The sequence below is a fragment of the Ovis canadensis genome, chromosome 3 (assembly GCF_042477335.2).
Source record: "Ovis canadensis isolate MfBH-ARS-UI-01 breed Bighorn chromosome 3, ARS-UI_OviCan_v2, whole genome shotgun sequence".
Taxonomy (NCBI): domain Eukaryota; kingdom Metazoa; phylum Chordata; class Mammalia; order Artiodactyla; family Bovidae; genus Ovis; species Ovis canadensis.
In genome coordinates, this window is record NC_091247.1 from 171,402,442 (window position 1) to 171,669,087 (window position 266,646).

The 266,646-nt window shown below is 41.5% G+C and overlaps 5 protein-coding genes, 3 long non-coding RNA genes and 1 other non-coding gene across 14 annotated transcripts; 5 read left to right on the forward strand and 4 right to left on the reverse strand.

The window, feature by feature from the left end:
* Positions 1-28,567: 28,567 nt before the first annotated feature.
* On the reverse strand, positions 28,568-49,445 carry LOC138437557 (uncharacterized). Its single transcript, XR_011256023.1, has 4 exons — positions 49,312-49,445; positions 41,887-41,951; positions 32,835-32,886; positions 28,568-30,139 (listed from the first exon to the last, which is right to left on the reverse strand). It is a non-coding gene; the product is annotated as an uncharacterized lncRNA (long non-coding RNA).
* Positions 49,446-49,516: 71 nt separating this feature from the next.
* SNRPF (small nuclear ribonucleoprotein polypeptide F) lies at positions 49,517-56,963 on the forward strand. Its single transcript, XM_069585103.1, has 4 exons — positions 49,517-49,667; positions 51,523-51,648; positions 56,217-56,281; positions 56,835-56,963. The coding sequence occupies exons 1-4, from the start codon at positions 49,665-49,667 to the stop codon at positions 56,899-56,901; spliced, it is 261 nt and encodes an 86-aa protein (XP_069441204.1). The 5' UTR covers positions 49,517-49,664; the 3' UTR covers positions 56,902-56,963.
* Positions 56,964-57,030: 67 nt separating this feature from the next.
* Positions 57,031-91,574, reverse strand: CCDC38 (coiled-coil domain containing 38). The gene is made up of 16 exons (XM_069585099.1): positions 91,424-91,574; positions 86,976-87,032; positions 84,482-84,582; positions 83,214-83,379; positions 82,669-82,733; positions 80,064-80,227; positions 79,869-79,949; positions 77,147-77,304; positions 74,547-74,633; positions 72,751-72,808; positions 69,214-69,283; positions 67,368-67,519; positions 66,057-66,192; positions 61,768-61,973; positions 60,097-60,193; positions 57,031-58,101 (listed from the first exon to the last, which is right to left on the reverse strand). The coding sequence occupies exons 2-16, from the start codon at positions 87,016-87,018 to the stop codon at positions 57,991-57,993; spliced, it is 1,695 nt and encodes a 564-aa protein (XP_069441200.1). The 5' UTR covers positions 87,019-87,032; positions 91,424-91,574; the 3' UTR covers positions 57,031-57,990.
* LOC138437564 (uncharacterized) lies at positions 60,616-64,039 on the forward strand. The gene is made up of 2 exons (XR_011256024.1): positions 60,616-61,588; positions 62,559-64,039. It is a non-coding gene; the product is annotated as an uncharacterized lncRNA (long non-coding RNA).
* LOC138437565 (uncharacterized) lies at positions 66,296-73,170 on the forward strand. The gene is made up of 2 exons (XR_011256025.1): positions 66,296-68,206; positions 72,780-73,170. It is a non-coding gene; the product is annotated as an uncharacterized lncRNA (long non-coding RNA).
* Positions 91,525-107,292, forward strand: AMDHD1 (amidohydrolase domain containing 1). 4 transcript variants are annotated; one of them, XM_069585100.1, is made up of 9 exons: positions 91,525-92,350; positions 94,107-94,213; positions 95,802-95,866; positions 97,827-98,104; positions 100,693-100,918; positions 102,686-102,810; positions 104,400-104,493; positions 105,278-105,438; positions 106,558-107,152. In XM_069585100.1, the coding sequence occupies exons 1-9, from the start codon at positions 92,214-92,216 to the stop codon at positions 106,643-106,645; spliced, it is 1,281 nt and encodes a 426-aa protein (XP_069441201.1). In that variant the 5' UTR covers positions 91,525-92,213; the 3' UTR covers positions 106,646-107,152. The 4 variants fall into 4 exon arrangements, with proteins under 4 accessions (XP_069441201.1, XP_070148418.1, XP_069441203.1 ...); XM_070292317.1 differs by lacking the exon at positions 106,558-107,152 and adding an exon at positions 107,172-107,292 and having other exon boundaries at positions 92,084-92,350; XM_069585102.1 differs by lacking the exon at positions 95,802-95,866 and having other exon boundaries at positions 92,139-92,350.
* A 5,272-nt stretch (positions 107,293-112,564) lies between these two features.
* On the reverse strand, positions 112,565-135,278 carry HAL (histidine ammonia-lyase). Of its 2 annotated transcripts, XM_069585094.1 has the most exons (21): positions 134,612-135,251; positions 133,713-133,773; positions 133,578-133,605; positions 132,912-132,986; positions 132,749-132,821; positions 132,590-132,656; positions 132,151-132,188; positions 131,191-131,316; positions 129,944-130,083; positions 126,237-126,284; positions 125,510-125,657; positions 124,633-124,728; positions 124,480-124,538; positions 124,291-124,362; positions 123,504-123,584; positions 122,051-122,116; positions 121,477-121,642; positions 118,681-118,815; positions 116,879-116,987; positions 116,710-116,779; positions 112,565-114,223 (listed from the first exon to the last, which is right to left on the reverse strand). In XM_069585094.1, exons 1-21 carry the CDS (start codon positions 134,856-134,858, stop codon positions 114,083-114,085), a joined length of 2,046 nt encoding a protein of 681 aa, XP_069441195.1. In that variant the 5' UTR covers positions 134,859-135,251; the 3' UTR covers positions 112,565-114,082. The 2 variants fall into 2 exon arrangements, with proteins under 2 accessions (XP_069441195.1, XP_069441197.1); XM_069585096.1 differs by lacking the exon at positions 124,291-124,362 and having other exon boundaries at positions 134,612-135,278.
* A 7,057-nt stretch (positions 135,279-142,335) lies between these two features.
* Positions 142,336-175,080, reverse strand: LTA4H (leukotriene A4 hydrolase). 2 transcript variants are annotated; one of them, XM_069585098.1, is made up of 19 exons: positions 174,489-175,080; positions 169,371-169,501; positions 167,505-167,625; positions 165,195-165,263; positions 162,362-162,466; positions 161,337-161,389; positions 158,216-158,288; positions 157,803-157,943; positions 156,953-156,976; positions 156,406-156,476; positions 155,856-155,967; positions 155,166-155,310; positions 151,491-151,594; positions 150,998-151,068; positions 148,305-148,359; positions 146,601-146,696; positions 144,046-144,128; positions 143,293-143,397; positions 142,336-142,623 (listed from the first exon to the last, which is right to left on the reverse strand). In XM_069585098.1, the coding sequence occupies exons 1-19, from the start codon at positions 174,645-174,647 to the stop codon at positions 142,506-142,508; spliced, it is 1,836 nt and encodes a 611-aa protein (XP_069441199.1). In that variant the 5' UTR covers positions 174,648-175,080; the 3' UTR covers positions 142,336-142,505. The 2 variants fall into 2 exon arrangements, with proteins under 2 accessions (XP_069441199.1, XP_069441198.1); XM_069585097.1 differs by having other exon boundaries at positions 146,589-146,696; positions 174,489-174,841.
* Positions 175,081-175,140: 60 nt separating this feature from the next.
* TRNAD-GUC (transfer RNA aspartic acid (anticodon GUC)) lies at positions 175,141-175,212 on the forward strand. The gene has a single exon. It is a non-coding gene; the product is annotated as a tRNA-Asp (tRNA).
* The last annotated feature ends 91,434 nt before the right edge of the window (positions 175,213-266,646 follow it).

Below are 266,646 nucleotides of genomic sequence, written 5' to 3' on the forward strand. Positions count from 1 at the left end.
AAGTTTCATGACCCAGGGATGGAACACCCCCCCCCACACACACACACACACACACACGCCCACCCAATTGGGGTTATGGGCAAGAGAGACCTCATTAACTGCATTCGCCGCTTCTCTGCTGACCCTCAGGGGTGGGGGAGAGCATCTTGGCTAAACACTCAATGCTTACTTTATCCGAGGTGTATCCGTTTTTATATAAAAAGTGTTCCCTAATTCAAACTCAGGGTGCTAAAAGAAAAGGGGCACAGGATTAGCCAGTGCCCAGTTTAAGAACATCCTTGTCTAGAGGCAGGGGCACGACAAAGATAACCTCTTTGGTCCGTCCAAGCACTGTCGTTCCAGTTGTGCTGCGAAAGTTGTGAAATAACCTAAGGGAGAAGATTTAGTAGCAGCCAAAAGCTGCTAACTGTCCATAGCATTGTGCCGGGCTGCTGATTATGGATGCCGGTTATGGAGCACTTGAATCAGGGATTTTTGCAAGTTCTATGAAAATCTAGTTCTATGTACACATCCAGGGAAACTGGCAAAAGTTAAGTACAAAGTCGTCTTTGATTGCAGTGTTCATTTTGTGCCTTTAAATATTTTCCAGAAAAGTAACTGTTTTACAGATACAATTCAGTTGTGTGTGTTGCTGATGATGACAATTTAGAGCTTTGGAGCACATGTAGGTATTATTTATGACTCGGCTGAGGCTATAGAAGAACTTTATATTTCCCAGGAGGGACTGGGACGTGGTCAGCATCATCCATTTGGGAGACATTAAAATTATTCTGGCCAGCACTGGAAAGTGGCAAAAGATGTGGAATAGCAATTTATATAACATTTCAGAAAATAAACCCTTTGAATTTTCAAATATTGGGAATGTTGGGGCTTTCTTCATATCTTATAGAAATGCTTCCAACTGAGTCAGTTGAACATCTCTCTATATTATTCTTACCAAATAAATGACAGGAAATAGTAACAGTCCAAGGGCTCTTAACACCAATATTAACCTAATTATCAAAGCAAACTTTCAAAAAAAGAAAAAAAAATGCACATTTATTATTAACTTCTGATTCTACCCTATTGAGGCAGAACTACTCCATTTCCCATTACAAATATTAAGGGCATTACTATCTGCACCAATGCTGCCTTGATAATATACTTCTTTGATTGCTCTGTAACTGGTTCCTACTTCCTTTAAGGAGACAGTGAGTTCCTTAATGGTCAAGCAGTCTGTTATACTTAGTCTGAACAAAACATTATTATCATTTTCTTTTATTCTTAACTGAGAACACCTGCTAGATATATAGTAAATTTTCATTAAACATTTTTGACTGGGTTATGTTAAAAAACGACTGCAGTATACTAAAGACCAGGGATCAAGAAGAAAACCAGTAAAATCAGAATGATTCCCCATATTCTAAAGAAATCTGTATGTTTATACCAATATTTTATATATGGAGCAGCTCAGAAGAGAATAGTAATTAGCTTTCTAATCAATTTCATTTGGTTACATAGTCTAATTTAGTTATAAATTGTTTTCATCATTGAAAATTTTTTTGTTACTTTTTTTTTCTATTTTCATTTTGAAGTTGCTATACCAGGAAAGTTTACCTACCTAAGGAAAATCTTGCTCAGGGATAATCAAGGGCATACAAAGCCTGTGATTAAGGGTTTTTGAAAAATTCAGTAATGAGTTTAGAATTTTTTAAAAAAAAATTTATGTTAGTAGGAAGTTTAGCACACCTATGGAATTTTGATAACAAGTTTCCAGACACCACATAATTGACAGATCTAGAATACTCCTGAGAATTTGAAAGAAAGCCAAAAAAGGCCTTCAAGAACTAAAACTGATGGCAAAAAGTCCATATACCATTCACAGGTGAGCTCTTTAGGTCTTCACTTAAATTATCCACGCAGTGTTAATAAGTTTGGTTATGCTGTTCTCCTAGATGACAGCATATTAGAAGTAAGAAAGCAGAATGAAGCAGGAGGCTGTTAAAACAAAGTTGGGGCAACCTGGTAAAAAAGAGGATGCATGTTGTGCATGCTAAGTCGTTTCAGTCGTGACTGACTCTGCAACCCTGTAGCCTGTAGCCTGCCAAGCTCCTCTGTCCATGGGATTCTCCAGGTACGAATACTGGAGTGGGTTGCCATTTCCTCCTCCAGGGAATCTTCCTGACCCAGGGATCGATCCCAGGTCTCTTTTGTCTCCTGCATTGGCAGGTGGGTTCTTTACCAATAGCGCCACCTGGGAAACATAAAGGGGATGGTAGAACTATAAGAAGTAGCATAAGGACCAAAAACCCCATAGCAATCTGAGGCCTTTAATTCAGAGGCAAAGCATCAAAAAGCTGCAAAGGTGTCACGCTATTATAACTTAGTACAGTATGTCACGTTTCTATTGGATCATGGATTATTTAGCATCAAAAGGGGCCTTGGGGTCCTTGAGGGCAACTTCTTAGCTCATCACATCCTCTCCCCAGAATCTCTGTCCAAAGGTCACCAAGTTTCTGTTCTAGAAAATCTCAGTAAACAAAAGCCTCAAAAGCAGCCCTTTTCATTTTGGGTACTATTGTAATCTTTCTCCTTAAAATTCTACCTATGTTTATAGTTTAGTAGTCTGAACAATATAGAATAGGTCCAGTCTTTTTCTGATAGGTATCTGAAAGTCTGAAGTAAAGTTGTGTTGCTCCTCCTATTTTCTTCTCCAAGTGTTTAATTGCCCATATAGCATGATTCCCAAACCTTTAACCATCTTATTCACCCCTTTTCAGATATACTACTGTTTTGTCAATGTTGCTCTTATACTGTGCACCTAGAACTCAACTCTAGGTTTGTCTGAATTGGTGTAGAATAAAACTGAACTAATAGTTCACTTCATTTAGGTCTAGGGCTTATATTTCATTAGCCTAAAAGTGTATTAGAAGTTTTATGATGTCAACTGATATTATGCTTCAAGCAAATGAAAATCCCCTTTTTATATGCTGATATCTTAAGGCCTCATTAATAAAAGGTAAACATATTTTGTTTAACCAGAGGAAAGAGTTCCACTAAAATACATTGCAGATAGCAAGCATTCAATAAATATTCAGGAAAAAATCCACAAATGCAAATTGTTAAATTTTAAAAATGATTAAATTTTTTAAAGGAAACTATTCGTTCTGAATGGGATAAGTATTTTCTGAAAAAATAATCACTTTTACGGAAAATTTGATTCTTTAACAACACTGTATTCTGCTGCTGCTGCTAAATCGCTTCAGTTGTGTCCAATTCAGTGCAACCCCATGGATGATAGTCCACCAGGCTCCTCTGTCCCTGGGATTCTCCAGGCAAGAATACTGGAGTAGGTTGCCAGTTCCTTCTCCTTAACAACACTGTATGCATCGATATTATTATACATTTCCAAGGAAAGGAGGAACTTTGAAATAGTGATTTTAGTACACTTAGTATCTTCCCTCCATGGAACTGTAACACTATCTCGGTTATCCTGGAAGCATCAATGTGTGGGAAGGAACAGGAAAAATTTTTCACATTTTCTGAGAGAGAAAGTTATGTGAAAGACATAAATGCCAAATTTAGATCATCCAATAAATATATACTAGAGATAGGACATGGATTTCCAGATTTGTTTGTGTTTTAACCATTGCGTATCCATCAGTTTTCCATGAGTACAATCTTCTCTTTTTGAACTAGAAAACCATTAGGAGAAAATGAAATGGAGAATTGTTTCCATTCAAATAATCCTATATTTTGTTGTCTACCTGGTCTATTCCCTTTGAATGCCGTTTAAAAACACCATCTTGGGAATTTCCTTATGCTTTCATCTAAGCCTCTTACCACTGGCACTGTATTTTTTATTTCATCTGCTTCCTGGCTATAATTGTTCATTCCTAGGAAGAGAGCAGGAACCTTTGAAAATATATTTGCTCTTCCAGGAAGGTAGGCATTACTTTTCTTAAAAAAAAAAAAAAAATGCATGCTCTTTCTTGTTCAGATTAATTATATGGAATCTAGAAAGTTCAAACAAACAAGAACAGTTATGTTGTTACAGAGATAACTCCTCTGGACAGCACTATACTGACACAAATTTTAAACACTTTCTCTTCAAAATACTTCTTAGCTAAAACTTTCTATACATATTTCTATTTCTGACATTAATGAAAAGATGCTCAGAGACAAACAATTATTTTTCAATGTAGGAAAATAGATAAAGAAACAGCTACCAAAGGCCTCATGAGGATGAAAGAATAGTAAGCAATGTGAGTAATTTCTCTTATTTATTTATGTCTTTTATATATAAGTATAGTAATTAGGGGAAGAGGAAATGGCAACCTACTCCAGTATGCTTGCCTGGAGAATCCCATGGACAGAGGAGTATAGTGGCTACAGTCCATGGGGTTGCAAAGAGTCAGACACGACTGAAGCAATTTAGCACACACGCATGCATAGTAACTAGGAGCATGGACTATGGGATCTGATTCCACAGATTTGAAGCCTGGCTCTGCCACCTGCTAGCTGTGTGACTTAAGGCAAGTTACTTAACCTCTTGATTCAATTATTTCCTTATTTGCTGTATGAGAATAATAACAGTATCTACTTAGTAAGGTTATTATGCATATTAAATGAGTTAATATTTATGAAAAGTTAGACAAGAGCAAGATACATTGGAAACACTTTGTTTTGTTGTGAAAGCTGCTTAGTCGTGTCCGATTCTTTGCAACCCCATGGACTATACAGACCATGGACTTCTCCAGGCCAGAATACTGGAGTGGGTATCCTTTTCCTTCTCCAGGGCATCTTCCCAACCCAAGAACTGAACCCAGGTCTCCTGCCTTGCAGGTGATTCTTTTGTTAAATACATAAAATAGTAATATACAAATCCATCAAGTGCATACAATGTCCTTTGACCTGCCCTAGTATTCCATCTTCAAGTTATTGGTTGACCAAAAAGTTCATTTGGGGTTTTCTGCGAAATGTTGTGGAAATATATAGGTATTTAAAAGGCAGAAACAAAAGAGTTGCCCTGACTTAATTTTACATGCTGTTTTAGCTGTATTAAAAGTTGCTACACAGGAGATGAAAGTATGAAGCAACAAATCTTTTCTAACTAGAGGGAGAAGAGAATTGGCACTGATGGAGCAACTATAATTTACCAGGCACAATATGAATACTTTATAATTCTCATAGCAACTCTCTAAAGTTAGGTTGTTGACTCCTTGTTGAAAAACCCAAAGCTCAGAGAAGTTCAATATCTGAGCGAAATTCACACAGCTAAGTAAACTGACAAGGCAGGATTTGAACTGTGGCATGTCTGACTTTAAGCACGGTGGTTCTTTCCATTTCCTCTTTCAAGAGAAATGGCACAGGAAGGCAATTAAAGAAAGGGTTTGAGACTAGATTGCCAACTTTCTCATTGGCAAGGACACCCATAGAATAGTTTCTACTTTCACAATGTCAGTTTAACCCATTGAGCTGTGGATTTATCCACCACCCTACTTTGTTTATTCCCAAATGTCACTCGTGAGTTTCAGGGCCGTCAATGGACAGCTCCACTTAGACTAATTCAACACATTTAAATCTAAACTATCTTTCTCTACTAGCATGGTACTCCTCCTGTAGTAGAACGTCATAACTAAATCCATCTACTGGATCAACACAAGTAATATTTTCCAAACTTCTACAGAATACTCGTGCTCAGTGAGATATACAAAGTGTTCTGAGGAAAAACAGCTCTGTAGTCGGATGATATCAATATTAGATTAAACAAAGGTAAATAGGACTTCTCCTTTCATATGATAAGTCACTGCAAATCTTTAAGAAATGGACATAATATTAGATAGGATTGTATTCAATTGCATGGACTCAACTCAGTAGCTTAACCAAATCAAGATTGATTTTCTTCCCATGGCAAAGAGGCAGGAGGTAGACAGTCCAGAACAAGGAAGTCATTAGGACTTATGCGGTTTTCTTTCTCATGGTTGCAAGATGGCTGTGCCACCTCTAGGACTCGTATCCCCCTTCTAGGCAAGAGAAATGGAAAAGAGAGAAGGGGAAAAGATATATGCCAGCTGAGTCTTTAAAAGCTTCCCCAGCAGCCCCACACAACTGGCCTGAACTGGGTTATGTGGCCTCTTCAGACCATGAGGATGTCTGAGGAGGTGAATATTTTAACTGGGCACATTGCCACCCTTAAAAAATCAAACCTCTTCTATTAGAAAGAAGAGTAGGTTGAGTGTAAGTATACATATGTATGTCATCAAATGTTAATATTTCACCAGTGTATCTGGCCCAAGCACCTAGTAACATATTTCATGGCTCCCTGTCATTGACAGATGGAATTCATGCTGCTTGGCTTGGCACCCAGATGCACCGTATACCAGTTCCTGCCACAGGGTCTTTGGCTCCACCCACAGTGAATTTCCTGCAGTCTCTGAGCTAACAATGGGCTTCAAGCTCCTTGTTTCTGCACACTCTCTCCCTCTGTCTCTTCTTCTCTTCTGCTTCTGGCTAGCTCTGGCAGATCCTTGGAAATTCAATTCAGCCATAACTGCTGTGACATCTTTCTTACTCTCTACTCTTCCAATAGGGTTATTTGCCCCTCTGTCATCCCATAGATCACTTCATTATCCTCAATTACAGTTTTTTTCTTATATATTGAATGGGGGCCAAACATGAAGCTATAGATAGCATAACTATCTATACCTTAGTTATCTATACCTATGGAAAACATACATATTAAAAAGGCATACAATATATTAAAAATACTAGAGATGACCGTTTCTCTAGCTTTGAAATTTTCAGCAATACCATATAATTGTTATGATCACATTTTTATTGTAAAATTGTAACAACTTAAGGCTGAATATGATAAAAAAAAAACAGTATCTGATTAATGACATATTGGTAGGTGATTAGTAGCAGGTGGAACACTGTGGGCTCAGAAGATTAGAAGAGCTATCCAGAGGATGTGGACATATTTGATGCCCAGCATTGGAATTGGTTTAGATGGATTGGTGGCCAATGTGGGTGAGCCTTGCTTGTAATGAACAGGAGTGAATATACAAGGTGCCTCCTGGGAGAGTGAGTAGTGTCTAATAAGAGAGGGGTCAGCAGGAGATGGGGAAAAAGTAGACTAGGGACAAATAGTTAATGCTTTGGTGAGTCCAGCTGATCTGTGTTGAAAAGTTACATGATCACAGCTGTTATTATCTAGATGTGACCTATAGCAGGGCTTCCCCAGTGGCTCAGTGGTAAAGAATCCGCCTGCAGTTCAGGAGCCACAGGAGATGTGGGTCTGATCCCTGAGTTAGGAAGATCCCCTGGAAGAGGGCATGGCAATCCACCCCAGTATTCTTGCCTGGAGAATCACATGGACAGAGGAGCCTGTCAGGCTACAGTCCACAGGGTCGCAAAGAGTTGGACATGATTGAAGTGACTTAGCACACACAAAAGACCTATAATAAATTAGAAAAAAGAAGACCTAGAAGGAGAGTTGAGAGCTACTTTATGAGGAGACTTGGATATAAACCAAGGTGGTGTTAGAGAAGATAGAGAGAGAGGAATTGAAGGAAAAACAAAAAACAAGGGGACTGACAGGACTTTGTAAATGATCATGGTATTGACAGAAGAAAGAAAGAGGTTAGAATGTTAGAAGAAAGTTAGAAGTTAGAACCTGGTGGCTCTGAATCTGGTTAGTTGTAAAAAATGATGGCTTATTTTATCAAAATAGAAGAATCAGAAAATTCAGTTGCTTAAGGAGGTAGAGCTATAGGAGATGGCCTTGATCAGGTTGAACTAAAGAGAATAGCTGAGCAGTCAAGTGTCCAGACACAGGTTTAGGAATCATTTACATAAAAACAAGTTGAAGGACTTTCCTGGCAGTTCAGTGGTTAGGTCTCAGTGCTTTCACTGCCATGGCCCAGGATCAGTCCCTGGCTGGGAAACTAAGATCTCACAAGCTGCGATGTATAGCCAAAAAAGAAACCAAAGATACAGTTGAAATAATAAGCAATAAACAATAAATTTAAATCCCCCTGAAAAGTGGATAATTTTAAGAACATTTGCCATCTGTACTGTAACTACCTATTTTGTAATTTTCACAATAAAATATTATAGGAAAAGACTTTGGAAGTTATTAGGCCAACCCTGTTTTATGGCATGAGAAAACTGAAGTCTGCTGAGACTATACATTTAAAACCTTTTATTCCATGAGCCCCAGTCTACTCAGGGTTATACAGCTAGTTAGGACCAGTGACTAAGTTGGGGTTGAGCCTTCTCTGTGCCCAGTACTCCTAAATCGTCCATCTGGAGCACAAAGGAGACTCTTGAAAGTCCCTTGGACTGCAAGGAGATCCAACCAGTCCATCCTAAAGGAGATCAGTCCTGGATATTCATTGGAAGGACTGATGTTGAAGCTGAAACTCTAATACTTTGGCTACTTGATGCAAAGAGCTGACTCATTTGAAAAACCCTGATGCTGGAAAAGATTGAAGGCAGGAGAAGAAGGGGATGACAGAGGATGAAATGGTTGGATGGCATCACCAACTTAATGAAGATGAGTCTGAGTAAACTCTGGGAGTTGGTGATGGACAGGGAGGCCTGGCGCGCTGTGGTCCATGGGGTCACGAAGAGTCAGACACAGCCGAGCCACTGAAATGAACTGAACTGAACTGAGAGCACAAAGGTTCTGCTCAGTTTTTCTAGCTCTTCAGCTTAAAATCAAATAAACTATTCCCCAGCACACACAGCTTAGAAAGCCAACTCTAAAATGCCCATAGTCTCCTAGAGCAGCAATTTTTAAAAATTTTATTCACGTTTAGTTGATTTACAATGGTGTGTAAACTTCTGCTTACAGAAAAGTGTATTCCTTTCCATTTTGGTTTATTGAACATAGTTCCCTGTGCTATACAGTAGGACTTTGTTATTTATTCATTCTATGTATAATAATTTGCTTCCTAAAGCAACAATTTGTTATAAAAAAAACTTTGCAAGTGGGATTTCAAGATAAATAATATAGGGCAATATATTCAAGCTGCTAATTAAGCTAGGTATGCTTCTAGTTTGGTTTTACCTGCAGATCATAATTTCACTGGATAATTTTTAATCCTAAATTTGGGCTGTGATTTCAGACACAAGCGCTTTTCTGAATGTTTTCAATTTCCAGTCTCACAAGATTACAATGCAATTTAGCAGGTAAATCTGTGACATAATTTGCTCTAACCCTAAACTGAGTATAATAGACCTCATTGTAGAACATAGATTCAGTTACCAGGAACATCAGAGAACCTCATTAAGTAATGTCAAACCATACACCATCTTCAGAGATCAAGATAACAGCTTCAGAGTATTAATACACTTTGAAAGCCTGTCAGCTGAGTGGTAAAGAAAATGGAAGGCCTTAGCCACTCAAGGTTACAGTAATAATAATTTCATTTATGTTCCTGCAAAATTCAAAATGGCCCCTCCCATGTTCTACCTTAAACTTTCTCTACTTATAAATACTATTTACTCACAGAAATATTGCCTATTAAACTTGAGGAATAAGGGCCTTACAGCCAAAGTTAATACAAATTATTATGAAAATAGTCCTAACTCTGATGAAGTCTAAGCACTTTTTCATGAATGCAGTTAGTTTCTCTAACATAACCATAGAAGATTCCTTCATCATAAAGGAATAATATAGCATTTTCCCACTTTCTTCCTTCCTTCAGGAATGTTTGAATGAAGGCAAGTTTTATTACAAACAGAAAAGAAGGAATCCTTTTTAAAATTATTGATTATTGTTAGATACATAATATCTTTATTATGGGGAGACCTCTTTGAGGAATGAAAGCACATATTAACACTTTTAAAGCAGTATTAGAATTTATATTAGAAAAAATTTCAAAGAAGTAGATTTCTCAGTCTACAAATGACCCTTTAGGGCACTTTAGGGGAAAGTCCCTGTAGCTCAAATGGTAAAGAATCTGCCTGCAAGGCAGGAAACCAGGGTTCGATCCCTGGGTTGGGAAGTTCCTCTGGAGAAGGTAATGGCAATCCAATACACTCCAGTATTCTTGCCTGTAGAATTCCAAGGACAGAGAAGCTTGGTGGGCTACAGTCCATGGGGTTGCAAAGAGTTGGACACAACTGAGCGACTAACACACACACACACACTAATGACCCTGTAGGAAGTTTGCTCTGTAAAACTATCATTTTCTCTGGCTTCCTACCCATCCAACAGGGGGAAAGAAGGAGGTTCAGATTACTGTCTCTTACTCTGGAAAAAGAAAAAAAAAAAGGTCAAAGCCTGAAGACTTGAAGTAATAAGTAGCTAAATTCACTAGCTTTGAATTCTTTTCAGTCTCACTCATGTGGTCTTGGGTATAGTACTTTTAAATACACAAAGAGAGTCCAATACACTTGTAATTTTCTAGTATGTGTTCTTTTTTGTATACAAAGAATATTTAATTGCCCCTCTATGGACTCAGAGTTCATTCTGCACTCAGTAAACAAATATCTTGGATATGCATGAAATCCAAAGGGATCAGTAAAAATAAAAACCCCCTTTGAAAATCTGGGATGAACCTCTCCTAATGCGCTTATTCTCAATAGGACTTTAAAAAAAAAAAAAAACTACTGTAACCAGTAACAATAGCTAGTGTTTATTAGAGACTTACAGTGTGACAGACTCTGTGCTAAACATGTGACATGCGTCACCTTCAGTCCTCATAGCCACAGTAGAGAGAGACCTTCAGTCATCATCTCATTTGACAGATGGGAACTGAGACTCCCACAGCAGGGTGGAGACAGTAACCCAAACCCCTGTTCTCTAAAGCCCATGATCAAAGCCTCTATGTCCATCATGGGTCTCTGGGAAATATGGAAAAGCAGTAGAAAGCACAAACCCATTGTAACGAAAGGGCAAATCAGTCAAGATGGCATGCTCAGGCTCTCTCGCCCCAGGGCCTCTCACTCTTCCCGGCGTTCTGTAAATAATGATCACTAGCAGCTGAGATCACTGATAGCACTGTGTATGAGCATCACAGGGAACTCACTTGGTCACGGACTACTTTGTGAGGTACACCTGTATGAGCTTTGCCATGAAAGCGCTGGCTGCTGCTGCACTGGGACTACATTGGAGCGACTTCGTGATAATGTCATAGGAGGTTATGTTACGGCTCTGTTATGGTTATGTTGCGGCTGCTGCCACAGCTGCTGCATCAGGCAGGAGAGAGGCTGTGTTCTGGCTGCCATGCCAGCCAGGAGAGAATAAATGTGTCTGCAGTTCCTATGGCTCCTCAAGGCTCCTTCCAGCCTCTTAGTTTGCACCTTGCCTACCCGGGGTTCAGCAAACAGCGTGGACAGTGTGAACAGCAAGACAATTGGCGTCACAAACAGGATGAACAACAATACATCCATCATACCAAGAAAGCAGTTTACATTTTGGTATATACTTTTCTGATTGTATTTCTAGCCATACGATTTTTGTTTCATACTCTGGCTTCTTATTATCAAGTTATTACAAATTATTTCAAAATAATATCACCATGGCCAACAACTATTCCAGTAATTGGATACTCCTTGTTCAACTTAATGCCACACTTGTTTGGACATTTGGGCCATTTTCAGATTTTTGCTGTAAATAATACTTGCATAGCTATTTATGTGAGTTAAATATTTTCTTAATCTGAGATTGTTTACAATCATTAAAATGGAAATACATTTAAAAGCCACATTAATTACATTTAAGGTCACCTTGCAAATTTCTTTTCAAAAAGGGTTATTTCAGTTTGTACAACTACTTCTAATATACTATTTTACCTCACTCATACCAGGACTGGGTATTATACTTTAGAAATATAAATTTCCTAATTCAGCATGTGAAAAGTGACTTTTTAAATCTGCATTTCTTTTCCTGGATTATATGTAAAATTGAACAGTTATTGTAAAATTTTCTATGCTTGCTAATCAGTTTTTTTTTTTGTAATTTTTAATTTATTTTGGCTGTGTTGAGTCTTTGTTGCTGTGAGCAGGCTTTCTCTAGCTGCAGCCAGCGGGGGCTTCTTTCTGCTTGCAGAACATGAGCTTCTCATTGCAGTGGCTTCTTTCGTTGCGGAGAACGGACTCTAGCTCACCAGCTCAGTAGTTCTGACACACTGGCTTAGTTGTGCTGCGGCCTGCAGTATCTTCCCAGACCAGGGACCGAACCTGTCTCTGCACTGGCAGGCAGATTCTTAAGTCCTGGGCCGCCAGGGAAGGCCGCTAATTGGTTTTATTTCACCCTTTTTATTAGATTCCTAAGGTGGAAGCTTAGATTATTGACTTTAGCTCTTTTCTAACATATGCATTTAACACTATAAACTTTCCTCTAAGCAAATTGATTTTGCTGTGTCCCACAAATTTTAACAAATTGTACTTTTATTTTTCTTTAATTCAAAAAATCTTTAAATTCCTCTTGAGATTACTTCTTTGGCTTATGAGTTATTTAGAGATATGTTGTTTAATTTCCAGATATTTGGGGATTTTCCAATTATCTTTCTGTTATTTGCTTCTACTTAATTCACTGTGGTCTGAGAACATACCATGCTTGATTTCCATTCTTTCAAGTTTATTAACATGTGTTTTATGGCCCAGTATATGGTCTACCTTGGTATATATTTCTTGTGTGTCTACTGTTGTATATTCTATAAATGTCAACTTGATCAAATTGACTGATCTGTTCAGGTCATCTATACCCTTACTGTTTTCACCTTTTTCAAATTATGCTCATTTTTTACAACTAGTGAACAAAACAACAGAAAAGTAAATTAAAAAACTTAATTACACTTAAAGTTTATAATGGAGGAAACAGATTTCCATGCATGCTTTTCATGAAGTTTTTCATTTTTGCCTGTTACCTCATTCTAACAATGAAAAGGATGTATGAAAGGAAAAGGTGGGTGAGAGGGTAAGCCAGAAACACAGAAGAAAGTGTTGAAAGGAAACACCAATTACGTCACTAGCCTGAGATTTTTCCATATTCTAAATGATGGTTTCACACCTATTTTTTTAAAGCTTATTTTCTTTGTCTTCTTGAGACTTCATAATTTTTAATTAAAAAGTGATATTATAACTCTTAAAAAGACCATCCATAATCTCGTGATTTGAACTGACCTTGTTTTCACTGTAAAATATCACAAATCACAGTTATAGAGTTGTAAAGGTAACTGTAGCACGGAAAGTTTGGCTGATAACATAGTATTATAGTTTTAAGAGCTCCTTCAAAAGCAATCAGACTATTTGGAAAACTTTTTTCATAATAAATGTCTTCTTCCTTTAAAATGTAATCACTGGGCCAATCTCAGAAGCAAACACTGACTGCATACTTGTAGCAAGCCGACTGTTGTATTTTAGTTAGAACAATCCAAAAACGTGAACCATAGGTTTACTTTTTAACTCCAAGCCTGTTCAAAGATCACTTATTGGCCTCTGAAGGAACAGGTGGCATGTCTGTTATAGTTTAACAAGTGGCCTTTGGGTGAGGTATAGTCACTCAGATACCTCTGGATGCTTTGGATGCTCTCATGTGTGGCAGGCTGCACTTGCTAAAACATTCTCCTTTCTAGAACTAGAAACTCAGAGTCTGTTTTAGGCATTAAGCCAGTATTCCAGACTTCCCTTCTGAGTCATAGATGAAAAATGCCATCTTGCAACTGAGGCAGCAATTCCTTTGCTAAGAAACCACATTCCTAATTTCCCAATGTTGATATTTAATGTCCAATTCTTGGTATATAAGATAACTTTTGTGTTTGCAGTATACATATATCTGAGCATTCATCTTTCTGATAACAAACTTCATAAGGATTTTTTTTTTCCTATCAGAGCTAACTTTAATTATATTAGACTCCCCTCAAATTCCAGATTCACTTTAGGTACCAGCAACCCAACTATATTCCACTACTCATAGCTATTGAGTTGTGTTGAACTGGAATTGTATTATATATTCAAAGTTAATTTTAAGGTTATTTACTCTCTTCAGAAATTGAGATCACATTTTTATGAATATGGTATAACTCTTCATGTATTTAGGTCCTCTTTAAGATATTTCAATAGACTTTCATATTTTCTTCATAAAAATATTGTCAATCTTTAGATTTATTCCTAGACTATTTATCTTTCTAAGTGTCTTTTTAAAAATATCATTTTAAAAATCATTGTTGTTGGCATATTGGAATGTAATTAATTTTTTTGTGTATTGATCTTATATCTAGCAACCTTACTAAATTCTTAGTTCTGATCATTTTTAGTTTTTTTGGACTTTTCTGTATAGACAGTCTTATCATACATATATACCTATGGTTTATTTCCAGTCCTTATAAGTTTTATTTGTTTTTCCTTGGTAATTACACTGGTTAGAACACTTAGTACATTTTGAATAGTCACAATACTGGATGACTGATGGACTCATTTTGTGAGGTAAGCAAAGTGTGTGTGTGTGTGTGTACGTGTGTGTTTTGGCCAGCTCCAGCTTGTAGGATCTTAGTCCTCTGAACAGGGATCAGACCGGGGCCCCCTGCCATGAAAAGGAGGAGTCTTAACAACTGGATAGTCTTAACCACTAAACAAAGTGTTTTAAAGTTTTATTTTTGTCTTTTTTTTTTAACCCAGCACTAGGTGTTTTGTACTGAGAGAAATCAAATGGTCTAATCTGCACTATTGCTAGAGTCATAGCCTACCTTTAATCATCTCCCATACCTTTATCTACCTTTTCTACTAGGTAAATTGCTCTTTATACATTTTCTGAGTCCATGTTTCAAATTCACTTTTCTCATTTCCAATGGTGTATTTTTGTGAAATTGAATATTGATTGTGAAATCAATACCCTAGTGAGAAACTGTCTTTCTCTTTACATTCAAATTATTGATACTTCTTAATATTCATGGCTTCTAGGAAAAACTTAATTAAAAATGAATGTACTTTCAAAGACAATGAGATGACTATGGGTCTACCTAGCACATCAGTGTTCTCTGTATCTTCCTACAATTTTTCTAGTGCTTCCAACATGCAGCTTGCTTTGTTGCACAACATCAGAGGCACCATTTACATTACTGTCTCTGTGAATGGCACTCCCTGAAATTCTGCAGCACACAACCTGCAAGGCTGATGTGGTGGCCTTGCCTATGTATTTCACTTTTCTGTCTAATTAGGACTCTGGGGTCTCTCTCAAGCAAGTAGTGATAATCTGCAAATGTCTGACTCCAGAAATAACCCTAAATGTGTTTCAAAAAGATTCTTTGGCTGCAAGCAGAAAAATGCTATCTAGGAGACATGTTATGATTATAATGTAGCTATAGTAGGGTAGCTTCCTTCTTCCACTCCAAATCAGTCTTGATTCAATGTTCCTTAACTTTAGTATTATGTAATTAAGCAAATTGTCCCTTCTGTTTATATAAACACACGATTAGGATGAGGTGAAAAAATGGAAAGGATTAAATGTATTGCTTGGGGGAGTCAATGTAAAACTATTAAATTACAAATCTCAGCAGTAATAATAATAATATCTGTGATTAAACAATGGTAAGGTGCTAATGATAATAATGAGTCCTAGTTGTTTGGTTTAGTTTCATTTTTTTAACTCTTTTCTTTTTAACTGAAGTATAGTTGATTTACAGTGTGAGGCCAAATGTCTACTATACAGCAAAATGACTCAGTTATACACAAATAGGCACTCTTTTTATCTTTTTTCCATTATGGTTTATTACAGAATATCAAATATAGCTCCCTGTTCTGTACAGTAGGACCTTGCTGTTTATCCTTCCTATATATAATGATTTACATCTGCTAACCCAAATCCCCGGTCCTTCCCTCTCTTCCCCTCCCTCTCCTTGGCAGCAAGTCTGTTTTCTATGTCTATGAGTCGGTTTCTATTTTGCAGATAGATTCATTTGTGCCATATTATAGATTCCACATATAAGTGGTAGCATATGATTTTGGTATCACTTTGATATCTCTTTCTAATTTACTTTACTTAGCATGATAATCTCTAGTTGTATCCATGTTGCTGCAAATGACATTATTTTGTTCTTTCTAATGGCTGAGAAGTATTCCATTGTATATATGTACCTTTACCCATTCATCTGTTGATAGACATGTAGATTGTTTTGGCTATTGTGAATAGTGCTGCTACGAACATAAGGGTGCATGTATCTTTTTGAACTATAATTTTGCCTAGGTATATGTCTAGGAGTGGGATTGTTGGATTGTATGGCAATTCAATTTTTTAACTTTCTGAGGAAACTCCATACTGTTTTCCATAGCAGCTGTACAACTTACATTCTCATCAACAGTGGAGGAGGGCTCCCTTTTCTCCATATTCTCTCCAGCATTTGTTATTTGTAGACTTGGCTTAGGTGCAAATTTAAATTGCTTTGGGGCTTAATTTCTGCCATAAAAAGTTCTTAAGAGAGAGGATTATATACCATAGCTGCTACCTTCTCACTAAGAAATGTCAGTGTTAATGACATATGCCAGACATACAATGACACCAGATTTCCAATTTTTGAACTCTCATCTTGTGCTCAAGCAATGTCAAAGTTAATTTTTATCTGACTGAACCCATAAAGTTCTCTTTAGAAAGACAGATCTTCAGTTATAGACTAAAAAGGGGCAAAACTTATAGCCAATTCATCTTTGTACCTGTACATCCGTAGCTTTGAGTTACATATATTTCACTGATTCATTCAGTGTTGTATAGCAGTTTTAGACCTCACAGAAGATAATACCACAAAGGAAATAATATGTGCTGAGTACAAAGTTGTTGCTGTTCAATAGCTAAGCTGTGTCTGACTCTTTACGACCACATGGACTGCAGCTCACCAGGTTTCCCTGTCCTTCATTGTCTCCCAGAGTTTGCTCAAACTCATGTCAATTGAATTGGTGATGCTATCTAACCATCTTCTCTTCTGCTGCCCCCTTCTCCTTCTGCCCTCAATCTTTCCCAGCATCAAGGTCTTTTCCAATGAGTCTGCTCTTTGCATCAGGTGGCCAAAGTATTGGAGCTTCAGCTTCAGCATCTGTCCTCCCAGTGAATATTCAGGGTTGATTTCCTTCAGGATTGACTGGTTTGATCTCCTTGCTGTCCAAGGGACTCTCAAGAGTCTCCAGCAGCATAATTCAAAAGCATCAGTTCTTTGGCGCTCAGCCTTCCTTATGGTCTAACTCTCACATCTGTACATAACTACTGGAAAATCCATAGCTTTGACTATATGGACCTTTATCAGCAAAGTGACGTCTCTGCTTTTTAATATACTGTCTTGGTTTGTCATAGTTTTTCTTTTGAAGAGCAAGTGCCTTTTAATTTCATAGCTGCAGTCACTGTCTACAGTGATTTTGGAGCCCAGGAAAATGTGTCACTGTTTCCACATTTTCCCCTTTTATTTGCCATGAAGTGATGGGCATGGATGCCATATTAGTTTTTTGAATGTTGAGTTTTAAGCCAGTTTTTTCACTCTCCTCCTTCACTCTCATCAAAAGGCTCTTTACTTCCTCTTTACTTTCTGCCATTAGAATGGTATCATCTGCATATTTGAGGTTGATATTTCTCCCGGCAGTCTTCATTCCAGCTTGTGATTTATCTAGCCTGGCATTTCACATGAAGTACTCTGCATATAAGCTAAATAAGCAAGGTGACAATATACAGCCTTGTATATTGTATTCAAGGCTGTATACAAGGAAAACACCTTGTATTCCTTTCTCAATTTTGAACCAGTCTGTTGCTTCATGTCTGATTCTAACTGTTGCTTCTTGACCTGCATACAGGTCGCAGTAAGGGTTTGCAACCAATTTGCACTGTCAGAAGAAAAGCACTGGATGGAGCCTAAAGAGGAGTGTAGGTCAGTCGTGACCTCGATATAAAAGGATAAAATTTGGATGCTTGGATGTATTTGCAAATAATGATGCTAGCATAGGAACTAAACAGAAAGCAAAAAGAGAGACCACAGGTTATATAAAAAAGTTATGATTAGTCAAGAGTTGGAAAACAACTTAAGTTAAAAAAAATAAAAGCAGTCTGCCCTGCCAATGTATAAGGTATAGTAGGCTTGTCACTACTACAACAAAGGTCAGCATAGTCAAAGCTATGGTTTTTCCAGCAGTCAAGTACGGATGTGAGAGTTGGACCATAAAAAAGGTTGAGCATTAAAAACTTGTTGCTTTTGAATTGCAGTGCTGGAGACTCTTGAGAATCCCTTGGACAGCAAGGAGATCAAACCCTAAAAGATATCAATCCTGAATATTTATTGGAAGGACTGATGCTGAAGCTTCAAAACTTTGGCCACCTGATGAGAAGAGCCAACTCATTAGAAAAGACCCTGATGCCAGGAAAGATTGAGGGCGAAAGGAGAAGGCAGCGGGAAAGGATAAGATGGTTAGATAGGATCACTGACTCAATAGACATGAGTTTAAACAAACTCTGGGAGATAGTGAAGGACAGAGAGCCTTGCATGCTGCAATCCATGGGGTCTCAAAGAGTCAGACACCACTGAGTGACTGAACACCACTACTCTGAGGTGGCCAGGGAAAGTAAGTGTATGACTTCATCCTTACATCCCCAATGCTGGGCACAGAATAAGCTCTCAATAAATACATGCTGAAAACTGAAGAAGGATGATCAATTAGATAGATATGTGATTTAATTTAAAATATCCCAACTCACAAATGTCATGTTATTAAAGAAAATCTGTTTCTGATTTTTGTGGGTGTGGTTCACCCAGCATTGGTGACACATCAGGAAAGATAACAAACAGACTTAGAGAGAAAAAGCTGCAAAAAGTGATCTCATTGTAAACAGCATGGGTGGGCCCTGTAGGTCAGTTCTCATACACGCACAGTCATCATAGAAAGCTTTCATATGACTAAGAACTGCAAACAGAAATCGAAGAGATTTCATCATTAAACAAATAGGAAACATCAAATAGGTAATGGAAAATCTTGAATGAGTATAGGAAGAAACATTTTTAGTTATTTTTATAACTTTATGCCTTTTCAGTCCTTTCCACATATTGACCTCTCTCTTCCTATTCCCCTTGCCCTCTTCCATCCCTGCCTTATAAGGCAGGGATGTTTCCCTCTGATCCATTCAAGAGCACCATCTCTGGAGGTTAAGTAACTTGCCCAAGATCACCTAAGGAGACAGGGCCAGGATTTGAAAAATTGGACACCAGGGCCGGTGGCTACTACCATTCTACTGAACTAGATGATGCAGTAGTTACATGGCAGGATAAAAGCAAATGCCTTGAAGTTGCCGTGGGTTTTTTCGCTATTCTGTCATTAAGCAGCATTATCCTTCAACTCAAAGATTCCAAGATGCCAACCTTCCTCACCAGAAAAACCCCCTCAATGTTTCCAAAATATTCAAAGAAATTTGAAACAAGGAAACACCAAAGATCCAGGAACCTCCAGGAATAAAGAATAGAGGTGGGAGAGGAGAGGGTGAGCATTTTACCCACCCACTTAACCTCATTCATAAAATGGGAATAATAATGATGTGTATTTTGTAGGTTTCCATAGAATTGAATAAGTTCATTAAAACACTTAGAATAATGTTTGGCACACTGTAAGCATTTAATAACAAGTTAACTGTTATTTATCTTTTTTCTATCAGGGATAGTGGATTGTTTTCTTTTCTGATTTTTTTTCTAAAAAAGATTTCAATACAGCTACATGTTTTCAATTCCTGCCACCCAAAAATGTGATTTCTAGCATGTACTTACATTTTTTAAAACTCTATAGAACTTATTTGGATATTCCATGTTGTAAAACAACACAGCTCACCTCACTCTTTTAACTAGGAATTTATATTGCTTTAACAAAAGTGAATTAAAAGATTACTGATCTTGTTGCAAAGGCAGAATAGTGAGATGCTTAAAAGCTCAAACTCTGGCATTCTAACTCTAGAAGAATCCCAGTTCTTTCGCTTACTAGCAGAGTGACTTTGGGCAAATTATCTACCCTCTGTATACCTCAGTTTTCTCAACTATAAATTAGGATACTAATAGGATCTACTTCATAGACTTCTTATGGAGGACTAAATAAGTCATTTCAAGTAAAAGTCTAGGAATATACCTTGTACATAGCATGCACTTATATGAGTTTATATTTCTCTTATATTTTGTCCATATAGTTGGAAAATGTATTTTGCCAATTGATTTTTTAACATTTAGCAGCAAAATGTCCATAGGGAAACATTCAAATTCCCCTACTCTAAATGCCTAAAATATATTTAACATGTGGTTGAAATTCAGACCTTTCTAACTATCTGCCTAATTTTAGTATATTATAATTATTGCTTTAATTATATTTTAATCCTCAGATACTTTGTTCAGGGTAGTTGCCGTTTACTGTCTCAGCCTGTTACTTTTCCTAAAACTCATGCTTAAGTTTAAACTTGTTTATATAATTTTATATTAAGCCCCTTTCTATCAAAGCAAACTCTTAAGGTATAGTAAATGGTAATAAATGCTTAGAATATTTTATCTGTTTGTACAGACTCTGCTAAACATCATAAGGCTTAGGGCTCAAAAATTAAAATACATGTACATATTTTTAAATTTTATGCTTAACCACTGTTTATGAGTGTTGAAGTTAGCAACAGTCTCAAATTAAGCAGAGAAATATGCTAGTGACTCATCACATTTTCATGCTGCTTAATTTTTAGGCTTCCTGTGTGAATTAGCTAAGAGATACAGCAATTTAAATAATAATGACTAAAACCTTTTCTATTTCCTGTTTAATTTCTTTTTGAAGGAAAGTATTGGTGTTTGAATAGTTCTCAGATATTCTCTATATAAACAGGGAATTAGAATTCTCTTAACAAGCATATTTTCTAGACCTAAGAATTTTAGATGAAGGAAAAAAGTTAATAGAAAAAAAATATTTTTATTTGTTTAGAAATAATAGGTCTATGTAGCTCTAGAGTTTAAAAAGTTCAATCAAATATTGTCAGTTTCATGTTGATAGAATGTTATTTTGTGAATTCTCCAGTCTTGTCCCAACGTCTGACTTCATTCACACACCTGCACACCAGGTATTGGTGGAAGTAAGACAGCACAGTGATAACCTCCCCTTGGAAAAAAGATGAATAAAGAATATTTGCCATTTGGTTCACTCCTTGGGAAATATTAGAAGCATAATAGGAAAAAGAATTAAAACTATAAAGAAATGTTTTAAAAATTATTAAGAAGTCAGAGTGATCAGTTTTCTTATTTATAAGGATGGAAAACATTTTATTCACATTACTAAGGGTGTAGATAAGGCTTTCTTTAACTACACCATGTCCTCTCATAGAATTGAATATTTTAAAATATAATGTACAAAATTTAAAAATTCTCCTGGTCCAAAATCAATTGACCATTCAAAAATCTGTGTCTTCTTCTGCTTCCATTTCATGATTTATAAAGAATTAGCTTTAGCACTCTTTTAGAGCATAGGTTGAAAAGGCATTTTAATTTCCATCTCAGGGTAATTTTAAAACCACATCAATTATTTTTCACGTGCAGCTGTTTTTTATCCACAAATTATTGCTCTAGGCATTTTTACTTTACCACACATTTCAGAAGAGAAGGAATGAAGGGAAACCAGCTAATCTACAAATATTTCACCAACAGTAGATCAGACCACATAAAAGTGAAGCGGGAGTTATAAACCAACATTTCTTTAGGAATAAGAACTACTCATTAATAGTCTGAACCTGGATATATAATCCACTTTGGTGGTGCTGATATAGTCACTTCAGTTGTGTCCAACTCTGTGACCCTATGGACTATATAGCTTGCCAGGCTCCTCTGTCCATGGGATTTTCCAGGCAAAAATACTGGAGTGGGTTGCCATGACCTCCTAGGGGATCCCCCCATCCATGATCAAACCCACGTCTCTTAGGTCCGCTGCATTGGTAGGCAAGTTCTTTACCATTAGCACCACCTAGGAAGCCCATGATCCCCTTTACTTGCATTTAATTGTCACTAAAGAGTTGATTCCTGATTTACTTTCCCCTACCATTTACTCATTTAATAAATATTTATCTATGTGCTTGGAAATATAAGTGAATCGTAAGAATGTTCTCAACCAGTTTACAATCTGATTAAGAACATAAATGCTGCTGCTGCTAAGTCACTTCAGTCGTGTCCGGCTCTGTGCCACCCCATAGACGGCAGCCCACCAGGCTCCCCCGTCCCTGGGATTCTCCAGGCAAGAAAACTGGAGTGGGTTGCCATTTTCTTCTCTAATGCATGAAAGTGAAAAGTGGAAAGTGAAAGTGAAGTCGCTCAGTCCTGTCCAACCCTCAGCGGCCCCATGGATTGCAGCCTTCCAGGCTCCTCCGTCCATGGGATGTTCCAGGCAAGAGTACTGGAGTGGGGTGCCATTGCCTTCTCCAAGGAATATAAATAATTGTACACAAAACAAATAGAGAATAATATAATGCAATAAAACACACTAGAGACTGGGATGCCCACAAGAGGAAGGAGAAGAAGAAGAATAGAAGAAAAGCAGCAGTAGCTGATGGACATGATAAGCTAAAGAAAGGCAGGAAAGACATTCTGCAAAGGCATGAGTGAAGGTTTAAAGTGAATAAGGAATGTCTGGATAGACTGGGTAGGCAAGTCATAGGAGCAAGGTTCACAAAGGCCAGTAGAATAATAGAATTTAGCTCTGGAGTGGAGCTTAGATGTCATCTTTCTGAAGGTGCAAAAAATCTCTTTTATAGCATCTCTGGATGATAGCCATTTAACACCTACTGTTACACGTTTCTTGTTTGTTTGTTTAGCAAAACACTAATTATGCTCCAGGTTCTACTCTGAAGACTTCACCATTAACTCAAGTGGTCTTATAACAGCCTTGTGATAGAAGTATAATTGTTATCCCTACTATACAGATAAGGAAGTGAAGCAAGGAGAAGATAGGTCATTGGCCTCAGGTCACGTTGCTGCGAGTGACTGATCCAGGATCCTTATGCAAAGTCCACACACTGACCAGGTGTTTACCCCTTTCGAGGGTAGATGACCCCACTTTTGGCCAGATCAAGTGATTAGACATGAGGTTGGAAAACTTCTAAAATTTTTCCTATATTTCAGCGTTATTTGTGATGTAGATTTGCCTCATAATAATAAAGGTTTCAAGCAAAGTATACTGTAGAACACTAAAAATTTGAGTGAAAATCTTCCCTGACTTACAGTGGTTACACTCTAGTAACCTCACTGTAAACTGAAGGCATGATAAATCAAAAATGCTCTTAACCTACCGAACATCACAGTTTAGCCAAGCCTACCTTAAATGTGCTCAGAACTCTTACATTAGCCTATAGTTGGGCAAAATCATCTAAAACACAAAGCCTGTTTATAATAAAGTGTTGAATATTTCATGTAATTTACTGAATACTGTGCTGAAAGTGAACAACAGAATAGTTGTATCAGTGGTTTACCCACATTCTTGTGTGGCTGACTGGAGCTGCAGCTCACTGCCACTGCCCAGCATCATGAGAAACTGTACCACAAATCACTAGCTCAGGAAAAGTTCAAAGTTCAGAATTCACAGTACAGTCTCAGCTGTATGTGAATCACTTTGGCATCAATATAAATTGAACCAGAAAGAAAGTACTTTTCCAAGGAGCATGAGGAAGTAGAGCTCCCTTTGAGGAACACCTGGGTCTGATGCTACCTCCCAGCAGCTTTTAACTCCACCCCAGGCTGAGAAATTCTAAATTTTAAAACATCCTAATAATTTTTAAAGTATCAATAATGATGGTAAAATAAACACTAAAATTTAGTATGTGGTACTATCATATAAAAACAAAGTATTTTATCATAGAACCAGAAACTGACACAAGGCTCAAATATTATTATTACGAGATTTTGGCTATAGAACCAGAAATACCAGTATTTAAGCCATGACTCATATAAGATGATTTTCTCAGAGGAAAAGGTTGGTCATTCAATTAAATACTTAGTATAATAGTGTTTATGAAGAAAAGTTCAGATGTTTCTAAATTCTAAGGCCAGAGAGAAAAAGTTAAATCAATGACTGAAAACTTACAGATTTTATTGAATAAATGATAAAATACTTGGTTGTGAAAATATGTTTTTCTCCCTAGAGTTACAAAGTTTATATCATCAATTATAAAGAAGGATCAGAATTCAGGCTTTTTGCTTTAAGGAAAAGGAACTCTGAATATTTCTTTACTTGCCCGAATAAAAAGCTGCAATGCAGCCTTTTATACCTCTGATACAAGCCATATGCTCTTTGATCTATACGAGCTGTGAAAATTTTCGGTGGACAAATAATTAGAACCCAAGATAGATTCTGTTCTCTTATAGCAGGTTCCATTTTCTACATGTAAGTTCACGAGGGATGCTATAACCCACTAGGTCTATACACAGTCATTGCACCAAATTAGGACTTGAAAAAATATTCTTAGTTTACTTTACCAAGGCTTTGCACGTGTATCAGGGTTGCATGTGTGTATGTGTTAATCACTCATTCATGTCTGACTTTTTGAGGCCCCACAGACTGTAACCAGCCAGGCTTCTGTGTCCATGAAATTCTCCAGGCAAGAATACTGGAGTGGGTTGCCATTTCCTTCTCCAGGGGATCTTCCTGACCTAGGGATCAAACCTGGGTCTCCTGCATTGCAGGCAGATTCTTTACCATCTGAGCCACCAGTAGGATTGCATAATAAGAGAAAAATAAATCCTGTTACAATTTTCATAGCATTGACATGATCTCTGTTGAGTAAAACCACAATTTAAAAAAAAAAAAAAACCAGCTCAGTATCCTATTGTAACTATGGCCTTAAGTTGTCTAAATAAAAAGAATTGTCATGTTAAAGAAAAATTCTGTTTGTTATTCAACACCTGATATTGGTAGACTGAGACTGTGACCAACAGAACCGAGAGTTCCTGAAAAGAGGAGGCCTTTTAAATGAGGAAAGAATCTGAAACAAAGACAATAAACAGATTTCAAATTTACTTGGTTTTAAGAGTTTTTACACGATGTAGTGAAATTTCATTAATTTGCATCCATAACATCAACTAATGTCACCTAGCTAGTGCCAAAGGTTACTTTTGAAATATTTATGATGCAAGAAAATCAATAATAAAAATTTGTTATTTCCATTTAGAATGCATAAAATGAAAATATTTGGACAAGGTGGCTCAAGGAAATATTTTTAATTTGTAGAGCAATTCCTGGGATTTAGTTTGCTCTGCAGGAAAGAACAAGCTTCCAATAAATATTTTCCCAAATAAATATATTATTACATTTTTTTCTTTTTTTAAGTAGTCTAATAGGAAAAATATATATGTAAATACTTTGATTGGTATCTATAAATCAAATATTTCCAAAGTAGATATTGCCCACATTTGCCTATACCTGAATTTACAGGGTTTGTCTCTATTTTCATTCACATGATCAAATCATTAAGCCCCCATCATGGATGCAGACATCAGCCACACATTCTAGTTATCCGGAGTGAAAGTGGAGTTTGAGGTTTAGGAAAAGCAACTAGGTAAGTGCTTTTGCCTGTCTCAAGAAGGGGATTCCAATCTGTGGCCCATGCATGAGCTTTAATGAGGTCTGCAAATCTACAGAAACTGCATGAAAATTTTTGTTTATATGAACATTTTCAGAGAGTCCATAGGTTTCATGATCATCAAAGGTCCTTATCCCCCTAAAAAGTTAACAATTGTTGATTTAAGGAGTCTTTGTTCATGGAAAATCCAGTGTGCCAGTAAAATGCAATACAACTTTGAATTAAAAGATCTGAAATGGGAATTCGATGGCAGTCTAGTGGTTAGGATTCAGTGCTTTGACTGCTGGGGCCTGGGTTCAATCCTGGGAAGTAAGATCCCCTAAGCCTTGTGCAGTGTGGCAAAAAAAAAGAAGATTTGAAATGATGTCCCGTCCCCACTGACCACAAACTGAGCTTTGAGATTAGAGTCACAAGTTTCTCCTGAAAAACACTTCAAATACCTAGCTGCCATTTGAAAGAAAAACTATTCTAAATGTAATGTTATACATTTTGGTAATATTAAACAGCTTTCTGTTAAAGTCTCTTGTATCCCTTCTTCAGTTGACAATATTTTAGCAACAGTATTACGTGCAGTAGATGTTGAGAATAAAAACCAGGAACCAAAACAGATATGCCCCTCGCCTTACAGAAGGTATATAGAGCAGAAAACACTCTGAGTTTTCCTCCTTCTTTACATCAACTGGAGAGGGAAACAAATGTCTAAGACATGCTCAAGTTCATCTAATTTCAACTTGAAGCACTCACATTTAACTGAATGAATGAAATAAAGTGACATCTAGTGTTGGGTAAGCGGCAGTGACCCATGTATAAGTACACTGGGGCTTTAGCTTATTCTTTGCAAATAATGTTAAACTTGACCAACTCTTGAAAGCATAGTTTTGTTTTCATTTTTAAAGATATTTTGGAGTATTTTGAAATAATCTGAATTTAAATGTTGCTATTGTTTTACTTTCATAAAAAAAATCTCAAAGTGCAGAGAGAAGTATCATATAGACACTCAAGTATCTATCACCCAATTTTGGCATTTTACTGTATTTGCATCAGATAGCTTAAAAGTAGAACACAGGAGACACATTTGATGCCCTTGGAACTCTCTCCTGGCTTCATATGCATCCTTTTCTCCTCAGAAGTAACCACTATCTGGCTTACTATTTCTGTGACTGTTTTTATATTTTTATTATATATTTATGTGCCTATAAAATTTATAAAAGAATACTTTTTATGCTTGATTTATTGATAAATAATACCACACTGAATAAATCCTCTGCAGCTTGCTCTATCTCAATACTATACTTTTCAGATTTATTCATATAGATCTTTAGTCATTTATTTTAACTGCTGTACGGTAGTAATCCATTGACTGAATTATAGCACAATTTATTTATGGACATTTAGATTGTCTCCAGGGTCTTGTTCTTCTAAACCATGCTACAGTGAACACTCTTGACTGTGACACCTGTGCACACCTTTGAGAATTTCTCTAGGCTGTCTGCCAAAAAGTAGTACTCTTATATACTTAAAAAAAAAAAAAAAACACTATAGATATTGAGAAATTGCTTTCCACAGTGATTGGACCAATTTACACCCTCATCAACAATGAACAACAATGGTGTAAGAAAATTTCTATTTCTTCACTATCTCACCAACACTTGATATTGTCAGGTGTTTAAATTTCTAACTATCTGCTTGGTATAGAATGTTATTTCATTGTTATTCAATAAGTGTTTCCCTGATTAGCAGTAAAACTGAGTTTCTTTAAAAAATGTTTTTACCACCCAAGTGTCTACTGTGAATCACCTATACCTCTCTTGTGTCTATTGGTTTACTGGCAATTATCCTTACTGAATTGTTGGAGTTCTTTACATACTTTTGATATAAGTACTATGTAGGTTCAACACATTGCAAATATTTTATTGTTCCCCAGTTTACAGTTTGGCTCTTCACTATGTTCATAGAATCTTTTATTTTTGATTGAACCAACTTAGCTATCTTGTCCTTTCTCCCTTTATGTGTGCTAAGGTGCTTCAGTTGTGTCCAACTCTTAGCAACCCCTGGACTGTAGCTGACCAGGCTCCTCTGTCCATGGGACTCTCCAGGCAAGAGTACTGGAGTGGGGTGCCACGCCCTTCCAGGGGATCATCCCAACCCAGGGATCCAACTCAGGTCTCACATCTCCTGCCTTGGCAGGCAGGTTCTTTACCACTAGTGCCGCCTGGAAAGCTCCGTTCCCTCTTTATAGCTCAAGAAATTATTCATGAGCTTTTCTCCTAGAATCTTTGAAGTCTTGATTTTCATATTTAGTTTTCTATATTGCTAACTTTTGTGTATTATGTGAGGTAGGAAATTTGTTTTCTGTTTTCCTATGAATAGTCATTGTTCCGGCATTATTCCCTGAAGAAACTATCTCTTCCTTACTGTTCACAGTAAAAATTAGTTGTGCCAAATTGCACTGCTTGAATAGGACCTTTAGTTTCCCTTTACTGAATCAAGCGTATCTACAGACACAACGCATCTGTGGGCTTTTCCGTACTCACTGAAATGCTGGACCTGGTTTGCCATCTGCCTGAGAGACACTGGGCAATCTCAGGACCATTCTTTCTAATGTTCCGAGACAGTGTCTGTGTTCTCACCAGTTCTTGCAGTTCATATCCTTGTTTGTGTTCCTATTCTGGGTTCTGAGTTAAGGTGACAAACCATCCAGGTTTGCCCAGGATAGAAGTCTCCCCAAAGCAGGACTTTGAGTGCAAAAAGTAGGACAGTCCCCAGCAGACTGGAATGGGCCAGCTGGTTACCTTAGTTCTTTCATCTCCAGTTTTAGCTTCCTCCCATGTTGACTCCTTTACTGTTTAAAGTTGGTGCTATCTCCATGTTCATCAATCATCTTTATATTGAACTCATATTTGTTGAGCACCTACTTTGTTAGAGTCTGTGTGAAGCATTTTCACATAGGGTATCTCACTGAATAGTCGCAACAGAGTTATGTGTTTTCTTTTTATACATGAGGAGAACTGTATTGATTATTGGCAAGAATCACAAAATTACTGACATAAAAGACTGAAAATATTTTATTTCTACTAAACTTGCTATCATCCCATCCGTAGGAAAACACAGCTGTAATTTCATATATGGGATCTGCCCTTATATGAACTTAAATACTAATTGAACTTCTGGGTGGAATTCTATTATGCCTAGCTTCTTGGCATCCATACAATTTTGGTCAAATGTTATTCCTGGTACATTTGACAGTACATGAAGTCAACTTCATTTATTATAAAGCAAAAGTCACAATTCCATTTGTTATGCAACAGTACAAACATCTCAATGATTCATTAGGATAAAAAACAAGAAGAAAGAGAAACACGAATATTATAGCATGGAGTATCACACTGCCATGTCAGATTGTATTCCTCCAGTCAAAACATTACTGCATGGATGTGAGACCCTTTCATCTTGCTTCATCCACTTGATCAATCTTTTCCTTTTAATAGCTTATTTAAGAAATCTTTCATTGTGGCCTCTACTTTCTCCAAATCCCAAATTGTATGTATAAATTATTAATACAAAAGCCATTTGTATAATATTAGTTCCCCAAATACTAACAGGACTTAGATGGGAAGAAGAGAATACAATTAGTTTGGAAAACAAATTTCTTTGTTCCAGAACTTTTCAATCTTTATTTTGTCAGTTTGCTTTGTTACTTCCCTACACAGAGATAGAGTAGCATCTTTCAAATGATTTGACCTTGGAACATTTTTGTTTGTTTCCTTTTCATAACTTTTCCAGTGCTTTGGAATATACATAGAGAAATTCTGCTTTCATTCATCACAGCAGAATACCCTCCAGAGGGCAGCAGATTCCCTTGGCATATGGCCAATTACCTGTTCATTGAACAGGTTGATAAGGGTCCTGGAACGTACTCTATGATTATTTAGTTCATACATGGAAAATTTCTAGTTCCTATAGCAGGAATAGGCATTGAAATCTAGCTGAAAATAAATGTGTGGCTGAAAATAAATGTGCAGTACTAAGATATAATACTGAAAAATAAACCAATGGAGTCTCTCATTAAACACAAGTACATCATTGGATTATATAGTTCAGATAACAGATCACATCTTTTCCTTCTTCATTCTTCAAACTACAAATATTAACCAAATGTTCTATAAAGAATAAAATGAAGCATTAGAATCAAGATTGGGAAATAATTTGATAAGGCAGCATGTTACCTCAGTGACTTTCATTCCTGGCTGTGATTTAGAATCCCAATAATAAAGCCCAAGTCCCACCTCAGAACAATTAAATCTGAACCTCTGTGTTTTAGTGTCAGGCATGGCATTAAAAAAAATACTCTCAGATGATTTAATGAGCTGCCAGGGTTGAAAACCACTATATTATGATGATCAAATAGTGCTTTAGGGAAGCAGTTTTTGACATTTTCAAAGAAGAGCAGAAATTTAGGCTTTTCCCCCCACAGGAAATGTATTAAATGTGTGTGCATGCACACTCAGTTGCTCAGTCGTGTCCAACTCTTTGCGACCCCATGGACTGTTGCACACCAGGTTCCCCAGTCTGTAGAATTTTCCAGGCAAGAATACTGGAGTGGGTTGCCATTTCCTATTCCAGGTGTTTTAAATGTGGAAGAATACAGAAAGGAATAGTCATTCTTACAGCTTCTGTCTATAGTTAACCTATGTCAACATCTTTATTCCTTCTTTTAGTCATCAGAATTGCATAAAACAAAATCAAACAATAACTCCACATTTTATAGACCCTAATGGCATCCAGTCCCATCACTTCATGGAAAATAGATGAGGAGACATCTATTTTATTTTATTTTTTGACTGACTTTATTTGGCTGACTTTATTTTTGGAGCTCCAAAATCACTGCAGATGGTGATTGCAGCCATGAAATTAAAAGACGTTTACTCCTTGGAAGGAAAGTTATGACCAACCTAGACAACATAATAAAAAAGCAGAGACATTACGTTGTCAACAAAGGTCTGTCTAGTTAAGGCTATGGTTTTTCCAGTAGTCATGTATGGATGTGAGAGTTGGACTATAAAGAAAGCTGAGTGCAGAATTGAGGCTTTTGAACTGTGGTGTTGGTGAGGACTCTTGAGAGTACCTTGGACTGCAAGGAGATCCAACCAGTCCATCCTAAAGGAAATCAGTCCTGAATGTTCATTGAAAGGACTGATGTTGAAGCTGAAACTCCAGTACTTTGGCCACCTGATGTGAAGAGCTGACTCATTTGAAAAGACCCCGATGCTGGGCAAGATTGAGGGCAGGAGGAGAAGGGGACGACAGAGGATGAGATGGTTGGATGCCATCACTGATTCAATGGACATGAGTATAGGTAAATTCCAGGAGTTGGTGATGGACAGGGAGGCCTGGCATCTTCCGGTTCATTGGGTCGCAAAGAGTTGGACATGACTAAGTGACTGAACTGAACTGAAACTTCTCAGGAAACATTTCCTAGACTTAGAGCAAAAGACATCATTTTTTGCCTCCAAAACTTCATTATCACTCACCTTAACAAGTTCAGTTCAGTCACTCAGTCATGTCCGACTCTTTGCGACCCCATGAATCGCAGTACGCCAGGCCTCCCTGTCCATCACCAACTCCCAGAGTTCACCCAGACTCACATCCATCGAGTCAGTGATGCCATCCAGCCATCTCATCCTCGGTCGTCCCCTTCTCCTGCCCCCAATCCCTCCCAGCATTAGAGTCTTTTCCAATGAGTCAACTCTTCGCATGAGGTGACCAAAGTACTGGAGTTTCAGCTTTAGCATCAGTCCTTCCAAAGAAATCCCAGGGCTGATCTCCTTCAGAATGGGCTGGTTGGATCTCCGTGCAGTCCAAGGGACTCTCAAGAGTCTTCTCCAACACCACAGTTCAAAAGCATCAATTCTTCGGCACTCAGGCTTCTTCACAGTCTAACTCTCACATCCATACATGACCACAGGAAAAACCATAGCCTCGACTAGATGGACCTTAGTCGGCAAAGTAATGTCTCTGCTTTTGAATATACTATCTAGGTTGGTCATAACTTTTCTTTCAAGGAGTAAGCGTCTTTTAATTTCATGGCTGCAATCACCATCTGCAGTGATTTTGGAGCCCAAAAAAATAAAGTCTGACATTGTTTCCACTGTTTCCCCATCTATTTGCCATGAAGTGATGGGACCGGATGCCATGATCTTCGTTTTCTGAATGTTGAGCTTTAAGCCAACTTTTTCACTCTCCTCTTTCACTTTCATCAAGAGGCTTTTCCACTGAACCCATAAGGGCCTCTTCTGACAAAAAAATGAATTCTGTTCACTTGTCACCTGAATAGAGCTAAGAGGATTATTTGTGCAAAAACTAACCTGTGAGACAGAGGAGGATGGAGAAAAAGATCAAGAAAATATTAATGAATATACATCTTCCCTGGATGGCTAGAATGAGAAGTGTAGGCTGTAGTTATGGATCGGAGGTTTTCTTCATGCAAAATTAACAGATTTACAGTGGGAAGTGAATGCATGGAAATGTGTCTCATTAACATCATATTCTTACCTTGAGCTCAGTTAGTGTCAATAACCTGATAGGATGGCCATTTTTAGGGCCTCATAAAACGAGACCTCCTGAAGACAATGATAAGTCTTTGAACTAAAAGATAGTATTTGAAAATAAAATTCAGGCAGGAATATGGATGCAGGTCCTCTGACAGCTGATAGAGATTTTAAGCAAGGGAACAAATCCATCTTTTGTAAAAGACTTTAGAAATCAAACTAAAAATGCCTAGCTAGGTCTAATAAAGTGTACTTTGAGTGATCCAAAGGAATGTATTATTATTATCCATATTTTATGGATGAATCAGAGAAATTAAATAATTTCCCCAGGACTGCAAGCAAATAAGAAACAGACAGGCTTCAAAGTCTGCATGCTTGACTACTACACTGTATTGCCTCAGAACTTGCAGAAAAAATTTCACGTTGCAATACAGAACACACATATTCATGCATATCACTTGTATTTCATGTTGTAAGACACTTAATTTAACATCTCTAAAACTGGGATATTACCAACAATCAGTGGGGTCTATAATCATAATTGACATGTATATTGATACATAAGTGATACCTATAACTATAATTGACACATAATTGACATATAAAACAATGCTGTGTCTTTGAAATATAGTAAAATAAATCTCATAGGCACTTGTAGTTTTTCCTTCCTATAGAAAGATGTTCGTAAAATCAGATATCTTTTTTTTTTTAAGAAAAGTGATTAAATAAATACAAATTTCTGCAAATGAAAGTTCACTTACTCTTTTAGCCACCAACCATTCATTGAGACTGGTGATCAAAGTAGCAAAAACTCTGAAATCAGACAGACTTACATTAAATACTAGTCAAATCATTTTCAAACTGTGTGATCTTGAACGAGTTACCTGATCTCGCCAAACCTAGTCAGATGAAGATGTTAATAGTAACTCTTAAAGTTATCATGAAGATTCAATGTAATAATTCATTTAAGGGACCAGCAAAATGTTTAGTACACTGATAAGTGTTATCCACTATTATCACTATTAATTTAAAAATCTTTTATATACCTCTGTTGTGTTACACAGTGTTCTAAGGTTAGGTAATACCCCAGTGTTCATCGCAGCACTGTTTATAATAGCCAGGACATGGAAGCAACCTAGATGTCCATCAGCAGATGAATGGATAAGAAAGCTGTTGGACATGTACACAATGAAATATTACTCAGCCATTAAAAAGAATACATTTGAATCAGTTCTAATGAGGTGGATGAAACTGGAACTTATTATACAGAGTGAAGTAAGCCAGAAAGATAAACACCAATACAGTATACTAACACATATATTTGGAATTTAGAAAGAAGGTAATGATAAGCCTGTATGTGAGACAGCAAAAGAGACACATATATTGAACAGTCTTTTGGACTCTGTGGGAGAAGGTGAGGGCGGGATGATATGGGAAAATGGCATTGAAACATGTAAAATATCATATGTGAAACAAATCGCCAGTCCAGGTTTGATGCATGATACAGGGTGCCCGGAGCTGGTGCACTGGGATGACCCAGAGGGATAGGATGGGGAGGGAGGTGGGAGTAGGGTTCAGGATGGGGAACACATGTACACCCGTGGTGGATTCAAGTCAATGTATGGCAAAACCAATACAATATTGTAAAGTAAAATAAATAAATTAATCAATTAAAAAATAATAAATAAAAATTTTAAAAAATAAAAAAATAAGGTTAGATAGCATATTAAAAAGCAGACACATTACTTTGTCAACAAAGGTCCATCTAGTCAAGGCTATGGTTTTTCCAGTGGTCATGTATGGATGTGAGAGTTGGACTGTGAAGAAAGCTAAGCGCCGAAGAATTGATTTTGAAGTGTGGTGTTGGAGAAGACTCTTGAAAGTCCCTTGGATTGCAAGGAGATCCAACCAGTCCATCCTAAAGGGGATCAGTCCTGAGTGTTCATTGGAAGGACTGATGCTAAAGCTGAAACTCCAGTACTTTGGCCACCTCATGCGAAGAGTTGACTCATTGGAAAAGACCCTGATGCTGGGAGGGATTGGGGGCTGGAGGAGAAGGGGACGACATAGGATGAGATGGCTGGATGGCATCATCAGTTCAATGGACATGAGTTTGAGTGAAATCCAGGAGTTGGTGATGGACAGGGAGGCCTGGTATGCTGCAGTTCATGGGGTCGCAAAGAGTTGGACATGACTAAGCGACCAAAGTGAACTGAAAGGAATGACCTTAAAACAATGAAATAAATAAAATATTTAGCTCTCATAAAGCTTATATATATCCTAATAGAAAGGGACAAAATTATTAATATATATACTTTGTGGTCAGCACCAGGCAAATCACTTAGGGTTTAAGACATGAGTTACATATAGTAATAACAAAATAATGCTCAAAATTCTCCAAGCCAGGTTTCAAGAATATGTGAACCATGAAATTCCAGATGTTCAAGCTGGTTTTAGAAAAGGCAGAGGAACCAGAAATCAAATTGCCAACACCCACTGGATCATCAAAAAAGCTAGAGAGTTCCAGAAAAACATCTATTTCTGCTTTATTGACTATGTCAAAGTCTTTGACTGTGTGGATCACAATAAACTGTGGGAAGTTCTTCAAGAGATGGGAATACCAGACCACCTGACCTGCCTCTTGAGAAATCTGTATGCAGGTCAGGAAGCAACAGGCAGAAGTGGACATGGAACAACAGACTGGTTCCAAATAGGAAAGGGAGTACGTCAAGGCTGTATATTGTCACCCTGCTGATTTAACTTATATACAGAGTACATCATGAGAACTGCTGGGCTGGATGAAGCACAAATTGGAAGCAAGATTGCTGGGAGAAATATCAATAACTTCAGATATGCAGATGACATCACCCTTATGGCAGAAAGTGAAGAAAAACTAAAGAGCTTCTTGATGAAAGTGAAAGAGGAGAGCGAAAAAGCTGGCTTAAAGCTCAACATTCAGAAAACAAAGATTATGGCATCTCATCCCATCACTTCATGGCAAATAGATGGGGAAACAGTGGAAACAGTATCAGACTTATTTTGGGGGGCTCCAAACTCACTGCAGATGGTGATTGCAGCCATGAAATTAAAAGACTCTTACTCCTTGGAAGAAAAGCCATGACCAACCTAGATAGCATATTAAAAAGCAGAGACATTACTTTCTCAACAAAGGTCCATCTAGTCATGGCTATGGTTTTTCTAGTAGTCATGTATGGATGTGAGAGTTGGACTATAAAGAAAGCTGAGTGCAGAAGAATTGATGCTTTTGAACTGTGGTGTTGGAAAAGACTCTTGAAAGTCCCTTGGACTGCAAGGAGATCCAACCAGTCCATCCTAAAGGAAATCAGTCCTGAACATTCATTGGAAGGACTGATGTTGAAGCTGAAACTCCAGTACTTTGGCCACCTGATGCGAAGAGCTGACTCATTTGTAAAGACCTGATGCTGGGCAAGATTGAGGGCAGGAGGAGAAGGGGAAGACAGAGGATGAGATGGTTGGATGGCATTAGCAACTCAGTGGACATGAGTTTGAGTAAACTCTGGGAGTTGGTGATGGACAGGGAGGCCTGGCGTGCTGCTGTCCATGGGGTCGCAAAGAGTTGGACATGACTGAGCGACTAAACTGAACTGAACATATAGTAACCTAGTAAGCTAATTGTTGGGCTTCCCTGGTGGCTCAGTGGTAAAAAAAAAACCTGCCTGTCAATGCAGTAGACACGTATTCGATCCCTGGTCAAGGAAAATCCCCTAGAAAATGAGATGCAACCCACTCCAGTATTCTCACCTAGGAAATCCCATTGACAGAGGAGCCTGGCAGGGGACAGTCCATGTAGTCACAAAAGAGTCAGACATGACTTAGTAACTAAACAACAACAAACTAAGCATTAACATCTAATTGTAGGAAGTCCCTTTGAAGGTAGTTATGTCCTTAACAAGGACAATTAAGACATTTCTACTTATGGTCTAGGAAGAGATTCAAACTAGTTAATCCAAAAATATTTGTTGAATCAAATTAGGCTGCCTATCTCTTCTTTCTAGTTTGCTGTGAGCTGGGAAACCAGAAGGGGCCTTCTTCCAGACAGTTATTTTAAAAACCAGTTTCCCTCTAAAAATGCTCCTGTAGAATCACAGGAAATTTTAAAATGTTGAATATTTTCAACTGCACATTTTAATTACAATTACACAAGTGATTACAGTTACTTCCAGCTACACATTCAGATACTTCCAATTACACATTCAGATGTTTTGTTCATTGCTATGTGTCATTCTGACATATTAACTAAGTTGTCCTTCATCACTAAGGTTATTATTTTTTATCATCAATGATATGCTAAGTCACCCAAAAATTCAGTCCACCACATAAGATAAGTTCGGCCTCAATGACTAATTCTTCATGATCTTTTACACAACTCCAACCATCTTTATCTTTATCTAAGATGAGGACTAGAGCAAGTGAGATGGTTTAGTGGCTAATTTTCTTTGTATCAGATGAGGACTAGCGAAATCACGCTAGTTTCATGATTCATACCTCAAGGCTCAGGACAAACCATCTGAGCCAGTACAGTTTCCCGGTTCCAGTCTAAGACCATGTTCCACATAATATTCCTGGTCTTGATTTAGGAACTGAAAGGGATTTTCTTAAGTATTTTTTTGTGAATATGAAAGTAACATATATACTGGTTTCTGAATATTGGGTAAAAAGAGAAAAATATAAATATAACACAATCTTATCACCCAGAAAGAGCCAAATACTAACATTTTTACATATTTCCCTCTAGAAAAAGGAAAACAGTAAAAGAGGTGAATACATATATATGCAGATTAAGAACAGAATATAAACAAATGTAGAGGTGAAATCAACAAGTAGAGTACTTACTACTTTATGAAAATAAATAAAAACAAGATGTAAGTGATTCTTAGAAAACTATAAATTACATTAATTGACTCAAGAATAAGCAGTTGTTGTTGTTTAGTCACTAATATACATCTAACTCTTTTGTAATCCCGCCAACTATAGCCTGCCAGGCTCCTCTGTCCATAGGATTTCCCAGACCAGAATACTGGAGTGAGTTGTCATTTCTTTCTCCAGGGGATATTCCCAGACCAGGGATCAAATCTATGTACCCTTCATTGGCAGGAGGATTATTTATCACTGAGCCACCAGGAAAGTCCCCAAGAATAAACAGTAGAAAACCTAAACAGATCTTCAACTATGAATGAAACCGAAAACATTTGGAGAAATTTACCTCCATGAGGTAGATACCATTACAACCCCCATTTTACAGAATGAAGAAGTTACACATCAAAGAACTAGCAGAACTGGGACTTGTCAGTGGTTTCCATGATTGTAATCACCATACTGTATATAAGTCTGGACCCCAATGAGGAAAGATTATTCCTATGGTAGACAAGCTATTTAACAATCAGTAGTAACCCAGCACTTTTTCTGTGCTAAGCATTGCTGTGGATGCTGGGGACGCAAAGATGAATAAGTACACCATGGTCTCTGTGTTCAAGAAGCTTCAAGTTGAGTCAAGACCAACAAATAACTATACAGACTATACTGCAACATATCAATTGTATTGCCAGAGCCTAGAGGAAGGAGTGATGCCATGGGAGATAGGAAAGGGATCATATTGAAAATACCATTTGGGCTGTCTCTGGAAAGGTTGGCAGAGAAGGGAGAGGAAGGCATTCCATGTAGAGGGAACAGCATGTGCCAAGGCAGAACACTATAGATAATCTACAAGCTGATGTGTCATTAAATCTCTCTTTAAAACAGTGCAAAGAGACATTATGCTGCTTTTGACAGAAGGCAGCAGTTCTCAGCAGCATCTTCTTCCATCATGACAAAAACTGCTCTCAGTTCACTTTAAGGGGGTAGTGATATTTGGCAGAAATCTACTGTATTTCTTCCTTAATGAGTTGTCAGAGATTCTGCCATGCCATTTGTCTTCTAAGCAAGTTATTATGAAGGCTGTCAGTAAAGAGTGAAAATGAGGATAAGCAATATATTCACCAGTCAGCAGGGGGCTGAGAATCTGTTCATTCAGAAGCAGCAGGGGGCTGTGGGAAAATGTCTGTCCTTTAAGCAAGCCTATGAAGGACTACCACTCAAAAGAGAGGGTGGATTTGTAAGAAGCTAAGAATGTCTTCCTCTAATTTAAACTCCCAGGAGCTTTCCTTGGTTCCTATATCTGCTTACAGACAGAGAATAGAATAAAGAATAGCAGAAGTTCTGATATAAGAGTGATCTTAATTTTGACCACACATCAAAACCTAATTTGGAGACGGACGGACGAGTCTGATACTATACGGAAGGTCATGTGTATGGGTAATTAAGTGGACAATCACATATATCAAAATAAATCACATTCAGTCTGCAGTACAAAAATTTCACTCTCTAACTTAGGCTATTAACTATATGTAGAATTAAGAATTAAGATAGATTGTGTTTGTTTGTTTTCCCTGGGCTTCATACAGTTTGCATTAGAAGTGCTAAGGAGCAAAGTTGGAGAAAGATCCTGGCTCTGAGCTTTAATCCTTGTGGGATTTTCTGTAAGTTACTTAGCAACTCTAGCTAATAAGAGCTACCTCACAGAGTTGCTGTAAGGATTAAATGAGATGATATATGTAAAGTGTTGACACATAAGTGCTCAATAAATGGCAGTCATAATGATGCTGCTGTTGACTTAAACATTATTATACAGATCTGAAAACAGTCTAGACTTTACCCCAAGCATAGCAAGTTCCTATAAGGAGAAGAAAACTTTTATCGTCTAAATAATTATGGATAAGTAAATTATATTATGAATAAAAATAGTCTGCTGAATAAATTTAATCTTGTGTCAGTTATAAAAATCTAATTTATCATCTATAATTGGATAGAAGCAGAATCAGCTTTAGTTTCCCGTCTAAATTATTACATTTCTAATTGCTCTATTAGACTTTGGGAATCAAGATATATATGTTTAACAGCATCATTGCAAAATCTCATTTTACAGTGTATGGTTTTAAAAGAATTATATTTTCTTGCCTAACACTCTGAACATACATGAAAAACTGAAAGGCTTAATCTGTAAGAAACACTGTTACTTAAACTGAAAATCTATTCTGTCTTTTATTTGGGAAGATGAAGGATTAATCTCATATAATTGAGACCATGGTTATAATTCAAGTTACAACAATAGTTACAACTATATCAAAATAGATATTTCCTATTTTAATCTTCAATTTATTCCAGTTGTTAATTTAAACTATCAGAGAAAATGATTTATTTCAACCCCTTAATTTGACTAATGCAAAACTAAGGCCTACAGAGGTCAAGGGACTTCACCAAATATCTATGGGATCAAGTGTAGCACTAAAAACCTTTTTTGTTTTCAGAATCGCAGCAACCATAAATAAAGTAAGTTGATAATTGCTAGAAATAAATATTAGAACTACTTTGGTATGGAATAAACCTGACTTTTAAAATCTTAACTGGTTCTCACACCTAAGGATAAATATCAACTATTTGGAACAATGTAAATAACATTAAGTGTATCATTTCTACACTTCTTTACACAATAGCCCACTATATTTCTACAATACACGGGCAGGTTCTTCAGTGCCTTAAAAGTCAAAATGCTACTCAAATTCCATCATTTTAGACATTGGCTAGCAAAGGATGTAGCATCATATCTGGCTTTGCGAAATTTCACTTTCTTGGTGTATGACTAATACATTCCTCAAATATTTGTCTATATTGTATTATTCACTGTAATTACAGTCTATATTGGCCAACAAGATGAAATAAAATAATTTTTTAACAAAAGATACTCTCTGTGTTTGAGAATAACAGAGAATGGCTATTTTTCTACAAGCCAGTTGATGTTACTCTATAAAATATACAGTAATTATGATAAAAAACTAAAATAGACTTTTTAACCTTATACGTCAACAATTTTTCACTCATTCACATTCAGTCATGCATGCAAAGCTGTCATTTCCAATCTAGACTATTTCTGGTTAGTCTCTGATGTTCTGAAGCAATGCCAATCAGAGTGATTATGTTATCACTGTTGTGGCAATTAAATGCTCTATTTGTTTACTACTGAAAGCATGACTGATCTGATACATAGTCAAATCATAAATAGTTCTGTGTCTGATATTAATGAATGCCCATAATGCATTTTTCCAGTTATTTCTTCACAGTTAAAATAACTCTATTTACAATGAAAATCCTTCCTATTTTAATCAGTGGTTCTCAACCAGGGGCAACTTTGCCTCCCAGGGACATTTGGGAAATTTTTTCACAACAAACTATGGAAAATTCTGAATGAGATGGGAATACCAAACCACCTGATCTGCCTCTTGAGAAATCTGTATGCAGGTCAGGAAGCAACAGGCAGAACTGGACATGGAACAACACACTGGTTCCAAATAGGAAAAGGAGTATGTCAAGACTGTATATTGTCACCCTGCTTATTTAACTTCTATGCAGAGTATATCATGAGAAATGCTGGGCTGGAGGAAGCACAAGCTGGAATCAAGATTGCCGGGAGAAATATCAATAACCTCAGATACGCACATAAAACCACACTTATGGCAAAAAATGAAGAAGAATTAAAGAGCCTCTTGATGACAGTGAAAAAGGAGAGTGAAAAAGTTGACTTAAAACTCAACATTCAGAAAAATAAGATCATGGCATCTGGTCCCACCACTTCAAGGCAAATAGATGGAGAAACAGTGAAAACAGTGTCAGACCTTATTTTGGCGGGTTCCAAACTCACTGCAGATGGTGACTGCAGCCATGAAATTAAAAGATGCTTACTCCTTGGATGGAAAGTTATGACCAACATAGACAGCATAATCAAAAGCAGAGACATTACTTTGTCAACAAAGGACTATCTAGTTACGGCTATGGTTTTTCCAGTAGTTATGTATGGATGTGAGAGTTGGACTATAAAGAAAGCTGAGCAACTGAAGAATTGATGCTTTTGAACTGTAGTGTTGGAGAAGACTCTTGAGAGTCCCTTGGACTGCAAGGAGATCCAACCAGTCCATCCTAAAGGAAAGCAGTCCTGAATGTTCATTGGAAGGACTGATGTTGAAGCTGAAACTCCAATACTTTGGCCACCTGATGCAAAGAGCTGACTCATTTGAAAAGACCCTGATGCTGGGCAAGATTGAAGGCAAGAGGAGAAGGGGATGAAAGAGGATGAGATGGTTGGATGGTATCACTGACTCAGTGGACATGAGTTTGAGTAAACTCCAGGAGTTGGTGATGGACAGGGAGACCTGGCATGCTGCAGTCCATGGGGTCGCACGACTGAGCGACGGAAATGAACTGACTGAGGGACATTTTTGATTGTCGTGACTGATGAGAGGAGGGATGCCACTGGCATTCAGTGGGTAAAGTCCAGGGATGCTGCTAAACATCCTCCAATATATAGGACAGGCACAGCCTATATATTGCTTCAACCCCAACAAAGAATTATTTGATCCAGAATGTCTGCAGTGAAAAAGCTCTGGAGATTGATGGTGACGATTGTTGTACAATAATGTGAGTGTACTTAATGCCAATAAACTATATGTTTAAAAATAGTTTACGTGGTAAATTTTATGTTATGTATATTCTACTACAACCAAAACATCAATAAATCAATAGTTCTGAGACAGAGAGCTTTAAATTACTTAGTGTCCTTTTATAAGGAATATATTTCAGTACTTTAGGAAGGCCGAAAGACTCTGTACCTGGTAAAGTGACGTTAATAAAGCAAACAACTTCACTTCCTTCTATCAAATCATATTTTGTTCTCTCTTGACTTACTTCCAAATTTCTTTCATCCACTAGTGAATGACTCCAAAACAGCAGTTTCCTCACCAACATGCACACTGTTGAAACAAAAATGAAAACAGAACCTATAATTAGATTGTTTTTTTCCCTTAGGCTAGTTTCAGTTACATTCAACCAAAATCTTGACAAACATAGGACACAACAGAGGAACTTAGACAAAGACCAAATGTAAGAAAACTTAACACATTGGGCTGTATGGAAAAGCAGAAGAAAAAAGCAATAAGCAAAAGACAAAAAATATGTTCAGTTCTCTGTCATGGAACTACAAATTAATATGAAGTATTAGTTCACACTAAACAAGTTGACAAAATTATAAGAGTTGGTAACACTGTGAACTCTCAAAAGGTGTTGGTAGAAGTGTAAATTGATACAACCCTGTAATGGTTCATTTGATGTGGGTTAGGGTTAGGGGTTAGGGGTTAGGGTTAGGGTTAGGGGACTAGGTTATATTATCTGGTTCTTGGTCAAACACCAGTCCAGATGTTGCTATGAAAGTAACTATATTTTTAGATGTGATTGACATTTAAATCAGTAGACCTTGAGTAAAGCAGGTTACCCTGTGGAATGTGGGTGGGCTTTACCCTACCAGCTGAAGGAATTAAAAGCAAAGACTGAGGTTTCTCAAAAAAGTGATTCTGCCCCAAGACTGCCCTGACTACATTTTCAGTTACTGAACTGCTCTGCAGATTTCAGGCTCAAACCAGTAATATGAACTCCCACCTGAATCTATAGTCTGCTAGTTTGCCCCGCAAATTTTGGGCTTGGCCCACAACCTTGTGAGCCAATTTCATGAAATCTCTGCCTGTCTCTCTCTGTCTCTCACTCCATATTATATGTATGTGTGTTTATAATCTCTATATGTCTGTGTGTTTATGTGTCTGTATGTATACGCGTCTGTGTGTATACACACAGAACCTCTTGGTTCTGTTTCTCTGAGAACCCTAATACACATCCACTTTGAAGAACAGTTTGGCAATTTCTGGGAAAACTGAGGATGAAAAGGTCTAGAAAAGCTGAAGACGGGCATAGCCATTTTCAGATCTAGATATGCAGCCTGTAGTTCCTCTCAAAGGGGAACTACTGGAATTGTGGTGGGGAAGTGTAAAACAAGATGAAGGAATGGAACTTCTATGTCTTAAAGAGTGTGTGGTGGGGTGGGGAAAAATATGGTAAATGTTAGAACGTGCTAAAAACAGAGATGGAATATATTTCATGTTGCCATATTGTTTTCTGCCTTTCTTCTGTATTTTGTAATATTCTGACACTTCAATACAAGCAGTTTTATAGCAACTTTTGTTAAGCCTGATGGCAATGGACGTGGCCCTGACTGAAAGGCCAAATGCACTTAAGTTCAAAGGGGAAAAGACAGTCTCAGCAGAGAACAAGGATGGGTGAGGAGAGGTTAAACAAGAAAGTGAGTAACACTTGAGAACCCCAACACTTTCAGAATTCCCTTTGTGCACAGGGCTTCCTTTGACTTCCAAATGGCTCATTTATCATTAACTGGCGAAGTAGAGAATACACATTTGTCAGATTAACATGATGCCCATGGATATCAGTGGTCATCTTGACCTTCATTACTTTGTTAAGGCAGTGTTTGCCAGATTTCTGTACTACAAAGTTACTGTTTTCTCTTTTTCTAGAAGTTTTTGAGTATCATCTTGGAAAATCTTATAAGTGGTTAATTTGCTATAATATCAAGTAGAACCCTTTGATGATTATCACAAATGAGTTTTATGAGAAATTGAAAGAAGACAGATCACAGCAAGGAAAAACTATAAAAAGACTCGAATAGGACAAAGGTAGGAAAAAAATAAGAGATGTTGCTTAATCCCTAGTACTTTGCTATTTTTCTCTCTGCCTTCCTTTGTCCTAAAAGTTTTTTTTCTTCTTTCTTTCACTAACTGGGTCCAACTAGGTCCAAGCAGGCAGGAATCCAGCCTCTATTTGTTAATCTTTGGATCGCCAGAGCCTGTAATAGACTCAGTAATAAATACTTACTGAAGAAAAGGGAAGAGAAAAGATGGGGGAAAAAGAGGAAATAACTGACCATAACAGATTATCAATATATTCCTTAATATTTATTTTCTGTTACATAATCTTAAACTGAGCTTCATTGATTTATACTTTCTCTCTCTCTTAAAATATTTTCAAAAGTAGATTTTTTAACTCGATATCACTCTAAATTTGTATTTTTTTCTATTGGTTACCTGCCCTAAATAAATTAAATTTTTACCACGCTTGCTTTAACCCATAGGAATAAATTTCAAATGCTAAAACTTCTAATTCCCTAGGAGATAAATAGGCAAAACTCTTAGCTACACTAGAAATATGTACTACATTAGGCTACAGTATTCTTCTTACTCCTTATTTGTAGAAAATACACACTAAAGTATTTGGTGTGATAGAGCATCATGTTGGCAAATTACTAGCAAATGATTCAGGAAAAATAAAGTTAATGTGCTGTGCTTGCAATGTTTCAATAAATTTGAAATTATTTCAAAATAAAAATAATTTCCTTTCCATGAATGTGATAATTAATTGATATCCTAAGGGCTAGAAAAAAATGTACATAACTAATTTATTGGTTTATATAAGTGTTGTGCTGCCGCTGCTGCTTAGTTATATCCGACTCTCTCCCCACGGACTGTAGTAGCCCTCCAAGCTCCTCTGTCCATGGAATTTTCCAGATAAGAATACAGAGAGGGTTGCCATTTCCTACTCCAAGGGATCCTCCCAACCCAGGGATTGAACCTGAGTCTCCTGCATTACAGACAGATTCTTTACCAGTAGTGCCACCTGGGAAGCCCTAATTTATTATAGGTGGAACCAAAAAAAAAAAAAAAAAAAGCCACAAACCTGGTCACCATTGCAAAGCTTCCCTTCTCTGCAAGCATCAACCTAAATTAAGACTAGAAAGAGCAGCCATACCTTTTGTTTAACAAAAGTAGCATCTGCAGTGGAACTCCCAATTGGGAAGAAGAGAATAAGCATTAAGACTACAGTTTCAAGGTTTTATTCCCTTCCTCACATATAATTCTAATCTATGGCATGTCTGTGAGATAATCTAGATCACAGCGAGTCCGGTTATCATTTTCTTCCATGTGTTTTATTCATTCAGTCAAAACTGGCAAAGTGAAGCTCTACCTTGGGTGTCATCTGATTAAGTGATGAACTAGGGCCAAACAGTAAAGGAAGGAATCTGCAGGCAGAAGGGTCAGTGACCTGACTGGCATTCCATGGACCGATATTTGTGGGCTTGATGTGGCCAGACACTTCAAGGATTGTGCTCCAGAAGAGCAAACTTGCCTGCCTCCTCCTTGTCAGAAGAGCCTTGCATGTAGAGGAAAGTGGTCTTTGAGCTTGGTTGTAAGCTGCTCAGGGCTGTTCCCTACCAGTGCTGGGAACACGTAGCACTTGGAACCTTTGTAGAGAGAGAGAGCCAGGATCCACCAAGCCCAGCAAGCTTATTACCAAGCAACCCAGACAGAGCCACAGGATGGTACAGCAGACACTCTTGTTTGACTCACTACACTCTGTCAACATTTATCAGTAACACTGAATTTTTGTTTACCTGGAATCAAAGGAAATTGAAGTGAAGTGCCTGTTGCTCAGTCATGTCCGATTCTTTGCAACCCCATGGACTATAGCCCCTCAGACTCCTCTGTCCATGGTATTCTCCAGGCAAGAATACTGGAGTGGGTAGCCATTTCCCTCTCCACAGTATTTTCCTGACCCAGGGATCAAACCCAGTCTCCTGCACTCTAGGCAGATTCTTTACTGCCTGAGCCACCTTGGAATCCAACAGGGTGGGTAAAAGATGAAAAGTAGAATAACAAACTTATTTTTTTTTAATTGAGGGACTTCCCTGGTAATCCAGTAGAGATTCTGCACTTCAGATGCAAGGGGAAGGGTTCAATCCCTGGGCCCCAGTTGGGGATGCTGCCAGACAACAACAACAAAAAAATTTAGAAATTTGATTCACTGGAAACACTGGAGGAATGAGAGAGGTAGGGAGATTGTACAGCACAGGCGACAGTGAGAGAAGTTCCATGTGGTTTTGTTTTGTTTGTGTTTTGAGAACAGTGAAGTCCCCTTTTGCGCAGATAAACTTCCAAGTGTCTGTATGATTAGAAATTTTATTCAAAATTCACCACCGGCACCCTGTGGAAGTGCAGCAAGGAATCAAACTGTGTTTAAAATCGATATTTGAAGCTGGTCATCTGGTTGAGGGGTTCCTAGTCTTTTTACCTCTACATACATGCTCAGTTGCTCAGTCACATCCTACTCTTTGTGACCCCATGGACTGTAACCTGCTAGGCTCTTCTGTCCATGTAATTTTCCAGGTAAGAATACTGGAGTGGGTTGCCATTTCCTTCTCTAGGCAATCTTCCCAACCCAGGGGTTGAACCTATGTCTTCTGCATCTCCTACACTGGCAGACTGATTTCTTAAAATTGCACCACCTCTAAAGGGTTTTACTCTTTACTTTTCCCCCAAATTGAATCTATAATTTATGAAAGTAAAAAACATCATTTACTGACAATTTGCTTGCCCATTTTTATAAACCAGATACATCTAATAATGCCAGTAGGGCTTCCGATCCATGATTATCAACTAGTATTTATATTTTTAGTTGATTTCATTCTAATAAAAAGCAAAGGAGCACCAAGTTTCCATCAGTATTATACAGTCTCTATTAAATGTACTGACCTTTTCTAGTCCTGTGGCAAAAAAAAATGTCAGCACATTAAATAGAGACTGTATAAGACCTCAGATATGCAAATGACATCATCCTCTAACATCCGTTGAATCATCAAAAAAGCAAGAGAGTTTCAGAAAAAATATCTACTTCTGCTTTACCAACTACACCAAAGCCTTTGACTATGTGGATCACAACAAACTGTGGAAAATTCTTAGATGGGAATACCAGACCATCTGACCTGCCTCCTGAGAAATCTGTATGCAGGTCAGGAAGCAACAGCTAGAACTGGACATGGAACAGACTGGTTCCAAATTGGGAAAGGAGTATGCCAAAGCTGTATATCGTCACCCTGCTTATTTAACTTAAATGCAGAATACACCACGTGAAATGCCAGGCTGGATGAAGCACAAGCTGGAATCAAGATTGCTGGGAGAAATATCAATAACCTCAGATACGCAGATGACACCACCCTTATGGCAGAAAGTGAAGAAGAACTAAAAAGCCTCTTGATGAAAGTGAAAGAGGAGAGTGAAAAAGTTGGCTTAAAACTCAACATTTAGAAAACTAAGATCATGGCATCTGGTCCCATCACTTCATGGCAAAAAGATGGTGAAACAGTGGAAACAGTGGCAGACTTTATTTTGGGGGGCTCCCAAATCACTGCAGATGGTGATTGCAGCCATGAAATTAAGACGCTTGCTCCTTGGAAGAAAACCTATGGCCAACTTAGACTGTATAAAAAAAGCAGAGACATTACTTTGTCAACAAAGGTCTGTCTAGTCAAGGCCATGGTTTTTCCAGTAATTATATATGGATGTGAGAGTTGGACTATAAAGAAAGCTGAGTGCCAAAGAATTGATGCTTTTGAACTTGGTGTTGGAGAAGACTCTTGAAAGTCCCTTGGACTGCAAGGAGATCCAACCAACCCATCCTAAAGAAAATCAGTCCTGAACATTCATTGGAAGGACTGATGTTGAAGCTGAAACTCCAATACTCTGGCCACCTGATGTGAAGAGCTGACTCATTTGAAAAGACCCTGATGCTGGAAAAGATTGAAGGAGGGAGGAGAAGGAGATGACAGAGGACGAGATGGTTGGATGGCATCACCAACTCAATGGACACGAGTTTGAGTAAGCTCCAGGAGTTGGTGATGGACAGGGAAGCCTTGTGTGCTGCAGACCATGGGGTCACAAAGAGTCGGACACAACTAAGCAACTGAACTGACTGAATTTTTAAATGTACAATTTGTTAGTTGTTTTGTTTACTTTTGAATAATAAAAAAAGTTGGCAAGCCTTAATACAACCTGCTAAGTGAGCCAAGTCTGTGGCCTGTGTTCATAAACCATTAATCTAATCCAGAAGTTTTCAATGGGGGATAACTGTGCCATCCAGAGGATGCTGGGTAATATCTGGAGACATTTTTGGTTGTGACAAATTGGAGGGAAGGGGTTGCAACTGGTATCTAGTTGGTAGAGGCTGAGGATGCTGCTGCAATATATTCATTCTACAATAAAAGGGCAGACCCCACAGCAAGAATTGTTTTGCTGAAAATGTCAATAGTAGTGAGGCTGAAAACTGTGATCTAGTCCCAAACTGTATAAATGAGGAAAATGAGACCCAGAATAATTAAATGACTTTTCCTTGTATTTTAAAAAACTTAGTCTGATTTTAAATTAGACAATTCATTCGAGGATTCCAGAAATAGAACATATAACTTGAACAGACATTTATCCAAAAATATACACATAGCCAATAAGCACATGAAAAGATGCTCAACATCATTAGTCATTAGGGAAATGCAAATCAAAGCCACAATGAGATGTTATTAGTAGGATTACTATGATAACTATTGGAGAAGGAAAAAAGCAAACCACTCCAGTATTCTTGCCTGGAAAATACCATGTACAAAAGAACCTAGGGCTACTGTCCTTGGGGTCGCAAGAGTTGGACACAACCGAAGTGACTTAGCACACGGGATAACTATGACAATATTTTTTAATGGTAAGTGTTGGTGGGATAGTGGAGAAGTTAGAAATCTCATACATTGCTAGTGGGAACATAAAATGGTGCAGGCATTGTGGAAAGCAGTCTCGTACAAGAATTCAAGTACAGAATTACCATATGACACAACAATTCCACTGTTACATTAAAAGGATTAATCCGCGATAGCATGAATATCCTCCACCTCAAATATAAATGCAGTATAAAGACTGTTGCGGACCTCTGTCCACAAGGCAGAAGAAAGAGATGGGCGGGAAGACCACCACGCCATATTCTAGACTTCATCTGAAATATATTCTGTACTTGATCTTCTTCTGTGAGTTTCAGCTCCCTTAAGTCTATCCAGTCTTGCTTCTAACTCCAGAGACCCAAACTCGTTCTCCCAAGTGTACAAGGACTAAGGAAACCCCCACTAGCTAGAAGTAGAAAGTAAAACGTGAAGTCGCTCAGTCGTGTCAGACTCTTTGCTACCCCATGGACTGTAGCCCGCCAGGCTGCTTCGTCCATGGGATTTTCCAAGCAAGAATACTGGAGTGGGTTGCCATTTCCTTCTGCAGAGGATCTTCCCAAACCGGGGATGGAACCAGATCTTCCGCACTGCAGGAAGGCTCTTTACCGTCTGAGCCACCAAGGAAACTCCCACTAGCCAAGCTGCCGAGAAATCACGATCCCTCTACAAGGTACGCAACAAACCCTTGAGGAAGATGAGCATCTCACTGCCTATGCTGCGTCGCAGGCACTCATTCTTCCGGCAGAGCAAAGTAGCTCCTTTTCCAATGGCAGCGCGCTACCAGGAAGGTACACACCCGTTGGCGCCTGTGGTTGCCAGGAGACAGGCCAGCCACTTCCTCCAATCAGCACGCATCTCTTTGAGTCCAATCACAGGCGCCAGAAGAGCGGTAGTCTGAGGTGAAAGGTCATACTGCTATTTGGCGGCCATTTCTCTTAAAGGCCTGTGTGGTTACTTCAGTCCCGAGGGTCGCACGAGAGTTGCGTCGGCGGCGAGTATCCTGCAGCATTTCCCCACTCCCGCAGCAGTAGTCGCGATGGTAAGGAGAAAAAGAACGACCAGAGTTGCGCGTGAGAGAGAGCGAGGCTCGCCGGGCCTCGTGGTTGTTTCGCGCGTTTCTCATTCATCCGCGTGAGGCGCCGCGGGCCCGGTGGCCGGCCCCTTTCTCCCCGCCCTGGTTGTCTGAGGCGCCCTCCCTCCTTCCGAAGCCCTGTCTTTCCCTCCCTAGGAGTGCTCCTGCCTCCTTCCTCTTGGTTTGAATCCGAGCCTGAGGTGTTCTTGCTGCCTAGAGCCCGAGGTTGGGGTAAAGATAAAGCGACTTTTCACGTTCCACTTTACACACTCCAAAATCCTGTTTCGTCCAGTGATGTTGGGAGGCCCCACAGCCCTTTGGAATACCGAGCCCAGCCTTTGAGTATTCTCAAGTAAATTTGTTCATTTAGCAAATGTTTACTGAGCGCCTGCTACCTCCCAGGGCCTGGGCCAAGTAAAGTTCTAGGTGCTTGGAATGTAGGGTGAAAAGTATTGATGCGGACCGTGCTCTAGGTTAACTCTGTCGGTATGGGAGAAAGACATTAATCAAATAACGATAAATGTGTACTCTCAAGTAATGTTAAGTGCTGAGAAGGGCGCATACAGGGTACTGTGAAGGTACGTTAGAAGGGTGGTTACGATGTGCATCTCTTGGAGGAGGGATTTAACATGAAACCTAAGCGTTATGAGAATACAGCTCCTTAAAGAGGAGGAAGAAGTGTATCAGCGCCCAGCTCAGGGATCAGGAGCACAGGCTCTAAGGCCGAAAGGGAAACCTGACCAGTTGAAAGAATTGAGAGCAGGCTACAGCCGCTCGCAAGGATAGAGGATCTGAGATAATAGGGTCGGGCAAGACTTCTTAGGCCTTATGAGGGGTTCTGGATTCTACTCCCAAGTGCATTGGGAAGCCATTGAAGCATTTGAAGCAGAGATAAGATAAAAGTAATACTTGGCCTTGTGGCTGGTAAGTTGGAAAAAGACAAGAGTGAAAATTGGAGACCCACCGGAGATCACTGCGAATATGTTTATTCTAGAGGAGTTCAGTAGCCAGGTTTCTTGGTTCTTTTCCTCCTTTGAGCTGATGAGTGAGCAGATGAGGAAAGGAAATAAAGTCTGAATTAACTGGAGATACTATTGGTTTGCTGAATAAACAAGTTTAGGGATTGCCCATATGTAGGAGACACTGCAAGTCAAAGAGCCAATCCCAGCTCCTGGAATTCGAAGTGAAAAGCTGTGGAGCATGATCTGCCCCCTGCCTCCTTCTGTGGCCTCACACAGAACTAACTCCTATGTCCCAGAGAGCACCTTATTCACTATTCCCTCCTTTTACATAGGTAGCCCAGCCTGCCTAGATCAGCCCTTTTCCCTCTGGAAATACCTCTGATCCTTTAAAACAAAGGCACTACTTATTTCAGGCCATCTTCCCTTTGCTTTTAACCGGAGATTGTTTGGTATCCTTGTACGCAGCATATATCCTTTTACTACGTCGCAAAATAATTGTTTGTATGTTTTGACCCTCCCACTGTGGGCTTCATGAGAACAGGAACTGTCATCTGCTCTTTTTCCTTTTCCGCCTTTACCTTTGTTTCTTTGTGTCCTTGGAACAGTGAGTGATGTATATTAGGGATTCAGTGTTTCTTAAGTCAACAGTGAATACTTCTATAAGTTTTAATGGGTTGAAGATGAAATTGGCTGACTAGGTATTTTAATTTCTCTGAAGCTCTTCAACAAAAGTGAAAATTATGTAATAAAGTAAGAGGAAATCAAGAATGTGCTTCATTTGGACACCATAAAGTATTGGTGGTTTAATAAAGAAGAGAATTAATCAAATTGGGTTCTTTTTGTTGTTGTTCTTTATGCAGAGTTTGCCCCTCAACCCCAAGCCTTTCCTCAACGGATTAACAGGAAAGCCAGTAATGGTGAAGCTTAAATGGGGAATGGAGTACAAAGGCTACCTGGTGTCTGTAGATGGCTATATGAACATGCAGGTGAGCTGAAGAGTTAAAAAGATCATTAAGTTGTATTTATTTTTCTTCCCCTGACTCCTCAGAGGTTTAGTGTGACTTACACAGATATAATTAATATAACTGACAAACATAAAGCAAAATTCAGGAATAAAGTCAAGGCCAGGGAGGATGCTGTAACTGTGATCACTATGTGTGAGATTGGGCACAGGTTTCACTCGTAGTGTTTACAAGTAAGAGCTCAGACATTTGGTTCACAGTGCCATAAGACAAATACACTAGAGTGTACAGAAAAAGCACAAATTTTTGCAGCACTTAGTTCTGAGAGAAACTTTTCAATTGAAGCCTTTTGATGGATGCTAAATGTATAACATCAAAGTAATTTGATAAAAGCAATTCTTGAGGGAGAAAACAGACCGACTAAAGGAATTGGTGAACTGACTATGTGTCTATTAAATCGGCTACTGTAAATGTTTCAGCCAGGTTTTATACTTTATGGTTAATTGTGATTAAAAAATGTATAATGTAAAATTTACCATTTTAATCATTTTCAAGTGTGCAACTCAGCATTAACTACATTCACACTTTTGTGCATCCATCACCATTATCCATTTCAAGAGCTTTTTCATCATCCCAAAGTGAAACTCTATGCCCATCAAACAAGAACTTCCCATTCCCTCTGCCTCCTGGTAAACATTATTCTTTTTGTCTTTATCAGAGGTACTTCATATAAGTGGAATCTTACAATATTTGTCCTTTTGTATCTGGCTTATTTCATTCGGCATGGTGTTTCTAGGGTCCATCCATGTTGTAGCATGTATCAGAATTTCATCCCTTTTCATGGTTGAAGTAATGTTCCATTGTGTGTAGCAGTCCCTTAGTATCCTTGGGGCATTGGTTCCAGGACCTGCCTGGTATACTGAACTCCACAGATGCTTGGAGTCCATAGTTGGTTCTCCATATCGTGGTTCTGCATCAACTTGTCCATGCAGTTCAAACCTGTATTGTTCAAGGGTTGACTGTATATACCTCATTTTACTCATTCTTCTGTTGTTGAATATTTGAATTGTTTCCACCTTTTGACTATTTGTGAATAATGCAGTGAACATAGGTGCACATGTATCAGTTAAGAATCTATACTTTCAGTCTTTTGGGGTCTTATATCCAGAAGTGGAATTTCTGGATCATATGGTAATTCTTTAATTTTTTGAGGAACTGCCAGACTGTTTTCTGTAGCAGCTGTACCATTTTACATTCCACCAGCAATGTATGAGGGATCCAATTTCTTAATATCCTCACCAACGCTTGTTTTCTGTATTTAGAATAATAGTCATCCTAATAATGTGAAGTAGTATCTCATTGCTTTGATTTGCATCTCCGTAATGATCAGTGATGTTCAGACCTATTTATGTGCTTACTGGTTATTTACATATCTTGAAGAAAATGCCCATTCATGTCCTTTGGCCATTTTTAAATTTTTGTTGCTTAATTCTGGTAGTTTCCAGCCACTTTTTTGAAGAAAATATTTGAGGTTATATTTTCCTGAAGCACAGGTATTTATGTGACTGATTAATGACTGATGAATGAATCTTAAAGGGAACCTAGATAAGTGGTCAATCCAATCATGACTCCGTGTATTCTATACTGGTTATGTTTTTAGGTGAATTAAAGAAATGGCAACCCACTCCAGTACTCTTGCCTTGAAAATCCCATGGATAGAGGAGCTTGGTGCAGGCTACTATCCATGGGGTCGCAAAGAGTCGGGAACGACTGAGCAACTTCACTTTCACTAATAGGAGCACTGATAGGCTCAAAGCTGAGATTTTCTTTAATTTAGAGTTTACCACCTGAACAGACCGTGCTCAGGTGCCCAAAGTTCCTGGAAAATTACCTAAGCAGTAATCATTTACCAGAGCTATAGAAAAATTTGAAGACTATACCCATTGTGCTAAAAATGTTCCAGACATAGTGGTGATTAATTACATAAGTTTGTAAATATACCAAAAATCACTGACTTGTACACTTGAAGAGAATTTTATGGTATAAGAATGATATCTCATTAAAAGAAAGGAATAAAAAAATACCCATCAAATATTTGATTTTAGAAGTAATGTAGCTTTCTAGTGAACCAGCAAGAGTTATAAAATGTATCTCTGAGTAACTAACCACATTGGTGATGCTTTTTTGAGTTTGTTCACTGGCACGGAATATACGGTGAACAAAACAAAAGTTGCTCTCCTTAAGAAGTTTATGCTTTAGTGATGGAAGATGGTTATATAGTGTGATATCAGGTAATGGTAGATGCTTTGAAGAAAAGGAAAGCAGAAATGGAATAGAGTGACAAGAGTGTACAGTATTAGAAGGGTGAAGAATATCTGGTGGAAGTGAAAATCGCTCAGTCGTCCGACTCATTGACCCCGTGGACTATAGGCCATGGAATTCTCTTAGCCAAGATACTGGAGTGGGTGGCCTTTCCCTTCTCCAGGGGATCTTCCCAACCCAGGTATCGAACCCAGGTTTCCCACATTGCAGGCGGATTCTTTACCAGCTGAGCCACAAGGGAAGCTCAAGAATACTGTAGTAGGTAGCCTGTTCTTTCTCCAGCAGATCTTCCTGATTGAGGAATCGAACCAAGATCTCCCGCATTGCAGGTGGATTCTTTCCCAACTGAGCTATCAAGGAAGCCCTTTCTGGGAAAGAGCATCCCCATTTGAGGGAACAGCAAATTGCAAAGGCTGTGTGACAGAAACATGCTTTTTCTGTTCTAGGCTTGGCAAGAAGGCCAGGGCAGAGTGAGTTAATAAGAAGTTGGAGTGGTAGTCATGGAACGCCTTTTAAGTGATAATAAGACTTTTGGATTTAATTAAAATGTGATAATATACAAACAGCTCATACAGCTCAATATAAAAAAAAAAAATGGGCAGAATACCTAGACATTTCTCCAGAGAAAACATACAGATGGCTAACAGGCACATGAAAAGATGCTCAGCATCACTAATTATTAGAGAAATGCAAATCAGAACTACAGTGAGGTATCACCTCACACTGGTCAGAATTGCCATCATTTAAAAGTCTACAAATGATAAATACTGGAGAGGGTGTAGAGAAAAGGGAAGCTTCCTACACTATTGGTCAGGATGTAAATTGGTACATCCTCTATAGAGAATAGTATGGAGGGTCCTTAAGCTAAAATATAGAGTTACCATATGATCCAGTAATCCCACTCCTGGGCATATATATCCAGAGAAAACTAATTCAAAAAGATAAATGCACCCCAGGGTTAAGTCTTAAAAAGGAAAATGCAGAATCTAAAAAAATGATACAAATGAACATGTTTACATAACAGACTCAGAGACATGGAAAACAAACCTTTGGTTACTAAAGGGAAGGATGAAGAGGGATAAATTGGGAATTTGGGATTAACAGATACACACTACTATATGTAAAATAGATAAATAAGGATTTCATGTATAGCACAGGGAACTAAAACTACCCTGTATCTTGTAGTAACCTATAATGGAAAAGAATCTGAAAAATGTAACTGAATCATCTTGCTGTACACTCAAAACTAGCACAGTAATGTAAATCAGCTATAGTTCAACTTAAAAAAAAATGTGGTAGAAGGCCTTTGAAGCATCATTGTATATTTAGAGGCTAGTTAAATGTTGGTGAACATCTGCTGGAAATAATCACTTAAAAGAAAAGCTGGTTGATCTTTTGCATAGAAAACTAATTGTCAGCAGTAATTTCAGGCAAAACCATATTATTTTTGTTGTCTAGGAGAAGGAATAGTATCCAGTAGCATTATTGATTAACGTGTTTTAACTGCTTTATCTAATATCCTTTCTAAGCCCTGTTTTTCTTTCCCTTTGCCCACTTACCTAGTTAATGATCGAAATTTGCCTGTTTCCTTTCCTCTTCATTTCTTTTCTGAGTCCCAGTAGCACTGATTGTGATTTTTTTTTAATTCACAAGTAAAGTTTATTAACTATATGTAGAAGGAAAGCTAAACATTTTGATGTAAAGTTAGAAATAATAGAGTTCTCTAAAGTAACCATAAAGGTCACTCTTAATTATTTAACCTCTTCTTAAGAACTTTTTTTTTCCTGTTTGGTAGCACATATTAAAAAAAAATCCTTATTCAGTTCTTTAGTTTGGTTGTCGAATAATATAAGAGTATTTGGCATTTTAATCATAGCTTTTATACCCATTGGGTTCCTCAGTATGACTGATACAATGTTGTTACTCCAAGAAAAGTTACTGTCTAGTTCTTTAGAATTATTAAGGCTTATTCATAAATTGGAGACTTCTTGACATGTTAATGTTTAATAGAAATATACATCACTGAGAGATTTTAAAAATTGTGTTGAAACAAGCTTTATTATGTATTAGTTCTACATCCATCAATGTTAACTTAATGTTTGACATGAAACCAAAAAGGACTACAGTAGTATTGGAAAGCTAATCTAATTATTGTAGATAAATGTACATCATTGGTACAGAAAGGTCTCAATTAATAAGTTCTCTCACCAGTATTAGGTATATAATACTGTTTTCCTCGGTATGATAATACATTTTCTTCTTATTTAAAGCTTGCAAACACAGAAGAATACATAGATGGAGCATTGTCTGGACATCTGGGTGAAGTTTTAATAAGGTAACAATGTCAGTAGTATATATAAGGAATTGGTGATGAGCATTAGAAATACATGTTTAAATAAACTTGATGCCTTAGTCTCAGGCTTATTTTTTTTCTAACTACTATTAATTTAGAATAATATGCTACAACTAGACTTCAAGAGTCTTGAAATTGTTAAACTTGTCAAAGCAGATTTAAATACTTTGGAGCTGTTCACTCTTAAGGTTATCCTAGTGTGGCTATTAAACTTTGTAGCTCTTAACTGTGCCTTTTTCAGTGGTTTTCGTTGCAAGAACTTGATTTTTGGGTGGGTCTGTCTGCTGTTAGGTATTTGTAGTATACTTACATTCTAGAACTAGGTTCACACCTCTAAATTCTATTCATTTTAAAAACCACGTATAAAAATAGTACCATGTGCTCTGTAACAACCAAAGGTAAATATTTTTAAAAGAGAAATGTGTTGTAATTTTAGCATTAATATTTTTGTAATGAAAAAATCTATTATTAGTAATAATTCAGATCTTACATGGTTTCTTGTTGAAACAACAAAATGGTGTCTTTCTGTTTACAGGTGTAATAATGTGCTTTATATCAGGGGTGTTGAAGAAGAAGAAGAAGATGGGGAAATGAGAGAATAGCATCTTTTGGGGGGAATTTTTTTATATATATTTGTAGACAATAAAAATCTGTTTGGTTTTCAGTTTGACTGTGAGCGGCTATTCATATTCAGATACTTACTTGCATATTCAGATGAAACAGTTCAAAGATTATTGACAGAACTAATGCTTTAAAAGCCACCCAACTTTATTCAAGTTTGTTTTCATGTAAACCCAATGCTGTATTTTTTTCCTATGAGAGAAATTTATTTATACGCTTTATAAATGTTTGTGAAAGTGAATTTCAGTCCTTGAAATTGTATATAACCGAGACCTTTTAAAGTTATTTTTGAGCCACTTTTGACATATATAAAGTTAAATATTTTCTTAGAATTCATATAGATTGTGTTATTTTACTCAGTAGTCAATAAATTACACGTTAACACTATATCAGCATAAGCTAAATGATATATACATTACAGCTAAAATTGAAACACCACCTGAAAATTAAAATAGTTTGAGTATAGAACACAACAGAAATTGTGAAATCAAATGTAAGCTAAAGGCATATGGTTTGTTCACATAAGAGAATTAAGTTTTCTGAACAGAACACCTTAATATGAATTAGAAATCAGTCTTAAGGTTGGTTATGTTCAGACCACATAATCTAGTGGTTTTAAGTTTTAAACTCCTCAAGATCAGTATTTTAGAGTTGTACATTGTTAAAATGTATACTTCATGGTGATAAAACGTATATTATGAACTTTCCTGTGGATCAGTTGAAAAAAATTACTTAAAGTCTCATGTTGTCAGAATGCCATTATTGTTCTTTAAATGGTCATTCGCCATATAGTTACGTTAACAAAGTAGCTCTGGATGTGTATCCCCAACTGGGACAACAGAAGGTATAAATGTTTAGCTGTATACAATAATGGTTAGGATATGGATAATAAAAGTCTTCAACAAAATAATGTAATTCTCATTTCCAATCATAAGGGTCTTTTAGAATAAGGGCCTGTCTTCTGAAATTGGTTAGGCCTGTATGTGTGGCAGAATATTGCCATGACTGAAAAGCAAAATCTACAGAATATGCCTAAGGCATTCTGGTAATAAATGTCTTACTGCTCCTGTTCAAGTGAAAAAATACTCTTCCTCCAAGGATTTCGTTCTTGTATCCTTGACTAAAAGTAGTTCATGTTTGTTACCAGATGGAGGTTTTGAACGGTAGATAAGTTGTCTTCCCTGCTGAAACAAAAGAAAAAAACCAATATTTTTCATGTAACCATTATCTATTGAAGTATAACCCCAGAATACTAATTATTAACTTGATTTTCCCAAAGAATAATATACTTTAAAATAATCCAGTTACAAAGAGATTGATGACTAATGGATGTGCAAACGCAGGCAGAGTTAAGTAGTAAATGGAGTACCATGGTATGCAGAAGACAGAGCAGTTAGGTGTTATGGGGAAATGGGAGGGTGTAGATAAAGTCATCAAATAGCTTGTGTTTGAGATATGGTAAGCCATGTTTGAGGCCAACACTTCATTTCTCAGTCACCACCAGTAGGAGGAGTAGCTAGTTTCTCTGGTTAGAAGTGATACTTTCCTCTGAGCAACAGTTAACCAGCATTTAAAATCCTGTTAATAACTTGAGAAAACCACGTATTATCTTCTTGAGCACTCACAATCCTGTTGGCTTTTGGTGGTGTTCCAACCAGGAGAGGCTTAGGGACACCCTGAATCATATCTATTTATTCTCTCTGGGGCATATACTCAACTTAGGTCATACTAATTTTTCTCTTTGAATCTTTTCTCTCCCTTTTGTTTATTTTTGTTTTGTCTTTATATCTGAATTTGTTGTCAATTAAAAGGATAAAAAACTATTCTGTTGGACGTGAAATTTGATGGGACATCTCCATTGTGTCTCAAACGAGGCACCAACCATGTGTGTGACCATCCCTGCATTGCAGTATATTTGACATTCCTGGCTCCCGGGAACTAAATAGCACTGGCAGTCCTCTCCTTCATTATAACAACAAAAATGTCCTTGGAGGACCAGAATCCTTGAATTCCTTTTCTAATGTCAGATTCCCTTACCTCCCCACCCTGCACCAATCTCCTTTGATAACCTTGGTTATTAATTTCTGCCTGAGAACATTGCCAGCAGTGAAGTGTTCTGAGTAAAAACCTCTTTCAGAGGTCTTCATATATTGTTGACTTAGCTTTTTTTTTTTTTTTTTTCAGTTTTCCACCAGATTCAGTTTGCAGTCTCATTTTTAGTCTGTTAACTCAGTAAGCATTTATTGACTGTGCATTGTGTGCCAGGCATTGGGGATACAAAGGTCATAACTCATTATTGGTCATTTTAACTTGGTGGGCTAAGTAAATAATAGTTTATACATGTAGCAGGGTGTTAACTAGCTAATTATCTCTTGGAAGAAGAGGACAAGTCAGATCCTCATAGGCAGAGTTGAACTAGGTAAGTACAGACCCTTTTAAAAAATAAACACTAATTTAAATGAAAATAATTAAACTTAGTACATATTAACAGCTACCGTACTTCAGAGCTTTTAAGTACTTCAGTGGCTGGTTGTGAGGTGCATAATATGCGTTAGCTATGACTGGTTAGAATCAGTGTCCACATTAGTTCTGCAGATAACTATGAAATTGCCTCCCTGCAATATGATTTCAGACTCAAACTCAAAGCAGGAAGAGAGGCATAGAGAAACAAAAGGCCGTTTATACCCAGGGTGAGTAATAGACCACATGTACTTGGAGACTGCCCCATCCTAAACTTCTTATTGAACAGGTAATATTGAAATATGAAGAACCTTGGCTTCTGCTTAGATTCTGCTGCTAAATCTGAAGTGACTCTGGGTAAATTATTTTAACTTCAGCTATAAATCTCATTATTTTCACAATGTGAGGATTAAAACACTCAGTTATAAATAATCCACTATTATTTTTGTGTTTCTCTAGTTTCATGTACCTGGAGCTAAAGAGGCAAGGGAGAAGTTTTCTTTAAAAAAAGTGAGTTTAATGGAAAACTGTAGACCCAATAGTTTGAATTATTCTAAAAATAACAAGGAACCAGAGAGATCAGTTGAAACTATCAGCAGACTTACTGAAGTTTAACCTGAATAAATTAGATGAGTTAGGTATTTTGTTTTTACATTATAGGAGCCCTCACACATTGATGTAGCTGGACCTATTAATATTAACAATAAAACACAGACCTTCTTTTTCTTTGGTTGTGCTACTGCTCTTTCCAGGGCAGCTTTTAGCCTTTCTTCCTGGTGTTTCTGTTTCTCTCTCATTTTCTCTTCACGCAACCTGTCAAAAGAGGAAGACATTGTTCTAACTATAAATTCCAGTCAGAAAGATCTACATCAATACTATTTGATAAAGAATTACCTAAATATTGTTAAGTCTCCTTTAAGGTTAAATGAAAATAATACTTCATCTTCCCACATAATTGTGGGTTTTGAATATTCAGGTGAAATTTCAACAACAAACCCTGTTTATGTTGAAATGGGAAGAAAGTGCATGTCACTGTTTTGGAAGAAGCAAAATCTACCCAGATCTTGGTCCAAAACAAGCACCTCAACAGAGCCCTCATCATTTCATTTGCAGTTCAGTACTATTAATCTGTATGATGGCCACTTGAATTATTGATAGTTTCCAGTTATTTTCCCCTCTTTAAACCTTTTTATTGAAGTATAACATGCAGAAAAGTATACAAGTCACAAGTGTATAGTCCAATTGATAACCACAAAAATATATTTTCCAATAAATCTCTTTGAATGTTATCCTCAAATTAAGGCCAAGAAATACTATTTGTCTTTGTTCTCTTTAGGGTTGTTGTGAGGATAAAATTAAATGAGATATGCACACTGTCTAGTCCACTGCCTATTGCAGAATAACCACTTGCCAAGAGACTATTTTACGGATGTATGTAATTATCAATGTAATAGTCACTGAACATTTTTAATGCAAAATTAGGTATTCTGTTAGGTGCCTCCAAACCATGGGGGAAAATCCACTAAAATTCTTTTGATCAAAATGATAATTGGGATTAGGTTCATATATTAATCTCACTGCTAGAAATAGTTGTAATTATATGTTAGTGAGACTATATTTTCTACTGTAAAACATGCAAATGTTCTTAGTGTAAGTGAAAGGTCATCTTGTGGAAGGAGTAATTTCTCACAGTTTCTTTAAAATGTGCTTCATATTCAACAAAATCTCATCAGGATCACCTCAATATATTCTAGTCTTTGTTTTTATGTGGGGGGAACAATATCCCCAAACCCCAGTAAAGTGGTAAGCAATAACAAAGTATCTAATATGAATGTCTGCTATTAGAGTACTTTCTGTATGCCAAGCAACAACCGTATGAGAGAAGTGTCATTATTGCCATTTTACAGGTAAGGAAACTTACCTGTTGTCAGGAACCAAGGAAAAACCCTCACTATCTAGCTCTTTCAAACAATTTCTTCACAGATTAAATCTCCCTGTAGTTTTCCAATTAAGGAAATTCTAGTCTTAGGCCCTTTCACCATAAGTATGATTCTCCTTCCACATGATAATCCTTTGAATATTATAAGTAGGGAATATTCACTCTGAAAACTCACTTTTTTTCAGACTGGAAGGACCCCTTGCTCATCTGAAACTTATGTCATTTGTCCCTGGTGAACTCTTTCCTTCACAGTGCTCATTTTATCATTGGTAATGACATTTATTTCATATTGATGAATATATCTCCATACTAAATAATAGGTCTATGAGGACAGCAGGTCTGAGTTTGATTCCAGTGTCTGTATGGCATATAATAGAGACTTGCCGTATAACAGACTTGCCTAATATTTAAGTCTTTTATTACATGTATATCATGACAGTGACTGTACCTTTGCCGTCGTTCTTTCTGTTTCATCCTCTCAATTGCCTCCACATTTTCTTTGGGAATGGAGTCAATGAGATCACTCAATTCTACCAGGCGAGTCTCTACTTTTACCAGCTTTTGAACTGGGTTGAGGCTTCCAACCTCAGCATCTCCAATGCAGACTTTGTATACTTGGTTAATTTTTTTACTAAGAGAGTCTATCAGTTTTTCCTGAGATTAAAAAGAAAAAGAGAGCAGAAAACATCTCATTACTATTTGCTTGTTCATTCAATAAATGTAAAATTCCCTTTTACTATATTGTAATAAAAGGCTTTTATTAATATGTTCTACTAAATACTTCCTTTTTTTAAAAGAAAAACTTTAATACAACATTAGAACAGTGAAAAAAAATGCAGCAGTCAATTTATGTCTTAATTTATAGTCAGAGCAGGCTTCCCTGCTGGTTCAGGGAGAAAACTCGCCACAGTGTGGGAGACGTGGGTTCAATCCCTGGGTCTGGGAGATCCCCTGGAGAAGGGCATGGCAGCCCTCTCTAGTGCTCTTGCATGGAGAATCCCAGTGAACAGAGGAGCCTGGTGGACTGCAGTCCATGGGGTCGCAAAGAGTCAGACACGACTGACCGACTAAGCACAGCACATAGAGCATTACTATAACAACACCCTGGATTATTTCTTTAAAAATATTTCAGTCTAGGTATAAAATAATTTAATAGGATGCTTGAATGTTTTTGTGTATCATTGCCATTCAAGGAGACACTACATAAACATTTAAATCCTTTTTTTTTCCCCACTCCAGTGCATCTCCTAGCAACTGTATGTGAACTCCCTTTTTTGTGCTTACTGTAATAACTGGCTTCCCTGGTGGCTCAGAGGTTAAAGCGTCTGCCTGCAATGCGGGAGACCTGGGTTCGATCCCTGGGTTGGGAAGATCCCCTGGAGAAGGAAATGTCAACCCACTCCAATATTCTTGTCTGGAGAATCCCATGGACAGAGCCTGGTGGGCTATAGTCCAAGGGGTCGCAAAAAGTAACTATATGCATATGACACCACCCTTATGGCAGAAAGTGAAGAGGAACTAAAAAGCCTCTTGATGAAAGTAAAAGAGGAGAGTAAAAAAGTTGGCTTAAACCTCAACATTCAGAAAACGAAGATCATGGCATCCGGTCCCATCACTTCATGGCAAATAGATGGGGAAACAGTGGAAACAGTGTCGGACTTTATTTTGGGGGGCTCCAAAATCACTGCAGATGGTGATTGCAGCCATGAAATTAAAAGACACTTAACTCCTTGGAAGAAAAGTTATGACCAACCTCGATAGTATATTCAAAAGCAGAGACATTACTTTGCCGACTAAGGTCTGTCTCGTCAAGGCTATGGTTTTTCCAGTAGTCATGTATGGATGTGAGAATTGGACTGTGAAGAAGGCTGAGCACGGAAGAATTGATGCTTTTGAACTGTGGTGTTGGAGAAGACTCTTGAGAGTCCCTTGGACTGCAAGGAGATCCAACCAGTCCATTCTGAAGGAGATCAGCCCTGGGATTTCTTTGGAAGGACTGATGCTAAAGCTGAAACTCCAGTACTTTGGCCACCTCATGTGAAGAGATGACTCATTGGAAAAGACTTTGATGCTGGGAGGGATTAGGGGCAGGAGAAGAAGGGGACGACAGAGGATGAGATGGCTGGATGGCATCACTGGCTCGATGGACGTGAGTCTGAGTGAACTCCGGGAGTTGGTGATGGACAGGGGGGCCTGGCGTGCTGCGATTCATGGGGTCGCAAAGAGTCGGACATGACTGAGCAACTGAACTGAACACTATAATGCTGTCTGACAGTTATTTGCATACATGTCTTATTGTCCCTTATAGACTGTAAGCATCTGGAAGGCAGGAGCTATTTCTTATGTTTATACTTATATCTAAAGTAGCACCTTGCATGTAACTATGCACTTAATAAATGTTTGCTGAATAAATGAATGCATTCTCTCAGAGGGGAAAAAAAGTTACAAGCAAACAGCTTCCCAGGCTGGCTTACAAAACATTTTGAGTTTTCATTCTCTCCATCTGGAAGTCATTCCAGTATTCTACTCTAAGCGGAGGCTTAGGCCACACCTTGCTGATCCCTGTACCTGGCCACTGCGCCGTTTTAACTGTTGGTAGAGATGTTCGAGCTTGTAGGTAACATGTTTCGGGACCGTAAGAAAACTCTCTTTCTGTGTTTCCACTGTATACCCAGCATTCGCAGATAAAAGGATCTCAATAAACTTCTGGGCAAAGTAAATCGTTCTCCTGGTAGAATCCTGCCCCTATTCCTGCTTCTGCTCAATAAGATGAGAATCACCATAAAGCCAAGGACAAATAATACTCAAGATAGATGTGGCTCCAGGAGCCATGGGAAACCCCTCCTGAAACCACAGACTCGTTACAGAGCTACCAACACTTAATTACAAATCAAGATCTGTTACCAATAGTTTACTTCAAACAGCTTGTCTCTCCCATCTAGTTTAACAAGCTTTCCGATGGTCCTATTTACTATAAAGCCCCCTTTCTTTCCTCCTACAGTAACACTTACTGTAGTCCCTATTTATATTCAAAATATGATTTTAGGAAGTTTGGAGAAATACCTATGAAATGAAAAAAAAAAAAAGTCCTGTTTGCCGTAAAGCTCCTTTTTTCTCCCCCTGGGTCAGGAAGATCCCCTGGAGAAGGAAATGGCAACCCACTCCAGTATTCTTACATGGGAAAGAAAGAATGGACAAAGAAAGGATCCTGGCAGGCTACAGTCCATGGGATCGCAAAAAGACTAGTGACTGATCAACAAGACAGACAAATTTATGGAGAGAGAAAGGAGAACAGAGGTTACCAGAAGCTGGAAGGAGGGAGAATGGGGAATTATTGTTTAATGGGTACAGAGTTTCTATTTGGGATGATGGAAAAGTCCTAAAATAGTGGTGATGATTATGCAGCATTGCAAATATAATTAATGCCACTGAATTGTACATTTGAAATGGTTAAATGGTCAATTATGTATTTTTGAACCACAGTTTTTTTTTAAGGTATAAAGACAGCATTGAAGAGCTGAAAGGTAGCTATCATCACCCTTTGTGCTCTAGCAGTGCAAAACCCCATCCCTTCCTTCCTTGGTGTTACACCACATAAGAAATGTGGATTGTGACTGGAGCCATAAACAGGTTTGTCTTTGTAACCCTGCCTGCTTATGGTAAGGGAGCACAGTCATCTTCTGATAGAGTCCCTTTAAATCTACCCCTGTTTGAAAATCAAGTTCATAACTATAATTGTGATATTAATCTTATATATGAGTTTTGAATTTTTATTTCATTCAAGATTTTACAAGGAAACCAATGCTACTACTGCTGCTGCTAAGTCACTTCAGTCGTGTCCGACTCTGTGCGACCCCATAGACGGCAGCCCACCAGGCTCCCCCATCCCTGGGATTCTCTAGGCAAGAATACTGGAGTGAGTTGCCATTTCCTTCTCCAATGCATGAAAGTGAAAAATCGAAGTGAAGTCGCTCAGTCGTGTCCAACTCTTTGCGACCCCATGGACTGCAGCCTACCAGGGAAAATCCATGGGATTTTCCAGGCAAGAGTGCTGGAGTGGGGTGCCATTGCCTTCTCCAAAACCAATGCTAGCTGGAGTTTATTATGGGTCTTAAAACTAGCCTGATCATTCATTCAACAAACATTTATGGAGCACCTGCTTTATGAGGTTTCTAAACTGAGCTGAAGAGAAGGGTAAGACAAGCTTTGCCCTAGTGTTTGCATCCAGCTGGGAGAGACCTGCATGCAAACAGGTAAGCACACTAGTCTGTGTCACAGGTGCTCTGGTGATAGATCTCTGCAGACCCCAAAGGGGCCACAACCTATTACAAGCTCAGTGTTGGGAAGATACTCCATTCAGTGCTGATTCAGTGCTTCCTGTCTTCATTATTTGCCCTTGAAATTAATACCAAAACGATCACAGACAGTGAACTACTTCATATGTATAGTCATGTGTATACTGACTAAAACAAATATATTTATAGGTGGGGAAATCTCAGCATCACACTTGGTAGCCTTTTAAGAGAGTACCAATGATAATTGAATGTTTTCTATCTACTGTGTAAGTTGGCTATTACATATTGACAAGGTAATTTCCAAGCAGGTTTTCAGCCTCTGTCATCAACCTGGGACTTGTGGTTTGCTTTAATCCTCCTATTCCAATGCTTAAGACACAGGGAATGCAGAGTCTTATTATCATGAGCCAAAATAAAATTACTGCAGGCAAAGAATGATTACCTGAGCATCTGAGTTATATTCTCCAAAACTAAATAGCCTGGACCTTAATTCCAACTCTGCTGCTTTTTCTTCTTCTCTTACACAGTTGGCCTTGAGCAATTCCTTGTGTTCCAAAAGAAACTCTATGTTGGTATTTCTAGTGCAAAGAAGAAAGAGATCCTTATCTGTAATTTATGATTCAGTGAAATTAACCATCAGTCAGGAGCTTCAACACTCCCTAGATCATGTTTCAACATCCTATGTCTAGTAAGCCAAATAGAAGTTTATATTTTAAGATATTGACAAAGTACCTGCAACTTTTCAGGTTAAAAATAAGAAAAATAAATGCACAGATGCTTTTCAATGTCCATCAGGAAGTATTTTCCAACCCCTCTACTTTGAGTCCCCCAAATAGAAAAAGCAGTAGAATTGAGGTATCAGAAACCCAAGCTGGGTGACCTAGGATGTCACTGTTCTCAAACCTGACTGATAATCAGAATACCTGGGGAGCCACTGGGAAACTCCTGACTCCTTACTTCGAGCTTCTGATATAGATACCCTTTTCCTGCCCAACCATACCCGCCCCATCCCCTCATATCATAGTGTCATGGTGGGGCACTGAATACTGAGGACTGGAAGTGAGGAGACAGGATTAAAAGACAGTAGCTTACTGGGTGGCTATAAGATTATGGTTTTAAGTTCTTCAATATGTCCCAAAGTTCAATGCTGTTTGACTTAACTATTTTAAAAGATTGACATCTGGTGCAAATGGGTCTTCCAAAAAAGGTTCTTCACATTTTTACAATGAGTATTAGAGTAGTAAGGAATTTTTTGAGTCATCAAATCCAGCCCCCTTCCCAACAGAAATCCCTTTTATAATAGCCCTGATTTTGATAATGTACATTATAAAATGCTATAATATTTAAGTCATGAAAAAACTTTTGCTGAGAGTCACAGCCAAGGAAAATGAGTTTATTAGCATTATCATCCAAAGCATGATTTGGTCAGCCAGATGACAGCATAAAACTGCATTGAACAAAGAGTAAGGCAGTAGGTGACATTTTGATTCTTTATAACCTTCTATATTGTCTTTTATTCTTGCTAGCTAGGAAAATATTTTGACAAGTGAAAAGAATTAGGGACTAAAACTAAAACCAGTCTATTCTGTGTAAATATTCCTGCTTTTTACATTCTGCAGTGTAAACTATTATTAATGAAAATTCTTCCCTAAATCCAGGGAGACCACAAGGAAGGGCCACACATAAGTGAAAGTGACTTCTTCTCTGATTAGAAATTGGTTAATAGAATGTCTACTTGTTTTTTATGACTTACATTTTATCCTGTATAACTTTTTCTCTTTTATTTACATCTTCAAGATTTTCATCTACATCTTGGGAATATTGTACCAAAGTAAGATTCTGCTCTTCCAGCTCTGTGAGGACTTGAAGTAACTCTTCAGGTTCTTTGAAATAAAGTTCTGGCTCCTAATCAATAATGAAGAATATAATTAATTCACTTAACGTACTACCTGTGCATATGTGACTTATCTAGGAAAAAACAGTGGGGTAAAGGAATACTGTTCTGATTATAAGGGAGATATGGGCAAAGAGTGACCACAGCCTATTTCCATGTGAGAGCTGGCCGAAGGGAAGAGAACACTTTGTTTGTTGAGGGGAGATGAAGTTTATTAGAGAAAGGGAAAAGGAAGAAGAGAGTGAGGAAAAGAGAAAGAAGAGGGATGGAGCAGAGGAGGAGGCAAAAGCAGGAAAAAAGGAAAGGCAAGTTTCTAGGGAAAGACGAGAGGAGAAGAAGAATGAGAAAAGACAGGACTAAGTGAAGGTCATTTTCTCCCTACATTTTAATAATTTTCTATTTTCTAAAATTTTAAGTATAAGTTTATATCACTTTAAATAAATTTAATTTATAGCAAGATGACTTGGATATTTGTACCCCCACGTTCATCAAATTTATTGTAGCCAAGAAGTGGAAGCAACCTAAATGTGCATCAGTGCATTGATGGATGGATAAAGAAAATGTGGTCTATTTACCCTTAAAAAATAAGGAAACCGTGTCATTTGCTACAATATGATGAACCCGAAGAACATAAGGACATGGGACTAAATGAAATAAGCCACTCATGAGAAGACAAATGCTGCTTCCACTTTTACAAGGTATGTAAAGTAATCTAACTCTTAGAAATATAAAGTAGAATGTGGTTGCTAGGGGCTAAAGGGAGTAGGCATAGGGGAGTTGTTCAGTTGATGTATAGTTTCCGTTGTGCAAGATGAAAAAGTTCCAGGGGTCTGTTACATCAGCATGTTAATAGTTAACGCTACAGGATCATACACTTACTGGTTAAGATGGTAAGTTGTGCTTTTTCCACACACACACACAAAGATGATTTGGATAAGGTATGTTATATATAGTATACAGTTAATACTTTTAAGTGTTTTGTTCCTTTTCTGTGAGTTTCTGTGGTTGTATTTAGGGTGAGATTAGTTCACAATCAGACCTGTGCCACAAAGAGCTGTTTTGTTGAAGCTCAATTTATCTCACAGTCCAGCTACCCAATGTATCTCAAGCCCCAATAAAATGATAAATAAGCAGAAGGTGGTTATTTTCACAGGAAGATTGTAGATAATATATATCTCCTAAATTGTTACCTTCTAAAGGACACTTATTTATTAACTTATAATTTTTAAAAAATCTTTTGGCTGTGCCTCACAGCATCCAGGACCTTAGTTCTCCCAACCAGGATCGAGCCCATGCCCCTGCAGTGGAAGTGTAGAGTCTTAACCAGTAAGCCGCCAGGGAAGTCGACATTTATTTTTCATTAAATGTCTGATGACAAACATGAACTATATATACAACTAGAGAACAGTAGCAAAATCCTATTTTCGGGGATTTCCCTGGTGGTCCAGAGGCTAAGGCTCCATGCTGTCAATGCAGAGGGCCCAGGTTTGTTCCCTGATCAGTGAACTAGATCCCACAAGCTACAACTAAAGACCCCGCATTCTGCAACTAAGACCCGGTGCAAACAAATAAATTTTTAAAAATCATATTTTCTTCTGAAAGGTTGTGCAATATTTGGAACAGGACATTTTAATTTCAAAAGAAGAAATGAGCATCTATACTTTTCACCAAACAATATTTAAGTCAAGACAAATAGTCTGGTTACCAGATCGTAGTCCATATCATCATCTAAAAAGAATTCCAAACTGTCTTCTGAACTGATACTCTCAGTTTGGCTGTAAAAGGAAAAGAAAATGCCTGATTTTTTTTTCTATCAACAGATTTGCTTTCATTACTAAGTTATTTTTGGAACCTAAATGTAACCTAGTTCTTTTCAATAGCCTGTTTAGCCTTTTAGGGAATTGCAGGAATCCATGGATTCCACGAGTATGCAAAAGAAAATCAGATTCATTCCCAGACAAGGGTGACATATGCAAACAAAGAGACCATAAGGAAGAGTTGTACCATGTGGTACCAATTATTTGAGGTACATCTGTAAAATATCTTCTGATCAGGCTGAGGAAACGTTGGTTGGGGAGTGGGGTGGGTGATGAGATACATACTTAAAGAATAGTTGTATGGCTTGCAAGGTGGCTCTGAAAGAATCCTTTAAGAGCGATAAATTGAAAATTATTGGAATGTTAAAAGGGCAGGGGCTAAGGAAGGAGTAAAGCAGCTGTTGGTGTGACCTAGGTAAGTAATGCTTGTAGTGACGGTGGAAAACAGTGGTTGGGGGTTGGGAGGAGAATCTAGAGACACGGGAAAGAAAAGAGTACATGGGAACCAAGAATAGAAAGAGCTACTGGAGCACAAAGAGAAGAGACAAGATGACTTCAGCGTTTGTAGTCAGTAAGCCTGGAGTAATGGAGGTCACGCTAACCGGAAGGAAAACAGCTTTAAGGATAGGATAAGGACGAGTTTGGGCTTCCCTGGTAGCTCAGCTAGTAAAGAATCCCCCCACAATGCAGTAGACCCAGGTTCGATTCCTGAGTCAGAAAGTTCCCCTGGAGAAGGGCATGACAACCCACTCCAGTATTCTTGCCTGGAGAATCCCCACAGACAGAGGAACCTGGTGGGCTAACAGTCCTTGGAGTCACAAAGAGTCGGACACAACTGAATGACTAAGCATAGCACAAGGACAAGATTAACATTTGCTTTGTTCATGCTGAGTTTGAAGGGACAAAATAAGCTACTTGGAGCTGCCCTTTAGCAATGGGAAATACGTTGTAGGAAAATTGAGAGGGCCATAGAAGTCAAGGGGTACTTGGGAAACATCCACCATTCAGTCCACTCTTAGTGGATTCAGTAATATCATTTTCAAATCAATCTTCTCCCACCTCTCTGATACTGTGTTACCTTTTTGGTTCCTTTTCTTTGAAAGAGTCTGTTTCCTCAGCCTTCTTTCCTCTCTTTCTACCTATCCTCTGGGGCTGATCCTCATAGATTCAACCACTACTAACATACCGACTCCCACATCTCTGTCTCTCTTGAGCTCTGGACTTTGTGTCCAGCTTCCAACTGAACATGAGTATCCACTTGGGTGTCCCATAGAGATGTCCCATATGGGACATTTATGGGTGTCCCATAGAGAGCTCAGATGAATGCATCCAAAATCACACTCCTTATTTTCCTCTCAGGCCTGCTCCCCTTGCTGTGTTCCTAATACCTTTGAATGACAACACCACACATCCAGTTGCCACATGAGAAATTTGGGAGTTATCTGTGGCCATTCTTTACTGGGGGAAGCCTGTAGGTAGCATTTCCCTGATGTGTCCCACAGCCTCTCCTTTGTTCCGGCTGCCACTGTCTGGCTGGGGGAGTTCATTATCTCTCATCTAATGAATTGTGACCACAGGTTCCTAACTGGCTCCTCTATGTCCAGTTTTTTTCCTGTCCATTCTGTTCTCTAAAATACTACCATCTCCAATTTTCTAAAATGTAAATCTGATTTGAGCCTCTGTCACATTCTTGCTAAAACGTGTAAATCTGATTTGAGCTTCTGTCACATTCTTGCTAAAATGTTCAGTGATTCCCAGGCACTTGGAACAAAACACAGGCACCTTTGGGATGACCCCACTGCTTCCTTTTCATGAGACAATACCTAGTTACCCCTCCAGTCTTGTCCATTTACACCCTGCAGCCCAGCCATTCTGAACAGACCCAAACACTGCCACCCTCGTGCCAGGAGGCCCCTCCCTCTTCACTGACCCCTTGTCCTCTCACCAGACACAGCCTAGAGGCCATCTGATCTGGAGTGTGTCCACTGATCCTGCCCTTGCTTCTCCAGTCCCTCACCTCTTCTCTGGGCTGAGAGTCCTTCCTTTGCATGTCTGAGGCACCCTGATTGTCCTTCCAATGACCTTATTTTGGTATAATGTAACTGACAAACTCCTTGTCTGTCTTCCTCACTAGACAGTAGGCTTGTTGAGAGCAAAGACTGTCTTTTTTTTTTTATTCTGGCCCTATAGGGCACTCAGTAAATACGTGTTGAGTAAATGAAAAACTAAAAAGCAGTGAACTTTCTGAGAAAGTGAGTGTGACATCTGCATATTACTTTGTGCTTCAACATGGGGAATCCTTATGATGATGTTCTGTATTTGATTATATCTTGACTGTACTGATGTCAATATCCTGTTCGTGCTATAATACTACAATTTTGCAATAGATGTTACTATTGGGGGAAACTGGGTAAAGTATAGTGAGACCTCTCTGTATTTTTTCTTGTAACTGCATGTGAATCTGTAATTCTCTCCAAGTGAAAATGTAATTAAAACACAACAAAACAGTGACTCTAAAATGCCACAGAAGTAGAATGACCGCAAGGCCCCTGAAATTCAGAGCACAGTGTCTGTTTCGACTTTTGCCAGGATAATACACTGCTGGCCCAGATATCCATCCTGGACATCAATATATTTTCTTACAGCTCCTCTAGGGTAGCTAGGGGCTTCCCTGATAGCTCAGTTGGTAAAGAATCTGCCTGCAATGCAGGAGACCCCGGTTCAACTCCTGCGTCAGGAAGATCCACTGGAAAAGGGATAGGCTACCCACTCCAGTATTCTTGGGCTTCCCTTGTGGCTCAACTGGTAGAAAATCTGCCCACAATGCGTGAGACCTGGGTTCGATCCCTGGGTTGGGAAGATCCCCTGGGGAAGGGAAAGGTTACCACTCCATTATTCTGGCCTGGAGAATTCCATGGACTGTATAGTCTATGGAGTCACAAAGAGTCAGACACGACTGAGCGACTTTCACTTCACTTCACTCCAGGGTACCTAGGGTGGTGAACTACCACTTTCTGAAATATTGAATGTAAATGAGTCAATAATCAAGTAAGGGAAGAAACAAACAAACAAGTGCTTTCTAGTCCTATAGCAGCAATTTTGAATGCCAGGTAAATTTGCAAACACATGAGTCAGCAGCGTACATCAAAAACAACTGGGCAGTGGATTCTGAGCGGCAAAGACCCAAGAGGCAGGGTGTGGGTGGTTTCTGCAAATAGCAGATGTAGGCCCTCATCAAAGGATGCAGGAAGACCTGTGAGAACTTGGTCACCTGCTGAGCACATAGAAATGGCAACCACTATCTCCAGCATCTCTTACGGTGGGTATGGATACGTGGCACATATGTTGAAGAAAGGCTAAAAGAGATATTTGCTTATTAAAAAAAATACACCATTTACAAGAGAGGTAATCAATATGTACTGTACTTTGATAAGGATGATTTCTTTTCCTCTAGGTTGGGAGTGGTCCTCCTGCGTGATCTTGCTATTCAGAATGTCCAGGTGAAGTCCACATCATTGGTGATGGTGGAGGTAAAAAGAACATGTAATTAGGAATGAGTGCTTGCTGTTTGGTGAGAGGGATTCATTTTTCTGTACTGATATGCCCATTACTTAGAAACAGTCATATAGAAAATGGTGCTGTTTTATTCTACTGACTTTTGGTTCCAAGCATAAAATCAGAAATTGCTGTTCGGGGTAGGGATGGATACATATTGTCTAAAACATGGCACAAATCAGGGACATAAATGGTGAATATAAATCACAGTTCTCTTTTTACCTAATCATACACATTTTTAATCACAGATTTTAAAAGATCAAGATATAAAATAAAAATGGTGAACTTTATTTATTACGAGTGTCTGGGTCTGACCATGGTATGAACCTGAGAAGTGGGCAACTGGTCTTGGATCTCTGCAGCCACTGGCCCCCAGGTCATGTTTCCTCATGCCCGTGCTTTTGTGGTTTCCAGCCACCCTTCCTGCTGTTCCGTCTTGAGACTATAGCAGGCCTCACTCCCCAATCCCTCTACCTGGAAAGTCCCACTTATTCTTCCAAATCCAGCTCAGATGTCACCTCCTCTTAAAGACTTTTCTGACTGCCTTAGAGAGAGATCACATTTTTGGTTTTTGCCCCCAGACCCCTCACCATCACTGCTGTATCATTTGTTCCATTACATTGTATCTGTATAGTTCCAGCATGCAGAACTATATCCTATTCATCTTTGTGTACTTGAAGTCTCGAAAAGTTGCTGATACATAGTATTCCTCCAGTATATCCAAGGTGAGTGGGGGAAGGAAAGAAAATGGACAAAAAACCAGTGGATTCTAGCACCACCGTAAATGAGCATCTTAAATTTTTAAGCTGATGCTGGAACACATATTACTAAAAATGTCTTGGGAAGGGATGCTATTCAAACTGAGTAACTCCTATTTTCAAGATTTTAAAGAGAAGAAAATATGGACCCCACCACCCACTTCCTCTACACTCCCCTCCCCTGCACCCTACTCCAGATCCTCTAACAGACAAAGTAGTATGTCTTAAATAATATGGGTCCAAATTGGCCTCACACTCTGAAAGAATCCACCTTTTCAATTAGCTGGCCAAGTGCACTTATGCCAGGGTTGTTTCTGGGCAGGCAAATTGTATGGTTGAGCTTTACCCCTACCACCAAATACCTCTGATGGTTGGCAGCAGGATAAAGGAGAAAGAGTCAGCTTGCCTGTGGGTGTTGAATGACTACAGGGCAGGAGTTGAGGCTGAAAGTATCCTTAGAGTTGATTATGAGCATGGTAGAGCTTCCTCAGTCTTCCCAGTTACTTCCCTGAGTCACCGGCCAATGACAGTCACCTGGTTGCCATTGGCCTGGATTGTTGGGCCCTGGGAATTGGTCCATCAACACCAGAGGGCAGGCTTGAACCAGAGGAATGAGGAGGCGCAGCCAAGAAGGACCTCAGAGGATGTGCTAGTCAGCCAGAGACAACTTGTGCAAGATCCTCTGCCCCTGACTTCTCTGCCGATTCTATTCATTCACCCACCTCTCTGAGTTTTGTAATAATGTCTGGAGAGAGAGAAACCGAACACCTAGCTCCCCAGGATTAAGGGTGATGTGGACACTAGGCTCTGTTTTTCAGCTTAGTTTATAGGTCCTGCATCTCCACTTTGAGATGGGCACCTTCTCTGACTTTACTTTTGTGGGTGAAGTGCCAAAGATCCAGTGTTACCTTGGCTACCTCTTCCCAGAGAAGAATCTTCCGAAAATGATGTCCTCCTGGACTCGTCAGTGGTCTCTTTTCTCCTTGCACTTAATTCTAGAATGGAAAATAAACAAGTTGGGGTGGGGGAACACTTCTGAGAATGAGAGCTTTGTTTCAGGGTGAAGGCCAAGTAATTGTGAAAATTTCCAGGGACAGAAATGTAAGATGGGCACATGGTAACCAACATATGTATTATGCAGATGGCCAGGGCTGATCTCTGGAGAAGGCAGGATGGATGAGAACTAACCTAGAGGGCCTGAAGAAGTCTCTTTCCCACATCAACCAACTTCTAAGATCCCGGTATTAACCATTCAACCCTCTAGACTGAGACTCGGTGCTTTCTGAGCATCCTCAAGTTAGAGGACATGTCTAGGAGCACTGAATCCTAAGCTGTTAAATGCAAATACTTCTCAGTTTTGCTTCCCATGTGTTTTCTCTCTTGTCAAACATCATATATTGAGTTTAACCCAATGTCATTACTGTGCTTGACAGTTTATACACACGATCTCATATAAGCACACGCAGCACAGTGAGAGACACAAGGGAGCTAAGCAGGGCAGCCACCCCTGGTGTGCTGCTGCTACTGCTGCTAAGTCACTTATCCTTTATCCTGCTGTCGTGTCTGACTCTGTGCAACCCCATAGACGGCAGCCCACCAGGCTCTGCCGTCCCTGGGATTCTCCAGGCAAAAACACTGGAGTGGGTTGCCATTTCCTTCTCCAGCGCATGAAAGTGAAAAGTCAAAGTGAAGTCGCTCAGTCGTGTCCGACTCTTTGTGACCCCATGGACTGCAGCCCTACCAGGCTCCTCCGTCCATGGGATTTTCCAGGCAAGAGTATAGGAGTGGGGTGCCATCACCTTCTCCACCTGGTGTGCTAATAAAGGCTTAATAACCAGCTCTCAGGGGAAAGATTCTCCCTGATTTGTAATGTGCCGATTTCAGTGGTATAAGTGCTCTCACCCCTAAGGCTCAGGATGAGCTCTCAGCTGACAAGTCTGCAGATCAAGAGAACCCTCTTTCTGTGTGGCTTTCTCCCCTCCAGTACTCTGCTTGGGGAATTCCAGCCACCATGGCCTCCCTACCCCCAGCTCTGTCTTCTCCATCCACAGAGACTGCTGAGGCCCCGGTCTGCCTCACCGAGTCCTGGAAGTGTTCTCCAGGCAGTGCCCTGAGGCCAGCACAGGGCTCAACTCATGTGTTTCCCTTCTCTCGGGATTACTTTGTTTTGCTCCTTGATGTCTGATGTCTTAAAACTGTTGTTTTTCAGGTAAGAGGATGTGTCTGGTCCTTGTTACCCCAATGTTGCTGGAAGTCTGTCTTCATCTTTGATTTGTGACCCTACATTCATCACTTACATATGAAATTCTTACCTGTAATAGGATCTATTCCTGTTCCACTGAGCTTAATGCCAGTACCATATAGTTTTCATTTTTGAGACTGTGATAATATGTTATATAATGTCTTAAAGGATAAGTAACACACCCACCCTCACCTTATTAGTTCAAAAGTATTTGTGTATCTTTCTAGATGAAACTCAGAATCATCCTGCAAAGATCTACCTAACCCAACTCTCTGATGAATTTTTGGTAACATTTTTCTTATACTTCCATAAAGCTTATACATGAATTTCAGAAAAATTGGCAACTTTACAAAATCAATCTTACTATCTGATAACATATCTCTCATTTGTCAAATCTCTTGGTCACACATTGAAGGCTATTATTGCTTTCTTGAATTTAACTTCCTTGTATATTTTCTAATTAATAAAGTTAACCTATTTAGCTTAATTGGAGAAAGCAATGGCACCCCACTCCAGTACTCTTGCCCGGAAAATCCCATGGATGCAGGAGCCTCGTAGGCTGCAGTCCATGAGGTCGCTAAGAGTCGGACTCAACTGAGCAACTTCACTTTTACTTTTCACTTTCATGCCTTGGAGAAGGAAATGGCAACCCACTCCAGTGTACTTGCCTGGAGAATCCCAGGGACAGAGGAGCCTGGTGGGAGGCCGTCTATGGGGTTGCACAGAGTCGGACATGACTGAAGCAACTTAGCAGCAGCAGTAGCAGCATTTAGCTTAATATAGTAGGTTAATAAGGAGAAGGCAGTGGCAACCCACTCCAGTACTCTTGCCTGGAAAATCCCAGGGACGGAGGAGCCTGGTAGGCTGCTGTCTTTGGGGTCGCAGAGTTGGACACGACTGAAACGACTTTAGCGGCAGCAGCAGCAGCAGCAGTAGGTTAATAAAATATAATTGACTTTGTGTCCAATTACTCTACAGAATGTTTTAACAAGTCAAATTGTATTTCAGGTTTTTTACTGGGCAGAGGTTTGTAGGTATGCTATTCTCACTCTCTACAAATAAAATATTTTCTATTTTTCCATGTATATATTTTTCCTGCTTCATATTTGAAATTAACCTGAGTTTCCAAATTAATAATTTATAATATCAGAGTTAGTGGGATTGTTCAGGGTCTGCCTAAAATAAAAATTCTAACTATTTAATAACAAACACTGAAGCAGAATATTTTAGAATTAGGATATGTACTTAATTGAATATGGGACTTACTTCTTATTATACTTGGAAGCATAACATTCACATTTTCTTTACTCCTTGACACCTTTTTCATTGCTTGCTGGATTTGCCATTGTTTTGGAGACAGTTTCAGCAGAAAAAGCCCATATTTCATGTACTCTCTAAGGAGGAATTCTGTTTTTGCTATTTCACTACTCAAAAGAAAAATAGATATGGTTAGATATACCCGTGTGAAAGCATGTTCATTTTTAAAATAGGTTTTAAAAAAGTCATTCTCTTGATCATGTATTTGAATAATAATTTGCTTAACAAATATTGTAAATATGGCCATAAAAATAGGGACTTCAATAAGATATAAGATGAGAGGCAAGAAACCTGTAGGAATGTTATTTGAACAAAAGTGCCCAAGGCTAGGCAGCTCACCCTCAGAACCAGCACTGAGGCGGAAAGGCCATTGAGGGGGCCAGGATCGAGTGTGCCCAGGTGCTCCCTATAAAGGAGCAGCATGTGCCCCAGATTGGAAACCCTGGTGCTTTCCATCATCTCCCATGAACGCAAGGGTTTTCCAGTTGCAGCATCCCATGGACCCCGAGCCTCTTGTAAGACTGACGTCCGGGCCAATCTATGGAGGCCGGGAAAAGGCAGCAGGCATTTGCTCACGGCAGTTGTTCCAGGCTCTTCCATATTTTTTCTGGCCAAGAAGCAAAGTGCTTTGAGCACAACGACGGGAGACAATGCAGTCAGCCAGCGGCAGAGCTCCGACTTCACTGGGGGCTTGTTTTCCCCCAGAGTACAGGCTCCCACATGGAGTACTCCTGGTTGTCCCACCATCAGCTCTGCCTCGCACTGTGAATATCAACTTTCCTCAGATCTAGAGAAAGCAGGTAGAAGACATTTGACTGGCTTTTCTAACTTACCTTGTACTTTTTTCAGCAGCAAAACCATATTGGGTCTTTATATCAGAATGAGAATTTTTAGAACAGATGTAAAACTATGGTTCAAGGTAAGATTCAGAAAAAGCCTGTCTTGCCTGAAGTCAGAGCTTAATGATGATCTTGACTTACTACATTTGGCTCCTCGTTGGGTGCCCAGTATTTTCCTCTTTTTAAAAAAAATTCATTGAAGTATAATTGATTTACATGTTGTTAATTTCTACTGTACAGCAAAGTGATTCAGTTATATATTTTTCATATTCATTTTCATTATCACAGGACATTGAATATAGTTCCCTGTGCTGTATGAGTGAGTGAAGTCACTCAGTCATGTCCGATTCTCTGTGACCCCGTGGACTGTAGCCCACCAGGCTCCTCCATCCATGGGATTCTCCAGGCAAGAATACTGGAGTGGGTTGCCATTTCCTTCTCCAGGGGATCGTCCCAACCCAGGGATCAAACCCTGTGTTGTATAGTAGGAACTTATTATTCATTCTGTATATGAGTTGTATCTGCTAATTCCAAACTCCAGTCCTTCTCCCACACCCTGCCCCTTGGCAACCACAACTTTGTTCTCTATGTCTGTGAGTCTGTTTCTATTTCAGAGATAAGGTCATTTGTATCACATTTTAGATTCCACTTATGGGTGATATATGATATTTGTCTTTTTCTGACTGACTTGATGATCTCTAGGTCCATCCATGTTGCTGTAAATGGCATTATTTCATGCATTTTTATGGCTGAGTAGTATTCCATTGTGTACATATACCACATCTTCTTTGTCCATTCATCTGTCGATGGACATTGAGGTTGTTCCTGTGTCTTGCCTACTGTAAATAGTGCTGCAGTGAACACTGGGGTGCATTTGTCTTTTCAAATTGCAGTTTTCTGTAGGTTTATGCCCAGGAGTAGGATTTCAGGATCGCTGGACAGTTCTGTTTTACTTTTTGGAGGAAACTCCATCCTGTTTCCTACAGTGGCTGCACCAATTTACATTCCCACTAACTGCAGAAGGGTTCCATTTTCTCCACACCCTTTCCGCCATATGTTATTTGTAGACTTTTTAATGACAGCCATTCTGACCAGTGTGAGGTAATACTTCGTACTTTTGATTTGCTTTTCTCTAATAATTAATGATGTTGGGCATCTTTTCATGTGCCTGTTGGCCATCTTTTCATGTGCCTGTTGGCCATCTGCATGTCTTCTAAATTTCTATTTAGGTCTTCTGCTCATGTTTGACTGGATTGTTTTTTGTTATTGAATTGTAGGAGCTATTTGTATATTTTAGAAATTAAGCCCTTGTTGGTTGCATCATTTGGTTCCATTTGTTTATTTTTGCTTTTAGTTCTATTGCCTTGGGAAACTGACCTAAGAAAATATTGGTACATAAAATCCTCGTTTTAATATCAGTGTTAATTTCAACCAAGTGTAAGTACAAATATAAAAAATACTGCCAATTATAATTGTAAGATAATTGTAAAAATATTAAAAAGCATCCTAAATTCAGAGATGTTAAAATGGGGGAGGGGGGAACAGTGCCTTAGAATGAAGAAAAAAGAACATTTAGGAAATAATTTGCTTATGTCTAACATTGGTTTCCTTCTTTCAGCTAATATCTTGTAATGACAAGTTAGAGAAACTTTTCAGCCAGAGGTCACTGTGTCCTGGTCCCCAGGTAGACACAATCCTTGATCAACAAATTACTTATTTTTAAAATGTGTTCATACTTATGAAATCACCAACTGATCAGGATCTTGCCAGGCACCAGTAGGTTTCAGTGGGGGCAGGGACAAATGATGGGTAGAAGACAGGCCCAGCCTCACCTTTTCACCGACTGGATCTCCAAACTCGCCTTTTTTAGTTCCGCCGTCATTTGCAGTTTGTTTATAGTTTCCTGCGCTGCACTGAAAAGGAACAGATTTGTTAGTCTGTTTTGTATTGGTCTGTGTTCTGAGAAACTAAAAAGAAGAAAGAAGAGGGTAAAAAGCGATTTGGCCAAAGGGGTGGGGGGCACGAACATTTTGAGAGCATCTACAGATCTCTGGTCGTTTTCTCGCAGGAACTCTTCAAAGGCTACCGCGTCTTCTTCGAGCTTTTTTTCTGCTTTCATGAGTTTCCTTTCCTTCATTGCTGTGTGTTTTTCAAACCTTTGGATGGTGTTTCTTTTGGTTGACAGAGTATACTGGGATTATTGAAAACACAAGTGCATCAAGAACATGATTCCACATTTCTAGCACATTTCAAAGGTCTCATAACAAAGGGGAAAAATAACCTGCCTGGTTATTTTTGTATATCTGTGATCATTTGTATTAGAAATGGTAGCGTGTGAACCTTGGGGCTGTGGCCTTCATTTCATGAAGGAATTCTGTTTTCAGGATAGGTAGACGGGAGACTAATGCCTCTCTTTCACTTTTGTGAAGAGGCTTCATATTGTTCCAGAATAGCCCCGCAAATAAAAATAGCTATGTGTCTCCTCAGGCTCTAGCCTAAAAAAGGGGGGAGGGGCATGTTCCATATTTATCCAAAAAGCAGGTCCACTTAGTGTTACCCACAGTGTCCTCTGGTACTTTCTGGCCCTTGGGAAATTGGATTGTCTGCAATCACAAAGGCTCTCCTATAGGAAGTACCATGGGAGAGTCAGGGTCCAGCAATTCCTCCAAGGCAGCCCCAGGGTCAGGGGGAATGCGGGGCTGGGGAAGTGGGGTGGGGGAGTGTTTAACCAGCCTCAAAGCACCCTGTTTAGATCCTCCAACGCAACTTTGATAGCTAGATTCTGTTTTGGTTTTGGTTTTGTTTGTTTTTTTTACTACATACGAATCTACTTGTATTTTTAATGCCACACATGGACAATAAAGTATAAATAAAGCCACAAACATTATAATATGAATGGATTAGAATGTGGAAATGAGATCGCTTTAAATAAACATCAACCAGGACTTCACTGGTAGTGTAGTGGATAAGAATCCACCTGCCAGTGCAGGAGACACGGGTTAGATCCTGGGTCCAAGAAGATCCCACATGCCTCAGACAACAAAGCCTGTGCTCCACAACAAGATAAGCCACCATGGTGAGAAGTCTGTGCACTACAACAAAGACCCAGGGCAGCCAAAAATAAATAATCAATGAATTAATTTCTTTAAAAATACAGTATTTCTAAATATGAATGGATGTAAAATAAAAGATTAAAGAAAACAACCAAAAGTTAGATACTCCACGTGTATAACCCCCAAATATTTATTACTTCATTTGCCAAGTAATAAATACTGTGTGCCAGTTCTGTTTTAATGGTTCTTTTGGAGCAGTGAACAGAATAAAATGGATTGCTTTTGTGAGGTATTCATTTTAGCAGAGGGAGATGTTGATTAAAGGGGAATAAGTGGTCCAGTGGGCAAGGGCAGGAGATTAACACCATGTATAGCCCAGGAAAGACTCCCTGATGCAGTGAAAACTTAACAAGAGACTGGAAGGAAGTAGGGAGCAAATCATGTAGATATCTGAAAGAGAAATCTTCCCAGAAGGAAAAGCCTCCTGTGCAAAGTCCTGAGGGAGAGCATGACTGTTGTGTCCCGGGAACAGCAAGGAGGCCAGCGTGGCTGAAGCAGAGTGCGCAACGCACAGGGTGGTAGGAAGGAGGTCAGAGAGTGAGCAGAGCTGGGGACCAGAAAAGTCAGCTCTTCAGCAGAGGAGGGGTGGGGGACAGACTGACTACAGAGAGCAAAAGTGGAAGCAGGAGACTGGTGCTCAGAAGTTATAATAATCGCGCAAGACTTCCTGGTGACATGAGCTACAGTGGCGGCAGAGGAGGTCGTGAAAGGTCGTGTGATTACAGGTATGTTTGGGAAATATATATATCCCAAAGGGTATTTGGATGTGGGTTGTAAGAAGGAGGAGTTGAGGATAACCCCAATATTTTGGGTCAAAGTAACTGGAAAAATGGAATTGCTATTGACAGAGATAGGAAACAGTGCCTGAGATTCAGATTTGCAGACACAGGGGAAAGGATAACAAGGGAAGTTTTGGAAATGTGAAGTCTGACATCCCTATGGAGCATCTTAAGTAGGCATGTTAAGAACTACGGTTATAGTTGTTGAGTCTGAGTTATACTGGTGAGTCTGGAGTTCAGGAAGGAAAATCAGAAGTAAATTTGGAAGCTCTTAATAGGATGGTAGGATTTAAAGCCTCCAGCCTCGAGGAGGGTAGATAGAGTGTAGGGTGAAGTGTGAGCCCTGGGGTATTCTAGCATTTTAAGATCAGGGCACAGAGGAACAAGAAAACTGAAGGAGTGAGCTGTCAGCACTGTGGAAGAACCAGGACATAGAGGGTCCTGGAAACTAGCTGAAGAAAAGTGTTTCAGGTGAGGATGGTCACCTGGGCCAACAGATGCTAGAAATAAGTAGAAGGAAGATTGAAATGACTGAATTGGACAATGGAAGTGGTGTTGGTGGAATGAGGAGAACAAAAGCCTGATTGAAGTGGGTCTGGAAGAGGCTGGGTCTTTAGGGTAGGAGGGGCAATGGAGCTGGGGCCTGTCATGGGAAAGGAAAACGTCCAGGTGAAAATATGGCAGTGCCATTCAGGAAGTCTTCAATTCGGCTAACAGGAAATAGAAATTATTTTAACTACCTCGAGCATAAACCTGTCTCTCTGGTCACTAATAAATTCATGGATGGTCCTTTTTGTGTCTGCACCTTTAAAGAAAATTGAAATACACTTAGGTTTGGTTCATTATCCCTCAGAGATGTTATATAAAATAAAAGCTATGTAATTAAATTATTGCAAACAATATGTATCTCAGTTTCAAAAATACTATACTTTTAGAAAAACTTTTTTCCTAGCCACTGAAAAGTTACTTTAACAATATTATAATAACTATCATTTATTTTATGTCCATATTCCAGGAACTTCACTAGACTCTTTACATCCATAATTTAACTTAATTCTGTTAATACCTCCAGTAAGGTTCTTGTTACTATCCCCATCCTGTAAGGTCCTGAAGCTCAGAGATGTCACAAAGCTTGTCCAAGATCACACAGCTAACAAGTGGCAGAAGGTATAGTCACTGGTATATCACTATATTACCAACATTCACCTCTTTTTCATACAGTTACCTGACATTAACAGTAAATATTCAAAATGATATTCTTAAACAAACAGTAATTTAGACTTACCTTCTGTTAATCTGAGAATAAGAGTGGGATCTAGCCCCAGTCGTTCAACTGAGGCACCACCTGTGTCAGTGAAGATTGCTATTTGGCCCAGGTGTGAACGATTCTTCATTCGTGATGAAAAAGTAGACTTTTGGTAGACTTTCATGTTACGGTTCAGAAACTTTTCCTGCCCAAGTGAAAAAGTTTAACAGAATTTCTAATGTACCAAAATAATGTTGTCTTAAAATAGTGATCGTATATACACATCATTTCCAACAAGTCCTTTTCTCAGTACTAATTCGTTAAACAAGCAGCTTCAAGTTCTCATGTCTGAAAGGTTTTGCCTGGTTTTCAATCCCTTCTTGTAGGAAGCTGAGCACAAAGAAAGAACATTCAAACTTGATTAAACATGAACTTCACAAACAGGAGATTAGAAAGTGATCTGGTTTTAATTTCAGTTTCATCTAGCTCAGAATGCAAGTCACTTGGAGATTCCACTGATTGAAAAGGCTTGGTTCTGTGGAATTGAAAATTCGAGAACAAATAGACCTCCCAAGTAGACATTCAAAAAAAAAAAAAAAAATCACGCAGTGATGTGGGGTCTGATTATACAAGCAGGAAAATTAACTGCAAGGCATAGTTGGGAAGTTGGCCATAGTTTCATACCAGCTCATTCTAAAATGATACCTCTTCCTCCACTTTTATTCCATCTTCCTCCCCAGTACACACATATGCATCCTCTTATTTGCATCTGCCTGGCAAATTCTGACTTGTTTTTAATGATTCAGTTCTTGTTATCTCCTCAGTAGTCTCTGCACACATACCCCATCATGGCTCCCACCACCCTCTCTTCCCTTTTTTCACTGACAAATACAAGTGTCTCTTTATGCATGCTTCTGTGTATTTCAACTCTAAGATGCCATTTGTAAGATGCACTATCATTTTATGCAGTGCCAGTGCTGTATGGCATCCCATCTATGTAGCTGAGTCCCAATTTCAGAAATGTGAAAATGCGAGAAAATGTGGGCATCAGAATCGACAGATAGGGTATACTGTACCTGTCATACCAGATTGTAGTGCTGGTGTAGTGTAGTGTCATACCAGATTGTGATCGCTAGCTGGCTAGTGGGCGGCTTGATGCTGTCCTAATACAGTGATTACACCATCTCCTAGCATAGTGGGAGACAGGCAGTCTGACATCTGACTCTGTCTCAACCCAGCAAAGTTCATAAAAGTGATGGCTAAGAGGGTATGATTCTAACATTGACTGTGATTGTGGTTTATCTTACCCTTTTCTTTGCTGCCATTTCATTTTCTTTGAAAAGAAAGAGATCTTTAAAAAAGATCTTATATGGCCTGTCCTTTTTGATTGTCTCATCTTTTTCTTTCTCTGTTGAAAAAAAAAAAGGAAGCAGAAAACTTCTGTCAGTCTTCCTGTTGACCAGAACAGCAAGGCTCCCACCACCCAGGGGAGTGTAAGTGAGGGCACCGGGGTCTCTGAGGAGGAGGATCCATGAAGCCTTGCCCCCAGCAAGGTGGGGATGTAGGGCCTAGATCATGGGGGCAGGAGCCACAGTTCCTCTGTTTCCCAGGGGAAAAGAAGGAGCCACTGCCCTAAGCAGTACAAGGTAGCTGAACACACAACAGTGGACTGATGAGACTGGCAGCAATTTAATTAGTCACACATGCCCCAGTGTAGGAGGACGCTATAGGCCATGCAGGGCCATACCACATCTCATGTGCACTCAGGAGCAGAGTGGACCAGGAGCTGCAGGAGGCAAGCTTTGTCATAACAAAAGGGTTGAATGACCTCTAGCTTCTACAGGAGGATGTGACTGACTTGTTTGAATAGTTTCACAGGCTGGCAGGAAAATGAAACCTATTATGTTGAAGAGCAATGGAGCATACATAGCTGGTCCTGCTGATAGAGGAATTAGCTTCATGGGGAACACTTCCCACTTGGTGGATGTCATATCTGCCAAGAATGGGAGGACTGACAGTTAAGCCTTTAGAGCCCTCTGAGGCTCAAAGATGTCAAAGCAGAACATGAAATTTTAGGTCTTGTAATAAATGAGCAGAGACAGTTGAGGGTAGGTCCAGGCAGCTGGGCTTGGAGATGGAGTGTGGATGAGAGTAGGCAACAGGCTTGATGGCTGCCCCAGGTGAGGGAAGACAAGGTATGAGGCACAAAGTATTGTCAAATCCTAACTTTTGTGGGTTCTGGTGAGTTCAGAGGGTCATATAATGTTATTAATATGTAATTGTATTAATTTATAAGAAGGTCATGGGCTCAGGAAGCTGGTCCCAAAGATGATGTTCATTGCTCTGTGAGTGAGAAAATCCTTTCACTGACCCAAGAGTTGTGTATCCAAGCATCTGTGACAAGCAAACTTATCAGTTTGTAAATAGGGGAACATCTTAGACCCCTCATAGTTCTCAACAAAGTAATACAAAACTTTTAGGAAAGGAAGGATCATCTAATACATACTATTCTGTTATTCTGCATCTTGGTTTTATCAGTTGGCAATATACTTAGTTCTTTCTATATCAGCACATATATATTTAGCTCATTTTTTTTAAAAAAAGCTATCTAGTAGCCAATTCTTTGGATGTATTATACTTAATATAACAAATCCCATATCAATGGACATGATGGTTGATCCCAGTCTTTTGCTATTATAAATAATGCTGCACTGAATATTCTTATATGCATATCTTTAATCACTTGTTCAAATGTATCTGTAGAAGAAGTTTCCAATATGGTCCTATTTAAATGCTTTTTAAAGTTTGATAGTGGAGCAGAGGCTACTAATGGTTCTCTGATACCCATTCTCCATTATTCTAAGAAAGAGAGCCTTGAACTTGGCACACAGGCACCCAGAGTTAAGACTACATGTCTCAACCTCCCGTGGAGCTAGACATAGCCATATAAGTAAGCTCTGGCCAAGGGGATGTCAGGGGAAGTGGTGAGTGCAGCTTCTAGGAAGTGTCCTAAAAAGAAGGAGTATGCACCTCCCTTCCTTATTCTCCCCCTTGCTGGGAGGAATATAGGTGTTATCGCTGGTGCGGAAGTAGCCATCTTGGATAAAGAATACAGACCAGCAACAAGCTGAAAGAAGCCTGGGCCCCTGATGTGAGCTCTCATAGGAGCCGTGGAAAGCTTCTATCCAGAGGTTGTTACTTAAGAGAGAAATAAACTTCTGTCATGTTTAAGTCACTGTTGTTTTATATTTTCTGTCAAGTGCAGCTAAACCTTTTAATTCACAGGGCTACATGTTTTTTCAAAGAGAATGCCTCTAGAGCACCTGTTATCCACAACACATCCTTGGTGTCCAATTTTTAAATCTTTGTCAAATTTATAAGTGATAAAAGGTTATTTTTGTGTATGGACCAATACAAATTCCTTGTCCATTTGTAAAGAAGTGGAAAAATGAAGAGATAAAGGATGATAAAGGAGAAGACAGATTTTGTTAAAGGGTAGTTTTTATGTCCTTTATTATGATGAATAATTGAGCTAATTATTTTATATCATGAAGGACTCTAAGAATGTAGCTAACTGTGACAATTTAATGCCCCTCTGATTTGAAGATTTTTCTTTTCAGTATTATAAAATAGAAGGGAACTTTCTCAGCAGGCAGTTCATAAACTCTTTACATAGAGAGACTACGTCTGATCTTATCACGCAGTCATGCAGTGTTCTCCTTTTCTTATTGCCCAATCCACCACGGAGACTAACCGTACCTAGCTACAAAGCAAGAACCCAGTAATTGATTTCTTCTTTACCTGCAGGAGTCACTGGTGATAGTGACAAAAACTGAGATGACATTTTGTGTCTTGGCCCTGTCCAAAGAAAAGGAAATATATTTTAAAAACTCTATGAACATTACATAATACATAGCACATGTAAAGGGGATCAGTAGTCTCTAGAAGTTATTCTGTCTCTGTATTTTCATATGTATTAATCCCTCTGTTGATCAATGAAGGGCAGGTGATGAACATAAGGGAGAAGAAGAGACACAGCTATTCTTAGAAAGAGATTATAAAGTTCCCAAACTAAACCAATATGATACACCAACCAGGGAAAATAAGTCAAAGTCAGTGAATATTTTTGTTGTACAAAATAGAAATAGCAGGATGACTAAGGGGCTTCCCTGGTGGCTTAGATGGTAAAGAATCTGCCTGCAGCGTGGGAGACCTAGGTTCAATCCCTGGGTCAGGAAGATCCCCTGGAGGAGGGCATGGCAACCCACTCCAGTATTCTTGCCTGGAGAATCCCGTGGACAGAAGAGCCTGGCAGGCTATAGTCCATGGGGTTGCAAAGAGTCAGACATGATTGAGCAACTAAGTACAGCACTCCCAAATGAGAGGGAAAATGTTGTCAGATTGCATAGCAGATGCCTGCAAATTCACATCTAAAATACATGTACAAACCCATCTTCCAATGGAAGAAAAAGTTGGAAAACCAGGGACTGAAAATGGTGGTGTTTGATTGCAAGCCATCAGTTTTAAAGGAAACACAGGCTTGTGATTAAGAGCCTGGACTCTCATGCTTCTTCATCCTTACCCCTCAATTTCCCCATCTTTCAAAAGGGATGGTAAGAATAGCACCTACATCCTGAAATTGTTACAGGAGTTAGCATATGTCTTGCCCTTTGGACAGCATCAGAAGCATAGTAAGTGTCATATAAGTGTAAACTCATGGAGAAAATACTCTAAGAATGGAAGATACTTGGTGTGTTTGAGAACAGCAAGAGACTAGTGGAGCTTAACCAGTGAATAAAGGGGAGAGTGACAGCCAAGGTCAAAGAGACAACAAGACCCTATAGGTCATTTGCTAATTGGAATAAAGATCATTAAATGAATCACTCTGAGTGCTGAGCTGAGAATAGACTACAGAAGAGGCTGAGGGTCAGGTAGGGAGATCTGTGCGATGCTACAGCTATTGAGAGGCAAGAGCTTACGGGGCCTCTTGGGATAGTAGTGGAAGTGGTGATATATTTGGAAAGTAGAGACTGGGACTGGGTGATGGTTTGAATATGGGGTATGAGATGAAGAGCCCAGGAAATAAAGGATGAACTTGCCATCAACAGAGACAGAGAAGACTGTGGGGAAAGGGAAGGTTGGGAAGAACAAAGGTTCACTTTGGAATATGATAAATTTGAGATATCTATTAGACCTCTAAGGGGACTAATATAAATATATACTATTCCAAGTGAACACCATGCTGTTGGGTTTAATTAATTCTTGCATTCTTCTAACATTATGCAATCACATGTGGTCACTGCATTATATAAAAGACAGGTCCTTTGATGCATGTTGTCATAGAGTAGCATGAATGCCACATGGAAAGGCCCTAGCCTTTGGGGACAGGCATGTTTGCATCTTGTTTCTGACTCTTCTTGGCTCTCTCTCTTAGGCCTACCTGATTAAATTCAGCCCATCTAAACTGCTTCTTCCAAGTATGGATACTACTTTTCTTTCAGCCTTTCTTACAGCCTTGTTGTAATTTCCAAACACAGATAATGTATGCAGAGTGCTTACTCATGATAGATGGATAGGGAAATAATTGCTTATACTTTCTTCAAAATAGATATCCAGATCTGTCTTCTTTCTAGTCCACTCTGTCTTATGAACAACCACAGTACTTGGAAAGGAGGGGTAACTGACAATCACTTTCATAAGAAACCCTGAATTAACATTCTTGAAACCAGGTTGTTTGAGAGGAGTAGACCACAAATATTGATACAATTTTGGGGAACCTGACCTACCTTATTGGGTTTCCCAAGTGGCGCTACTGGTAAAGAACCCACCTGCCAGTGCAGGAGACATAAGAGATGCAGGTTTGATCCCTGGGTTGGGAAGATCCCCTGAAGGAGAGCATGACAATCTACTCCAGTATTCTTGCCTAGAGAAACACGTGGACAGAGAAGCCTAGTGGGCTATAGTCCACAAAGTCACAGACTCACCTTAGCACAGATTCTTAATATTCCAAGCTTTGTGGAAGCGGAAGAAAGAGGCAGGGTTTTATATAACCTACAGTCCTAGAGCAACTTTAAATGAATTCCCAATAACAGTATCTAACAGATGTTATTTGAAGCAGTTTATTTGGTTTTCTCAACAAGTCTCTCTATAATTCAATGGAAATGGATTTGCAGATTCTTTGATCAGGAGATAGAAAGCTTTGTCTCTGAAATGCAAACGAAGATTTATACAGGTTCTCTCAGACCCAATACCTTCCAACTTTTTCCCACGTCCTTCCCTCCCACTTGGACAAATACTCAGAGAGGAGGCTATGAACTGTGTCCTTGGATGGTGTAGAGAGACCAGCGCAAGCAATCTTTTTGTTTACCAGAAAGCTGGGAGCCACTAGGTCCTTGGCCTGCTCTGTGACCTGCCTCTCTCAATTAGGTCAGAAGCAGAGCATGGTGATGAGGAAATTACCTTCAGCTTGACCTTACCCCACTGGCGTCAAGCTAGCTCTTTTGTACGGACTTTTCTGTTGACATTTCTGACAGTACCTTTTGCAAACTGAAAAAATAACTGCAGGTCCAGAAGAAGGAAGAGTAGGGGAAAGAAACCGGCCAATGTGAGTCCCATGATGTGAAAAGCACTTTGTAAACTAAGGAGCTGCAGAGATGCTGGTTATTTCTGAGGCTAAATGTGTTATCTTCACCCCTCTATAATTATTTAACAATGACTGGAGGAAAGAAGTCTGCTCTTAACCTTCTTACTTCTGCAAACTTGTTTGCAGGGGCTTTTTTTAGCAATGTTGTCTGTGTGGACTGTAATCAAATACACTCAGTTCACCCACATATAAATCCTCATGAAGAAAAAGGACAACTTCTTTTAGACTTACAAAGAACTTGTAAGCTTTAAATACATGGTATATGCTTTGAAGGACTATCAGTTGAAATCAAGTCTTTAACTTAATTGACCAGCAAGACAAATAACAGGATTAAAATAAACTAACAGTAATAATCATTAATAATAGAGCTAAGCACTGGGCTAAGTAATTAACACACCATCTTATTTAAAGCTCAGGTAAATCCATAAAGTAGAAACAATCATCCCCATGATATAGATGAGAAAATGGAGGCTTAGGGAAATTAAGCAAACTCCCAGGTCAAACAGTTCATAAGTAACAGAACTGGGATTAAGACAAGTTTATCAAACCCCAAAGGCTTCTATATTCCTATAATTTCAACCCATCCTTTATACCTACAATTGCATATATCTGCAAATATGCCTATAAATGCAAAATGTAACTGATTTAGCAGAAATTTTATAAACAAAATGTTAACATTTCTCTATAAATTAATGACTTTATGTGTCTCTATTTTCCACTGTTTCTACTTCTATTATTTCTCTGCTTATATTATACTTTTTAAAACTGTGAAAGACACTTCTGTTTGTGATTGTGTGTCTGAGCTGTGGGTAATCTATAAATTTTTTTTTCTCCTTCAGTGTCTCTTATTTACATTATCTACTTAATTCTTTCCCATTTTCCCCTTCTCACCTGACCTTTTTTTATGGTCATAATATGAAGCTTAAGTATATTCTTATTTATTGTGTTCATTTAAAGGAGTTCTTGCTTTCTATTCTTTGTTATAAATGGCTTATAATGACACAAAATTGACTTTTAGATTTTGTGGTTTTGCCAGCCTCAGCTTTCTTTGATCATATGTTATTTGCATCCATTAAGTGTCTTCCTTTTGACTGTAAAGTCTTTGCTGGGAAGAAAAAGGGCCTTCCTATCTTTGAATGTCCTTCAAGGCCTAACAGAGAGCTTCTAGTAAGTGTATAAACAAAACGAAATATTTAGAAAGTTCAAAATCCTGTGCCTGCCAGTGTATTCACAGCAGCTGACACGCAGGAAGAGATGTGGCTAAGAATTACAGACCATCTTCCTTATACTCGAAAGTGGAAGAAAATGAAGTCGCTCATTCGTGTCCGACTCTTTGCGACCCCATGGACTACAGCCTACCACGCTCCTCTGTCCATGGGGTTTTCCAGGCAAGAATATTGGAGTGGGTTGCCATTTCCTTCTCCAGGAGATTTTCCTCCCAGGGATTGAACCCGGGTCTCCTGCATTGTAGGCACACGCTTTATTCTCTGAGCCACCAGGGAAGTCTCCTCATACTTGAGGTGGTCTCCAATCTTGGTGGCGAATTGAGGGCAGGCCCCACTGTATACAGCTGGGATGGGGGACATCAAGCTGAAACAAGTTTTACCTCAATTGGGATCCAGGAGCGTTTCCAACCTATCCTTCAGGAAGGGGTTAGGGGAAGCTGGGTGGAGGCGCCAATTCTGCAGTCTCGGCTCGATCCTCTCCCACTCCGGTAGTAGGGGATCCGGGAGTGCAGCTGGCCAACCGAAAAGTGTGAGGCACCCGTCACCGTGCTTGCGGCCGCGCGGACCCTGGGGCGACTCCACCCGCAACGCCCCACCACCGGCGCCCCCCACCCCCACCCATCCCCAGGTTCCCTCTGTGAGTGGCCCCTGCGTCCCAGGCTGCCACTCCAGCCCCACTGGGCAGAGGTTTCTCCAAACTCTGACCCCTCCCGGGGCTCCCTCCCAGGTTCTTCCCCCCACCTCCCCATTTTAACTCCTCTGGGGTACCCTAGTCCTCGGTGACACCCTTCCGCCAGGTCACGTGATCTTCGTAGCCCACCTTTCTCTCCCTTCCCACCCCTGAGCTGCAGTTTTCTCATCTGTGAAGTAGGGACAGTAATTCCTACCGCATTTACCCAAAACATGACAAAGTGACCAGGAAAGAGGAGAGTCCATTATAACATTTATTACTAGTCAGCGTTCTTGTCGTTGTACTCTCACTGGCCTCGCGATGGTGGAGGGGAGGCCCGCATCCCTGTCAGTCAGGAAACTCCAAGGCTAGGAGCCCACGCCCCGTCCCGCCCCGCCCCCCGGGCTGGTGGCTGCACCTCTGCCGACCTGCCCCCTCCTCTGCCCGCGGAGCTCAGCGCAAGCCCAGCAGCCTCCCCTAGACCCGGGTTGCATGGCGACATGGCCGGCGGCCACCACCTCTTACTGGAGAATGCGCGGCAAGTGGTGCTGGTGTGCACCCGCGGCGAGCGCTTCCTGGCCGGGGACGCGCTGCGCAGCCTGGAGGTGCTGGAGGGCGCCAGCCTGGTGGTGGGCACGTAAGTGGCCGCGCCTACTGGGCTGCGGGCGCCGCGGGTCGCTTGCTGGGGGGACCAGTCTGCCAAGTACTCTTTCTGTAACTTGTGCACTGTGGAGGGAAAGGTCTCTTCCCTCCCCGCACCCAAGGAGATGGTTGCACGCCTGCCTTTCAGGCGCCTATTGCTAAAGTGTTTGGCCGCTTCGGCTTGTCATTCACTTGAAAAAGCAAAGCACTCTCAAGCTGCGCAACCCACTGAGCCGCATCAGGCTAGCGCCTCTGCTGATAAAATGTGATTGCAGCAATCAGAAGGGGTAGGGGTTCTCGCCAATGCTTCCTGAAGTGTGGACGGGGCCACCTGCCTCAGATGGCCTGAGTTTGCTTTTTTTTAAAGACAGATTTCTGATCCCTCCCCACCCCCTTATCCCCAGATCTGCCCCCCCACCAAGTTTTATTGAGATATAATTGGCATACACCGCTGTATAGATTTAAGGTGAACAGCACAATGAATTGACTTACATACATCGTGAAATTATTACCAGTAAGTACAGTGAGCATCCATCCTTTCATACAAAGTCAAAGAAATAGAAAAAAAAAAGTTTTTCTTTGTGACCAGGACTCTTAGGACTTACTCTCTTAACAACTTTAATGTATAACATGTAGCAGTGTTCATTATATTTATCGTGCTGTACATTACATCCCTAGTACTTATGTATCTTATAACTGGAAGTGTGTACATTTTGATTACTTTGATCCAGTCCCCACCACCTGCTCCACACCTATCCTCAGGTCTTTTGAATCAGGATCTCTATGGGTGGAGTTCTGAGATCTGAATGTTTACAAACTGTATCTCCCACCTGCTTCTACTGTACCCCAAAACTTGAAACCCACAGAAGCCCTTTATGTGGTGATGGTTTGGGGTGATAGAAAATTTAAATTCAGCCACCAGAAAGAGAGGACATTTTCCAGTTATTTTCATTTAACCTTCTGAGAGTAAAAGAACAGCTGAAGCTTGGGAGGCAGACTTGGAGTGGGCCTAGGGGTTGGATTCCCATCTGAATCGAAGAGCCAGTGACACTGAAATTACACGTTTCATCCCGTATCTGAGGCTGCTTAGGGCTGTGTAAGAGCCCAGTGTTTAGGGACTCTATGTGTGTTTAATTAACAAAGGAATAAAAATATTCGCAATGTTATGGTCAAAAATTTGTTAAAATCAGTTAACAAGAATTGCATGGATGTAGGAACTTAGGATAAGTTGATAGCCATACTCCATGGAGTTCCAAGGATCTAGACCCCTACCTTCTTGCTCAGCAGAGCACCCCACTCTTCCTCACAGTCACTCCATCATCCAAGATGGTTGTGCCTTCTCTCATTATGGTGTCTACATTCTAGCCGGTAGGAAGTAGGAAGCGAAGAGAATCCTATTGGCTAGAATTTGGTCACATGGCCTCACCTGGTTGATGGGAGACTTAGAAATGAAGTCTTTATTCTGGGTGGTCAAGACTTCAGCTAAAATTTAGGAATCTAGCACTGTGGGAAAAGGAAACATTGATCTTGGGGAACAACTAGCAATCTCTGCTACACATGACTTTTTGCCTTGCATGTGCCTAGAATCAATTTCCAAAGACAAAAGCTCAAGAAGGAAATACAGTAAATATTGACCCACTGAAAGTAAGTTCATTATACTTACTGGTAATCATTTCATAGTTTAAACCATTGGTCAAATTTTTCACAATACTTCTTCCAAATTTAGTGATAATTTCTTGATTTTTCTTCAGAGATGGGTTCATAAAAGCCATCGGTCCTGCTGATGCTATCCAAAAACAGTTTTCAGGAGAAACATTTCAAGAAAGAATTGACTGTTCTGGGAAATGCATCTTGCCAGGTATTAATCTCTTTTGCAATAAAGGCCTGAAAGCAGTTTTAATAAAGAGGAATAGTAGTACCTTGTTTTAAATAAGTTCTCACAATATATGAAAATATAGTATCTGCCATTTATTGAATTTCTACTAGTAAATGTCTAGCTGCTTTACAGACACATTTTCTTGTTGAATGACACTGAACTGCCTTGTAAGTATCATTGTCTACACATCATAGATTAGAACACTGATGTTTACATGTGAAATATCTTTCCCAAGATCTCTAAACAGGTAAAGGACCAACTGGAATCAAATGCATTGATTCACTCCATTTCTTTCCACTCACATGATGAAAAGAAACCAGCTGTGTTGGGTTTGGGTTTGGGTTCAAAAACTGTCCAAAGAACTTTATTAATTCATTTCATAGGGGAGGCAAATAGGGAAGCTGCCCTCTCTAATTCTAGAATAGACTCTAAATTTGTATAGAGTATGAAACAAAGGACCCATCTCCAGGCAGAAGAAACATAAGCCAAAGAACCCTAGAGGTTTCACCAAATTTCATTTTTATCTTTAGTGATTGACAACAGAATCAGTTTATTCGCCACCATATCCTAAATTGTCTGTGTTTTATGGCTTCCCTGGTGGCTCAGATGGTAAAGAATCTGCCTCCAATGCAGGAAACCTGGATTGGGAAGGTCCCCTGGAAAAGAAAATGACAACCCACTCCAGTATTCTTGCCTGGAAAATCCCACTGACAGAGGAGCCTGGTGGGCTACAGTCCATGGTGTGGCAAAGAGTCAGACACGACTGAGCACTAACACTTCACTCCATCATGGCTTTTATGTAATCATCAGAAACAAAGTTCACACAAATGTTGCGTTTCGTGCAGACATAGAGGCTAGGGTTTATACCTTAAAAATGTGTACTCTGTATATATGACAGAACTTCTACTATCTGGCTCTTGGGGGTCAGGAGAGAAACTCAGGGTGAAATCTCAGGAGAAAAAGCAGAATGTGGTAGAGAAAGCAATCCAAATAGGGACTTTTGGTTTTACTCTAATCAAAGCCACTAATGAACCATTTAATCCATGAAGTACTTTAAATGCTCTGGAAAGATATAGTTTACTGAATTGTACCTGCATAAACAAAAGTTCCAAGTGGTTGCTTTATAGTTTCTCTTTAATTAGAACATATTTCTTTCTTGAAGAAAGATTCATCTTTATTTCATATTTTGCCTTCTCAAAGTGGAGGGTAGGGATTGTATTATTCTTTTTCACACCTAGATTATTCTTTGGTGATAGAGTCCTTGGTTTTGCTCAACTAGTAGGTTTGACATTCTGTTTTAAAAGCTTGTTTGGAGAGCATGGATTTATTGGGCAAAAGGAGCTGTGTTTCTCTAGAGGATGTTTTCATCATGTTGAGTCAGTCTTCCATTAGAGCCTTCTAGACCAACCATGGAGAGTCTTCTTGGAACCGTACAGACACATTCTTTCTCCTCCACCCTCCAAGATGGCTATTACCATCATGCTTTCCCAAGAACCATGTTAGAGTCTGCCTACTGTCTAAGTGCTTTTGATTTCATAACTTTAAACATGATATGATTTATTGATTACAGGTTTAGTGGATGCACACACACATCCAGTATGGGCTGGTGAAAGAGTTCACGAGTTTGCAATGAAGGTAACTGTAGTAAACAATGGCAAATCAAAATAAAGCACAAATATATACAAAACTTTTTCTAGAGTTTGTAGGCTGTTAGACTTTACAGCAAATGTCTACGTGTCTATTTAATGGATTTTTTTTTACTACATTTTTTTTACATAGCTTTGACTATGGAGATAAGTTACTACAAAGTTAACTAATTTATGACTTGGTGCCAAATCTTTATGTTATGCACAGGGCTATCAATAGTTTGAAGTATAATAGTTTTCAAGATATTTTAGCTGCCAAATGCTCCTTTTAAAATAGAGCTTTACCTGGTTTGCTCACTAACTTCCCCTCTTTTTACCCCATTCCATTCCCTGGTAGCCTTTGAAGGGACTCCAGGAAGCAGTTTGAAAATTGCCACTCATTAGGGTCAAAGTTGGAAAAATGTATTATTAATCACAAAATAAAATAAGCTTTATATTGTTCCTACAGAAAAATGAGACATTAAGAAACATAAATTATAGTCTTTTATCAGTCATTAATTAGCCACAGTTAACCCTCACCTCCCTGGTTTGAGCCATGTTCACACTGTTTATTTGCTTGTTTTTAATAGACTTTTTTAGAGCGGTTTTAGGTTCACAGCACAATTGTGGTTCACAGTACAGTTGAGATTTCCCGTATACCACTGGCCCCCAACTTCTGTCCAAAGCACAGCTTTTTCCACTTCAACATCCCTGACCAGAGATGTACATTTGTCAGCATGATGAACCTACATTGGCACATTATTATCACCCGGAGTCCATAGTTCTTGTTACTGTTGACTCTTGCTGTTGTGCATTCTCTGGGTTTGAGGAAATGTCTACTGACATGCATCCACTATTGTAATATCATACAGGGTAATCTTACTGCCCCCCTGAAATCCTCTGTGCTCTGCCTATTCTCTCCTCCTAAAAACTGGCAACTGCGGATCTTTTTACTGTTGCCATAGTTTTGCTTTTTCCAGAATGTCATATGGTTGGAATCCTACAGTATGTAGCCTTTTCAGATTGAGTTTCCTTCATATTTTTTTTCACACTGTTTTTTAAAAAAACTGTACATCCTAACAGCCAAATTGGATGATTTTAGAAAAAAAAAATTTTATTCAAATATTGTCTACCTTTCTCAACAATCTACAACTGTTTTTTAAGACTTTATTAAACCACTGAATTTCAGAGCCAAACATTTAGAGGTTTGCAGTCCAATTCTCTAATTATCTGATGCAGAAAGGGCCGAGCCCACCAGGTTTCTGTGAACATGAAATCCTTGAAGATGATTTATTATAAAACCATTGAAACTTTCCTTAAAAGCTCTAGTTTGCAATAACTTGAATGTGACAGAATTAAGAACAAAGGAAAGGGTGTAGCAGGGAGCCCCCCAGGATGGCGCATTTTGTCTGCACCACCCTCCTTGCAGCTCAGAATAACAGGAGCTCAGCAGGATCTCAGAAAGAGCCTTTTTATTTTCTTGAGTGACAGAGGTCAGGCCTGAAACTCTAGGTGGCCCAGTACTGAGGGGTGGAAATGCTCTGGGCCTGTTGGTGGAGACTCAGATAACGACAGTGGGATGCCCTAATCGCCTAAGCTTCACTTTCTCATAGGTGCAGAGAAGTAGACTGAGATTAGCTGGTACACACTGGGACTAACCGGATTGTTAAAATACTTTTGTACCTGTTGGTAAACTGTCACTACCCTGAGACCCCAGGTCCCTACCACGTCTTCCATCTGTGCTACTCTGGTCCCTTCCTGGCACACCTCTGACCCCCACAACTCCCCACCACCCTAGCAGAGTAGGGACTTCTAGAATTGTGTGTCCCAGCATCCTTTCTGATTGGCTATGGTGCCTATGCCATATCAGTTGTCAATCATGTTGAATATTGTCCCTGGACATAGGTTCTGCGGACCTGCCTACAGCCTCCCTTTATTTTCCAGACCTAAGGGCAAGCCTGTGTGTTCAGTTGGCAGGAGCCACATACATGGACATCCATCAGGCTGGAGGAGGGATCAACTTCACGGTGGAGCGCACCCGCCAGGCCTCTGAGGAGGAGCTGTATAGCTCCTTCCAGCAGCGGCTTGGGTGCATGATGCGGGCGGGGACCACGCTGGTGGAGTGCAAGAGTGGATACGGCCTCAGCCTGGAGACGGAGCTCAAGATGCTGCGGGTGATTGAGCGCGCCCGGCGGGAGTTGGACATCGGCATCTCGGCCACCTACTGCGGAGCCCACTCCGTGCCAAAGTAACCTCAACAGAAGGGACCAGGGTTTAACTTGGGCAGTTGAAAACCAGAAGGGGCCATGTGGAGATGTCTAAATGCGGGCTGTGTTCTCCAAGGGGCAAAGGTGCACCAGCACCTGAACTCCTTCAGAGGAACCAGTAGAGCCTTTGGAAAGGTCTTCTGATTCTAAAGGTCAGTCATCTCACACATATGGTTTCAGGAAGGTGGTCTCCATCAGACCAACCCATTTGCAAGTCTCTTTATGGTGAAGGAAAAAGAGATGTTCACAACTTTTTTTTTTTGGTCAACAAAAAGAAATTGCCCTGATAGGTCCTTTAAAATGACAGATACTCATTTAAGTAGTTACCCATGACAGTGATCACAAAGGCACCTTAGAAATTAACACCCTGTAGAGGTATCTGACGTCAAGATAAGTCACGCTGGTTTTTGTTTTTGTTCATCTGTTTGCTTGTTTAGCAGCAAGCATTTTTGTGTTATTGTTGTAAATGTGTTTTTCAGCTTTTCTCTTTATCTAAAAAGTTCCTCCCATGTGGGATTTGCTGTAGAGAATTCTCTCCCCTTCTGTTCCTGCATCTTGTCTGTCCTGGAATTACTACATCAGAAGGCCCAAATTTCCAGAACCAAAAGATCCAAAAGAAATCCAGGACTACAAAATTCACAGGGTATTCCCTGTGAAGTTTTAAGTTGTGGTAACTTAGATAATAAATGGCACAGGCTTACCAAAATGGTTTAATTATTTAAATAACCCATTTAATTAAATAATATTTAAAGTTAATAAATCATTTCAGGTTTAATAAAAATTTTTATACTTTAGTTTTGTGAACTTTGAAAAATAGAAATTTTAATGTTAATATTTGTTTACCATCCTCAATCAGAGGAACCAAAAAAATTAACATTGAAAATTATTGTGAAAAATTTACAAAATGAATTAAGTAGAAAGAAACATAAATATTGAATATTTACAATGATGTTTGTTGTATGTATTTACCATTTATACTTCTGAAATTATTAAGACTTGAAACTGCACTAAAACTTCTGGGATATCCTGTCTATGACAGTCTGTTTTTTGCTATTTTTTTTTCAGTTGAAAAGGCAATGTGACATGGTAGAATAGTCTCAGACTTTGGAGAGACCTCAGACCTGGGTTTGAATCCAGCTTACCTCCGTCCAACTGGTTGATTTTAAGTTTTGATCATTAATTTTTCTGAACATGAATTGTTCATCTGTAAATCAGCAAAATAATACCGTTCCTATATGGTTGTCTCAAAAATAGAAACAACATATATAAGTACCTATCTCCTCATAGTCCACATCTGTCTACCCACCCAGGTGGTTTTTGCTGAGGGAGAGTTTTCTGTGTGCCAAATACAAGGCTGATGTTTTACAGAAAAATTCTACATCTGCCAGTGAGCCTTTGAGATCTCCTCTTCATCCCCAAAGATAAAGGCCCAGAGGATGCCGCATGACGTCTGCATCATGTGTCCAAAGTTATACAGCCAGCAAGTGGTGGAGCTCTGGGGCTCCCTGCCTCCAAAAGCCCAGCCCATTCTCAGATATAACTACCCAGGAAGTTTAGAATTTCAGGGTCTTCTTCTTGCCCTATGTCTGATGAGACAGAACTCCTTAGGCAGATGTCTCTAGAAACTGTGGAGGAAGAAAAAGTCAGGATGATAGCTGGACCCAGGTAAGGGGCCCACAGTTGGGTGTCAGGGAAGCATCCAGGATGTCCTCTAAGTGTCCTTGACAAGAAGATTCAGGTTTTCAGCCAGGTGGCCTTGCTGACTTTCCCAAGGCAACCCCAGTGTGCCAGAATGGGTGAGCCCTCTGTCTCTCTGCCTCTAGGGCCAGTGTATCCGGAAGTCTTGTCAATGCCTCTGTTAGGCAGGCTTGTCCCAACTGTTAAGAGTCCTGAGTTATAGCTTTGATTCTTTCTTTACTGTTTTGAGGCTCAGGGTAACATATCTGTAGCTTCTCAGGTTCTCCAAGTACCAAAGACCCCTTTCTCCAACAAATTATTATTTTTTTTTTTAATTTTAAAATCTTTAATTCTTACATGCGTTCCCAAACATGACCCCCCCCTCCCACCTCCCTCCCCACAACATCTCTCTGGGTCATCCCCATGCACCAGCCCCAAGCATGCTGCATCCTGCGTCAGACATGGTCTGGCGATTCAATTCTTACATGATAGTATACATGTTAGAATTCCCATTCTCCCAAATCATCCCACCCTCTCCCTCTCCCTCTGAGTCCAAAAGTCCGTTATACACATCTGTGTCTTTTTTCCTGTCTTGCATACAGGGTCGTCATTGCCATCTTCCTAAATTCCATATATATTTGTTAGTATACTGTATTGGTGTTTTTCTTTCTGGCTTACTTCACTCTGTATAATTGGCTCCAGTTTCATCCATCTCATCAGAACTGATTCAAATGAATTCTTTTTAACGGCTGAGTAATACTCCATTGTGTATATGTACCACAGCTTTCTTATCCATTCATCTGCTGATGGACATCTAGGTTGTTTCCATGTCCTGGCTATTATAAACAGTGCTCTTAAACTTGCCTGTGGTGATCTCCTTTTCTTCTCTCAGAGGAAAAACTGCTTCTGAGGCCGCTGATGACATCATCAAAAACCACCTCCCAAGACTGAAGGAACTTGGCAGAAATGGGGAAATACACGTTGACAATATAGATGTGTTCTGTGAAAAGGGTGTCTTTGATCTTGATTCCACCAGAAGAATCCTTCGAAGTGGGAAGGATATAGGGTTACAGATTAACTTCCATGGGGATGAACTCCACCCCATGAAGGCTGCTGAGGTATGGCTGTTCTTTTGCTCTTCTTTTGTCAGCACTCGTGCTATGGAAAACTCAACGAGTTTCTTCAAAGGAAGAAATGACCTTCTGAAAAGATAGAGATGGGGAAATTTGTTACAAATATGTGCAGTTTGGTCTGTTGAGCTTTGGAATCCTTTTTTGCTGATCATTTACTTTTATTATCTCCTCCTGGTGATACTAGTAGGGAAAAAAAAAAAACTTTGTGATCTCATTTACTAAATTCACAACCTGTTTTGATTGCCACTCAAAGTCACCCTAGCACAGTCTCTTAATTTCACATGAAGCTTCTAGAGTTTTTCTGTGGCAGCATTCAGACAAATTTTAGTGGAGCATGCCTTAATAGCGACAGGATGATTTTTAAATTGTTAAGTCTTTCCCAGATTCATTTATTCATACTTGAAAGAGATTCAAAATTCCCTCCAGGTTTCATCTGAGTGACTACCTCTCTGGGATCCTTCCCAAACCTCTCGAAGAGTGGGTTATAGCTCCTCCCTGTCCTTGTTCCACTGTTTAAAATCTCCTCTGTGATCCCTACTGGACATGAACACATTGAGGACCACACCCATGTCTTCTTGTGTCTGTGTGTCTGTGTGTGTGCACACGCTTAGTTGCTCAGTCATGCCTGACCTTACCCAGCCTTATTTCCTGGAGGTTAACACAGTGCCTAGAGTGCAAATGGTCTTTAGAAAGTAAATATTTCTTAAATGAATGAGAACTGGGTCGTCAACAAGATACTTTGGGCTATAAAGAGTGACTGTGAATTAAATGTGAATTAAATCAATAGAAGTTGATAATTCCCTGGATGAGCAAATCAAGTTTGGAAAAGTTGAGAGTGATTCTAAGATCAAAAGGGAACCTACCTTGGGGAGCATTGTCTGCGCTGTCCACAAGCCCCCAGAGCCCCGATCCCAGTGCTCGTCTACCTGAGCCAGATGCTGATGGGGGGCTCTGCTTCCCTGCCCAGGTGTGGGTATCGCAGCCTCCCTGGCTTACAGTGGAATGCCAGAAGCTGTCAGTCTTCTTTCCTTGGGATGCTCATCATGTCACCTTTCAGCCTGGGGTACTGTGCACATGCGCACATGTCAAAATTTGTCCAGTTGAGAAATAATCCACTTTAATACATTCTTATCTGAGCATTACCTCTTCTTGGTTGTCTTCTAACAACCTAGCATAAACTTTTCATCTGGAGGAAAGCCAAATTCAAGAAGATAATCTAGGGACTTCCCTGGTGGTCCAGTGGTTAAGTCTCTATGCGTCCACTGCCAGGGGCCCAAGTTAGGCCCAGGAATTAAGACCCCAAAAGCTGTGAGGTGTGGCAAAAAAAAAGAAGATATGTTCAAATTATACAAATGATTCAGCACTCCTAAAGTCTGTTTTCTCACCTGATCTGTTTTCTGTGAGTGCAATGGCATTCCAGGTACCTTTCTTGTATTTTTATGATGTATAACAACCAGATGTTACTACCAGGATTAGTCAATGTTTTATTTTGATTCATAAGATTCATAAAATTTTAGCAAATGTTTGAAGATCTTGGTAAGCATTTGTGTGTAAGAATAGTTTTTGAAGTAGCATGCTAGCTAAATTTTCAAATGAATGCCCACCATAAACCCTTTACCCACTTGGAGGCTTGTGCTCACAAGAGGTAGTTGGCAATAATGTTTATTTTTGTAGGAAAAACCATATACTGGCACTTTATTGATTTGTTGTTGCTGTGCATGAAACCCCTCTTTCTCTGTCCATTCTGCTTAGCTTGGGGCAGAACTGGGAGCCCAGGCCATCAGTCACCTGGAAGAAGTGAGTGATGAAGGCATCGCTGCCATGGCAACAGCCAGGTGCTGTGCTGTCCTCCTGCCCACTACGGCCTACATGTTGAGGTGAGGGTATTTTCCACCTCCACGCAGGAGCTTCAAGTACAAGCTGTAAAAGCACAGACTTCCCAGATGCCCAAATATTACTTCATCACCCTTACAAATCCCCTTTAAAATGCAGATCAGGAAAACTTAGCTCATGGAAGATGCCAATTGTACGGTGTGATGTATGATGTGATGTTCATAATGAATGACCCCAAGGAAGGAGCTTAGACTCAAATTTCATTTGAGTAATGGGATTACTGGGGAGCATGGAGCTTTATTTTACTTTCTTCCTCATTTCTGGAATTTTCCAATTAAAAAATCAATATACATTACTTTTATAATTAGAAAAGAGGCTTTATACTTTAAAAAACACATATAAGATGATAGAAATATTCTGAATCCGAATGAGTTGCTTTCTAAGATGATGTAAATGGGGACCGTTATCCTCATAAATCCTACAAGTAAGAGGAAAGAAGAGATGTCTAAGTATAGTTTGTGGCATCTCCCCAGGGCTTTGGCTGTGTGCCTTCCATGGATTGAGTCTTTCTCTAGTTGTAAGCAGGGACTACTTCGCTGCAGTGCACAGGCTTCTCATTGCAGTGAGAGGCCTCTTGTTGCAGAGCCCAGGCTCTAGTGCATGGGCTTCAGTATTTGGAGTGCATGGGCTCAGCAATTGTGGTTTGAGGGCTCTAGAGCATGGGCTCAGAAGCTGCGGCACACAGGCTTTGTTGCCCTGCAGCATGTGAAGTCTTGCCCGACCAGGGCTTGGACCGGTGTCCCCTGCATTGGCAGGTAGGCTCCCATCCACTGAGCCACCAGAGAAGTCCTCATTCATCCTTTTAAAAAACATCCAGTTACCCTGCACAAAACAAAGTTCAGTTCACACTGGACTCTTCTCTTTTGCAATAGTTATTACTGAATTAAATCTGTCCTCACCATATTAACTAGTGTCCAGCTTTGTCTATCTTTGATATAACTTTTGAGCCATGTCCTAAAGACTAAATTGTATTTGGTCAAGGAGATCAGGGAAATACTCAGTCCAGGAATAAGCACAAACATTGTACATCTTAGATTCTTGGACCTTCAGATGAATTTTAAAGAACCTACAAAAATGTTTGAGAAACCACCTTCCAAAAAGGAGAGGGAGAGATATGAATTTTAAAATTGCAAAATGAAAGTTGACTTTAAAAGCATTATTTAAACCTTGTTGTTTATATTTGGGAATTCAAAAAAATGTATTATGTTTGAAAACAATTTTCAGTTATTTTTCTTCCTTCACAAGAATCTCTCAGTGTAGTGATTGTCATGATAATCCCCAATAAAAGAAGTTAGTCATACCCAAGTGATTTCAAAAGCAGGATGATAAAAATCAGGAGTCCTGGGGTTATGCTAGATCCCACCACTGGTCACGTAATCTTGAATTTCTGTTTCTTCTTCCAGAACACGGAGGAGTTGGATATCTTATTGTTGTTGTTCAATTGCTAAGTAGTGTCTGACTCTGCGACCCCATGAACATGCCAGGATATCATAAGTCTGCTGCAATTCTGAACACCTATTCTTCAAAATTTCCACTTCTCGAGATTGATATCTTTCTTCCCCCTTCTCTTTAGACTGAAGCAACCTCGAGCCAGGAAAATGTTAGATGAAGGAGTAATAGTCGCCCTGGGCAGCGATTTTAACCCTAATGCATATTGTTTTTCAATGGTAATTATTTTCAACATGCCTTTCTGAGCAGAATGAAACTTCTCCCAAGCATATAAATAATTTAAAACTATTTCACTAACTGGTAAAATGTATCAAAGATCTAAAAATGTCTTCCAGTGAAACAGGAAAAAGAATGTGTAGACAGCAGTATAATTGCATATTTCTGTGCCTCTTGAATGCCTCCAGGTTTAGGGAGAGGAGAGAAGGGTCTATTATGCTTTGATGCAGCCTTGGGCATTGTGGTTTTACAATAACCTATTCTCCCCCTCAGAATTGAATAATCTCAAAGAAGTTTTAGTAAGTAAACATGGAGGTGAGCTTCCTATGACAGTAAGTGACCTTGAAAAGTAGTGTTCGTGCTCGCGTTCAACTCTTTCTGCGACCCCATGGACTGTAGCCCACCAGCCTCCTCTGTCCATGCAATTTTCCAGGCAAGAATACTGGAGTGCATTGCCATTTCCTTCTCCAGGGCGTCTTCCTGACCCAGGGATCAAACCCGCACCTCCTGCTTTGGCAGGCGGATTCTTTACCACTGAGCCATCAGTGAAGACCCTTGAAAAGTAAAAAATAAATATTAAATACATATGGGGTGGGTGGTAAGTAATCTCTGTAATAAAGAAATCTTTCCCAAAGCATAAGAATCTTTTAAAAATTTTTCTCATGTTAATTCAGCCTGCTCCACTTGGGCATTTATCTGTCATTATTTGTTGTGCTTTGTTGAGGAATGTTCTAGGTGGCAGTTGTCTAGTTGCTTCTCTCCAATGCTTTTCTCTTCCCATCTTAGCCAATGGTTATGCATCTGGCATGTGTGAACATGAGAATGTCCATGCCCGAGGCCTTGGCCGCTGCCACCATCAATGCCGCTTATGCCCTGGGAAAATCCCACATACAGGGATCTTTGGAAGTTGGCAAGCAGGGAGATCTCATTATCATCAGTTCACCCAGGTGAGTGTTCTCCCAAGTACGCCATTTTATTGTATGAAAATAAAAGTGTTAGTAGCTTAGTCGTGTCCAACTCTTTTAGACCCCATGGACTGTAGCCCACCAGACTCCTTTGTCCATGGGATTCTCCGGGCAAGAATACTGGAGTGAGTCACCATTCCCTTCTCCAGGGGATCTTCCTGATCAGGGATTGAACCCAGGTCTCCTGCAATGCAGGCAGATTCTTTACTGTCTGAGCCACTGGGGAAGCCCCATTTTACTGTATGCCCACCATCATATGAAGACTTGGTTAAAACCCTTTTCCACTGATGATTCATGTCAGGCTCTGTGTAAGCTCAGAGAAGCTACCAAGTCTTATTGTCACACTTTTCTAAGCAAAAAGTCTCCCTCCAGGTCCTAAACTGCAGGGTAGACCAACTTTTCTGGTCTCCTCACCTGTCTTGCATCTTTCATAGATCTCTGGGTTTCTGCTCTGTTTACCTGCACCTTGGACTTGTGCTGCTCTTTGACATGTGTCTTTGTTTTTCTTCTTGTGTTCTGACCTTTTCTGCTTGTGCTGAGCCATGCAGGTCACAACTCTAGCTTGTCACCCTGGTTCTAATTCCTTACCTCTCTGACTTCTCATTCCTACTGCATCCCAAAAGCTTTGCTTCAGTTATTCTGCCTCTGGTTTTGTACTATTCACCCACAGTCTGCTGCCTCGTGGACCTCCAATGTAACAATTTGAGTCTTATTGTTATAAATCTTAAACTTGTGAATTCTGTGGTGTCTGGACAACAGCAAGTCTCTCCCAGCTCTTGGACTTCATGTTCAACCAAAGAGGGTGGCTCCATAATTCTACTCTTGAGGATCATAAGCCATTGTCTCATGGAAAGTAATGCTAATGTTACCATTTATGCATCATTTAACTGAATCAAATATTTTAAGATCAGATATTTAATATCATTAAACAATATTTGATTTATCATAGACTGATTATCATGGTACTCTATCATTTTTTTAAAAGCCCAAATATTAACTACTAAGTATACATAAATTTTTAGAGACTGTATTTTGAAATTAGCGTTTATTGACAAAATAATCATTTTGACTTGTATGCATTAATGTTTCATTTCTTTCTAGATGGGAGCATTTGATTTACCAGTTTGGAGGCCATCATGAATTAATTGATTATGTTATAGCTAAAGGAAAAGTCATCTATAAAAAATGATAGATCTATAAGGAAAGAGGAGACTCTTCGACTGCATAAGTCAATACAGTTATATTAAGAGTTAAAATACCTTAGTGGTTTAGCAGAATGATGTCACTTAAATATATTTCAATATTTTGTTAATCCAGTTGAAAAACCAAAGGGATTCACTTATTTTTACAGGTGCACATAGACATATAATCAGGTAAACAATTTGTGATGATAGTCTCAAACATTAACTTCACAAAGGCTTGTTATTAATATTCTGCAGATTAATTCGTTAGTGTCCTCTGAGGGGAGGGTATTCTTCTGTTTCTGATTTCTTCTCAACCCTTACAATAGAGCTTCATGGAAGAGTTCAAGACTTGTCATTTTACACACAAGTACAAGGACCTTCTTTTAATGGATGCATTTTGATCAAATCCAATAATACAGTTTTTTAAAATTGTTTTTAAGCTTTTGATTCTTCACATTAATTGCAAATGTCTGAAAAATTTTATAGCTATTAATAAATATTTGCTGTCCCTATTATTGTTGTTTTTTACAGCAACACGAGAAACCAGTCAGTGGTGTTGTCTATTAGAGCTTTTAAGGAAGTGAACAGATTACAGAAGAAAGTGGATTACATACAGAAAAAGTGGATGACTACATAAATGGGTGTCTCTAAAGCCTTATGGGTTTACTTGAAATCTTTTAAAATGCTTTCATCATCTTAATAATCATAGCGTCATGATCAAACTATGTTCTGTTTAGGAAGAGATGACTAGACAAGTAAGTTCAGTCAGTTCAGTTGCTCAGTCATGTCTGACTCTTTGTGACCCCATGAACTGCAGCATGCCAGGCCTCCCTGTCCATCACCAACTCCGGGAGTCCACCCAAACCCATGTCCATTGAGTCGGTGATGCCATCCAACCATCTCATCCTCTGTCGTCCCCTTCTCCTCCTGCCCTCAATCTTTCCCAGCATCAGGGTCTTTTCCAACGAGTTAGCTCTTCACATCAGGTAGACAAAGTATTGGAGTTTTAGCTTCAACATCAGTCCTTTCAATGAACACCCAGGACTGATCTCCTTTAGGATGGACTGGTTGGATCTCCTTGCAGTCCAAGGGACTCTCAAGAGTCTTCTCCAACACCACAGTTCAAAAGCATCAGTTCTTCTGTGCTCAGCTTTCTTTATAGTTCAACTCTCATATCCATACATGACCACTGGAAAAAGCATAGCCTTGACTAGACGGACTTTTGTTGGCAAAGTAATGTCTCTGCTTTTGAATATGCTGTCTAGGTTGGTCATAACTTTCCTTCCAAGGAAGAAGCGTCTTTTAATTTCATGGCTGTATTCACCATCTTAGGTGATTTTGGAGCCCAGAAAAACAAAGTCTGACACTGTTTCCACTGTTTCCCCATCTATTTCCCAGGAAGTGATGGGACCAGATGCCATGATCTTCGTTTTCTGAATGTTGAGCTTTAAGCCAACTTTTTCAGTCTCCTCTTTCACTTTCATCAAGAGGCTCTTTAGTTCTTCTTCACTTTCTGCCATAAGGGTGATGTCATCTGCATATCTGAGGTTATTGATATTTCTCCCAGCAATCTTGATTCCAGCTTGTGCTTCCTCCAGCCCAGCATTTCTCATGATGTACTCTGCGTAGAAGTTAAATAAGCAGGGTGACAATATACAGCCTTGACATATTCCTTTTCCTATTCGGAACCAGTCTGTTGTTCCATGTCCAGTTCTAACTGTTCCTTCCTGACCTGCATATAGATTTCTCAGGAGGCAGGTCAGGTGGTCTGGTATTCCCATCTCCTGAAGAATTTTCCACAGTTTATTGTGATCCACACAGTCAAAGGCTTTGACATAGTCAATAAAACAGAAATAGATGTCTTTCTGGAACTCTCTTGCTTTTTCAATGATCCAGCAGATGTTGGCAATTTGATTTATGGTTCCTCTGCCTTTTCTAAAACCAGCTTGAACATCTGGAAGTTCATGGTTCGTATTGCTGAAGGATGTTATCACCCATTTCAAGTGGATGGAGCCTGAAGCAATGAGTCTTTACTGTATTCAGTATAGATCAAATCAATAGATCCCTTGTCAGAAGGTTAAAGGTAACAGTACATGTCGCTGTCACTGGCTATTAGTGCAGAGTCTCTGGAGCTCGGCTCCTCACATGCTTGGTGAAGAAGTTGAAAGGGGCTGTGGGAAGCACATGGTTGCTGTGGCTGACACCTCCCCTGTGACTGGTCTCCTAGTTAACAGTGGGAGTCTGGGGTGCAGGAGATAGCTAGAAAGGCCAAAACTAAAGATTAGGTCTGTCCTAGAATCCAAGCCATGCAGAAGTATATCCTTACACTTAAGGAATAAGCAAGTGAAGCACTTATTTTCCTTCTGTGTGTCCTTAGTTGCTCAATCATGTCCAACTCTTTGTGACCCCATAGACTGCAGCCCGCCAGACTCCTCTGTCCACGGGGATTCTCCAGGCAAGAATACTGGAGTGGGTTGCCATGCCCTTCTCCAGGGGATCTTCCCAACCCAGGGATCGAGCCCCGGTCTCCCAATTGCAGGCAGATTCTTACCATCTGAGCCACTAGGGAAGCCCATTTTCCTTCTAGGAAACATTAACTCTAAATAAGTAGCATTCTTGTCTTTTTTTGAAAGAAACCAGAGGAAGATGCCCACCTGAAACTGCCTTATTCCTCCCAGACCAGTGTCCTACAGACCCCTTACAACTCACGGAAACTGGCTAGGGACGCAGAACCTCAACCCCACTCCACATCTACTGAATCCGAATCTGGTCTTAACAAACCCACAGGTGATTTGTCTGCCCCCTTGAGTCTGAGAAGGGCTGCGGTGTAGACCCTAGCCACACATGGTGCCTCAAAACCTCCATTTGCTTTTGCTGCTCCAGACCTTGCAGCACCCTTTCCTGTGCCTAGAATGCTTTCCCTCTCTTCTTAATGTGGGAAATTGGAGCTAGTCCCGCCCCATCCCCACCGTGCTCCCATTCCTCTGTGAGCACCTCTAGAGCATTGCAGCCTAAATATCCTTCTCTTTAGACTGTGTGTTAGGAGAGGAAAGGGCCTGGTCATGTCCCCAGGATCAAGCATAGTGACTGGTTCATAGGAGGTGATCAATGAATGAAGTAATGAATGGTGCACAAGTGAAAAGTACTTATTAAAATACACTCAGCAGGCCAACCCAGGAATGAAGTGTTAAAGAAAGTGCTTGTTCCACATATTGGAAAGAGCATATGAATCCTTTAATGTAATGTCATTCTGTAATGTAATGTCATCACTGCGGATGGTCATTACAGCCATGAAATTAAAAGACGTTTGCTCCTTGGAAGGAAAGTTATGACCAACCTAGACAGCATATTAAAAAGCACAAACATTACTTTGCCAACAAAGGTCCGTCTAGTCAAGGCTATGGTTTTCCCAGTAGTCATGTATGGATGTAAGAGTTGGACTATAAAGAAAGCCGAGCACAGAAGAATTGATGCTTTTGAACTGTGGTGTTGGAGAAGACTCTTGAGAGTCCCTTGGACTGCAAGGAGATCCAACTAGTCCATCCTAAAGGAGATCAGTCCTGGGTGTTCATTGGAAGGACTGATGTTGAAGCTGAAACTCCAATATTTGGCCACCTGATGCAGAGAGCTGACTCGTTTGAAAAGACCCTGATGCTGGGAAAGATTGAGGGCAGGAGGAGAAGGGGACGACAGAGGATGGTTGGATGGCATCACCAACTCAATGGACATGGGTTTGGGTGGACTCCGGGAGTTGATGATGGACAGGGAGGCCTGGCGTGCTGTGGTTCATGGGGTCGCAAACAGTCAGACACGACTGAGCAACTGAACTGACTGAATGTAATGTCAAAAGATGATGCTTATGGGGAAGTAAAGGTAAAACCTAAACAAGAAACAGTGTCATGATTGGGTGGAAAGGGGTGTTGCCATCCTCAACTTGGGAGCTTGGAAGGATTTTGATGTGAAGGAAAGGCTCCAAGGTGGGGGATCATGAGGGTGTTCAGGGGGCAGTCGGGTCTGAGTCCTCCTAGAGTTGGGGGTACTGGGACTATAACGTTGACTCAGGTTTCACGAGACTTGGAATGTCAGGCTCACTAGTTGGAACTTCATTCTTAAAGTCATGGGAGGCCACTGCAAGTTTTTGAACAGGTTAGGACCAGGACAAGTGTTTGGTGTAGAAAGAAGAATCCGGTTTTAGTCAACACAGTCAGCACTCAGATATGTGCTGTGTGAGTGGACTCTGGAAAGACACCTTAACCAAGTCCTTTGGTGGAGAGAGGAGGAGGTATCAGGTGCTAGAAGTCTGGATGAAAGCTCTCCAAATGGCACAGTGAAATATGAACACCCCTACCTGACCATGGCTTGAAAAACAAGGAAGCTTATTAGCTTCTCCTTGGAAGTTCACAAGGACAGGCTTCAGGACTGGTTTATCCAGCAGTTCAGGAGCCCTGAAGACCCAGAGTCCTTCCCCCCGCTCCTGCTGTGTCCTGCAGTGTTGGGGACACCCCAAGGCTAGGTACCCCCCCCCCCGGTGGCAGTCTAGCAACAGTCAGAGGGGCTGTGCCTCCTCATTCAGGTCAAGCAGGACAGGGAGAAAGCCTGCTCTCGGGAAAGAAAGAGTTTTCTAGAAGCCTCTGTTACTGACCAGGGTTCTTGGCCTCCTTAGCCAATGCAAATTGATCAGAGGCCAGACAAGAAATTCAGGCAAGGTTTTACTCGGGCTCCTGTTGCAGCAGGGGTTGCGGGGAGGGTGAGAACAATCAGCAGGTTCCCTTGTTGCTGGCTCCCTGAGGGGTGGGGGAAATTTGTTCCTTATATGGAGTGAGGGTAAGGGTGTGAGCAGAGACTGGCCGGAGGAGTGGCTTAGGTGGTGGCATGTGCAGGGGGCATGCCCAGTACCCTGCTTTTGCTCGCAACCTCCTTCTTTTGCTCCAGGCTCTTTAAAAGTTGCAGTTGGGTGTTTTCCTAAATCTTTTTGCAGCTCTTGTCCAGAATTTGTCCCAACTGACTATGCACATGGTTCATTTTAGTCCCATATAGTTTCTTTGTTGCTCAAGAAAAGGTGTGTCCAGGTATAAGCATTGTAGCACTGCAACAAAGGGTCCCAGGACCCAGGCCTGTCTCACCTCCAGTAAAATTCTTCTGTTTCATTGGCCCAAGCTGTACCCCCCACTAATATCTCTTGAACTAATCACCCAGTGAAGGGAACGGGACCGTCTTGAGACGAACAGCTCAAGCTTGTGCCCCGAGCTGAAATGAGTTTCCTCCAACTCTTTTTTTTTTTTTTTTTGTATAATGTTAACATTAAATGTTTACATTTAATAAATGAGTACCTTCAACCAAGTGTAAAATGATCATGCTATTCATGAGGTAATTAGAAGCTTTAATAAAAAAAATAATAACTCAGTGACCAGGTTCAGAAACGAGACACAGCTTTAAGTAGTAATGAAAAGTAGCTTCTTCGGAATTTTTCAGGTTATGTGTGAAGTTTCATGTATGTGGTAGGTTGTTATAGCAACAGCCCCAAATCCTATGCCCTCATGTGTTTCTCTCCCAAACTGATGTGGGCTTGACACATGACTTGCTTTGGCCAACTGCACATTAGCAAATGTGGCACAAAAGGAGCTTGAAAAGCCCTTGCGCTTTCAGTTTTTCTCTCTGGCTGCCCTAAGAGAGCAGGTAAAGAAGCCCAGGTGAGCTCACCTGGATGAAAATCATGATGCCTCCAGCTCTTCTGGGCTCCTCAGTGGGAAAGAGAGAGAAAGAATGTCTACCAAATCAATCACATTGTCTAAAGACACTTTGTACCATGTGAACATTCAATGACAAAAATCTTACACAAATGTAATTAACTGCAATTAGAATAACCTTTCCCTGGTGAGGTGATATACATTGTTATAAAAATCTAAGAATACAGCAATGACATATGACAGTAAGACTTAGTTTATTCCACATTTACCTTGAAATTCCCTTGAGGGCACAGTTACAGAGCTGTATAGAAAACTCAATAATGAAGGGCCCCAGAGGACCAGCCCTGGCAACCAGCACACCCCGCAGCAAAGCGACAAACAGCCATCATACCACTGGGTTTACTTGCTCCACTGCAACTTGGGGATAAGAATGAATAAACTTCATTCCTATGTCCATGTTTCAGCAAAGAACAGCATCAAGAACCACCTTTCAGTCTACAGGTTCCTCAGCTCATTTTGGTTTGTACCTTTCTCTCCACCTTTCCTGTGGACAGGTTGCAATTAGAAAAAGCTGCTGTGAAATACATGTTGGACCCATTTTAGGCTGTCATCAGGTAGGAAAGCGGGCAAGCATGTCCGCCGTTTCCTCGACCAACTGCAGTCGTTAGAGCCAAGGTTTCACTGCACTTGGAAAGTGCTTTGCTCCTGTTTGCACAGAAGGGTGCAGAGTCATAGCATCAGGGAGTCAAGAAGTCATTAGATCCATCCTTCATTTGGACAATTACATTTAAGCCTTCCCAAGAGGTCCTTTATCTTCTTCAGTGGGGAGGGAACAGACTGGGTAACATCCTGAGGCCCGTCTGATGTCTGTCAACAGGGCCTTGTTTTAATGATTACCATCACAGAGAGGGGGTTGATTAACTTCTAAACATCAAATTCCTTACCTGTGAAATGAGGAGGCTTCTTAAGCTAGGTTATTACAAGAACATGAACAAAGTACTAACACGTAATAAGGCAGCAATAACACTAACCTCCGACTATAGTTAAAGCATCTGAATCCTTCTTTGATATACATAGTGACATTTGATAAATATGAAACAGTTCATTGAGAACCACTCTAATAGCAATCTTTCTGTTCATTCCTTAACCCCTTGACGCAGAATCTCTTGTTGACCAATTGACTATTCTTTACTACAATTCAACTAATAAAAAGCAGCTTGAAAACAAGTTATGACTTAAAAAGTATTGCTTATGAAGACATATTAAGGAACATTCATCATATCATGGCTTAGTATAATCCACCAAAGTTAACTAGAACTTGTCAAAGCAAAAACAAAAAGAACAACCAAAAACCAAAACAAAAGAAAGATTCACGAAGTCTAATGTTTTTGGAAAAGAATGCCATCAATCTGTTTCAAGATTTGAGTTCATCTAATGTCAAGAGTCAAACATCCACACACTTGTGGTTACTATTCTCACCCTTAAGAATGAGTGACCTGTAGATATCATTAAGAAATAATTAAAGTCCTATAACCTGGAAACACCGTTTACATCTCTAACTCAGGTCAACAAGAACACAGTATTAGATTTAGTAAATGTAATATTATCACCAGCCTAACCAGAGCAGGTATTATAAGACCCAAACTGTATAATAGATTGATCCACCTGAGAAAGTTCTCAGGTCTCTCCTTCAGCATAGTACTATTTGCTGTCAAATTAAGTGCTATCTAATCTGCTAATTCATGACAAAAAGCATTAAAGATCCTCAGATTCTGGGATGTTGCTAGATTTCTTGTGCAGAAATTCCAGTGAAAATGCTGTTGGAGAAACAGGTCTTGATTCTGGAATATGCTCCATTCTGTATTTTTCAATGTATGGTGCAGCTACTTCCCAAACCTGAGATGCAAGGACAGAGCGAAGTATTGACAACATTGTTTTCACATGCATTAAACAACTTCATCTGAAGTCAAAGCATTATCTCTACCTGACTAGATACATAGCAGCTGTTTGCTTGCTTTCATCATAAGCCATTTGACACTTGACCTGTCAATTCGTTTTTGGTTGCTTTAACAGCTTTTGAAATACAAAGTTCAAAATGTTTCTAAAGTGACATTAAGGTTTTCAGCTGTTTGCTCTTCTAAAACAAAACAAGCCAGAGAACACACAAAACCTAGAGGATTCAGTGTGGGTGGAATTAAGGAAAGTTACTCAAGGGTGGAACTGTGTGTTTTCTGAGGCAAGCCTTTAATGATAAGAGGCAGTTGGTCTCCTCTTTGCCCCAGTTCCGCACCACATGCCCTCTGTTCTTTGGACCCTTGTTCCTCAGAGCATGGCCCCTGCAACAGCAGCATCACCTGGGACGAGTCAGAATGTCAGCCCTACTGCAGACCTGCTGAATCTGAATCTGCATCTTAACAAGATCCCTGGGAAATCCACGTGCTCTTTACAGTTCGAGAAGCACAGCTTCATAGCCTTATTCAGGGTTTACCTCTACCCACCAACCTATTCCCTTTCAAGCATAACACCTTCTCAGATGAAGATCCAGTTTTCAGTTTATATTATAGCTGCTTTTTATTCAGTTGCCCCTGATAGGAAAGGAGCATTTCCTATTCGTTTGTATTACCTTAGAAAATGTATTCTTTCAAAAGTGACCCCAGGGACTGTAGCCTGCCAGGCTCCTCTGTCCATGGAATTTTCCAGGCAAGAATACTGGAGTGGGACCTCCTTGAAGAGATACTTGAAAATACTGGAGCTAACCTCCTTGAAAAGATATCTTCACTGCTATGTTCACTCCAGTGTTATTTACAAAAGCCAAGGCAAGGAAGCACCTAAGTGTTCACCATCAAATGAATGGATAAAGAAACTGTCACTCACACACACACACACAGAGTGGAATATTATTCAGCCATAAGAAAGAAGGAGCTGTTGCCATTTGCAACAACACAGATGGGCCTTGCGGTCATCATAAGTGAAATGTCAGACAAATATCATATGATCTCACTTGTATGTGGAATCTAAAAAAAATAAAATACAGAGAAGAGGTTGGTGTTACCAGAAGCAGAGGGTGGAGGAGTGGGTAAGGAAATGATTTGACAGTAGTCAGAAGGCACAAACTTCTGCTTATAAAATAAATAAATCCTGGAGATGCAATGTACAGCTTGGTGACTATAGTTAATAATACTGTATTGTATATTTGAAATTTGCTAAAAGAATAGATCTTAAGAAGTTCTTATCACAAGAAAAAAATAACTGTGTGGTAATGGAGGTTAACTAACTGTAGTAACCATTTTGCAATATATAGAGAGATCAAGTCATGTTGTACACTAATATAATGATGTATGTCAAGCATATTTCAATTGAAAAAAGGCTGAGCTCTCACCTACCTCTCTTCTAGCACCAAAACTGGCAGCAAGCAAGGGAATTCCCCCTCAAAGGGTATGGGGAACACTTGCAAATGACAGGAGTGAAGGTCAAAGGAAAAAAACTTCTCAAGAGCAGAGCAATAGTTCCAAAGGAAGTCAAGCAACTCTAACGGACATGATAGCTACAAATTACTGCAGAAGGTTTAAAGAACTTTAAAAATATATTTTAAAAATGAGTCCGCATTCTAGGCATCTGTCCCAGTTAGACAAGTCTGTAGTCAATGAAACCAGAGGGAAGAAGCGATGAAGAGAACCCGTATCTCACCCAGCATGACAGGGAGCACACACCAGCGCAGGAGGTAGACCCAGAGCCCTTTGACTAAAAACTCAGGAAGTTTGTTTTCCCTTCAGGTCTGTGCAGTTGCTGGACCAGGTGGGGGCAGCATTACAGGAAAACAGTGTGCTTTCAAATAAAAGAGAACCTTCTTGGTGAGAAGAAATCTATGAACTTTCATCTTATTTTCTCCCCATGAATACTTGTCCCAAAATTCTATTTAAAATTCATTTCAGCTCCTAATCCTTAGACAGTCAATGTTTGGATGCAACATGGGGCACTTGAGAGTTTGTCAAATAGCTTCTTAGTGGCCTTAAAAGTTGCATGAATACCTTTTGGTTCACTTCCAAGAAACGTCCAGGAAACAGAAGAATAAGAATGTTTCTTCTCTACTCCCCACTTCCACCCTGGTTCCCCTTGTGGTAGGGTGATTTAGTCACGAAGTTATCTCTTGACTCTTGTAACCCCATGGACTGTAGCCCACCAGGCTCCTCTTTCCACAGGATTTCCAGGCAAGAATACTGGAATGGGTTGCCATTTCCTTCTCCAGGAGAATATTCCCAACCCAGGGATCGAACATGGGTCTTCTGTATTGCAGGCAGATTCTTCACCAACTGAGCCACTGGGTAACCCCTGTTCCCTCTTAAAGACCCCAAACTAAAAAACAAGCCAGGCAGCCCGCTTACCTTCTGCTCTACGAGCAGCCTGTGTGCTGCCTCGATGTCTGGGGCCATGAAGCGATCTTTTATCCAGGGCCTGCAGAGAAAGCATGTCACACCATCAGCCAACGTTAACTGCTGCCAGGGTCCACAGGTGTGAAACGGTGTCACTTTCCAGGGATCTGTTTGGTTTTACCTCACAACAGAGCGCACCAGGTCATAGACCTTCTCCAGTGGAGTGGTGGTTTTCAAGGGGCGGAGGAACTCTATGCCCTGGCAGGCTGCAAGAAGCTCAATGGCCAGCACTGAAACAAGAAGGACGAGGGGATGGCTGGTTAGAGTGTGACTCCAAGCTTGAGGGGTATAAAGCCCACGCAAGCTGCCAGCCAACTAACGGATAGTTGGTTCTCAGTCTATCGGTAGAATGAAGCTGCCTTGGTATTTGTATACCATTTTAAATCTACTTTCCTAACCCCTCAGCTGCATCTTTAATGCTGAGAAGGGGAGGACTACCCAGGTAAATCAGCTTTCTCCTTCTCTCTTCAGCTGATCAAGATGGATAACCTCTGTTTCCTATTTCCACCCTTGTGTAAATTTCCATTTGTCTTCAGTCTTGCTGTCCCCTATGGCCTGAAATACCTTGCACATACACCTTCATCAAAAGACTGAAGGAGTCAGTGAATGAGCAGATAAATCTTTGGTTGCCAAGGAACTGTTTCTCTAATGTCTATTTTAAACCTTCAATTTCAAAGGCTCCCAACAAGACTACATAGGGAGGATGAGAGAGTGATGGATAAAGGGTGCAAGGTTTCTTTCCGGAATTATGAAAATATTATAAAGTTGACTGTGGTGTCGACTCACAACTCTGAGTATATTCACGACTCTACTAAAACCCACTGGATTGTACAATTTAGATGGGTGAATTGTATAGTATATGAATTATACCTCAATAGAGCTGTTGCACCCCACCCCCAAAAAAAGGATACTCAACTCTCTTACATTTATTTTAAAATAATGCTGTTTTGTCAGTCAGTTGCTTCCAATACAGTTGCAAAGACTGAGGAATTTAGAGAACAATGCCTAAAGGAAGGCAGTTTCTCTTTAAGAAACAAACAAGCAGTGGTTAAGAAGGCTGGAATACTTTGACCCAACATTGCCCCGCCTATGAGCTATCTTTGCCCAAAAATGCTGGAGCTAAATCTTGTCAAGTCTTTAGAACCAACTGCAACCCACAAGAAATGGAACAGAACAAACGTACCACCACAAGCATGCTCACAGGTAAATCAAGAATGTTGGTCTCTCAGAAAACTTAAGCTGGTTTTCAAACTAGTCAATGACATGAATTTTTTTTTTTAAAAAAGGGGGAGGAGGAGGAACTGTTGTAAATGAAAAGGAGCTTAAAACCTTGACCACTAAATTTAAAGAATGGGTCTTGAATCTTGGTTTGAACAAACACTGGAAGGACATTGAAATAATCGGGAAAAGTTGAATACGTACTCAATGATACCAAGACTTATTGTCGATTTTTGTTGGATGTGATAATGGCAGTGGGTAAGAAAGCAAATGTTTGTATTTGAGAGAGAAAGTGTGCAGGAAGAAAACACAATGACAGGGATCTGCTTGAAAACGATTGAGAACTTTTTTTAAGAAGTGAAGTATAATGTATTAACTGTTGAATCAGAGTTAGGTGTATATGAAGGTTTATGGTACTAATCTCTCCACTTCTGAATGTTTTAAAATTATTTCATTTTTTAAAAAAAAAGCCAATTGATGAACTGGCTTAGCCAGAAGGTGTGGATTCTTAATCTTCAGCCAGCATCAAAATCACCTAGAGGGCTTGTTAAGTCCAGATTGTTCTATTCTCAGTCTAGGAGTCAGCAAGGCTGGGGCAGGCCCTGGGTTCCCAGGTGGTACTGATGTTCTGATGGGGATTCCATTCCGAGGACCATTGGCATAGCGGTCATCAGTGAGGCCTGCATTCCAGCTGGCCGGGGTTACCTTGCTCCACATGCTCAATGACCCTGAGGGCCTTCCTTGCTGCCCATCCTCCCATGGAGACGTGATCCTCCGTGGCAGCGCTGGTGGAGAGAGAATCCACGGACGAGGGGTGGCACAGAGCCTTGTTCTCAGAAACTGCAAGAGGCCAGAAACTAAGTTAGGAACATATTTTTGTTCCTAATAGAAAAATGTGCCAAAATGACACCCAAAGCGCTCCTCAGTGTGGGACACCCTCTCCAGGAGTTCTTGGTCATTATCAAAGCACTAGATGTTCCAAAGTTACTTTGGGAAAAGGAAGTCATGTGGGGTTTTTTATCCCCCCAAAGTAAGAAGGACTCTTAAAATTGTAGGGAGTTCTGAGATAAGACTGAGAAGGGAACCCTCATATTACAAAGCAAAGTTGAAAACACTGTAAGCATTTGGCATGCTAGGAAGACTAAGGGAAAAAAGAAGTGATGGTCATTTCCAGGACTTGGAGGAGAATCTGGTTATGTCAGCAGATGAGGTGGGATTAAAATTCAGGCATGGCATTTGCAGGTTGAGGCTGGACCCACAGACCTTGAGCAAGAAGATTTAAAATTAAAACTATCCAATGATGACATAAGTGGCTGTACTCAGTTTAAGAAAGGGCTTGACAATGGCTGGGGATGTCTTGGAGATGTAGGGGGAAGTCTAGAGTTTGGCCTAAGTTACTGTCTTTCAAACTTTATTGTGCACGAATCACTCTGCCTTGTTTAAGTGCAAATGTTGCGTTTCAGGTGGGGCCTGAAATTCTGCTGTTCTAACAAATTCCCAGGTGATGGCTATATTTTGCCAGTGGACTATAACTTAAGTAGCAAGGACCTAGGTTACAGAGTTCCTTCTCCCCAGCTTCAGAAGCCAGGAAATGTCCAAGTCAGGCGTTCCCCCCCTCCCTTTCTTTTTGATCTATGAGAGCAGCTTTGAGTTCTTTTCTATGCTATAGGGTGTCCGGGAATAATCCAGTATAAACTACAGTGATTCACTCATCCTATTTTGCCCAGAACTTTCAGGTTTCAGCACTGCAATGTGAATCACCTGGTTTGGTGGAGCTTATTTAGAAAGGTAACTTACAAGTGGCCAGAAAAAAAAGAAAACCACCAGTTTAATTATAATGAGAGCAAGCCGAGCAACTTCAAACAGCTAGGGCAGCTAAACACATTCAAAGGAGACTCCCCAACTTCACAACATTCTCTAAAAATCAATGACCACCCCACCAAGTTAATGTGGGGGCTTCCCAGTGGCACTAGTGGTAAAGAACCTGCCTGCCAATGCAGGATACATAAGAGATGCAGGTTCAATCCCCGGATCGGGAAGATTCCCTGGAGGATGGCATAGCAACCCACCCCAGTGTTCTTGCCTGGAGAATCCCATGGACAGAAAAGCCTGGTGGGCTGCAGTCCATAGGATCTCAAAAAGTTGGACATGACCGAAGCGACTTAGCATGCATGTGTATTAATGTGAGAAGTCACTGCCTTTTAAAGGGATTTTTTTAGTAAGGAAGTAAGTGAGCAGATAGAAGATACTGGACAGAAGATGAATTCAGTGGCTCTTTGTTAGCTGCGTTGAGTCTAAGTGTGAGACTTAACTGAAGAAGTGGTTATTATAAACTCCATAACTAATATTTAGTGCTTACGGTATGCCAGACATAGTTCCAAGGCTTTCCATGCATTAATTCATTTACTCCTCAGAACAGCCCTATTAGGTAGGTTTTTCACCCCCATTTTACACAGGAGTAAACTAAGGGTCAACAGGATTAAGAGACTTGTTCCATATCAAACTGCTGATAAATGGATGGAGACAGGATTCAGACCCAGAGGCCATTCTCTTATTGAACTGCCATGCTATCCTGCCTGTTGGGTAGGCTTGCCAGAAAAAAATTGCAGATGCTTAGTTAAATTTGAATTTCAGATAAAAAAAATAATTTTTAGTAACAAATAATGTGCTGAAAAATTCAAATTTAACTTCATTAAATGTATATTAAGTGCATCCTGCATTTCTGTTTGTTAAATTTGGCAATAATGTAGGATTAAGTATTGATCAAAATGAAATCCTCATTAATTGAAGTCTGAGCATAGATTTGGGAGCCAAAACTCATGGGTTTGAACTCTGCTTTACTTCTTAGTAGCTGTGCAATATTGGGTAGGTTCTTTACCTTCTTGGATCTTCAAATATCGATCTGTGAAAGAGGAAATAATAGTACCTGCCTCTTGGTATTGTTTGACAATTAAGGGAGTAAATATAAGTAAAGCCCTTCACACTTCCTTTGTGCCAGGTCCTGTTCCGATGTTATTTCTCTGTCCCTTACAATCTTGAATCAGAAATCTGCTATTTTCCAGCTCAATTTTCATAGAGGGCATTTTGCTTCTTATAAGCATTTTTGTGTGTTTAATCACATCCTTATGTTTTTAGTGGAAGTTTCACCAGTAGCTATAAACATCTTTGTCTTTTTCCTTCTGATATTCTTCAAATTGAGATTAGGGGGAAAGCCACAAAAAGGAAGTTCACATGTGATGTCACATTGCTTCCTACAGAGAAATCATGAAAACCTCCCTATTTACAAACTCATTAGTGTAATATTACATTTCAGTATAATGTTGCTTAGGTTATATTTTATATTTTTTCTCGAAACATGCTTTTATATTGAGAGAGGTAGGATGCACATAGAGGTGGTGGAAAAGTTAGATCTCATTCAAAGACGGAATGTGATACTTTCAGGTAATGGAAAGACCCATAGATGGATGGACTTGAATTCTGGTCAAAAGGCAGGGTCCTTACCCAGGGCTGCAGCGGTGCAGTGGGCGATCATGAATCCAGAATTCAGACCACCTTCAGCCACCAGGAAGGCAGGCAGCTCGCTGAGGGAGGGGTTGCAGAGCCTTTCAATTCTTCTTTCACTAATTGCAGCAAGTTCATGGACACCAATGGCCAAATAGTCCAGGGCCTGAAAGAGTGTCTCAATTAGGTTGGCCTAGAGAATCCCAGGGATGAGGGAGCCTGGTGGGCTGCCATCTATGGGGTCGCACAGAGTCGGACATGACTGAAGCGACTTAGCAGCAGCAGCATCATATTGGGATATGGGCTTCCCAGGTGGCGCTAGTGGTAAAGAACCCGCTGCCAATGCAGGAGGCATAAGAGATGCAGGTTTGATTTCTGGGTCGGGAAGATCCCCAGATGAAGGAAATGGCAACCCACTCCAGTATTCCTGGCTGGAGAATTCCATGGACAGAGGAGCCTGGCAGGATACAGTCCATGGGGCTGCAAATAGTTGGACATGACTGAGTGAGTGACTAATGCTTTCACTCATATTGGGATATGCTTTCAGGGTCAGGAGCAACTCTAAAAAGCTTACTTTGGCTGGATATTCACCATGGAAGTTTCCTCCAGAAATAGTCTCTCCCCTGCTGGCAAAGACCATCTTTTAAAATCAGTTAAGGCTTCTGAATAACACTTGCTGAAAACTCGGAGTGTAAGTCTCTCCCTAATCGCTCATTTTTAACATTGAGGTGGCAGCCCTTGTATAAAGGCAGGGTGGAGACAAGGAGAGTCTTTGCACAAGTATGTGTTGACATACAGGGACACAAAGGTAAACAAAACAAAACAGAACACAGCCTGAAGCAAGCATGTCAGAGAAGCCGCGCTGAACAGGTCTAGTGAGAAACCTCACACAGCTGCTGTCTGCCAGCCCAGGCTGTGCACGGCTCTCAGGGCTGCTCATCAGCACCTCCTCCAATGTTAAGAACTGAGGCAGACGTGAGGGAGAAGAAATAGATTCCTAAGGGGCTGGGTGGTCTTTAAAGGCAGTGCTGTCTCTGTGATGACTTTGCCAGTATGACTCCTGACTGATCACATCAAATTATAAGGAACTAAGTCAACACAGAACATTTTGTAGCAAAAACAAGGTGGCACTGAGAAACCCCTACTGTGAAGGAAAGGAGCGCTCCATCCCTAAGAGATGGAGGCATTCTTACACTTCTCTGTACAAACATGGGAACACGGCTTTGAGTAAAGTGGCACTAGTGGTAAAGACCCGGCCTTCCAATGCAGGCGACATGAGAGATGTGGGTTCTTCATGGGTCGGGAAGATCCCCTGGAGGAGGGCATGGCAACCCTCTCCAGTATTCTTGCCTGGAGAGTCCCATGGACAGCCTCGTGGGCTATAATCCACTGGGTCGCAAAGAGTCGGACACAACTGAAGTGACTTAGCACTCACTCACCATGTCAGAAATAAACTCAGGATGGGGAAAGTCATAACTCTGATCAATACTTAGGTAATGTTAAAAGGCTTCTGTGTAGTACACCAAAGTATCACTGAACCCCAGAAAGGCTTCTATAAATGCCATGCTACTCAGGTTCTCCACAATCACACTTGTGATATAGGTCTTCATCCTTCTACCAACAACCTCAGCAATGGGTTTTAGGGCAAATGCCTTTGTGAAACCCTTCAGCTGATGCTGGAAATACCCCGTGTAATCTTTCATCCATCAGTTTTGGAAGCACAGCATGTTAGACTCCAAACCTGAGGCAAGGTTCACAGACCTGTCTCTGCCACTTATCAGCTCAGATCTACAGCTAGTAGAGGCATTTAACCTCAGAGCCCAGACATTTAGTCTATGAAATGGAGAACCAGAGAGGTTATACAATTTTAAGATCTTCATCAGATCTTAAAACTACCAGCTGAAATTCTATAATTACAGCTTCAGTTCAGTTCAGTTGCTCAGTCGTGTCTGACTCTTTGCGATCCCATGAATCGCAGCACACCAGGCCTCCCTGTCCATCACCAACTCCCGGAGTTCAAAAGATACAGGGTTATCTGTTGCACTGTTAATTTCCGTGGTTATGATGTTCTTCACAAATGCTATTGTGTCATTCACCACACCATGGACCTAAAAGACAATATCAAGTGAGTTAATTCATGGAAGACACTGAGTCTGGTGCCTGTCACATAGTCTGATATTCTTATTAAAACAGTAAGGACGTTTAAACTGGAATTTATTCTTACTGTAGAGCTAATATGTCAGTCATTCCCCACAGACATTTTTCAGTCTAGCTGAGCTAGAACTGAACTTGCTGAGAAGAAGGAAAAGAGCATAAAATGAAATGAAAATAAAAAATTAAGTTTCATTAAATCATTTTCATTTAATTTATTCTATGGAGGGTTCTTTAGTACACTATGGCTTGGAACTTGGTACAACCTGAAATACTGTCTCACTCTTGACATGAGGTTAGCTCCTTATCCTACTAATTTCTATTTGCAAATGAGTTATAACATCTGCAATACACGTTGCCTCACTATAGTTTAAAGTTAAGACACACAGGTTCATTTATAATGGTTTATGTCTGCCTGTTAAGTGCAGATAGATCTAATCATGGATATGCCCTTGAATTGTGGTTGGGTTTTCCCAATATATCCCTGGCAGATCTAATAGGGAGAACCAGTAAAACTCCATTGACTGGTTAGGATGATATTATTAATAAGAATTTTTTAGAATTTTTTAAACTTAGGTCACTAAACCTAAACAACAAGCTGTCTGTTGAACATCTCTACAGGGGGGTTGAGCAAAGTAATTCAAAGGAAAACAAGCAACTTACCATATAGAACAGAAATGTCATAATAATTGGACAAATGGGGATATATATGATATACATCATTTTTAATAGAGGCTGTAAAGAAATCTGGATTACCATTAACATTACACAACTTCCTGACACCTTCCTCTCTTTCTATCCGTATCTCAAATTGGGAGAAAAAAATAGAAACTTGTTGGGTTTTTTATCTACCTGTGGACAGCAGCGCAAGGTGTATGCATCTTGAACACGGTCGCAGAACCTGTGACTTTCTATGGAAAAGGTAGAGGGGATGGCAAGGGGCATGTTAGCAATTCTTTGCAATTATTTTCAAAAGCAAATAAGTTCAAATAGGCATGCCCAGACCTGCTATTTCAGATGGGTGGTGATCCGAGTCCAAGAGGGACCGAAACCGAAAAGCAACTTCAACTTGCCCACGATGAGGGCGAACAGCATGAATGTCTAGAATTGGTGAAGGAGGAAAAGTCTGAGCAATTCTTATATTGAATGAGCTACCGTCACTGACACAGGACCGTCCACTGTGCTGACCTGGTCCTGCAAAGCCCCAGAGGTCCTTAACCATCGCTCAGAATTAGAAACTTAACTTCAAAAGCAAGATTTTCCGTATTGACTTTATTCTTTCTGCTTTAAATATCTGAATGCAAACTATGAGTTGAGCCCACAGGGAACTCAACTCAAGACAGTGGGCCTACCCTGAAAAGATTTAGGCTTATGACAGAAGGGAGCTCAGTGGCCTAATTTAATTAAGTCATTTTTAGACAGGTGTTTTTTTTTTTTGTTTTTTTTTTTTGGTCCTACTACATATAAGAGTGGAGAGTCCTTCAAAGTCTAGAAAAGCTATCACTTGCCCAATTTTTCTCTCCTGATTTTCTAACGGGCACTAGCTGTAATTCCACACCGATTCTCAAATCCTGCCAACAGATCGATCCTTAAGACAACAAGTAGTTTGATGGGAATCAGAGCTGGTGGTCTGGGGCAGGTCAGTTAACTCTCTGGGTCAATATTTGTCTGTGAAACATGGTCGTTTCAAGGATCAAGTGTGGCGTAACCGAGACGATGCTGCAGCAGTCCTGCGAATGCACGGCACGGCACTTGGATTTTCTTCTTCCCCACCATCTACTTCCCCCCCAACTCCCAGGTCCAAAGACCTTGACCATCCCATCCCGCCCCCCACCCAGCTCTGGCTGAATGAGTAGCAAGCAAACAGCAGAACCATGCTAACCAGTATCGAAGGCTTTGGTGGTGCCCTTGAGCACCTCGAGGGTCAAGGCTGCCACTATGTCAGCTTGCCGAGCGATGGCACTGGCTCTCTCCACAGCCTCACAGCCAAGGGAGGTGATCATTTGTGTCCCGTTGATGAGCGCCAGACCCTTCAGGTGATGCAAGAGACATTTCCTAATGCTTTTTGTTGTAACAAGCACTTCTTTTGCTTTCCTATGATGAAAATTTGCCTTCAGCTGAATGATGTTGATTCATGGTTTCTAAAGTGCAGGGCAGTGATGCTTGTTTAAGTACTCAAGGATGAGTGCCATCGTATAAAATTTGGCAAACAGAAGAGCTGTGAATAGTTTCCCTGTCATGAAGCAGCAGTGGAGTTCCAATGTAGACAGCATATAAAACCTTTAGCTCTTTATTATGCTATATTTCTTCAAGTTCTCGTCACTACAGATAAGACACCTTGAAAAATTTCTGATCTGAGGCTCTTAACTTAGAGCATCCTAAGTGATGTTGGTTTACAGTATCATTCAGGGATCCTTAGAGATCCTGATTAGACATTTCAGTTCTCCTGCAAAAGAATCCCTGAGCATCTCTGTACTGGAGAGGCTTTTCTTCAGTGACCAACTTAAGCAAACATGGAGGCTATGTTTAAGAAACCAGTGAGGCTGATATTAAGACTAAAAGCGCATAATGATTTGTTAAAAGGAACAAATTTTCCTTGAGTCTCTTACCTCTTTTGGTTTCAAAACAATTGGCTTCAATCCATGAGCTGCAAGGACCTGTAGAATGATTTAAACAGTGAAAATGGGAATCAAATGAAATACCAGCATATTTCTAACTTCATGGAGAATCTAATAAAGCTCAAAGGTCTGTCTTCCAAAAGATTCAGTTCAGTCACTCAGTCATGTCTGACTCTTTGCGACCCCATGAATCACAGCACGCCAGGCCTCCCTGTCCATGACCAACTCCCAGAGTTCACCCAAACTCATGTCCATCGAGTCGGTGATGCCATCCAGCCATCTCATCCTCTGTCATCCCCTTCTCCTCCTGCCCCCAATCCCTCCCAGCATCAAAGTCTTCTCCGATGAGTCAACTCTTCACATGAGGTGGCCAAAGTACTGGAGTTTCAGCTTCAGCATCAGCCCTTCCAAAGAACACCCAGGACTGGTCTCTTTAGAATGGACTGGTCGGATTTCCTTGCAGTCCAAGGGACTCTCAAGAGTCTTCTCCAACACCACAGTTCAAAAGCATCAATTCCTCAGTGCTCAGCTTTCTTCACAGTCCAACTCTCATATCCATACATGACCACTGGAAAAACCATACGCTTGACTAGACGGACCTTAGTCGGCAAAGTAATGTCTCTGCTTTTAAATATGCTGTCTAGGTTGGTCATAACTTTCTTTCCAAGGAGTAAGCATCTTTTAATTTCATGGCTGCAATCACCATCTGCAATGATTTTGGAGCCTCCCAAAATAAAGTCTGACGCTGTTTCCACTATTTCCCCATCTATTTCCCATGAAGTGATGGGACCAGATGCCATGATCTTAGCTTTCTGAATGGTGAGCTTTAAGCCAACTTTTTCACTCTCTACTTTTACTTTCATCAAGAGGCTTTTTAGTTCCTCTTCACTTTCTGCCATAAGGGTGATGTCATCTGCATATCTGAGGTTATTGATATTTCTCCCAGCAATCTTGATTCCAGCTTGTGCTTCTTTCAGCCCATCATTTCTCATGATGTACTCTGCATAGGAGTTAAATAAGCAGGGTGACAATATACAGCCTTGACGTACTCCTTTTCCTATTTGGAACCAGTCTGTTGTTCCATGTCCAGTTCTAACTGTTGCCTCCTGACCTGCATACAGGTTTCTCAAGAGGCAGGTCAGGTGGTCTGGTATTCCCCTCTCTTGAAGAATTTTCCACAGTTTATTGTGATCCACAGAGTCAAAGCCTTTGGCATAGTCAATAAAGCAGAAATAGATGTTTCTCTGGAACTCTATTGCTTTTTCCATTTTGCTCTATTCGTCTTCTCTGATCTATTCTCTAGTTCTGTGCTTTAGTCTGCAAGCAGACTTAGCTTTCGAATGCCTTTTGTACCTAAAATTATCGGAGGCTAGTGTATATAAACAGAGAAGGCAATGGCACCCCACTCCAGTACTCTTGCCTGGAAAATCCCATGGGTGGAGGAGCCTGGTAGGCTGCAGTCCATGGGGTCGCTAAGAGTCGGATATGACTGAGCGACTTCACTTTCACGCATTGGAGAAGGAAATGGCAACTAACTCCAGTGTTCTCGCCTGGAGAATCCCAGGGACGGGGGAGCCTGGTGGGCTGCCGTGTATGGGGTTGCACAGAGTTGGACACAACTGAAGTGACTTGGCGGCAGCAGCAGCAGCAGCAGTGTATACAAAATCAATCCTGAATATTGGGTTCTAGGCCCTTTGCAGTCAGTTTGCACTTTAGTGATTCACTTTTTTTTTTTTTTTTTAACTGCTGCTTCTGAGCACATGTGGACATCCAGATGCAGATGCTCCAAGGCTGGCCTCCTGACTCTGCCCATACTCCCTGGCCTCTCGAGCTTGACCTAAAGTCCCCCACGCTCCTCCTACTTATCTGAACAGCAGCAGAACCTCACACTGTCAGAGCAGGGCTTCTCACTTGTATGGCATATGTGTGAGCACCAGTGAAGAGCGGGGTGTATGGCCTAAGAGATAGACAGAAAATCCTCAGAGGAAATGGGCAGAATTATCTTTTGCTGAAATAAAAGAAGTGAAAGCAGTCACTAGGTTAAGATTCCTCTAGGGAAGAAGGAACAGCAGGGAAGAAGGAAGACAGAGGCAGCACAATCATTTTCACAGTTTATTAAAATACCAGTCACATGCCTAATTCTGTCCTGGGTGTGGGTCTGAGGGTAGGAAAAATGCAGACAGACAAGTTCAAGGGCAAATGCAGTCATAGGTTAAATGCAGTCATAGGCAAATACAGTCATAGCACATTGGTTAAGTGCTCCAGGAGGTAGGAAGTGGGCAAGGTCCAGTGGAAAATAGTCACGTAAGATGCTGAGGGAGCACAACGGAGGGGCAAAAGGGAGTGGGCAGTGGTGGGGTATAGGGAAAAGAAGCAGAAGAGCAGAGAAGTAAGTTTCTAAGAGGTCTCAGCAGAAACAGGAAGAGACAGGTGGACATGACTGGCCCCTCCACCTCGGACACAGCATGCTCCAGCTGCAGGGCACCTCTAGCTTCTGTGATGTACAGTGTTGGTGGGGAAGGATTCGGGTGGCTGGGGGAGCAATGTGGCAATAATATGGCAAGACTCTTGTAGGCCACTTTCATTTTAAACATTATCCTAAGGACAATGAGAAAAATGACAAGTTTTGGCCAGGACATGATCAGAATTGCTCTGTGAAGGCGGTTGAGGGGGACACTGGCTGTAGAGAAATAATCAAGATTAGTGTGTAAAGAAGGAAGGTGATCTGGAACTCAAACCCTTAGAAGGACCACCTGTTCTCTTAACTTCTTCCTCCTTGGTCCTCTGTCCCTTGACTCAATATTAGGGGACCTCCCAGCAAAAGGTCAGAGATGACACTTCAAACAATTATTTGGGCTGCTCTGACAACCCAGGGACCAAAGCCACATCTCCCACATTACTGGCAGATTCTTTACCGTCTGAGCCAGCAGGAAAGCCTCAATGAATGTGTAGATGAATAAAGAAAATAGTAAGGCTTTGTCAAACCCAGGCCCTTCTGACTGACCACCAGGATGAGAGCTTGGGTGTGGGGGGATGTGGAGTCTCCTTTCCAGGGCCTTATATCAGGGCCATGATCCACAGCTCTGTGCCCACTAGACCAGCAACTAGCTAAACCTCCAACAATGTGTGACCTCCTGGATAGGCACTGGGAGTGTATTAGGTGCAGAAGTAGTTCCTGCAGTGAACACTAGCAACTTTACCTTTTTACCAAGGTGATCACCAAGTCCAGGAGGCTGACAGTTGTATAGGGAAGCTAAGAGCATCGCTTAGTTGGATGCCTGTAGTGCACTAAGGCGCTTCCCTGGTGGCTCAGGTGGTAAAGAATCTACCTGTGGTGTGGGAGACCTGGGTTTGATCCCTGGGTTGGGAAGATCCCCTACAGGAGGGCATGGCACCCACTCCAGTACTCTTGTCTGGAGAACCCCCATGGACAGAGGAGCCTGGCAGGTTATAGGCCATGGAGTCACAAAGAGTCAGACATGACTGAGTGACTAAGCGCACACACACACACACACACACACACAACTAAGGCTGGGCTCCTGACTCAGTCTATACTTCTAAGCTTCAGTTATCACAGCCATAGAGTGGGAATGCTTTGTCATCAGGCTGCTGAAAGGGTGAAGTGCTAGAAAACACGGAAGTCTATCAGGTGTCCATCCTGGGGAAATGACTGCCATGGAAGCTATTATTAGTCTTACGTATTTAGCATCAGCCCAGCCGCTCTTTGGAGACCACATCTTTCCTTCTCCAATCAGCCCAAGAGCAAGATGAGAGAGTGGGGCAAGGTCTCCACTGGCACCAACAGTTCCTTTCTCTGGAACATACGGCAGGCAGGAGGCTGGGAGAAAAGGAGACACTGGTTACTTCAAGAGTACTTCATTCTAGCCAGCCTCGCTTTGACACTGAGACCAACCTATCCCAAAGGATCTAGTATCACAAATGGCACAGACACCCAGGGAAAGACAATTCCTTAAGCACAGGTAATGCTTAAGGAACCTGGCTGAGCTGCTGTAGAAAGAAAGAGGCGAGGGAGAGAAAGAAGATAGGGAGGCAGACCCTCCTGGGAGCAAAGCCTTCTCCATAAGCCACTTTAAGTTTAGACTCTATTCTAAGAACATTGGGAAGTATGACAGGTTTTGGCCAGGACATGGTCCAGTATGCTGTGTGAAGGGGTTGGGAGAACACTATACATAAAGCTTAAGACCAGACTGCCGGGGAGAAAGGTGATCCGGAACCTGTACCCTACGATGACCATCTCTTCCCTTCTTCCTTCTCTGCCCCTGGGTCCTCTGCCCCTTTGTTTACTGTTGCTCTACATGTCACATCTTGTCTCCACACTGGAATTTTCCCAAGAAGCAAGCCCCAAAGAGTCGAATTGCTTTTTCTCTTATCACTAGACCGCCACGTGATCACAAGCACGTCTTTCGTCTCTGTATTTCTGTTCTACCTTTGGAAGAGGCTGAATTTCAGTTATTCTTAAGTCTGGCGACCCCACCACTTGGGGAGCATGAAGAGTTCAGATCCCCAGGTGCCGCCAGAAGCACTGAACTGGTCTTTGGGATGGACATCCAGGAATCATTGTGTTCCCAGATGATATGAATAACTTCTCTAACCACGTTTGAGCACCACTGAATCGAGGGTTCTCTGCAGCTCTGAACTTAAGGCCAAACTTAAGGGGCTTGTTCTGATTTTAAACATGCTGAATGCTAAATGAAGGGTGATAGAGAAGGATGAAAGTTCACAGGAGTAAGAGTCTCTGCCCCTGCCCGCCCCTCACCTTCTGCCCCCATATAGCTATCTTCCTTCTTGCCAAGCCCACTTCCCATTCATCATCATTAGTTTATGTCTTCTTATCTCACCAATATCTCACCACCCTGTCAATCAAGTCTGCCTGTGGTACCCACCCAGCCTGCATGGAGGGTCATTTGGGGATCCATTGCATTACCATTAAATACTTCGATAACTTGTTTGAGAGTCTCCAGGGAAATGCCACTGTATCCTTTGGCTAAGACATTGATCCTTAAAGCCAATAGCATCCGGCATCTCTCAGGGATTAGTGGTTTTCCAACACCTACAAAACAGAGCTGATGTTTTCTTTAGAGAAACAAAATAAACAAAATCCTCCTCCTCCCAGCCACCTCCATCTCAAATTGCTCTCCACGTCTTGGTTCAGGTAGCTGCACTGCCTTCCCTTCTGATTGTCCCACTTCCTCAGGTCTCATCTTCCAGACAAATGTGAGACTCCAGTCTTGCCTCCCCAGTTCTCTTCCTTGGAAGCTTCAGTGAGCCTGCGCCCTCCCCAACACCCCTGGAATGGTGTCCAGTCTTCTCACACAAGGTCTCTTGCAGTCTGATGGGAGGCAGTTCTTGACAGTCTCCCTTCTCACCACATCCAGATCCACTCGTCCCTGAGTTCCAGCATAATTTTGTCTCTTGACTGCACCATTCTTTTGGCATGACCGTATTCATGCTCCTCATCCCAGTTCTATCCTTCCATCTAGCGCATTCATTTTTCTGAGAGTCAGTTGAAAGGATATCGTGTCTGATGCTCTTCTTCCCTCCTTGGCAGCAGAAATGGCACCTACTCTTTGGAATGTGCTAGCTGCTGGTGGCTGATACAGGATGCCTGATACTGCTGCATGGCCACCCCTAGGCATCCCTGCAGGGTTCCAGCCCCGCCCCTCCCCTTGGCTCCTCCCACCTCCTGCCCCCTTATGTAAACCAACATGGTACAGTCTGCCCTTAGCACCTGTGGATTCCTTATCTGTGAATTCAACCAACAACGGAGACTGGCTGAATCATTCAACCTGCGAATTTAAGAACCTAGAGGTACTGAGGGCTGACTGCACTTCATTCATCAAATCAAACAAAACCTAGGCAGCACTGGATGTTTATAATGAGTTACCTGAAGAATGTGAACGGACTAGGTTGAACTGGAGCTCCCTAGAAGAGAAAGTGAAGAAACCCCTCTCAGATACCTCACCGTGAAAATGTCCCCTCAGCTGGGAAAATGAAGGGAAAATAGTCAAATCTTTGGAGGGACAGAATAAGGCATGATAGAGCAATGGAAGAAACCAGCAAGTCTGTATTCTCTACGTCAGCTCATGTGTGAGTTAACCTGAGCCTCACCCTCCTCTGTAAATTGGAGCAAGTATTAATTATTTCCATTGTTGTGTAAATTGGAGCAAGTATTAATTATTTCCATTGTTGTGTAAATTGGAGCAAGTATTAATTATTATTTCCATTTTTGAAAGGAGTCTCTAAGAGTTTGTGTGTGTTTGGTGGGGAGTGAATCAAATTTATGTGAATGTGTGTGTCTTTGGTGGGGAATGAATCAAACTTACTCGAGTTTACTGACGGGAATTACAGTTCTGGCAAATTTCCCAAAACCCGTAGTAATGCCGTAAACAACTAGAATAAAAAACAGACGTCGTACAATTGGATGCATGCTGCATTTTTTAAGTCTGTAAAAAGAAATATGTAACACAAAGAGAAAAAGATACCAGTTTTTTCTTCCACGATTCTGTCTATGACTTCCCTGGATTTTTGCACCCTCTTTTCAGCAGTGGGGGTAAGCTGGGAAGGAATTGGGAAGAGCTGAACATGTTGCAGACTTCCATGGGCAGCAAGAAAGGTTAGGACATCACCCCCCTCTACTCAGCATACCTTGATTTTGTAGTGTCCCTCGCCCAAGCTGACCAGGTCCTCTGTGGTCAGACTGTCCCCATCTAAGGCGATGTACTACACAAAAAGAAGGGGATCTCCATGAGCAGGAACAGCTTAGTTGCTCAAACACAAGAGCAGGGAAGCATCGAGCAGAATCAAGATGTGGCGCTTCAGAGATTTTATCGCTACTATGAAACATGAATATGGTAGTTGAAAAGACAGCTTGCTGAAGAGGAGGTTAAGGAAGAAGAATTAGAAATGGAAAAGCAGGACTTCATGGTGGTCCAGAGGTTAGGAATCCACCTGCTAGTGCAGGGGACAAAGGCTCAGTCCCTGGTCTGGGAAGATTCCACATGCCATAGGGCAACCAAGCCCATGTGCCCAGAGCCGTGCTCTGCAACACGGGAAGCCACCACAGTGAAAAGCCCCTCTCACTGCAACTAGAGAAAGCCCTGTGCAGCAATGAAGACCCAGCACAGCCAAAAATAAATAGGTTAGAAATAATAAATGGAAAAGCAAAATGTCTTTCCCTATTACACAGAGCTGGATAATGCCCTGTCCCCATGGGTTATGTTTTGCTCATGAATTTTGCGAGCCCTCCCCCACTTACATGAGGAGGTGGGGGACTTAATTTTCTTAACAGAAAGGAAGTGGTTTGAAACTTACCTTCTCGGGTTCCCGGTATTTGCTGTATCTGAAGTCAGGTAAAGGATAATACTGGGGAATATGGAAAAGCCCCCAGCCCCATCACTGGTGGGAGGGGCCCCCAGAGCAGACCAAGGAGCCTGCAGGAAAGGATACAAGTAAACTCCTTCTGGCTGGGAGGGAATGAAGTCAGGTGACATAGCATCTCCTTCTATAACTGAAACAAGAGTGCAAGAGATACTTTTTCGAATCACGACCCAGAGTCACATTTGGCATTACCGGTAAACCAAGAAAAGAGCTCTTCAATTGCCTTCAAGTTCTATAGAACTAACTGCTTTAAAACAACTTCAGATGCTTTCAGAGAGCAAAAAGTCAGAGATGTAGACATGCATGAAAAGGTTTAAATGAAAGTTCAAGATTCAGTCTCCACTTCCATTGCCATCATCAGCTTTGTTTTAAATCTATTGTTTCAATATATTATACTTTTAATATTTAGTATTTGCGATGCATTTAATAGATTTAATATTTAAACCTATTTGTCTTAGTGTTTGACAGTTTTATTAAACAAAATTGATTTAACTTGGTTTTAAAATGATGCTACTGGCCTCCTGTCTGGCAGGTTCTTTTGAAGTGCAAAGGGACTTTGAAAATGATTCGGTAAGCAAAGGGCTTTAGCCCTGCAGTCTCGAGTTCAGATCTAGTCTTTCCTATTAGTAAGTAACTCTCCTCCTTCCTGAGTCTGCTAACTCATTGTAAAAGGTAGATAAGAATACTGCCTTCCTCACAAGGGTGTTTGAGAGTTTAAGATGCTCAGGCAGCACGCATTTTCCCCAGAGTAGATCACCTGGAGGAAGGCATGGCAACCCATTCCAGTATTCATGTCTGGAGAATCCTATAGACAGAGGAAACTGGCAGGCTAAGTCCATGGGGTCGCAAAGAGCCGGACACAACTGAGTGACTGAGCACACACCGCCTATACACAGGAAGGACAGGGACCGTCTCTCCCTGCAGTGCCCAGCTACATGCTTCGCGGCCCCTTCCCTCCAGCCACTCACCCACTTCCACGAACTCATTGTCCTCCAGGGCCACGTCCAGTGGGTCTTCATTGTCCAGCAGGCCCAGGCCTTTGCAGCGGCGCACGAGGAAGCGGGCGTCGTCCACCGAGGCGAAGCCACCGTTGTCGGGCTTGTTCTTGATGTACCGTCGCACGGCCTCCCGGCCCAGCCAGCCCACCGTGAGCTGCGCGTCCTGGCAGGGCACGGCCAGCCACTCTCCGCGAACGTGCACCGTGTACCGAGGCATGGCTCCTCCGCCTGACAGTCACCGGGCGGGCGGGGAGAGCTTTATTGGGAGTGACTGCCGAGGTGTGGTCGACAGACCTAGGATGGACTTTCAAACATGCCGCCTTTCTTGCCCTGACTCATTCACGCAGGGGACAAATATTTATTGTGGGCCCCACGGTGTCCATTTGAGATTTTGCCGCTGAGCGCGGAGCAAGAGTGAGGGTTGCCGCTGCCAGCTACCTGCCCTCCACGTCTGCTACTGGACAGGCCTGGGGTCTCCAGCCTGGGGGTCTTGGCACTTGTGGGCCCTGCTGCTGACCTCTCTCTGCAGGGGCTATGATTCCTCCCTCCCCTGGTTTCTGTGTGCCTTCATTACGGGCAGCTTATAAACACCATGTTCCTGTCTTTATCTGGAATTACTCAACTGTAAAATGCTCTCCACACCAGGAAGTGTCGCAATCCTCATCCATTTGTTTATTCCCCAAATACCTGTTGAGTAACTCTACCCTTTCCATGACTAAGGTTTTCTGAAGCTGTCCCTCTAGAGATCATTTTCAAAACTAAAGGTCATCATCTGGGTGACAAACCACCGTCGCCTGGAGGTGAACAGCTCAGACAGCCATAGGTGGGGTGCGGCTCCACCACTTATCATCCTGGAGCAGAAAGTTATTGGCCAGCCTGTGTTTCCTCATCCAAAAGCAAAGGGACTAATTTCCTTACTGCAGTGTTTGCAGTATCTGTGCCTTGTATGTGGGAAGTCACTGTGGTTGTGTCTGACTCTTTGTGGCCCCATGGAGCCCACCAGGCTCCTCTGTCCATGGGATTCTTCAGGCAAGAATACTGCGGTGCATTGCCATTTCCTATGCCAGGGGATCTTCCCAACCCAGGGATCGAACCTGGGTCTCACATTTCCTGTATTATCCGACAGGTTCTTTACCACTAGTGCCACCTGGGAATCCCTCAGCACAGTTCGGTCGCTCAGTCATGTCCAACTCTTTGCGACCCTGTGAATCACAGCACGCCAGGCCTCCTGTCCATCACCAACTCCTGGAGTTCACTCAGACTCACGTCCATCGAGACAGTGATGCCATCCAGCCATCTCATCCTCTGTTGTCCCCTTCTCCTCCTGCCCGCAATCCCTCCCAGCATCAGAGTCTTTTCCAATGAGTCAACTCTTCGCATGAAGTGGCCAAAGTACTGGAGTTTCAGCTTCAACATCAGTCCTTCCAAAGAAATCCCAGGGCTGATCTCCTTTAGGATGGACTGGTTGGATCGCCTTGCAGTCCAAGGGACTCTCAAGAGTCTTCTCCAACACCACAGTTCAAAAGCATCAATTCTTCGTCACTCAGCTCTCTTCACAGTCCAATTCTCACATCCATACATGACCACTGGAAAAACCATAGCCTTGACTAGATGGACCTTAGTTGGCAAAGTAATGTCTCTGATTTTCAACATGCTATCTAGGTTGGTTATAACTTTCCTTCCAAGGAGGAAGCGTCTTTTAATTTCATGGCTGCAGTCACCATCTGCAGTGATTTTGGAGCCCCCCAAAAAATAAAGTCTGACACTGTTTCCCCATCTATTTCCCATGAAGTGATGGGACCAGATGCCATGATCTTAGCTTTCTGAATGGTGAGCTTTAAGCCAACTTTTTCACTCTCTACTTTTACTTTCATCAAGAGGCTTTTTAGTTCCTCTTCACTTTCTGCCATAAGGGTGGTGTCATCTGCATATCTGAGGTTATTGATATTTCTCCTGGCATTCTTGATTCCAGCTTGTGCTTCTTTCAGCCCATCATTTCTCATGATGTACTCTGCATAGGAGTTAAATAAGCCGGGTGACAATATACAGCCTTGACATACTCCTTTTCCTATTTGGAACCAGTCTGTTGTTCCATGTCCAGTCCTAACTGTTGCCTCCTGACCTGCATACAGATTTCTCAAGAGGCAGGTCAGGTGGTCTGGTATTCCCCTCTCTTGAAGAATTTTCCACAGTTTATTGTGATCCACAGAGTCAAAGCCTTCGGCATAGTCTATAAAGCAGAAACAGATGTCTTTCTGGAACTCTCTTGCTTTTTCAATGATCCAGCGAATGTTGGTAATTCGATCTCTGGTTCCTCTGCCTTTTTTAAAACCAGCTTGAACCATGGAAGTTCATGGTTCACGTATTGCTGAAGCCTGGCTTGGAGAATTTTGAGCATTACTAGCATGTGAGATGAGTGCAATTGTGCAGTAGTTTGAGCATTCTTTGGCATTGCCTTTCTTTGGGATTGGAATGAAAACTGACTGTTTCCAGTCCTGTGGCCACTGCCAAGTCTTCCAAATTTGCTAGCATATTGAGTGCAGCACTTTCACAGCATCATCTTTCAGGATTTGAACTAGCTCTACTGGAATTCATCACCTCCACTAGCTTTGTTCGTAGTGATGCTTTCTAAGTCCCACTTGAATTCACATTCCAGGATGTCTGGCTCTAGGTGAGTGATCACACCATCGTGATTATCTTGGTCTTGAAGATCCTTTTTGTATAGTTCTTCTGTGTATTCTTGCCACCTCTTCTTAGTATCTTATGTTTCTGTTAGGTCCATACCATTTCTGTCCTTTATCGAGCCCATCTTTGCATGAAATGTTCCCTTGGTATCTCTAATTTTCTTGAAGAGATCTCTAGTCTTTCCCATTCTGTTGTTTTCCTCTATTTCTTTGCATTGATTGCTGAGGAAGGCTTTCTTATCTCTTCTTGCTCTTCTTTGGAACTCTGCATTCAGATGCTTATATCTTTCCTTTTCTCCTTTGCTTTTCATGTCTCTTCTTTTCACAGCTATTTGTAAGGCCTCCTCAGACAGCCATTTTGCTTTTTTGCATTTCTTTTCCATGGGGATGGTCTTGATCCCTGTCTCCTGTACAGTGTCATGAACCTCCGTCCATAGTTCATCAGGCACTCTATCTTTCAGATCTAGTCCCTTAAATCTATTTCTCACTTGCACTGTATAATCATAAAGGATTTGATTTAGGTCATACCTGAATGGTCTAGTGGTTTTCCCTACTTTCTTCAATTTCAGTCTGAATTTGGCAATAAGGAGTTCATGATCTGAGCCACAATCAGCTCCTGGTCTTGTTTTTGTTGACTGTATAGAGCTTCTCCATCTTTGGCTGCAAAGAATATAATCAATCTGATTTCGGTATTGACCATCTGGTGATGTCCATGTGTAGAGTCTTCTCTTGTGTTGTTGGAAGAGGGTGTTTGCTATGACCAGTGCAGTTTCTTGGCAAAACTCTATTAGTCTTTGCCCTGCTTCATTCCGCATTCAAAGGCCAAATTTGCCTGTTACTCCAGGTGTTTCTTGACTTCCTACTTTTGCAGTCCAGTCCCCTATAATGAAAAGGACATCTTTTTTGGGTGTTAGTTCTAAAAGGTCTTGTAGGTCTTCATAGAACCGTTCAACTTCAGCTTCTTCAGCATTACTGGTTGGGGCATAGACTTGGATTACTGTGATATTGAAAGGTTTGCCTTGGAAACGAACAGAGATCATTCTGTCGTTTTTTAGATTGCATCCAAGTACTGCATTTTGGACTCTTTTGTTGACCATGATGGCTACTCCATTTCTTCTGAGGGAGTCCTGTCCACAGTAGTAGATATAATGGTCATCTGAGTTAAATTCACCCATTCCAGTCCATTTTAGTTCTCTGATTCCTAGAATGTCAATGTTCACTCTTGCCAGTGGGAATCCCTACCTGTGCTCAAATCCTAGCCCTGCCATTTCCTGACTGTGTGACCTCTGGGCAAGTTACTTGACTTCTCTGGGCCTCAGTTTCTTCACCTACAAAATGAAGATGATAGTAGTACCTATTTCAAAGGGCTTTTTGGAGGACTAAATGAGTTCATACATGCAAAGCTCTTAGAGCAGCACCAGGTACAATGGAAATGCTATGAAATTGTCTGTGATGACTATCATTGAGACTTTTTAAAACAATATATTAAAAAAATATTTATTTGGCTACATCATGTCTTATCTGAGGCACACGAGATCTTCATTGCATCATGAGTGATCTTTCTTTGCTTGGCTAGATATTTCTTATTTCTTCAATCTCATTTTAGGCCTTCTCTTCTCCAGGAAGCATCCTCTAAACCCCTCTGCTAAGCTGCTGCTGCTAAGTCACTTCAGTTGTGTCCGGCTCTGTGCAACCCCAAAGACGGCAGCCCACCAGGCCCCTCCATCCCCGGGATTCCCCAGGCAAGAACACTGGAGTGGGTCACCATTTCCTTCTCCTAAACCCTTCAGTGGGGGTAAATGGCCCTTCTCTGGGCTGCTTCCCTTCTTCTTTAGCATTATATAGAAGTTTTTTTTTTTTAATTAAAGCATAGTTGATTTACAGTGTTAATTATTGCTATACAGCAACCGTGATTCAGTTGTATATACATATATACATTCTTTTTAAGTCTTTTGCATAATGGTTTATCACAGTATATTGACTATAATTCCCTGTGCTATACAGGAGGACCTTTTTTATCCATACTATATGTAACAGCTTACATCTGCCAACCACAGCCTCCCACTCCCTCTCTCCCCCAGCCACCTCCCCATAGCAACCACCAATCTGTACTCTGTCTGTGATTCTGTTTGTTTCATGGAGAGGTTCATTTGTATCATACTTTAGATTCCACATGTAAGTGACATCATATAGTATTCATCTTTCTCTTTTGGACTTACTTCACTTAGTATGATAATCTCTAGTTGCATCCATGCTGTTGCAAATGGCATTATTTCATTCTTTTTTATGGCTAAGCAGTATTCTACTATATATAAATGTGAAAGAAAGACAGTGAAAGTTTGCTCGGTTGTGTCCGACTTTTTGCGACCCCATGGACTATAGCCTGCCAGGTTCCTCTGTCCATGGAATTCTCCAGGCAAGAATACGGGAGTGGGTAGCTGTTCCGTTCTCCAGGGGATCTTCCCAACCCAGGGATCAAACCCATGTCTCCTGCATTGCAGGCAGATTCTTTACCGACTGAACCAGCAGGGAAGTGCCTGCATGTATGCACCATATCTTTATCCATTCATCTGTCGATGGACATTCCGATTGTTTCCATGTCTTGGCTATTGTGAATAGTGCTGCTATGAACACAGGGGTGCATGTATCTTTTTGAATAGTTTTGTCTGGATATATACCCAGGAGTGGGATTGCAGGATCATGTGGAAGTTCTTAGTTTTCTGAGGAGCCTCCATACTATTCTCCACAGTGGCTGCACCAATGTACATTCCCACGTTGGATGAGTCTCTTTTCTCCACACCCAGAAATTACTCATTTTTGTTCACTCAAAAATTATGTATGAACCCAGCCGGGTACAAAGACATTCAACATACACTTATTAGCTGAGTAAGTGTACGTTGAGCTGAGTAAGTGTATTTGCTGCTGCTGCTGCTAAGTGGCTTCAGTTATGTCCGACTCTGTGCGACCCCATAGACAGCAGCCCTCCAGGCTCCTCTGTCCCGGGATTCTCCAGACAAGAATACTGAAGTGGGTTGCCATACACGTATTAGCTGAGTTAAATGTATGTTGAGCTGATTAAGTGTATTAGCTGAATAAGCGTAGCTGCCACTGAGCTGGCTCCAGGTAAATCTCTATGAACGTTTGTCTTTAGCGCCCCCTACCTCCTCCATCACGTTCAAGACCACCCTCCTGCATCCCTGGCCCCAATTCATGTTCAGTATCACTAATCAGTGTAACTGAAAAAGGACATTAGCTTAGAGTATGGGGTATGTTTATAGATCAAGAGAAGACTCCTAAAGCATCATCTGCGTCCATGGATTTGCTCAAGTCCAATCACTTAGGGCTTCCCAGGTGGCCCAACGGTAAAGAATCTGCCTGCCGAAGCAAGAGATGCATGTTCTATCCCTGGGTTTGGGAAGACCCCTTGGAGGAGGAAATGGCAACTCCAGTATTCCTGCCTGGAGAATCCCATGGACAGAGGAGCCTGGCAGGCTATATAGTCCATGGTGTTGCAGAGAGTCAGACACAACTGAGTAACTGAGAATGCAGAGAGTCATAAAGAATGTGACTATATACCATGAATGTGAGCTGAACTCTGTCCTCTGATAGTCCCAGCATGAGTGAGAGCAAGACCTTGAAAACAGAATCACACTGCAGCGTAGAAACATGCCCAAAGGGAGAGGCCTGTTTGGGAGAGTGAGAGCGGGGAAGTCTCAGGATTACAAGAAGGGCCAAGGTGTTTGCTTCAATTTAAGACCTTCCCCCTCTTTTTGCATTAGCACTTTTGGAAGGTATTTAATGATGATATACCCCAACCTACATTTATCCTTCAAGACACCATTCCTCTTTGCTAGAGTTTATTTGGCCATGGGTGGATCAAAGCTGGGTCAGAGTCTCACCTATGGGAATTTGGAATTAAGACAGTCTCTCCACATGGTAAGAACTATCTGCAACAGTAAAGCTAGGGGTGGCTGGACTATACAAGGTGGGCCAGTAGTTCAGCCACTCAGTTGTGTCCGACTGTTTGCAAATAGAAGTGGAAGATAAAAGAGTACTGATGTCTCTCCTGTCCTGGTGTTAGTGCCCTTCTGTCTGTCCTCAGATGCTGATAACCTCCCCTTACCCTGTATTCTTAAAATAATCCTTTTGCTTTTCTGAAGTCTAGTCATCAGGGTTGCTATCACTTACGATCAAAGCATCCTAACAGTGGTTCCCAAACTCCGTGCTGAGGCACCCTAGGGCACTTGATTACATTCATGGGGGTACTTTGTTACTCTCTCACGTGGATCAACTTGTTGCATTGTTTTCAATTATTTCTTTCTCGGTGTTGTATGCTGTTTGTTGGTGGAGAATGTTTGCTGATCACTAAGGAAAAGAATCTGATGCTGGGAGGGATTGGGGGCAGGAGAAGGGGACGACAGAGGATGAGATGGCTGGATGGCATCACTGACTCGATGGACGTGAGTCTGAGTGAACTCCGAGAGTTGGTGATGGATAGGGAGGCCTGGCATGCTGCAATTCATGGGGTTGCAAAGAGTCGGACACGACTGAGCGACTGAACTGAACTGAACTGAAGGAGATGAGGCAGGTTGAAAAGATGGTCGCGTAATACCTGAGGGAAGAAGCAGGGTATTCAGGTTGACCCTTACAGACAGGAGAACAGGCCAGCAGGGGATCCAGGTATAGGGAGCAGAGTGCTCCCACCAGTTTATATATTTTTGGTAAGGGAGTTGATCCTATGTCCACCAGCTGGGTGATGAGCAAATCTAACCAAGTATTCATGTGTAAGTTTATTTAAAAAGAAAAATCTCAATTCTGCTGAATTTTTGGTGTGCAGAAGACTCAAATTAGAGAGCTTAAAATAAGAGGTAAATAATAATAAGTTGACATGTCTATCTTGTGACCATATAGGGAGAAAATGAATATGAAATAATTGAAACACCTGACATTTATAAATCAAAAGGTTAAGCTTTGCTAAAATTCACTGTACAAAGAATACGCCACCAGGGGTGCAGCAGGGGGAGGTAGCTCAGCTTTATTTACGAAAAAAATAACTGACAAAACAATAAAAAACCAAAACTAAAAGACATTTTTAATTACAATGTGAGCTGAAGTGTTGTATTTTTTTATGAATTTGATTTTAAAAAGAGAAATATCTGACACCACCAATGGGCAGGTCCTTAATCCACTTTTAAATCTTTCCCCACAAGCATGGCAGTCACAGGGTGCATGGACGCCTTGTGCTCCTGGTAGGTACGGATGGCTTGATCATGGGATTTGTCAAAGGCAGCAAGGTCCCTGCGTTAAAAAAAAAAAAAGATAATGACTTGTTGACTTGTTTTGGCAAATTTTATTATGCTTGCAAAGCAAACAGATTAATAATAGATATGTCAGGTTATATTTTTTTCAGAATTCCTGTCAAATTAATAGTCAAAATAATTTCACTGAGGTATTTTTAAATTGTATCTTGTGGCCAAGATAACAACTTTTTTCAATTTTACCAAGCATTCCTTTATTAAATGTCAAGCAACCTATTCTTCTACTTAATTGCAACATTTGAGTTAAAACAGGTTTGGATTTACCTGCTTGATCTTTCTTGCATTTAACTTCAGACACTTTATTCTTGTGCTTCCCTACTCACCAATGATATTCTACTTGATTTTAAAGATCTTCCTGTGTATATAAGATTGCCTTCAATTTATTTCCTTTTCAGCAGCATCTAATCCTATTTGGCTGGCCCATAACAGATAATCTTCTTAAAAAGCTAACAAAATCATCTCAAATTTAAAACATTTAGAAATGTTAACTCCTATTCCAAAATTATATCTATAATCTTTAACAAATTTAAAAATATTATTTTTAGATTGCACTTTACAAAGTATTATAGCAACAACAAAAATATCTGTTTAAGATTTTTCTTTCCCATTCTTAATGTAAAATCAAAGCACAGTAAGGCTTGGTTCTTACTTGAATAAGGGCCGTGTAAACTTCATCCTTCCTTGTTCAGTTGCCATTTTTAGAGCCAAAGGAATTGCTTCCTCCCATTTCGATTGAATGCAGAGTCGTAACCATCTAAAAGGAGGATTTTAGGGGGTATGGGGTGGGAAATGAGGTGGAAACAGGATATGACAGGCATATCTGAAAACTTTTATAATGATAAATAATCCCATTATAGCTGCACTGTACACCACTTTATATTATGTCCTTCTGAGAATCTCAAATCCTTATATATTTCATTCAATAATTAGAGAAGAGAAGGAAGAAGAGTGTGTTCTTGAAAAATATCATGTTTTAGAATTTGGATTATGTAGGTGCTCATGGGTCTAACATATGTAATTCATGAAGGAATTAAACTTTGATTCAGGCTTATACTACCAAATTTAAATTAAGAAAGATGGACAGAATCAAAGATTCCTGGATGTTGCCATTTCAGAGCTCGTTTGGTTAGTTGTGGAAGAGTGATGATTTACCACTGGATCCTTAATTCTAATTTTTTTAAAGGCAAGAAAAGCTTACAGAAAATTCTAACAAAAATTAATGTGATCATATTACGGACACTGCAACTATTCCTTAAAGACCACTATAATTCTGTATCTAGATGCAGTAAATTTAACAAGGATTTCTTGAGACTCATGTATGTCTCATATGCTGCCTCCCCTGTCTCTACCTGTTAAACTAGTTTTCCACTTTCTTCCACAGAGACAAGTTAAAATGATGTACCTGAATCGTATTTCAGAATTGTTAATGGCATTGAAGTTGTACACCTCTTGCATTCGCTTTATGTGCCCCAATGGAAGAGGTGCCTAGAGCAAAATAAAGAAGTATAATGTATCATTTCAACAGGATTCCTTGGAAGAAAGGAGTGGGAGAGAAATTCTTAGCCAGATTAAAATCCTCAAGTGTATAATACAGCAATAAGTTAGATAAAAATAAACAAATGCACACTAAGATAAATTTTGTGCCAACTTATTCTGAATACAGATGTCCTGCTAGAAGGCAAAGTGTCAGTCACTCAGTCGTGTCCAACTCTTTGCGACCCCACAGACTGTAGGCCACCAGGCTCCACAGAATTCTCCAGGCAAGAATACTGGAGTGGTTAGCCACTTCCTTCTCCAGGGGCTCTTCCTCACCCAGGTCTCCTGCAATGCAGGCAGATCCTTTACCATCTGAGCCACCAGGGAAGCACTACAGAGCCAAGGGTTAATTTAATTTGCAAGATACACAGAGAATTAAATGAGAAGTACTCTCTTGAGACTTTTGGATGTATATAAATAGTAACTTTCAGACCCTTTCCAGAATCTTTCAAGTTCTTCCTTATACTTTACATATCTTAAATTTATTCTATTCTCCAGATTCAATCACAGTTAATTTTCTTCCTCACTGAGTTCCCCCAGTGTTATCTTTGTATGTTTCCTCTGAAATCCCTTTTAAATTATCTATATCCCTACAAAATAGCAGCTTTTAAATTTTTATCTTACAGGCCCTTTTCAGAATCTGATGACTATTATGTACCCTTTCCTTAAGGGGAAAGTACATATATAAACACAAACTTATGTGTACAGTTTCAGGGGGTTCATCAACTCTTGTGCCCAAGTTGTGTGTGTGTGAGAGTGTGCTCACTCATGTCTGACTCTTTGCAACCTCACAGACTATAGCTCACCGGGCTCCTCTGTCTGTGGAATTTTCCAGGCAAGAATAATGGAATGGGTTGCCCTTTCCTCCTCCAGGGGATCTTCCCAACCCAGGGATTGAACCCACATCTCTTTCATCTCCTGCACTGGCAGGCGGATTCTTTACCACTGTGCCATCTGGGAAGCCCCTGTGCCCAGGTTAACCCGCCCTAAAGGGAGAACAAGTTTGGGTGAAGGAGAGAAAGAAGAGTTCAGTTTGGTCAAGCGGAGAGTCCGTGGTGCCTGCATGATGCAGGCTGGGGAACCATGAGGTAGTTGGTAACTCTGCTCCAGCCATGACTTTATCTTACAGAACCTCACTCCCACTCATTAACCATCTCTGCTCTCACTGACTGCGAGACCCTTCCCGAATTGTTTCAATTCAACTCAGCTCCAAGTCAAGCCAGGCTGGCCAGCTGGTTAAAGTCTTGTCCTCAGTGCCCTTCCTCTCCCAGTGTTTGACGTGCCTGCTCCCCAGTCATCCCATCATTTCTCTTTTCGCAGTTCCAGGAGACAGGGCAGGAGGGGCTACAGAAGTGTGTGAGGATGGCTTCATGCACTAAAAAATGCTCTAAAGCGCCTGTTGCTGTAAAGTGCTATTCATCTTGTATCGATTCCACAGGAAATTCTGTTCAAAAAGTCTCCATCCCTCTCAAGGTCCTTAGAAGTGTTAACTCTAAGGTCTAGGGACCTGTCTTATAATAAGAAAGACCTCACTGTGTCCCACTCAGTTTACAGCATCTCCTCTCAGCTGTGCATATTCATGCAATCCCCTGGCTTTGACACCTTCAAATCTGCCTGGACTTCTTCCTGTTAACCCCTAATCCAGTGAATCCTCAAACCCCCTGCTCCATCTTGTGATCTCCTTCTCCTGTTCTTTCCCTTCCCATCAGCTCCCTCCCTCCTGTCCCGGGCTCCTTTGAGTCTCCCAACTAACTTCACTGCCAGCATTCCTCATTCCATCCAGCCTCCCCAGCATCAGAGGAATAGTCGTCATAATCACCATTGCATCAGATGACTCATCGTTAAAAATGTGAAATCCTTTGCTCCTATCTAGAATCACATCTAACATTCCTAGCCTGGCATTCCAGACTTGTCACATCAGGTCCCAGCAGTCTTTCTTGTGTTCTCTCCATTAACCTCTTTCCCAAACCCACAGCTTCCTCCTCCTGCAACGCCAGCCACACTCTGTCATGTTCTACTCCTTCCGACTTGAATTTCTACCCCCCTGCTGACTGTTCTGCTCAGATCAACCCCCAGTCCCCCCAGATCCTTCCTGATTACCCCAGTTGGAAGGGAATCCTCCTTCCCTTTTTTTACAAATGACACCTAAAATTCCTCCTTTTACTGCTAAATTTTGCATGTGTGACCTTTCCTAGTAGCTTATAAACTTTTTAAGGACACGGGATATTTCTTTCTTACATACTTTTATATTCAGCACTGTATTAAACATAGCAGGCATTCAATCAACAAACGTTTTTAAGTAAACAAATGAATTTTAACAAATCATTTTTTTCTGTTAGTTTCCACATTAATACTTTTCCAATACTGTGCCCTTATGCCCATTTTAATTTCTAATATTTTAGTACTTACACTAGTACTTACACTCTGGAGCATCTGTGCTAAAAATTCATTCACTTGATGGGAAGAGAAGTCTTTTAGGTCTGCTGAGCTGAATGAATTTAAATCATCATCTTTGGCCTGAAATAAATGTTGCCTGATTATTTACATTCATGTACAACTCCGCAAAATGTATTGGTTTATATGACATAAAAGTTAAGAAAGAAATACATAAGATTATAAAAAAATTAAATTAAGCGTTAGCTATTTTAAATCATTCTGAGATGGCATCAGTGTAAGTTAAAGCGCTGATATGATTCCTAGATCTATATTACTTAAGAAAAATTAGACTGTCAGGAGTGGAGGAAACTTTTGACATCCTCTGCCATTTGTATTATATAGATTTCCAAAGTAAAGAAACACTGCAAAATACATGGCAGGTAATTTACAGGCCAATTCAAACATGTGGGTAAAAAGTCATATTGCATATTCTTTAAAATACCACACTAAGGAACACATAAGGCCACAAACAGATCTTTCCCTTCATCTCCACATATTCTATTTGCCCCTGCTTAAATCTTGGAAATTGTCTAAGGAAAAAAAAGTGCTTCTGTACTTTTCAATTTAGGATTCACTGTGATTTATCTTTGAGGAAATGATTAAGGAATATTAATAAAGCTTATCAAAATGGGTATTTTTAGAATCTTTTAAAATAGTTTCAAATTATTTTAAACTAGGGTTTCTTTTAAAAGAAATATATGCAAAGGTTTGGAAAAAAAAATCAAATAGGACCAAATGAAAAATTCCTCTGCTTTTGCTCCCTGTCTCTAAGTCCCACTCCTCAGAAACCTATATTAATAGTTCCTTGTATATCCCTCCTGAAAATTTAATGTATGCATATACATCTTTGTATAGAAGCATTATTTTACAGCCTCCTCCCCTTCAGAATGCCCTTAATATCAGAACTTCTTCCCTTTTTAGAAACTGATCTTAATATTAGAAGTTACAGATCTCATTCTCTGCTTAAAAACATGCAAATTTAAACTGTCGAGGATACACTCATTAGTGGTAAAAACATAAAGAGCAGGGAAAAAGATAAAACCAAAATTCAGGGTCATGGTTCCATGGCAGGGCCAGGTGGGTAGAGAGAAGAATGAGGTGGGGAGGGCAAAGTGCGGACAGAGGAGGTACATGTGAGCACAGTCAGCCTCTGCTCTGACGAGAAACTGTTGAATTTTATATTTTCTTATGTTCATATTTTATTTAAAACCAGAGTATCTTTGTCATGGTTTCTTGTGGTGTTTTCCTGGTTTGCCTTACTCCTGATTTGGTTTCTTTTCCTTTTGCTGGCTTTCCCTTGGTTCTCCTAATACCTGGAGCTTTCTACTCCTCTCTTACACTCCATTCCCAAACTTTGGGGGAAACTATGCCTCCCTATCTCTTCTTCTAAGGGCCCCTATATTCATTGTTCCCAAAAATCATTTCCTCTCCCCTAAGAGGCCTATATTCCCCTTTCCCTTTTAAGATCAAGAAAATCAGAACCAATACCATCAACATCCATTTGTTTTCCCCTCAAATTTAACTTTACACACTGGGGGCTGGTATATATTATTTTGGACAAACCAGACTGAATGAATAGCCTTTCCGAGCACATGAGTTCATAAGTAAAGCACCACTCCCTGACTTCATTGAGCAGAGACATATTTGTACAATTCAAAAAGGAGGCAAAAACCATACATTACTACTCACAGTGATCCATCTTTGACTCAAGGAAATGCAAGCATTTGTCAGGGTCATATCATAACTGCAACAATGAAAAAATATTAGAGTTTATATTTTATCCAAAACCACATGCTTTTGCATCAATGCCATTCTGAAATTATAGAACATACTTAAATCTCAAAGTTCTTTTGAAAATAACCCCAGAGTGATGGCAATAGGAAACTACCTGATTTAAATATGACTGATATCCTCTAAGAACATAGAAATCCAAGTAGATACCAAATTAATGAAGCACTGGATTATTTTTTTATTTATTATTATTGCCTGTGCTGGGTCTTTGTTGCTTCACGGGGGCTTTCTCTCACTGTAGCAAGCAGGGGCTACTTTCCATCGCTCTGTGTGGTCTTCTCATTGTGGTATGCGGGCTTCTCAGTGTAGCGGCTGCTCTTGTCACGGAGCACAAGCTCTAGAGCCTGGGTTCAGTAGCTGTGGCGCACTGGCTTACTTGCCCCGAGGCGTGTGGGATCCAACCGCTGTCCCTTGCACTGCAGGGTGGATTCTTGACCACCAGGGAAGCCCCAACACTGGATTGTGCATTGGAGAGAATGGCAAACATCGTAGCAGAGACTGTCACATGCTTCAGTAGTATGTGCTGAAGGGGCTGGGCTGAGTATATGCAGTGTTTCCTGATGGCAGGAGCAGTTGAGGGTACACAGGACAACATGGCAAACACCACAAGGTCCTTGCTGTCGTGGATTTTACCTCCCATGGTTCCAACCTTCTAATCATCCACCAGATCTGCCAGTAACTGCTATGTGCTAGGCACTATTCTAGATGATGGGGAAATAATGGTGACACCCTTGGGAGACTCTGAAATCTTGTGATTTTGTTCCTCTCTTTTCAGAAGAAAGAAGAATTAACAAACCCTGACCATTAAGCAAAGCAACTTATGTTAAGGTTTATGCGTCCTCAGCTTGGAAAACAAATCATGCATTTTGCAACAATGGAAGAGACCATGTAATGTGTGTGAAATTCTTGTAAAACATCTCTCTTTGTCTGTAAGTCATGCTTGCTTGATGTGAAATGTTTCTGTTAGAACACAGAGGGGTACCTGTCTTGCAGGGCCTATATGAGGTAAGTTTTGATTAGAAGTGACCACTGAACTTGCTTTCAAGAGTTTGTGCCATGGGGCAAGATAATAAAAGGGTCAAAGCAGTGACCTTCTTTTTGTTTGCATTTTGTTTTGTGGCCCCATGGCTTGTGGGATTTTAATTTCCTGACGAGGGATTGAACCTGGGCCCTTAGCAATGAGAGCGTGGAGTCCTAACCACTGTGCAACCAGAGAGTTTCCAGCAGTGATCTTTTTTGAATTAGTTGCCAGTTTATTTTCATGACGTAGTCAGGCTGTGAGCAGCGGGCAGGCCCTTTTGACTGCCCTCGAGCCCAAAGTGGGACCAGAGGTCCTTGACTGCTCAGGATGTAAATTACCTTCAATTAGAACATGACTTAGCACTGATTTCATAAGAAATAGCAGGACAGTAAAAAAAAAACCAACAAAACAAACCAACCTTCAGCTGGTCTGTTTCCTGGTGCCTGAAACTTCCTTCTCAATGTAACAAAAAAAATTAAATAAGGATTAGCCCAGGAAGGCGAAGCAACCCTTTCTTAGGGAAAGGTCCTAGGAAAAGTAACAAGTGAACCAGGTATGAGCCCTGTTTTCCTGGTGCTTCAGTGGAGTGAAGAAGAAAGACTTAATAATTACACAAATAAATTTAAGATTACAATCGTGGCAACAACTGTGAAGAAGTGATCCACAGCACTGAGAAGCCCAAAATGGGAGACTTGACTTAGGTCAAGGAGTGCTCCCATGAGAAAGTGGTTCTTGAGTTGAGACTGAAATTAACCGTAAAGAGTACTCAGGTAGAGGGAACAGCAAGTTCCTGGCTGCAACACAGAATAGTCAGCATCTCTGAACAGGACTCTTGGAAGACCAGGATTCAGGCCCCTGCTTTAAGGAGGGTGCTTTGTTTAAAAGGCAGTATAATGGGTTGATGGCAACCAAGGTTTAAATCTCAACTCTCATTACCTGCTGTGCAACCTTTGGCAAGACACTTTACTCTAGCTAAGCCTAATATACCTCCTCTGGAAGTGGGGATGGTAATTTATGACACTATTGTAATAATGAACATAAGGCTTTTGTATTATTTTTCTTATTGCAAAGGTTTTCAAGAAAAGGGTAGTATCTTATTCTTTCCTGTATCTCTCACCATCTTTGTGCAGAAAGGAGGCACTAAATAACTGTTGTTGTTGTTTAGTTGCTTTGTCATATCCAACGCACAGACTATAGCCTGACAGGCTCCTCTGTCCAAGGGATTTCCCAGGCAAGAATACTGGAGTGGGTTGCCATTTCCTTCTCCAGGGGAATCTTCCCAACCCAGGGATCAAACCTGCATCTCCTACATTGGCAGGCAGTTTCTTTAACACTGAGACACCATAGAAGCCCTCTCAGTAATTACCCACAATGACTTGAACTAATTTATACTTATAATATCACGGAAATTACTTTTTTGACCCCAGGGTTAAGCTTCTAACACCTAAGAACTCAACTTTTATTACAAACTAGTAATAGCTTAAGGAAGGCATAAAATTCTCTCAGATACTTTGAGGAGCTCTAGGATTTCAGAGAATGAGAAGGAAAGCATTAGAATGTAAGCACTTACTTGGGTTTTACAGGGGGCAGTCCAGGAGAGTACAGCCAGGTGTTCCAATCCACTTGATTGAGAATATCAACCTGAGAAGAGAAGGCACATGCAGTTTGCTACAGAACAATCTTTTCTATTGAAAAAAAGAAAAATCTAAAACAGATTTTTAGGTCCTCAAATGTATAATTTGGTCTACACTGATGTGCAAGAAAAATTTTAAGTCTCTCTGAAATAAATGTATATTAATCAGCAGTATTCTTTTAAATAAATAAGAAAATCAAGTAAACACACAAATCTCTGAACATATTATTGCAGGTTGCTCTGATATAGGAAAATTCTATACATTAGTTCATCCTGTTGAGACCACATTTTAAATAGGAAAACCTTCAATGAAAGATTGAGTCTTAAATTCTGGGCCAGTACCACTATCAGGTAACTCAAATCGGCCTAACATAGCTATTAAATAAAGACAGATTAGACATGCAAAATAAGAAAAGTCTTAAAATCCAACCTTATCTTTAAAGTGGGAATACAAGAAATCCTTCCAGTTATCAGTAGTTATGCTCTTGTAGGAAAACTTCTCAACATAAGCCTTTAAGAATCCTAGGAAAACCTCTAAGGTTTTTTAAAAAGAAGAAAAAAAAGAAAAAGTCAATTAATAGATAAGTAATTAGTTAATATATTTTTGGGGCACATTGTACCAAACCACAGAGAACATTCAGAGAAAAGGAAAAGCAGAGAGGGCTACAAGGATAGAATAAGGTCAAAACGTTCTAAAGTAGAGGCAGAATTTAAGTTGTACCTTGAAGAACATATGTAATTTGGTGGAAGGTAGAAGAGAAATCCTAATTAGAGATAAGAGGATGACATGAGATACAGAAAAGGAATATACAACATAAATTCTAAAAGCAACGATCTGAGTATGACTAGAGAGGAGGAAAATAAAATTGGACAGGCAGGATGGATCCAGATGAGGACGGGCTTTCAAAGTCTATTAAGTCAAAGTCCAAAAGACAGTACAGTTATTTATTTATCTAATCAAATAAGTTTTTATTTTTTTAATTGAGGTATCATTGATTTACATTGTTGCCGGGGTCCAGCCCTGGTGGATCCAAGGAATTCGAAGCGGGGACGGCATTGGCGTCTGAGAAATTAATTGCTTAATTGAAGATATGCAGGGAGATTAGAAAGAAATAGTGTAGTAGGAAAACAAGTGGAGAAAAGAGGTTGAATAACTTGGTTTACGTGGAAAACCAATAAAACTCCAAGACAAGGAGTTTGCACCACCTACATAGGCCACCGGCGCCCGCTTGAATAGCGGACGGTGCCCCGCCTTGGGCTCCCTCTCACATGGGTCTTAGAAGCCAGGGCAAGTAAGTAGACATGGCGAGCCTCCACGGTCCAGATGGGAATTCAGCCAGAAAAGAAGAGAACGAGAAAAGACTACACGGGGGAAACCAGTCTTTCCAGGAACCGGTCCGTTTCTTTATTTTCCAGGTCCACTTTTATACTTTTAGTTGTACATACAGATAAATGTGTTCTCAGCATATCTTTGTTCTTACAAGGGTCTTACATTTGTTTCACAATATCTTCTGGTCTGGAGACCGATTAACATTTTATGGCCCCACCATTCTTTCTATTGATAAAGGTTAATCGATCAGAAAACTTGTTTCTCCTTAAGATCTATTTAGTCTTAAGATAGTGATAAAGTTACATTTTTACATAGCAAGGACACAATGATTTGTAACAAAGAAAGAGGAGTACAGTGATCTATAACAAAAGAGAAGGTTCATTAACTCAAAAGTCTAGTATTGCTAACATCAAAACGACTATACTTCTTTTTCTATATTCCAATTACATCGATTAACATACTTCCAGGTGCCTAAGGATATGGATGCCTGGCGGCGATCATTAACTCAGCAATGAAGCCCTTCACCAACATGATTTTTATCTTTAGAAAAACCCTATGCTAACTAAGACTTTCAAAATACCCCAAACTCTCTGTTGTTTATGGTTGAGAGGTGGTAACCAATCATGTAGGTAGTAGCAGGAGTGTGGATAATCCTGTCACACAAGCTAGTCTGCCAGCACAGAGGTTTTTGGACTGAAACACCCTTGTCACGCCCAGGAGATTTATTAATTGGAGTCCTAAGTTAACTCCTTTTCAGAGAGAGGTGGTGGGGGACAGCCCCCCGTATAATGTCAGAAGAGTAGGCGAAAAGCACAATGCAGTAAGGCAGGCAGACTCTGGTTTTGGGGCAGATGCACGAGTAGATCCAGTGAGGCTCCCTTAAAGCCTTACTCACCTTTGCCTGTCAGGCCCCTTAACCTCATGAGCTTTGCCATGGGTGGGACTCCTCGCATTGGCCCCAAAACCAGAGTCTGCCTGCCTTACTGCATTGTGCTTTTCGCCTACTCTTCTGACATTATATGGGGAGCTATCCCCCACCACCTCTCTCTGAAAAGGAGTTAACTTAGGACTCCAATTAATAAATCTCCTGGGCGTGACAAGGGTGTTTCAGTCCAAAAACCTCTGTGCTGGCAGACTAGCTTGTGTGACAGGATTATCCACACTCCTGCTACTACCTACATGATTGGTTACCACCTCTCAACCATAAACAACAGAGAGTTTGGAGTATTTTGAAAGTCTTAGTTAGCATAGGGTTTTTCTAAAGATAAAAATCATGTTGGTGAAGGGCTTCATTGCTGAGTTAATGATCGCCGCCAGGCATCCATATCCTTAGGCACCTGGAAGTATGTTAATCGATGTAATTGGAATATAGAAAAAGAAGTATAGTCGTTTTGATGTTAGCAATACTAGACTTTTGAGTTAATGAACCTTCTCTTTTGTTACAGATAACCGTACTCCTCTTTCTTTGTTACAAATCATTGTGTCCTTGCTATGTAAAAATGTAACTTTATCACTATCTTAAGACTAAATAGATCTTAAGGAGAAACAAGTTTTCTGATCGATTAACCTTTATCAATAGAAAGAATGGTGGGGCCATAAAATGTTAATCGGTCTTCAGACCAGAAGATATTGTGAAACAAATGTAAGACCCTTGTAAGAACAAAGATATACTGAGAACACATTTATCTGTATGTACAACTAAAAGTATAAAAGTGGACCTGGAAAATAAAGAAACGGACTGGTTCCTGGAAAGACTGGTTTCCCCCGTGTGGTCTTTTCTCGTTCTCTTCTTTCCTGGCTGAATTCCCATCTGGACCGTGGAGGCTCGCCATGTCTACTTACTTGCCCTGGCTTCTAAGACCCACGCGAGAGGTAGCCCAAGGCGGGGCACCGTCCGCTATTCAAGCGGGCGCCAGTGGTCTACGTAGGTGGTGCAAACTCCTTGTCTTGGAGTTTTATTGGTTTTCCACGTAAACCAAGTCATTCAACCTCTTTTCTCCACTTGTTTTCCTACTACACTATTTCTTTCTAATCTCCCTGCATATCTTCAATTAAGCAATTAATTTCTCAGACGCCAATGCCGTCCCCGCTTCGAATTCCCTGGATCCACTGGGGCTGGACCCCGGCACAATGTTGTATTAGTTTTAGCTATACAGCAAAGTGATTCAATTATACATATGTGTGTGTGTATACATATATTCTTTTTCATATTCTTTTCCAAAAGAGAGTACTCTTAAATGCTCATCAATGGGGAAGGTTACATAAACTCCATACAACTGGTATTAAAAAGCATAAGATAGATTTGTAAATTCTGTTATGGAAGGATATATGTGAACCATTGTTGAATTAAAAAACAAATGCAAAAAAATAAAGAACAAATATATAGTATGATCCATTTTCTGTATTTAAAATAAGTATATGTACTTGTCTGTTCATTTACACTGAGAAAAAGATCTGGAGCCACAGACACTGAACTGAGGTTCTCCCACTTGTCACCCCTATAACCTTCTATACCACATTAAGTGTTTTCAATGAGCACAAGCTATTTTCCTAATTTTTAAAATATTGAAGAGGTTTTTTATTCCTTTGAAGTGAAGCAGTACAATTCAGAATGAAGGGGCTAGTCAAGGTTTCAAATAGAGAGGTAATGTCAGAAGATGATATAATTTCTTCAGCAGCTACATAAAGAATGAACTGGAAGGATAAGATAGAACAAAAACAATAGTTAGAAACTTTATTACTCTTGAAAAAAATCAGAAAATGCCAACTACTTGCCTGGTCCTCCAAGAAGCTGTTCAAGGTAAAAGAGTAAAGCAAAGCCCTTCTCATAGGGAACTGAAGAATACGCCACGTCAGGGTCTACGTTCGTCAGGTCAACCACGAGTTTGGTGAAAGGATGGGTCTCCCCAAAAGTCTTTATCTGTGGGACACAGAGAAAAGTTCAAGTATGAAGTCTGGTTACCACCTTGCAGACAAGCTAGCAAGGAAGGGTTACTTTACTTAGTGTCATAACTTTAGGGGAATCTAAGTTTTAGGAGAATTTAGAGAGTGGTTAGCACACATTTCTGGAAATCAATTAATGGAATGGCTACTAGTGTAAGATTCTGTAATATTTCTTGCCTAGACTAGAACAATATTTCAGTGCCTGGTTAGCAAGTTCAGCTCTCAGGAGAGAGCATTTAAAAATGACATAAATACACCAAATAAAATTCAAAGTCATTGAATATATTCATTGCAAACCCCCAGTAAGCTCTGACTAGTCATGAACACAACCATACACAGGAAAAGGATTAACATGTAACAAGAGAACATAATACCAGCATCTGCTTGCTTTCCCACACTGGTAAAAATGACTTTCTTATTGCCATTTAGTACAGTGTAAAGTAAAGCTGCCTTACAAACTGAATCTTTGAGTTTCACTTAGACAACCTGGGATGGATGCTTTTAGAAGTATGACTCATTTACCGAATTCTGGAGTTCTCCCCATCCGCCCAGAGCATGAAAATGTCTAAACTTTTCACCAAACAGTCGTCCACAAATGTGGCGTTCCAAGTATACGGTATGTCCCTCATTTAACCTGAAAAAAATTGAAGAATAAAAACACTGGCATGGCTGGGGAAAAAAGGCATGTGATCAACAAGATCTTTTCTTTTTGGTGTTTCTACAGAGCAAAACAATTGTAAAGTGTGAATACTCCACTCTAAGCAGACTGCTCTGCGTGGCTTCCTTGCAGTCAGTTCAGAGCAATAGGAAGCCTAGTCCAGAAGATGGCAGTGCAGGACGTAAAGCCATGGCTCTGGTTTCATGTGTCCCTGTGTTAAAATGTGACCACACCACGAACTAAATAGCATCAGCTGAAAACCTCTATTCTATCTGACACTGTGCCAAATATTACAGAATTTAAAAAACCCTGTAAAGAGATGATAACAAACATATACACAATCCAGAGAGGTGGAAGGTAGGGAGAGAAATAAAAAATAAGAACCAATAAAGAAGGAATAATAATAAATCTTACCAAAAGTGATCCCAAGTTTTGTTGGTCACTAGATTTCCTGTCCAACTATGAGATATTTCATGTGCTATAACCTAAAGGAAACAGTGGAAGTGATTATCTTAATCTAAAATAATTAATTATGTAAGCATTCTACTTTTTTCAATTCCATGTTGTTCAATTTATTTCATTTTTTCCACATTTTCAGTTTTTTTACATTAACTGAGATATTCAAGGAATTATTCAGTTCAGCAAAAAAAAAAAAAAAAACCACAATTTAGCCAAACAAAGTATTGTAGAGTTAAAAAAATGGAAATTTAACATTATTTAAAAAATACTAAATAGATACATCACTCCATTAAAAAATATTTCATAAATATATGAAGAGATCAAACCATAAAATGTTCTTAAATCTAAGGCAATTAACAGCATAGTATATGGCTGATACATGTTGAGGTTTGACAGTAAACAACAAAATTCTGTACATAAATTATCCTTCAGTTAAATAAATTGTTTCAGAAAAAAAACAATGTAGTAATGTCTTGCAACAAGATAACACATTTTAACTTACATTGGAGAGTGACTTGTCACCAGCCTAAAAAAATAAAGAAAATTACCTTAGTATTTCAGAAATCAAATTACAGACTATATCTAAATGACAGCCTATGTCAAGACATAGTCTGGCATTTATGGTTCACTGTATTTCTGCTATTGTACTCCAAATAGTTCAAAAGCAACATGTACTGAGGAAATTTTTTTTAAATGCAGGACTAAAAAATATTCTTTTTCTCCTTAATCTTGGGAATTTTCCCAATACCAGGAGGCCAGTATACTTGTCTCTAATTTTCCAGAAACATTTCTCCTCTTCCATTTTTTTAATGTACCCTTATTTTCTTTCACTCTCTCCTTAATACCCACAGTATATTCAAGAAAATTTTGTAGTGTCCTGTGTCTACCATGGTGTGTTTTATTTATTTAGTTGCCAATCCATTACTCACTTGGTTTTAGGAAGGATTTCAAGTAGCTTACAAAGGCATATAAAATATAGCTATATACTATGGGCTAATTCTTCCCTAGTCATGGTAAATGGAGTTTTGTTTTGCTTTTAACCAGAACCTACATGCCAAGTGTAAATGGTATCGTTTCTTTCTCTGGATACACAATCCATCAATAGACTGTTATTCCACGACCCTCCAGTCCCAGCATCCCAAAGCACCTTGAACCTATATTATTTTCTCCCAAATGGCCAAGTTAGAAGTTGATATGATGATAGTAACTACAAGAAACAATAAAATCAGAAACAAAGATTACATAAATAAGAGAAAAGACTTAAAAAAAATTATTAGGAGCCGAAGTTTCTTCTTATTTAGGTTTATGTTTGAGGCAAATTCAACTTTAGATGAAGAAAAATTTACACTTACCAGCAGAGTAGGAGTTACAAAAGTGAGGCAAGGGTTTTCCATGCCGCCATAGGGAAAGGATGGCGGCAGGACCAATAGGTCATACTGCCCCCAAATATATGGGCCTCCCAGATCTTCTGCAATTTTAAGCATAGATTCAGTCTGGAAAATGAATGCATATATATTTGTACATCTTAATCATTGCCATAATAAATTTCTTAAAAGTACACATTGCTTTCTATGAAGGCTATAAATTAATGATGCTATTTTAAATGAAAATGATACCCCCAAAACGCATCAACTGCAAACTCATATAAAATAAGATACACTATTTGACTCTTTTACCACATTACTTAAAACCATTCATTTCATACTCAAAATCTTAAATCTACTATCTATCACTATTATTTAAAAAGGGTAACTTTATGACCAACCTCAGAAAATTCATAAGCAGACTTTTCCACCTGCTCTTTCTCAGACCATACCAACGTCCTTGGGCCAATCTGCCTGCAAAATGAAAAGGCTCAATAAAAATGAAATTCAGGCCAAATTACTCACCTGGTTCTAGGAAAGATTTAAAGTGTCTGCACACAAATCCTGACAGGAGTATGATTTACCATGTGCTTATGGGAAGGGGGTGAGGCTAAGTGGTCTTTCTGAGGTACAAACCTCCTGTTGTACATATGGCAGTAAATCTGCTTGTCTATAAAGGGGAGCAGCTTGAGCCACGTGAAAACCTAGACGTTACGTGCCCCCAAAGGTTAGCTCACTGGCTCAAGTAAGACCCTTAGGGATCTAGTTTCTTCCCTCAATCTTACAACTGTAGAAACCTAGTCATGGCTCAATAAGAGATTATTCTAGAATAGGAGTGGATGTAAACTCTGTTATGCACTTAAAGGTTGATTGCTTTTATAGAATAGACAAACAGAGAAGGAAATACTGTCAAATGCTGTAACGGTGCAATAAGGCAGTTACTGATGGACACATACTCTCATACTTTTATGAGGTGTCTAAACCAGTCAAACTCAGTGAAACAGAAAACAGAACAGTGGTTACCAGGGACTGGAAGGAGGTGGAAATGGAGCTGTTGTTTAAAGAGTACAGAGGTTCAATTTTTCAAGATGAAAAAGTTTCGGAGATTTGTTTCATAACGACACAAGTGACTACTGAACTATATATTAAAGCTAGTTATTGTAATTTTGAGTTTCTCTTTTAAAACCACAATTTAAATAAAAGGAAGAAACAAATATAACTATATATCACATATAGGACTAGAACTCAAAAAACATTTTTTTCATCTAAATTTCATCTTGAAAATTGTATGCAATGCAAATCCCAAACAATAAGACTTTGCCTTGATATTCTTCCCCAAAAAGGCAGCGGATTCTAGGGCAGTGCCTCTCAAACATAAAGGTGCTTACAGTTATTTGGAGATGTTTGCGCAAATACAAAGCTTGATGTAGTAGGTCTGGGATAGGATTCAAGGACTTGTATTTCTTTCTCCTTTTTAAAAATATTTATTTATTTGGCTGTGCTAGGCCATAGTTGCAACATGTGGGACCTAGTTCCTCAACCAGGGATTGAACCCAGGCCCCCTGCATTGGGAAAATGGGAGTCTTAGCCACTGGACCACCAGGGAAGTCCTTGCATTTCTAACTAACTCCCAGGAGATGCCAAAGCTATTGGTCTGTAAACCACTGTGAGTAGAAATGGTAACAAGGGCTATGTAGTATAAATTAATGAGAGCTGCAATAAATTGTCTAGTAGCCACATTTTTTTTTAAAAGCAAGATGAAGAGGGTGAAATAGATTTTAATACTATGTTTTGTTTAACCCAATATATCAAAAATATTATCATTTGACATATAATCAGCATAAAAGATTGTCAGTAAAATATTTTGCATTCTTTTTTTTTCATATTAAGTCTTTAGAAATCCAGTGTGCAGTTTACACTTTCAGCACATCAAGCCTCATGTGGTTAGTGGCTGCTCCTCCAGACAGCAAAGTTCTAAGCTACAGGGGCTCCAACATCAGATGGCCTAGAATGGATCCCAGCTCTGATATTTTCTAGCTATGCTACTCTGAGCCAGTTATTTAAACTTACTGAGTTTTTTTACTGGTAAAATGAGAAAGAGTAATTGTATTCATTTCACAGAGTTGTGAGGATTCAAGAGGATGATGCACTGGAGAGTGAAAATGAAAGTCGCTGAGTCGTGTCTGACTCTGTGAACCCATGGACAATACAGTCCATGGAACTCTCCAGGTCAGAACACTGGAGGGGGTAGCCTTTCCCTTCTCCAGGGGATCTTCCCAGCCCAGGGATTGAACCCAGCTCTCCTGCAGTGCAGGCAGATTCTCTACCAGCCAAGCCACAAGGGAAGCCTGATGCATTGGAGCTGGTACCTAATGAGACCTGCTAATTGGCAACTGCTATGACAATGATGATTATTATTTAGCAAGTGCCTCCTATATGTCAGGAGCTTTACACATGTTGGGTCTATCAATCCTCACAAAAATCCTCTGAAGTACATATGATTATTTCTAGGTTTTAGGTGACGAAGATAAAACCCCAAAACCTTCAGCAGCCTCTGAAGTGAGATGTGAGTATGTCTTGGTGAGTATTCATCCTGATGCTCACAGATGCTCAACCTGAGAAGTGAGCTACCCAGGGATGTTCATAGTTAACTTCGAGAGCTGGACCAGAAGCTGTGTTTGCCTGACATGTCCAACACGTCCACATTTCTGGCAATTTGAAGAATGTGATTACTATACAGCCATTCTTAGTTTTCAGTTGTTTAGAAAGAAAAACAAACAAGAAATTAACAAAAGGGCACTCCAGCTGCTGGTATGGAGAAGGCAATGGCAACCCACTGCAGCACTCTTGCCTGGAAAATCCCATGGGCGGAGGAGCCTGGTAGGCTGCAGTCCATGGGGTAGCGAAGAGTCGGACATGACTAAGCGGCTTCACTTTCACTTTTCACTTTCATGCACTGGAGAAGGAAATGGCAACCCACTCCAGTGTTCTTGCCTGAGGAATCCCAGGGACAGGGGAGCCTGGTGGGCTGCCGTCTACGGGGTCGCACAGAGTAGGACACAACTGAAGCAACTTAGCAGCAGCAGCAGCTGCTGATAAAACTTTAACAAAATATCTTATATTTCTGTAATATTCATAGGCTTCCAAGAGCTTTAAAATAGTTTATCTCATTTATTGCACATAATCACCCAATGAGGTAGGAAGGGGGATGTCGTAATTTGAAAGATGAAAAAATGGAGGTTATGAGGACTGACTTGTTTAAACTTGTTTTAGACACCAGATTAACAGTAAGAGTATGCTCATTCTCTAATACTTGGAAAGTCCAAGGGGTGACTGGTAAAGATCTTTTAATTTAAAATTAATTTGTGATTCACATTTCATGATTAGATTTGAATATTTCTAGAGCTGTCAGCTTATTATCTTGGGAAACACAAAAGTGATCTAACAATAAATCCTGACAGAGAGTCAAGACACCTAAGGTTTGATCTTTGTGTATACTTCAAAATTTGTTCAAAAGCTCACCTGCTTTCTAAAGCTCCAACAACCAAAGCAATCAGGTAGCAGGGGATTGGAACCTGAAGGGGCAAACAAGACACACAGCACATGCTCGAATTAGTGATTTAGAATGTTAACAGAATAAGACAATTCATATTCAAAAGAAAGTTTCCTTTCAAATCTCCAAACATTAGTGTAGATTACTTTCTTTTGGTACTTCTCAAGTGGTTCCCATTTTTGAGGGGTCTAGCAGTTCAAAATTGTAATATAAAAACTTTCAAAACATCTATTTCCCTTTTGGGAAAGGAAGGAAAGCTTCTGAAATGTGAAAAATATCTGCACAGTATTACAAGGTACATCTTAAGCATTTCACAAAAATTAACATAGAAGAAGGCAACTATGCTTTCCTCTTTGTTTGGTCCTTTCTTCTTGAATTAAAAAATTTCATTTTAAATTGCTTTTTTGAAATCACTCCTGGCATATTTGAGAGACACAAAATAATCCAGCTAAAGGTTTTGGAATCCCAGAAGCTGGTGTGGGGACAAAATTGTCCACTGTGATTCAATTACAAGTTCTGCTAAGGAGGATGGTTTTTAAAAGCATTAATGTACACACACACAGAGACAACACACACAGTTCATTAAGAGTCAAAGAAAGAAGTCAAACTACCAGCTACCTAGGAATTGTAACTTAAAGGACTGTAACGGATTTTTGGTCTAAGATAGCTCTTCCATCTGTGAACACTATGCCAATACATACCCACAGTTTGGTACCAGGGCAGGTCAAAGTAACTGAGAAACAAGAAAACTGCTACTGACTGAGATGAGCAAAAATGGCATCAGGCACACCCCTACCATACCCTCCCAGCAGCCTCTTTCTTCAATACAATGTTGCAAGCAGAACTAAATATTTCAAAAGAGCAAAAGAAAAAAGGCAGAAGCTGCATTCTAAATTCTGAAATATTTCAAAAGCCATTTTGCTTTCCAAATGGGAAGAAGGTATTTGGAGTTCACCACCAACTAAAACACAAAATCTAGACCCTAAGATCTTACTTTTTGGCTGAATCTGTAAATTTTCCTGCTCGGGTCTTCTGGGTCAGGTGCTTCTCCATCACGAATGGCACTCATAAGTGCCACCAGTTCTTTGGGGACAGACACCTAATCGAGAAGAAAAGTCATTACCAGTTATAAATAAAATGTTCTATGTAAAATAACCTCTTCCGCCTTCTTGACTCTTGATCCAGTAGACTATGAACCCAATACAGCCATTCGTTATCAGTTTTATAAACAGAATTAGCAATATGTAAAACTGGCTTCTTTAAAAATGAATGTGAAATATCCACCTATTCATTCACCTATTCATATTGAAAGCATTTGGTAGAAACTAGATTAAAATCCCAGTTCCACCATTTACTAACTGCATGGACTTGGGTAAATAATCCTCCTGAGCCTCCATTTCCTAAATCAACAAGGGTCATACTTCATAGAATTGTTGCGAGGACTAAATAACCTAAATTTATGTTACTTATAAAGAACGTACATTATTTATTTTAATCATTTACCTTTATTATGTTAATAATTTTTTGACCACACCTGGCAATGGCAGGCACCGGGCCTGATCCCCTCTATACCCTCAGGAGATTCAAAAGGATGTTATACTCACTTTAGAACAGAGAATACAGTTCTGAAAATTTTAACATTTAAAACATAAACTTAAGAGTTACAAAATTCTACTTTTAAAATATCTTAATTTATGTATTTTTGGCTGTGCCAGGCATTCTCTAGTTACGTCAAGTGGGGCTGCTCTCTAGTTGCGGGGTGCAGGATTCTCATTGCAGTGGCGTCCCTGGTTGTGCAGCATAGGCTCCAGGCAGGCAGGCTTCCGCAGCTGCAGCATGCAGGCTCAGTAGCCACGGCACAGGCTTAGCTGCTGCGTGGCATGTGGACTCTTCCCTGACCAGAGATCGAACCCGTGTCCCATGCACTGCCAGGTGGATTCTTATCCATTGTGTCACCAGGGAAGTCTCACATTCTACTTTTTAAGGGTCTTGAGTGTGAGGAACTTAAGCTTATTGCTGAGAAAGGTGAAATAATTTTCTCTGGAACCTTGTATGGAGAAGATCCTTATGGAGCAAACCTATGGTCATTGATGTGTGTACCCCAGCTCCATGATTCTGAAAGTGCTACTTCTAGTGAATGCCAGAATAAAGGACCATCCCCTGAGTATTAGTGACTTAGCAAGCATCCATTCCAACAATTCTGGACTTTCTTGTTCTGTCTGCACGTAGTAATGTTAGTCGCTCAGTTGTGTCTGACTCTGTGACCCTGTGAACTGCAGCCCACCAGCCTTCTCTGTCCATAGCATTCTCCAGGCAAGAAAGCTGAAGTGGGTTACCATTCCCTTCTTCAGGGGATCTTCCCTACCTAGGGATCGAACCCTGGCCCAGCCCTCAAAGCTGTTACTACAGCGAGCACAGAATCAGGAGCTCCAGAACCAGCGCTGCTATAGCCACAGATCCTGGAGCTAAAAGCCTAGACACTACTGTGGTTCCACTTCCTCCCTTCATTTAGGCAGTGATACGTCATCCAGATGAGAAAGCTGAGGTGGTGAGGTCACAAGACTTGCCCAAGGTCATGCAGTGGTGGAGAAGATCCCAGATCCTGGGATTCTTGGCCTCCAACTACAGTTTCTGCAGCGTTATGCTCAGGGTGGTTCGGTGGTAGGACAATGTGGGAATCAAGAAGTTTCCATAAATACTAGATGGTCCTCAGTTCCATTTGCCTAGTCTGAGTAAGTCTAGCCTCTGGGATAGTATTTATTAATTATAGTCTACCTTTTCGTAAAAGGGTTAGCAGTACCTACAACAAGAATAAGTTGGAAATGCATACAAATAAGTCTGTAATATACGCCCATCAGGATACCTAGATAGATATTTACATGGCTAGTTCCCAGGTGGTGCTAGTGGTAAAGAATTCACCAGCAATGCAGGAGACAGAAGGGATGTGGGCTTGATCCTTGGGTCGGGAAAACCCCCTGGAGGAGGAAATGGCAACCCATTCCAGTATTCCTCCCTGGGAAATCCCACAGACAGAGGAGCCTGGTGGGCTATGGTCCATGGGGTTGTAAAGAGTAGGACACGACTGAAGTGATATGCACAAAGCACATTTATAGAGCATTTAACCCTACAAATTTTTTCAAAGTTGAAAAGAGTTGCTCCCAAATTCTTGATTTTAGGCCTAGAATTCTTTTTTTGTATATGTTTATTTATTTTTGGCTGCACTTGGTCTTGGTTGCTGCGTAGGTTTTTTTTTCTAGTTGCAGCAAGAGGGGGTTACTGTTCATTGCAGTGTGCGGGCTTTTCACTGCCGTGGCTTCTCTTGCTGCAGAGCATTGGTCTAGTTGCAGCTCCCAGCTCTAGAGACAGGCTCAAGAGTTGTGGCACACGGGCCTAGGCGCTCTGCAGCATGTGGGATCTTCCTGGAGCAGGGTTCGACCCTGTACTGGCAGGTTGGTTCTTCACCACTGATCCACCAGGAAAGCCTCTGAATTCTTTTAAAAATCAGAATGATACTCATTTCCCTTTTCCACATTTATGTTTGAAACTGCCTTTGGAACAGACGTTCAAAATGAGATCCATTTTTCTAACATATTTCAGGCAGAATTTAATAAGTAAACTATTGCTAGCTAAAAGAACATTATTATCTCTGCTTATCATTATTGACTTATGTGGTTCATTTTGGAAACATAATCTGTGTTCATGGATTGGAAGAATTAATATTGCTAAAACATCCATACTACCCAAAGCAATCTATAGATTTAACGTAGTTCCTATCAAAATACTCATACAGAACAATTAATTCAGCTAATAATTTCAGTAATAGTTACCTCTGCACTGTAGGTTAATTTCACAGAAGGAGTGTCCTGGCAAGGAAGAATAGCTCTACAGTGGATAGCCTGGGAGAGAGAGGGAAAAAAGAAACAGCTATTTCCCTGACTCATAAGTCATTAAGAAGTCATTACAATTGCAGCATTGTTCTTAGATCCGTTCTTTTTAAAAGTAAAAATGTCTCACATTTCTTCAGTTCTTTTCAAGTAGCAAAAGGAGATCTGTGGATAAAAAAATCTAATTCCCCCTTTTAATGTATGCCCCACCCTCACATTTCAGCTGGAGCATGAAGCAACGTTAAACAATGATTCCTGAGCAATAGTAGCACCCAGTGAGAAGTTGTTAGGAACCCTGTCGAAAAAGGGCTCTTTAGTGAAGTAAATTTGAGGACCATGGCATGTTACATGACTGTCTGGGAGAGTCACCAGGAACACTGGCTTTCTGAAGGCTCTGCAGAGACCCAGAATAAAGAAACCTGTTCAAATTCTTATACTTTTTCCAACACAAAACCCACTTTCTTTTGGTTAATTATGACAGTCTAATGGGATGCCAGTTTCCTGAGAAACATAGCTTGGACAATGCGGTTAAGGTCTTGACATTTTGATCTTGTGGCAAGCCTTGAAAGTAAACACTAGGAAGACAGGAGGGAGAAAGAAAAGTCTCTTTTAACACCATCTAGACATATTCATTCACCTAATAGGTAAAGCATTTCTTTGCTTCCGCATCCATCTGTCAAAATGATCAATTCCATCAAGAAGAATGACCAGGCTACCTACGATTTCATACTCTGGCCTGTTGTCAGATAAGTCTGCATCTATTGCTGGTGAGCAAAGGGAACCCAGCCTCACTGAGCTGGAAGGGACACTGACACTCACCTCTCTCTAGGAGGTTGTTACAAATCCCAGACATACTTCACACCTCTGCAAACTTCCTTCTATCCTCCAGACACCAGCTCTTTTCACTTCAGATCTAATAGATTCTCCAAAGATACAGGAGTCCAAGTGACCTCACCTCTAGTTGGATTAAGTAGAATAGAAGAACCAGGTAGTCTGCTCTCCCCAGACAAGGTTCTAAGACCATGTATTCAGGCTTCCTTAAAGGTCCCTGGTTATGTGACTCCACAATGCCAGGGGTGAGGTTTATGTGTATTTCACTGGATAAGACCAAATCCAGGAAAATATGCATAGAGAACAGCTATAAGCAAACTCATTAAACAAAATCATGTCTATGTGCTTCCTATCAACTGTAGTAATTTAACTGAAATCGCTTTCCTCCATTTCAAAAACTGCTTCCAACAAGAAATGGAATAGAATGTTCAAAATTCACATTCTTGTGACTCACAGATCTTTACGGACATTTCGTAACAATTACTGATGAAAATCAGATAAGAGATGGAGTGTATAATTGGTACATTCTTGCCTAGAACATGGTATCTCTTCCAGAGTAGTGAACTGAGGGTTTCTTAGACAAAAATAAAACTTCAATTGGCAATAAAAAGTAAACATTGCCAGCATTGCTTCCTTTCTGACAGACCTGTTTTCAAATGTGAGCCTAGCATAGTGCCTTACACAGAGGAATATTTAAAGGATTAAATATGCAGAGTACCTTACACAATGCTTAGAAATATAGTCAATGTTTAATGAAGTAAATTCTTTTCATTGTAAACTATTTGATTGCTAAAAGAATTAGTTTTGTTTCTTTCAGGAGTTTGACATGTATCATTCTTGTGACAGACTATCTCTAAGTATGTTCTTTATTTTTAGTTTTTAAACAGAAAATAGATATAGTCTAAATCATATCATCTTAATGGTACATTAATATATATACATAATGTGTACATTTGTAAAGGTGTAAGAAAAATCTGGAAAGGCTACAGACCAACTCAGTTGTTATCTCTGGACAATGGTATCTCGAGAGGAATGGGAAATCTGATCCTTCCCTTTATTGTTAAGCAGTTTTCATAACCAGTACATATTCTGTTTAGCAGTGTTTTTCTTTCATTTTAAGACCGTTTATTGAGTGTCCACTCTATGCCAAGTTCTATGGTAGGTGTTGAGGATATGAATATATTAATAATATGACCTAGATAGTCCAGCTTAGCTAGACATATTTCAAGTGAAAGGAAGTTTTTTTTTTTTAAGTAATATACAAATGTATTAATGGTGAGAGATATAAATGAAAATCTATGTAGTGTTTATAAGATGAAATACTATCTTAGGTAAGACCCCAGTATCCGTAAGACCACTGTCCACTTTGCTTCAGTCAGTTGCATGAGCTGGGAATAACAAACCATCCCAAGTCCTTTTTACCTGGCACTGACTAAAGAGATAGGGGTGCTCTTTCCCAGAAGTTTGTTCAGGAGTGAGCCACTGAAGAGCAGAAGATTTTGGAGATGTCTCGAAAGAAATCTCTATAACAATTTCTTGATTTCTGTATGAAAGGAACAAATACATTAGTAGTATACAATTCAATCTAACTAAAATTTTAATTCATAATACATAAACAACATGATATACACCAAATAATATAAACGGAATTTTATGAGGTCTCATTACTGCTTGAGAGCAACTTCTAGGAATGTTTGCCTTGCGTGCTCTTACCTGAATGTCAGCCTGTGAGTCTTTTTTTCTACATGGTAACTGCTTATGAAGATGTAAGAGGAACTAATACTAGGTGAATACCCCAGCTTTTTTTCTGTGATACCAGGTAATCTTTTACAGTGGTGGGAAGGTAGAAGAAATAACTTTGGAATGCTGACGACCACTGCAGGGGTGGCAGAGCATAGCACAGGGCAGTGCTAGTTTGTAAACTGTTGCTGGAAGAGTTAAGTCAAGAACTTGAGAGTAAATGTTCATGTCTGTTAAATCTATGATAAAAGCAAATGGGTTTGTATTTAATCTCTTCTTCCTAGTAATTAGTTTTTACTGCATTTTACACAAGTATTAGCCTGTGGTGGACTGGAACTAACAAAAACTGGGTCCTTCACCCAGATAGATTGAGCAGCATTGTTAATGAAGAAACAGCAGGAGCCCTGGAGACCAGTGGCTGTGCTTGAGTCCTGACTCTACCACTGACTGTGAACTTGGCTGTGCTATGAACTTGAGCAAATTATTTGACCTTCCTATGCCATAGTTGCTTCATCTGTGGAATATGGTTAAATGGGAACAGAAGATATGAAAACACTGGCTGCTACCAGGTGGGATTAAATTGACTTTGTTCTAGGCCAATGGTTTTCCACCATTTATTCCCTCCCCAATATACCAAGGAGTGGGATATAGTCCCAATATGACAGCTCTGGCTAACTTTCTTGAACAAGTTACCTTCTCTCTCTGAGGTTCCCTTTCCTCATTTGTCACTTGTATTAATCGAATAGCAATGACAAACACATAACCATTTCACCTAACCACTTCTACATACTAATCTTGGGATAAGCGCTGTAGATGTAATCTTTAATCCTTATAGTGCATGCATGCTAAGTTACTTCAGTCATGTCCCTTTGTGACTGTAGCCCACCAGGCTCCTCTGTCCATGTGATTCTCCAAGCAAGAATACTGGAGTGGGTTGCCATGCCCTCCTCCAGGGGATCTTTTCATCCCAGGGATCGAACCCACATCTCTTACATCTCCTGCATTAGCAGGCAGGTTCTTTACCACTAGGGCCACCTGGGAAGCCCAAACCCTTATAGTCACCCTTTGTATAATGTAGATCATGCCACAAAGGGTTACTACAGGGATTATAAGAAAGAATACATCTACAGCACTTATCCCAAGATTAGTACATAGAAATGGTTACGTGTTTGTCATTGTTATTCCATTAATAAAACTGGCCAGCCTCCAGCGAGGAGGTGAAAAATACACAGCTTATAAGAGCTTCCCAGGTGACCCTGAAATGCTTCCTTAAGGCATTCCCACCATCACTCTAGGTACTACTAACATGATGAGTGAAGAAGGAACAGTTATCAAGTCCTATTTTTGAGTATTTTATACAGTGAATTTCTTTAGTATCTTAGGAATATATAATTCTCACTATAAGCTTCGATCTGAACAGCAGATTGGTAGGAGGAATGTACCAATTACTACATACACACAAACTAGAAATAGGAAATGAAAAAACTAAAATAAAAATACATATTCCCCTTATTTAGCCATAAAAGAGAAAAATGAGAATATCCATACTTGCACATAGCAATAGGAAGAGAGATTTCGATTGGTGATCCTTTATAACTTTGTCTTTCTCCAAGAGTATATTTGACTTCTTGTCCATTGATGACCACTTTTTCTATTGTGAGGTCCTTTGTATCCAGAATCTAGAAATAAATCAGTATTTTTAGATGATAGGAAAATTGTTTTATGCACTGGAAAAACTAAATGATAGTTACAGCCTTACTACAATTTCAGATTGGAACTAGTTGCTTTAAGACAGAGTAAGATACAGAGTGAAAGACAGGAATTGAAGGAGTTGGCAGTTAGCACAGGTCCCAATCCACCTTCTCTAAACTTCCCCTCTACCGTCTGAGCTACCAGGGAAGCCCTGGCTTTAAGTAAGAGTCAGATCTAAATGAAAATGCCTTTGCTTCTGTCTCCTAAAACTTCTCTACTATGAAAAATCTCATCTATAACTTGTCTTTCATCATGACTCCTCAATATATATTACCTTGTATTTCTTCCTACAATTCATATCGTCCTACTGCTCTGTACTACTTTCATAGATCCCAAAATTAAAACAAATCTTGGTGCTTATTAGGCAAATAAGCAGACTGTACATCACTGCTTTGTGTATCTAGAGAAGTCCAACCTGGTTATGGCAACTCTGACCAAATGGCCCTACAGAGCAGTGGTCTCCAGCCTTCTTGGCACCAGGGGCTGGTTTCACAGAAGACAATTTTTCCATGGACCAGGGGGGTTGGGGGGGATGGTTTCAGGATGATTCATGCACATTACATTTATTGTGTACTTTATTATTATTACATCAGCTCTACCTCAGATTATCAGGCATTAGACCCTGGAAGTTGGGGACCCCCGCTACTGGGAGATTGGGAGTGCTTATCTACTTGCCAGGCAGATTATCTGCTTTGGGCAGGAAGGGAGTGGCAACAAGTGTCTGAGGATTTTCCATCCCGATATTCCTCTATCTAAGCTCTAGAACCCATACCCTTTCATTATCTCTCAACTAATCTCTTGTTCTAGAATTTTCAATCTTCCTATGCCACAAGCCTGTTTCCAAACAACTTAAAGCTTCCAGCTTCCCGTATTAATTTTAAAACTTCACTCAATCCTCTGCCCTCTCTGATAACTATTCTACTTTTCTCCTTCCTTCCTTAAACTCCAAGGGTTATCTATGGCTGCTATTTCTACTTTGTCATCAATCTATCCTCCCTTTCTCCTCTTCAGTCTGACTTCTAGTTTTTGTGCCACAGGAAGGGCAGTCCTCCTGATCAATAGGTCTTTTCTTTTCAGTAGCCTGGACTCTGCTGCTAATGGCCCCAGTGGACTGTACCATCTGTTTGAAGCCCTTTCCTTGGCTGCTTTGAATTCACACATCAGTGATTCTCCTCTTTGTCTAATACTTTTTTCCTTCCGATCCTTTCTAACTACAAAATCTAGATATGTCCCCATGCACTAGCCTTGGGCTTTCAGTTTACTTACCGTATTCTTCAGCCCCTAGTTCTTGCTCATTCTCACATCTTCACCTGGAACCTCTGTACAGGTGACTACCCATCTCTTTCGCAGCTGCCTCCCCTCCCCAGGACTTCAGCAGGTATCTCTAACTGCCTGGTTAACATTTCCATGGGAAATAGCATCTCATATTCAATAGGCTCCTAAAGATTTTTAAAAAGCCACGCTTCTGTACCCTAAGTTTGCTTTCTCTCCTGTTGTCTCTATTCCATTGATGGAACTCCTCAACTTACCTAAGGTTTGAAACATTCAAATAATCCACAGTTGGTCCCACTTCCCAATCCCACATAGCCAATTAACAAATTTTTCTTTCACACTGTCCTCATACTTTTTTTTTTCCCTTCTACCACCACCCTAGGTCAGGCCCTGTGGACTTTCAGAACTGCTCACTATCTAACCTTCCTACCTCTGACATCTTTCCCTTGCAATCTGGCCTAGAATAGCATGGGGAGTTAGACTGCCAAGAAACAGTCACTTTCCAGTCCCCTCTCTTTTGGATCAGTTAACTGGGTGATAAGTTGAGGAAATTTCAACAATTTTACTCTTATCTAGAATCAAGAGTTTTTGGCTGGGAAGAAATTTCCATCCTGGTTTTATTATCTTTTCCCTTTCTTTTTCTTTGTTTTTTAAGAGCAGCCAAATTTGTTATGAGTATCATCAGTTTTCCTTCCAATGGGCAATTATTATTTCTTTTGGAGTACTCCCTATTTCTGGGGAGTCCCTCAATGGTTGCCCTTACTCTAAATTAAATTATCTTCCCACTCTTGCATATTCAGAAATACTGGATTTTATAGCTTAAGAATAATAAAGGTACTCCTTTGCTCATATTCCAGTACTTGTTTCTGAATATCTGATTTGTTGTAAAAACTTGATGGGAGTATCTTATGTATATAAACTACTTATGTTTATACTACTTTTATAACCATAAAGGTTTCCCTGGTGGCTCAGTTGGTAAAGAATCTGCCTGCAATATGGGAGACCTGGGTTCAAGCCCTGGGTTGGGAAGATCCCCTGGAGAAGGGAAAGGCTACCCACTCCAGTATTCTGGCCTGGAGAATTCCATGGACTCTACAGTCCACAGGGTCACAAAGAGTCGAACACAACTAAGTGACTTTCACTTCACTATATCCATAAGGGTGAATCATTTGGGTCATTTCCCAGTGGAACATATTCTATTTTCTGTATTGCCTAAACTTTTCAAGTCTGTTCTGAATCAGAAGACTGTTTTAACTATTTTTCTGTGAAACCTTTTCAGTATCCTCTGTGTTTGTTACAGCAGCTGGCCCAGCTTTCTCCAGCAGCACTTACTGTGCCACATTACAAGGTTTTGTTTTATCCATTAGACTGAGGGCTCTTCAAAAGAAAAAGAATGTTACTTAGGCTTGCATTCCCAGGGTTTAACACAGTGCCAGAGAAACAGCAGGTGCCAATTAATGCATGAAACAAGTCCTGGACCAAGAGAAAATAGGAAATGCAATGTTTAAGCTGTGTATCTCAAGTCCTAACCTCAGCTAGCATTACCAAATTACTTAAGAAATTCCCCTTCAAATTTCTTTGATAAGTGTTATTAAGCAATTGATCAAAAATAGAAATAAGAAGGAAAAACAAAGGAAACTGGATAGTTGGCTAGTTGGAATTAGCAATCTAAAAATCTTCTCTTGAAATTTGCAGAATGCAAAAGAACAGGCAGGCTTTTAGACTGGAACTTTGAACAGACATAAAATTTAAGCGTCCTAACTCTAGCTTACTCAGGCAACAGAGGTAAAGGTTTAATTTTTATAAATAGGAGTGCAAGGTCATATTAAGCAGTGACAAACTCTCTTTACTAAAAGGAGAGATTGCTTTGAAAGAGGACTTCAGTTCAGCCAATCCTGCCCGGGCAAAGCTGTCTGCAATAATAAATGACAGCCTGGCATTTCAAGCAGACAAAGTACAGCCTATAAGGAAATAGTTGTGATCTTGCTTATAGTACTTTGATTTATTTATTTCCTTATAGTACTTCTGGGGACTACAATACATAGAGGAGTCCACCTGTTTTTCAAACCAGAATTAGTCTAGGAAAATGTTAAATAACAAAGTAAGAAGGTTAGCAGCTTTATTGATTCATATCAATGAACTCAAAATACAGGTCTATTACTCAAGCAGGTAAAAGTCATAAAAGCCACCAACTCTTATCTAAACTTACTACTACACCCAGTTAGTGGATCTCACAGATTTTCCCCTATCAAGCTTACAATATACCTTCTCTGTTGCTTATTGCTGGGCTGTAGTGGCTATCACCCGGAGAAGGCAATGGCAACCCACTCCAGTGCTCTTCCCTGGAAAATCCCATGGATGGAGGAGCCTGGTGGGCTGCAGTCCATGGGGTCTCCGGGAGTCGGACACGGCTGAGCGACTTCCCTTTCACTTTTCACTTTCATGCATTGGACAAGGAAATGGCAACCCACTCCAGTGTTCTTGCCTGGAGAATCCCAAGGACAGCTGAGCCTGGTGGGCTGCCGTCTATCGGGTCGCACAGAGTGGGACACGACTGAAGCAACTTAGCAGCAGCAGCAGCAGTAGCTATCACCACACTATGCAATATATGTGGCTAGTTTTCTTGTTCCTCTTTTTTGTAAAAATCCTTATCTTTGAAATTCAAATATTATCAGACACCTTGAGTAAGAACACTGAAAATAGGCTATGTTGTACAGATAAAATAATAACACTTCACAAAGCCAAACAAGTTTTTCATCATTCTGGTGGCTAGAGAGCTTGGAGAAGTCCTTATTTTCTAAGAAAGTGCAATATTACTTGCTGCTGGGAACCAACTATTAATCAAAGCTTGAATGTCCCACCCCTCCTTAAATTATTCTCAGAGAAGGGTGATAAGAAGCAAAGGTAGGAGGAACCATGAATCGGAGACAGCTGCACCTGGAGTTATAAAGCAGAGACAAAGTATTACAGCAGGGCTCGGAATTCTAGGGGGTTTTAGAACTGACAGGGAGATGGTAATCGGTCATATCCTGTAGATCTGCAGGTTGAAATAAAGGGGCCTGGGAGGGAGAGGTGGGACTGAGAATCTGCAGGACAGAGGGCCTGAGACTTAGCTGAGGGTGTGGACTGAGGAAAGTGGGCTGGGGACTGGAAGAATTCTGGGGCCTGAGGAGGGAGTTCTGGGCTCCAGGCCGAGGAAATGGGGAGACTACAGGGGGCGGCTTTAGCGCTGGGAGCTAGGATTAGCGGGGAAAGAATTCCTGCTAAGATGAATCTTGAGGGCTGGGTGAGGAGCGGGGCGTGGAATGGGCACCAGGATGTGTCCAGGAACTGCGAAGGAGGCTTTGGGGGAAAGCAGTGCAGGAGAAGGCAGGTATACAAAGTGGGTAACGAAAGAATGCAGAGACTCCAGTTGGGTTGGGAGGGATTGATATGGGATGCGTAGGGGGCTGAAGACCGGGCACTGAGAAATGAGTGGAGGCTGAAGAGGAGGTGTACAACAAGGGTTGTGGGCTGCGGAGGAGCATCTACGGATGCGTGAAGCCGGCGGGGGGCAGGCACGAGGAAGGGGCCGAAGCGGGTGAGAGACGGGAGACGTGTAGCCAGGGACAGGCGGGCACCCGGGAGCATGTCCCACCGTACCAGGCTGCGCAGATTGTCCTCCTGGGACTGGACGGTGAGCGCGGCGGTCCCGGTCAGTACCCGGCGAGTAAAGTCGATGCTGCAACGCAGGTGCAGGTGTTTGGTCTGGCAGACGGACGCCGGGGAGGCCAAGGAGCACGTATCCACTACCTCGGGCATGGCTGTGAGGAGTCCCGATGCACGCGACCTGCACCCCAGCTCTCAGCAACCAGACTACTCCGCTGAGCGCGAGAGAAAGGGAGAGTGAGGTAAAGAGAGGAGGAGGAATTCGCGGCGTCCGCTGGGAAAGGAAGTTCTTTGAAGTCAGCAAAGAGTAGGGTGTGGCATTGGTGGAACTACAAGTCCCATGGTGCAGTGCGACAAGGCGTGCGCTTTGCTCTCTGGGAGTGTGTGTGTGTGTGTGTCGAGGGGTGTAGAAGTGGATCGATAGTTCTCCCAAAGTGGGAGGAGGGGAGAAAAGGAGGGGAATGGAAGTTAGAGGAAGGGTAAGCAGATGGAAATAAGTGAAGGCTTTTATTTTAGTTCCATTCAACTTCAATGGAAGTTGCAATAGCAGTAAAAGAAATGTCAGGCCTACTGATGATTGTGGGTCATGAGAGAGGCGGGGTAAAAAGAGATAAGGGAACTGTCAGAGCCAGGCTTCTCGTGCAATTCCTCGTTAGTATAGTGGTGAGTATCCCCGCCTGTCACGCGGGAGACCGGGGTTCGATTCCCCGACGGGGAGGTGCTGGAGCTTTTCGTTTTTTCCTTGCAGGGTTCATGCAAACATTTCAAAGGCTACTGTGAAAGAGAGTGAACATCAAGGTTTATATTTAAAAACCGTTTTGTGTCTGCTTTCCATGTCAGCAACCTCGTATGTACATTTCCAGGCCCTAGAGATCAAAATGAAAATAAACCACATTCTCATCTTAGAAGCTTAGAACGATTACCTCAGTATACTGCAGTGAGAGAATTCTATGATAAAGGTGTGCAGTGGGCGCATAGGGGACACAGAACTGGGGCCTACTGAATGCGGGGAGGGGGTGAAGGATGACTCGCCTGAAAAATGAAACCTCAGAGTTGAAACTGGGAAAATTGGAGAAGAATGTGTCTCGAAGGACTTTGAACAGCTGGACCTTTAATCTTGAATGCATGAATGGAGTACTCACAGAAGAATTTTAAGCAAGGGAATGACATGGTCAGACTCATGTTATTAAAGGAACACTGGTAGCATTCAGAGAATGACTGTGTGTATGTTAGTCTCCTATCTGACTCTTTACGACCCCATGGACTGTAGCCCCTCAGACTCCTCTGTCCATGGGATTGTCCAGGTAAGAATGCTGGAGTGGGTTGCCATGCCTTTCGCCAGGGGAGCTTCCCTACCCAGGGATTGAACCTGGACTTCCTGCATTTCAGGTAGAGTCCTCACAGTCAGAGCCACCAGGGAAGCCCCAGAAAATAGGGATGAGGCATCAAAACCAGAGTCAGGAGATTTGGAAATGGCCAGGCTTCCCTGGTGCCTCAGACGGTAAAGAATCCGCCTGCAATGTGGGAAACCTGGGTTCAATCCCTGAGTTGGGAAGATCCCCTGGAGAAGGGCATGGCAACCCACTCTAGTATTCTTGCCTGGAGAATTCAATGGACAAAGGAACCTGGGGGGCTACAGTCCATGGGATCACAAAAAGTGGAACACCACTGAGTGACTTTCACTTCACTTCTGCTGCTAAAATAAATAGTCCAGGAAGAAGATGCTGGGGGCCTGACATAGGTATCTAATAAGTAGAGATGGAGAGGAAAGAATGGAAGGAATACTTACGAAATAAGTGGTGTCACATTAAGAAGGAGCCTAAGGTGATTTGTCAGATTCTAGGTTTCAGTGGTTGGGTAGTCGTTAACCAGAAGTAGAGACTATGTGAAGAGGACAGACTTAAGTGGGAAAGATCTAAGTTTAACTTGGGACAAATGGAGTTTGACAGTGCATGGGAGTCAGAGTGGAGGCATCCTTGAAACATTCTAGGGAAGGTTCAGGTAGGTATGAGAGTATCATCATGTGATGAGTGAAACTATGACAGTGAGTAAACTCAGCCCAGAGATCATGTGCAAAAAAAAGCAGTGAAAACAGCTGGGAAGCTTGGAGCATGCCAGAATTTTAAGAAAAAAAGCTAGAGGATGGGAGGAATCCTTTCACGGTGTATATGTATACCAAATCACCACACGCACACTTTCAATATCTTAACATTTTATTTGTCAATTATACTTCAATAAAGTTGCATTTTTTGAAAGGTGGGGGATGGTGGTACTAGAGTAAAAGGAACTCATGAAATAAACTAAAAAGAGCCAACCAGCAATGTCAAATACAGCCTAGAGGGCCATTACAATAGGAAGTAAAAAGTCTTCCTTGAATTTGGCAATGGGATGGAGGTGGGAAGATGGTGGTTTTGTTGACTTTTGTGGTTAGTTGAAGGTGGATGACAGAGAGCAGCAACTGCGCAATAAAAAGAGTAGAGGGGAAACAGAACAGAGGCTGCTCTCTCAAGACCTGTGGCCAATGTGAGAAGGGAAGAAAAATGAGGAATAGCAAGGAGTATAGGAGTATTGTGCTGAGAAAACGTTGTTTTGTCTTTAGAGAGAGGGAAACTTTAACATGTTTAAAGGTGAAAGGATTTCTAGAGAAGCTGAATTGAGCAGTTGGAGAGCACTACATCTCTCCGATCTGTATCAAAGTGATCTAGCAATTAAATTTGGCCCCAGCCACAGACAGAGAGGCTATTCAGTAGGGTATCCTTGTGTTGGCCCCTGCAAGCCAAAGGAGAACAAAATGAAACCTCTCAAACTATGAAATCCAATACCTTACACATGCATAAATCCTAACTCCATAGAGCCTAAGAATCCATGGCATGATTGGCATTTGCGAACGCATTTTGAGGCCTAAAAAGTGTTCCTGGTGTCACCAAATCTAGAGTAACAAATACAATGCACTAGAATTGATTTAGCAAAAGAATATACAATCAAATTATCTTCCAGGTGGAGAAAGGATAGTTTGTTTTACTAAGAAAATGTCAATATCATCATCTTCCATTATTAATCACCAGGAATGCACAGAGGGTATGCCTCTGTGTTCAAGAAGAGATATCCACAGACAACCACATATGAACCCCTCAAACAGATTAATAGATCAATCAAAAGACAAATATAATTGTTTTCTATGAAACCCACGGACACCTAAATATAAAGTGTACAATAATAGCAATTCACAAATAGGAGTGTCATTCATATCTAACGGTAGATTGAGTTTTTTAAATGAAGCTTTCCATTGCTTTTCTAAAATGAGGATACTATGAGGGTGTATATGCAACAGGAGATTTACATTATATATATATATTTTTTTTTAAGGTTTATTTTATTTTTTGACTGTGGGAGATGTTTGTTGCTGCATGCAAGCTTTCTCCAGTCGCAGTGAGCAGGGGCTGCTGTTCGTTGAAGTGTCCCGGCTTCTCACTGTGGTGGCTTCTCTTGTTGCAGAGCACAGGCTCTAAGCAAGGAGACTTCAGTAGTGTGGCTTTCAGGCTCTAGAGCACAGGCTCAACAGTTGTGGCACCTGGGCTTAGTTGCTCTGCAGCATGTGGGGTCTTCCCAGATCAAGGATTGTATCAGTATCGCTTGCATTGCAAGGCAGATTCTTAATCCCTGAACCACCAGGGAAGTCCTAATTTTATATTTTTTAATTTTATTGAAGTCATCTGGTCCCATCACTTCATGGCAAATAGATGGGGAAACAGTGGAAACAGTGTCAGACTTTATTTTGGGGGGCTCCAAAATCACTGCAGATGGTGACTGCAGCCATGAAATTTAAAGACGCTTACTCCTTGGAAGGAAAGTTATGACCAACCTAGACAGTATAGTAAAAAGCAGAGACATTACTTTGTCAACAAAGGTCCATCTAGTCAAGGCTATGTTTTTTCCAGTAGTCATGTATGGATGCGAGAGTTGGACTATAAAGAAAGCTGAACACCAAAGAATTGATGCTTTTGAACTGTAGTATTCGAGAAGACTCTTAAGAGTCCCTTAGACTGCAAGGAGATCCAACCAGTCCATCCTAAAGGAGATCAGTCCTGGGTGTTCATTGGAAGGACTGATATTGAAGCTGAAACTCCAATATTTTGGCCACCTGATGCAGAGAGCTGACTCAGTTGAAAAGACCCTGATGCTGGGAGAGATTGAGGACAGGAGGAGAAGGGGACGACAGAGAATGAGATGGTTGGATAGCATCACCGACTCAATGGACATGAGTTTGGGTAAGCTCTGGGAGTTGGTGATGGACAGGGAGACCTGGCGTGCTGCAGAGTCGGACACGACTGAGCAACTGAACTGAACTGACAGTTGATTAACAATGTTGTGTTGATTTCTTCTGTACAGCAAAGTGACTCAGTTATATGTATACACACACATATATATATGTATATATGTGTATATATATATATATTTTCATATTCTTTTCCATTATGATTTGTCACAGGACTTTGGATATAGTTCCCTGTGCTAAACAGTAGGACTTTGTTGTTTATCCATCTTACATATAATAGTTTGCCTCTGCTAATCCCAAACTCCCATCAAAAGGAGATTTTACTAAGGATGAAAAAGATTATTTACGTAAAGTTCTATGAAAAGAAATGCACACATATTTACAGAGCATTACGAACAGTAGGTACTTCATCTCTACTGTTCTATGACTCTACCTGGTTGTTGTTGTTTAGTCGCTAAATTGGGACCACATGAACTACAACACGCCAGGCTTCCAGTCCTTCACTCCCTCCCTGAGTTTGCTCAAACTCACGTCCACTGAGTCAGTGATGCTATCTAACCATCTCATCCTCTGCCACCCTCTTCTCTTGCCCTCAATCTTTCCCAGCATCAGGGTCTTTTCCAATGAGTCAGCTCTTTGCATCAGGTGGCCAAAGTATTAGAAAGAAAAATTCTGGGAGTAGAGAATTCTCAAAGTTAATTCAACACTGCACACACTCCTTAACAGTTTGCCTTGCTTCTTTCCTCTCAAGATTATACATTTGACACATAGAGAACATTAATATATATTAATGTTATGCATTAATATAAATAAATATATATTAATATATATAAATATATATATTCCCCAATATATATATTTCTTTTCATCTTTAAGTGGTAAAACCCTCAATGTTTAGCTGGACACATGGCCTCTCAGAAGACTGCATTTTCTAGCCTTCTTTGAAGTCATGGCCTGTAACTATGTTCTGGCAGAATTGTCAATTATGACTTTAAGAAAGTGTCCTTAACAAAGACTTTTAAAAAAGCACTCTTTAAATTCTGTTATGTGGAATGCAGACTTGTCTGGCACTCTGTCGTATTGTATCATGAGGTTGGAACCATTCTCGAAGGTGGTGGAGCTGCAGCATAGAAGGGGTTGAAAGTGTGGGTTGTAAGTAGCCAGTTGTCTGGTGATCATGGAAGGCCCTGTGGACTAGATTCTTTTCCCTGAAAGAGCAATAAAATTCTGCTTCAAGACAGTTATTTTGGGTTTTCTGTCATCTCCTGGGAATTCAGTCTTTACCAAGACACCTTGTTTCAGTTGGATGAGTTTTTCAGTTTTGCCCCAGACACTTACCTTTGTCCATCCATTTGTTACCACTTATTTTGAGCTATTACATGAGTTTGAAAAAAATGATCAAGATAGGCTTTCTTCCTTCTATCTTGTGTTTTCTGCTGCAACATTTTTTCTAATCATCTCACTACCCTGTTTAAAGCCTTCAAGTTCCCATCAATGTTTGCTCTAGATGTTCTCTACTTTTTGGGAGATGTGGCCTAGGTGTGGTTCAGTGAAGACTGAGCAAGGAACAGACACAAGAGGTGTGAGACCATGAAGAGGCAGAGACGGGACGGGAGTTCCTGGGGAGCCACGGGCAGTTGAAATCAAAGTTCATAGCTGAAAAGATAAGGGGTTGGGCGTGGTCAGGGAGTCTGACAGAATAAGATTATGGATGACTGCCTCTTTTTATATAAAAGGGGAAGGAGAATATAGGTAAAATTTGCTTGTATTCTGGAAGCATCTCAAAAAACTCACAGCATGGTTTGCTACGAGGGAGGGAAATGAGATGGCTAAAAAACAGAGGTGAGAGGTAGGTATTTCAAACAAGTAACCTGTTAAAGTGAAAGTCGCTCAGTCGTGTCTGACTCTTTGCGACCCCATGGACTAGCCTGCCAAGCTCCTCTGTCCATGGAATTCTCCAGGGCAGAATACTGGAGTGGGTAGCCGTTCTCTTCTCCAGGGAATCTTCCCAACCCAGGGACTGAACCCAGGTCTCCTACAATCCAGCCGGATTCTTTACCATCGAGCCACCAGGGAAGCCCAAGTAACCAGTTAAGCCTTTGAATTTTGATATATGTGAACATACTACCTATTTATTAAAAAAGATTATTTGTAGATATTTTAATATCTATATTATCACCAGAACTCAAATATGCAAATGGAACCAGAAATAGCCTTCTGTGACTTTTGTTTCTATGAAGCTCCCTAGCACGGGAGCCCTGCAGTCTCACCTCCGCCTGCTCTGCTTCAGCAGTGCTGAATACACCTTGCTGGAGACCTCTGCTCTCCCTGGAGCTGGAGGCCTCTAACCCACCCCCACCCCCACCCCCACCCCCTCCACCTCCAGCCCACCCACCTCCATTGCTCCATGGCAGGGCCCTTCTTTTGGGAGCTAAAGGTGGCTGAAATCATTTCCTCGATTTTCTCGCTCACTGGCAGGATGTGAAGGGCATCACAACCACCTGTTCCCTTGTTATTGTTCAGTCGCTCAGTTGTGTCCAGACTCTTTGTGACCCCATAGACTGCAGCATGACAGGCTTCCCTGTCCTTCACTATCTCCCAGAATTTGCTCAAACTCATGTCCATTGAGGTGGTGATGCCATCCAACCATCTCATCCTCTGTTGCCTGCTTCTCCTCCTCCCTCAATCTTTCCCAGCATCAAGTCTTTTCCGCTGAGTCAGCTCTTTGCATCAAGTGGCCGAAGTATTGGTGCTTCTTCTTCAGTCCTTCCAATCAATATTCATGGTTGGTTTCCTTTAGGATTCACTGGTTCCTTAAGGGAAAGAGATTCCCCTAGATTCCTGCCCACACCCAGACTGGAGGGAAAAGAGGAAGAGTCCTGGGGGGCAGAGGAGGGCCCTCACATGGCTGACTGGCAGGCAGGGTCTGGAGAACCTCGCCAGGGAGCTGGTCTCCCACCTAGATCCGTCTTTTGTTTCTCTGCTTGTGCCCTCAGAGGGATCAGCCTGAAAAAGATAGATTGTCAAGCTGTGCCTGGGCTGGAGCTGGAGAGTCACTGCTGATCACCCTCCTAACTCACACAGTGGTTCCAGCACCAACAGACCTCAGCCACCACCCCACCGCTCCACAACACCCCGGACTCCCACCTACAGGATAGGACTCTGCATCTCACAAGATTCCCCAGGTGATTCATGTACATATTACAGGCTCAAAGGATACTTTGGAAGTCAAGGAAGCTCATTTCCAGAGTTAATCAAACTTGGCAAGACCCCTCCTCTTGGAGCTGACAGCCCTGGACCCTCCAGTCAATACTCCTTTCACACCCTATTGTCGCCCCCAGCACAGCACCTCCCACCTTGTGTATAACTGTTTACTTAAGTCCCAGATGGTATATTTTCTCTCTGAGCATGTGTATACTTTGAATAAACACCTGTGTAAATGAATGAATGAATGAGATTTCATATGAGGCTCCAGGCATCCTTGCATTCAGTGTGTTGATCTGTGTTGACTCTGGAGCAAAAAGGGCTCACTACCCTCTGAGCCCTTCCTTGTCCTGTGATATCAAAAGGCAGAGTGTTTGCTTGCAACAGGGAATGCCCTTACCACCCGCTTGCTAATGGTAAACACTTCAAAAACACTTTTCTTAAAGCAAACTCTCCATTCTTAAAAGCACACCTCTCGTAAGTATATTATTCTCTGAGTAGCATTGACATACATACACTGTATGTTCAGGTGTAAAATAAACAGCTAGTAGGGAGCTGCTGTATAACACAAGGAGCTCAACTCAATGCTCTGTGATGACCCAGAGAGGTGGCATGGGGTGGGTGGGAGGGAGGCTCAAGAGAGAGGGGATATGTGCATATATATAGTTGGTTCTTGTTGTGGTACAGCAGAAACTAACACAATGTTGTAAAGCAATTAGACTTCAATTAAGAGAATAAGTACATTACCCTCTGAACTTGAACTGAACACACCCAGTGCAAACAGCAGCTAGATGAGACACAGAGCCTGACCACTCACCCCTCCCCCGCCACCAGATGCCTTGTCAAATTCCCTTCCAGTCTCTATAAATCTCACTCCCCAGGGATAACTGCTGCCTGAATTGCAATAACTCATTCCTTCTACTGTTGAGCTCTTTATATTTCCTTTTGTTGTTTAGTTGATAAGTCGTGTCTGACTCTTTTGTGACCCTGGGGACTGCCAGGCTCCTCTGTCCATGGGATTTCCCAGGCAAGAATACTGGAGTGGGTTGCCATTTCCCTCTCCAGGGACTCTTCCCAACCCAGGGATCAAAGCTGCATCTCCTGTATTGGCACTCGTATTCCTTACCACTGAGCCAAATGGAAACATGCAGGAGAGGTCCTCTTGAGCCTGACTTCTGCAGCTCACATTTGTGGACCCTCCACACTGTTGTGAGTTCTCATTGCTGTGTGGTATGACACGTGTGGACAGACCATGATTTACTTATCCATTCTACTATGGATGCACATTAGAGTGATTTTCAGTTCTGGGACTTATACTGCTTGGGACAATTCCAGAACATGTCTCTGGTGAACACATTATAGCTAAGTTTTGATGTGCTGCTTTTAAGTTTGGACAGCATTTTTCCAGAAATTTCCTTTGGGACCCTTGTACCAAGCCAAAAATCAGTCATTGGGGCAACCCAGGATCTCAACTCATAGATCAGGCATGGGGGAAGGTGTTTTCCAGTTACAAGAAAAAGATTTCTTTGCAAGTGAGACAGGCTGGAACCTGGGGCCCTTTGCTGCAATGCTGCAAAGCTTGCACCTGTACATGCCTCTCCTTGAGCTACAAAATACAAAGAAACTACAGGAAATTAAAATTAACTCCGTGCACACAGTTGAGGCAAATTCTGGAGCAAAAGATACAAAGACATTTCTGAAGAGCAGGGTACAAAATATGGGTACTGCGAATGTCCCCCCTGCATACAATACTACCTAAGGGGTTGGCAAACCAGCTAAGCCACCCCTCCAGCCAGAAATCCTTGCCTGAATTTCTTGTCTGGCTTCTAGCCAATTTCTATTGATTGGAGAAGGCCAAGAACCATGGTTGCTATCACAAGTACTGGATCAAATCATACTTCACTGTCCCCTCAGTCACTTCTGTTTCTTTTCTAGGTGTGACTGATTGCAAAGTTCAGCTCTACTGGAATTTTTCCTGACTCAGAGATTCCAGGTCTAGTTATACTTTTCCGACAAAGTAGCCAGTGGTATTTCATCAGAACAGGTACTTCCACCTTTTGTTCTAAAGAATGAGTGGGATTTGACAAGTGTCTACAGGGTTGTGTTTTCAAAAGCATTTTCTAAAGCATACTTTCAAAAGTATTTCTGCCTCTTATTGGTTGACTTTGAGCCCATTTTCTCTTGCTTTGCCAACAGAGCAGGCTATTACTACCTGCTGGTGATATATGTGTTGACCAAAGACTTTCCCCCATCCTCTCACAGGCTTTCTTTCTAAACATTTTTCTCATCTACAAATCTGTTTGAGGAAGTAACTCTTATTTTGTCATCTCTTTTGAAAGGGCTCTCTTACTTAGTATTTGGAGTTGAGCAACTCAAGTAAGCTGCCATAGTTGACTTGCTTTTCACCTTCTCCAGCAGAGGTGCTTTGATTATTTCTCAAGCTGAGGCGTGGACTTCCTCCTCCATCTGGTTCCCACCACCCTTCCAAGCCGCTTCCTCTTGGCTCCTAGACACACTTCACCATGGTTAGCTGTCCTCATCAGGTTCCTAGAAAATCCCCTTTTCTCACCTCTCTTCACCACCCCCTTCCTCCACGAATATTTTCCCAAAGTATTTTCCTTTCTCTTTGGGTCCTTACATTTTCTCAATGCAAGTTTTACACAGACACACACACATACACACACACACATACACACACACACACACACATACACACACACACACACAGAGTCAACCCTCATTAATGGCAGATTTCATGTTTCTGAATTTGTCCTCACTAGAATTTATTTTTTACCCACAAATCAACACTTGTGGTCATCTGTGTATGCCCAGAGCTGTGGAAATTTCAAGTTGTGCAGCTGAGGTTGAGCTTAGCCTTCTTGCTTCTGTTGCTATACTGTGAACATGTGTCAGTTTTGTAGGCTATTTAATGACACGTCTTTCACATTTTCATGCATTTTGTTGGTGATTTCACTGTTTAAAACGAAGCCCTCCAAGCCCATGCTGGAATGGTGTCTAGTGTCCCTAAACATGAGAAAGCTGTGACGTGCCCCACAGGCAATGTACACAGGTTAGCTTCACTCAGGTCTTCGCTCAGCACAGTTCACATGCTGTCAGCTGTTAGTTCAGGGTTAATGAAGCTGTATGGTATTTGTAGGAGTACAGGTACCTTTAGACAAAAACACACATAAAGCAAGCTTACCTATTGACTGACTGATGAAAATGTTATGGTCCAAGGCTCTTGGGACCCTACTGTATTTCTCCTGGGAGCCAGGGACCAGGATTCACTAATTTAGTACCTGAGGTGACTTTATCAAACGTAATTGCTACAAATAAGGGGAATCAACTGTATATATTTCTTGTCCTTCAGTTAGTTTGCATTTGTTTTTTTTTCAACCTCTCTCCCTCTGTTCCCAAAGTAATAAAGGTGGCAAGCTTCTTCCAAGCCTACTTTAACTGTCTTGAAGCACCAGCTCAGTACAAAACAGCATACTGGGTCCTCAGCAGGTGTGGACTGAGTAAAGAAGCAAGGGTATAGGGGTGGGGATGGAGGGGTGACGAGGAACAAGGAGAATGGCAGAAACAAAAGCCCCAGTCACAGAAGCAGAGGCGATTACTTCCTCTAAGACGGTTTGGGTTCCCAGAATTTTTCAATCTCTCAGTCCTCAAATGCTTCCTATTTATTTCTGAGCAGAATATTAAACTAGAATAATATAAAATTAGAAATTAAGTGGTATTTTGTGATAGATTTGATGTATGGAAGTCTTAAAGCCGTCCTTTTCTGATCCTTAAGGAATCAAACAGGGCAGATCATCCAGATTCTTGTGCTGTGTTTTTCCAGTTTCCTTCTCCTCACTCCCTCCCCCTAGGGCTGCCCAAGAGGCCCTTGTGGTAAAGAATCTGCCCACCTGCCGATGCAGGAGACTTAGGAGACTCAGTTTAGACCCCTGGGTTGGGAAGATCCCTTGGAATAGGAAATGGCAACCCACTTCAGGATTTTGGCTTGGAGAATCCCATGGACAGAGGAGCCTGGTGGGCTACAGTCCACAGGGCTGCAGAGAGTTAAACACGACTGACTCAATCAGCTGCTCAGCCTGAGCACGCACACACATCCCCCCAACATCTTGGTCTTCACTTGGAGAGACCACGGAACTCCTAAACCTGGGCACTCGCAGCAGGCATAACTGCAACATGGCAGCAGCATCAGCCAGCTTTCATGGGCATCAAGCCTCTTGGACGCCTGCTTGTGCCTGGGAAGTTAATACACCTATTGGGAAAACGGAGATCATAAAGTAAAACCGCCAAAGACCAGTGTGGGAGGCTGACTAATTAAAGGGCGCTCAGGTGGACCAGCCTGCAAATGCTGTAGAATCCAATAGGAAGATCGGTGGGCACCTTCCTGAAAGCAGTGAGGCTTGCATTGAACCATAAAGTGGGGATCTCTAAATGTTTAAATTACTAATAACAATAAAAATTTGGGACACACCTTCAGTAAATATTTATAACTTCTCTACCTGTGTTAATATAATTAATGAATATCTAAGGCACAAAATGGGGCTTCCCAGGTGGCTTAGTAGTAAAGAATCAGCTTGCCAGTGCAGGAGAGTGTGTTTGATCCCTGGGTTGGGAAGATCCCCTGGAGAAGGAAAACGCTACCCATTCCAGGATTCTTGCTTGGAGAATCCCCATGGACACAGGAGCCTGGTGGGCTACTGTCCGTGGGGTTTCAAAAGAGTCAGACATGACTTAGTGACTAAAACAATAACAAAGGCGCAAAATACATCGAGGGCAAGGTTCATTGTTAATGACCATGAATATAAGTAAAGTAGCCATCTTAATAATGTTGATTTGGCATGGTGGGGGGCTACCCTCTTATCTGACTAATCATCATTGTTTTGTTCATCAGATCAATGTGCCCACTTTATCCTTGAGTAGGAGAATCTTTAGTTCTGTCATTTTCCTGGCGCTCATTTATGCTACATTCTACCTTCTGCATTGAGGCTGCAATTTGTGAAATGTGATTCTAGAACTCCGAGTAGCTTGAGTGTCTAGAAAAGTCATGAGGCTGCAGGAGGTTTTAACAGGGGCGATACTACCCACTGAAAGAAGTTATAGGAAAAGTAGAACAAGATATAATTGCTTATGATCATATCTCAGAAGTCATGCCTGTGAAACAGAGCAAATACATAAATAATATTTGAGATTTACTGCTTGATGCCCGAACCCACATGATTGCTATGTGCATGTGTCCAGCCCACTCTGGAAACCCCTTCCTGGATGAATGTGTCAAGTTTGGAAGGAAGATTGAAAGGGAAAGGACTCCCAGTGAGGTTGGTAGTTAAGAGCAAAATCAGATACCAAAGGCAATTTCGGAAAAATAACTCACACTTCTTGAACCCCTGGATGCATTTCCAAAGAATGAGCCCACTGCATTTTACACATGATGCCTGTGTGCCCTGGGAGGGTCCACTCCACTCTGGTCTGATGACCAAGGCAGGGACTCATGGAGGTTTCCTGTCTCTTAGGGGAAGAGAAATTAGCAGCTACTGGACAGCTATCTTCCTAGCTTTAAGCTAGCATCGTTGAGCCTTGAAGTGACATACCAACACTTCGCAATGTTCGATTGGTCACATAGAAAACCCTGATTACGACAGAGGGAACCGCACAAAGCCGGAAAAGCAGGAGGTGGGGGTTGCTGGGGACTGGCTACTACCATGAGGTCAGCATTATTATCGCCCCTGTTTTACAGAGGAGTAAACGAGGCTCTGAGAGGTAATTTGCTCAAGTCACTCAGTTTGGAACAGGCAGAGCTGGGGCTCAAACCCAGGCAGTGAGACCCCAGAGCACATCCTTTTTGAGCACTGCCCTGTACCCTGGCTACACCACAAGCCTTTTTCTGACTTCCTTTCTTTCTCCCACTGCACCAAGCCTTGCAAATAAGGTATGTTTCCTTTTGCTTACACCATTTGGAAGGTCTTTGTTTCTTCAGGGTGGAGCTTGGAGAGTTTCCAAAGAAAAAATATAATCAGAACATCTGGCCAAAGTCCCTAATGTATACATATTTATTAATTAGTTAAGAAGACACAACACGGAGACTACAAATAACAAGACCATTGACCCAATTTCAGAGCCTGAAATTTACAAACCATACCCAGGCAGAGTGGGTTGTGTGTACATTGTGTTAAGCTCCTTTTCTTTGTGGTTGTTTGGGTCAGATTGTGGTCTCATGAGGCTGGGTGGGCTCCACTGAGCAACATTTTGCTAAAACAAGTCTGCAAGATTAGATCTTAGGAAACAAAAGCCGGAATGAGAAACTACATTTCCTATAAAATGCGTAACCGTGGGATAACACATTTGACAACGGTGTGACTGGATAGAGGCCAATTCATTTATGAGAAGGAATGGGATTATATATGCTATATAATGTCATCTGTATAAGTGATCACATGAAAGATAAAGCTTTATTTTGTTGTTGTTGTTGTATTTTTTTTTAACCAAATATTTGCTGCATTAGACATCCCCGTCATAAGCCCAAAGCTGCCGGCAGCCTTCTTGTCATCATGCTATGTTTGAGAATGACACCAAAATAAAGAGAGTAAGAAAGGAATGCAAGAGAAGAGGTCTGCTGGTGACATTGTTTGACCTCCTGGATCACACCCACTGAAATCCAAGATATACTCATGGACTTCATGTGCCAATGAAGTCCCTTTTCATATTATGCCAGTTGGAGTTTTCTATCATTTGCAACCAAAGGAACACTAACCATCAGATATATTTCACTATATATCTACATGTCTCTATCTATTTCATTATATGAATATGTCTCCCTACTTGACCATGATTCTTTGAGGGCAGTAGACGCTCAGTATTTGTTGAATGAGTTTAGTTGAAAAATGTTTTGAAGGGGACTGAGCCTAGAGCAGGGACATTTTTTTTTTTTAATTAAAAATGTAGTTGTTTCACATATGTATATATTCTTCTTCAGATTCTTTTTCATTATTGGCTGTTATGAAATACTGAATATAGTTCTAGAGCAGGGACATCTTTAGGGAAGATAATGAACTTGGTGTAAGATATGATCAAGGGACTCAGGTTGGAGTGGAATTGAAAGAGAAGGGACAGATGCCAAACAAGGAATTAGTGAGGCAGTGATGCAGAGTGGGGCAGAGCAATAGTTGGCTTAGGTGCTACCGAATTCTGTGTGTTTGTGTCTGTGTTGTTTTTAAGGTTCTCTCTAGACTAAATTAAAATTGGATTTTACCAGCCTGTCTGAATCATCTATCTCCACCAGTTTGTCACAAGCGGGGAAATTTACGCTGGAGAATCAGAGGCTCACATATGGGCAAATAAGCATGATGGGCACACACAAAAAGAGCTGTTCCGCAACAAGCACCGTCAGGTCTTCATAAGGGCACGGCCAGAGCTTAGAGGCCTAAACAGCTCAGTTTGCAATGACAGGCAGCTTCTGGACAACTTAAAGGAGTACCAACTGCAAGCAAAGGCCCCTGAGCGAAGCGGAGATTGGGAGGCGAGGTTTCACTTACCTTCTGGATCTACCAGCCAAGAAGAAGACTTGTGGAAGGGATGAACAACAGACCCACCAACCAGCTCTAGGACCCAGTGGAAGGGAGGAGCAAGACCCCTCTTTCTTCTATCTCATCACCTTAAAAAGGAATTCTATTGAGATTTGACATCTTCATTTTCAGCCCAAGCCTGGTAGGGTCAGGAGGAGGAGGAGCATTGTCTATTTTGCTTTGAGATTACTGCTCTTCTGTTCTCCGACTTTGTCACTGATTTACAGGCTCCAAGCTGTGAGGTCACTGTGTGACCCATGCTCAGGTCATCCCTGGGGAAGACCCCACTCTCCAGGATAAGGGATCTGCAGCATAACTCTCCAGTGAAATTTTCTGTGATGATGGCAATGTTCTGTACTTATGCAGTCCGTGATGGGAGCCACATGTAGTAACAGCAGCCACATGTGGCTATTGAGCACCTGAGATGTGTTGAGTATAACTGAGAAACTGAATTTTTAATTCAATCTAATTTAATTAGCTAGAATGTAAGCAGTGACTAGTGGCTGCCCTGTTAGATATTTCAGCTCTCCAGTTTCTTTCTCTCTCTCCCTCCCCTCTCCTGCTCTGCCTTCTACTTATCTCTTGACCCATCCCTCTCTCTCTTGCTAAAATAGCTCCTGTGGAATGTGGACTTTCTATTTTTTAAAACTCTTCCCGTCTGGACCAGTGCCCTAACCCAGCGGATACACAATGAGTCAGTTGAATGTGACGAGGAAGATTCTTGACAGTGAAGCAACAATAGAATCTATAAGGAATAAAACAATATGCTGACATTTTCTTATTGTAAGATTTTATGTTGTTGCTGTTGTTGTGTTGTTCAGTCACTAAGTTGTGTCTGACTTTTTGTGACCCCATAGAATGCAGCATGCCAGGTTTCCCTGTCCTTCACTGTCTCCCTGAGTTTGCTCAAATTCACGTTCCTTGAGTCGGTGATGCCATCCAACCATCTCATCCTCTGCCGCCCTGTATCCTTTCACCTTCAATCTTTCCCAGCATCAGGGTCTTTTCTAATGAGTCGGCTCTTCTCATGAGGTGGCCAAAGTATTGGAGTTTCAGCTTCAGCATCAGTCCTTCCAATGAAGGACTGATTTCCTTTAGGATGGACTGGTTTGATCTCCTTTCTCTCCAAGGGACTCTCAAGAGTGTTCTCCAGCACCACAATTCAAAAGCATCAATTCTTCAACACTCAGACTTCTTCACGGTCCAACTCTCACATCCATACATGACTACTGGAAAAATCATAGCTTTGACTATATGGACCTTTGTTGGCAAAGTGATTGCTCAGCTTTTTAGTATGCTGTCTAGGTTCATCATACCTTTCCTTCCAAGGAGCAAGCGTCTTTTAATTTCATGGCTGCAGTCACTGTCCACAGTGATTTTGGAGCCAAGAAAATAGAATCTGTCACTGTTTCCACTTTTTCCCCTTCCATTTGCCATGAAGTAATGAGACCGGATGCCATGATCTTAGTTTTACAAATGTTGAGTTTTAAGCCAGCTTTTTCATTCTGCTTTTCACCTTCAAGTGGCTCTTTAATTCCTCTTGATTTTCTGCCATTAGAATGGTATCATCTACATATCTGAGGCTTTTGATATTTCTCCTGGCAATCTTGATTCCAGCTTGTGCTTTATCCAGCCCAGCGTTTCACATGATGTACTCTGCATAGAAGTTAAATAAGCCGAGTGACAATATACAGCCTTGACGTACTCCTTTCCCAATTTTGAACCAGTTCATTTTTCCATGTCCGGTTTTGTTTCTTCTTGACCCGCATACAGATTTCTCAGGAGGCAGGTAAGGTGGCCTGGTGTTCCCATCTCTTTAAGAATTTTCCAGTTTGTTGTGATTCACACAGTCAAAGGATTTCATGTAGTCAATGAAGCAGAAGTAGATGTTTTTTTCTGAAATTCCCTTGCTTTCTCTATGACCCAGTGAAAGCTGGCAATTTGATATCTGGTTCCTCTGCCCTTTCTAGATTGTTTATCTCTTAATAAGAAAAACCTTTAAGGGCCAAGAACATGTCTATAAAGGGTTCTGGAGCCCGACTCCCAGGCTCAAGATGACAGTCTCACTTATAAGCTAAAGGCTCTTGGGCAAGTTACTGAATTTCTTAGTATTTCAGTTTCCTCCTCCAGGAAAGAGATAATAGTACCCAAAGGGTTGTGGTGAAGCTTAAATAATTTTTCTTCGTAAAGCAATGAGACAGAGCTTAGCACATAGTAGGTGTTAATCAGTGTTTACTCATATTCTCTTGTCACAGAACAGGGGCTCAACAGAAATTAGCTGAATGAGTGAATGACTGGATTAAGTATGTGGCCATAGGGTGGCAGTAGCGCCTTACTAATAGAGACGGAACCAACACCCAGGGACTGTGCTTTCTAGGAGATTCACTGAACCTCCCTCCTGAAGTCCCAGAGGCACAGTATGAAGAACTGAGCCTCTTCTCTCTCCTGCCCCTGCTTTTTCTATGATCTCTGCCCTCTCTCTACTGTGATGACCCTTTTCTCATTTTCCTACTGTATTACTCTGCTCAAGCTACCGTAACAAAAGACTGGGTGGCTTAGTGACAGACATCTATTTTCTCATAGTTCTAGAGGCTAGAAGTTCAAGGCCAGGATGTCTACAGGGTTGGTTTCCAGTGGGGCCTCTCTCTTGGTTTGCAGATTGCTTCTTCTCTGTGCATGCAACACAGAGAAAGATCTTTGGGATCTCTTCCTCTTCTTATAAAGTCACTGCTGCTAAGTCACTTCAGTCGTGTACGACTCTGTGCGACCGCATAGATGGCAGCCCACCAGGCTCCTCCGTCCCTGGGATTCTCCAGGCAAGAACACTGGAGTGGGTTGCCATTTACTTCTCCAATGCGTGAAAGTGAAAAGTGAAAGTGAAGTCACTCAGTCATGTCCAACTCTTCGCGACCCCATAAAGTCACTAGTTATATTAGATTTGGGTTCCACCCTTTTGACCTGATTTAACCATAATCATAATTAAATCATAATCCCTAAGGGCCATATCTTCAAATGCAGTCAACATACAAATTTGTGGGGGACAGGGACACAATTCAGTCCATCAGTTCAGTTCAAGTTGCTCAGTCGTGTCCAACTCTTTGCGACCCCACGGACCGCAGCACACCAGGCCTCCCTGTCCATCACCAACTCCCAGAGTTTACCCAAACCCATGTCCCTCAAGTTGGTGATGCCATCCAACCATCTCATCCTCTGTCATCCCTTTCTCCTCCCGCCCCTAATCTTTCCTAGCATCAGGGTCTTTCCAAATGAGTCAGCTCTTCACATCAGGTGGCAAAAGTATTGGAGTTTCAGCTTCAACATCAGTCCTTCCAATGAATACCCAGGACTGATCTCCTTTAGGATGGACTGGTTGGATCTCCTCGCAGTCCAAGGGACTCTCAAGAGTCTTCTCCAACACCAGAGTTCAAAAGCATCAATTCTTTGGTGGTCATCTTTCTTTATAGGTCCACTCTCACATCCATACATGACCACTGGAAAAACCATAGCCTTGACTAGATGGACCTTTGTTGGCAGAGTAATGTCTCTGCTTTTTAATGTGCTGTCTAGGCTGGTCATGACTTTCCTTCCAAGGAGTAAGCGTCTTTTAATTTCATGACTGCAGTCACCATCTCCAGTGATTTTGGAGCCCCCCAAAATAAAGTCTGACACTGTTTCCACTGTTTCCCTATCTATTTGGTATGAAGTGATGGGATCGGATGCCATAATCTTAGTTTTCTGAATGTGAGCTTTAAGTCAACTTTTCCCCTCTTCTCTTTTACCTTTATCAAGAGGCTCTTTAGTTCTTCTTCACTTTCTTCCATAACATTACATTTATTTCTAACCTCTATTCTTGCGCATATGTGCTCACTCGTGTCCAACTCTTTGCAACCCCATGGACTGTAGCCCACCAGCTCATCTGTCCATGGGATTCTCCAGGTAAGAATATTGGAGTGCATTGCCATTTCCTCTATTCTTGTATTTGTTACCAATGTGACTTTCCTTTCTTATTTCCTATCCTCACCCCTGCCCTCCCTCAAGCTTTGCATGGGTTTTCTAGGATTGGTTGTACAGGTTGTAAACTGAATACCTCTAGGGGGGGCACCATTCATATAATATTTAACATATATTCATATATTATGACTATGCTGAGATTAATGGAAGGAAAGTCATGACCAGCCTAGACAGCATATTAAAAAGCAGAGACATTACTCTGCCAACAAAGGTCCATCTAGTCAAGGCTATGGTTTTTCCAGTAGTCATGTATGGATGTGAGAGTGGACCTATAAAGAAAGATGACCGCCAAAGAATTGATGCTTCTGAACTGTGGTGTTGGAGAAGACTCTTGAGAGTCCCTTGGACTGCGAGGAGATCCAACCAGTCCATCCTAAAGGAGATCAGTCCTGGGTATTCATTGGAAGGACTGATGTTGAAGCTGAAACTCCAATACTTTTGCCACCTGATGTGAAGAGCTGACTCATTTGGAAAGACCCTGATGCTGGGAAAGATTGAGGATAGGAGAAGAAGGGGATGACAGAGGATGAGATGGTTGGATGGCGTCACCAACTCAATGGACATGGGTTTGGGAGGACTCCCGGAGTTGGTGATGGACAGGGAGGCCTGGTATGCTGCAGTCCATGGGGTCGCAGAGTCGGACACGACTGAACGACTGAAATGAACTGAATTGAACTGAGACAAATGGTGTAACATAGACAGGGGAGTCTTTTTCTAATTCACACTAAGGGTTGGCTTTCCTCATTTTCCTCCATTGTCTTCCTTTCCTTCGGCTTCCTTCCTTCCTTGCTCTCCTCTTCAGGCTGAACCTGCTCTGTGTTCATAGACAGATGATGAAATTCATCACAGCACACGTTTGTTCAGTACCTTGGGGGAACTGGGCTCTCTGTGAGTGCCAGATGATGCACCCTGCCCTGGTTCCTTTAAACCAGCCAGTCCTTCCACATCCAAGAGACTGTTACCCCATGGAATGAGCCTCCAACATCCTTGGATCATTCAAGGCCTTCTCTTACCTTGGAGCAGACATTAGGACCAAACATGGGCTGGGAGGGAGGCATATAGTATTATGATATAAACTAGCATTTACTGAACACATGCCATGTGCTGCAGACAGTTCTAGACCCTCTCTATGTATTAGATTAAACATTAAAACCATGCTCTTATTTTGTAGATGAGAAAACTAAGCTGCAGAGAACATGGCAGAGACTTCTGATTTCCAGCTTCTCTTTCTTGAAATAATAGAACCCAGGAATTTTGGCTGGGCCCAGGGCTCCCCAAGAATAGTCTCATTTGACTCAATTCTGGCCACTTAGATGTGAATAGAAATGACATCTGCAGTTCAGAGTTCCCACTCTTGAAAGGGAGCTTCTTGCTGTCTGTGTCCTCCTTTCTCTGTCCCTAGGCTTAGACAAGGGTGGGGCAGTAGTAAGCCAGCTTTGACTGTAAGAACAAGACTGTGAAGAACAGAAAAGGAACCTAGGTCCCTGGATAAGTCTATGGGACACGGGCGCATGCCTGCCCTAAATCTGCCTTCAGATTATTATGTGAATAAGAACCAACCTAGCTTGCTTGAACCAATGTATTTTGGGATGTCTTAGCAGCATAGCCTGTGTTGTAACTAACATGAAGAGTTTAAATGACATGCCCAAGATCACACAGATGATAAATGGTAAGAAAAGGATTTAAACTCAGGCAGGGTTTGAATCCAGAGCCCAGACTCCCAGCCAGTAATTCGATAATAATGTCTTACTCCTGCAGAAGTTCATAATCTCCAGGAAGACAACATCCTGTGCTGAGCTTTGAAGGACAGTCAAGTGGACTCTAAAATACCATCTGTATAGTCTCCTCACTGAGTATCTGAAAGCCCTATTATCATCATTCTCTTCTTTGAGGCATTAACAATCGGGTTAAAATGTAAACACAAGGTGCAAGCAACACAGAAAGCTATTAAGTCCTATCCGACTCATTTTGCTCCTGTGAACTGTAGCCCACCAGGCTCTTCTCTCCGTGGGATTCTCTAGGCAAGAATACTGGAGTGGGTAGCCATTCCCTTCCTTCTCTAGGTAATCTTCCTGACCCATGGATTGAACCCAAGTCTCCTGCATTGCAGCCAGATTCTTTACTGTCTGAGCCATCAGGGAAGCCCCTTGGGCCATTTGGTACTAGTTAATTCCTCATACTTTCTAGTTTCCCAGAGTTGAGATAAAGTAAGACACAGGACAGATAAAATTTAATGGAATGCTATGAGGGAGATAGGTATCACTAAAATAGAGTATAGGGGAATAGAGTATAGGAAAGAAAAACAGAGGGACCCTTTGCCTTAAAGGAAGATGTGGTACATAGAATAATATTCTTTCTGCTCCAGTGATGTCCATGTCTTAATCCCTGGAACTGTGAATATGCTAACTTGCAGATTAAGGATCTTGAGATGAGGTGATTATCCTGGCTTATTTGGACAGGCTCAACCTAATCTCTGGAAGCCTTACTGTCAACAGCAGAATAGCAAGTCCTTGGTTCTTGTCTTTTCAAAGAGAAAGAATTCAATTGAGAGACACAGAGCGTCTTTAAGTAGCAAGAGTTTCATTAAGCAGAGCTAAAGCACACTCCTGAGAAAGGATGAGTGTGAGCTGTCTGGAAACCAGAAGCAGCCTCACAGCGGGGTAGGGCTGGGTTTTGTAGAGTGGTGGCCACTCCCTGTGTCCTGAATCATTTGACTGACAAATTGATTGACAGTTTTAGGTTATATAGCTTTTCTCCTGGTGCACAGGCACTCACCATAAACACCCAAGCAAAACCCATGGGGAGGGGGGTACAAAACCACAATGCTAATGTATTATAATTATGGCACAATGAACCAACCCCAAGTTACTTTGAGTTACCTTTTAGGCCTTGGTGCCTTTGTGCCAACCTGTGCTGGTGGTTTTATCTTGTTCAGTCTTGATGTGGCTGGACACCTAGTGGGTGGTCCTTGGCTACAGGAGGGAGAGTCTCTGGATATGTTCTGATCACCAGTGTCTGGGTGGGTGAGGGGGGAGATGACCCTATCCAGGACAGGGCAGGGACCCACTCATGTCTGATCTAATGTTGCAAGGGAAAGAGGGAAGCAAGATAGAGTCAGAGAAGGCAATATGCAGCAGAAGCAGAAGTCAAGAGCGAGAGGAAGAGAAATATGAGTATGCTATACTGCTGGCTTAGAAAAGGGAGGAATGGGCATGAGGCAAGGAATGTGGGCAGTCTCTGGAAGCTGGAAAAGGCAAGGAAATGGATTCTTCTCTTAGATGCTCCAGAAGAATGAAGCCCTGCTGACACCTTGATTTTAACTCAGTCAAACTCATTTTGGACTTCTGACCTCCAAAGCTGTAAGATAATAAATACTATCAACTTTGCAGTTGTGATAATTGCAATTTACAGGGAAAATGTTTATTTGGTCACTCATATCACCAAAATATATTTCTTATATACATTTGGTCTTCCTCCACAGTTCCTGGCTCAGAGCTCCTCAAATCCTGTGCATTTCCGAAGTGTGGCAATAAAGGTGTCTTTTGTTATGTGAATGAGTGACTTTTGGAAAGTACTTGCGGATGAGCCGGTGGAACCAACCTTGTGATCAGAGGATGGGAACTTTCAGTCCCATCCCTACTTACAGGGAGCAGGGAGGAGCTGGAGGGTGAATCAGTCACCAGTGGCCTAATCAATCAAGACTATAAAATCCAAAAGGACCAGATTTAGCGAGTTTCTGGGTTAGTGGGCTTTTGGGAGACTGGGGGGTGGGGCATGTAGAGGGCATGGAAGCTCTGCCCCCTTTCCTCATGCCTGGATCTATGCATCTCTTCCTGCTGGTTGTTTCTGGGTTATATCTTTTTATAATAAACGTGGGTCCAGGAATCTGTGCTTCCACCCAAGGAGCTATGGGTTTGATCCCTGGTTGGGGAACTAAGACCCTATATGCTGTATGGTGTGGCCAAAAACCAAACAAACCAAAAAACCTTTGATGTAGTAAGAAAACTGTTTCTCTGAGTTCTGTGAGCTGCCCTAGCAAATTAATCAAATCTAAGGATGGGGTCATGGGGAACCACTGATTTGTAGCCAGTTGGTCAGAACCCCAGGGGATAATCCGGGCTTGTCACTGGCATCTGAAGCTGGGTGGTCAGTCTTGTGGGACTGAGGCCTTAACCTGTGGGACCTGATCCTATTTCTGCTTAGGTAGTGTCAGAATTGAGCTGAATGGTAGGACATTCAGCAGCTGTCTGGAGACTTTCTTGTTGGTGTGGGGAAACCACCTTCCCTCCAGTATACACACACTGAAACTGGATCTAGGAACAAGCAGAGACATAACTTTGTCAACAAAGGTCCATCTAGTCAAGGCTATGGTTTTTCCAGTAGTCATGTATGGATATGAGAGTTGGACTATAAAGAAAGCTAACCGCCAAAGAACTGATGCTTTTGAACTGTGGTGTTGGAGAAGACTCTTGAGAGTCCCTTGGACTGCAAGGAGATCCAACCAGTCCATCCTAAAGGAGATCAGTCCTGGGTATTCATTGGAAGGACTGATGTTGAAGCTGAAACTCCAATACTTTTGCCACCTGATGTGAAGAGCTGACTCATTTGAAAAGACCCTGATGTTGGAAAAGATTGAGGGCAGGAAGAGAAGGGGATGACAGAGGATGAGATGGTTGGATGGCATCACCGACTCAAGGGACATGGGTTTATGTGGACTCTGGGAGTTGGTGATGGACAGGGAGGCCTCGCATGTTGCAGTTCATGGGGTCACAAAGAGTCGGATACAACTGAGCAACTGACCTGAACACGTAAGTGGGAATTTTTCAGAATATCAATAGGAAATAGTACAAGGAATGTCGTTGTCAGAGTCCCTGCTGGAAACAAGAGGCATGCATATAGGGCTTAAGTATCAAGAGTTTAATAGATTATGTGTTATGCAAGTATGGACAGGTTTAAGGGCACGAAAAAGAGTGAGGAGGCTTTAAGTGATTAACAGTAGAGGGGAGCTGATCCCATCATGAGGCCTGAAGGACAAGGTGTCACTGAGGACCAGGGAGAGCTACGGTCACAAAGAAGATGCCCAACAGAAGCAGTGGCCACAAAGATGGGGCTCTGGGTGGCAGATCTCCCCAAATTTTCCATTATGTATAATAAACTCCATCAGTGAAGAATTCTTCGTAAAAGACTTTTGTCCCAGAGACTTATAATGAATTCCTCACTTATCCTCTGAGGCCAAACCAGATGATGTTAACAGTTGACTTAATGAGGAAGAAACTCCATTAGACCTGCTTATTTGTATAACTTAACTCTTGTACTAGCTTTTACTTTGTTTTGAATATGTAAAAATGCTCTTAGTGATTATGATTTATGCTCCTTACTTCAACAGATCTTCTTAATGGAAAAAACATATCAGTGAAGCCTAGGGTACAAAGGAAATGCAGTTATCCACCCATGCAAAAGCTCATCTAATTGGCAGAAGCTATAAACTGAGTACCACTGTGCATCTGGGGGCAGTGACCCATATTTCAGGCAAAGCAACAAGGGGAAAATGTAAAGTTCCTCTAGTTTTAATATAGTAGTGGTTACCCTAATCTCACAAATCATACCCAGAATCAACTGGGAGAATGTGCAAGGGGAATGGGTACTTTGATCTTTTCATAGTTTCCTTCTCGGTAAATAAACTTATATTTTCAAGCCAAATCTCATCTTGCAATTTCCTGCCAACTTCAGTTCTCTGTGTAGCTTACCTTTGCTTTTTCCACTTCTGGCCTCCGGCATTCAACAAACACTTTGCTTTTTTTATATTTTCCCAGATTTAAATTAAATGTTTTAGAGAAATGAGGCATGTGATAACAGTCCCTGCAGCTCTCCTCTATTGTATGACATTAATTTGGGTCTCTGTTTTCTCTCAAACTTTCACTTGCCCCCTGACTTATATTAAATACAGCTACACTGGAAGATTTAGAGGTAACTTAAGTGGAAACAGCTTGAGGCTCTAAAAAAATACAAATTGTAAAAGTCGGAATAAAATAATTACAAGCAAATTGGAAGAACAGACTCAATTTTGTCACCAATAATTTTTAGAATTTGTAATATTGTCACTTGTTATTACTCTGTTTCCACTTCTTCAGCCAAAACAAGTTCTAACAAATCTGACTATTTTTGTAGATGAATTCAATAAATTTCACACAACTTGAAAGAAATTGCAGAGCAATTACATAATGGAATCCAATTTCTTTGAATCCTACCTATATTTGCCATGATTGGGACATGAATTTGTTCAGAGTTTACTTTTCCAGTCCACGGGGGGAAGAGTTTACTAGGAAAATAATGTAAATAAGATTTCAATCTATTTAAGAAGTCAAATGGCTTCCAAGCACTTGAAGCAACCTTGAGAGTGTTAATTTGTATATAAATCAACTGTTTTGTTAATGACTAATGATTATCAATGTCCCTGACTTCCCTGACATTTAATTTGAATTTGTAGTTCAAAACATTTTTGTGAATCACAATTTTTATTCTCACTGTATAGAGACATTCATTCAACAAATATTTTGTTGTGCATCTAGTATGATGCCAGGCTTCCCCTATATAGGCTTCCCCTGAAGTCATACCCAATAAGGTATGGGCTTCCTTCAGCTCAGAGGGTAAAGAATCCGCTTGCAAAGCAGGAGCTGCAGGAGACATGGGTTCAGTCCCTGGATCAGGAAGACACCCTGGAGAAGGAAATAGCAACCCACTCCAGTATCCTTGCCAGAAAAGTCCCATGGACAGAGGAGCCTGGTGGGCTACAGTCCAAAGGGTCGCAAAGGGTTGGACACAACTGAGCGACTAAGCCTGCATTCAAGCATGGTGCCAGGCATTGATCCAAAAGCTGAAAAGAAAACTGTAGACCAAAACCAGAACCTGTACCTAGGTTATATTCATCTTCCCACTCACCACCCCCACCCCAGCACCACTCCACTAAATATTGAACTTGCCCCTTTAAGGACAGAGTATATGTCTTAATTATCTAGCTCTCCAGAATGCCCGATATCTAGAACTGAGCTTGGCACATAGTATATGCTCAACGAATGTTCATTGAATGAAAAATTTCTGACTCCTAGTCCATGGTTCTTTTGTTGTAACACAGCTAATACTTATTTAGAGACAATTGTGTGTTTGGTGCTTGGCTAAGGAATATACCTCATTCCTCAAAATAACCCCAAGAAGTAGATAGGTAGATAGTAGTAATAGTTTCACTTAAGAGATAAGAAAAATGAAACTCAGAGGGTTGAAAGTATCTTGCCCAGGGTTGCATATCTAGAAAGTGGCATAACCAGCATTTGGATCACCCCAGATCAGGGGATGCTTACCCGGTATCTAACACCAATTATTTCCTCCTACTTTGCTGCCACTAAAGCCACACCCACAGCCCTTTGGTTGCACTGCCTGGACACTCCCTGAAGCCACTAAGCTCATACTAACAGGTTTTCAAGGTGGGCAAGCTTCCCTGGAGACTCAGATGATAAAGAATCTGCTTGCAATGCAGGAGACCTGGGTTCGATCCCTGGGTCAGGAAGATCCCCTGAAGAAGGGAATGGCATCCCACTCCATTATTCTTGCCTGGAGAATTCCATGGACAGAGGAACCTAGTGGGCTACAGTCCGTGAGGTCGCAAAAGAGTTGGACGTGACTGAGCAACTAACAAACTCCTTCAGTTCAGTTCAGTTCAGTTCAGTCGCTCAGTCGTGCCAGACTCTTTGCGACCCCATGAATCGCAGCACGCCAGGCCTCCCTGTCCATCACCAATGATCTTAAAAGGAGAGCTAGGACTCTTCCCTGGAGGTGATGGCAAATCTCTTTGTTTCCCTCTGGGCAGACAATTTAGAGAAAGGCCTCTGCTCTCTCGCTAGGACTTCTGCTTTCTACCATCTGTGTACCAATCTCTGAAGGGCAAGTGCTGAGGTGAAGTTCCATTCACTTCCTCCCAGCTTCCCACTCCTCCTCTTGGACTCCTCTTGAATTCTTTACCAGACCAGCCCAATTAGTCCCCTCACCTTCCTGAAGCTTTTCTTGGAAGCAATATTACAACATCGACTCTCTCATTATCTCACTCCTTCTAACTCTATGATTCTAAGAGCCACCCCTGCTCCCCGGGGGAGGGGTGGGGTAGGAGGGCAGAAGCTAATTAGCACAACTCCTTAATCCTTCCTTGAAAGACTTGAGTTACGCGCGCGCGCGCACACACACACACACACACACACCCCAAAACAAGGTATGCATTTAAAAGTGAGACAGAATTTCAGATGGATTGTAAGTAAAAGAGAACACAATTCTATTTAAGCACAATGGAAAAGTAAAGCACAATGCCTGTTTCCTGATTCTCACCACAGGATGCAATGAAGACTTTTCTAATTTACGGGTTTGTTAGCATGAAAGAAATCTCATGAGCATAAAATCAAACTGTTAACAAATTATCTTATTAGAAAGGAGTATAATTACATTGTGGGATCCTTCATCCCCCTCGTACACAGGGTGAAGGGGTTACCTTCCAGGCTGGGCCAGTTCTATTCTTGGAAACACAACCTTGTGATTTGCACTAGGGTTTTTCACCTTTTCATCTGCCTGATGTCCAGAGTAGATGTACTTGTTCAGGATATCCATTTAAATGCTGTGTCTTCTCTGATGTCTCAGCAAAATATCCAGAGCATAGGCTGCAGGGAGTGGACAGATGCTCCAACTCTGTGGACCCTGGGAGTAACAGAGAGGTGTTTGGAGAGTGGAGGTTTCTGTGGGGCGAGCTCTGTGCACAGAGGGGTGAGTGTATTTGCGTTCCTCCACTTCTCTGCTGTCGTGACCACAACTTCTTTGCATTCTGTGATTACTGTTTATGCAGGAGAGTGAAGGAAGGGGTTTGAATTCTCACTGATGGTTTTATTACCAAGCAGGGATTCATGTACCGGGAGACACAGAAAACTAAACTCTGACAATGAGTGTTTGAAGGGCTCCAAGCTCATGCTTCAAAGACCCAAACTTCTTGATGATTTTCAGCAAGGGTTTATTTTTAATTTATTTAATTGAAGGATAATTACAGTATTGTGTTGGTTTCTGCCATACGTCAACATGGATCAGCCATAGGTATACATATGTCCCCTGCGCCTTGAGCCTTTCTCCCACCTCCCACCCCATCCCACACCTCTAGGTTGTCACAGGGCCCTGGTTTGAGATCCGGAGTGATGCAGCAAATTCCCACTGTACATATGTTAGTGTATACAGGCGAGCGTTTTTAAAGACTGTCAGGATGAGCGCTCAGCTCATGGGCCTTCTTCTGACTGGTGAGTGGTGAGGTCATAGAGTGTTGTTTTTGGGCATCTAGGTCATCATCCTTCTGGTTCCTACCAATCTGGGGTCCACATGCTTGTGGTCAGCATGTAGCCACCCTCCTCCACCAGGGTGAAGGTCTTAGTTTCTGCAGAACAACTCAAAGATATGCATCAGATTGCCTTTCTGTATCCCATCAAGGGGAACTAGGAGTCCTGTGACTATTGTCCTAATCATTAGCTGCTTGAGCCTGCTCTTTGGGAAGGCCTAGAAGACTAAAGCCCTTTCTTTTCTATCAACAAGAAATGGGGAGACCGGGGGAGCTTTTGTACCCAGGAAGTGCCTGCAGGGCCCTGTTGGGTTTCAAACCTCCAGCTTTTCTTTGATATGTCTCAATCTTGAGGGGAACAGGGGCAGAACAAGAAAGGGAATACAGTTTGGGATAGAGAGATTTATCATAAACTCATCAAGAGAACTTGGTTTGGTTTTGTTTTTTGGCTGCTCCACATGGCAGCAGGATCTTGATTTCCTTACCAGGGATGAAACCCACGTCCTCTGCAGTGGAAGTGTGGAGTCTTAATCACTGAACCACCAGGGAAGTTGAGAACTCAGTTTTAGGGGGACTCAGCTTCATTTGGGGTGGTGGACAAGGCCTGGCCCCAGGAGGAACCATGTTGCACGCAAGCCAGTTTTAACAGAAACAGTCTCAGGATGGTGGTACTTCAATGAGTTAGTAAAAGTGAAGCAACCTGAACGGTGCCTGGTACGCAGGATACCATACCCAAAGTTCAGCGGTTACCCCTTGCGTTCTAGTGCAGCACCTCAGGCAAACACACGCTCACTGCGTGTGTGTTGAATGAGTGACTGTTACACTCTGTGCCACCCTGGCAGTTCCAGCAGTCTCAGGATGATCCTCTTCTTGGCTGTTCCTTGTCTTGCATCCTCTACAAAAAAGGGCATGAGCTCACTACCTGACCCCTGTATCTTGAACAAAGGGGCCAATCCTTCCACCTCTGCTCAAAGCTGGGAAGCTTCTGGTTTTGCAGTGAGTGAGGGACCCCTGTTGACAGCGAAAGAAGACAGGAAGTAAGACCCAGCTGGGTAATAAAACTGCTGCAAGTCACTGCAGGAAAGAGCAGTTGTCTCCAAAAAAAATGCAGTTGCACCAGATTTTCTAAACAATAAGGAGGATCAGTCCCTCTCAAGAGGAGAGAGTCAAGGGTTCCTCTGAGAAGGAACTAACTCCCTCAGTAAATCAGGAAACCTCAAAGCACTTACTGGCTGAGGGGAGGCCCAGCACCTCCCCTGAGTGATTCACTTGCTCCCACTGAACCCGGAAGCTCAAGACCAACTGGGCCCCTTCCTAGGAACCCTTTGCTCCCTCTTCTCCCCAAGAAGCAGGTTTGCACCTTTCACAAGACATCCTTCCATGCCCAGTGACTCCCTGCCCTGTTGATTCACAGCCTGGCAGCTCCTGACCCCTCTCTGGTGAACCCTGGCCTAGCAGGCACCCTCTTCCTTCACCTGGAGCCACATTTGGCCTAATACCTGTCCCTCAGGAGCCTTTTAATTGTGAAGCCTTCCATTCCATAAGCCAATGAAAGGTGCTGTGAGGCTCGTACTTGTAAACAGGTCCCATGTGTGGGCTCCACAGAGAGTCCCTGCTGCCTTTTTCCTCCTTCCTTCACCCTGGCCTCTCGAGGGAAGTGTACCATTTTGAAGAGATCAAAAGTAAGTTGCTGGGGTGGTTTCACCGGTTTGGGGCTCTCTTTGGGGTGATGAAATAGCTTTGGAACTGGATCGAGGTGGTGGTTGCTGAGTATCGTGAGTAAACTAAATGTCACTTTAAAAGGGCTAGTTTTATGCTGCTGCTGCTGCTGCTGCTGCTGCTGCTGCTACGTCACTTCACTCCTGTCTGACTCTGTGCGACCCCATAGATGGCAACCCACCATGCTCCCCCGTCCCTGGGATTCTCCAGGCAAGAACACTGGAGTGGGTTGCCATTTCCTTGCTAGCCCTAAATAAAAAATTAAATTGCTTTTACCAACAAATATTGGCCCAGATTCTCAGGCAAATGTGTTTAGGGGAAATACTGTAAATAAAAGAATGGGGAGCTACTTCGGAGAGAGCAAGGGAGGCTTGCCTTTCTCAGGCTCCAAGGCAGAGGCTAATAGGATAAGGAAAACAGAAAACACGGTTGGCTGCCCTGCATATGCATTCCCTGTGGTGTAGAAAGGGCTGGGCTGGGCATCACTAAGGCACCAGTTTGCCCTCAAGATAAGGTTACTTGAAGGTTTAATTTTTTTTTCCTATTTCCTTTTTTAATTTACTTTTTAATTGGAGGATAATTGCTTTACAATGTTGTGTTAGTTTCTGCTGTACAACATGAATCAACTTTTGTTCAGTGGCTCAGTTGTGTCTGACCCTATGGATTGCAGCATGCCAGGCTTCCCTGTCCTTCACCATCTCCTGGAGCTTGCTCAAACTCATGTCCATTGAGCCAGTGATGCCATCCAACCATCTCATCCTGTCTTCCCCTTTTCCTCCTGCCTTCAATCTTTCCCAGCATCAGGGTCTTTTCTAATGAGTTGGCTCTTTGCATCAGGTGGTCAAAGTATTGGAACTTCAGCTTCAATGTCAGTCCTTCCAATGAATATTCAGGATTGATTTCCTTTAGGATGGACTGGTTTGATCTCCTTGCTATCCAAGAGACTCTCAAGAGTCTTCTCCAGCACCACATTTGAAAAGCATCAATTCCTAGGTGCTCAGCCTTCTTTGTAGTCCAACTCTCTCATCCATGAATCAACTATATGTATACATATATCCCCTCCCTCTTGAACCCCTCTCTCCCCACCCCTACCCTCCAGGTCATTACAGAGCACCAAGCTGAGTTCCCTGAGCTCTGCAGCAGCTTCCCACTTGCTCGCTGTCTTATATATTATAGTGTATATGTTGCTGCTACTCTATCAATTCATCCCATCCTTCCCTTCCTCCCAGTGTCCACAAGTTTGTTCTCAACATCTATAATTTCATTATTATAGGACAACAACATTTCTTTTTTGTGAAGAGTTCCTTTGACTGAGTTGGTGATAATTGGTCATTCGAGTTTCCTATACTAAATCACTCATCCCTTAAACAAACATTTCTTGAGTCTGAGAACCAACCCCTAGAAGAGTTCAAAGGCTAAACTATTAAATAAAGAAGGCAGACTTCACAGAAAAGGATTGACTTCCACTTCTGCCTTCAGTAGAAGCTTCTGGAGGCATCCTGTACCTGGGTTCAAGTTGCCAGAGAAAATATTAATACAAGGTGCCCATCAAATTTGAATTTCAGATCAAGAAAAAATACTTTTTAAGCCTAAGTATCTCCAGTGCTGTATTTGGTCTATAATTATACTAAAAAAAGAAGTGTTCATTATTTATTTGAATTTCAAATTTAATGGGATGTTCTGCATTTTTATGTGCTAAATCTGCTAAATCCGATTTCTAGAATTACAGATGACCCAGGCTGCGAGTTTGGAGAATGTATGGTCTCCTCTAGGACATGCATTCCCCCACCTTAGTCTTCTCCCCTCTGAACATTCAGGCTCCCAAAATGATTGTGCAGCTTCAAGTACCATGAGCCTCAAATTTGTAACAAATGACCAGTGGCTAGTTTCGTTTGTTAATACCCTGCTGGTGGCCACAGTAGCCCTTATAATTTGCACCAGCAGCATCAAACCTTCCAAATGGAGACAAGTTGTTTGTGATCGGATGGAACATGAAAAGGGTGGAGCTCAACCCACTTTGAAGCAGCAACCTAGCTCCATTAAGAAGTGCTTTGTCTTGGCCTCACCCATTTCTGGTGGAAAACTTCCTGGGGAGTTGCTTCAAGGTGGGCCCGCTGGATTTTGTCATTCTCCTCCTGCTTCTGTTCTCCTGTGTTAAGCTTAGGCCATGAGGGCTAGGTGATGGGAAGAGGAAGTCTAGCCACAGTGTGAAGTTCTTGTAGATAGGAACTCAACACAGCTTGGTGATGGTCCCCTGCTGAAAGCTGGACAGCCATTCTGAAAGTCCGCTTGCCTCAGCTCAGATTTGGACCCCAGGACAGTAATACAGAAAGAGATCGCTGTCGGCTTCTAACCCCTGCAAATAGTTGACAAGATTGGTAATAGCACCCTCCCACATCATCAAGACGACCATTCAGCCCTGGTGCTTCATGTGCTTGAAGACTGAAGGAGAAAAAAAAAAGGTTTGGCTCTCTTGATGGAACTCACCCCTGAGCGCATCCACCCCTGCAAAGTTCAAACAAATCTGCTCCAGGCTGGGGCGGCGGTCTTGTCATGGAAGTCTCCCTCGTGGAGGCAGTTGGCCAGACCCCCTGAAACACACAATGCTTTGGCCCCGGCTCAAAAAACACCAACATTCATTGCCGACAACGTTCCCACCTACCACCCGTCCCCACCCACCCCTTCCTGGAAAGTGTGATGCAGGGTGGTGCCGGGGGGGGCAACTCCAACACCACCACCTGGGTCTCCTGAGCAGACCTGGACGCCGGCCCGGAAGCAGCCCTGGCCGGCTGGGTGCACAGACAGCTTCTCCGGGCTGTGTAGGGGGGTGGCCCAACCTTATTCTCACAGTTTTCACTTCCTGCAGGGCTGTGCAGTCACGTCTGTTGGCTTGGGTCTCTGTGACCTCGGATGATATGGGAAACGGGGGGCTGCTGGGTGAAATTGGGAGGCCGGGCTGTGATATGCCACCATCCGGCTTAGGGTGGGACGCTTTGTCCCTGAAGAGGGAGGGTGACTTCCCACCACACCCAGGCCCAGCACAGCCTTTCCAGGGTCACCGGCCGTCCCCTTCTCTCCACGCAGCCCTGAAAATACAGGCCACAGGCTGTGGCCCAGTCGCCGTCAGAAGTAATCCGAACCTGGCGGGGCGGCTAACACTCAGTGCTTTGTCTACTGCTGCAGGAAGTCTTAACTCCCTTTAGGATAGCTGAGTTTTGGAGACCAGTGGAGGAGGGGTGTGGAAAGTATAAAAGCATACTGTCAGAGGTTTGCTCACAAAACAGTGTCGTGCTGAAAACTTCCAGTGATTCCAATGGCACTGACTGAAATCCTACACTCCCATCGATTTCCACTAATCCAGAAATCTCATCAATACGACATGTTTTTCTCAAATGTTTCAAACTGGAAATAGATGGACTCTATCACATCTGCTCAGTCAGACCCGGCGCCCGGCGGCCTCAGCTAGATCCTGAAGGGAGCAGAGTACAGATGAAATCTGACTTACTCAAGGGGGTCCTGGAGAAGAGGACACAAAATGATCGCTCACAGAGTAGGAGAACCTGATGATAAGACAGACCTTCCTCCTTTCAGATGCGGAGGAGACACTGAATTTCCTACTCGACACGATTCAGATTCCCGAAGTGACGCAGAGAGACTATTCCCAGGTTTTCTCCAGCCAGCCTTTGTGGAGGGTCTTTTATGTGCGTGCATGCTAAATCACTTCAGTTGTATCTGACTCTTTGCGACTCTAAGAACTGTAGCCCACCAGGCTCCTCTGTCCATGGGATTCTCCAGGCAAGGATACTGGAGTGGGTTGTCACGTCCCCCTCCAGGGTATCTTCCCGACCCAGGGATCACACCCATGTCTCCTATGTCTCCACTGGCAGGCGAGTTCTTTACCACTATCGCCAACTGGGAAGCCTCTTGTATGTGTCTCTTATCAGGTTTCTCCTCAGCTTGGGGCTCCCTATCTGTCATTCCCCTGCCTGGGAATGCTCCAGCCTAGAGGATTTTCATCCCTCAGTGTATCTATCCCTTCCTCAGAAATGTTTCCTAACCACCTCTTTCAACTTTAGCTTAGCTTCTCTTATTTGAATTTGTTATTCTTCTTGTTACCCTTAGAGCACTTACCACAAATGGTGTTTTCACATTTAATTGTGTGATGATATATTTACCATAGAGCTCCTTCCTAAGCTAAAATCTTTGTAAAAGCAATATTATGGGTTGAATTGTGTTGTCGTTGTTATTGTTGTCATTATTATTAATTATTATAATAACAATTGTCATTATTATTATGTCAAATAATAATAATAATTATTATTATTATCATTGAGCAATGGCCCCCCAAATATGTTCTGTCCGATTTCTTGGAACATGTGAGCTCTACCTGACAAAAGGAACTTTGTAGGCATGATTAGTGGAAAAAAAGTGAAAGTGTTGGTTGCTCAGTTGTGTCTGACTCTTTGAAACTCCATTGACTGTAGCCCACCATATTCCTCTGTTCATGGAATTCTCCAGGCAAGAATATTGCAGTGGATAGCCATGCCTTTCTCCAGGGGATTCCTGATCCAGGGAACAAACCAGGTCTCCTGCACTGTAGGTGATTTCTTTACTATCTGAGCCATTAAAGATCTTGCAATGGGGAGATTTTCCTGGGTTATCTGGTTTGGCTTAATGTTATCACAAGGATTCATATAAGTCAAAGAGGAGAGGCAGGGTCAGATGTGATAATGGAAACAGAGGTTGGCATGCTGGAATTGCTGGCATTGAACATGAAGAAAGGGGCCACAAGCCAGGGGATGCAGGCAACCTCTAAAAGGATTGGTGACACGTTCGCCCCTGGAGCCTCCAGAGGGAACATAGCCCTGTGTCTACCCTGACTTTAGCCCAGTGAAGTTCTGTCTGATTTCTTACCAATAGAACTGCAAGAGAATATATCTGGGTTGTTTTAAACCACTGATTTGACTTATGTGGTAATTTGTTGTAGCTGCAATAGGAGACCAATACAGTTATTATCATTTAACATTTGTATGCTGTTGAATCCAAAACTTGACCTGAGGAGGTTATGGACTTCATTCAGTCTTGTCTGGAAACCCAACCTCGTCACCCGCCCTTTCACTTACTTTAGGTCTTCTCTCTTCCTTAGACTTCTTCAGGCTTTCAATTTGTCATTCCTTTTGCCTGAAATGCTCTTCCCCCAGCTCTTCACATGGCTTATTTGAAGCACTTGGGTCTGGAAATAAATGTCACTTCCTCAGAGACTTTCTCTGACCATCCTTCTAAACTTTCCCCTCCCCACCCTTCTCTTTCTCATTACCCTATTTTATTTACTTCATAGCCTTCATTGCTTTAAAAGAAGACTTAATTTTTTAGGATAGCTTTAGATTTACAGAAAAATTCCAAAGTTAGTACGAAGTGTTCCCATGCACTCTACTCCTGGCCCCAGTTCCTGTATTATTAACAGCTTACACTAGTGTAGAACATTTGTCATGATAAATGGACGAGTATCGACACATCTTAACCTAATGTCCTTTTTCTGTTCCAGGATTGCATCCAGGACACCACAGTACATTTAGTTTTCTCTTCTTGGCTGCGATAATGTTTTTGATGACCTTGGCAGTTTTGAGGAGTACATGTCAGGTACTATGTAGAATGTTCCTCCATTGAGATCTCTCTGAAGTCTTTCTCATGATTATTCTGGGGTTCTGGATTTTGGGGGAGAAAGACCACAGAGGTAAGTGCCATCTTTGTCACATTATGACTTACGATCTGGTTTGATTTATGCCCAAACACTTAAAAAAGCATTGTAAAATTTTGTTTATGGCTGCCCTGGGTGTTCGTTGCTTTGCTCTGGCTTTCAGTTGCAGTGAGCGGTTGCAGGGCATGGACGTCTTATTGCCGTGGCGTCTCTTGTTGCGGAGCATGGGCTCTAGGCACGCAGGCTTCAGTAGTTGTGGTGCATGGGCTTACTTGCTCCAGCGGATCCCCGACCAGGAATTGAACCCATGTCTCCTGCATTGGCAGGTGGATCTTAGCTATTGCGCTACCAGGGTAGGTCTGGTTTGATTTACGAATGTTGATGTTGACCTTGGTCACCTGGCTGATGTAGTGTTTGTCAAGTTCTCTATAAAATTACTCATTTCCCTTCATTTTGATAGGAATGGAAGGAAGTCAACACACACAGTCCACACTGAAGGAATGGAGAGTCAAGCCCTTGTTATTTTTTAAGTTGTTGTATTTATTTGTTCAATTATGTGTTTTGGATGACTCCATTTCTAGGCTAATTCATAGCCACGCTCAGCCGCCTCTTTAACTTGCTGCTTCCAGGCAGATGTAGGAATGTCAGAGGCCTATTTTCCTGTTTCCCTCCTCACAATGAAACAGAAGGAAGTCTGGTATGTTTGGGGGGAAGGTGTTTGCTTTGCTCACAGGAGAGATAGACACAGTTGCTCTATTGTTTCCTTCTTTCTGCCTTGAAAGTGGAATCCTGGAGTTGCCGCGGCCGTCTTGTGACTATGAATGAATGACAGGCATGGTGGCAAAGTCAACGTGCTAAAGATGCCAGAGCAGAGAAATAGAAAAAGCTTGTGCCTTGGATGACAACTGATGCCAACCATGCTTATCTTTGGATTTCCTGTTATATGAGGGGAGTTTAAGCCACACCTAGTGGGGTTTCCAATTATTGTTCAAAATGTTCTTAACCGATAAGGTAATTCTTTCATATCTTTTTCTAAAGGTGAAGTTCTTTAAGGGAGGACAGAGACCTAGTCTGTCTTACTCATCTTTATGTTTCCAGGGGTTGAATTAGGGTAGATCCTCAGCGTCTTTGGGCTGTGTGACAAGATGATGATAGTTTAGGGGAGAGGTAGGATCTCAGGGATATTTCTTTTAAGAATAAGGGAGACTGGAAAATAGTTGTAGGATAATGAGAAGGCACCCAAAGAGAGAGGGAGATGGAAGGTATAAAGGTGAGAAAGGGAGAAGATAACTCATACAGGATGGTCTCAGAAAAGGGAGAGGGGATGGGATGCCATTCCCTGATAGAAGTGTATGTTGGATTATGAAAGGTAAAAAAAAAAAAAAAAATCAGAGAGGCTCTTAATCTCTTCAACCTGGGTGCATCTGAGAATCAGCCAGGAAGCTATGGAGACTCTCCCTGCAAAAAAGCATGTAGTCACACGGACATCATTTTACATTTATTTTCATGAGGTTCATGGATGCTGTCCCTGCATTCACTCATGGCTCCCTAACTTGAATTTCAGTACCAGTACAATTAAAAATAAAATGAGAAAAATTGACATCAGGATATCAACTTTTGGGGGCTTCCCAGGTTGTGCTAGCGGTAAAGAGCCTACCTGCCAATGCAGGAGACTTAAGAGATGTGGGTTCGATCCCTGGTCAGGAAGATCCCCTGGAGGAGGGCATGGCAACCCACTCCAGTGTTCTTGCCTGAAGAACCCCATGGACAGGGGAACCTGATGGGCTACAGTCCATAGAATCACAGAGTCAGATACCCCTGAAGCAACTTAGCACAGCATACATCAACTTTTTAATTTAATCAACTTAATTTTGGCTGTGCTGGTTCTTCATTGCTGCACACTGGCTTCCTCTAGTTGCTGAGAGCGAGTGGGAGCTACTCTCTAGTTGCAGAGTACAGGTTTCTCATTGTCGTGGCTTCTCTTGCTGCAGAGCACGGGCTCCAGAGCCCATGGGCTTTTAGTTGCCTGCGGCATATGGAAATTTCCCAGACCAATGTCCCCTGCATTGGCAGCAGATTTTTTAACTACCAGGAAAGTCCCAGGTTGTGTGTGCTTGTGCTTAATCATGGGGTCTTTGTGACCCCATGGACTGTAGCCCGCCAGGCTCCTCTGTCCATGGGATTTTTCAGACAAGAATACTGGAGAGTGTTGCCGTTTCCTTCTCCAGGGGATCCTCCTGACCCAGGGATCGAACCCATATCTCCTGAGCCATCAGGGACATTCTAGGTTATCAACTTTTAATTGTCCTAACTAAAGATATTAAAAAATGAAACAGTTGCAATCTCTGTCTTTTCATTAAAGAGTGGTTATTGTAGGTTCAAAAAGGCAAGAAGGAGCTGATCCCAAATGGTATAGTACTTATTATCTATATTGAATAAGTTTAACATCACAGATAACTTACTGCATTTTCCTTAACAGAACCGTAATGTAGGTTTATGGTCAAACGATCTGAGCTCAGCCCTGCCTCTTGTGTGTTGCATGATATTGGGGAAGTTTCTAAACCCTTCTAAGCTTTGGTTTCTTTAGCAGCAAAAGAGGAGAAAACAGAACCTACCTCATAGAGTTGTGGTGAGAATTAAATAAGATCACGTCAGAGAACCCATCCTAACACCCAAGGATAGCCAGTTAGCTTTTAGGGAAGGATCTCTCTAAATATGGAGGTAAAAATAATTATATTAATAGATATAGCTAGAAAGATACATAACCACACACACAAACCAGATGCTTGTGTGTATCTCTTTATACTCTGCTTTCTCCCCCTCCTAAGAATAGACCGTGAACATCTTTCTGGTCACTGCATATTCTATGACATTCTGAGTGGTTACATGGTAGTCTATAAAATGATGTAGCTTCATTTATCTAGCTGATCTTGTTGGACATTTAATTTGTAGGAATGCCTTGTTTTATCTTGCTTTGCTTTATTGAGCTTCACAGATTTTTTTTTTTCAAATTAAAGTTTTTTGGAAACCTTGCATCAAAGTTGATCAATGCCATTTTTCCAACAGCATTTGCTCATGTCCTGTCTCTATGTTATGTTTTGGTAATTCTCACAATATTTGAAAATTTTTCATTGCTGTATTTGTTATGGTCATTTGTGATTAGTGATCTTTGTTACTGTTGCAAAAAGATATCTCACTAAAGGCTCAGATGATTGCTAGAAAATTTCAGCAATAAGATGTTTTCTAATTAAAGTGTGTACATTGTTTTTTACAACACAGGGCTGTTGCACATGTGATAGACTATAGTATAGTGCAAACATAGCTTTTATATGCACCGGAAAACCAAAAAACTCACGAGACTTACTTTATCGCAATATTTGCTTTATTGTGGTAGTCTGGAACTGACCCTGCAATATCTATGAGATGTGTCTTTATTTCCAACTTTTAGCAAAGATAAACAACTCTGCAGTAAACTTCTTTCTAACTAAAGTTTCTTATAGCCATGATTGTTTCCTAGAAAACAATTACTAGGTTTAAAAATGTTATGTCAAAGATATATACTGTTTAAATTCATTTGCTTTATAAAGCCACATTGACTTCTAAAAATTTTGTGCTAATCTAAAATTGAAGAGAGTAGGGAAAACCACTAGACCATTCAGGTATGACCTAAATCAAATCCCTTGCGATTATACAGTGGAAGTGACAGATAGATTCAAGGGATTAGATCTGATAGATCTACTCAGATCTACTTCAGTTCTAGAGTGCCTGAAGAAGTATGGACGGAGGTTTGTGGCATTGTGCAGGAGGCAGCAATCAAAACCATTCCCAAGAAAAAGAAATGCAAAAACGCAAAATGATTGTCTGAGGAGTCCTTATAAATAGTTGAGAAATGAAGAGAAGCTAAAGGCAAAGGAGAAAAGGAAAGATATACCCATTTAAATGCAGAGTTCCAAAGAATAGCAAGGAGAGATAAGAAAAGCCTTCCTCAGTGATCAATGCAAAGAAATAGAGGAAAACAACAGAGTGGGAAAGACTAGAGATCTCTTCAAGAAAATTAGAGATACCAAGGGAACATTTCATGCAAAGATGAGCACAATAAATGACAGAAATGGTATGGACCTAACAGAAACATAAGATATTAAGAAGAGGTGGCAAGAATACACAGAAGAACTATACAAAACAGATATTCATGACCCAGACAACAATGATGGTGTGATCACTCACCTAGAGTCAGGCATCCTGGAATGCAAAGTCAAGTGGGCCTTAGGAAGTATCATTACGAACAAAGCTAGTGGAGGTGATGGAATTTCAGTTGAGCTATTTCAAATCCTAAAAGATGATGCTGTGAAAGTGCTACACTCGCAAATCTGGAAAACTCAGCAATGGCCACAGGACTGGAAAAGGTCAGTTTTCATTCCAACATTACTTTACCAACAAAGGTCCATCTAGTCAAAGCTATAGTTTTTCTAGTAGTCATGTATGGATGTGAGAGTTGGACTATAAAGAAAGTTGAGCACCAAAGAATTGATGCTTTTGAATTATGGTGTTGGAGAAGACTCTTGAGAGTCCCTTGGACTGCAAGGAGAGCCAACCAGTCCATCCTAAAGGAAATCAGTCCTGAATATTCATTGGAAGGACTGATGCTGAAGCTGAAACTCCAATACTTTGGCCACCTGATGCGAAGAACCAACTCATTTGAAAAGACCCTGATGCTCGGAAAGATTGAAGGAGGGAGGAGAAGGGGACGACAGAGGAAGAGATGGTTGGATGGCATTACCAACTGGATGGACATGAGTTTGAATAGGCTCTGGGAGTTGGTGATGGACAGGGAGGCCTGGCGTGCTGCAATCCATGGGGTCGCAAAGAATCGGACATGACTGAGCAACTGAACTGAACTGATACTTCTTATAACAATCTGTAAAAGTGACTATTTCTGAACTCCCTCATAGTGCTATATATTTTCCTCTTCTAAATTTTTTCTTTTTTTGAGAGAAGAAATATCATATCTATTATTTTAATTTATATTAATGTGATTACCAGTAAAAATCAATTTTTTCAAATGTTTATTGACTGTTAATTGTTTTGTGAATTTGCTATTATATCTTTCACATATTTTAGAAATATTTTCATTTTCTTATTGACTAGTAGAAATTCTTCATATAATAATGTTAATCTTTTGTCATTCAATTATATGGCAGAGGACTAGGCCATTTATGTTCCTGAAACCTAAAGAGAATACAATGAATGACTTTGACCATTACCTGGGACTTTGAACTGGGAAGGGGAGCTTGGTGGAAGGTCAAGGGGTTATGACCTTCTGAAGTGGTGCTCATCTCTGACCTTGAAATTCTAACTGTAGAGGGCAGTGAATAAACCAGATCAGAGCTGATGGCTGGGTGAATTGGGAGAGGTTGTCCAAAGACCTAAAGATGGCTTTGGATGCTGACAATAATCTTGTCCTTTCATAGAACTGGAATCTTTAAGTCAATTCCTTGGGGTCTGATCAAAGAATTTTAGATCCACAAACAGCTGTCATTGACTGATAAGACCACAGGACTTTAACATTGCCCTTGTTTCTTATGTCAGTAGCATCTTCCTTCTGTAATGGTTCCCTTTCTGCTTATTCACATGGTACAACATTCCTTATAGCCCTAGGAAGCATATTGGCTATTAGAAACAATATATTCTGTAATTATGACCTTTTGCAGAAATGCATAAAAACAACCATGCACGTGCCAAGCCCTTAATTAGTATTTGTCACACTGAATGAAATGAAACTTCTCAAAGTATCACAAAGCTACAATTCTGATATAAAATAGCAAGTTTTTCTTTAAAAAAAAAAAGTTTCAGAATGTCGGCAAAATGTCAATAATTGACTTTGCTTTTAGAATGTGGTCAAAGAGATTATGACATGCTTTATCTTTTCTCTTTCCTTCTTTTTTAAACCTTAGGTTGGTATTTGCAGAAAGTGGAAACCCATTTCTATCCATAGCTGCTGAACTTGCTGAGTTTGGTCTCCTACCAACCTAGCAGCAGCAGCAGCAGGTAGGGGACCAAACTCAGCAAGTTCAGCAGCTATGGATAGAAGTGGGTTTCCACTTTCTGCTGCAGTGGCAGGCAGTATTGGAAGTATTTACCTTTCTTTCAGTTTTATGAAGCTAAGTGTGTTAAGTTACCTGGATATTTGCATAACACACATTGTCCTGGGTTTGTTTGAAGGATTGTAAAGTAAATAGTTTTTTTGGCTTTAAACTTACGTGGCACTAAAGACGTAGAAATTAGTGTTGGCTCAGGAGACAGATTAGACTAGGTATTATAAATACCCAAGTATGTCCCTGGATTAGGGTCTGCTATTACAGACTTCAAGACTTTCTGATTAAAGCTAGGAATACTATGCTGAATTATGTTGCTTTCCATTGGTGCTGCTGCTTTCTGCCAAGCCATAGTTCATGACAAAATTTTGCCTGTTCTCAAGCTGATGAGAGGAGCCAAGACTTATAGAATACCCTTTTTCATATATTTGGTGCCAGGCACCACTTTTCATATTAACTCATTCAATCCTGATAACAAAGCAATAAGATAGGTTGTATGAGGGCAATGAGAGTTGCTGTAACAAAGAAACCCTAACATTTTATTGGCTTAATCTAAGAGATGGTTATTTCTTATCCCATAAACTCATCTACAGGTATTTGATAAGGAGGTTCAAACTTCTTTACTCTAATAGCTTTCCAATACCCTAAGCACCCCCAAATCCTTCTCTTTTCAGCTAGCAACTAGACAACAAAAAAGGAGAATTTTTTTGTTTTTAACTGATGAGGCCTGAAAGCGTGAACGTTTTCTGCTATGACATTTGCCAGAGCTCAGACATATGGCCTCATCTAACTGCTAATATTTAAGAAATACAGTCTAGCTGGATTTCCAGGTAAAAGAGGAAATGGTCTTGGTGAACTATGTATCTGCCATAGCCTGTCCTTTGGTTACTGAATAACCTTACTCACCTAACCCCTTTTCCCACACAGACGACACACTTATCCCCTCCCCAGAGGAGACGACCCAATGTCCTTTACAGTCATTACATTCAGCTAAAACTTCAGGATTTCTGGGTGGAATGGGGACTTTTCCAATCAAGATGGAGTGTTCGCCTCATTGTCCATCAACCTCTGACTTGAAAGGAGAAGCTGCTGTCTCTGCCCCATTCATATGCCATGTAAAGTGTTGGGCAAGAATGAGATAAAGTGATACACATGCCCATTTGGAAAGGAAAGAGTGGGAGACACACAGCACACATCCCTGGTGATGGTGGAGTCCTGACGTGAGCACGTTATGTGGTGGCCCTGTCCTGGGTGTAAAAGAAGTTCCTTGGCTACACCCTTCTTATCATACCCTTCCCTGTCCTTTGCTCTCTGTGGTCCACCTCTGCCCTCTGGAAGGCTCTTCCTCAACTGTTATCCTCCATGGCCAACCAATAGGAACCTACGGGATATTGGGGAGCTCATCCTCTTCGAGGACTGCATGGCTTTTGAAGCCCACTTCCTGCTTGAACAAGTTTGGAGACTCAAGAATTGCTTCAAGGCCCTCACTGTCAAAGACCTTTAAATCTAGGCTCATTTTTTCATTGACAATGTAATTCCCTAAAAACTTAGAAACCTCCAATCTTTGCTTCTCAATAATTCCATGATCAGAAGTTCATACAAAAGTTTTTTCCCATATAGAATTTTTCAAGTTTCATCTGTTTCTTTGCTTCTTCATTAATGCCTTTCTCTTGAGTGGCTATCTTGAGAGTATCTGAGATAATAGGCAAATGGGAAAATCACACTCTTACTCAGATCTTTGTCAGTAGGTGTGAGTCACAAAGGGCCTTTGCCTTTCAGATAATCTTGCTATATGGAGTCCAAACGTAGTAGGCTTTTATATCCCTTGGGATCCTGTGTTTCTGGATTCTCAAGCCTCTTTCTCATCTTTCAAAAACTGGCCAGTCATTCCTGAACATACTCTTTCCTGTAATTCATTGTTAAGAGCGGAGTTGTGCAAGTAGCTGCCACCTTAATCTTGGGCCCTGGATGCCTCACTCACCTCATCCTAGTCCCTGCCCTGGGAAGGGTCAACACACCCTATTACTCTGACCCTTCCCAACCACCTCCCCTGAAACTAAAGGCTTAGCAGACATGCTGTCTGCCGCTGAAGGCAGCATTTTATAAAACACGTCTCCTTCTTTCCAGTCTATTATGTCACTTTCCTCACCAATTACCACTCAACTGCTAAGTCAATACGATATTATTTTAGGTTTTTATTGTGGGAGTACTCCACTTCTAGGTACCAATGGTGCCTTGTTTGGCCCAGCTCTAGATGCTATAACAAGCTTTGGCGTTTCAGTAGCTTAATCCAATAAAAGTTATTTCTTCTCACGGTCAAGCCAGTGGAGGCACACTCTACATGATGCTTCAGGGCCTCAGTCTACTGCCAAGTGGAGTCCTGCCATGCCCTTGGGGCAAGGAATCCTCAGCTTCCAGGCAGTAGATCAGTAGAGTCACAGAGGATCATCCATGGAGGGTTTTAATGTCCAGTCCTGGAAGTTCAATTCTGTCCACATTCTGCCAGACAGAACTCAGTCGTGTCCGCATCTAATACAAAGGGAGCTGAGGGATATCGTCTGTAGTCACACGCTCAGTGAGAAGGATCAGGCTTTGATGAACACAGGACAAACACACACAGCACCAGAACCGAGCCACCAACCAGGCCGTCCTCTGTGTCTTCATAGCGTGATGATCTCCTTAAAGTACAGATGTCCTCACAGAGGTCCAAGTGCTTGATCACACCTGAGAGTGAGAGAACAGAGTAAGGTTTTGTGTACGTGTGTGTGTGTGTCTTGTTTAATGGTAATTTACCACAACCTTTTCTTAGGGGCAGTTTCTATAAAGATAGAGACTAAGGTGAACTCGACATGTACCTTCTACCTCCAATTTTTGTCTCTGAAGATGGCTCAAGGATTCCTCCCCCTACCACTGAGGTGTCTGACGGCAGGGAGCTGGGGCTGATAGACCACAGGGAATGTGTGTCTGGATGGGAGCATATCAAACTAAGGGGTCGGGCAGCCATCCCTTTAGAAATGCTGAGTGGTGGTGTTTTCCCCCAAAGCAGGGCTTGAGTATATGTAGTTTGGAGGAGTGATCCAGAAGGTACAATCAAGGAAGTAGGAAAGGTAAGTCAGGGCAGAGAGAAATCCCCAAAGCAGGTTATTGTCAGGGAAAAAGGCACTCAGTTCCAGTGGGGGCCTTCTGAGAAACAAGGTGGAACAAGCTCAGCACTGTACCCCTGAAATCAAGGAGGCGGGGGCATTTCCCCAATAAGTCCCATCTGTGTCACTGACAGTTGGCCCCCGAGCACTAAACATCCTCTCCCCCATCTATGGCTTGTGTTTACAGTCTAGTGAGCTCCTGTGACAGGCATGAACAAAGACCTCTCTAGGCACCTGAGAGGCAAAGTGGTCTGCTGGCCCAGGAGCTGTCCACAGCTGCAGGGGAACTCAGGTGGGCCAGGGAAATTGAGGCACCTGCTACAGGTGGGAAGAGGCACAAGCAGTGAGAAAAAAGGACCCTGACATACGACAGCCTCTGAAAACCCACCGAGCAGACATCAAATACTGTATCTCTCTTTTGGGTGGAACCAAACTCTGCCTCCCTCATGTACCAACTCATATTAGCAGCCAGCACTGACTGAATATTCATCAGGTGCCAGGAACTATCAAAGGGCTTGACATAAGTCATCTTATTTTAATATTCATCGACCATCTTCCATGTTCCATGGGAGAAGCAAGAGCAGGTAAGAGTTACTCCCTGCCCCTAATTTAAACTATGGCAGGAAGGCAAATCTTGGCAAAACCCAAGATTTTGCACAGCAAAGGCTATAACGACAGCAAAAGGGTTACAAATAACGATGGAGTTTCTGAAGCATGAAAATAACTTCTGAATGGTGGATCAGGAGTTCTTGAGGAAGAAGGAGGCATTTGCCTACCCTGGAAGGATGGGCATATTCGGGGAAGTGCATTTGTAGACAAAGCTAGAGTGTTTGGGAAGGTGGAGGGGAAGGAGCCAGGACGAAGGGTGAAAAGGAGGACAATACGGGCATTGCCAGGAAGCTGTCGCAATACGATCATACCCAGGAGTGAGACAAATCCCTAATCCAGATGTGATGTGAAGGTTGGAGGGAGCCAGATCAAGCGTGAAACTGGCAGATGGAGAACATATCCAGCGGAAAGCATGTGAGAGAGGAGAAGTTTGAGGGAGGAGGGAGATACAGTGGGGTGGAGGCGAGTGATTCATTCAGGAACAGTGCTGTGATTGCTAAGTGTCTGTAGCAATCCATTCAGTCGCTCACTACCCTTCATTCATTGTTTTCATGTATTCAACAAGTATTTATTGAACACCCACTGTTTCAGATACCTGTTTAAATAATGGGTATACGGTAAAAAACCTCTGACATCATGGAGCAGACACAGACAATATCACAGAAATAAAATATCTAGCATGTCAGATCATAGGTGGTATGGAGACAAAGTTGGGGAAGCAGGGGGGGGCGCAACGGGAGTGCTATCTGGAGAGAAAGGTTGGTATTTTAGAAAGAGTGGTCAGGGGTGGTCTCCATAGAAGAGAGACATTTGAACAAAGACCTGAAAGAAAAGGAGTGAGCCGCGTGGCTCCCTGAAGAGAGTGCAAGGGCAAAGACCCCAGGTGGGAATAAGCCTTACGTGGCCCAGGAACAATAGGGAGAACAAATAAGGCTGAGCAGAGTGAGTGAAGTGCATAATGGTGTTGAGGTCAGAGAGAGGAAGGCAGACCAGATGGTAAAGGTCACTGGTCTTCAATGGGGTAGTACCATCTCGTAATTAATGTTTTTTGAAATTCATGGAGATGTTTTTGACTTACAGTGTAGTTGCGCCTGAATGTTAAAACACATATTTTCTTACAGAGTACTTTCTCTGAATTTGTACCTTATTTATTTACAGTGAAAAATACTTGACATATGATATTACATCAGTTTAAGGTATACTCATAAGTGATTGGATATTTACATACATTATGAAATACTTTCTGTGTTAAGTCTAGTAACCATAAAGTCTGTAACTCCAAACAAAATTCTTACAATATTATTGACCATGTTCCTTATGGTTTATTCCAATTCCCAAGGCTTATTTACTTTATAACTGGAAGTTTGTACCTCTTAATCCCCTTCTCCTATTTCATCCTCACCCCATCTCTCTGGCTGGCAACCACTAATATTTTCCTCTTCATTGACAAGTCTGTTTTTGTTTTCTTTGTTTTGTGTTTTAGATTCCACTTATGAGTGAGTCCATATGGTATCTATCTTTCTCCAGCTGCCTTATTTCACCTAGAGTAGTACCCTCTAGGTCCATTCATGTTATTGCAAATGGCAAGATTATTTTTACAGTTGAGTGATATTTTATTTTGTGTTTGTATGTATAAAATATCAAGTCAAAATGGAATAAAAGTTCACCCTTATTTGCAACCATAAAATTATTAGAGTAACTATTCAGATCTTAAACTAAGATTTCTTCTAGTCCAGCCTAAGTATTCTTAAAAGACTGTAGCATCTCTAGGTCAAACAGTATATTTAACCTCTGAATCTGTAGGGCATTACATCTAGGAGATATTTGCAGAATGAATATTTGTTAAATAAATACATTCTAGTACATTTTTAAGGATATTTTTATTAGGTATATTTTTAATGTGGTGTAATCACATATCCATTTCATTTATTTCCTAATTTTACTTACTATTTTATAATTATGTATATGTTTCATTAATTATCATTTTATGACTGCATTATCTACTATATGGAAGAACTGCAGTTCTATTTTCCACCTCTTCATTATTCAACATTAAGACTCTTTCAGTCTATCAAAATAATAAATAAAACATCAATGAACTTTTTTTCTTAACAAGCTCTTTAACTGTTTTAGATTATTCCAGTGGAGTGATAAGATTTCTTGATCAAAGGTTATGATAGTCAGAATATTTACCCATATCTGTTTCTCTACTTCTTTTGCACAAGTAGGAAACCTCATTTCTTAGCCTACTTGCCATTGGGTAGGAATAACTAGTTCTGGCCAATGAAAGGTGAAGGGAAGTGAATACTACCTCACTACCAATCTGAGATTAGTAAATTGAGTGAGTAAGATGTAAACCTTTGTTATGAGAATCTACTGGGATTGTAGAGTTAATTTGTTATCACAGCTAACCTAGTTTATCCTGATGATTACATAGACTTTGAACCTTATTATGGATTAGAGTGTACATTGGAAAATTGCACAATGGTAGGTACCAGAATGAAGCAGGGCAAAGGCTAATAGTGTTTTGCCAAGAGAACACACTGGTCATAAAAAAACACCCTCTTCCAACAACACAAGAGAAGACTCTACACATGGACATCACGGGATGGTCAACGCCAAAATCAGATTGATTACATTCTTTGTAGCTAAAGATGGAGAAGCTCTATACAGTCAGCAAAAACAGGACTGGGAGCTGACTGTGGCTCAGACCATGAACTTCTTATTGCCAAATTCAGACTGAAATTGAAGAAAGTAGGGAAAACCACTAGACTATTCAGGTATGACCTAAATCAAATCCCTTATGATTATACAGTGGAAGTGAGAAATAGATTTAAGGGACTAGATATGATAGACAGAGTGCGTGATGAACTATGGACAGAGGTTTGTGACATTGTACAGGAGACAGGGACCAAGACCATCCCCATGGAAAAGAAATGCAAAAAAGCAAAATGGCTGTCTGAGGAGGCTTTACAAATAGCTGTGAAAAGAAGAGAAGCAAAAAGCAAAGGAGAAAAAGAAAGATATAAGCATCTGAATGCAGAGTTCCAAAGAATAGCAAAGAGAGATAAGAAAGCCTTCCTCAACAATCAATGCAAAGAAATAGAGGCAAACAACAGAATGGGAAAGACTAGAGATCTCTTCAAGAAAATTAGAGATACCAAGGGAACATTTCATGCAAAGATGGGCTCGATAAAGGACAGAAATGGTATGGACCTAACAGAAGCAGAAGATATTAAGAAGAGGTGGCAAGAATACACAGAAGAACTGTACGAAAAAGATCTTCATGACCCAGGTAATCATGATGGTGTGATCACTCACCTAGAGCCAGATTCCTGGAATGTGAAGTCAAGTGGGCCTTAGAAAGCATCACTAGGAACAAAGCTAGTGGAGGTGATGGAATTCCAGTTGAGCTATTTCAAATCCTGAAAGATGATGCTGTGAAAGTGCTGCACTCAATATGCCAGCAAATTTGGAAAACTCGGCAGTGGCCACAGGACTGGAAAAGGTCAGTTTTCATTCCAGTCCCAAAGAAAGGCAATGCCAAAGAATGCTCTAACCACCACACAATTGCACTCATCTCACACGCTAGTAAAGTAATGCTTAAAATTCTCCAAGCCAGGCTTCAGCAATATGTGAACCATGAACTTCCACATGTTCAAGCAGGTTTTAGAAAAGGCAAAGGAACCAGAGATCAAATTGCCAACATCCGCTGGATCATGGAAAAAGCAAGAGAGTTCCAGAAAAACATCTCTTTCTGCTTTATTGACTATGTCAAAGCCTTTGACAGTATGGATCACAATAAACTGTGGAAAATTCTGAAAGAGGGGAATACCAGACCACCTGACCTGCCTCTTGAGAAATCTGTATGCAGGTCAGGAAGCAACAGTTAGAACTGGACATGGAACAACAGACTGGTTCCAAATAGGAAAAGGAGTACATCAAGGCTGTATATTGTCACCCTGCTTATTTAACTTATATGCAGAGTACATCATGAGAAACGCTGGACTGGAAGAAGCACAAGCTGGAATCAAGATTGCTGGGAGAAATATCAGTAACCTCAGATATGCAGATGACACCACCCTTATGGCAGAAAGTGAAGAGGAACTAAAGAGCCTCTTGATGAAAGTGAAGAGGAGAGTGAAAAAGTTGGCTTAAAGCTCAACATTCAGAAAACGAAGATCATGGCATCTGGTCCCATCACTTCATGGGAAATTGATGGGGAAACAGTGGAAACAGTGTCAGACTTTATTTGGGGGAGCTCCAAAATCACTGCAGATGGTGACTGCAGTCATGAAATTAAAAGATGCTTACTCCTTGGAAGGAAAGTCATGACCAACCTAGACAGCATATTAAAAAGCAGAGACATTACTTTGCCAACAACGGTCTGTCTAGTCAAGGCTGTGTTTTTTCCAGTGGTCATGTATGGATATGAGAGTTGGACTGTGAAGAAAGCTGAACGCCGAAGAATTGATGCTTTTGAACTGTGGTGTTGGAGAAGACTCTTGAGAGTCCCTTGGACTGAAAGGAGATCCAACCAGTCCATCCTAAAGGAGACCTGTCTTGGGTATTCATTAGAAGGACTGATGCTGAGGCTGAATCTCCAATACTTTAGCCACCTAAAGAGTTAACTCACTGGAAAAGACCCTGATGCTGGGAGGGATTGAGGGCAGGAGAAGAAGGGGATGACAGAGGATGAGATGGCTGGATGGCATCACCAACTTGATGCACATGAGTTGGGTGAACTCTGGGAGCTGGTGATGGACAGGGAGGCCTGGTGTGCTGCGATTCATGGGGTCACAAAGAGTCAGACACAACTGAGTGACTAAACTGAATGACTGAACTGTAGGTACCCAATAGATATCTATTAAATAAATCAATGAGATTAATAATATGTGAAAATACCAGTTCCACTGTTTTATCAATAGCAATGACTTTACTATTTGATTTTTCTTGCCAATTAGTTGGCAAAATATCATCTTTGCCATAAGAAATTTGCCAATTTCTTTGCTTATTGAAAAGGTTGAATAGTTTTTTCATTTCTTAGCCATTTCCTCTTTTGAGCCTTATTTGTTTAAAAATCTTTCATTCATTTTTCAATAACTATTCATTGAATGCCTTCACCATTCTGGATATTGGGGCTATCATGGTGAATAGCATTGCTATCATAGAACTTTTATTCTAGAGGGGAGAAAAATGACATGTAAACAAATGCTTAACTATTTTGGGGACTGGTAAGTGCTGTGAAAAATAAAGCAAGGTCAGTGGCTTAAAGAGAGACTAGGTATGTTTTCACACAAGGTGCTCAAGCAGCATCTTTCTGATAATATCACTTGTGAACCAAGGGGATGAACTAGGAAGATATTGGGAAGAGGGGTGTTGCAGGCTTTGGGAACAGCACATATGAGAGGCTTAAAGGCACGGACATAACCTGGTACTTTGAGGATGTAGCAAGAAGCCAGTCTGGCTGAAGCAGAGTGAGTGAGGGGAGAGCAGCAGGACATGAGATTGAAAAGGTAACAAGCTGGACCATGTAGGGTCACCTCGGCAATTGTTAGGCCTTTTGACTTTTCTCTGGAGTGATACAGGAACCACTGGAAGGTTTTGAGTTGAGGAATGATGTGGCATGACTTACTATTTAAAAAAGATTGCTCTGGCTTCTCTGTGGATGAAGTGATCGGAGGCAAGTAGGAGGACACCAAGTAGGAGGCTATTGCAGTATTTTGATGGAAAATGATGATAACTTAGCCCAGGGTGTTATCGAGGATAGAGTGAGAAGGGGTCAGATTCTAGATACATTTTGTAGTAGAGCTAATAGGGCTTGATGATTGATTGGAAGTAGGACTGAGTTAGGGAAATGAAGCAGTCAACAATGATTGCAAGGTTCTGATTTGAACAAATAGAAGGAGGCAGTCTGCTGTGTTCTTTATTCCTCTTTTGAGCCATATTTGGTATTTTAAATGACTCCAGAAAAAGTCATGTCAGAAATTAAAGGAACAGTGTACTGGTGTGGGTGTGGTGCTCACTTCCCAGATATAGGCGGGGGGTGATTGAAAGTGATCATGGTCTTGAGTCAGCTCCGGTCAGCAGTGTGTGGCTCCCATCTTCTCTGGCTCACCTTGCCATATTCCTCTCTCTTCTGGAAACATGGCCTCCTGTGTGGCTGTCTCTGATGGCAGCATCAGGGACTTGTTGACATGCAAATGAATAAGCCATTGAGGTGAAGACCCACAAGAAAGCGGTCCTCTTATTTCTGAGTAAGGACAAGAAGATCCTCTGGGAGGAGGGCAGGAGATCCTGGTAGGTAATGTAGACCAGACTGATGATGAGTACTTGCCCACATAGGCAGGCACCACTGGAGGAGGACTGCCACTACATCCTCTGCGATGCAAACCAGAAGACCGAGGAGAGTGAAAAGGGGATCTGGTCCTTATCTTCTGGACCCCTCTGTTAAGAGCAGAATGATCTATGCCAGCTCCAAGGACCCCATCAAGAAGAAGCTGAAGGGGATCAAGCATGAATTATGAGCAAACTGGTATGAGGAAGCCAGGACTGCTCTACCATAGCAGAGAAACTGGGTCGGGGTGGAGGGGGGAAGTTCTGTTTCTCTCTGGAGGGCAGCCTTGGTGAGCCCCCTCCAGCTCCCTGCCTGGAGTAGCGGGCAGCCCCAGACATACCCACTGGGGTTGCAGGCTGCCCCCTTCCTGACCTGAGGGATCTGGGGGATTCCAACTGGGGGAAAACAATCTCTTTATTTAGTCACCAGACAGCCCCCTACCTCGTGGACCTTCCTCATCCTCCCTCCATCCCTGGTGGCCTGGCCTTCCTAAACCACTTTTAATCTTCTGATTCCTCCTGAGGTAAAGCAGACCAAGCGCCTCCTTAGTACTGCAGTTCAGGGAGAGTCTGTATGTCTTCAGAGACACTCTCCTACTCCCCACTTATCTCTCCTCCTTCCCATACTACCACCTTCTAACCACAATAGTGAGGCTGTGCTCATCTCTTTAGTTCTGTGTATAAAGGGAAAGTTGAAGAGATGACCTCACCCCTTGTTCCATGGTTGCAGCCATTCATGGAAGCAGGACCAGTAAGGAACTTTCCGTTAAAACACACATATGTACACGAGTGAGCACACACAGAACTTTTTTTTTCCTCAAATGTGATCTGCTTATTGACCATGACCACAGTGATTGGTTCCTGGTTGGGCATGTGACCTTTGATGATTCACTGACTTTCACTGAATGGTTTGGGACGGCTGTTCCTGCTAGAAATGAACAAGTAAGCAAGCTTGGCTCCCTGAGGCTTATAGTAGTCCTCCGGTTCCTTTGATAGAAACTAGCCTTAGAATAAACTTGACATTATGGAAAGCAGAGAAAAGAGATAAAAAGAAAGGTTATTTCTTTGTGTGTTTGACATGGTTGAGTCACTAGATCCATCCTCCCCTGAAATCTGTCCAGAGATGTTCAGTTACAGGAGCCAACAAGCTCCCCTCTCTCATGTGCATCAGTATGGGCTGTGTTTTCTGTTACTTGCCACCAGGCACCTCCTGCCTGCTTGGAGCAGCTTTCCATGTACACGCTGTCCACAGTTCTCAGGCAGAATGCTTTCACCACCTGGTATCTCAGAACACAGGAAACAGTCACACCAGAAAATCTGCAAACCATTTGAGGCTTAGGTTCAGAGAGTTACATCATGTTCTGAGAGAGGAAAGACCACCTTTGGAGAGTACGCCATCCAAGATCCTGGAGGAATGGATCCCAGGAACTGTCACAGCCAAGAACATCACCTGGCATCAGTTGATCTCAGCTGTTCCCCGAGCACTGAGGGCTGGGCATCCTTCCTGAAACGGAGGGTCTTCTGCAACTTGCTTCTAGATACTGATGTGTTTACAGTCATATCCACCAATTGCCGGAAGCATGGGGTGGAAACTGATTCTTAATGCACAGTCTCCTTGAATACCAACATCCTGCTTCATTATTTGTTTCTAAAAACCTTTTACCAGTTTGTGCTCCTTTCCGGACAGTTTGGGTTCATGATGAACAGGACTACCTGGGCTTCGCTCCTCACTTCCCTGGGGCTGGTGAACCCCAAGGGGTCCCAGGGCCGAGTTCAGCTGGCAGGTAAGGGCCTTACATTTCAGTCCCAGTAAATCCTCTGCTAGGCACTTGAGATCTTCCAGAATTGCTATAGGGTGGGCCTCCCAGAGCCTGTCTCCCCAGTTGTCTTGATTGTCATCAGTTTGAAAGGAATTCTAGTCTAGTAACCATAAGCCTCAACAGCCTGCTGCCAGACTGTTGAGATTTGCGTCTTAGATCCACCACCAAGGACTGTGCAAATGACCTTACCTCTCCCTGCTTCAGCTTCCTCCTCTGCAAAATGGAGATAATAAAACCAAAAAACACACAACTGTCTCTATCTCCTAGACTTACCTGGAGGAGGCATGAGTTATTACAGTCTTTGAACAGTGCCTGGCATCAGTGAATATTAGCTGTTAGGCTGCCTGTAACTTGCTACTAAATAATGATACAGAAACACCAAAGCAAAAACGAGTTGGGAGAGAAGAAACAGAAATGCCTAGAAGCAAAGACTACCCTTGAATGTCTGACAAAAAAGAGACCGGTTGGGGTGCCTTTCGACAAGGCTCAGTCTTCTCTCTCCAGCCAGGGTGGAGTCTCTGGGCTGGAACCAACAAGAAGGAAGCGGAAGCCCAGCCACCTCCTTCCTGTTGCCGTGGCCAGCAGCCCCTGTGGCTTTTTTTTTTTTAATACTGCATTAATATTCCCCCTCATCATAACTACCACTCCTCACTTTAACATTTAAGTTTGCAGAGCTCTTTCATACTTCTCTTTATTCCCCTTCCAAAATGATACTCAAAACAGAACCAGGTAGAATCTATTGTTTTCGTATCTCACCAATGGGGAGAACAGGTCTTAGGCCTACCATCCAGTTTCAGTAATATTCAGAATATGGATATATTGTGGGTTCTCTCCCCATGTATGTGTGTATATGTGTATATATATGTATATGTATAGATATAGTGTCCTAGGGCCCAGTTTGCAAACAACATACCTACTTGATTTCTCAGAGCTGAGTTTTCTGCCCGGTCATTATAAACGTGTTTGATGGATGCCCCCACTGACTGAGAACCTGGGAAATTTATGAAGTTTAATTAGAGGTATACTTTGTGTCAAGTGAAAGTGAAACCATTAATCACTCAGTCTTGTCCGATTCTTTCTGACCCCATGGACTGTAGCCTGCCAGACTCTTCTTTCCATGGGATTTCCCAGGCAAGAATATTGGAATGGGTTGTCATTCCCTTTTCCAGGGGATCTGCCTTACCCAGGGATTGAACCTGGGTCTCTTGCATTGCAGGCAGATTCTTTACCTGCTGAGCCACCAGGGAATTCCTGTGTCAAAGTCACAGTCAGATAAAAACAAAGTACTAAACCTCCTATCTTAGCCCCTGAAAATATTGATAACAGTAAACTGGATAAATGGATACCTGTTAGCTACTCCTCAATCAAATTCCCAGAGTACAGACCTCTATACACACTGACCCTAAATATCATGTGTCTCTTTCTGCCAGGGTTTCCTACTAGCAAGTATTGTATTTTTTACTTTAGAAATTTTCTACAATTAAAAACCACATTGCTCTTCTTTTGTTTTAATGATAATAATAATGGCTAATTCATACCGAATATCACATGTGCCGGGTATTGTCTTAAGAACTTTATTAAATCATTTACTTCTCACAGAAGTTCAGTTAGGTAGTCACTATTACTTTTCTCCCTTTACGCATACAATTACTGAGGCACAGTTTGCTGCTGCTGCTAAGTCGCTTCAGTCGTGTCTGACTCTGTGTGACCCTGTAGACGGCAGCCCACCAGGCTCCGCCGTCCCTAGGATTCTCCAGGCAAGAACACTGGAGTGGGTTGCCATTTCCTTCTCCAATGCATGAAAGTGAAAAGTGAAAGTGAAGTCGCTCCGTCGTGTCCAACCCTCAGCGACCCCATGGACTGCAGCCTACCAGGCTCCTCCGTCCATGGGATTTTCCAGGCAAGAGTACTGGAGTGGGGTGCCATTGCCTTCTCCAGAGGCACAGTTAACCTGCCTCTATTAGGTTTAAACTCAGGTAGTTTGGTTTCAAAACCAACACACTTAACTACTATATTAGTCTACCTGGCCGAGGTAGAATTTTAATAATACCAGCAAAGCAAAAAAGTGGGAAAAAAAAGTTTAAGTATAATTCTAACACTCAGATATAACTACTGTTAACATTTGATGTATATTAACGACTATAAATCAGGCAGGTGGTGAGGTGGAAGGGAAGCATATACCAGAATTATTTGGTTTTTTTTTTTTTTTTTAAAAACACATATGCTTAAAGCAAGCATGAGGATTTGGCGGAAAAAATTAGGTGTTACTAAAATAAACAGCCTCCCCTTTTCCCTTCCATGTTCCAAATACCATCCTGCATCCCAATTGAAAGCCACTGATGTTTCTTTCCAATCTTTTTTCTCTACACAGCCATGTTTGTATACACAAAAATACATACTTATGAAGGACAAGTCAAAAACAAATGGCTGTTAAAAAAAATGTACCAGGCAGGGCAAGCAAGAGATGCTGGCTCATAGTAAGATAACATTCCTAATTGGCCTGGATTCTTACTGTACCTCCAGGGCACATCAGTGAGACAGAGTTTCCAGGTTGGAACCCAGTAGGCTTTTCGGCATTAATCGCTCTTCCTGTGAATTTGTTGTTTTGTGATTTGGCAGGTGGAAGCAGCCAAGTTATTTTTCTGCCCAGGTTCTCCCAGGGGCCTAGTACCCTGGGCTGATTTGTGCTTCACCGTTTTCCAGACGCAGCTCTGTGCCAGGGCCCTGGATGGCTGCCTGGGCGCAGAGCATTCCCTGTGCAGTCGAGCCCGAGAGCCTGGGGAGAAGAGGTAGGGCAAAGCCAGCAGAATGCCTGGTGTGTTTAGGAAGGATTGAGAACCTGAGCCCCTAGGGAGAGCTGGAATGCGGTGCTTCCTGTCTTGGCTCTTCACTGTCACCCCTGTGACCCTACGCCCTGGTATCAATTTACTCTCCCGTCCTGTTAGTGGACTGGGTGCTCCTTACAGGCAGGAGGCAGATCTGGTTATTTTGTCTTTCTTCCTCTTTGCATCCTGACTGCCGGGAATGGCACCTGGAACAGAGTAGGAGCAGCAGCTTCTTGTAGGAATGAATTATAGGCGTGAGCACAGCCAACATCCAGGGCTGCTCTATGCCTCAAAGGCAGCTTAACAAGACAGGTTCCCATCCAGTCTTCACAACAGCTCCATAAGGGAGAGTCTAGAGCCTACTAACTAGGCAGAGAGAATTTGAGTAACTTGCCCAAGGCCACACAGATCTGTGGCTGGCTGCAAGGAAACCCAGGAAGCTGAGCTCCAGAATTCATATTCTCTCTCTCTCTTTTTATCAATTTATTTATTTGGCTGTGCCAGGTCTTATTTGCCACATGTGGGATTTTTAGCTGTGGCAGGATCTAGTTGCCTGACCAGGGATTGAACCCGGACCCCTTGCACTGGGAGCATGGAGTCTTAGCCACTGGACCACCAGGGAAGTCCCTTGAGTTCAGGTTCTTAACCCCTACCCTGTGCTGCTTCTCCCGTGCTTGCCCCTCCTTCATCTCATTGGCTGGTTGTGAGCTGGGCACGTACGCTCAGTCGTGTCTGACTCTGCGACCCCATGGACTGTATAGCCCGCCAGTTTCCTCTGTCCGTGGGATTTTTCCAGGCAAGAATACTAGAGTAGGTTGCCACTTCCTTCTCCAGGGGAATCTTCCTGACCCAGGGATTGAACCCATGTCTTCTGTGTCTCCTATGTTGGTAGTTGGACTCTTTACCACTGAGTCACCTGGAAAGCCCAGAGTGATCACTTAAAGTTTCCCTGTAGCCCATCACTCTCCTGACCAAGAACCTTCAAGGCCGGCCTCCCCAGGATGGGGTACAGGCTATCTCCTGTTGTCCCTCATCATATCAGAGGCAGTAGGAATTTGATCCCAGTTCGATTTACTTGCCACGTAACCTTGGTCATGTCACTTGACCTCTCCCCACCTCGTGCTCCTCAACACACAGCGAGGGCAGTTACAGTACCAACTTCTTGCTGTGCTCATGAGGGCTTAATAATCATCTGCTGTGGGAACTGCTTGGGCCCTGGGTTTGCAAACTTTTTCTGCAAAAGGCCAGATGGTAAATGTTTTCAGGTTTCTGGCCATACGGTCTCTGTCACAACTACTCAACTCCGCCACTGTTGTGCAAAAGCAGCCAGACAATAGGAAAAAGAGTGTGGCTGGGTGCCAGTCAAACCTGATTTATGGCCTCTGAAATTTGAATTTCAAATAATTTTTTGTGTCATGAAATATCCCTCCTAAATTCCCCACCCCCTACAACCATTAAATAAAAAAAGTAAAACCCTTTCTTAGCTCAGGGAGAGGACAAAAACAGGCGTTGGTCTAGACGTGGTTGCTAACTTCTTCTTTGGAACATTGATACGAAGGATGTCCTTAATAAGTCCAAGAGAAACACTATGAAATAGGAGCGCAAAGGAGGAGTTTGTTAAGTGCTGAGGCCTTTGACTTGGTGGGGAGGTGTGGATGGAAGAGACAGGCCAAATGTCAGAGGCTGAATCAAGGAATTGACATCTGCTAAGCGCCTAATCTGGCCAGGTACCACTTTCTATGTATCTTCCCATTCTATCTTCGTGCTGACACTGACCTTCCATCCTATTTACAGAGGAGACGAATGAGGTTCAGTGAGGTTAAGTAACATGCCCAGAGTTGCACGGCTTTTAAATTTTAGAATTAGGATCTGAACCTAGTTTTTACAGGATACCATAGACTCTGCTTTTTCTTCTATACCATTATGTACCACACACACACACTGAGAATCTACCATGTGTAAGGTGCTGTGCCAGGTCTGGGAAAACAAGGTATAAAAGATTTCACTTTGCCCAGATGGAATGTATGGTATAGTGGGAGACCAGAGATCCAAATAAGTTATAACTCAGGGTGAAAATGCCGATGAGAACACATGGGAGGGGATCAGAGTTGAAGATTCTAACTCACATTCGGGAAGTCAGAGTGGGCTTCCTGGAGGAAGTGATGTCAAAACTGAGACTGCAGGTCAGCAAGGAAAGACCCAGGGGATAATAACACTGAGCTCCAGTTTCTTGCCTGCTCAACCAGGTTGTCAGTGGGCACTCCCTACCCCTGAGAAACCTGGTTCTGAGATCCATGGCCTTTGAGAGTCATGGCCTTTGATGGTCCCTTCCCAAGATGGCCCTTGAGTCTTCTGTCCTGAGGTGTTCTCTGCCTCTACCTTGCTCATCCTGAAATGCTATCATGATTTTGCCCCCTAGCTCTCCAGAGATAAGACTCAGCCCCTTCTCTATTTCCCTCATTACTTACTTCAGGTAACGCACGAATTGGAGAACCTGACTTAAGATTTTGGTGGAGGGAGGCAGGCATCGTGGGGAGGGTCCCTTTTGGAGCACAGGGTTTCCGCCCTCTCCTGGCCCCCCACTTCCTCCCTGGAGCTGCAAGCAAAATCCTCTCTTTGTCTTGCTGGGAGCGGCCCGCCCACCTCCCGCCCCAAGGATCTCGGTTTTTACTTCTAGCAAAGTATTTTCTCAACAAACACAGCTCTACCTTCCGAAGAGGAATTCTGATGAATAAAATGCTCTTCTCTTTACCCGTGCATTGTCTCATCTGATCCTCCTAACAAATCTCCAACAGAGCCATCATTGTGCCCATTTTACAGACGGCGAAACTGAGTAGCCAGGTGGTGGCACTGAGAGTAAAGAGTAGAACTGTCTGAATCCAAAACCTCCATTCTCATCTACTCTATCCTGCTTTCCAGCACCACTCTGATTGGATCTGGGAAAGAGAGGGGTTGTGAGGGAGGACAAGGAAGATGATTAGATATCAGAAGCTGGGTCTATAGAAAAATGTGGATTTCACCAGCGATGCAAGTTTGCAGTGACTTACATCTCCACAGCCTTAGGGCAGCAATTTCTCACTCTTGTATTTTTTTTCTTTTTGGGGCAGGAGAATCAGACCTGATTGGCTAAAGTCACCAACACCCTCAAACAGACAAGGCTCCTTTATTAGAGAATTAGAATTGCCCTAACAGGCCAGGGTTATCATGCTCAGTTTGGGGAAACAGCTGTGACCTGGCTGTGGACACCCCAAAATGCTCAGGCCTGGGGCTCATTCCACCGGCTGGGTCTGAGGACCCTCCTGAAAGTAGTGCTGTTTTTCCCTTATCAGTGAGCAGATGCTAGGGAGACAGGGAGAAGAGGAAACAGGAAATGAGAGAGAAAAGGAAGTGGAGGGGGGGACAGTTCTATATGAATACAAGCTATGTTAGGTTTACAGTGAATCCTGCTGCTGAAGCCAGAAATGCTAGACCCATTCACACAGGTGGAGGTTTGAGGCCAGCTCTTCTGAGAGCTTGGTTCCAAGTCTGGAAAATGAAGTTATTATGAGGCCAATATCTCAACCCAGGAATCAAGACCTCATTTCCAGCGAACAGAAGACTTTGGAGACAGAGCACTAGCAGCACCCAGGTGCTAGAAGCTTTGAACCTCGCCCACGTGTGGGTATGTGAGAGCCGTGTGCCCAGAGGAAAGCCTGACGTGCAGCAGAGAACAGGGAGCCCCGCCTTCAGGAAGTCTTGAGAGAGGAGCAGCAAAAATGTGCTTCCTCTTCCCCCCTCTCTCCAGCCCCGAAGGTCACTGTGGGCTGACAAGCCCTCCCCCCACACCCTGTGACTTGAACCTGGCTCCCCTCGACCTACCCCTGCCCTCACTGTCCCCATCTGCTGCTTCAGGCCCCTCTTTATACTTGTCTCTGTCCTGGCCGGGCTGTCCAGTGTTAGCACCTTTGCTCCGAAAGACAATGGGAGCCAAAGGCCACTGTCACCGTGGCACATGCGCACTGGCCCAGTAGGTCTGCATCTTTTCATGGCGGGGGGCAGTGTGTGGCACACGGGGTGGCCCAGGAAGTAGGAAATCCTCTTCAGCATCCAGGGCAAATACGCTCAGAACAGCGTCCGGTCTGTGGTAACTGCGGGGGAGCTGTTAGCTGTCATCCTTGTCCCCAGCCCAGCTCTCAGGTACGTGAGAGTGAGTGGACAAATGAATGAGGTGGGGATGGAGGGGACCTTGAAGGTTAAACAGGCTGCTTGGAACAAGGGCATGTACAAAGGCCCAGCAGTAGGAATTAGCAAGGTGTCTTGATAGAAAATGTGAGTGGACCAGAGGAAGACAGTGGAGTGGTCACAGTAGTGGGATCAGGTTACAAATCCTCAGATTGCTTAGGGCTCTTGATTGCCAGCCTAGGCTATTTGAATTTTCTCCTGTAGGCAATGGGGAGTTGGCTGATATGACACGATTCTGCTGTCGAGATTTAGACTTGGTACTTCAGTGAGCTCTCACCACGTTCAAAAGTACCAGGTTCAGTTTGGTACAAACTTGAACTCTTGCTCAAGTATTTGAGTTCTATGTTTTTTCCTTCCTTCCTTTCTCCCTCCCTTTCTTCCTCTCTCCCTCCCTCCTTCCCTCCCTCTCTCTTCCCCTTCCTCCCTCCCTGCCCATCTCCCCTCTCACTCTCACTTTCTCTCCTTGCATTTCCCCAATTCAAAAATTTTATGCGTTATATTTTTTGTGTCCTTGGTAACTAATTATCATCTCCTGGGAATCGTCATGTCAATTGGTGAGAAGTTTGGAAATGTCATATGTTCTTTTTTTTCTTTATTCAGCAGGATTAACCAGCTAGTTGTACATTCTGCACAGAAGGGAGGGCATCTCACTTCTCACCTCTGAGGTTGTCTGATCCTGTCTTGTTGCACCAGAGACTTAATTTATGCTATTATGGTTATCATATGCAACTTTCATTTGAGTTACCAGGGGGTCTTACTCTCCCCAGTCCTAACAGACAAATGGTTTTCAACCAGGGACCATTTTGACCCTCAGGGAGACATTTGACAATGTATGGAGACATTTTTGATTTTCACAGCCTGGGTGTGTGTGTTGGGGGGTGGGGGGGTGATATGCTACTGACATTTAGTGGGAGGGGGCCAAAGATGTTCCTAAACATTCTACCATGCACAGGATAGCACCCACAATTCTTTGGATGATAGATAATTATCCAGCCCAAATATCAATAGTGCTGAGGTTGAGAGATCCTGGATTAGACCGGAATCTCTGACCGAGAAAGGAGACTGAAATAAATTGAAGGTCTGTGTGGACAGGATCAGGATGGGGAATGATCTGAGGAAAAGATCCACCAGAACCAACTGTGCTGAGAAGGACTAGGCAGCAAAACAAAACCCAGAAGTTTAAAAATAATGCTTTTTATGAGCCAGTGCAATTTGCCTATTCTTAATTGGCTCTATGGAGATATTAAAATGCATTTATTGGTTCTGAAGGGCTCCCAGCAAGAGTAGCTACAGTTCTGTTCGGCGTTGCAATGTTGCCGGTAACAGCCTTTGAAGCCTCTCATAGCTTTGACTTTAAGGAAATACAGGTAACAGTCTTAGAAGGGAGCAGGCGCTAGACATCTGTTTTGATGGGAGAAATAAAGCATCAAAAGTATTTTTCTAGCCCAAGTGGTAAGACAATGACCCTGATCCTATTAGAAAGAAACTAGTTATTAACTCTGTGTGAAGGATTTGAGACTCTGATCCTGATGGTTCCCTGAATCAATAATCCTGCTTGCAGATCTGATGTCCAGGATCTCCGTACAGTAAGCTCTGTGTGAAGGATTCAGAACTCTGATCCTGGTGGTTCCCTGAAGCAATAATCCTGCTTGCAGATCTGATGTCCAGGATCTCCGTACAGTAAGCTCTGTGGGCCTGGCTCAGTCCTCAGTGTGATCCCTCTCCCCTGTCTGCACTCATTGCCATATGCTCTCACCCACTCCCGAGGCTTTCATCCCCTCCGGGGTCCTTCACACTAAAGAGCAATCCCACTGCATCTCCCCAGTCCTTTGACTCTCCTGATGTCCTTGGAGGACCATTTCAGATCTTCCTTCTGCTCGAATTTCCAACATCCCCTTCCCCATCACTCAGCACTGCTGACCTGACTTCCTGTTTCCCTGAGGAAATAAGTAATCAGAAGCCACTCCCACATATTTCATCACAGGTACCAACCTCTGTCCTTTTGTCCTTCTTTTCTTCCATTTGTATGGTCCAGCTTTAGATTCTGCCCCATCTGCCGCCAGACAGATGTTGCTGCTCATTTCTCCTGGATTCATGTACCCCCCATGCCCTCAACTGGATTATTACTATCAAAATTACTTACAATATATTCTATATTTTGAAAATATCTTCCTTGACCTTGCACCTCCCTTCAGCTGTGGCCCCAGCCTCCAGTTACCATAACAGCAAGAGAGAGCTGCCTCCTTATCCCCTCCTCCTCCTTCTCTGTCCTGAAAGCTTTTTTTTTTTGACACTCTCACTCATCAAATCACCAGCAAATCCTACTCTTCGTCAAGGTCACTGTGACCTCCACCTGGCCAAATTCAATGGTTAATTTTCAGTCCTTATTGAGACATTCATCAGCATCCATCCCAAGGCTGACTCTCCCTCTCGACTCTCCCGTGGCAGCCCAGGAGAGCATGGTGGTTTCCTTAGCAGTGAAATGTCTTCAACGCAGGGAATGCTTGGAGATGATGAAGTCAATCACATCCATAGCAGGAAGGTTTTTGATGTGAAGTTTGGAAATGAACTTGCATTTGATATTTTAAGTGTGTGTAATGTTTAAACAAATTTGGTATATTGGAGAACCATTTGCTACATGAAAAGACTTTTGTAAAGAGTAATCAATTATGTCAGTTTGTAATTAATTATGGAACATGTAAAAGAATTTTGAACCTATTATACTACATTAATAAGTATAATTTTATTAGTTTAACAAGAATGACTGAAGTAGTCAGGATTCTTTTTCTTTCTTTTTTTTTTTTTTTAGTCGATTAATTCAGAGTTAGCTAATTAACACAGGCTAAAAGTCAAAACCTGGATTCTAAAGCCAAAGTATATGGTTCACAAAGTAATTCAGATATTGTTAGCTACATGACCTGTTGAAAATTACTCTCAGTACCTCGATTTCCCTACATTTAAACAGGGGTGATAGTACTTTAAGATATCTGGTTGAATTGCTGTGAGAATTAAATGAGTTAACAATGTAAATTGTTCAGAAACGTTTTTGAGCCTAGTCAGGGCTGTCAGTGTAGCTGTCCTTGAAAAGCAAATCACATATATTAAATTAATAGATGCAGTTAAACACCTTTAAATTTGTTTAACTAAGTCTAGGTGGAACCAACCCCTTAATAAAGTCTCCCATGAAGTAAGTTAAGATTTTGCCTGATAAATAGCACAATTAGCTTTGTAAAAGGGGGGTTAGAAGCTTAAAGGAAGGTGGTAGTGGTTTAGTCACTAAGTTGTGTCCAACTCTTGCAACCCTATGGATTATAGCCTGCCAGGCTCCTCTGTCCTTGGGATTCTTCTGGAGTGGGTTGCCATTTCCTTTTCCAGGGGATCTTCCCAAACCCAGGAATCAAACCCAAGTCTCCTGAATTGCAGGCAGATTCTTTACTAACTGAGCTAAGGGAAGCCCCAGTTAAAGGAAGGAGTTGAATTCTAATTTGTTACTCCAATAAATCAAATATGGCTTACTGAGAAAAAAAAAAATCTGTGGTCCCAAAACAGTCTTTTTCTGTACAACAAGAGTTGTCCTCTGGGATTAGCTAACTTTGTAAATTCACAAAGGCAAAACTAATCTCCAATGAGCCTTGGCATCTTCTAGTTGCCTCTGGATTTCTGAGGGGCCGGTGGTGTGAGAGGGAGGCTCATTCAGTGGGCTAGCCCTGAGGCCAGCCCCCTCCCACCCACCCTAAGCCTTAGCGACTCCACTTAGATCAGTGCACTAGGAGGGGTTTCTGCCTCAGATTTCAGGGAGTGAGAGTGTGGGCTCCAGTGAAGTTCTAAAATACCTTTGTTTTATTTGGATGATGACCTCATTTTCTTTAAGCTTAAATTTTTAGAGGCTCCTGAGAAGCTTTATCCCAAATGTAATACATCTTTTAACCAAAGTCATGCTATTGAACTCCATACAGCCCAGGAAGAGGAAAGTCAGTGTGTGAATTCCAACAGTGAGGCTCTGTTATAGACTCAAGGGCTGGAGCTCGACAGGGCTCTCTCTTAGCACACAGTGGTTGTTACAAACTAAGAAGCTGCTCACTTCTTGGAGTGGCGAGAATCTGGCATCAAACGAAATCGCACAGTCACTGAGCAGCACTTACCCGTGTCTGGTGCATAGAAAGAGTGCCTCGACTATGTAATTTGCTTTGAGGCTGAATTCTCATCAGTTCCTAAATTTCTCATTTTTTAAGAAGAGGGGTTTGCAAACTTCGAAGGTAAAAGGACAGAGAATAAACATTTTAGACTTTGCAAGTCTAATGACCTCTTTCACTGCTGCTCAGTTCTGCCAGTGTGTCACGAAAGTTGCCACATGTAAATGGCATGACCCTGTTCCAATAAAATTTTATCTTAAAAAAGCAGGTGGAGGGTCAGATCTGGCCTGTTTTAGAGCAGTGCTTCTCAGACTCTTTCCACTATGACTGCTGGGTTTTTGTTCAACAGTTTCGCTCAAAAGATGATTTTTCCTTGCCTCCTTGATTCTGGACTCTGTCGTGTGACTGACTTCAGTCAATAGGATTGTGCCGTCCACTGTACGTTGCCTTTCACCCAGGGGAATGTTAGGACTTGAGGCAAGCAGAGGATTGAATTGTGCTTATGGGATGAGGCTTGCTCTTTTGTGCTTTTAACATTATGATGAGAAGAACTACTCCCAGGCAACTGCTGCCCCTTTAACCCGGACCCCAGTGACCGTGGTGGGACAGATCTGGGTCCAGCAGGGAGGGGCCAAGCTTGGTAGGACCTGTAGTTTGAAGTAAAGCTGCCCAAGTGAGCCCAGCCTAGATTAGCCAATCCTCAACTGACCCACAGGTGAGTGAGCATGTACTTTATGTATATAAGCTCATATAATACTTACACTAACTCTATGATGTACGTAGGTATTATTATTCAGGTAAGGAGACTGAGGAATGGATGAATTCAGTAATTTGCCCAGGGCCGCAGAGCTAGTACATGTCCACATGGTAGAGATTCGCAGTCAACAGGCCTGGCTCCAGAGTTCATGGTTAACTATACCTAGATATTGTCTATTCCAATATAATCCATTGCATTTTTTAAAAAATTACATTAAAAAAATTGATGGTTGTAGCCCACTACATGGACTTCGTGACCTATGATTTTTAACCTCCTCCAAGGAATTATTCTGTAACAAGAACCAAAAGCCAGATTCTCACTAGAGAATCTTAAAAACAAAATTTCCATAGTTGGATTATGTTCCTAGAGCCTGTCATCACTGTGTTCCTTGCCGACCCCCAAGAAAAGTGTTTTGAACATGCTCATCTGTGCCTTAGTGTTGAGGAGCTCAGCAGATAGAATAACTTGGGCCAGACATCCCCTCCCCCTCACTCACCCACTTCCCTCCAACTCCCAGGTGCTGCAGAATCAACAGGAATTGGCAACTTCCTGATGAGAAAGAATGTCACCAGCATTTCAGGGAAAGCAAATGGCTGCCTCCTAGAGCTCTCGGGGGCTCTTGGAGCTTTGGTTTCATGAAGAAGAGCTTGAGTCTAAACAGGAAGGTAGTGTGATTCAAGGACAGGAGTTTCTGAGGGGTCCAGACCACCCACTGGGTCAGGGCAGGGCAAACCTCCGACAATTTTACGATTTGATTGAAATGGAGGGTAGAATTGTATCATTATAGATATGAGATGGAAATGAAAGTAGTTGTACCCCTGGATCCACTGTGGAGAGAATGCATAAGACCAACCTTGGGTAATAGAACAGCTGCTTGATTTTTTTTTTTTTTTTACACAATAGAAAAAAAAGCCATTTTATTGAGAAATAACAGACATACCTCACTGAATAAGTTGAAGGTATACAGCCTGATGGTTTGAGTTGCATATATTGCAAAATGACCACCAGAATAAGTTTAGTTATCATCTGTCATCTCACTTAAATACAATGAAAAAGTTTTCGTTGGGATGAGAACTTTGGGGATCTGCTCTTTTAACAACTCTCCTATGTAGTATACAGCAGTGTAAACTGTTGTCATCATGTTGTACATTCCACTCCTAATACTTATTTATTTTATAACTGCAAGTTCACAACTTTTGGCTGCCTTCATTCAATTTCCCCTTCCTGGACCCCATGCTTCTGGTCACCACAAGTCTGACCTCGTTTTTCGTATGAATTTGATGGAGGTTTGTTTGTTTGTTTGTATTAGATTCCACATATAAGTGAGACCGTACAGTATTTGTGTTTCTCTGCTTGACTTATTCACTTAGCAACATGCCTTCAAGGTCCATCCATGAGAAAAATATTTGTATAATATGTAATTAACAAGTTTCACATGAAAAGGAAATGGAAATACAATGTTCAGATATTTAGGAGCCTCAACTCAAAACTAATATTAGAGTATTGATTTAAGGGGGAAAGAAAGCTAAATGAAGGCAACTGGAAGTATGTAGAAAAGGTGATTTATAGAATGACCTTTAAAATTTTCTGACGTTATTTGAATATTTTAAGTAAGAGTAACAAGTGAAACTCTGCCCCACTGCATCTTACCTCACAGGAGTGGTTTTCAGAGAGTCTTTAAGGCAGTGAATTAAAATCTTGCTATTGTCAAGGAACTGACAAAAACTTCCATGCTGTATGTGATTCTTTTCCTGTTTATTTTTAATTATCAAAAGAAAAACCCAGAAAGATATGTCAGGTTTGTGTAAATGAGGTATTCAGAAAGAGTGGCCAGTTTTGTTTTATGATCTTATGAAGGAAAATCTGTGCGTGTGTGTGTGTGTGTATATATATATATATATATATATATATATATGTACCTATAACAATGGGACTTCCTTTATATTGCAAATTATGTCATTTTTTTCTTGAAAGGATTTTTAAATGCAAAATCCTGCTGCTGCTGCTAAGTCGCTTCAGTCATGTCCGACTCTGTGCGACCCCATAGACGGCAGCCCACCAGGCTCCCTTGTCCCTGGGATTCTCCAGGCAAGAACACTGGAGTGGGTTGCCGTTTCCTTCTCCAATGCGTGAAAGTGAAAAGTGAAAGTGAAGTCGCTCAGTTTTTCGGTGTTAACCACACCTAGAGTCTGTAATTAACAGTACTGAATTCCAGCGTCTCATGCTGCCCTGTATTCTTGGCTGCCTTTTCATTCTTCCTCACAGCAACCTCTGGCCTGTGCTTCAGTTTTACACCAGTTGTATCAACTACGCTAGAGGAAGGGCTGGTCTGCAGGTGGAGATCCTGCAGTTTCAACCTACAGTCAAATACTGACCACATTTTGCTTCCTTGTTGTTTCTTGGACAAACTTTGTTTGTACCAGGATCTAAGTTTATAAATTAAAAATTGTAGCTGCTTTTTAAAAAATCCCATAAGACTCAAAACAGAACAAGCAAAGCACTCTAATTGCCATTCAACCAATCATCAACCCATTTTTACCAAATAATCATAACTCTTCCAAGAACTATGGAAGATTTCTATCTGGGGTATCCACAGTGGAGATAAATCCCCCTATATGGGATTTAGGAAACATGAGGTACCCATCTTCTTTTCTAGTTTTGGAAATTTTTATTTTGAAATCATTTTAGACATATAAAAGTTGCAAAAAATACACTGAACTCCTATATGCTCTTCATTCAAAAACCCTGATTCTTAACAATTACCTAATTGTTTTTTGTCTTTCTATCATTGTGTGTGTGTATTATATTTCCTGAGCCATTGGAGTATAAGTTCAGACATGATGCTTGTTCACTCCTATACTTCAATGTGTGTTTCCCAAGAATGGGGGAAATTCTCTCACAGTGTGACTGCAGTTCAATTTTCACATTAGGAAATTAATTTGACACAATATTAGCATTTAATTTATAGCCCTTATTTGAATTTCACTAATCTGCCTCCTGAGAAACCTATATGCAGGTCAGGAAGCAACAGTTAGAACCAGACATAGAACAACATACTGGTTCCAAATAGGAAAAGGAGTACATCAAGGCTGTATGTTGTCACCCTGCTTATTTAACTTCTATGCAGAGTACATCATGAGAAATGCTGGACTGGAAGAAGCACAAGCTGGAATCAAGATTGCCAGGAAAAATATCAATAACCTCAGATATGCAGATGACACCACCCTTATGGCAGAAAGTGAAGAGGAACTAAAAAGCCTCTTGATGAAAGTAAAAGAGGAGAGTGAAAAAGTTGGCTTAAAGCTCAACATTCAGAAAACTGAGATCATGGCATCCGGCCCCATCACTTCATGGCAAATAGATGGGGAAACAGTGGAAACAGTGTCAGACGTTATTTTGGGGGGCTTTAAAATCACTGCAGATGGTGATTGTAGCCATGAAATTAAAAGACGCTTACTCCTTGGAAGGAAAGTTATGACCAACCTAGATAGCATATTAAAAGGCAGAGATATTACTTTCAGCAAAGGTCTGTCTAGTCAAGGCTATGGTTTTTCCAGTGGTCATGTTTGGATGTGAGAGTTGGATTGTGAAGAAAGCTGAGTGCCAAAGAATTGATACTTTTGAACTGTTGGTGTTGGAGAAGACTCTTGAGAGTCCCTTGGACTGCAGGGAGATCGAACCAATCCCTAAAGGAGATCAGTCCTGGGTTGTTCACTGGAAGGACTGATGCTAAAGCTGAAACTCCAATGCTTTGGCCACCTCATGCGAAGAGTTGACTCACTGGAAAAGACCCTGATGCTGGGAGGGATTGGGGGCAGGAGGAGAAGGGGACAACAGAGGACGAGATGGCTGGATGGCATCACCAACTCGATGGACGTGGGCTTGGGTGAACTCCGGGAGTTGGTGATGGACAGGGAGGCCTGGTGTGCTGTGATTCATGGGGTTGCAGAGTCGGATTCAACTGAGCGATTGAACTGAACTGACTGAATTGTTTCAATAGTTTCCTTTGTAGCAAAAACAGTTTCTATTTCTGGCCCAGGATCCAGTCAAGGGCCACAGTTTGCGTTCTGAGCTCCTCTGTAAGAGTTCTTCAGAATCTGTTTCATGACCTTGACATTTTTTAGAAATATTGACTGGTTACTTTGTAAAATGTTTCTCAGTTTTGGTTCCTCTGAACTTTCCTCCTGGAAAGGTATTTTTGGCAGGAATACCACAGAACTGATACTGTTTCTTTTCAGTATCATGAGATACACCATGCCAGTTTGTTCCATTCCTGGTGATATTAACTTTGATCATTAAGATGGTGTCTGCCAGCTTTCTCTACTGAAAAATAACTAATCTTCTCTTTGTAATTAATAAGTAATTTGTGACAGGTACTTCCTCATCAAATTTCTACTAATTTTAGAATCCAGTTGATGATGCTTTCTGAATAAAGTATGACATTGACCAAAGGGTGACTCCCCCACCCGCTGCAGGTTTATTGAGGTTTGATTGACAACCAAAAGTTGTATACATTGTACAAAGTTGTCCATATTGTATAAAGTGTACAACTTGCCATTTTGATATACATATCCATTGTGAAATGGTTACCACAGTTAGGCTAATTAACATGTCACCTCACATAGTTACCTTTCCTGAGTGTGTGGTGAGAGCATTTGAGATCTACTCTCTCAGCAAATTTCAAGTATGTAATACATTATTATGAACTATAATCACCATGCTGTATATTAGGTCTCCAGAACTTATTCACTCATCTTTAACTGAAAATTATACCTTTTGATCAACAGCTTTCCATCCCATTCCCACCCTGCTGCCCAGCCCCTGGTAACCAGTATTCTATTCTCTGTTCTGTGAGTGCAACATTTTTTATTTTTTATGATTCCTTAGCTAAGTGAGATCCCCACTCCAGTACTCTTGCCTGGAAAATCCTATGGATGGAAGAGCCTGGAAGGCTGCAGTCCATGGTGTCGCTGAGGGTTGGTCATGACTGAGCGACTTTACTTTCACTTTTCGCTTTCATGTGTTGGAGAAGGAAATGGCAACCCACTCCAGTGTTCTTGCCTGGAGAGTCCCAGGGACACAGGAGCCTGGTGGGCTTCTGTCTATGGGGTTGCACAGACTCGGACACGACTGAAGTGACTTAGCAGCAGCAGCAGCAGCTAAGTGAGTATTTAAGTGAGTATTTGTCTTTCTGTGACTGACATATTTCACTTAGAATAATGTCCTCCAGTATCATTCATGCTGTCCAAAATAACAGTTTTCCTTCTTTTTCAAGGCTGAATAATATTCCATTTATATTTTGTATATTAACCCTTTATTGAATATGTGGTGTGCAAATATTTTCTCCCATTCCATAGATTGCCTTTTTGTTTTGCTGACTGATTCCTTTCCTGTACAGAAAATGTGTAGTTTGATCCAGTTCCACTTATTTATTTGGGCTTATGTTGCCTATGCTTTTGGTGTCAATCTGAAAAATTATTACCTAGACTAATGTGTAGGAATAGCTCTTTAATTCTGATGTTCACACAGACTGCCCTGGAACTTACCCATTCATTTCTCATTCTCATCCACAGGTCCTCCTCTCAATCACACACCCTCACTCCTACTCTCAAACACATAAAACAGTTACATGAATCCTTTGTTTCTAAATTATTCTATTATCTACTCCTGGACTACCTTGACTTGAAAATCTATCCACTTAAGGGATTTAAAGAACTCTATTTAAAAAATTAGATATGTTCAGGCAATGTTAAGTACTAAGAATTAAGTGAAATAAGGATGGAAGTGTTGGATGGAGGTGGGACTGCTTTAGTCACTGTGTTCAGGATGAGCCTTTTAAAATGAGACCAGCAGCATGAGAGGGAATCAGCCAGTGAAAATCAGGGAAAGAGGGTTCAACACTAAGGAAACTAATGGCTCAAAGACCTTTAAGCAAGACTCTGATTGTCTGAGGAAGCAGAAAGAATATGGCTAAGGATATTAAGACAATTTAGTGGAGAAATAAACGTCATCTTTTTGACACATGGAGCTAGAGAACTGGATAACCACATGTAAAAGAATGAAACTGGACCCCACTTATACTATATTTAAAAATTAGCTCAAGTCATAGCCCTGAGTGTAAGTTCAGATCAGTTCAGTCACTCAGTCATGTCCAACTCTTTGCGACCCTATGAATCGCAGCATAACAGGCCTCCCTGTCCATCACCAACTCCCGGAGTTCACCCAAACTCATGTCCATCAAGTTGGTGATGCCATCCAGCCATCTCATCCTCTGTTATCTCCTTCTCCTCCTGCCCCCAACCCCTCCCAGCATCAGAGTCTTTTCCAATGAGTCAACTCTTCGCGTGAGGTGGCCAAAGTACTGGAGTTTCAGCCTCAGCATCAGTCCTTCCAATGAGCACCCAGGACTGGTCTCCTTTAGAATAGATCAGTTGGATCCCCTTGCTGTCCAAGGGACTCTCAAGAGTCTTCTTCAACACCACAGTTCAAAAGCATCAATTCTTCAGCTCTCAGCTTTCTTCACAGTCCAACTCTCACATCCATACATGACCACTGGAAAAACCAGAGCCTTGACTAGATGGACCGTTGTTGGCAAAGTAATGTCTCTGCTTTTTAATATTGCTATCTAGGTTGGTCATAACTTTCCTTCCAAGGAGTAAGCGTCAAAGAGCCAAAACAATAAAACTCTTCAAGGAAAATATAGGAGTTTATCTCCATGACATTAGATTATGCAAAGCCTCTTTAGATAGGATGCCAAAAACATAGGCAGTGAAAGAAAAAATAGATAAATTGCAGTTCATAATAAAATTTAAACTTCTGTACGTCAATGGACAAAAAGTGGAAAAAACTGAAATGCCTATCAATTGATGAATGGTTAAAGAAAATGTCTATATTCAAAATATCATAATATTATATTAGTAGAATACTGCTACTGCTACTGCTGCTAAGTCGCTTCAGTCGTGTCCAACTCTGTGCAACCCCAGAGATGGCAGCCTACCAGGCTCCCCCGTCCCTGGGATTCTCCAGACAAGAACTCTGGAGTGGGTTGCCATTTCCTTCTCCATAGTAGAATACTATTCATCTGTAAAAAGGAACAAAGTTGACATAATCTACAACATAAATGAGCCTTGAAAACATCATGCTTAGTGAGTGAAACCTCATATAATGACCAGATACTGTAGGATTTCATTTATATGTAAAGTCCAGAATATGCAAATCTACAAAGAAAGAAACTAGATTAGTGGTTGCTTAGGGCTGCAGGCTGGCTTCCCTGGTAGCTCAGCTGGTAAAGAATCCACCTGCAATGCGGGAGATCTGGGTTTGATCCCTGGGTTGGGAAGATCCTTGGAGGAGGGCATGGCAACCCACTCTAGTATTCTTACCTGGACAGAGGAGGCTGCTGGGCTACAGTCCATGGGGCTGCAAAGAATCGGACATAACTGAACAAATAAGCACAGCATGGGACTGCAGGGCAAATGGGGAGTGAGTACAATGGGTACAATTTCTTTACAGAGTGATGAAAATGTTCTAAATTCATTCTGGTGCTAGTTTAGTAAATATACTAAAAACTATTGAGTTGCATAGTTAACTTAGGTGAATTGTATGTATGTGAATGATATCTCAGTAAAGCAGCTATATAAAAAGAGAGAGAGGAGGGAGTAAGGGAAAGGAGATTCAATGAGGCAGACGGAGGGCTGTGGTGCTGTATAAACACTCACTGCTAATTTTTAAGCTTCTTTTAGAAATCAATGTACGAAAATATATTGATACAGTCGTTCAGATAGTACCTGAAGCATGCGCATAAACAAAGAGTAGGACAAACTACTAAGGGCCTCAAAATTAGAAGCAAACATCGTGGGTCAGATGTCTAGAATGAGACCAAGGGTAAAACATACAAGAAGATAGAGAGCAGTGTAGAACCATTTGCTAGACATGTTTCCTTAGCATTATCACTGGCCATTAGTGAAGACGAACTAATAATAGAGGTGAATATTTAGTCAGTGTTTAGTATGCACCAGGCAACATTCTAAGCACTTTTCCAGTAAAAGCTCACATAATCCTCACCACATGCTAAAGAGATAGAGACAATTACTAGTCTTTTGTACAGATGGGAAAACCTGGACACTCAGTGAGGTTAAGCCTGGTCCTTCACCTGAGCTGCCTGGCTCCTGAGCATGTGCTGTTTACCACCTCCCTAGAAGGCTCCTTATCATTTCGTCTCTGTCCGTTAGTTCTTTATATAGAAAAACAAGAAGCAAGCTGTAAATGGCTTACATTACAGAGTATGTGGTGAATACAATCAGTTCTTTGTTGATCTTCACTAAGTCCCTACTAAGTCTCAAATATTGTGTGAGTGTGTGCGTGTACATGTGTGTGTACTGTTTTTCTATCTCCCTATCTTAAACAATATATATATTTTCTAATGAATGGAAAAATACTTACCAAAGTTAAACTTCTGGTACCCAACAGGTACTGTGAAAGTGCTGCACTCAATATGCCAGCAAATTTGGAAAACTCAGCAGTAGCCATAGGACTGGAAAAGGTCAGTTTTCATTCCAATCCCAAAGAAAGGCAATGCCAAAGAATGCTCAAACTACCGCACAGTTGCACTCATCTCACATGCTAGCCAAGTAATGCTCAAAATTCTCCAAGCTAGGCTTCAACAAAGTACGTGAACCATGAACTTCCAGATGTTCAAACTGGATTTAGAAAAGGCAGAGGAACCAGAGATCAAATTGCCAGTATCCGTTGGATCGTCACAAAAGTGAGAGAGTTCCAGAAAAACATCTACTTCTGCTTTATTGACTATGCCAAAGCCTTTGACTGTGTGGATCACAACAAACTGTAGAAAATTCTTCAAGAGATGGGAATACCAGACCACCTGACCTGCCTCCTGAGAAATCTGTATGCAGGTCAAGATGCAACAGTTAGAGCTGTACATGGAACAACAGACTGGTTCCAAATAGGAAAAGGAGTACGTCAAGGCTGTATATTGTCACCCTGCTTGTTTAACTTATATGCAGAATACATCATGAGAAATGCTGGACTGGATGAAGCACAAGCTGGAATCAAGATTGCCGGGAGAAGTGAGAAAAACTAAAGAGCCTCTTGATGAAAGTGAAAGAAGAGAGTGAAAAAGTTGACTTAAAGCTCTACATTCAGAAAACGAAGATCATGGCATCTGGTCCCATCACTTCATGGCAAATAGATGGGAAAACAATGGAAACAGTGAGAGACTTTGTATTTTGGGGTTCCAAAATCACTGCAAATGGTGACTGCAGCCATGAAATTAAAAGATGCTTACTCCTTGGAAGAAAAGTTATGACCAACCTAGACAACATATTAAACAGCAGAGACATTACTTTGCCTACAAAGGTCTGTCTAGTCAAAGCTATGGTTTTTCCAGTAGGCGTGTATGGATGTGAGTGTTGGACTATAAAGAAAGCTGAGTGCTGAAGAACTGATGTGTCTGAACTGTGGTGTTGGAGAAGATTCTTGAGAGTCCCTTGGACTGCAAGGAGATCCAACCAGTCCATGTTAAGGGAAATCAGTCCTGAATATTCACTGGAAGGACTGATGCTGAAGCTGAAACTCCAACACCTGGCTACCTGATGCGAAGAACTGACTCATCTGAAAATACCCTGATGCTGGGAAAGATTAAATGCAAGAGGAGAAGGGGAAGACAGAGGATAAGATAGTTGGATGGCATCACCAACTCAATAGACATGAGTTTGAGTAAGCTCTGGGAGTTGGTGATGGACAGGGAAGCCTGGCGTACTGCAGTCCATGGGGTCACAAAGAGTTGGACATGACTGAGCAACTGAACTGAACTGATCCAACAGGTTAGGATTTTACTTAGGATACTAGTTCAACTACTGTTAAAAAAGTCAAAATAACAGTAGCTTAAACAAATAGAAGTTTATTTTTCTGTCCTGTAATAGTCAAAGCATAAATAATACAAGGCTAACATAGTGACATCATGGAAATAGAAACCCAAGTTTCTTCCATCTTGACTCTCTTGCTATCCTCAACAAAGGACTTCTGTCTCATGGTTGAAAGTGGTTGCTCCAGATCCTGCCATCATGTCTGCCTCCCAGCCTATAGAAAGGGGAGATGGAAGAAGTGGAGGCTTATTCTTTCCCTGTAAGGTCATGGACCAGAAATGGCACAAATCACTTCTGCTGACATGTCATCAGTGAAAATTTATTCCTTTCCACACCTAAGTGCAAATAATGCTGAAAAATGTACTTTTTAGTGAAACAGTCACTGGTTTGGCTAAAACTCAGAGACTGAATTGTCAAAGGAAGAAGGAAGGATTGGCTGTTAGGGGACAGCCAGCAATCCTGCCACAGGGTAAAACGGGGTCAATAGACCCTTGTATAGAATCCTGCCTTGAGAAGGCTTATTTCATATTGAATACATACCATTTTGTATTCACAAACTATTTTACTGCTTTTCTGTACCTTTTAAGAATACAAAGGAACTACTGATGACTGGCACCTCTAATGTGAACATTTGCAGAGGAACATTTTTTAGCAGAGAAACTAAAAACTCAAAGGACGACAAAATCAGTCTACATTCCTACTCCCACTTAGGGTGAAAGCATAAAAAGTTAAAGCAGATGCATAAGAGAACCAAAGGAAACCCACTAGCTTGATGTTCCCGCATGATGTGTACATAATGTGAGGTACTCAATAGGTTGGGTACTTTTCTAACAGCAGTTTAGTCAGTTCACTTGGAAATGGAATGGATTCACTTCTGCACAATGCTAGAAACAGCAGGATCACATCTTTTTTTCCCCAAACCCCCACCTGCCACATTTAGACTCAGATACTGGCTTCAGTGTGAATACAATAGGCAATTCCCTGGCGGTTCAGTGGTTAGGACCTTGCGATTTCAATGTGGACAGCCCAGGTTCAGTCCCTGGTTGGGGAACTAAGATCCTGCAAGCCATGTGGTGCAGCCAAAAAAAAACAAAAACAAAAACACCCATGAACCCAGTAATACACTGAGGACACAAAGAGCACACCCACGGAGCACACTGATAGCCTGGAGCCATTTCCTTACCTTGTTTACTCTGGTCTGAAAGACTGGTTCAGATTACATCAGAGGATGTATCGGTATCAGCAAAAACCCATGTCTCATAGAGCTGAGCTGCTGAACATTATGATCAATACAAGGCTGACTTGATGACCCACAAGCATAATATAATTTATAGGTTCATGTCCAAGTTCAAGGAGTAAGACAAATATTATAAAATTACAGGCTTTGTCAAATTACTCTAAAACCACCAGTCAATTTAATAATAACAATCAATGAAAATCCATCAGATGGGTTATTTAGGAAACTTGCTTATATAGGTCATACAGTAAAACAACTGAATTTTTCACTCATCAGCAAATTACCTGTGCCTTGTGAAGACACAAGCTAAAAGAATGATAAAACCAAGGGACTCAAGAAGTCATCACGTCCAGTCCTCCGTCTGTGGTCAGGTCAATACTTAACCTATTTTTAGCAAACTTGAGTAATGGGAATTGAACTGTCTTCCTCTGAAGTCTGTTCCAGGGTCCAATTAGGAAATGCTTTCGTATTCATAACCACCATTGTGCTGTAATCTCAGCCCATTTCCTATAATTTGCTCCTCCATGGAGATGGAAAACAGCTGGCCATTTTTTTCTTGTGATAATCTTTTTTTTTTTTTCCAAATCCACGCACACTCTGTTCTTGCCTTTCCATGTTAAAACACCCAAACTTCTTTAGCCTGTTTCTAGAAACTTCTTTATTTTCTAGCGCTTATTGTTCCAGCTCTGGTGCTATGAGTTTCTCTGCATCTCTTTTAAAAATACGAAGTACTGAGCAGTTTAAAATGGCCTTGCTCAATTCAGAAACGCTGAAGGAGTCTGTCTCAGCCTTGGTATCTCACAGTCTCGACTGTAGTCTCTGTTTAAATTTTAGTCCTCTGTGACCTTCAGGTCATTTTCATGACCTGTTCAGCTTTTGGAAAACGACTTCTCTTGTTGGTCAAGGTGGCTTAGGACATGATTTCCCTCCTTCAAAACGTTTAACATGTCCTCAAACGTGGTGTCCTCTGTGACCAATAAACACAATTTAAATGAATTCCTCTAGCCGCAGACAAAGACGGCTACAGCCCTAAACTAGCACACGTTGAGTCACAGGACTAGTTCCCCTCACTGGACGCTTCAGAGAACAAACCTCCACAGACACAGCTGGGTTCACCTGACATACTGACTAAACACCGTGGAAGGTACAGTGAAGACCCAGGTTTAGGCCAGGCCAGGCTTTCTCAGTCTTGGCACTCTCAACATTTGGAACCAGAGAGTTCTTTAAGAAGAGGCTGACTTGTGCACTGTAGAATGTTTAGCAGCATCCTGGACCTCTGCCCCCTAGATTCCAGTAGTAATTTTCTGCCCAGGGATGAGAGTGAAAAATGTCCTTAGGCATGGCCCCAAATCCCCGCTCCAGAGTGGAGCGCAGTCAGCACCCAAGCTGAAAAACCACTCCTCCAGATGCACGACTTCCCTTTCCAGGAAGTGAATTGGTTCAAGAAAATTTGCTCACAGCAGGTTATTCTGTGCTTCCCAGCCTCCCAGGACCTGTTGGACTGATAATGCATCGTATGCTGAGGTGCTTTTCCCAGCGTCTCTAATCCCATCCTTTGAGATCAACATGATCCCCTTTATTTTATCAATATCAAGTGGTTGAACTGAGTCATGTATGGATGTGAGAGTTGGACCATAAAGAAAGCTGAGCGCCGAAGAATTGATGCTTTTGAACTGCGGTGTTGGAGAAGACTCTTGAGAGTCCCTTGGATTGCAAGGAGATCAAACCAGTCCATCCTAAAGGAAATCAGTCCTAAATATTCATTGGAAGTATTGATGCTGAAGCTCTAATACTTTGGCCACCTGATGTGAAGAACTGACTCATTTGAAAAGGCCCTGATGCTGGGAAAGATTGAAGGCAGGAGAAGGGGATGACAGAGGATGAAACGGTTGGATGGCATCACCAACTCAATGAACATGAGCTTGAGCAAGCTCCAGGAGTTGGTGGTGGACAGGAAAGTCTGGGTTGCAGCAGTCCATGGGGTTGCAAAGAGTCAGACATGACTGACTGAACTGAACTGAATTAAGAATGAAGTACCACTCACCTACCAAGGGGTGTATTTGAACCCAGATCAGGCATGATATAATGGCTCTGTTTTTCCATCATCTAATATAGCCTCTTCTCTAGACAGTTGGTGATTTGTAATTACTGGGGTCATCCTTTCCCTTTGAACACGATGCAGATCTCATCCTATAAGAGTGCTGCAGTCTTTAAATAAAACCCACACTGTTTCACCGAGGTGGTCAAGAAGGAAACCCCAGTGGAGAATCCCCTGCTGGCGTGGACCTTGACAAATCTGGGTTTACTTCATTAGCTGAGATGGCAGTTTCCTTATGCATCTTTAAAAAGCTGTTCCTTCTCCCCCAACCCCTACACACACCCTGCCCTCAGAGTTTCGCTTCCCCTTGGTATCGCCTCCTCTCACCATCCACACATCCAGACCCTTTCGGCCTGTCAGTTGTGCAGGGGCTATTTCGGTCTCCTTTATCAGCTTCCCCCCACTGTCAGGGGCGTTGGGTTGCATTTGCCTAAGACTTTGTAATTCCCAAAGCACTTTCCCATGTGCTGTCACATTTGATTCCTGCCCCATCCGTGAGGGAGCCTGGGAGTGTGATTACCAAGATGAAGAAAACAGAGGTGCAGAGGGGTTCTGGATGGGTGGGGAGGGCCTGGAAGTAGGGTTAGGCCTCCTGACTTCACCTCCAGAGCACATTCAAGGGACATCTGTTTGGTTAGACGGCAGTAAGAGCTCCTTCTGCAAAAGCTGTGCTTTGGTGGCTGTTCACATTCCCCTTTTTTCTGTGAGGGCTGGTTCCATTCCCTGGGTCCTCTCTTTTTATCTAATAGACAGGAAGAATGGTTTTTAACTTTGTGATCACATCAACCTTTAATAATGGCATCATTTTCTGCCTGCCAGGGTCCCCTCGTGGTCTACCTAAAAGATGAATTTCTTTCTTCACGCAGACAATCCAGGGTCTAAGAAATCTGTTTCGGCTGCATCTTTTCCATGCACATGATCTCTTCTGCCAGACAGTGCCGGAGTCTCCTTGCTTTCCCCTGTTGGCTGCAGCCTCTAGGGAATTCATTCTTTTTTTTTTTTTTCTGTGCCTCATATCTTGTCCTCTTCCCCCTGCTCCCCGCAGCTCAGTGCCGGCACCTTCCGAAGTCCCCAAAGCCAGGCCTCACCCACTTGGTCTCACCCATGCCTATCTCACTGGACTGAAGTGAAAGTTGGATGAAACACTGCCTGTGAGCTGCATAATATACACAAGAAGGGCATTATGACGAATTTAGTATATGATGTGAAAAGGGCATCCTGTTCCCTCAGACCCTTTGTCCCTCAGATTTCGTTCCCATTAGCTTTTCTTGCCAAAACCCTGAGCTTGAAGAAATGCACCTTCCTGAAGCCTGTTTTCTTTATCTCGCTGATTTCTCTCCTTCCTTCCTTAGAACCCTGAATGTTATCATTTTGTAGTCATTTCCACTGAAGTCCCTGGGCACTTTTCTCCAAAGATGGGAGAAATGTGGGTATGTTTAGAGGCTGAGCAGGACTCGGGAGGGAGGGAAAAGTTAAAGACACAGAAGACCGGAAGGATTACTGAAGCAACAGAGTCCTGGATGAGATGAGTCCCTAGAGTAGGAGCAGGAAGCACAGAAATGAGATGGGTGCAGATGAGTTGGAGGTGGGATTGAGGGACATTTTAAGGTCTTAGACTTAGTGCAGTAGAGGCTTCGTGAAGATGGGCGTGGGGTGAGGCATTGGTCGACTTGGTAGAGCCCAGTGACCCAGCGTAGGGTGGAGGGGGGGCGTTACTGGTTTAGGGAAGATTGGGCAGTTTGGAGGGTGGGCTTTGGAAGAGAATGTTGTGAAGGAGCAGAACACACATGTTCAAACTGATAACTGGTGGAATCCAGGCTGGGCAGGAAGCAAGTGAAGCAAAGAGGGTTAATAGATTTGGATGGTGTCCTCAACAAGAGAGCTGAAAGGCTAGACGTTGGAGGTCTGAAGCCTTGAGATTAGAGTTTAAGATTTCTGGCAGAGAACACCTCTGGGTGATGACAAGGCCCCAGATGTGGTAACATAAGTGGCTGCCCAAGAACAGTGGCGGGGAGGGCTGACCCACACAACTGTGTGGACACTGCTCCCACAACCTTGCCAGCGTCCCATGAAACAGGGAAGGCCTCATGAGCCCTGTCCCTGGAGTAAGTTCTGCCTGATCTGATCTGCGCCTGCCCCATCCTGTCCGCACTGATCCTCAGTCATCAGCTTCACCAGTGTCGCCTTTGCCTCGCCTCTCTCCTCTGATTTCTTGTATGTTTTCCACCTCACACGCAAGCGATGACTGGCTGTTCCCAACAACGACCTCATCTCTCCCTCCTGGTCTTCAGAGCCCTTCAGGGTACTCTCTCCCCAAGGACCCTCCTTCTCAGGCACCGCCCCAGAGAAGACTAGTTTCACCCAGCTGGCCTTGGCCTCAGGTGGAGTGTGGACAGGACTCCTCAACACTGAAATCACCAGAGGACAGCAAGCATCTGGGGAGAGGGGAAGATTCTAAGGCAGGTTCTCAGTGACAGTGAGGAGCTAAGGGCATATAATATTTTTGCTCTACTAGGACTCAAATTCCTACAGGAGCCAAGCAGGTAAATAAACCAGAGATGCCACCCAATGTCGTATGATAGAAACCAGTGCGGCCCATGGCCACCTGGCAGACACATGTTCTATCTGCGCAGAGCAAGAGTGCTCAGCTCCCAAATTGTTGCCATACAGGAATGTAGGCTCAGCGCTGCCAAAGCTTTTCATCATGCAAGAGAAGCCAGAAATCTAGGTTTATACGTAAAATCTCCTGGTTTTCAAATGATTACAACTCACTCAAAAGAAAATTTTAAGCAGCTTGTTAGCCAGACCATCTCTGATGATTGAATATCACCTGAGGGTCGCCAGTGTGCCTGAGTAATGGTGTGGCCATGCCAAAGACAGGTGAAGAGAAAGCTTGTTTCCCATCCTGGGAACTGGGGACTGCCCTGGTGTTGGGGTGTGCCAGTAAAGGGATTTCCTGTGAAGGGTATAATTTCTCCCCCTGCTAAGACTCAAGAAACAGAGTTGACAACGAATTTTAAGCTTTTTCCTCGCAACACTTTTTTTTTGTTATTTTTAACCCTTTGGAAAAGTCAATTAAACACACACAAACTTGATTGGTGGCATGTTGGAAAACTGAGAGGTAAGCAATAAAAAGAAGTAAACCTTCCCTGCACAAGCCCTCCTTTCAGGTTGTTGTCAGTCGTGTCCGACTCTTTGTGACCCCGTGAGCTGCAGCATGCCAGCTTCCCTGTCTGTCACAATCTCCCGGAGTCTGCTCAAGCTCATGTCCATTGAGTCAGTGATGCCATCATCTAACCGTCTCATTCCCTGTGGTCCCCTTCTCCTCCTGCCCTCAGTCTTTCCCAGCATCAGAGTCTTTTCTAGTGAGTCAGCTCTTCTCATCAGGTGGTCAAAGTATTGGAGCTTCAGCCTCGGCATCAGTCCTTCCAATGAATATTCAGGGTTGATTTCCTCTGGAGTAGCTTAGCTGCATTACATGTTCGGGGTGGAGGACGGGCACCTGGAGGATGGAGAACAAGGAAGGCAGCAGCAGGTGAGCCAGCAGAGGGACCAGGAACAGCTGGGAGGGTGAGAAGAAGCAGGAAATGAAAACAAACAGCTGAAACCAGGTCTGACTGCTGAGACCCAGGATAAATCACCAAGGAGGATGGCTGTGATCCCCAAGGTTGGTGGAGGCTGACGTGGAAAGATCTTTGCCATATGTGGCTAGGTGGAAAAGCAAATCCTAAGAGAACATTACAGAATGATCCATTTTGTAAGAAACACACAAATATTTAGATGATGATATGTGCATGGAAAAAGGTTGGAAGAATATAAATGAAATATTAAATGTGGCTTTTATTGGAGAGTAGAGTGGTAGGTGAGTGGTATGTTTGTACAATTCACAGAGATTGCTTTTGTGGTATAGTAGAAATGGGTCTGGCATTGCTTTTTTTTTTTTTAAGTATCATAGAGTTTATCTCTTAATTTTATTAGTTTTTAGCCACATTGCTTGGCATGACAGGTGTTAGTTCCCCAACCAGGGATCGAGACGACACCCCCTGCAGTGGAAATGCCGAGTCTTGATCACTGGACCACCAGGGAAGTCCCTGTTACCACTTTTTAAAAACTTTGCACATATTAATGGGTTTGACCCTCACTACAGCCTTCTGAAGGCAGTACTGTTATTATCCCCCATTTTATTATTGAGAAGTAAAAGAAGGTGAGGAAATCTAATAACTTGCCCTTGCTCATACAGTTGGAAGCAGTACAGTGGTATTAACATTAAAAATGTGACAATTGTTGTTTTTATAAAGACGAAATTGTCTCCACATGTGAGCACTTATTTGAAAATCTGTGTTGTGCGGTATTTTTTTTCCAGGTGATAATTTTGGGGGTTCGAAACTTCTTGCCTGTTCCTAACCTAAAACAAACCCAAAGTTTTCTTGGTTATTGGATCGCCATCTTTTGTCTTGGTCACTGATGGTCCAGAGCCTGTTCTTAGTCTTTACTTCTTTCCCGTACGTTCTTTGAATGCATTTTTATTACATGTGTAGAATCTGTGTTTACCGCTCTCCTGCTTTTATCCCTTCACTGTTTTCCTCAATGAAAGTGAAAGTGAAAGTTGTTCAGTTGTGTCCAACTCTTTGCGACCCCATGGACTATACAGCCCATGGAATTCTCCAGGCCAAAATACTGGTGTGGATAGCCTTTCCCTTCTCCAGAGGATCTTCCCAACCCAGGTTTCCTACATCACAGGCAGATTCTTTACCAGCTGAGCCACAAGGGTTTTCCTCAATATATTTTATTATGAAAAATAATGGGTTAAGATTGAGTTCTTTCTGGGGCTTAGGACTCCACACTTCATTGTGGAGGGCCAGGGTTTAATCCCTGGTCAGGGAAGTACATGCCACACGGTACAGTTAAAAAAATTTGAGTTCTTACTATGTGTCAAGCACTATACTAAGCCCCTTTCAGAACATATCGTATTTAATTCTCACACCACCTTATCAATAAGGTGTTCTGATTGGCCCACAGATGAAGACTGTGAAGCACAGAGAAGTTAAGTAACTCTGCCAAAGCCACACAGATAGCAAATGGCAGAGCCAGGATTTGAACTCCAGTCTGTCTGCTGCCATAGTTTATACCTTTAAGGGCTGCACTCTACTGCTAGCCCTACTCACTGTATAGTAAGGGAGTGAACAAGACTCCTTTGTCCTGGACCTCAGAGTACACACGGACATCCTTGAGGCATAAGGCCTCCTGCTTTCCCTGCCTGGCTCTGTTACTTTTGGCTAAAAATCATGGCAACCTGGAATAACCCAGGCCCCTCTGGCCCACATTCTCGGCATGTTTGCCAGGCCACTGTGTCTCACTTGTGCTGATGACATCATTACCCTGGTCCTGAGCTGAGAAGTCAGAAGCTCCTTCTCTTCCCATTTCTGTATGACCCTTTTCAGCCTCTCCGTCTGTCAGCATGCGTTTTCCTCTTGCTTGCTTTTCCCTTGGCTCCGTTCTGGCTCTCTTCTAACTTACCATGTCTCTACAGAGGCTTGATTTCCCTTCGGGCTTGGAAAACCCAGGCTGTCTTTGACTTAAACCTTCTGCTCCCTTGGCCCTCCAGCCTGTTCCCGAAGACTCTCTCCCTCTACTGAGGATACAGTCACCTGCTCTCAGATCACACTCCTATAAAGAATCAAAAACGCTCCTCCAAAGCACTTGTACAGGGAGTTGTGGGTCCTGCCCACTCCTCTTTCTCTTCTCAAATGTCTAAAGTTCCTCCTGGCATGCTTGTTCTAGTTGAAGCTGGTCAATATCATTTCAGCCAAATCAGTACAGAAGGCAGTTAGTACTCTGGAGAAATGCTTAGTGACAATACGGAGCTGGGTGTTTAGTGGGTAGCCACCTTCCAGATTCACTGAGTGATTGGATGACCTGTTTCTCTCCCCAGACCCTCTCATTTTCTGTTACTCTTCTCTGGTAGGAAAAGGCATGCTCTTAAAAAGCCTCCTTTTAATGGGCCAAGAGCATTTCTTTTTAGCCACACTGTTCTAGATCCTAAAGACCCCTTCCCTAACATGAGAACAACTTAGTGCAATGGGAAGAGTTGATGATCAGAAGATCAAGACTGTAGGACTGGTTCTGTTAGTTAATTGTGTGTTTTGAGCAGTCACTTGAGCCCCCAGAGCCTGAATCTCTCTCTAATATTTATGTATTATTTGTCTGCGTTGGGCTTTACTTGCAGCATGTAGGATCTTTCACTGCGGCACACAGACTCTCTAGCTGTGACGTGAAGGCTCCAGAGTGCTCGACCTCCGGTAGCTGTGGCATGTGGGCTTGGTTTCTCCATGGCAGGCAGGATCTCAGTTCCCCGACCAGGGATTGAACCCACATCCCCTGCATTGAGAGGCAAACTCTTAACCACTGGGCCTCCAAGGGAAGTCCCCTGAATCTCTTTCTATGTGAAATGCTAGTGATCGTCCATCCAGTGTCACAAGGTGAAGTGGTTGAGACAGCTTTGATGACAATGCAGACATGAAGTCACATTATTCCTTCAAGTTTTCTGTCTTGGAGGCCCATGCTGTAAAACTATCAAAACTTCTACCTTGACTTCTAAGAGGAAAGTTGAAATTCTTAGGTGATTGGTTTTAGGGATAGAAGGTATAGTAATGACAAGGTATGGCGGTGCCTGGGGCTGCCTTGGCCCTTCCTAGTCTGTGATATGGACATTCGCCTGCTTCTCAACCTTAAAGGCGCAATGCAAACGCAGTTTCAAGACCTCATCCCTACTTCCCATTTAATTGTCACTTTTAAGTCCCTTCTGTATAGAAATCCTAAAATCATATCAGATTGCTGTCTATTAATTTGTAATGTGAAATTGTACAAAAATTAGATAACATATATTTGTATATGAGCTATCTATATGAATAGCCACAGTATTTTAAAGTAAATACTCATATTGTTCATCTTATAAGAAGTAGACATATATAGTGAAGAGGGTTTATAACAGAATACAGTGCATTTTAAGGCTTTTCCTTAGACATGCTTTCACATCAATGCTCAGTAGAACTTCTATTACTTACTAAGAAATAGAAGCATCTCTAACATGGCAAATCCAAGGAGTAAAAGTTAAGATCAAGAAGAAGTTGTTTGTCATAGGTCTCTTTTTTCCTTTGGGTCGCTCAGTCATGTCCAACTCTTTGCAACCCCGTGGACTATAGCCCACCAGGCTCCTCTGTCCATGGGATTCTCCAGACAAGAATGCTGGAGTGGGTTGCCATTTCCTTCTCCAAGGGATCTTCCCAACCCAGGGATCGAACCCAGGTCTCCTGCATTGCAGGCAGACGCTTTAACCTCTGAGCCACATAGGAATGCTTTTGACTGAAATTTGCAAAAAGAGCCCAACAATAGTTAAAGCCATGTGTATATCTATTATTTACTTAAGAAATCTAGGGTTGATTTCTGTGTTTCAAGAATGAAATCAGTCAAGGAACCAGGCCTTTACATTGTCCTACTCAACCATCTTTTGCATGATGCCCTTACTTATGCCCTTATTTATCACCTCCTATTTGTAAGACGGCTGCCATTGCTCCAAGTATCGTATCCCTCTATGATAGCATTCCCATCAAGAAGGAAGGAAGGAGGAAAGAGAAAGTATGACAAACCTTTTTCTTCCTGTGACTCATCAGGATTCCTGAAGTTCCCAGTAAACTCTGCATTATTTTTCATAGCTCACATTTAGGTTACGTGTCGTCTTCAGTCCGATCACAGGCAAGGGAGCAAGAGGCTTCGGTTGTGATTCATCCCTTAGGCTGAGTAAATCGCAGCCCTGAGTGGCTGTTGGGTAGAGAACAGTATTAGCCACAACAAAGTAATCCAAATGTGGGCTTACAGAAAATAAAGAATTTGGGTTAAGTGAAAGCGCATACATTTCTCAAATGAAAAGTAGCTATATGTTTTATTCATGAGATAGAAAATGAGAAACAAATGTACAAAAAGACGTGCTGGGTTATGGCAGGCAGAGAGTATATAGCTCTGGTCTGCAGAGTGAGTGTGTCTACCTGTATTAAGCAGGTGAGAATTTTGAGTGGATAAGACCCACTTGGCTGGAACCCATGGAGATAAGCAAAGTGACAGCAGGCAAACAAGCTTCTATATAGGTATCTCTAGGAAAAAGAATTGCTATATCCAACTGACAAGTCTCTAAGAAGAGTGATCACTCTGCATTGGATGTCTACCGGCCATCCATGTCTTGGGGGATCACAACCCCAAGACTCCAACATCACAGCCCCTCCAGTGGGCCTGTGATCTTCATTTGAACTGGTTGAATCCTCCATCCTAGGCTTGTGAACCTGGAGCAGAAACACAGAGGGACAAATATAGTTGGAATTAGGTCATCCTATGGCAATGCCTACAAAGAGGGTTCAGAAGTTCCTGCTACTGGTCATCCCTGTCTCCTGTCACCTGTTCCCAGGGCTTAGTTTTTCAGCTCCTCCTTTCTACTCATTGATTATTTTTGGAGGGGGTTGCTACACTGGATCTTCGCTGCTATGTGTGGGCTTTCTCTGGTTGCAGTGTGTGGGCTTCTTGTTGTGATGGCTTCTCTTGTTGCAGAACATGGGCTCAAGGTGCTTGGACTCAGTATCTGAGGCACATGGCTTAGTTGCCCCATGGCAAATGGGATCTTCCCGGGTCAGGGATTGAACCTGTGTGGCCTGCATTGCAAGGCAGATTCTTAACCACTGGACCACCAGAGAAGCCCTCTACACATTGATTGATCCCACAAATATTGGTGAGCATACTGTGTGTGCTGGGCACTGTCCTAGGGTCTAGAGTACAAACAAGAATGACAATGTCCCTGCTGTCATGGAATGAGCAGTCTCATAAGGAAGACTGATGACAGAACAGTAAAGAAGATCATTACCCACTAGACAAGTCCTGAGAAAGAGAAAGGGTGTTGGTGTATTAGAGATCAACAGAAGAGGCCACTTCAGATAGGATGGTCAGGGAAAACCTCCATGAGCTGCCCATGACCCTCCAAATAACCCTTCTTTCTTGCTCTGTGTAACCAGGATCAGTTTCAATTGCTTGCTATTGAACATTTCTAACAGACACATGGAACAAAGGGAATTCATGAGACCCTATCACAGGTGGTGCTACTGGTAAAGAACCTGCCTGCCAATGCAGGAGACATAAGAGATGCAGGTTCTATCCCTGGGTCGAGAAGATCCCCTGGAGGAGGGCATGGCAACCCTGTCTAGTATTCTTGGCTGGAGAATCCTGTGGACACAGGAGCCTGGCTGGCTACAGTCTAAGGGGTCGCAAAGAGTAGAACATGACTGAAGTGACTTAGCACTATCATAGACAGGAAATATCAGCCTATGGATCACAAGCCCTTCTTTCTCTGAATCCATATACCCAAATCATCTTTTGATAGCTAACTTAACTTACTAAGAAAAAAAATCTAGGTAGTATATTAATACACATATACCATTAATGTAGGGAAAAGGTATTCTGGAGAGCAAATGGAGGTCTTCTTGCTACTACATATTCATAAAGAAGCTTTCTGGGACAAATCTGACTTGTCTGAGTCTGGGGAGTATGAGTCAGTTCTCCCAGGGTCTGATCTTATCTCTGAATGAGGTGATGGCTTCAAGTGGTCAGCACTGAGAGTTAGTACCTGGATAACTCAGTAAAGTACCACAGCCCATGAAGTCTGGCTGTAAGAGTCTGTGGATCTTACCCATTATCTTTAATACTGAGGGTAGTTTTGAAGCCATCTTGACCTCACGGTATTCATGAGGAATCCTAGGCTAGGATCCAGATCGATCACTCAGGGCAACCATGCCTCAGCATTTATCTGGGTCAGGAGTCAGTGTACTTTCAATCTGGAGCCCTGCGTATGAACCGCAGCTGCTTCGATCATGGAACAAAACATCTTAACACAAAGAATTTTGTATTCAGTGCATGGTGATGGAGGACCTGTGGTGAGAAATGTGGCTTGGAGAGTACGTTGGAGCCCGATGGTGTACGGCTGACTTGCCCTTAGGAACAGGAAGACACAGAACACTTTTAAGTAAGGGAAATGGTGAAATCAGATCTGGGTTTTAGAGAATCAGGTCTGATGAGAAAGGAGAGGAAGGTACTAGTACAGGATTAGGAAGGATGAAAACAGTTCAGGTGAAGTCTTGAACTAAGGCAGTGGGAGCAGAAAGCAAGAAAAAACATTTGCAAGACCTTACAGTGATATCAATAGGCCTTGTGGGGAAGAAGAGAGGGAGGGATCTAGTCTGGGTGGATCCAGGCAGATTAGGAAAAAGAGGGCCAGAGAAGTCACAAGTGGGAGTGAGAGGAATTTGGGGTGGTCATGATGAATTTAGTTTTAGCTTAGTTAGAACCATTTACCTAAAAGTATAACCCTCAGGGTAGGCTAAACCACCGTTTTGTAAAGTAGCCACTGATACTACCCATGGGGGGGAGGTGCTTTGGTAGAAAATCCTAAGAATAAAGGGTAGAAATGAAAGAAGTAGGACAAATGTGGATTTAAAAAGAGAAATGATTTGGGAGCGATGGCTGAGGGAGAGCTGAGGGAGAGCAGAGGAAGGAGGAAGGAAGCAACAAGAATTGCAGGAGCGAGCCAGAAATAGACCAGGGGCAGGAGCACAGGAAGGAAGGGGAAAGATGTGCACATGTGGGTGGAAGGGGGAGAAAATAGGTAGGAAGTAGAGGATGTGAGTGTGGAAAGGACATCTCCATTGGAAAGTGCAGGACACAACTCTTCAAAGTTGCTTCCCTCACCCCTCTCTCTCTCTCTTCCAACTACTTGCCTTAGTTGTATCTGTGCAAAAAAGGATTTTATGATGAGAAGCCTGCCTGGATCAGACCTAGGAGGGTGTCTTCTGGATCACAGAGTGTTCATCAGCAGTCTTTAAAAAGACCTCCTCTTCCTTAAGAATTTTTGTTGGCAAAACATGGAAGGTATATATGAGGTACAGATATCAGACGCCCCTGGGATTCTTCTTTATCGTCTTCCTCCTCACCTTCCTCTTGGTTTCCCAGGTCAAAAGGGCAGAACTTCCTGTCGGAATTTTAAAGCCTCTGTCGCCTTGATTTTGTTCCTGGCTCAATGGAGATGAATTCCAAGTTGAAGACAAACAATTGTGCCTTGTGAACAGTCGTCCACGTGTTGAAAAGAATCTGAGTGGTTTGTTTTTTTTTTTTTGCAAACCTGTCTCAGGGAAAATTCCCCATGGGGCAGGAGGGAGAGTAAAATCCATCCTAGAAAGAGCAACTTCTGATGACTCTGAGAATGTGATTTTCTACATAAATTCATGAAAGTCAAAGGTGTCTAATAAGAGATGTGGGGTTGACTGTAAAGAGAGAAATAGCATTCCACAGAACAAAACCTCCTTGAGCAGCCGTAAGTCTTGAGGTTAGAAAAGTTGCTTGCATACTTAGCCTGCTGCTGGGCACTTTACACCTGTGATGGTTGGCTGCCCAAAGTTATCATCTCCTCTAAATCACAGAAGCTGCAAATTAAGAGCTTTCTGGGTAGATAGACACACAGTGCTGTGCAGACATCCTGCACGCCCAGTCTTGTACCGCTTGCCTGGGTAGAACCACCTCAACTTTTACTCTCCTGATTTTCCAATTACTGCAGAAAAGCAGAGTCCTGGATCTAGGAAAGGAGGAAAAAAGTCTCTGAAATTCCATTCTCAGGATAAAGTTTACCTCTGCTCATACAAGGACTGATGCTCAGCAAGAAACATTAAAGCAGTATCAGTCATGTGAAGACCAGCCCTCCGAGTCCTTGTCACCAAGTCTTTGCAAAAATTATTTTCTAGAGACTGTGATCCTCTCTTCTCCTCTGTTCTTACCCAAAACACATGCAAAATTAATCGTCAGTAACAAGTGTGTAGTGACTGCCTATTGTATGCCATTCGATTGTGTTAACCACCGATGGGAAGTTATATTTAAAAGCCAAAGTGATTCAAAATTAATTTTTCTAAATCTTTTAAAGCATCTAGAAATGTTGTAAATTCAAGGTGAGATGTCCCTGTCACAGGGAGATATTTTTTTACTTTTTAAAGTAAAAATGTTTTAAGAGTTCCCTCTTCACAATATTATCTTTGGAATCTTCTGTTAAAATACTTGTTTACTTAATTCACCCAACAAGTAATTGAAGGGTGTACTAGGTGTCAGGCACTAATCTAGATGCTGAATAATTTAGTAATAAATAATAATAATTATAGTTTGTATATATTGAATACTTTCTGTGTACTCATTGTGTTAAGCATTATGTGAAAAGCGTTATGTGTATTCATTAATTTATTCCCAAAACACTATGATGTAGATGCTATCAATGTTATTATAAATTATTACATATTAATATAAAAGTTTTAAGATGAGTAAACTAAGGCAGGGAGAGGTTAAGGCACTTACCCTAAGTCACATATCTAGCTAATAGAGGAGCTGGGATTTGAACCCAACAGTCTGGGTCCAGAGCTCCAGCTCTTAACCTCTTGGAAAACCTCTGCTGTCATAGAGTTTGCATTCCTAGTAATTATAACATGTGCTGGTATATTTTGCAAGCATGCAGTGGCCTCTGAGAGGCCAAACTAGGGGAACATTCCTCAAACTAGGAGAATAAATAGAATAGTAAAAATGAGCAGTAGATTTAGAGTCAGGAGGCACTAGTGGTAAAGAACCCACGTGCCAATGCAAGAAACTTAAGAGATGTTGGATCCCTGGGTCGGGAAGATCCCCTGGAGGAAGGCATGGCAACCCACTCCAGTATTCTTGCCTGGAGAATCCCATGGACAGAGGAGCTTGGTGGGCTACAGTCCATAGCGTTGCACAGAGTCAGACACAACTGAAGTGATTTAGGTTCAACACCTCAACAAAGCATTTAACCTTTTGAGGTTCAGATTTCTCATCTTTACATTGAAGATAATCACCTATAAGGGATGGTGAAAGTGAAATGAAAGTGTTAGTTGCTCAGTCATATCCAACTCTTTGCGACCCCATGGACAGTAGTCTGTCAGGCTCCTCTGTCCATGAAGTTCTTCAGGAAAGAATACCAGAATGGGTTGCCATTCTCTTCTCCAGGGGATCTTCCCAACCCAGGGATCAAATCCAAGTCTCCTGCACTGCAGGCAGATTCTTTACCGTCTGAGCCACCA

What these genes read in the sequence shown, in the direction of transcription:
- SNRPF (XM_069585103.1), top strand. An exon ending in ATGGCTATATGAACATGCAG is followed by an intron (nt 51,649 to 56,216) that starts GTGAGCTGAAGA and finishes TCTTATTTAAAG; the next exon opens with CTTGCAAACACAGAAGAATA. An exon ending in CTGGGTGAAGTTTTAATAAG is followed by an intron (nt 56,282 to 56,834) that starts GTAACAATGTCA and finishes TTCTGTTTACAG; the next exon opens with GTGTAATAATGTGCTTTATA.
- CCDC38 (XM_069585099.1), bottom strand. Translation starts at nt 87,018, where the DNA reads ATGTCATCTCAGTTTTTGTCACTATCACCAGTGACTCCTGCAG. An exon ending in TCTGGGAAGAGGTAGCCAAG is followed by an intron (nt 72,809 to 74,546) that starts GTAACACTGGAT and finishes CATTCTGAATAG; the next exon opens with CAAGATCACGCAGGAGGACC. An exon ending in CACAACCAAAGAAAAAGAAG is followed by an intron (nt 58,102 to 60,096) that starts GTCTGTGTTTTA and finishes TTGTTTCAGCAG; the next exon opens with GGAAGACAACTTATCTACCG.
- AMDHD1 (XM_070292317.1), top strand. Translation starts at nt 92,214, where the DNA reads ATGGCCGGCGGCCACCACCTCTTACTGGAGAATGCGCGGCAAGTGGTG. An exon ending in TGGGAAATGCATCTTGCCAG is followed by an intron (nt 94,214 to 95,801) that starts GTATTAATCTCT and finishes TATTGATTACAG; the next exon opens with GTTTAGTGGATGCACACACA. An exon ending in TTCACGAGTTTGCAATGAAG is followed by an intron (nt 95,867 to 97,826) that starts GTAACTGTAGTA and finishes CTGTGTGTTCAG; the next exon opens with TTGGCAGGAGCCACATACAT.
- HAL (XM_069585094.1), bottom strand. Translation starts at nt 134,858, where the DNA reads ATGCCTCGGTACACGGTGCACGTTCGCGGAGAGTGGCTGGCCGTGCCC. An exon ending in CAATGAGTTCGTGGAAGTGG is followed by an intron (nt 133,774 to 134,611) that starts GTGAGTGGCTGG and finishes CTCTTGTTTCAG; the next exon opens with TTATAGAAGGAGATGCTATG. An exon ending in ATGGTGAATATCCAGCCAAA is followed by an intron (nt 121,643 to 122,050) that starts GTAAGCTTTTTA and finishes ACACTCTTTCAG; the next exon opens with GCCCTGGACTATTTGGCCAT.
- LTA4H (XM_069585097.1), bottom strand. Translation starts at nt 174,647, where the DNA reads ATGCCCGAGGTAGTGGATACGTGCTCCTTGGCCTCCCCGGCGTCCGTC. An exon ending in AGGACAATCTGCGCAGCCTG is followed by an intron (nt 169,502 to 174,488) that starts GTACGGTGGGAC and finishes ATTTATTTCTAG; the next exon opens with ATTCTGGATACAAAGGACCT. An exon ending in TCCAGAGTGTAAGTACTAGT is followed by an intron (nt 144,129 to 146,588) that starts GTAAGTACTAAA and finishes ATTTTGCTCTAG; the next exon opens with GCACCTCTTCCATTGGGGCA.